The sequence below is a fragment of the Sus scrofa genome, chromosome 13 (genome assembly GCF_054392235.1).
Source record: "Sus scrofa isolate SSC_HxYL_T2T_F1_AM1 chromosome 13, Sscrofa_HxYL_maternal_Yorkshire_Landrace_v2.0, whole genome shotgun sequence".
Taxonomy (NCBI): domain Eukaryota; kingdom Metazoa; phylum Chordata; class Mammalia; order Artiodactyla; family Suidae; genus Sus; species Sus scrofa.
Window position 1 is genome coordinate 56000224 of NC_139395.1, and position 279401 is coordinate 56279624.

Here is a 279401-nt window from a genome sequence, read left to right on the forward strand (position 1 = left end):
GACAATCGTCATTTTACATACTTCCTTCCTAGGGGAGGCAAGTTCAGGTAAGGGGCTGTTTGCATAATTCTTAAACCATGAGAAGAATTCCTTCAGTGATTAACATGCCTACATGCAGGGGTAAGCAGAGGCGTATGACTCAGGCTAAAGCAGCAGGAGAGAAGGATACAGTATGGAGTCAGAGATGCCAAGCTTCTTCCTGTCTGTTGTGAGGAAATCAATCTTTTGTAGCCACCAAAGAAGCAAAAGCAGGGGGACTACAGAGCCCCTGGATATAGGATGATCTGCCAGGGCAAGGGTCTCTCCAAAACCATTCGTATCCCCATTGCTCCCAGCCCACTTGGGCCAGTAGAGTTTCTCAAACCATCTGCTCACAGTTCACTGAACCCAGGTGAAGTCACTTTCCAACAGCAGCACATCAGAATCAGATTCCCAATTGGAACGTGCCCCAACACGTTCTTGTGAACCACTCACACATTCTTCGTTTGTGAGCTGCTGGGTGAATGTTGGGAAGAACACGTCTCCAGGAGAAAGCTTCGTAGCCACAGAACCATCTTCCTGGCCATCTCCAGTGGGAGCCCTGAAATCTCACCATCCTTTGAAGAGTGGGAATGTGGTGAGTAGCCACGTTTTGTTTCAGAGTAGAGAGGGAAGTGTCAGGAAGGAGGTGGGTAAGGAAAGCGAGGAAGGACACAGTCAGGTTTTATCTCTTCTTCCCCTTTTAGCATTGGCCCATCCAGGAGCAGCACCGTTCTTACATCATAGCTCAATAATGTTCACCACACACCCCCAAAAGATGTAATAGTATGTTACCTTACATGGGAATAGAGATTTTGTAGATGTGATTAAGGTGAGGAATCTTGAGATGGTGATATTACCCTGGATTAGCTGGGTGCACCCAAAGTACTCAGATAAACCCTTAAAAGCATAAAACGTTTCCTAGGTAAATTTGAAGAGGTGCCCCAAAGGAAGGAACACCAGAAGAGGCAGGAGAGATTTGAAGCATGAAAGAACCTTGGCCCTCTGTTGCTGGCTTTAGGAAGTAGAAAGGGACATGAGTTAAAAAATGTAGGTGGCCTCCAGCACCAGGAACAGCCCTCAGCCCCCAGGCAGAGGGAAACTCCAGCCTCAGTTCTTAGATTGCAAGGGACCAAATTCTCCAACTACCTCAAGAAACAAGGAAACAGGCTAAACCCTAGAGCCTCCAGAAAGTGGTACGGACAGCCCTGCCCACACCTTGATTTTGCCTTAGCTCACATTTCACTTCTGACCCACAGAACTTTAAAATAATCAATTTGGATTGTTTTAGCCACTAAATTTGTGGCAATTTGTTAGTTCAGCAAGAGAAAGTAGAACTAAGTTGTGCTGACTGTTGGTAGAAAGTGGTTTAGGTTGGAGGAGAAAGAAAATGGGAGACGCCTAATTTCAAGTCACTTGTGAAGAATCTGAATATACATATCTATTATCTAATCTCATGACAGATACTCCTAAGATACCCTATTTTTTTTTAGTATAGTTGATTTACAGTGTTGTCAGTTTCTGCTGTAGAGATGTGTTTCCTGTTAAAATGCTTTCCAATGTAATCCCTATCTAATTCCTGAAAGGGGGAAATAGGAAGAAAACTGAGAGAACACTGTGAGGGAAGCTTTCCTTGACTTCCCCTTAGAATGTTTAAGGAAAAGAAGGATCTTTCCCAGATCATGGGGAATCGGTGTTGGGATTCAGAGCTTTCTTCTAGTTTTTAGCATCAAAAATTTCAGCTATAATCGTGCCAGACTAGGAACAGGTAGTGAACTCTTAGCTCTTTGGTATAATCTAGGAATTTCTATCTCACAATATAAAACAAAAGAGTCTGGGTGCATCCTCTGTTCATCAGTCCCACAGCCCGGAAATTCTGCAGCAGTGCCAGAGGGAGGGCGGCCAGGTGACTTGCTTTGTGCCTGGGATTCCTCTTTACCGCTTCCAGTCTTAAATTATTGCCTTTGTTTCTTCTCTACACTGTGTTTATCATGCAGTGTTCTTTTTGCAAGAAGGAAAATACATGTGTTGTTTAATTTATGAGGATATAATAATATAATACTATATTCCTCTGCCTGAAACGTATTCGTAAGTATTACCTTGGTCTGTACTTTAATTGAATTGGATAGAGACAGAGACAGCGCACTGCCATTGTTAAGGTTAATGACCCAATGATTTACGAGACAAGGCACATTTACTGGCAAATAGATTTTAGTAATTGTTCTGCTTCACAGTGAGAATAGCAGTTTGTACATTGATTCCGCATGACCAGGTTTGTGCATTGATTGGTCACGTTTTTAAAACCCTGACTTGGGGCTCATCTAGAGTAGACAGTATATCCGGGTCATGAAAACCATGCAGGAGTAGTCTGCTGAGGATCGATGAGATTAGCAGGCCCCATAAACCCCTCCTGCTAAGAGGACTTGTGCTTGGGAAAGGCCTCAGTTGCAAGTAGGTGCAACCTTGTTTCCAAGGTTATGATGGCGCCTGAGAACTTCAGGTAGCAGAATTAAAATGCACACACATATACAACTAATGCAAATTTGTTTTTATTTTAATTTAAGGAAAATGAGCTGTACCTGATACTCTAGGTGTTTCACTGGGGATTCAATTTGGCATTTCTAAAGGAAAGGGAAAAATGAAACAGGGAAAATACCTGCTAGGGTGGTTTGACCTCTTAAAAAAAAAAAAAAATCTTTGTTTTAGGACCAGGATAGACGTCGTATTTCCTTTTTTTTTTTTTTTTTTCTTTTTCTTTTGTCATTCTAGGGCCACACCCATGGCATATGGAGATTCCTAAGCTAGGGGTCAAATCAGAGTTGTAGCCACTGCCCTACACCACAGCCACAGCAATGTGGGATCCAAGCCACATCTGCAGGTGTCACCAGAGCTCGTGGCAACACTAGATCCTTAACCTTCTGAGCGAGACAAGGAATCGAACCTGCACCCTCATGGATTCCAGTCAGATTCGTTTCCGCTGAGCCACAGTGGGAACTTTGACGTCCCATTTTCATTGACTATAGCTGCTTTTTTGACACCCTTGCCCTACTGTGGGTTGAAAGATGTAGAATCATCTGGGAAACCTGGCCACTCTAAACACACCTCAATAAGTCTGCTCTTTTTTACTTTTAAACAGCGCCAAGAATATTCACAAGAGACCAGGAGTTCTGTTTCAAGAGTGCAGCCAATTACCTTGCCATTAGCTGTGGGAAAAACTCAGATGTGTAAATCAAAGCATGATTGGACTGAGGGTGTGGAGAGCTTGTGAGAAGAAAGGGGCTGGGCTCCTCAATGCCACACCCCCCATGGGGGGTTCTTTAAACACAAGAACAACAATCCTTAATATATTGTTTTTTTCCAAGGTTGTTATTTATATCATATATGTAATATGCAATCTAGAGATTATATAGGGCAGGATATAAGAAAGAGGAACCAAGTTGTAGAGAAAAGACCAAGAGAGCATGGTCCTGCTTGAGAGATGTCCTTATTAAAAAGCAAATGAGAGGCAGTGCTTCTAGATCAATGCAATGTCATGCATATGCTCAATACTTTTTCTTTTCCTTTTGAGAGATTCCTCAAGTCATGAAATCTCATACTTTAAAATCAGGCTATCCGATGCATATTTACAATTTAAGTTAAAGGAAAGTAAGCATCTGTGGACCACACAGGTCAAGCAATAGAACCCCTACTGATGTCTTTTGCCTGAGATTCCCTCCCCAGCTGTGCCACCTCCCTCCCTCAGAGAGAGGGTGCCCTCTGAATTGTGTGTAATGATTCCTTTTTAAGAGATACTTACCCCTCCGTATCAGTGATACTGTTTCGCTGTATGTAGCTTCAGTTCCTTGTTTTTAAACTTTCTATATAGCTTTTTACAACTGATTTAACCACTCTGGAGTAGATGGAGACTTCGGCCATTTCTGGTTTTTTGTTATTACAGATGAGGGTGTTAAAAGCATTACTATGCATGTCTCTTGTCACACACATGGTAGACTTTTCTTAGGCAGATACCTTGTCAACTGGCAAACTGACTCCTAGGTATGTGTGGGTTGAGGTGTACTGCCTAATGCCAAATTGTTTTCTATAGTGGTGGTACTGACTTTTACTCCCACCAGCAGTGAATGAGACTTTCCATTGTTGCAGACTTTTTCCATTATTAGATATTGTTAGAGTTCTTATGTTTTGCTATTCTGATGGCATAAAATGTATTTCATTGCAGTTTTAGTTTGTAATTAATTTGAATTATTCATAAGGTTGAACATCTTATGTTGGCTCTTTACTTCTGTGAAAAATCTCTTCATGACCTTTTTCATTTTTGTTTTAAAGTTTTGTTCTTTGTTATTAACTCACAGGAACTTTTTATATATTCTAGCTCAGTGCTGCCCAATAGAAATATAATGCAAGCCACATAATTTAATATTTTATAGCAGTCATTAAAAAAGTAAAAACTGATAAAATTGGTTTTAATAATTTGTTGCTTCATTTAACTTAGGTTATATTATCCAAGTATATCTAAATTATTAGAAGACAAAATATTAATGAAGACTGAAATTTGTGTTTTTTTTTTTTTTTTGTCTTTTTGCCTTTTCTAGGGCTGCTCCCTCGGTATATGGAGGTTCCCAGGCTAGGGGTCTAATCAGAGCTGTAGCTGCCGGCCTATGCCAGAGCCACAGCCACGTGGAATCCAAGCTGCATCTTCGACCTACACCAAAGCTCTTGGCAGCACTGGATCCTTAACCCACTGAGCAAGGCCGGGAATCGGACCTGCGACCTCATGTTTCCTATGTCAGATTTGTTAACCGCTGAGCCACGATGGGAACTCCCAATTTATGTATTTTTTATTGAAGTATAGTTAATTTACAATGTTGTGTTAATTTGGGGTGTGTGTTTTATCCTTGGGGCAAATCTCAATTCATTTGTCACACTTCTATTCCTCAAAAGCCACATGTGTGTCATAGCTAATGTAGAACAATGCATGTCTGGAGGTTGATCCCTCATCAATCAGATTTGCTTTCCAAACTATAAATCTTTTAACCTTGTCTTTAACTTTTTAAAAAATTTTATGGCTGCACCCACAGCATATGGAAGTTCCCTGTCCAGGAACTGAATCCAAGCCACACCTTCGGCAATGCTGGATTCTTTAACCCACTGAACTCGCACCTTCATAAGGATCTGAGCCACTGCAGGCAGATTCTTAACCCACTGCTCCTCAGTAAAAACTCCTGATCAATCTATTTTTTAGTGTTATTTTGCATCTTGTTAAAGAAATCCTTCTCTGCGGTGAAGTGATAAATGGTTCTTTATTTATTTACTCTTTTGTTTGGTCTAAAAGTTTTTAAGTTGTATCCTTCATATCTAAGGTCTTGATGCATATGGACTCGTTTGTTTTTGGAGATAGAAATTCTGTTTCATTTCTCCATGCAATCAACTCTTTATTTCATTAGTCCCCTTTGTCCCATTGCACTGCATGTCAGCCCTGTTGGGTTCCTGTCAGGGAATTCTCAGGTTTCCATCAGGCCTGGGGATGTTTCCATCTTCTCTCTTCTCTTCCATTTGTCTGTTTGTCTTCCTCTTTTCAAATACCACACTGTCTTAATTACAATAGTTTTAAAAGAAGCCTTATTATCTGATGGGACAAGTCCCTTTGCCTGTTTTTTTTTTTTTTTTTTTTTTTTTAAGTTTTCATGGTAAATTTGGCCCTTTGCTTTCAAGTGTAAAATTTAAAATCACTGTCATGATCTGTGAAAATAATCCTTTGGTGGCCCTCCGATTTTATGGACAAGATGTGTGAACTTGGATGAGTCACAACATACCTGGCCTGTTTTTTCATCTGTAAAATGGAAGCAATGTGATTCCATTTTTTACAGAGTTGGAGTGAAGATTAAAATAATGCCCATTTAGTCCATAACACAGTGCCCAGCACATGGGGAATTTCTAATAAGTGAATAAGCAGTATTATTATTGTTAGAGCTGAGACATGGCCACCTGATTCTTGAGAAGCCTGGGAGGAAGGCTGGCTTTTAATTGAACAGGATTGTATTTCAGGAATTTCAGACTTCATGCCACCTTCTTAGCACATTTTGATGAGGCTTTCATGCTTAATGTTAATAATGCACATTTACTGTCCTTTACACTTCTTAGAGTATTTTACCTTGTTCTGTCACCTTTGGATTGCTCAGGAAGGCCAAGAAGCCAGTAAGCATGGCCATATTTGGAATACTTGAGCTTAGAGCTTCAGCTGAGTTTTAGGGGTTCTATAAAGGCATTGCAGTGAGAGATAAAGAGGATTAGAATCTTCTCCTTAGCCACTTGCATGCCAGCTATCAACCAAGATGATAATACATGGAGCTGGAAGTGACAGTAGGATTTCCAGAGAAACTATAGACCATCCAGCTAAATTTGAATTTCAAATAAATAATGAATGCTTTTTTTAGTAGAGGTATGTCCCAAATAATGCACAAGACATACTTATAGTAAAATATCAACTCATCTGAAATTCAAATTTAACTGGGTATCCTATGTTTCTATTTGCTAAATCTGGCAATCCTAAGTGAGGGATGTTGTTGTTACTACTTCAAATTGGAATTTGCTCTGGTGGTGATGGAATGCATCAGTTGCCCTAGAGAGCATGCGGTCTAACCCTTCCTTTTGGCAAATGTGGGAATTGAGATCCAGAGGCTCAGAGTTGGTTAATTGTAAAAATGAGATGCGTCCTAACTCTGTACTCTTTCCAATGCTTCTAAATGTGCAAAACTACACAGCCAGATCTCCATTATCCTTCAAATCCTAGGGACTTGATAGAAAGGTAGGGACTTGAACCACATTGACCACAAACCTTTGGTCATGTGCAGGTTCTGTAGCAGATCCTAGTCCCCAGGCCAGACTCAGGTCACCCAGGATATTATGCCAGGTCTGAAATGCTCAGGATTCTAAACAGTATCAATCTGGATGAAGCTGAAGGCCTTAAGGATAAGTGGTTGGCCTTTGAAATGACAGCCTTGTCAAAAGACTTCAGTTACTATGGTGATAGGGATCAGAGATGCAGATAAAAGCATAGAAATCTTAAGATATTAAAAGAGAAATGATGAAGGGAAGGACAGAGTAACTGGTGAGGAAAGATACTTCCTCTTCCTAGCATCTGGAGGGGATGAAGGACATAATGGCAGAGAAGAAGGGGGCTCCATTGAGAGAGGCAAGTGGTACCACAAGACTTAATATCAGAATATTCTTTTTTAAAATGAAAACTCTTAGACTGAGAAAGGGTTCCCATGGGCTCCTTTGATTGATGAAGAGTCCCATTGCTAGAGTCATTTAAAACTGGAACTGAGCAAGGCAAGGAAAAGTGAACTGCAAGAAAACTCTCACAGGATATCTTTTGGGATGGACTCGATAATCTGCTGGATCTCTTTCTTCTCTCAATTCCTGTGAATCAGTGGTTCATTTGGAAACACAATGGTCAAAACTCTCAGGGAACCAGAAACTTAGAATTTAATTGAAATTAATTTTCATACAAGTGAAGCATGGTCTAGAAACTGGGTGTGTGCATGTATAACATTTTTTTATTTTTAATTTCAGGATGAGGTGAGAAACTACTCACAAAATCCTTACTAGGCCAACACTTTTTTTTTTTCCCCCAAACTTGATGGGCTGTTACTATTCCTAACTTATAGTTTCAAAATTACTTTTATGTGACACTTGGATGACTATGTCTATTTGACTTCATTTCTCTAGCTAAATAGTCTTTTAAGGAAACATCTCGCAGGTTACTTCCAAGCTCTACATAAACATCCAGAGTATCTGTGTGCTATAAAATCACCTCCATGATTCTGATTCAAGGCATGAAAATTGCCCTCCTGATGCTAGATGCCAAGCCTGGTTGACCTTTCCAATTTGTCTGTTGCAAATCTGAAAAGCAAACCAAGCTGTTCTAAGGAAACATCGGGAGTAGACACTCATTAGATAAATGTTCCTGTTTTCCTTTCATCACAGACAGCCTCACAGGAGATGAATTACCTATAAATTCTACCTGGTAGCAAGCCTTGATTACTGTCATGTTATTTTCCTACACCAGTTCTAATATTCCTGGTAATAGATGTTTTTAAAGGCAGTTTTGGTAGGAGCATTTTGTCTCTTGCTTCGTATCTTGCTTGCCCTCTATGAAATGAATTACTGATTCCACTCTTTCTCTTCCAACTCTTCCTCTACAGCCCCCCATCACACCCTATAGGCCTCCGAGCTGCTCTGCTGTCTACTCTACAGCTGCAGCTACATTAAGCTTCCCAAAGCACAGCCTTGATCCTATCTCTCTACTGCTCAAAACCTGTCAGTAACTCCCAGTGTTTTCCAACCAGTCATTCCTGTACCATCTCCATTATTTTTGCTATTTTCCCTTCCATCTGTGTTGTTGTTTACTTCATATTTATCTTTAAATGGACTTCAAAAAAATTTAAATGTATCCTGAAAGGAAACTTTATCTCTAAGTAAATGGGAAACCAGGATCACCTATCATAAATAGAAGCTAACAGTAAATACAAGGAAAGCAAAACAACGCAAAGGTAGAACCTCCTAGTTTAGGTAGTACTGCCTGAGGCTGTAAGCCTGAGGTCTGCTCTCTCTCTGTGTTTACAAAAGTGGATGAGTGCAGCTACCTTTCACTTGTCTCTCCAGATACATTTTCTTCCCTCCTCCTAGCTCTCTGCTCCGGGTGGCTGAGCCCTTGGAACTAATCTGGGAGCTTAGTCATTTTCTTCCTCTTGGGCTCAGCCTGTGGGATCCCAGCAGGGTCTCAGAGGGAGGAAATTGGTGGATCTAGGGCTCTGTTCCCTGCCCTGACTCTGCCCCCTCTTGCAGGGCTCCTGACCACCTGCCTGGTGGTACCCTGATCAAAGGTTACTGCTTCTTTTAAGGTGGCTTTTCTCCATGGCTCTCCCCTCCTGAGTTACTGTGAACTCTCTATGCTCTTGTCCCTTGATACCTAGAGATGGGGACAGCTAGTACCAAGTCTGGGTTGTTAGCATGTGATCCTCTATCTCCATATGTGGTCAGTAGTCCTTTTGTTACCCCCCTCCTGGATTCTCCTACTTTTGACAGGCTCATATCTCTCCTGAGACCTTGACTAATACACTTGTCATGGATTGGATGTTCAAGATGTGCATCGATGGAGACTTTGTCCTTGGCTTCATCAAAGATTGGAGGGAGCTAAGGGATGTACTGCCTACATGGCACTGTGTGTGCACCAGTGACACATGCATTCTTGCTCTGGGCATACCATTCTGTGAAACACACCACCACATTCTTTGTGCAGGATTCAAGCTGCACTGGAGTGCCGCTCATTCTTCCCACATCCCTTGTTACAGAAAAATGAACTTGATGCAGCTCCTTGTTCTCGCCAATGATTGCTTACCTTGGGTCTAAATTTTGACTGTTTCATCTGCCTGAAGAACACCTTCTCCATTTGCACAGTGAGTCTGGTCCTGGTTCCAATGCCGCCCTCCCCACCAAGGCCTCTAGCTTCTTCTCTGAGTGCTGGGTGGCTCTCGATACTGTCTTAACTTCCCCAAAAGCCTCTGTCATTTCCTCCATGTCTCCCATGGGGCACCTGGGCCCTGGATGCCCAAGTCTGTGCTTTCTTCTGTCTTACACTGCCTCTCAAGGCATTGCATTTATGGTACTTGGTTAGGTTGATCTGATCTGAGTGTCTGACTGCTTATTACCTGGAATTCTCTATCCATTGCCTCTTCTGTGCAATGACTGATGTTCTTAATGTGACTCAGGCCCCTGTCTGTATCCTGAAGAGTAACCTTAAACATTAGAGAGACAAGATGGCTGAGCGAAGTCTGCAAAGAGGGACTCTGAGTCTCCTCCCTGCAGTCTTCTAGTGTCCCTGTCTGTCCTTTGGTCTATTAAGCACCTCTCCCTCCAGAACATAACCTCCACAAGACAGGAGGACACTGTGATGTCCAGCTCTTTATTCCTGGTGCCCAGCAACAAATACCTGTTAAACAAATGAATTTGATCTGAATTTGTCATCCAGAGTGTAACACACAGGATTTAATTCTATTTACCAAAATTTTTCAGCAAAGAGTTCTGTCCTTTCTGACACCCTGTGTCACAATTTGTAAAATGTATTCATGGAGTTCTGCTTAGATGACTGATAGATTCCTATGGGACATACTCGCTTTGTGCTCTGTGGAATCCACCAGCATCAAGTGTTCATAAGACGTGACTTTGAAAAAATCTTGTTTGAGGCTATGCTGATGATGAATTTCTGAATAGTTATGTCAGTTTGTCTTTGTCTCAGAACACGCAATATGGGATATTGGCATCTCTTGGTATAAGGAAGCTTACTGATTTAGAATTAATAGATGGGTGGTGGCAGAGGAGCGAAGAGATCAGAAATCTCCACGGCCTGAAGTACATACACGTCCTATGCCCACGAGGTAGATTCCTGGGGTGGCTTGTAACACATATGTGACATTGGTACATGGATTGTGATGATAGAATGATCTAAGAACAGGGGTCCCACATCTGTTGTAGATAGGAAATTCAGCCTTGTGTTTGCCACTGCCGTGAAACCTGAGGCATTTTGATGTTTGTTCTCATCCCTGATAAAATTGAGGCAAACACACACACTAACAGAGAAGTTCGTCTGTCTGTTAGCTTGCAGCCACCCCACTTGCTGGCCTCTCCCCACTCAAAGCCAATGGGGAACAGGAAAAGGGCCTCTGGAGAGCTTGTGTTCCACGGGTTTCTTTGACTTTTGCCAACTGACTTTGCAAGTGTTCTCAAAAATCACTTATTACCTCTGTGGGTGTGAAAACACCCTGTGCAGTTCAAGGGTTTGTGAAATGACGTGAAACAGGATTGAAAGCTCTTCTGGCAAAGCAATTGCTGTTGGAATTAGCTATGTCACCAAGCCATATCCTGGCTTAAATGATGTTATATATTTCCAACTGCACTCAACAACTCCCAAAGCCCTCTGCGGAGCACCAAACTCTCCCCACAGCATTGATGCTTAGCTCCTGCTTTGTGTGAGGACAAAAAGGGTTGCTTCTCTAAACCTCTGTGTGTGAGCCCATTTAATACAGAAAGAAAGGTCCCCTATTGAAGTGGATAAAATCGCTGGGGTTTCTGGACATGCTACACAAACTCAGAAGGTTGTGTATTAGGAGGCAGAAAGAGGAAAGATCATTGCATTCTCATGCCTTTTAAGCATGCCTCTCTCTGGAAAGCAAAAAGGGAGGTGTATACAGCAATAAATAGCATTACTAAGGCTCAGTGTTTTTGATCATAAAATGGGGAAAAGAATAGCACTAACTTCCCAGGCTTGGTGAAGGACCCATGAGAAACTGCACGCAGAGCTTTTAGCACAGCCCCTGGCAGGTAATGAGCTCCTACCACATAGCCACAGTAGCCCAGGTTATCAAGGATGTGGTACAAGGTGGGCGAATGCGCGTGTTAGGAACATAGCAATAGCTGTCAGGATATTGAGTATGGTCCCGTTCCGTGCTTAGACAGGCACTGCGTGCTACAGTTCCAAACCAAAGTCCCTTCATCTGGGCGTAATCCCTTGTAATACATTAATCCCGTGTAATGCATTTTCCTCAGGAGCCCCAAAGATTCCACATGACCTCTTTAACCAGAGACTGAAACTGTAGCACTTGCATTTTGATGCCTCAATCTGCTATTAGATGATCTGTGTTTTCTATCAGGAAGTGAGGTGGTGGTAGCTCTAGTATATTAGTATTTTCAATCCGTCATCATTTTAGAGTAGCAAAGCAAATAAAAATACCCATTTCTCACTACTGCCCCCAAAATAGAAATAGTTTGCCTTCTGGGTAGTGAACCGCATTGTTTTCTGAATTTGTCAGGCGTTTTGACAGCAACCCTATACTGGAAGACCATATGGCTCACTAGTGAGACACCAGCAGCCACGGTTGGGCAGAATCACTGCCTTAATGATTCTAAAATTTTCTCCTCCAGTCCCCTAGTGCTGAAGAGGGTGAAAATTACTGCTGAGGGTCTGGGACAGTCGCCAGAGCAGTCTGCCAAGTGCAAATCTGTTTGGAAGGGTCAATATTTGGCTTTAAAAAATCATGCAAAGTTTTCGTTTTATTCCATGTGGTGACCATGTTTATTCTAATATTAATATTAAATTGTTTAAATTATTGCCTCCAACACACAAAAAGTTTTAAATAAAATTAAGGCTGTATGAAGATCTCTATTAAGCCTACAGTTTGACTCATAGCATACAACATTTGCTGACTTCATAATTGTAAAATAGGAGATTTGAAACTGTAAGACAAACTCTTAATCCCCCTTTTATTCTATATTCAAACTAAACTGGGTCTATCTAAGAGTAGATGGAAAAGAACTTAGGTATGGTAGGTATGGTTTTTAGACAAATTTGGAAGTGTGTCTCTGCAGTCCTGATAAAGTATGTCATGTTCCATGTCTGCTGTAACATCCTGGGGGAGAGCCCTGTATTGAGTTAAAATAGAAACAGATCCAGCCTTTGTTATGATGCTCTTATTTAAAGACAGCCACTCCCTCCTAGTCTCACTTAGGCTCTGACCATGAAAAATACTAGACAAGATGCTTCAGACAGTAAAGGTTTCAATGACCTTTATGGGGGCAACTTGTCTTGGACTAGATAAATAGGGAATCTTCATTGTGTGTTCAGAGGGTACTTTTCCAGCCCTCCTCCAATGTACAGGATGAAATAGCCTCAATTCTGCCTAAAGTAACTTTATTCATTGGAAAAAATAATATAATATAAATGTATAATACAACATATGTACATATATAATAAAAATAATATAAATATATAATACAACATATATACAACCTATATGAAGGTCTACCCTATATCAGGTACAAGGATTAGCAGTTTACCAGTAAAATATCAACAGATTATGCAGTCAGGGCCTCTGTCTGATTGAGCACATATTCTAGGATAGGGAGAACGATGATAAACAAACACATAAATAAAATTTTAAGAATTGCTATGTTCAACAAATAAAAATTCCCAGGATGTAACTAACTTTGCTCTTTTTTTTTTTTTTAATTGCTTTTTAGGGCTGCATCTGCAGCATATGGAAGTTCCCAAGGTAGGCGTAGAAACGGAGCTGCCGTTGCTGGCCTAAGCTACGGCAACATGGGATCCAAGTCACATCTGTGGTCCACACCACAGCTGATGGCAATGCCAGATCCTTAACCTTCTGAGTGAGGCCAGGAATCAAACCCACATTCTCATGGATAATAGTTAGATTCGTTTTTGCTGTGCCACAATGAGAACTCCCCTGAATTTGCTTTTGATTGAGAGGTCATGAGCAACATCTTTTAGAGGAATTATTTAAACCATGATCTTAATAATAAGGAGCTTTACTGACTATCAAGGAGAAAAGATGTCAAAAGGAAGCACTAGTGCAAAGGTCCTGAGGTAGAACTAGCTTTTTTGTTTGTCTTTGTTTGTTTTGTTTTTTGGTTTTTTTTTTGTTTTTGTTTTTGTTTTTAGGAGCCCAGAGAAGGCCACTATGACTTTCCTTAAAGGGAAGATTGTGGCATGAGATACAGTGGAAGAGGTAGGCAAGGGCAGATCATGCTGTATCTTGTTGCCATGAAAACATGTTTAGCTTTTATTCTAACAACAATCTAAAGCCCTTGAAGAGAGAGACACAAGATAAACGGTTTGAGAAGATCGTAGCAGTAGACCATTATCCAGGTGTGAGTGATGGTAGCTTGGATGAAGGTGGCCAGGTGAGGAGGGAAAGAATTAGCTGGTGAAATAAGGAAATGGAGTCAATCAAATGCATTGATGGATTGGAAAGAGAAGGTCTGAATAGTAGTTAGAGCAGTGCTGTCCCATAGAAGTAGAATGCAGGTCACGTATGTAATTTCAAGTTTTCTAGTTGTCACTTTAAAAGTAGGGAAACAAAATCAGCTGAAAACATTTTAGATATGTTGTCTTAGGAGTTACTGATGTGATTCAGCGGTAATGTGGACATGGGGTCAATCCCTGGCCTGGTTCAGTGGGTTAAGAATTTGGTGTTGCTGTGAGCTGTTGTGTAGCTCATAAACATGACTCAGATCTGGTGTTGCTGTGGCTGTGATGTAGGCCAGCAGCTGCAGCTCCAATTCGACCCCTAGCCTGGGAACTTCCATGTGCCTCAGGTACAGCCCTAAAAAAGACATGTTGCCCTAAGTAAAACATTTCAATATGTAATCAATATAAAATTTGCTATTGAGAATATTACATTTTTTATATTCAGTGTTTGAAATATAGTGTATGTTTTTTCCTTATAACCCTTCTCAAATCAGACCAGCTCCATTTCAAGTACTCAGTAGCCAGTGTATTGCACAGTAGATCTAGTTAGTGGGCCTTGTATCTGAGCATATTGCAATATAGCATGGTGCTCTGACAGGACCTTCATTCCTTCTGGCAGCAGTTTGCTTCTTCCTCATAGGAAGTGTGTTATTTATGCCCCATAGGGATGAATAATGAAAACTCCTATTCCTCCTCTGTCAACTTCTTCCTAAATAGGTTCATGAATGTTTACCGCATGGGATGATCACTGTGATGCAGGAACTGGGCTTTCCCACTTGGAAAGGCATTTGGAATATTAAGTCTTGGGGTCTACCTTGTCTATACGTTCTCTAGAATCTCCAGGTTTCTGGGTCTCCTCTTGTCACAGAGGCAGTAGTGGACAACAGTAGTATCAGCAGAAAAAAGAACAGAAAAAAGACTTGACATTAAGTGTATGTCTGGCTCAAGTGAAGGCAAATAAATACATGGAATTTTGTAAACAAAAATTTGTTATAAACCCACCAAATCCACAAGAATATACAAGAGAGTAATACAGATTCACAGAGTAAATGTCAATTTCATTTAATATATTTCATTGCTTTAATGTTAATTTTAATTAAGTTTTGCAGTTTGTTCTTGTCTAATTTAAGGGTCTGCTTTTTGGTTATATCAGAGCTGTGATCATTCTTAGATTTCTGCATAACCTAAGTATCTGCAAAATGACTAAGATGACCTCGGGGTTGATTTAAAAGTTTTTCTTTTTAAAAGCGGTCTTTAAATTCACCAGTTCCACTAAAGGCTGCTCAAAGTGGTAAACAGCTTGCAGAAGCTGAGTGGGTAGGTGCCCATGAAATCAACAAACATTGCTTGACCTGGGGCCAAATGTTTGACTTAAGCAATTAACAAGGGACCTCAGGAAGGCCTCACTTCTTAATCTGGATACACTGATAATTACTTTGGTATTATTTTGCCTTTGATGCCATGTTCACTTTTCTAATATCATATCAAAAAAGAAAAGTCCTTTTAACCTACAACAATACAAATTACAAGTATTTCAGCTAATCTCAAGGATTTTGGAAATGTTCCTGGAAATCTAACCATCCGTTAGAGATATTTCTGGAGTTCCTGCTGTAGCACAGCAGATTAAGAATACAGTGTTGTCTCTGAGCGGGTTGTATCCCCATCCCAGCACAATGGATTTAAGTATCTGGCATTGCTGCAGCTGTGGCATAGGTCACAGCTGCAGCTTGGATTTAATCTTAGGCCTGGGAACTTCCATATGCCATTGTACCCTCCAAACCAAAAAAAGAGTATTGTTATGGCAAAGCATTGCTAAGTTCTAAATTAGGGGTTTTTAAACTAAAACTTAGAATTATTTAAAATAAGAACCTTCTAAAAGACAGAATAATTTGCAGAATGTCTAAACTTCATGTGTGTGTCTTGTATACTTTCTATAAGCCATTAGAAAAGAATGTATGGCTTAAAAATAATTTCAGCACTAAAGATAGTCAAGCCATGGTCTCCATATCCTGACCCAGTCATTCTCCTCCTTTAAATGCATAAGGCCCTGGTTGAACTCACTAAAAATTAAAATTTCAGGATTTGACTTTTTTAGAAATCTGCAGCTAACTCCCTTCCTAGATGGGAAACAGTGCTACACCTTGTGGGTAACACTGCATGTTGGGATTGGACCAGCCACTTGCTCTGGGTCAGAATTCCTGGCCCTTCTGAATAAGAGCAGCCATCATTGCTCAGCTTCTACTTCAAGGCAAATGCTTCCCTCTATTAACTGGATACTTGCAAGTTCATTAAGTAACCAGTGAGTGTTTTATGCATGTTGCAGATGAGGCTTAGATGAAGGCTCAAGTCTTTATCCATTGTTGAACAATTAGTGGTGGACAGACGCTGTCTCCAAGACTGCTCCTCTATCAGATTGCTTGCTAGGTGGTCACACCAGGACCTTCTATCCCTGCTGATCCACCTGAGATAATCTAAGGGGCTTTGAGTTGCATATTATGCTTTGTTCCCAAACCTGTTAGTGGGACCTGGCCACACAATGAAGACCACAATGTGGTTCTGGCTTCACGATCAACTCATTTCCATTCTCTTCCACCTCAAGCATCATTGCCATTCTTCTATGGCCTCTGCCGTACTTGTCCTTCAGTCCAAAGTCTCTGCCCTCCATCGATGTTTACATGAGTGAGTGTGACCAATGTTTTCATTTGAGAAGGCAAGCTGCCTCCTGGTGTGTGTTTTAGTGTAAGCTGGATAGAGTGGCCCTGCTGGGTTTGGTGCTTGTCATCAATGTTTTGAGCTGATGATGGTCTTAGTCATTGTCCTGTTTAGGATCTGACAGATTAAAATCACAAATTCAAGAGTCAGAGATTCCACCCATACCCCCACCACTCCAGGGTAAAGGGCTGCCCACAAGGGTTGGGAAGAAGTGGCAGGCTCTGTGAGCTCTATGTATGGATACATTGCTCTTGCTTTTGAGATTTCTCCTATTAAAACAGACCAAGAATGAACTCTAACTAGACATTAATCTGATGCTGCTAGTAAGTGTGTTATCTGACCTGTTGGCAACTTAGTTTGGATAGTGCATAAATGGATCCCTGTGGGTCTAGAGGCCTCTTGATGGACAGTGGGGTAATTGTAAACAAGCCAAAAACCCAATTGCAAATAGAGCCATGACTATCTAGAGGCTAATTTATAAAGTAAAAACTCATCTAAAGTTAAAACAGTGACAAGACAATATTGAGATACCACTGTTACTTGGAAAATTGGTTATCTAAGCCCCACTTTCCTCCTGCAGAGGAACATTTTTTTTTTATTTTAACATTTTTTTTAAATTACATGATTATTTTGATATCCTCATAAATGATTTGGCTTTGAAAGGTGAGTTTGAGTAGAGAGTCAGGATGAATCATATCGGTGTGGAGGGAGGGTCTTGATGCAGCGATAGGAGCTTGAGAATCTACCACTCACCAGCCACCCCCCACCAGCAAAAAAAAATGGGAGCGAGAGAGTTTGTGAGGATGAATAGCTATGTGGGGACAAAACTCTAACAACACAGGAGATGGTTTTGTTCAGATTTTTTTTTTTTAAGTATTCTCCAGCCCTTTGAAGAAGCTCTTACCCATGCTGGTTTCCTCTCTCCTAAATTTTCAAGGAGAGTTACTTTGCTGATCCAATTTATAAGTGTTTGTGCTTGCACCACTTTGGGACTGACGTGTGTATATGTAATATATAAACACATATGTATGTATGGAGAGATGCACTTATATGTACACTTGCCTAATATGTAAGAGTGATATATACATACATAGATACAAATACATATGTGCGTTTCTATGTAGATATTTCTCTCTCTCTTTCAGAGGGTCATGTGGCCTAGAGAGCAAAGAGAATTTCTGGTGAAAACTTGAGAGAGGTTCTAGAGTTGTTTTGGAGTTTCAATTGAAGATAAAAGGAAAGAGGATGTTAATCATTCTGGGTTGTCAATTAGGGTTTCAGCAGTGCTCTTTGAGAGCTGCAAGACTTTGCAGACTCTTTGGCTGACGGGCCCGTGTCTTTTGGACTGTGACAGAGGACTGGAACTGAATCACACAGGGCCCCACATGGTGTTTGATCTACACAAACATGGGTTTGTTCCCTGCCCCTAACTCACACTTCCCTCCCCAGGCATGCTCTATACATTTTACTTCATCAGTTAACATGGTTGGTGGGTAAGACATCAGGAAAGGGAAAAAAAAATTATTTGTAGGACTAAAACAAGAGAAAGTTTATCTTCCAGAAAGATAAATGTGTTCACTGGCATTCCCAAAGATTCAATCAAATGATGTTACTATTAGAGAAAAAGAGACAGTAAAATGAAATGTCTTATCCAACCATCTCCCTGCTCACAGATTTTGTGAGAATAGTTTTCTTTCCTACAAGTACCCCTTTCAAAGGAAGGGGCAAAAGAAAAATAAGCTGTGAGACTCAGCATTTGTGCTGTGAGACTCAGCATTTGTCAGTGAGAATGAGGATTCCAGATAAGGAAATACTTTTAGATGGGTTATCTGTATGGTTTTGTCTCTGATTTGAATATATTACATTAAAAAAAAGCATGTGGTGTGTGTGTGTGTGTGTGTGTGTGTGTGTGTGTGTGTGTGTGTCATTTTTTTAAGTGTCTCTCTCCCGGTAACTATTAGGAAGATACTGATTGTTTTCTCGTAACAAGGTTAAGAACTGGTCATAGGCTGAGGATTGAAAGTTTTGCTGAATCACTAAGCTAAATTTTATGAATCCTCAAAAGTCTTGTATAAAAGAACTTGACGTTGGGTTAGAAATTATGGCATCTTCTTGTTTGTAGTAGACTCAGTTCAGAGGAAAATAGCTATTGGTTAATCATATCACTAGATTCTCCCCCCTCTCTTCCCCCACAAAAATTTAGATATTCTAAGCTTCATATTTACCTATGTGGAAATTTGCTTTGTGAGGACACAATATAAATAGTTAGCTAACTGGAAAATAAGAATATTGAAACAGCTCCTTTGTGTGTCAGAAAAAAGAAAGCCCAGTCTATTTCTGTGTGTGGGTAAGCACATGCATGTGTGTATGTGCAATATCAATTAAATTAACTGCTTTTGGAGAATTGTTTCTCTAAATATTTCAGGCAGGAACAAACTCTAACAGCAGGGAGAAGAAACCCAATTGAGGGGTGCATGGCACCATCTTAAAAGGGTAAGAAATCACTCTGTCAAATGAGAGGATTGAAATTAAACAGGTATCAAAATTACATACTCCCTGGAAGAGTGGCTTACGCTAGGAAATTGACTACCGCGTGGGGGGTATGAAAGTGAACTGCTGTCTGTGTAATTTCATCCTGTCACCAGTAACTACAGCTGCAGTCAACATGCTCATACAACAAAGGGGCCTGTCTGCTGTGCGCTCAGGAGCCGGCTGACGAGCCATCTGGATTCCGCAGTAAAGACTCAAGATCCCTTCCCTGCTTTTGGACCACCCCTAGCATTCTGAAGGGCAGCTAAGAAGTTCTTTATACCTACCAGTATCAATGATAACACACACACACACACACATTCCCTGTGAAACAATCCCACATATGGTGACACTTAGGAAAAAACTGCAGGGTAGGTAAAGTGCTGTAATTAGAGTCCATAATTGTCACAACTGGTAGTGACACATCCACCAGAGGACCCTGTCCATAGCATTGTTGCAGAGAGAAGCCAAAGGTATTTCCTGCAGCTACTGAATCTCCTCTCTTTTCTATTTCAATTATGAAAGTTTATTAGATGTCTCTTATAGGGATGATCTGTTACTCCAGTATTTCAAATTGGGATACTCTGTATTCTCACCATCCTTAGTTACTGACGACTTGAGGCACACCTCCTGGCTGGCTGGGACCCAGCCGACTGTGGCCATTCTGCCACCGAGGACCACTTTTCAAGATGGGGAGAAATCATTCCTTATGAAACTTCTGTGAGCCATCCACAATGTAAGCTTTGAGACTCTTGTGGAATGTAAATGGAGGAAGATGCATAAGAGCTTACATATAGATGGAGAAGACTCAGATGACTGTATTTCTGGCTGGAAATGTTTGGGATACATTGTGGTTCTGCCTTTTTTTGTTTGCTTTTTACAAATGATTTGCAGAAGTTTAGAGTGTCCAGGCGACTTGCCTAAAGATGCCCAGTGGTTTATTTAGAGGATGAGCCAGATATGTTACTTGATGCTCGAAGCCTCAGACTGAAACCCATGGTTAATCTTGGTGCTAACATGACTGTTTTGGGCTCTGAAGTTAGCTTCTCAGTGGTCAGATCCTATCCTGTAGTAGCACTGACTAAAATACCTGTATCATACAACAAATCTATCGTATGATCAGGCTAATTAATGCTAGCTGCCATAACAAACAAGTCACCCAAAACTGAATAACCCAAGATTATGTCTTGTTCATATAAGGTCAACTGTAGTTTGTTGGCTCCCATAGCTCTGCCATCAGGCATATTTGACCTTCAGGGTCTTGAGTGCAGGGGTAGAGAAAAATGGGTAAGACACATTGTCCACAGTCCATTGGTAAAACTTGCTACCTGGCCCTAAGGTCAGCATTGTGGGAGAGGATCTGTGGGGAGGGACACTGGGGATGGGAATACTGAGGGCTACATGGATGTCTGGTAAGCATCCACCTCCAAGTCCAGCATCTCTAGACACTGCCCCATAAAGAATTCTGAGGTTTGGATGTGCTGGCTCTTGATTTAGTGGGCTAAGAACTACAAAACAAAACAAAACAAAGCTGTCTGTCCTCCCTTACCAATCAGTATTCATGGTAGACAGGATACCTACAACAAGAACACTTACTAAGATTCCAGGGAGTTGTCATTGTGGCTCAGCAGCTTGCAAACCTGACTAGTATCCATGAGGCTGATGATCCCTGGCCTCTCTCAGTAAGTTAAGGAAACTGTGTTGCTGTGAGCTGTGGTGTAGGTTGCAGATGGGGTTCAGATTCTGTGTTGCTGTGGTGTAGGCTGGCAGCTGCAGCTCTGATTTGAGTCTGGAAATGTCCGTATGCCACAGGTGTGGCTCTAAAAAGAAAAAAGCAAAAAAAAAAAAAAAAGAGATTCCAGATAATTACCTGTTATTTGGAAAGGGAGTAGATGGAGTCACTGAGTAGTCACAGGTCCTCAGTAATCTGAAATCTACTGGACATTGGAAGGCTTCCTCTCTTCCTAGGCTGGGAGGGGCTTTCCTTGATTAGGCTCTGTGAGGGAAGTTGCCTTGCCTGCTGTTCTCCACTGGCCCCTGGCATTTGGAGACCTGCTGGGGAGTCCTTTTTTTTTTCTATCTTTGACCACTACTGAAGTACACATGGGGGAGCCACCCAACCTCCTAGGTCAACTTCCTTTTGGGGTGGGAGTGGGGGCATGCAGATCTTCTCAGAGAAGACTTTTTAGTCCCAGCTTCCTGTTTCTTTTGGTAATACGTTTCACTTGAGAATTGAGTAAGGTTCTGATAATTGCTTTTACTATGGTCCATGAGTCTGTACTATACTCCACTTTTTTTTTTGAGATAAAGTTCTTAAATCTACTTTATGTTTGCTTCCTCTGACAGATTTTTTTTTTAACCCCCTACCCCAAATTAATGACTGCTACTTGAGGCTACAGGGAACAAAAAGTAGGAAAGTCACAACACCCTCATTTGTTTTTCCAGAATAAGGGCCTAAAGTTTTTAACACATAGTTTCATGAATTGGGAAGACAAGATGCATAAGAATAGAAACAAGATAAAGTATACAAGGAGCCATTTCACAAGAAGTAATGTAGAGAAGTTCCTTTAGTATTTGTTGTAAGGCTGGTTTAGTGTTGCTGAATTCTTTGCAGAACAGATGTTGACTCACAGACACTGAAAAACTTTTGGTTTCCATAGGAGACAGTTTGGGGGGTGGGGGGATGTGCTTGGGTTGTGCGATGGAAATCCTGTGAAATTGGATTGTTATGATCATTATACAACTACAGATGTGATAAATTCATTTGAGTAATAAAATAAGTAATGTAATTGACCCATGAATATAAAAAAAATCACAAATTTAAAAAAATAAATAAAATGATATATTTTCTATAGCTTGGTATGGATTTAAAGTTTTATATATTTTTAAAATGAAAATTGTATATATTTAATGTGTCCAACATGGTTATTTGATGCACAGAAAAACGGTAAAATGATGACTACAACCAAGCCAGTTAATGTCATCTCACAGAGCTACTGTACACTTTTGTGATGAGAGCACCTGAACTCTATTCACTTGGCCTGTTTCCAGCATTCAGCATAGTATTATCAATGATAGTCATCATGCTCATACCTTAGATCTCTTGATTTATCCTGCTATACCCTTAATTGAGTCTTTCCTCTAAATCATTTCATCCATTTGAGAAGTTTAATTTGATAGCTGACATGCAAGTTCCTGAATTTTGAGATACCATCTCCTTGTATTTATTTTGGTAAACTGACTGGTTTTTCTCCCAGCTTAGCTTTCTAACAGCATCTTGCCATTAGCAGCCAGTGGCAAGCCACACACATATCATCTGTTTTCATTACCGTAGATAAGGGGTCTGCCCACTAAGCCAGCACAGACATGGAACCACTAAATTTGTTGCCCTCACAAAATGGGAACTACCATTATTCTATCTTCCACTATCCAGTTCCTTGCTGCCTGCTGCCCAGCAGCCACCCTAGTGCTTATATACATGGTCATTGTTAGGGCAGCACCCTGTTTCTGGGTGATATCTGTATAAGGCAAGTTAATCACAAGATTTCAGTTTAACACAGTAAAGACCAAACAACCCTGCTCCATTTAGTAGCTATACCATCTGACATGTGTGGTCCCTCTACTTTCTATAGCACGTGTCTCAGGCTAGAAGTGTCATAGGTCATTTCCACTTACAGTTCATTCGGCCGAACTAGACACAGAGAACCAATCAAACTGCAAGGAAGGCAGGGGTCTGCAGGGAAGCCTAAGATATTGGCAGGTCTCTGCCACGTGCTCTAAGACACTAAAACAGCTCCTGCTATTCGTAGCTTCCCTATCAACCACTATGTGAAAATGTAGCCGTGATATCTGAAGTCCTGTTTTTCCAGACAACCCAGGACTATTCCCCCTGAATTTTGTCCCCAAACTCCTATCTGCTCCACTGCAGATATGGCTTTGTAAAGAAGAGTGGTCTAGATTGGCACTGTCAGGCAGGGGTCTTCCTAGTGGTTCTGCATCCCCCTCACCCTCACTTTTTAGAGTGGTACCTGGTGTTTCATGGCCTCCTGCCTCTCTCCCTACTCTCTTTTATTTAAAGAAACTCCTCAGTTATCACTTCCTCTTCTTTTCCTCCACCCCATGTGGCTTGCTTTTCAGGTCAAGAATATTCCAGTGAAGGAGCTTTAGGGCTTCACTTTATTTTATTATTAAAAATAAAATATTTTTGCTATTTCTGACTTTAAGAGGAATGCATGTGGAGGTAAACTTGGAACATCATTAGTGTATAAAGAAGAAATCAAATCACCCACTATTTTATGACCTAAGGATGACCACTATTAGCATGTTGTATTATTTCCTTCCTGTGTTTTTTTTAGGCATATCTCTTTATATGTAATTAAAGTCTTCTATTACTCTGAGTCCTGCTTTGCTTAACAGTGAATTGTGAGCATGACATTGTTTACTGGGTTTTTCTGTAGGCATAATTGTTTGAGGGAAAATTATTATATCATACAATTATTAACTTTAAAGTGTATAGTTTAGTGGCATATGGCACATTCACAATGTTGTGCAACTATTATTTCTGTTGTTCAACTATTATTTTGGTCTTGTTCCAAAACATTTTCCTCACCCAAAAGGAAATCATGCTCATTGAGAAGCATTCCGCATTCCCCTGATTTTCCTAGCTCCTGGAAACCACCATTCTGTTTCCTGTCTCTGTATTTGCTTATTCTGGATCTTTCATAAAAATGGAATCATAGGACATAGGACTTTTTGTGTCTGACTTTTGTTACTTTGTATAATGTTTTCATGGTTCATCCTTGTTACATCATTTATCAGTACTTTATTCCTTTTTATGGCTGTTTATCCATTCATCAGTTGATGGACATTTGAGTTATTTCCACCTTTTGGCTAAAATGAATAGTGCTGCTGTGACAACAGCGTACAATTTCTGTTTGAGTACCTGCTTTCAATTATTTTGGGCCTGTGCCCAGGAGTACAATTTTTTTAAGGAGCCACCAAACTACTTTCCATTTGAAGCTGTAGCATTTTACATTGCCATCAATGTACAAGGGTTCCAATTTGTCATATCCTTACCACTATTTCTTTTTCTTACATTATAAACCATCCCAGTGTGTGTGCAGTTGTATCTTATTGTGGTTTTGATTTGCATTTAACTAATGATGTTGAGGAGCTTTGCATGTGCTTGTTGGCCATTTGCATAACTACTTTGAAGAAATGTCTATTCAAGTCCGTTGCTCTTGGAGTTTGTCTTTTTTTGTTAAGATTTGAGAGTTATTATGTATTCTGGCTATTAGATGCTTAATAGATATATCATTTGAAAATATTTTCTCACATTCTGTAAGGTCTTTATCATTTTCTTGATACTATCCTTTGAAGCACAAAAGTTTTAGATTTTTATGAAGTCCAATTTATCTTTTTTTGTGCTTTTTGTGTCATGTGTAAAAATCCATTTTCCAATTCAAGCTCATCAAAAATTTGTCTTGGTTTTCTTTTAAAGTTTTTTAGTTTTAGCTCTTATATTTAGATATTTAATCCATTTGAGTTAATTATTTTAATGACATGAGGCAGGGATTCAAATTCATTCTTTTACATACTTATATCTAGTTGTCCTATTTGACATTTGTGGGAGACTATTCTTTCTCCTATTGAATGGTCTTGGCACCTTGTTGAAGTCAACTGACTGTGGATATATGGCTTTATTTCAAGACTCTCAACTCTATTAATTAATCTACATGGCTCTCATTTTGGCAGTACCCATTATTTTATTTATAGCAAATTTTTAAGTGGGGAGGAGTGAGTCCTCCTACTTTTTCTCCTAATATTGCATAAATATAGTTTTCAGTATCTTCATGACATTATACTATATGGACATACCCCAACTCATTTTCCAAGTCTCTTAAAGTTGGAAAGTATATTCCTCCAATCAGTTATCAAGCATTCCTTGTGGGCCACTACTAGCCAACATTTGAAAACTACAGCTCAGGGCAGGACAGCAATGCTTGCCGCTAAAATTAAAAATGAAGATGTTAGCATACAAAAATGCATTAATAGAGTGGTATGGAAATAAAATATTAAAAATCAAAACCAGAAAGTTAGAGTACAGGTAGAAAACATTTCTAATTTTTCTGCCTAGTTGTATGGAAAACTACCTTCAGTATACCACATGTCCAGGCAGACATTTTCTATATTTGGTGTATGTTGCATAATCATTTTCCACAAGGATTCCAAACTTCAGCCCTTTACTAAGATCTTTATTGTCTTCCATCTGCCTGATAAAGATCAAAAAAGGAAAAAAGCTTTTGACATTCTATATTAATGACAATGAAAATTCTGGTACTCTGGTTTGCCTACACCTATGTGAACTTTTGATTTGTCTCATATCAAGAGTGATAATGATTTATTTTTATTGTAGTTTCTAAAAATTGACAGTGGCATGGAACAATGGCATTCATCTCTAAATAAAGAAAAATACTTTTCTCAGACTTCTGCTTAGAAGACATAAAACATATAAAACCTTTTGAACAGTACCTGGTACATAGTGGTTAACAAATGTTAGTTTTGTTCCAGAAAGTTCTCAGTTGCTAATCTGCCAACCCCCCATCTATGTTCCTTTACCAGTGTGACCTAATCTAGGCAGGACTCAGGGACAAGGACGTGCTATTAAGAAGACCACATTAATTCTGACCCCAGAGAAGGTTTTTTGTTTTTGTTTTTGTTTTTTAACCTACCACACTTTTCAGTTCTGGGCTCAAACTGTCTGAGAGCTTCAAATTCTTTCTGATGGAATAAGTCCAAATAATTTTAACATCCAGGTTTGTGGTCTGTGCGCAATATGTCCAAAAACATTAAAATTTTTATTACACAGGACCATTCCTTATAAGTATTCCAGTTGAAGGGTAGCAGAATATGCCATCCCAGGTTATGCCACTTTAACATATGGATTATTTTGAATGGAAGGCTAGTGAGAAACAGTAGATACAAGAAAAGCTTTCTGCTCTTCTGCATTTGCTTAAAAACTGCATGTATTTGTTCAGGTGTGTTCCCCTCTCTCTCTACACATAGGACAGAAATTAATTATGGGAGAGAACTCTAGACCTTTATCAGCCCAGAGGTGGCGTGAGAGAAACCACAAGGCAAACCTTGCTGAAACTGGCACTTACCTCCAACTTAATTCCCTGTATATTTGCATTTCCACAATTTGCTGTCCCTGGAAGTTAAATGTCCTTTTCCTTTGTCTTTTCAAATCTCTAAAATTTTTTTTTTCTTCTGTTCAGATGCTATATAAACCCAGATTCTAACCAGACCTTTGAGTTACCACTGGTTATTCCCGTGTATGTTTCTTTGTGTGTCGTGTGTGTGTATGCATGCGTGTGTGTGTGTGTGTGTGTGTACAGTACACATGTTGCTAAAATTCTGTTTGTTTTTCTCTTGTTAATCTCTTTTTGATTAGTCTTATTTTTTGTTAGGGCCATGTTCAGTATCTCTGTCTCAGCAGAAGGCATTTTGTGGTGTTTTCTGACACCAACAATCAATTCTGCCCCACCAGCTGAGTGTCCTACAAGTCAAGTCAGTTCTGACACTGTCCACTTGGGGTTAGCGTTACATCCCACAGGGGGAGGGCTCAGTCCCACTAGACTGGCTTCCACTTCAGATGCCAGTTGAGAAGTTTCTGACTGGCTCTAAATTCAGGGGATCCCACATCCCCCTCCTCAGTTTCATTTGCTTGCTAGAACAATGCGCAAAACTCAGGAAAACACTTTACTTACTCTTACCAGTTTATTATAAAGGATGCAACATGCAACTCAGGAACAGGGGGTAGGGACACAGAGCTTCTATGCCCTCTTCTGGTGTGGCATCCTCCCAGCACCTTGATGTGCTCACCAAGAAGTTCTCTGGGTCCTGCCATTTAGGTGTTTTTATGGAGGTGTCATTACTTGGACAGGAATGATTAAGTTGTTGGTTATGGGTGATGTGACTCAATCTCCAGCCCCTGTCCTCTCCCCAGAAGTCAGGGGTTGGAAGTGAAAGCTGCCACCCTCTGATCATGCCTGGCCTTCTGCTGACCAGCCCCCATCCTGAAGCTCTCTAGGGGCCCCTAAGTACCAGTCATTGCAGTAGCCCATAAAAGACATTTAGCACTGCAGAGATGCCAAGGGTTTTAGAAGCTATGTGCCAGGAACCAGGGACAAAGGCCAGGTTAATATCACACTTTCTTCCCCCCCCCCCCGCCGGAAATATTTGTGGGTCAAGTTACCGAAGAAGGTGGCAAGAGAACAACTAACTAGTTATGTGCTTTCTCCCCATCCCTCACCTGGCTTCTAGGCACACTTGGAAATAAAGTTGGAGAAGAAACCAAGCCAGAATTATTTTAGTTCATCTTACTGACCTGATCTTATGATCAAAAGCAGAGATCCTATATCAAAACCATTTGAATGTGAAAAAATCTTTCTACTGGAGGCAAAATAGAGAATGGGTGAGAGAAAAATCACTAAGGGTGAGAAAGTATAACAAAGTTTTGAAAAGTTGTTGAGTTAAAGCCTGCTATAGTTCTCTGCCCTAGGTTCTTCAGAGATTATGAAAACTTCCAATGGTGCACTTTGACTGCACAATGCTTTACAGCGGCAGTGGCCTTGTGTTTGAAACTAAAGCAAATATAGTGGTTAAAAACATTTCTCTGAGTTCTTTACATATCTCCCCTTTTAATGAATATTTTCCTTGTACCTGTAGTTCATTGATTTTTATCATGACCTTTTATTATATTCTTATTTGTGTTATTCATCCTTTCTAATTGCCTCCCCATCTCAACTCTCTGGTTGCCATGCAATGATCCAGTGCTGTTTGCTAGTATATTCTTTTATTTTTTGCAAGTTTTTTAACACTTTCCTTTACGCTTCTCAAAATCCACACTAACTCTCATGAATAAGACAATAAGAACACCACCGTAGGCAGGCATCTCTACCCTGTATCCCTCCAAAACCAGGTTTGTAATCATGATGTTCATTTTGATTTCTTAAGATTTTATTCTGGTAAATTAATTTCTTTCTTATTGGGCTGCCTTTAATAAAAATGTATAGACCATTTCAATTCTAGGTTAACAGGAAAATTGAGCAGGAAGTACAGAGTTCCTTTACATCCTGTCAAAGCTCCTGCCATCTAGTTCTTAACACCTTGGATTAATGTGCTATATTTGTTACAGTTGATGAGTCAAAATCAATACATTGTTATCAAAGTGCATTGTTCACAGTAGGGCCCAATTTTTGCATTGTATATTCTATGGGTTTTTACAAATGAATAATGTCATGTACCTACCATTATAGCGTACAGAATTGTTTTACTGCCCTCAACATCTTCTGTGTTCCAATTATTCAAACTTCCTTTACAGAAACCTGGCAAACACTGGTCTTTTCAGATTGGCTTCTTTGACTTAGCAATAAGTTTTCAAACTTCCTCCTTGTCTTTTTATGGCTTGATGGCCCATTTCTTTTTATTGCTGAATAACATTGTTGAATGGATATACCACAGCATGTTTATTCATTAGGGCTTCTTAATTGCAAAATCTGCAATTCTGGCTTTCTTTAGTCCATCCAGAAGGTTTATTATTCTAGATCAAACTGCCACATATTTATCTTGATGCCTTTGGGAAACCCTGTTTTCATAATGCAGAATTATGCAAGAAACAAATGAGAACTGTCCTCCCATCTCCATTCTCTGTCTGGTCTCACTTGAGGAGAATTTTGTGTGAACATCAACAATATATTAGACATCCATGAGAATAGTCTGAATTCTAAGCCAAGATCCTCATTTGGAAAATAGAGAACAGGAGTTCCTGTCATGGCGCAGCAGAAACGAATCCAACTAGGATCCATGAGGTTGCAGGTTCAACCCCTGGCCTCGCTCAGTTGGTTGGGGATCAGCGTTGCCATGGGTTGTGATGTCGGTCACAGACATGGCTTGGATCTGGCATTGCTGTGGCTGTGGTGTAGGCTGGCAGCTATAGTCCGATTAGTCCCCTAGCCTAGGAACCTCCATATGCCATGGGTGTGGCCCTAAAAAGACAAAAAGACAAAAAAAAAAAAAGAAAGAAAGAAAATAGAGAACATTCCCCCACAGTTTTCCTTTGGTAAATTGTCATTGTTCTCATTAAGAAAAAAAAAAAATATCTGGTACCTAATATATACTGGAAACTGTGCGATGTCGGTTAGGAAATAGATGAATCAGAAAAGGAATTTCAGCCTCAAAAGAGTTTACAGTTTGAGGTGGACTGAAATGAAAGTAGAAAGAATGAAAGAGGTAAAGGAGTTCATAGAGACTTCTGCATGGGAATACCATATAGCAAGAGGACCATGAAAGGAGAACTAAATATTTCTAGAGCAAAGATTGTGAACCCTTGAGAAGTGGAAATGATGAAGGCAAGAAGGTGGGCAGCTCTTCCTCTCTTGTCAAGCATGTCTGAGTGTTAACTATCATCTCTCGGACCTGTTTCCTACCCCACCTCACTAAGATTTTCTCTCACTGATTCTTTTCTCATGCTTCTAATGTCCTTTTTTCCTTTTCTCTGAGTCTCTTTAAATCGGCCACCATGTACTCAAAATTCATTATGGATACATTTTTATGTGGCCTTTTTCTACTTTTGAAAGGTATTTTCCTGCTTTTTGAAAGTATGTGAAGTAGTCTGTATGTCGCACAATTTGAGTTTTATATAATGGAGTTACTCTGCTCAGCTCTTTGGGACAGGAGTATGATATCTTACTGTGTGTCCTGAATAGTGCCTCAGACATAGATGTCTCTAAGTTACATTAGAAAAAATTTTCATGGAGTGCCTGTCATGGGGCAGCATAAGCAAATCTGACTAGGAACCATGAGGTTGCAGGTTTGACCCCTGACCTTTCTCAGTGGGTTGGGGATCCAGTGTTGCCGTGAGCTGTGGTATAGGTTGCAGATGTGGCTCAAATCTGGCATTGCTGTGACTGTGGTATAGGCTGGCAGCTGTAGCTCTGATTCAGCCCCTAGCCTGGGAACTTCCATATGCCACAGGTGTGGCCCTAAAATAAATAAGTAAATAAATAAAAAAGAAAAAGTTTTTAGGAGTTCCCATTATAGCTCAGTGGAAACGAATCTGACTACTATCCATGAGGATGCAGGTTCGCTCCCTGGCCTCGTTCAGTGGGTTAAAGATCCTGCACTGCTGTGGCTGTGGTATGGTCCGGCAGCTACAGCTCCAATTTGACCCCTAGCCTGGGAACCTCCATATACCGCGGGTGCAGGCCTAAAAAGACAATAAATAAATAAAAAAGAAAGTTTTCAGGCCAGAAAACCTGGAGTTTGTATTTATTAGCTCTATGGCAATGAAAATTTTGCCTACTCACTTTTAAATATGTCTCCTCATTTAAAACCTAGGATAAATAATTGGAGTTCCCACTGTGGGTTAGGATTCTGACTGTAGTGACTTGGGTCCCTGCAGAAGTGTGGATTCAATCCCCTCCTGGAATGGTGGGTTAGAGGATCAGGCATTGCCGCAGCTGTGGCATAGGTCCCAGCTGCAGCTTGGATTCAGTCCCTGGGCTGGAAACTTCCATATGCTACAGGGTGGCCATAGAATAAAAATAAATAATAAATAAATATCAGAGAAAAGAAAGGATAGGAGGATGTTTTATAACTATAAAATATTTTAAGTATTATATTTTGGTATTTGTATGAAAATCAAGAGCTCTCAAAAGAATCAAATTCCTCAGACCTAAAAAAAGGCCCCATCTGGCCTTTTGAATTAACTGGGTTTTTAAAATATTTTTCAGATTTTTTTCAAGCTGTCTAGTTCCATGTTTCAGGGCCATCTCATAACACCAAGTGCAAGATACGTCTCTTGCGAATCATTCACTTGGGCCACTATTTCCTGATATATTCCCTTTCTTCTTCCCCTACCACTCTGTACCTTAATGTATATTAGGGAAAGTTTGTAAAGTTTTTGCCTTTGTAACCTGACATAGAGAGCAAGGCCCTACGGGCTTAGTTGTTAAATCGGTCATTTATGCAACACATAGCTCAGTGTTGCATAAAGAATACCTGAAAACTTCAAATTTCAGCCTATTAGCAGAACTATGCCCCATGTACATCATTAGGATCATCTGCAGAGTCAATCTAAATGTCATTGTCTTTGTAAGGGATGCATGGAAGATGCAGGATGTCAAGAAAATGTACACCCATGAGCTAGTTTCTTCCAAACCCAAGGCTGTAGGGAGCTGGCCTCTGGCTGTCCTCTTGACATGCCTGTATGGATTATGAAATGCTTCTGAATAAAAGATGCTGAGAGAAGGGAAAGGGAAACTTGACATATTGTATAATATCTGGCCCTTAAAGGGTTTGAGAGAGGAGTAGAGAGGAGGTGTGGAGTTCTGGGCCACTCACTGCCCCGAGAACACACAAACCTGGGCATGTCCACATAAACTTTCATACTGCACCCAAACTAAACAGCACTGGATGGCTTTCGAGTGACGTGGTCACCCAGGAATAAGTGTAAGAGCAAAGGGGAATTCATAGGCTTAGTTATTTCCCTCATTTACTCTGCACTGTGCATTTTCACATTCTGTCTCATAGGCCTGTTTTGGGTTGTGAAGGTGATTCTTCTTTGGACCAAAGCACTGTCTCCATGGTACAATGGAAATATCCTGAGATAGCACACCTTAGCCATTCTGTCACCAACAGGATCATGGACTGCACCTTCCCTAAGTCAGCAGTTTTTTTTTTCTTTTGATAGTAACTGTTATCAGGGGTAGTACTCTCGCATCTCTTAAGGGATCTCATCAGTTAAAGCAAAGATACAGCTGGATAAGGACCCAACTCAAAATCTAGATGTGAATAACTTATTCCAAACTCCCAGCTGGTTAACATTAAGGTAGCATTTGATAATTGCTGCCTTATAGGATGAGCACCCAGTAGGCACATTTCATAAGAGAAGTAAAAGCACCTGCAAGTGAGCAGGGGTGGGTACAGTGAAGTGTAGGGAGGAAGAAAATGTCCTCTCCCTTTCTAGGTTCTGGTTGCTCTTTAAGAAATAAATGGACATGAGACAGATGAATAGGAGAAAATCAAAATTTAATAACATGTATGCATGAGAGAGACCCAGGAAAACTAACTTGCAAAAAGGGCTGAAACCTTCACTTTAAATACTATCTTAGGCTAAAAACAAAAGAGGATGTTTGGGGGTAGGTAGTAGTCTCAGATTTCAAAGGGAAGGGAGGCAATTTACATGGAGGTGGAGAATCAAGTGTTTGGTAAATAAGTGTTGGACCAGGCAGAGACAATGGACACAGACACAAAGTGGACTTCTAGTTCCCCCTCAGTCCACAGCTCTATTCCTGGAACAGGCCCTATATCTAAAGCCTTGAAGCAGCTAAGGGGCAAGTAAAAAGCTTTCCTGACTCTCCTGTTTGTTAAAAATAATCATCCTAAATGCCAAGGAGACACATTTGGGAGGGGAAATTTTGGTCCCCTATATTGAGTTGCCAGATATTTCATGTATTTATTGCCAGGTATTTTCTGTTTATTTTAGCAGAATTCTGATTGAATTGGAAATTCAGATAAATGATGAATAATTTTTTAGTGTAAGAATGTCCTGAACATGCCCAGTTAAATTTGAACTTCAGATATAGGAATAATTTTTATAGTGTATATTTGTCCCAAGCATGCCCAGCTAAATTGGAATTTCTAAAACCATGACTTTTTTCAGTATAAGTATGCCCCATGTAATAATTGGCCAAGGGGATCAGGTTAGGTGGAGAGAAAGGAGGCACATAACTGACCACCCTTCAGTGTGAGATAGAATTTGGGGAGTGTTTCCAAAGGAATCAGAAGAAAGTGTGTGGAAAGTGTGGACATAAAGAAATACCACCTCCATCAAAAAGGAAAAACAATTATCACAGTCACTATAGATAGTTGAAATTCGACTCAAGAGGAAAAATTTAAATAATTGTTGTAATCCCTAAAGGTTTGATTGTACCTTTAATCTCTACATTTTGAAGCATTTTTCTCATAGTTTGTTCTTTACTTTAACATAAGTAAATTCCACTATGTACCCTAGAATTTCTTGCTTGGAAAAAAATCTGTCCAACAAGAAACACATTCTCATCCAGATTCATTTAATTTACCTTCCCCTCTCTTCCTAAAATCTATTTGCTCCTATTTAAAAAAATGCTCACCTTTTCTGCCCCATAACCAAAATGAAGCAAGTATTTATTCATTTAATGTGGTTCTCTCCCTGACATCTCAGAGGGCAATCTGGACATTTTGAATAGAGACAGAGGGCAACAAGTTCCCCTTGCCTACCTTGGATTTGGCTTCCTCCTAATTTATGCCTTTCATCTCAGAAATAGTTCATTGCCAAGTTCTGCCTTCTACTTAATCACCAAATGTGAACCTCCCCCTGCATGTTTTTCCTCCAGTAAGAGGGTGAAAGGTCTCTGTGTAATAGCTTGCAAGCAGGGGTGGCACCTGAGTAGCAACTCCATGCTTGCTGCCTGCAGCTTCAGTGGGAAAGGATCAATCTGGCATATAAAAGCGGGCACAGATAAATTGCCAAACACGGTAGTACAATGATGGCATACATCTCTGAAATGAGAGTCCTGAAAATCAATAAGAATTGAAATTGAAAAAGGAAGAATTGTAGCTGTCAAAATGCAGGATGTCGGCAGGATATTTGAGTCGAGGTCCACGCTGGCATCTCTGGTGCTCAGGAGAATCATCTGTTAAGAAAAGTTGTCTCCAGGGTGACCTTTATCATGTCTCTTTGAAAAACACTGGGACTCAGCCAGGGAGTGGATTCTTCCCTCAACCATAATTGATGAACATATCACTGACAGTGTTAGGGGGCGTTTCCTCTGCAAGGGATGGGTATCTGAGGAAAGATGCGAAGCCAAGTTTCAGAGGTCATGTGGGTAATGGGGTCTGGATATAGTGAGGTCCATTTGAAACAGAACAAAAATCTGTTGTCTGGAAGACCTTCTAGGGGTATAAGCAGAGCATGTGGAGGAAAGGAGTTGCCATACAAACTCTGGGACAAGAGACCTCTCCTGTCTCTGCTACAAGATGACATTCAAAATACTTGGCTCTGCCTTTTTCATACCTCCTTATTAATAGATCTTTATTTTGAAATTTTTGTATTTAAGGGGTTCCCGTAGTGGCTCAGCAAGTTAAGAACCTGACTAGTATCCACGAGGATGTGGGTTTGATCCCTGGCCTCACTCAGTGGGTTAAGGATCCGGTGTTGCCACAAGCTGCAGTGTAGGTTACAGATTTAGCTGGAATGCTGTGTTGCTGTGGCTGTGGTGTAGGCCCACAGCTGCAGCTTTGATTCAACCCCTAGCCTGGGAACTTCCATCTACTGCAAGTGAGGCCCTAAAAGGCAGAAAAAAGGAAAAAAACAATATAATTTTTCATTTAAAAAAAGTACCAATTTATATTAACACAAAAATTTCTACTGCTCTCCATTCTTGCCATGCCTTGGTAATGTCAGTTATTTGTGTTAGTTGGTTCATTTATTTTCCTGTTGTGGTTCTAATGGTTGAGTAGCAGTGGTTTGGCATTGTGGCTTTAATTTGTTTCCTTCTGATGAGATTGAGCCCCTTCATATTTGTGTATAGCACCCCTTGGGTACCTTCATCTGTGAATTGTTAAGTTTTTTGCCCATTTCGGACACTGGGTTTTCAATTTTTTCTTACTGATTCATGGTTCTTTATATCTTCCAAACACTTTAACAGTTATATTAATTAAAAATGTCATTTCCCATTCTATATATTTCATTTTTGTCTTTTGATGAGCGATTTTTAATTTTAGTGTAGCACAATTTATTTTTTTGTAGTTTATGCTTTTTGAGGTTCTGTTTGGATCTTTATTTTTTAAATTTTAATGTAGCACAATTTTTTTTTATGGTTTATGCTTTTTAGGTTCTGTTTGGATCTTTATTTTTCTACCCATTATTTTTTAAAGAAAGATTATATTAAAGGATAACTCTGTGCATTGACTACCTCCAGCTGTAACTAATTAGCATATCTATTCAGGAGCACAGCTTTGCTTTTGCAAAGTAAATCAAATAGCATAATTCACAGACCAACCACTACTGTCAATTCCTCTAGCAAACTGTGCCTTGAAAATGTACATATTATCATTGGCTTGAAGATAGAGGGATGAAAGCCCATACACATATTTTTTTCAATAGCTCCACATTTTCTTTCACCTCCAAGGTTTCATGGGTAATAGTCTCCAAAGCAGCACCTCATAAACATCAATGTGCCTATATGTCACCTGGGGATCTAGTTAAAATGCAGCTCCTGAATCAGTAGGTCTGAAGTGGGACCTGAGACCCTGCATTTCTCCTGGGCAATGGCCATGCAGCTGATTACAGAATCAGGCTTGGAGGAGCCAGGCTCTAAGGTAGCACAGGGCAGATTTTGCTACCATGAAGAATATATAAGGAACATGATTTATGTACTAGGTACTACTGCAGTAAGATTTTAAAGAGATTAAACAGCTCCCTTTGCTTCCTCCTCCCCTCTCCAAGATGTATTTAAATGAATTACGCAAATCTATATTCCCAATTTTTCTCAAACATAAACTCGATTTAAAGTTGGCAATTGCTAATTTCCATTTAAAACAACTGAGAGTTAGGAGGTGTTGGCTCAGCTTGCCTAGCTTGTACCTGACATAGGGGTTCCGAGGCTGAGTTCCATAAGGCTGAAACCAACCAGTAGTCCAACATAGATGCGTATCTTATTTGAAAGAAATTTCTTATTGTAGGATATGGAAGAACACTTTAATGTGAAATAAGCTTTTATCTCTCTTTTAAAAAACTTATCCAAATGCTTTACAACTGCCTGCCTAGCTTTTCTCAGCCTCTTTTAAAGAAGACAACATACTAATGGCACTTTTAGCATCTCGAGCAGCACACTGTTTAGAAATACTCCCTGAATCTGATACTACATTTTAGGCTTAGCTGCTTAAAAATAAAGGGGTGGGTGGTTAGAGAGGGAAAACCTGGTAAACACTGCTTGGCCAGGTGATCAAGGTTAGCATTGCCAGTGAGGTTACACTGACAGCAGATACTGCTTGATAGGGTATTTTGAGAAAGTCACTTTACTTCTATAGCCTTTGTTCCCCCCACCCATAACAGCAAGGTAATCATGAGAAAACCACCAGACCAATCTAAATTGAGGGATGTTCTACAAAATGCCTGGCTAGTAGTCTTCAACAACGTGACGGTTATTGCAAAGTCTGAGAAATTGTCACAAACTAGAGGAGACTAAGGAGTCAGGCTGATGAAATGCAGTGTGGTTCCCTGGATTGAATCTTCAAGAGAAAGAACATGAATGGAAAAACTTGTGAGGTCTGAATCAAGTCTAGAGTTTAACTTAGTTAACAGTAATGTATCTATGTTGGTTTCCTGACTGACAGTATAGCACAGTAACATGGAAACAGCAGAAACTCGGATGGGTGAGGGGCACATGGAAATTCTCTGTACTTTGGCAATGTTTCTGTAAATCTAAAATTATCCCCAAATATAAAATTTATTAAAAATGGCATTGAGGAATTCCCTGGTGGCCTTGTGGTTAAGGACTTGGTGTTGTTACTACTGTGGCTTGGGTTACTGCTGTGGCTTGGGTTCAGTCCCTAGCTCAGGAACTTCCACATGCCACAGCTAAAAAAAAAAATGGCATTGAAAGCAGGTGGGAGGTAGTAGCATTTAATAAACTACTGGAACATACCCTTTTTGAGAGCATACCTCATGGAAAATTTTTTTCTTATAAAGTGTGTGTGTTGAAGTGGTGTTGTGCAGGAGAATGTATTTTGCTAGTGATATAGTGAGAAAACTAAGTAATATGAAAATCAAAGACTGCCACTGTTTCAAAAAAAAAAAAAAGCAAAATAACACCTCAGTGTTTTAAAAAAAAATACCCTTAGTCATGAAAGTAAGCAGAGTTGCTCAGCTGACATTTACCAAATTGCTTTGAAAGAAAGCAAAGCCTAGAGTAACTGCTGAAAAATCTGTCATGTGACTAATCCCAAGTTGGATCCCAATGAAGGAAATTGGAGAGATCCATTAGACAGATGAGGCTGTCTATTTCCTTGTGATTATCGACCGTGGCCATGCCCTTGCTCTGCGGCGCATGTGCTGCTGGAGACCTCCCCTGCCGGAATTGAGTTAAATGGAAACATCACAATCAATAAAAGACACTCTATTTTCCATTTGCTCATTGTTTTTTAAGGGCTTATTTTGTAACAGCACAAAAAGGATTCACTTCAATATCAATTCACCTTCCGGGTGGGGAGACAACTCCAGAGATTGACTTTTAGTGTCTGATAAAGTTTGTGGCAAGGTTTAGTTTGCTAATGTTCTGACCAAATGGCCACCTCAGCTATGGAGGACCCAGGATAAGTGGACTTCAGCATCGCTCCATGATACTGGAATCCCTTTTAGGGCAGCAACATAGTCAACAGATATCACTTGAGCACCTACTGGCTGCTGAACCATGCTGGTCAGGCACCTTTCAAATAATTCTCAGTAACAATGGGTTTCTTTAATTTGGGTTTTCTTTTTTCCTTGTTAAAAAGAATTTAAATTATTTGCCTTCCAGCTGCTCATACCATCCTTCTTTCATATCCAAGGGTGGCTCAAATGATCCTGTTTAAAGCAATGTTGGACCTTTAGATTGATGTTCTGTATTTTTTTTTTTTTTAATTTTGGTTTTGGAGTTGGTGACGGTGATGACCACGTGTCTGACTCTACTTAAAAATATTCTTTCATATTATTTTCCCACTTCTGCCCCTGACCAGAGTGGAAAATAGTGGGATTAGCCAGGGATGTGGTTTTGTATAGATTGAATGTATATCATGGATAATTTTCAAAGAAGGTTGTGATCATTCCTCTCGTTCATGCATGCATACACACCTCTACAGTTGACATTGCTGTTCTTCCCATTGAGAAGAGAAATATATTTCTACACCCCTAGGATCTGGTTTGTGACTTGCTTTGGCCAATGGGTATTAGCCATGGTGACACAAAAGACTTGAAAATGTGTGCTTGGGGCTTGCTTTCTCTTATTGTCAGGAATCCTTCTGCCCTCATATGAACAAGCCAGGGTTAGCTTCTTTGAGCAGAAATGAATTCTTGTCTGTCTCAGCCATCTAAGAAAATGCCCCAGACATGGGAGTTCAGTCCTGCTAGGTGATTGGGCCCCAGCCAAGTCAACTCATCCCAGGAGAACTGCTGGATTACAGGAAATAATAAATATTTTAAGCTACTATGTTTTGGAGTGGTGTGTTACATAGCAAAAACTAACTCATAGAGTACATAGTCTTCGTTAGACTTGTTTACTCCATTTTTTCCCCTCATTTAATTTAAGTCTTCAGAGTCTCAAATCTTAATTCCTATTGAGGTCCAGATCAAATGTCTTGTCCTCAGAGAACTGGCCTCTTTCTGTGAGACAGAATTGTTCTTTTCTTGTTAATTCCATGCCACTGTGTTAAATTTCATATGTGACCCTTATGCTATACTTCATTATACCTTTATTGTCCACATCTCTTTTTCTCTCTTTAAGCTCTAAATGGTAAGAGCAGTATATTTTTGGGCATAGCCCTGTCTTCAGTGTAGTAGATGCTGAACTATTTGCTGAAATGAAGTATAGAATAGTTCTAGGAAATGTTTTCTTATTAACTTACTTGTTTGTGCTGGGATCTTAATGTATGGCAATGATATATAACAATACCATCTTGGGTTTTGACCAACCTGAGAAACAAGGAGTTGGCACATGTAGCCTATAGTATCTTAAAGCAAGGTTAGAAGATATGGCTCATCTCTAAGCCAACATGCTTCCTATTTCTCCATTCCAGAATCAAGCAAATGGACCCATCCAGATGTAATCTGTCCTGTGCTAGATTGTTGTTGAATGGAGTTGAGGGACAGATGGCTGTCCCTCCTCATTAACATTCACGCTGCTATCCCCATGTCCCCGGTGTACATTTGTCATATGTTTGCTTTGGTGTTCACAGCTCTTCCTGGCAGTCTCAATAAATTACTTATAAAATACAGGTCTGTCTACCCCACCCCCCACCCAAGACTCCAGTTCCTTTGGGTCATGGCGTGGCATCTTAGTTATTTCTGTATCCCTTGCGCCTGGTAGAATTCTAGGCACCGAGTTAGTTCTTAGTAAATATTTCTTGAAAGATTAAGCTCTCCAATTCTATGATTCTGGAGATAGTTTGACATCAGTTTTATCACTTAATTGGAGTTAAAATCATCACATTTATTACATAGCTTCTTTGTGACACATAACAGTGTATGGACAGGAGTGGAAACTGAAACTGTATGTGATACTGATTTTAACAGGCACATGTTTGCTTGAGGAGAACAGTTGGCACTTACCACACTAATAAGGGGTGGTTATTACAAGCATTTGCTGCTTGTATGGTAACTCAACTACCTCTCATATTTGCAATGTTTTTTAAAGCCTTTAAAGATAATGTGAACATGACATATTCTGAAAACTGAATAGAATTATAGCTGACTTTTTGGTCTTGGTATTTTCATGAACTGTTACAGGCAAAATGCCTTTGCAGATGCTTCTGTAGGGAATATTGTTCTGAGATTCTAGAGGGGTATGTGGTGCCTGATAAACTGTGAATTTCTAGCATGCATCCCCAGTGTCTTCTGATATAGGTAGTGTAGATGAAGACCAGTGTTGAGTATGTTTAACCACACCCAGGTGACTTTGATTTGGGTAGCCCAATGGTCATCTTATCAGTAAGGAATCTTCTAGTTGAAAGGAATAGAGACCCACTCAACTAGTTCAAGTTTAAAGGTCATCTTTCTTTTGTAAGAATACAGAGGTCTACCAGGAATCTAGGGAATGTTATGCAACCTGACTTCTATAAGGTCCATCACCAAGACACCTCCAGGGACTAACCTGACTTTGACCTGTATCTCTCTTGCTTTCCCTAATTTTTCTGCGTACTGATTTCTCCTTCCTTCATCCAGTTGCCTTAAAGTCTTAAAACCTTGGGACTTAGGCGTGTGCCACCACCCACTGCATTTCAACTCTTCCAAAGTTCTCACCACCACTTGGGAACTTACCTGTGTCTTTTGTTTCAAACTCAGGAGAGAGAATCTAATTGGTGTCATGCATCCTCTGGAGTCCTGATATATGCCTCAAGGGTCAGGGACAGCCTTTGGAGAACCATTCCTGGTTGGAAATCCACTTCTCATCCAGGCAGTTGAGGGCTGGCTGTAGAAGATAATGGCTGGGATGCTGAGGGGCACTGGTGAAAATTTCATTATTGACACTTGTACCTTCTCACAATTTCAACCTCAGGCTTTGTGCCAAGTGACAAAATAGAGTGGATTCATCTTAGCAAAAGACATTTACCATGAGGTATGTTTGATACAGGTGGACAACATGTGACAATCCTATGGACCATGATGTTTTCATAATACAAACACTCAAAGGGGGGTGTTCTAAAATGTTTACATATTGAGAAGCTGTTAGAAACCAAAGGCTAGCAGATAAATGATACTCAATTAGGAAAGAGCTTCTAATCAATTGAAATGAACATCAAGTGCTCCTTATGTCTAAGTTCTGTAATTAATTGCATTAGACCCCATCTTAGCCAGCTAGAATTTTCCATGTTATTTTTGGGGTTGTTGTGGTTTTTATTTATCAGAGTCAGTATGATTTACATGATGGAACTTGACCTAGATCAACTCGTTTCATACGTTACAAGTAAAAAACCACTCATACTCGGAACTGATTTCCTTGGTAACATAATAATTAGTTTCGTGAGTATTTGTGCAATTGAAAAGAGGAAAAATTTTAGAATTAAAAAACAGATTACGTTCTTAAAACTTGTAAACTGTCCCTAGGTTAGGAAAATTTAATTTTGGACAATGGAGTGAAACTTAAGTAATTATCCATGTTGTGTGTCTGGATGTTTGACAGCAAGGCCTTCAAAACATTTTGATAGGCAACCTTTCCTCTCTCCCTTTGTGTAGTCAGACAACACGCCAGCTGTCAGATGGAGAAAAGTGGGAAACTTTGTCACTTCTCTTCCCCCCCATCTTTACCAGGCAGTCCCTATGAATAGAATAATAGGGCAAACCTGCTGCAGAGTGAGAGCAGCAGGTAGCACTGCTTGTATGAAGAACTGAAGGTGTTAGTGAATTTCAATGTCCTCATGATAGAAAACAACAATAAGATTACAGAAAAAGAAGCTTTTGTTATGAGAGAACCCAATAGTTGAAGAAGAAAGATAATGACGGTGATATTTTTCATTATCATGCAGCTTTACCTTTTATTTATTTATTTATTTATTTTTATTTTCCCACTGTACAGCAATGGGGTCAGGTTATCCTTACATGTACACATTGCAGTTACAGTTTTTTCCCCCACCCTTTATTCTGTTGCGACATGAGTATCTAGACATAGTTCTCAATGCTATTCAGCAGGATCTCCTTGTAAATCTATTCTAAGTTGTGTCTGATAAGCCCAAGCTCCCGATCCCTCCCACTCCCTCCCCCTCCCATCAGGCAGCCACAAGTCTCTTCTCCAAGTGCATGATTTTCTTTTCTGAGGAGATGTTCATTTGTGCTGGATATTAGATTCCAGTTATAAGTGATATCATATGGTATTTGTCTTTGTCTTTCTGGCTCATTTCACTCAGTATGAGATTCTCTAGTTCCATCCATGTTGCTGCAAATGGCATGATGTCATCCTTTTTTATGGCTGAGTAGTATTCCATTGTGTATATATACCACTTCTTCCGAATCCAGTCATCTGTCGATGGACATTTGGGTTGTTTCCACGTCCTGGCTATTGTGAATAGTGCTGCAATGAACGTGCGGGTGCATGTGTCTCTTTTAAGTAGAGTTTTGTCCGGATAGATGCCCAAGAGTGGGATTGCAGGGTCATATGGAAGTTCTATGTATAGATTTCTAAGGTATCTCCAAACTGTTCTCCATAGTGGCTGTACCAGTTTACATTCCCACCAACAGTGCAGGAGGGTTCCCTTTTCTCCACAACCCCTCCAGCACTTGTTATTTGTGGATTTATTAATGATGGCCATTCTGACTGGTGTGAGGTGGTATCTCATGGTAGTTTTGATTTGCATTTCTCTTATAATCAGCGATGTTGAGCATTTTTTCATGTGTTTGCTGGCCATCTGTATATCTTCTTTGGAGAAATGTCTATTCAGGTCTTTTGCCCATTTTTCCATTGATTGATTGGTTTTTTTGCTGTTGGGTTGTATAAGTTGCTTATATATTCTAGAGATTAAGCCCTTGTCAGTTGCATCATTTGAAACTGTTTTCTCCCATTCTGTAAGTTGTCTTTTTGTTTTCTTTTGGGTTTCCTTTGCTGTGCAAAAGCTTGTCAGTTTGATGAGGTCCCATGGGTTTATTTTTGCTCTAATTTCTATTGCTTTGGGAGACTGACCTGAGAAAATATTCATGATGTTGATGTCAGAGAGTGTTTTGCCTATGTTTTCTTCTAGGAGTTTGATGGTGTCTTGTCTTATACTTAAGTCTCTCAGCCATTTGGAGTTTATTTTTGTGCATGGTGTGAGGGTGTGTTCTAGTTTCATTGCTTTGCATGCAGCTGTCCAGGTTTCCCAGCAATGCTTGCTGAATAGACTTTCCTTTTCCCATTTGATGTTCCTGCCTCCCTTGTCAAAGATTAATTGACCATAGGTGTCAGGGTTTATTTCCGGATTCTCTATTCTGTTCCATTGGTCTGTCTGTCTGTTTTGATACCTGTACCACACTGTTTTGATGACTGTGGCTTTGTAGTATTTCTTGAAGTCTGGGAGAGTTATGCCTCCTGCTTGGTTTTTGTTTCTCAGGATTGCTTTGGCGATTCTGGGTCTTTTGTGGTTCCATATAAATGTTTGGATTGTTTGTTCTAGTTCTGTGAAAAATGTCATGGGTCATTTGATAGGGATTGCATTGAATCTGTAGATTGCTTTGGATAGGATGGCCATTTTCACAATATTGATTTTTCCAATCCAGGAACATGGAATATCTTTCCATTTCTTTACATCTTCTTTGATTTCTTTGATTAAGGTTTTATAGTTCTCGGCATATAGGTCCTTTACCTCCTTGGTCAGGTGTATTCCCAGGTATTTGATTTTGTGAGGTACAATTTTAAAAGGTATCGTATTTTTGTATTCCTTTTCTAATGTTTCATTGCTGGTATACAGAAATGCAACTGACTTCTGAATGTTAATCTTATATCCTGCTACTTTGCTGAATTTATTAATCAGTTCAAGGAGTTTTGGGGTTGAGTCCTTAGGGTTTTCTAGGTATAATATCATGTCATCTGCATACAGTGACAGTTTTATCTCTTCTCTTCCTATATGGATGCCTTTTATTTCTTTTGTTTGTCTAATTGCTGTGGCTAGGACTTCCAAAACTATGTTGAAGAGCAGTGGTGAGAGTGGGCATCCCTGTCTTGTTCCAGATTTGAGTGAGATGGCTTTCAGTTTTTCCCCATTGAGTATTATATTTGCTGTGGGTTTGTCATAAATGGCTTTGATTATATTCAGGAATGTTCTCTCTATACCCACTTTGGTGAGGGTCTTGATCATGAATGGATGTTGGACTTTGTCAAATGCTTTTTCTGTGTCTATTAAGATGATCATATGATTTTTGACTTTTTTTTTGTTAATGTGGTGTATGATGCTGATTGATTTGCATATGTTGAACCATCCTTGTGAACCTGGGATGAACCCAACCTGGTCATGGTGTATAATTTTTTTGATATGTTGTTGGATTCGGTTGGCTAAGATTTTGTTGAGAATTTTTGCATCTATGTTCATCAATGATATTGGCCGATAGTTTTCTTTTTTGGTGGTATCTCTGTCTGGTTTTGGAATGAGGGTGATGGTGGCATCATAGAATGTCTTTAGGAGTATTCCTTCTTCTTCAACCTTTTGAAAGAGTTTAAGGAGGATGGGCACCAATTCCTCTTTATATGTTTGATAGAATTCGCCTGTGAAGCCATCTGGTCCTGGACTTTTATTTGTAGGGAGTGATTTTATGACCTCTTCAATTTCATTTCTAGTGATCGGTCTGTTCAGTTGGTCTGTTTCTGCTTGATTCAGTTTTGGCAGGCTGTAAGATTCTAGAAAATTGTCCATTTCTTCCAGATTGTCAAACTTGTTGCCGTATAGTTGCTCATAGTATTCTCTTATGGTTGTTTGTATTTCTGCTGTATCCGTTGTGATTTCTCCTTTCTCATTTATAATTTTGGTTATTTGGGTTCTTTCTCTCCTCTTTTTAGTGAGTCTGGCCAGGGGTTTGTCAATTTTGTTCACCTTTTCAAAGAACCAGCTCTTGGTTTTATTAATTTTCTCTATTGTTTTTTGAGTCTCTATTTTATTGATTTCTTCTTTGATCTTTATAATTTCCTTCCGTCTGCTGACTTTAGGACTTTTTTGTTCTTCTTTTTCTAATTCGTTTAGGTGGAGGGTTAAGTTGTCAATTTGGGATCTTTCTTCTTTTTTGAGAAAGGCCTGTATTGCTATAAATTTCCCTCTGAGCACTGCTTTCGCAGCATCCCATAGATTTTGAGAGGTTGTGTCTTCATTATCATTTGTTTCAAGGTAGTTTTTAATTTCCTTCTTGATTTCCTCATTGACCCATTGGTTTTTTAGTAGCATGTTGTTTCGTCTCCATGTAGTAGGTTTTTTCTCTTTCCTTTTCCCATGGTTGATTTCTAATTTCGTGGCATTGTGGTCAGAGAAGATACTTGAGATAATTTCTACGCTCCTAAATTTATTGAGATTTGCTTTGTGTCCCAATATGTGGTCGATTCTTGAGACTGTTCCATGAGTATTTGAGAAGAATGTGTATTCTGATTTTTTTGGATGTAGTGTCCTGAAGATATCAATGAAGTCTAACTTTTCCATTGTTTCCTTTAGGATCTCTGTTGCTTTATTGGTTTTCTGTTTAGAGGATCTGTCCATTGATGTGAGGGGGGTATTAAGGTCTCCTACTATGATTGTATTCTCATCAGTATCTCCCTTTATGTCTGTTAATATTTGATGTATGTATCTGGGTGCTCCTATATTTGGGGCATATATGTTGATGATAGTAACATCCTCTCCTTGGATGGATCCCTTAATCATTAAGTAGTGTCCTTCTTTGTCTTTCTTTATGTCTTTTGTTTTAAAGTCTATTTTGTCTGATATGAGCATTGCAACTCCTGCTTTTCTGTGATGTCTGTTGGCGTGAAATATTTTTCCCCACCCTTTCACTTTCAATCTATATGTATCTTTTGTCCTAAGGTGAGTTTCTTGTAGGCAGCATATTGAAGGTTTTTGCCTTTTTATCCACTCAGCCACCCTGTGTCTTTTGATTGGGGCATTCAGTCCATTGACATTCAAGGTGATAATTGATAGATGATTATTTATTGCCATTTGAACCTCGTGTTCCAGTTGATTCTATGGTTCTCCATTCTTCCTTTCTTTTTTTTTTTTTTTTTTTTTTTTGGTTGGATGGTCTCCTGTTATTATCTGCTTGAGTGTTTTTTTTTTTTTCCATTTTTTTCAGATGCAATATTTGGTTTTGGCTTGTGGTTGCCCTGTTTTTTAAGTATGCTAACCCCTTTCCATAATTGTGTGTTTTAGCCTGATGGTCCTGTAAGTTCAAACACTTCATTACTATATTAAAATTAAGAAGAGAGACATACATATAAACAAAAAGGGTTATTTACCTCCTGACATCCCTTGCCCACATTTTATGGTTTTGATGACTCTTTTTTATTTTTTTCTTTTTAATTTTATTTTGTTTGAGGCCTGTTCATGATTAAATCTGTGTGCTGACTTATTTGAGTGCCTGTTCTCTGATTGCGGTTTCCTCAGTCCTAGTTCTTCCTCTTCTTCTTCTTCTTCTTTTTTTTTTTCTTTTCTTTTTTCTTCCCTTTCCTTCCTTTCTTTTTGGTTTAGAGAAGCCCTTTCAATATTTCCTTTAACCTGGGTTTTGTGTTGCTATATTCTTTAAGTTTTTGTTTGTTGGGAAAAATTTTTATTTCCCCTTCTATTTTAAATGATATTCTTGCTGGATAGAGTATTCTAGGTTGCATATTTTTTCCTTTGAGCACTTTAAATATCTCTTGCCATTCCCTCCTGGCCTGTAGTGTTTCTGTAGAGAAATCAGCTGATATTCTTATGGGGGTTCCCTTGTAGGTAACATTCTGTTTTTCTCTTGCTGCCTTTAGGATCCTCTCTTTATCACTAACTTTTGCCATTTTTATTATGATGTGTCTTGGTGTGGGTCTGTTTGGGTTCAGTTTGTTTGGGGCCCTCTGTGCTTCTTGTATCTTGAACCCAGTATCCTTTAGATTTGGGAAGTTTCCATCGATAATTTCTTCAAATATATTTTCCATTCCCTTATCTTTTTCTACTCCTTCTGGAATTCCTATTATGCGTAGATTGGCCCGCTTTATATTATCCCATAGGTCTCTTATATTGCTTTCCAGTTTTTTGATTCGGTTTTCTGTCTGTTGACCAGATTGAGTGATTTCCATTATTCTATCTTCCATATCACTGATTCGTTCTTCTGCATTATTCATTCTGGTTTTTACTGCCCTTAGTTCAGTTTGCATCTCTGCAAATGAATGTTCTAGTTTTTCTTGGCTCCTCCTTATATTTTCTAGTTCCTTTCTGAGGATATCTGCATTACTGTTCATATCTTCTCTTAATTCCTTCAGTATTTTCACTATTTCTCTTTTGAACTCCAGGTCTGTCTGACTGCAGAGATCTGTTTCATTGTTGACTGTTTTAGGTGAGTTCTCCTGTTGGTTTGACTGGGGGTGGTTTCTCAGCTTCTTCATCTTGCTTGTTGTTTTCTTTCTCCTGAGGGAGTTGTACTCTCCGTTATCGGGCAGTGTTTGCCTTGTCACTGCCGTGGAATATTTCCTGAGGGGTGGCGTTGTTGGTCAATCTTTTTTGAGGCAGTGTGGATTTTCTGGAGTGCTGATGGGGCTAACAGTGTTTCTTTGAAGCAAAGGAGGACTTCCTGAGGGCAGACAGGACTGGGCGGTCCACACCACGATGGTAGCAGATTTCACTTGGTCATGCAGAGCTTGCTCTGGTGTTTTTAGGCTGTGGGGTTCTTGCATGGGGTTGGCGGTGTTGGGCAGCTGCTCTTCAGGGGTGCATCACCCGCTGGGGGCTGGAGCAGCTATCTGGGTCACTGAGAACCTAAGAGGCTCTTCCCTAGGGTAGCCCAACTCAGAATGACAGCCTGAGAATATAGGCGGATCTTTTCACAGTCTGGCCAAGCTTGTTGCAGCTTTTCTGGGGTGCAGGGGCTCTTCCAGGGGGCTGGTGGTGCTGAGCAGTTATTTCACGGGAGTGGGGCACCCCCTGGGGGCTTGGGCGGGTAGCAGGGCCGTTGGAAAGTGAAGAGGCTCCTCCCCAGGGCAACCCGACTCAGAAAAACCGTCCGAGAATTAGGCCGATCTATTCACAGCCTGGCTAGGCTTGTTCTAGCTTTTCTGGGCTGCAGGCCTTTTCTCGGGGGCTGGTGGTGTTTGGTGCTGCTCTGCGGAAGTGTAGCCCCACCAAAGGGCAAGCAGGCCTGTGCAGGGACAGCCCCTGTGGTGGTAGGCTTCAGGCAATTGTTGAGGCCAGCCCTCCTGGATGGCAGGCAGCCCCAGGTCCGTGAGAGCGTAGGGCGTGGCGGGGGTGGGGGGAGGGGATGCACTGGGAAGCACAGTTTTCAGCTAGCTAGGGGGCCTATAAGCTTGCTGTGGCATGGGGGGTATTCTATGGGGACCCACCCCTTCTTCTCTCCCCTCCCCAGCACGGGCGCAGACCAGGCTCTTCTCCCAGGTTCCCTCTGATGTGGCTTTCCACTTCCCTGCCCCTGGAGTATTGCTCCCTTCCTCTGCGACAGCTTTGTTTTCTAGTCTCCCAGGCAGTCTCTGCCCCGTCAAATGGTTTCTAGACCTCCCAAGCAGTTTCCGCTCTGCCCTGCCCCCCTAGCCCGGGGACTAATCTCTGGAGCCGAGGTCTCGGTGCCCAGCCCCCACCCAGGCGGCGCCCCCCGGCCCTTTCTCGGGGACTAACCTTCTGCAGCGAGGTCTCGGTGCCCAGCCCCCCTCTCAGGCGTCCCCGGCCCTTTCTCAGGGATTAACCTTCAGCGGTGAGGTCTCGGTGCCCAGCCCCCCCCCAGGCGTCCCCCGGCCCTTTCTCAGGGATTAACCTTCGGAGGCGAGGTCTCGGTGCCCAGCCCCCACCCAGTCGTCTCAATTTTTGGTGACTGTGCCCGTAGTTCAGATGGTCCGTTGGGTTCTTGATCGGCTTTTCCGTACTCCAACCCACTGCTACACTCTTCTCTGCATCTGGAGATTCCTCCGGTTCGTTTGATCTTTCCCTCGTGTAGGTGACTTTCCAGGGTGCGGGATCCCTTTCTCCTCCGCAGTTCCCTTTCGGGAGCCCCCGTCCCGCTCAGATTCACCTTCTCTCACTCTCCTCTTTTCTCCCATTCTGCCCAATAATGTCACGAATTTCTTGCCGTTATTGGAGTTTAGGTTCCTCTGCCAGTGATTGGTTGCTGTTCTGTGTGAGTCATTTATTCTGTAGGTGTGCTTTTTTTGTTGTGTTTGTGGGAGAGGGCGAGCGTGTCCCTCTACTCCTCCGCCATCTTGTCCTCCTCCCAGCTTTCCCTTTTGTAAGAGGTTTCAAAGAAGAAAGTACCCTGTTTTCAGAAGAGCCAATTTCCCTCTTAGTTCTCTGATGAGTCTCTCTGAACTTCCTCTTTTCAGAAAGGGGAGGTGAAATTGATCTGAGCCAGGTGGTAGGTGGAGGGAATTAAGAGTGTTGAAATGTTATTATAAAATACATTTTGCCCTAATTACCAGAGAAGGAAGCCATTGCGGCCTTCATCTTGAGAGTTGTTAGTTGTCACTCTACTTCTCAGCTTGTCATTGCCTGACTGTTTCTTGCCATTTCAAATTTGTCACAACTTCTAAGGCCCACCTTAAGTTCTTTCTCATTTTTCCTCTGCCCTGAGTGCTCCATAGTGAAGGAGCTTGCTTCTGACCACCTGTAGCACCAGCCAAAACACAGTATGTCGCATGATTCAGCCTGCATATTGTCCTTTAGCTGTATCCCAGACCTCGTGGTTTTAACCAACCTCTTGAGAACATGGAGGGTGGCTTGGCCTCCAGTGAACTCTCATGGTGTCCAGCACATGTCTAGCTTCATAATGTCCACTCTGTGCAGTAATCACAGTCAACCTAACCAGGAAACATCAAACCAGCCCCTAAGAGGGACAGCTAATGACAGAAGTTGTGGACCCTCTTCCTGCACTATCTTTTCTGTCCTTCTGCCAGTGTCTCTTCTCCTCAGCTCTCAGCTTTGGTTCTTTTCTCACTCCAGGCATCACACTTACCCCTCAGGCTGGGTTGCACAGTCAGCTACCTCATTTTGGTCAGTCCCATTCTTCTACCAGCTGTAGCTTTGCAAGCCCCTTGATTCCTGGTCCCTCTGGGTGCTGTTCTACTGAGTCAGCCTCCCAAGAGCAGCGATCAGATCACAGGTGCTCAACTGTAGCTTTTTAACCCTATCTCTTGTAGTCAATAAAAATCAAGGCCAGCTTTGTGTCAGAGTCACGGCTGTGCGTAATCTGACCACCTCTATTTCCCCAGACATTTTCTTGTGCTTCTCTTGCTTTTCTTAACCTCATTCTGGGCTTTCTGTCCTTTGAAACTTGAGGGTACCCTTCTATTGCCATCCCCTCTGCCCAGTATACTTTGTCACTGATCACATGTCTGGCTTCTGCTCTTCTTTTCAGGTCACACTTAAAATGGTCACCTTTTGTAAACTTGGCCTTAGCCCATCACTCTCAATCTGTATTTACTATCTTCATAGAGCACATCACCATCTATAATTGCCTTGTTTATTTCTTAATTTGTTTATCATCAGGAGACTAGAAGCTTCAATGAGAGAAGGGGCTTTATCTTGTCCATTGAGTATACAACATGCTTAATCCTGGTTGAATGGTTGCATATGTATGGAAGGAGTGAGAACATAGAAAAATTAAGTTCTTTATTGGTCTCTCTCTCTTTTCTTTCACTCCAGGGACCATACCGTTTCTGTTGCTATGTATAGTTTGCCACTGACTTGAGATAGTTCAATTGTGAACATCAGAGATGCTAAGTTGTCTTAGTTAAATGTGGCTAAAGATCCATGTCAAGCCTTGATTAATTACTTGCTCTTCCTCATATTTAAAGCCAGAGTGGCATCAATTTCTAGTTCAGCATTTGCTGAATCTACCACATGAATAAGATGGTGGTGCCATGTCTACTCACTTTGTGGGGATTGAAATCCACTAACAGCTCTATTTGCCCTGCCTGTTGAATGTTCTGCCCAGTTGTCCTGGTTGATATAAACACCAACACAAATACCTGGGAAGATCAAGTGCTATTAATGACCTGCATTGCACAGACAAGCAGTTCAAGGCTCAGTCACAAAGCTGTTAAAAAGAAAAATTAGTGGACATACATTCTTGTTGTGAAAGCCAGTTATATGCAATTACCTTTACACCACTGTCTTTCTCTTGATGCTCTGCCACATTTTTCCAGTTTCTTCTGTCTGTCACAATCAGTCTACCCAAATGACATTTTCATAACCTCCTATGACGATGTAATCCATGGGGTCCTTCATGACTTCCTCTAGTAAACGTGGTCTTGTGAGAGTTTTGGAGACAGTCTCCTTTTTTAACTCTAGGGTAAGGTCTGCAGACATTTTTTTAGTAAAGAGCCAGATTGGAATTTTAGACTTTACAGGCCAAGGAGCAAAATCGAGGACATTATGTTGATACTTACATGACAAGAGATGAGATAAATGTCTGCATTTTTTTCAATAATTTCAAAATGTAAAATTTATTCTTCACTCTCAAAGAATATGAAAACAACCTGATTGGGCTTGTGTGCTATAGTTTTGGTGAATGATACTGAGGGAAGAGCAAAAATATTAGCCCAGGATTCTTAAACATTATGTTGAGTTTAATACAATACACATATAATATGGACAATATAGAATATATATTTAGTATAATATACATATATTTTATCTATATACACACAGTCTCTGAGATTTCTCAGGCAACATCAGTCTTCTAAGATCACTGACCTTGCTTTCAGCCACAAACATGTGGCTCCATTTTGAGGTGTGTTCACTTCTATGTTTTTGTCCTGGCAGCCCTTTCTGAGATTCTTTAACATCAGTGGGATGTTGGAGGAGGCTGTACCTTTCAGTGTAGCTACAGGATAGGTACTCTTTCCAGGGTGTTGCTGGTCTGGGCATAATCCTTGTCATGGTGTTCGCAACTTGGCAGTTCTTTCTCTCTCACCTCTCCTCCTTAGAGGTCCTGCAGGGATCTTTCTACTCATTAGTCTCCTAGCTCCCCACCAGAGATGCATCATTTAACCAAATCCTCACTAGACTTGATTCCCAGATTTACAGTAAAGAGTAAAACTTGGTCTTGAGAGCATTGCTATACTGGTGAGACCACTTAGACCAAGAGGATTAAGGCTGTTTAGAGTCTTACTTCTCTTTGTGTCTGAGTAAAGGGCCTCATTTTTAAGTAAAGGGCGAAGTAATAATGATTGAGGTCCAAGAACCTCCCCATTCTTTGTGGCTGAATTTTGGGGTCATGCCTTAAACCGTATTTGTTTGTTCTATGGAAAGGTCTTCTTACTAGTTTTTAACAGGATATAATTCACCATCCAGAGTTAGAGACAAAGCCACAGGGATCTCCCCACCCAAAGCTAGAAGAGCTGCATACTAGTCATCTGGCCTGGTCCAGGTACTCCATATCCTTGCCTCCTTCTCTGTGCAGAGATGGCTATACTGCTTGCTCCTTTGCAGTGAGATGAGGTCTGTGACTTGTTTTGGATGAGTAAATGTGACAGGGAATGACATATGTCTCTTCTGGATGGAAATATCTAGTTGCCAGAGAAAAATACTGAAGTACTCATTTTCCCTCAGCTTTAGGGAACATGGAATCACAGTTGAGATGGAACCTCCATCAGCCTGGGGCCTTGAGTAACTACAAGAAGCAGAGTTTCTGCATCAAACCATATGGACTGTGTAGAATGAGACAGAAACAGACCTCTGTGGTTCTAAGTCTCTGAAATTTGAGGATTTGTTGTTACTGCAGCATAACCCAGCCCATCTTGACGGTTATGATGTAGTTAGCCCAAATGCATGAGAATTGAATAAAAGAAAAATATATGTTAAGCTGCTTGTTTGAAAGAATCACTATTAATAGTGGTTTCCGGCTAGACTGTTTCTAGAGACAATTGTGCTGGGTACCATGCTTGTTGAGTTGGAACTTTGGGCAGTTGTGTGTCTTTGAGTAGGACACCAAAGACCAAACCTCATTCACAGAAAGGATAAACAAAAACCAAAAATCAAGATACTGGATTGAATGCTGTTGCATTTTACTCTGCAAACATGTATGGAGACCTCTATAACAATGCACCGTTAGAACCTCCAACGCTTTATTGGGTGGTTTCTGAAAAAAGAACTGCAAAAACTCTCTTTGATTTCTTGTTCTCTTTGTAATCAGGCAGCCATCTAGGAGAGCACCTAATTAGCAGCTATTGCATCTCTATGCAGATAATTTACAAGTTTATCCTCTGAAAATGGAGACATTAATGAGAGTAGAATCCTGTGGCTGAACCCTGGAAAGGACAACTGTCTGCCTTCATTGTGTTCACTGGGTAGCTGGTTCCTTCAGTTTGCTGAACTTGATCTGAAGAAGCACCTGGCTACTCATGTGACATAGGGTTTATTTGGACCTGCTCAGACTGAAACTTATTGCTAGTTTAGTGGGCCCTCTCTGCTAGCATGAGCAGGTAATGTGAAAAATCAAAACTGACAGCACATTTAAATCAAACCCCTAGCTCAGATAGGGTGTCTGTACATCTCATGGAACAATTTAAATCCCTAGATGGAAAAGCAAAGAGTTGTACTGCAATGGCTGAAGGATGTGTATTGAAAGTAGAACTTACTAACTTCTGAGGATCCAGGGTGGGCTGACCAGGTTGCAAGGGGGAGAAATTTAGCCAATGGCCACTCAGGAAACCTGGAGAAGCCAAAAAAATATAAATGTAGATTTGCTTATTTTTCTTCTCCACGTCCCTTAAGCCACTAGAGTACTTCCTGGCTTAAGCAACATCACAAAGGAATCATCTTTTGCGCCTCTTGTTGCAGAATAACCATATTTATTCAATATTATTTTTTGGTGAATTTCCACAAAGGTATCACTTTGTTAGGTGAATAAGGAACTGCCAGACTCATGAACAAGTGGTCTCTTCAGCCCAGATATTTATGATAAACCCTGAGACAGGGCTCTTGTTGCTTGCACCTCTTCTGCAGTTGCATTTTGCCAATGTACAAGATGGAAATGAAGCTTTTGAATTTTTCAATCACAAATATTTCCATGTGTGGTAGGGGAGTAGAAATAGGGCAAAGGAGGCAAATCAGAGGCTATTCTGAGGAAGAGGAAAGAGTAAAATATTTCCACATTGGCAGAACAATGAGTATTTGCCTTTTCTGTCCAAAATCAATATCTGAACCATGATGTCAATACTTTTGATATGGGAGCCAATGGGTATTAGAAGTGGAGAGTCTCTGAGTTCCTATCGTGGTGCAGTGGAAACAAATTCGACTTGGGACCATGAGGTTGAGGGTTCGATCCCTGGCATCGCTCAGTGGGTTAAAGATCCGGCGTTGCTGTGAGCTGTGGTGTGGGTCACAAATGTGGCTCGGATCTGGCGCTGCTGTGGCTCTGGTGTAGGCTGGCAGCTACAGCTCCGACTAGACCCCTAGCCTGGGAACCTCCATATGCCATGGGTGCAGCCCTAAAAAAACAAACAAATGAATATTTTTTTGTCATCATTCTTTTGTTTTATTTTTGTTAATGTAAAGGGGCGAGCAAGTACCAGTTCCTTTATCTAAATGAGTTCCATGGTTAAGATGCTCAGAGAATGGAGTAAACACTCAGTTTTGAACACCTTTGATTCATAAGTTGAGATGAGGCAGGTTTTGCTTCACATGCAAAGCTTTGTTAGTGTCTAGTTGGTGTCTTCCAACTCATGCAGCTTGTTTCCTCCAGTACTGATCAGCAAGGCTGTTGGCTCAGAGTTCTGTATGATTATGGTTTCAAGTTCTCCTGACTTCTGATTCTATCATGGCTGTAGGAACCAGTTCACTTGGGCTTTGAGGACATCTTGCACTGGTACAACTAGACAGAATCTTGCTCAGGTATGCATCATATACCTCTTGCATTTGTTGTGCAGTTTCTCTGACACTGTGGCATAGGGTGACTGTTAAAGCTGCTTGGTGGGTTGGCAGGTGCATCCTGGGGGCAGGGGGACAGTTAATGCCCCTTAGGGCAACCCTTGGCCAATGGAAGTTGAGAGCCGAGGAATAATGCTTCCGCTTCTCACCTCCAGGTGGACACCTTGAAGGCATATTTTAGAAGGCTTCTTGGAAGGTCCTAGGGAATCAGACATCACATTGTCTACAGTTGGAGCCCCCCTATAGCATGTCTTTGTGTTGGCATCCCTACTTTCCATCTCTATCTCCCAGCCATTTACTTCTGCCCCAGGAATCCATTTGCCAAAGAAACCACCTGCTTAAAGTTTGTCTCAGACTGTCTTTTGAGGAAATTTGTTCTAAGATACATTCTATTCATAGGCCTCTCCTACTTTCTTTGGAAATATTTAATTTTAAACTAAATTTAGTCTGACTGCTGTTGGGACATTATTAGTGAATATGAAAGATCCCACTCACTTTTCCATTTCCAATATGGTTTTAGCACCAGGGGCCAGTGGGCTGAAATGATCCTATTAAAATGGTCAATGACCTATTTTTTTTTTTCGTTTTGATATAGGAGAGGTTCTTTTAATGTGGGTTTCTAGTCCACTGTACTGCTCCTTTGTGAGTCTCATTAAAAAGCCTTGAGCTTCAGGAAAGAAATTAAAGTATAGGGCCATTTCACGGTACTCGCCTTCATACACTGAATGCCTTTTGATCTTTGTAAAGTATAAACATTCTGGGGTGAGTGCCGATGAGGTCAGCACGACAGCCTTGATCCCTGCATGGGCTGATTTGATTTGCACTGCGAAAAACCATCACATGACCTGAAATGGTGTTCTGAGTCCGGGTAGAATGTGCTGCAAGTGTTTGCTCTTGGTCACCCAGGGTAGCAGATGACAATGCACATGTCACCTTCCCTCCTGAGCACCAAATGCAAGTGCCTGTGACAGTAATTTGGATATGCAGTATGTTCTGTAATGGGAAGAATACATTTAGGTAGTGGGGCGTTTTTAGCTGGCTGAGCAGGGCCTAGGTGAGACTCCTGTAGGCAAAGCCCTTCAGGACACTGGTACCCAGGAGGCAGTGACCAGGCTCTCCACTCTGCATGCCACCTCTACTGCTTTAGTGCTGTTGATTCTGCATTGAGATGCCCTGCCACCTAGACTCAGGTGTTTTTGTGGGGGAGGGGGAGCAGCACACAGGCACAAGGCTAAGAGAGCTGGAGTCAGCCATGCTGCTGAAAGCTCCAGAAACTGCACTCGTGATGCATTCATTGTGACACTTTATCCCTTGTCCCAAATGAGTTGACTCTGCTGCCATATTTTTAATGGCAATGAGTCATCTGGCAATTCAGGAAGCTGCTATTATCCTTGAATTGCTGAGAAGCCTGGTGGCTCCCTAAGAAGACTGCAGCTTTGCAGAGACTTTGTTAAAAGTAGGATTGGTTCTCCAGGGTAAAGCATGTTTGAATTTAACTTCGTGGTCCAGGGATCTGGGGTGTTCTTTCTTGGAGGTGAAATGCATAAGCACAAAGTTAACCATTTTAAAGTGTATAAACAGTTGCATTTCGTACATTCATAGTGCTGCAGGGCCATCATCTCTGTCTATCCTTATGGGTTTTTTGTTTATTTGCTGGTTTGTTTTGGCTGCACCTGTGGCATTCGGGAGTTCCCAGGTCCAGGGATCAGACCCAAGCCACTGCAGTGACAATGTCAGAACCTTAACCTGCTGAGCCACAGGAGAACTCCCATCGTCTCTATCTAGTTCCAAAATACTCTCATCAGCCCCAAATGAGAGACCCCACAGGAAAGTGGAAATGGAGTTTTAATGCCTTACTGTACTGATAATTGCCTTTTTATGAGGAGGAAGAAAAACATAAGAGCAAATCTTAGTTATACTTGGGCCTTTCAATTTCATTTCATTTTTTAAATGACATCTTTTTTAGCTCCTTTAAATTTCTAAAGGCAATATATTTTCAGTGTAGAAGACTAAAACACCATGAAAATCAGGAGAAAAATACCAAAACAGAACAGAGATGATACAAGGCCAATTTAGACAAAGCATATTAAAACTTCTGGCTGAATGTATGTGCTCTACTCTCTCCCCCTTGTCTGGGTAGCAGTGCAGACTTGTGTTTGAATATGCATTGAAGAATTAGACCATGTGGGATTCTGCTGTCTTTTCCAGTGTGTCTGAGAACTCCTGGTTCAACAGCAGGGGTGGATTAGAATTGGGTCAGACCTGAGGCAAAAATCTGAACCCTGCTAGCAGTGTGACTTTGGGCAAGATGGATAAAATTTTTCTGAGCTTTGGTTTTCTCACCTGAAAAATGGGGTTAATATCTGCTTCTGGAGGCTATTGTGGAAGGGAAATGCCTTGCACACAGTGCTGAGTAAATGACAGCTTTTTAAAAAGAAGCGAGACAGGGAGTTTCCATTGTGGCTGCGCTTATGAACCCAACTAGCATCCATGAGGATGCGAGTTTGATCCCTGGCCTCGCTCAGTGGGTTAAGCATCCAGCATTGCTGTGAGCTGTGGTTCAGGTCACAGACGTGGCTCAGATCCCAGTTGCTGTGGCTGTGATGTAGACCAGCATCTGCAGCTCCTATTCAACCCCAAGCCTGGGAACTGCCCTGTGCCATAGGTGCAGCTGTAAAAAAATACATAAATAAAATTTAAAAAAGAAGCAAGAAGGACACAATCAGGCTGAGAGGCAGATGTTTGGGGCTCTTCTCAGGTAAGTGCCCTTCTCAGGCATTCCATTTTCATAGTAGATTTGATTTCAGCTCACGACTCTGCAAACGAAGTCAAACTCTCACATGCTGAAGCTGGAATGCCAGCCATCTACTGCTGGGCACTGTCACTGTCATCTATTGCCAAAAGACTGTCTCCCAATTTAAAGCAAGATGATTTTGTATAGCTAGTGGTGCTGTGGTGCACCAGCCACAGACAGAACAATTAGAGATCAGGTGCTGAGCAGTTGCAGGAGGGTCAGGTGCTGTGTAACTAGCTCAGTTGCAGGTAGGGCTTTGGAGAAGTGACAGTATTTAACGGGCAGGACCCTAGGTAGGGTGTCTAATTCTTGTAGTTGAGAGGATGCTCCCATGCCATGGTCTTGGGGGCTGGTTGTGGGTAGAGTCTGGGTACCCATTTTCTGTGGTCCAGCTATGGAATAAAATTTGGAAACCCACTCCCTTAGCCCAGGTGTCATGTCCAGTCTCTTTAATTTGTAATTCATTAGCAAATTGTTGAACACCTATGTTTTGGATGCCTTTCAAGGTGGTGACATCTGTAAAGAAAAAGACATGATCCTGGCCCTTACAGGAGTCCCTGTCTAGGGTTTCCATTCCCTGAGGCATCCTATGGGTCTCTCATCTCTCAAGGTGTCCCATCCATTAGAAATAAATTCTGTGACCAGACAGGTTTAGGTCAAAGTGTATAGGACATAACTCTTGGAGAGTCCTAGCACTCATCAGCATTTAAAACCTCTATAATGTCCTCCAGTAAAGCAAAAAGAAAAATTGATATTTCCCATGCTTATTTGAACATGAAATCTTTTTACCACTTCTTATCATCTCTTGGAACCAGCATTCCCTGCTGATCTAGAAGAAATCTGTCACAAAATAACTTTTACAGGCTTAGATCCATGAACAAAACTATCCAAAGATTATACCTCATATATAGATGCAGCTCTGTGGAGTGCCTTCAAAACCTTTGCGTTCTAATTACATTTCAGACACTTCCTAAAAGATAGTTTGCTAACTGTAGTGTTTCTCTCAGTAGTCAGGTCCTGTGCATCAGAGAGACTGGCTTGGGTGGCAAGGGCTTGCTTGCACCCACTGGCAAATTGTTGGTTTGCTGAGGATCTGGAAATTCACCCTGCTCAGCTCTGGTCAGTCACTGCTGTTGGATGGGAATGTGGGTCAGACCATTGAGAGCTTTACATTTCTTAGAACAGGAAAACCTGTGTTTTTTAAAAGGGCAATTTCACAAGTTGAATTTGTCTTCAAATGTATAAAATACCATGTTGGTCAAACAAAAAGAAAACAATAGCAAAATTCTCCAGGCTAGTCTTTCCTGTAGAAGTCCTTCCTGCCAGGTTGTGGTCTTCACTTGGGCAGATGGAGTTGTGACCTATTTTGAGATGAATAAGAGATTAAAACCAAAGGGCCTGTGAGGCAGAGGCCGTGCACATGAGCAGACCCTTCATGTGCCAGTGATTGCCAGCAGTCATCTGCCTGAACTTGTTAGCCAGTGCCTTGGCTCAGCTGATACTTCTTCCTCCCTGATAGAGTTTCTGCAACTAGCTTCCAGGACAGCACAACCTCTCCCATTTCCTTTGCTGTCTTTCTTTTCTCCTCAGTGTTGGAAATCTTGGAAGGCACTAAGGCATAGTCCTTGACTCTGAGTTCTTTATTTGCACTCACTTCCTTAGAAACCTCATATAGCCTCATGGGGTTAAATGCCATTTCTATGCTGAGAACATGTGTATTGATATTTCCAACTGAAGTCCACTTCCTGGTTGTATATCCAAGTCTCTTGTCACCTCCAGTCTAGAAGCTCTTGACCCTGACAGAACCGAAGCAAACATCTCAATCTCCCCAGCCCTCCAAATCTTCTCCACACACAGGGTTCCCTATCTGATCAGGGTCTCGGCACTGACTGCGATAGGGCTGCGAGGTTAATTCTCTGACTTCCTTCATATCTTGAATTAAATGTTCCCTTCTCAAGGATGCCTATCCTGACCATCCACATTTAGTTTGTGTACCCTTGGTACACCTGATTTCTCTCATCCTTGTTTATCTTCTTCCATAGTGTCTGGGTATCACTTGACAAACAATTCAGGAGAAATAATTATAAAAGCTCAAGTTTGTCATAAAAGTTCAAAAGTTAATTATCCACTGATTGTCTTGAACTGCAAGCCATTGGTGTGTTTTGAACCAAAGACCATCTGAACATCTTGAAAATGTATTTGGTAGATTGAGAAACTATTATTGTAGGGGCAGGTTTTAAGTAGTACTATATGTTATATATTAATAAGTATATATACATGTATGTAATATATATTTTTTAAATTTTCCCAATTGGGAATTTCACATGTTGTTCTATTAACCAACTACTCTAATGGATGTCTGATTGTTTAAGCATTCTGCTAGCTTTCTGTTAGGCTTCCAATTAAAAAATAAATAAATAAATAAAAGTACTGCAGACTTCTCCCTAAATTGAATAGTTCATTTCCCAGTGTGTTGCTAATCTCCAGTTTTGCCCCAAAGATAGTATTTTTAAAACTTTCATACTGAGTTCCTTTGTGTATCAAAGACAAAGTTATTATCAAAATTATTACTCATGTTCTTTGTCATACAAAAAAGCGTAAGTAATGTTTTTAATAATGCAAGCCATTAAAAAGTGGATGGGCTGAATTCATAGTGTCTGTTTCTAACACATTTTGGACAAGAATTTTTCTCTGCACCAAGGTATAACCCCTTGATGCCTACAGGAGTCGTTTCCCCTACTTGTTGAACATGTATTTGAAGAGGTATTTCATTTATAGACTCCAGGCCAAAACTGTGACTTTTTCAAGCCCTTTTCTTTTCAAGACGAGAAGATTTTGAAAGAGGATCACTGTGAGGAACAACTTTCTTTGGAAAGAATTACTTTGGAAGAAAATAAGTCTCCAGGATTTTTTTTAAAAAGTTTGACTAACACTCCTTTGTTCAAAATGGTTTAGGGGATAGGTCCACCAGACAGGTGATATTTTCGGAGTTAAGATTCTCTTCGGGTCAAGGCCACATTATCATTGGCAAACTCGGAAATAATCATGTGATACAAGGAGAGCAGAGCCTGCCTTCTGAGCCCCCACCCCCTATCTGATGCCCAGGCAGACATTACTGAGATAAGGTGCTCCTTGCCCACTGAGTCTCACAATCTTTTTTTAAACATGGTGGTCCACGTAGCCACCCCCAGACAGTTTGAGCAGTCATGGGAAATTATAGCAGTGGGTAAAATACAGTCAGTAGTAAGAAAATATTTTTAATAGACGGAGGGCAATAACTAACACTCAGGACATCTGGAGCCAGTTCCAACTTTCGGGTGCCTCTGCTGTTATCTCACTACTCTTCCTAGATGCTAAAATGCAGGTTCCCATACAGGCTTTTGACCAATACCTGGTGGCCCTCTCTGGGATGTCTCACATCTTCATAAAGGGCTTTGGAGCAAGAGACATGGTTATAAGAGCTTTGTCTTGGCTTATTCCCAATGCACTTTGAACATCTTGGCTGCACACAAGTATCTCTGTTCCACACTCTGTAAATTACTTGATATACAGATATGACACACTCTGAGTTTCCTTCAGAAGAACCAGGTGGCCTAGAGCTTTCATTCCTTTTTGAAATAGCAGTCTTTGTTCTGGTTAAGAAGAGTCTTGGCCTAACAAGCAGTTGTACAATGGAGGACAAGAAAAGGTGGCCTGGGAATAGAGAAGCTCCCTGCAGAGAAGAGAACACATTGTAACTTTCCCAAACCCCAAACCTGCAGTGCTTCTTTGCTGTTGGAAGAAATTAATGTTTATTTTTCCTTCACATTTTCAGAGAAGACATGTGAAAGGATCAAAAGAATGGATTTGCCTGAATGTTAGCATGGCCTGATTAGGTTTCAATTGGCCTTTTTCTCTCTTCACCAGAGAAGCAGAGACCATGTGCAGAAATTATTTAAATTCCTGTGCCTTCCAGGGAAGCTGTTTTATTTGCCGCTGCATTTATTGTATCACCGGGGAGCTTGACAGTCATTCCAAACTTTTGCTGCAATAGCACTAGTGTTGCCAGTGGCCATTAGATTAACAAAAGGAAAAATTAACTTTCCTCCAGCTGAAAATTAACACCTTAGATTAATTAAAAAGCAAATGCAATCAAGGCCCCTGGATTTTTCTCTGAAGGTCATTTCTGCAGGGGCCCAGGACTGCAGGATGGGGAGGGAAGTTGAATGTTTCATCAGGATTAATTTATAATGTAATTTGCCCAATGTGAATGGAGTGGAAACCCATGGGATTCTGAAGCCTCTCTTGCTCCATGCAGAAGTTGTCACTGCTGGGTATTGTTTTGTTCTTTTTGTTTGTTTGTTTGTTTGGTTATAATTGTTGTTTGTTATTTTTTGAAGAGAGAGAGGATGGAGGTAAGAACATGTGGGACTGCAAGATACATTCTGGAGTTAGGCTGCCTTCTGTTTCCAACCCAGGTGATTCATTTATTCTGTTTGTGACCCTGGGAAAACTATTTCATCTTTCGGAAACTCTACTGTCTCATCAACGAAATGGGGATACACAATAGAACTCACAAGCTACAAAATGCTTAGTATGTAAAAGATGCACATTAGATGGTGGTCATGGTGAGCAGCATCATTATGGAGGAAGATGGGTGGTTAGAGGTGCTCTAGTGATCATTGTCAATCTCACACACACAGAATGTTGGCAGAACTATCCATTAATACGTGGTCTTTGGGACTAGTACTCCTATCCTAAGATACTTGTTTTAATTATGCCTTTGCTGAATAAAATTTCATTTGGAGGGAGTTGATTTGACAAAGGGCATATCAAAATCTAATAAGTTATGTAATAGCAAGTTTCTGTCTATGCATTTTGCTTATTTTTTATCCTTTGAAGACAGCTCTATTCTTTAGAAATGTTGTGTTTCTATTTTAACTCCTCTACGTAAAAATATAGTTTCTTCTGTACTTTTTTGCAGAGTAATTAAAACTTAACCCCTGTCTTAACCCCATCAGCTTTTCCTATCTCATCCCAGGGACCACACTAAAATATACTCTAGCTGGCAAAAAAAAAAAAAAAAAAAAAAAGAAAGAAAGAAATAAAAAGAGTTCCCATCATGGTGCAGCGGAAACAATTCCGACTGGGAACCATGGAGTTGTGTGTTTGATCCGTGGTCTTGCTCAGTGGGTTGAGGATCCGGTGTTGCTGTGAGCTGTGGTATAGGTTGCAGATGTGGCTTGGATCTGGCATTGCTGTGGTTCTGGCATAGGTTAGTGGCTGCAACTCCAATTAGACCCCTAGCCTGGCAACCTCCATATGCCACGGATATGGCCCTAAAAAGACAAAAAAAAAAAAAGTAAAATATACTCTAGCCATCCTGAAATTCTTGCTATTTTTCAAACCATCGTGGATTTTCATACTCTCTGCTTTGTCTATAAGAGTTTTTCTTTTTTTTTATAATATTTTTTTAATTTTCCCACTGTACAGCAAGGGGGTCAGGTTATCCTTACATGTATACCTTACAATTACATTTTTTCCCCCACCCTTTCTTCTGTTGCAACATGAGTATCTAGACAAAGTTCTCAATGCTATTCAGCAGGATCTCCTTGTAAATCTATTCTAAGTTGTGTTTGATAAGCCCAAGCTCCCGATCCCTCCCACTCCCTCCCCCTCCCATCAGGCAGCCACAAGTCTCTTCTCCAAGTCCATGATTTTCCTTTCTGAGGAGATGTTCATTTGTGCTGGATATTAGATTCCAGTTATAAGTGATATCATATGGTATTTGTCTTTGTCTTTCTGGCTCATTTCACTCAGTATGAGATTCTCTAGTTCCATCCATGTTGCTGCAAATGGCATTATTTTGTTCTTTTTTATGGCTGAGTAGTATTCCATTGTGTATATATACCACTTCTTCCGAATCCAGTCATCTGTCGATGGACATTTGGGTTGTTTCCATGTCCTGGCTATTGTGAATAGTGCTGCAATGAACATGCAGGTGCACGTGTCTCTTTTAAGTAGAGTTTTGTCCGGATAGATGCCCAAGAGTGGGATTGTGGGGTCATATGGAAGTTCTATGTATAGATTTCTAAGGTATCTCCAAACTGTTCTCCATAGTGGCTGTACCAGTTGACATTCCCACCAACAGTGCAGGAGGGTTCCCTTTTCTCCACAGCCCCTCCAGCACTTGTTATTTGTGGATTTATTAATGATGGCCATTCTGACTGGTGTGAGGTGATATCTCATGGTAGTTTTGATTTGCATTTCTCTTATGATCAGCGATGTTGAGCATTTTCTCATGTGTTTGCTGGCCATCTGTATATCTTCTTTGGAGAAATGTCTATTCAGGTCTTTTGCCCATTTTTCCATTGATTGATTGGTTTTTTTGCTGTTGGGTTGTATAAATTGTTCATATATTCTAGAGATTAAGCCCTTGTCAGTTGCATCATTTGAAACTGTTTTCTCCCATTCTGTAAGTTGTCTTTTTGTTTTCTTTTGGGTTTCCTTTGCTGTGCAAAAGCTTGTCAGTTTGATGAGGTCCCATGGGTTTATTTTTGCTCTAATTTCTATTGCTTTGGGAGACTGACCTGAGAAAATATTCATGATGTTGATGTCAGAGAGTGTTTTGCCTATGTTTTCTTCTAGGAGTTTGATGGTGTCTTGTCTTATACTTAAGTCTCTCAGCCATTTGGAGTTTATTTTTGTGCATGGTGTGAGGGTGTGTTCTAGTTTCATTGCTTTGCATGCAGCTGTCCAGGTTTCCCAGCAATGCTTGCTGAATAGACTTTCCTTTTCCCATTTTATGTTCTTGCCTCCCTTGTCAAAGATTAATTGACCATAGGTGTCAGGGTTTATTTCCGGATTCTCTATTCTGTTCCATTGGTCTGTCTGTCTGTTTTGATACCAGTACCACACTGTTTTGATGACTGTGGCTTTGTAGTATTTCTTGAAGTCTGGGAGAGTTATGCCTCCTGCTTGGTTTTTGTTTCTCAGGATTGCTTTGGCGATTCTGGGTCTTTTGTGGTTCCATATAAATGTTTGGATTGTTTGTTCTAGTTCTGTGAAAAATGTCATGGGTCATTTGATAGGGATTGCATTGAGTCTGTAGATTGCTTTGGTTAGTATGGCCATTTTTACAATACAGATTTTCCCAATCCAGGAGCATGGAATATCTTTCCATTTCTTTACATCTTCTTTGATTAAAGTTTTATAGTTCTCGGCATATATGTCCTTTACCTCCTTGGTCAGGTGTATTCCGAGGTATTTGATTTTGTGAGGTACAATTTTAAAAGGTATCATATTTTTGTATTCCTTTTCTAATGTTTCATTGCTGGTATACAGAAATGCAACTGACTTCTGAATGTTAATCTTATATCCTGCTACTTTGCTGAATTTATTAATCAGTTCAAGGAGTTTTGAGGTTGAGTCCTTAGGGTTTTCGAGGTATAATATCATGTCATCTGCATACAGTGACAGTTTGATCTCTTCTCTTCCTATATGGATGCCTTTTATTTCTTTTGTTTGTCTAATTGCTGTGGCTAGGACTTCCAAAACTATGTTGAAGAGCAGTGGTGAGAGTGGGCATCCCTGTCTTGTTCCAGATTTGAGTGAGATGGCTTTCAGTTTTTCCCCATTGAGTATTATATTTGCTGTGGGTTTGTCATAAATGGCTTTGATTATATTCAGGAATGTTCTCTCTATACCCACTTTGGTGAGGGTCTTGATCATGAATGGATGTTGGACTTTGTCAAATGCTTTTTCTGTGTCTATTGAGATGATCATATGATTTTTGACTTTTTTTTTGTTAATGTGGTGTATGATGCCGATTGATTTGCATATGTTGAACCATCCTTGTGAACCTGGGATGAACCCAACCTGGTCATGGTGTATAATTTTTTTGATATGTTGTTGGATTCGGTTGGCTAAGATTTTGTTGAGAATTTTTGCATCTATGTTCATCAATGATATTGGCCGATAGTTTTCTTTTTTGGTGGTATCTCTGTCTGGTTTTGGAATGAGGGTGATGGTGGCATCATAGAATGTCTTTGGGAGTATTCCTTCTTCTTCAACCTTTTGAAAGAGTTTAAGGAGGATGGGCACCAATTCCTCTTTATATGTTTGATAGAATTCGCCTGTGAAGCCATCTGGTCCTGGACTTTTATTTGTAGGGAGTGATTTTATGACCTCTTCAATTTCATTTCTAGTGATCGGTCTGTTCAGTTGGTCTGCTTCTGCTTGATTCAGTTTTGGCAGGCTGTAAGATTCTAGAAAATTGTCCATTTCTTCCAGATTGTCAAACTTGTTGCCGTATAGTTGTTCATAGTATTCTCTTATGGTTGTTTGTATTTCTGCTGTATCCGTTGTGATTTCTCCTTTTTCATTTATAATTTTGGTTATTTGGGTTCTTTCTCTCCTCTTTTTAGTGAGTCTGGCCAGGGGTTTGTCAATTTTGTTCACCTTTTCAAAGAACCAGCTCTTGGTTTTATTAATTTTCTCTATTGTTTTTTGAGTCTCTATTGTATTGATTTCTTCTTTGATCTTTATAATTTCCTTCTGTCTGCTGACTTTAGGACTTTTTTGTTCTTCTTTTTCTAATTCGTTTAGGTGGAGGGTTAAGTTGTCAATTTGGGATCTTTCTTCTTTTTTGAGAAAGGCCTGTATTGCTATAAATTTCCCTCTGAGCACTGCTTTCGCAGCATCCCATAGATTTTGAGAGGTTGTGTCTTCATTATCATTTGTTTCAAGGTAGTTTTTAATTTCCTTCTTGATTTCCTCATTGACCCATTGGTTTTTTAGTAGCATGTTGTTTCGTCTCCATGTAGTAGGTTTTTTCTCTTTCCTTTTCCCATGGTTGATTTCTAATTTCGTGGCATTGTGGTCAGAGAAGATACTTGAGATAATTTCTACGCTCCTAAATTTATTGAGATTTGCTTTGTGTCCCAATATGTGGTCGATTCTTGAGACTGTTCCATGAGCATTTGAGAAGAATGTGTATTCTGATTTTTTTGGATGTAGTGTCCTGGAGATATCAATGAAGTCTAACTTTTCCATTGTTTCCTTTAGGATCTCTGTTGCTTTATTGGTTTTCTGTTTAGAGGATCTGTCCATTGATGTGAGGGGGGTATTAAGGTCTCCTACTATGATTGTATTCTCATCAGTATCTCCCTTTATGTCTGTTAATATTTGATGTATGTATCTGGGTGCTCCTATATTTGGGGCATATATGTTGATGATAGTAACATCCTCTCCTTGGATGGATCCCTTAATCATTAAGTAGTGTCCTTCTTTGTCTTTCTTTATGTCTTGTTTTAAAGTCTATTTTGTCTGATATGAGCATTGCAACTCCTGCTTTTCTGTGATGTCTATTGGCATGAAATACTTTTCCCCACCCTTTCACTTTCAATCTATATGTATCTTTTGTCCTAAGGTGAGTTTCTTGTAGGCAGCATATTGAAGGTTTTTGCCTTTTTATCCACTCAGCCACCCTGTGTCTTTTGATTGGGGCATTCAGTCCATTGACATTCAAGGTGATAATTGATAGATGATTATTTATTGCCATTTGAACCTCGTGTTCCAGTTGATTCTATGGTTCTCCATTCTTCCTTTCTTTTTTTTTTTTGGTTGAATGGTCTCCTGTTATTATCTGCTTGAGTGTTTTTTTTTTTTTCCATTTTTTTCAGATGCAATATTTGGTTTTGGCTTGTGGTTGCCCTGTTTTTTAAGTATGCTAACCCCTTTCCATAATTGTGTGTTTTAGCCTGATGGTCCTGTAAGTTCAAACACTTCATTACTATATTAAAATTAAGAAGAGAAACATACAAACAAACAAAAAGTGTTATTTACTTCCTAACATCCCTTGCCCACATTTTATGGTTTTGATGACTTTTTTATTTTTCCTTTTTAATTTTATTTTGTTTGAGGCCTGTTCATGATTAAATCTGTATGCTGGCTTATTTGAGTGACTGCTCTCTGATTGCGGTTTCCTCAGTCCTAGTTCTTCCTCTTCTTCTTTTTTTTTTTCTTTTCTTTTTTCTTCCCTTTCCTTCCTTTCTTTTTGGTTTAGAGAAGCCCTTTCAATATTTCCTTTAACCTGGGTTTTGTGTTGCTATATTCTTTAAGTTTTTGTTTGTTGGGAAAAATTTTTATTTCCCCTTCTATTTTAAATGATATTCTTGCTGGATAGAGTATTCTAGGTTGCATATTTTTTCCTTTGAGCACTTTAAATATCTCTTGCCATTCCCTCCTGGCCTGTAGTGTTTCTGTAGAGAAGTCAGCTGATATTCTTATGGGGGTTCCCTTGTAGGTAACATTCTGTTTTTCTCTTGCTGCCTTTAGGATCCTCTCTTTATCACTAACTTTTGCCATTTTTATTATGATGTGTCTTGGTGTGGGTCTGTTTGGGTTCAATTTTTTGGGGGCCCTCTGTGCTTCTTGTATCTTGAACCCAGTATCCTTTAGATTTGGGAAGTTTCCATCGATAATTTCTTCAAATATATTTTCCATTCCCTTATCTTTTTCTACTCCTTCTGGAATTCCTATTATGCGTAGATTGGCCCGCTTTATATTATCCCATAGGTCTCTTATATTGCTTTCCAGTTTTTTGATTCGGTTTTCTGTCTGTTGACCAGATTGAGTGATTTCCATTATTCTATCTTCCATATCACTGATTCGTTCTTCTGCATTATTCATTCTGGTTTTTACTGCCCTTAGTTCAGTTTGCATCTCTGCAAATGAATGTTCTAGTTTTTCTTGGCTCCTCCTTATATTTTCTAGTTCCTTTCTGAGGGTATCTGCATTACTGTTCATATCTTCTCTTAATTCCTTCAGTATTTTCACTATTTCTCTTTTGAACTCCAGGTCTGTCTGACTGCAGAGATCTGTTTCATTGTTGACTGTTTTAGGTGAGTTCTCCTGTTGGTTTGACTGGGGGTGGTTTCTCAGCTTCTTCATCTTGCTTGTTGTTTTCTTTTTCCTGAGGGAGTTGTACTCTCCGTTATCGGGCAGTGTTTGCCTTGTCACTGCCGTGGAATATTTCCTGAGGGCTGGCGTTGTTGGTCAATCCTTTTTGAGGCAGTGTGGCTTTTCTGGAGTGTTGATGGGGCTAACAGTGTTTCTTTGAAGCAAAGGAGGACTTCCTGAGGGCAGACAGGACTGGGCGGTCCACACCACGATGGTAGCAGATTTCACTTGGTCATGCAGAGCTTGCTCTGGTGTTTTTAGGCTGTGGGGTTCTTGCAGGGGGTTGGTGGTGTTGGGCAGCTGTTCCTCAGGAGTGCATCACCCGCTGGGGGCTGGAGCAGCTATCTGGGTCACTGAGAACCTAAGAGGCTCTTCCCTAGGGCAGCCCAACTCAGAAGGATGGCCTGAGAATGTAGGCGGATCTTTTCACAGTCTGGCCAAGCTTGTTGCAGCTTTTCTGGGCTGCAGGGGCTCTTCCAGGGAGCAGCTATTCCGTGGGAGTGGGGCACCCCCTGGGGGCTTGGGCGGGTAGCAGGGCTGCTGGAAACCCAAGAGGCTCCTCCCCAGGGCAGCCCGACTCAGAAAGACCGTCTGAGATCTTTTCCCGGCTCGGCCGAGCTTGTCGCAGCTTTTCTGGGCTGCAGGGGGTCCTGCCTGGAGCTGGCAGTCCTATGCAGCTGATCCACTAGGTCTTGGCACCCCCTGGGGGCTTGGGCGGGTAGCAGGGCTGCTGGAAACCCAAGAGGCTCCTCCCCAGGGCAGCCCGACTCAGAAAGACCGTCTGAGATCTTTTCCCGGCTCGGCCGAGCTTGTTGCAGCTTTTCTGGGCTGCAGGGGGTCCTGCCTGGAGCTGGCAGTCCTATGCAGCTGATCCACTAGGTCTCGGCACCCCTTGGGGGCTTGGGCGGGTAGCAGGGCTGCTGGAAATCCAAGAGGCTCCTCCCCGGGGCAGCCCGACTCAGAAAAACCGTCCGAGAATTAGGCAGATCTATTCACGGCCTGGCTAGGCTTGTTCTAGCTTTTCTGGGCTGCAGGCCTTTTCTCGGGGGCTGGTGGTGTTTGGTGCTACTCTGCGGAAGTGTAGCCCCTCCAAAGGGCAGCAGGCCTGTGCAGGGACATCCCCTGCAGTGGTAGGCTTCAGGCAATTGTTGAGGCCAGCCCTCCTGGATGGCAGGCAGCCCCAGGTTCAGCGAGAGCGTAGAGGGTGGTGGGGGTGGGGGGAGGGGATGCACTGGGAAGCACAGCTTTCAGCTAGCTAGCGGGCCTGTAAGCTTGCTATGGCATGGGGGGTATTCTATGGGGACCCACCCCTTCTTCTCTCCCCTCCCCAGCACGGGCGCAGACCAGGCTCTTCTCCCAGGTTCCCTCTGATGTGGCTTTCCACTTCCCCGCTCCTAGAGTATTGCTCCCTTCTTCTTCGACAGCTTTGTTTTCTAGTCTCCCAGGCAGTCTCTGCCCCGTCAACTGGTTTCTAGACCTCCCAAGCAGTTTCCGCTCTGCCCCCCCCAGCCCTTTCCTGGGGACTAACCTCTGGAGCCGAGGTCTCGGTGCCCAGCCCCCACCCAGGCATCTCAATTTTTGGTGACTGTGCCCGTAGTTCAGATGGTCCGTTTGGTTCTTGATTGGCTTTTCCGTACTCCAACTTACTGCTACACTCTTCTCTGCATCTGGAGATTCCTCCGGTTCGTTTGATCTTTCCCTCGTGTAGGTGACTTTCCAGGATGTGGGATCCCTTTCTCCTCTGCAGTTCCCTTTCGGGAGCGCCCGTCCTGCTCGGATTCACCTTCTCTCACTCTCCTCTTTTCTCCCGTTCTGCCCAATAATGTCACGAACTTCTTGCCGTTATTGGAGTTTAGGTTCCTCTGCCAGCGATTGGTTGCTGTTCTGTGTGAGTCATTTATTCTGTAGATGTGCTTTTTTTGTTGTGTTTGTGGGAGAGTGCGAGCATGTCCCTCTACTCCTCCGCCATCTTGTCCTCTCTCCCGAGTTTTTCTTGACTTGAAAACATTTCTCCCTTCTGAATCTGGAAAACTCCTCTCTTCTTTTCAGGCCCATCTCAATTCTCTCTCTTTCTCTTTGAAGCTTTTCTCTAATCTTATATCACATCCAGGTCCCATCTTCCTTTGCAGGAACAATTTCTCCTTAAATTCTACTGCCTTTTAATTTTGTGTATGACAATAGCGATGCCATCAAGGTGTTATTAGTTTATGGGACAAAATCATTACCTACAATGTATAGAATGTTACACTGTGCTGGGCATTGCATGAAGAGTATACTTGGCTTTGTTTCACTCGAGCTGAGCTTTACAACAGCTTAGTGAGGTGAACACTAGGATTTTTTGCATTTGGAAAATGAGGAAACTGAGGCTCAGTTGTGCTTGCCACAGTCCCACAGCCAGGGCATGGTAGAGGGAGGACTAGGTCAGGGGCCAGTCTGCCTCCACCATCCATACTCCAACATATGTGCTGTCCATCCCAGCTGTTGCCAGGATGAATTCCATTTGATTATCCTTCATGCAAATGTCTGTATCTCTTTTTTAAACTGTAAGTCCTCTGAGGTCCAGGACCGTGGCTCATTTGTCACCTAGTCCCATGCCCAGCAGAGCACCTACTACCTGGTGGGGACCCAGATTGCGTTAGAAGAATTGGCTCATGCAGGCAGAGGCTGGCAAAGACAAGAAAGAGCTGAGGACAGTAGTGCCCAACTCTGAAATATGACCCAGTCCCATAAATGACATCAGTGTGTGTGCCCCTAAGACAAGGACAAATGATTCTCAGTCCTGTGAGCACATTAAGACACGATTATGTTCTGTTAGCTCAGCTCTCCTGCCTTGGAAATTAGAATAGTGAGCACAGCTTCTCTGCTCAAGTCACGTTTTGCTGCAGCAGATTTCATTCAAACTCCTGACACCAATTTGTGTGATATTTCAGCATTTAGCACGCAGACAGGAAAACGATGTCCCCGCCTGTGTCCTCCAGGCAGACAGCCCCCTCGCAGCTTTAGCCCTGTGATTTGCACTTCCCCGAGTCTAGTGGACTCTATTGAAATTCTCCTAAAATTCACTCATTAAACTCTCCCGTGATCCATCACTATGAAACTGATGATCACTGTGTTGTCTTTTACCATTATTAATCTTTGAAGACTGATGCTCTCTGGTGCTTCTGACTGACTCGCATGATTTCAGCTATTAATCTTTATTTCAATCAAATTATTTACTGTTTTAACTTGGAAGGTCTTGTTGCCTCTGGAGTTGAATCTTATCAGCTCTGATGGCTTCATGGTGAGAGCTATTTTTGTTGTTGTTGTTGTTTAAACCCAACAAACATTTTGATTTGCAAATAAATTCTACTCTTAAGAATTCTTGGATAATGTTATTTTCTTGAGCCCCTTTCTAAACTCTGTATATTCTCCCCCTTTTTGTCTTTCCTCCTCCATCCTAGGGTCAATTAAATGTGATACCTGAGGAATGACCCTCAAAAACCCTCCCATCAGATGTCAAATTCACAGGCGGCTACTGTGATGGACATAAGACTGCCCCTTGCAGAGCTCCCACTGCAAAAAGTGTAACCGATTGAGGGCCCAGCTGCTGCCATTGGAAAGTCAACCTAAGTTCCTACCAAAACCACACTTCATACAAACTGACTCTGGCTAATAACTGAAAATAGGGAGGATCCTCAGGTAGACCCATTCCTGGGAGAAGAGACTTAGCTGTTTACCAGTCTTGGCTCTGCACCCTAGGACTTTGCACCTGCCAACCTTCTCTCTCTTCTAGTTCACTTGGGTCAGATGCAGTGTGATCTGATGGTTCTCTATTCTGTCCAAGCTTCTTCTCCAAGACTGAGACTAACCCAACCCCCTCTCCACATCTGTCCAGATAAATACCTGGCTACCCATGGAAAACTTAAAGTAAAATGCTGTTGGGAGGATGAGAGAAATAGGCAAATAAGAAACCAATATCCCCTCAGGGAGAAAACTGAACTAGCTACAATTACTAATGGCATGAAATGGAAATAGCTGGTTTCTAAGATAGTGTATGTGGCATTTGTTATTTCAAGGACTCACACTGCCTAATTAAATTAATTAAGATTCAATATATTCATTGGGATGTGTTCACATACTTTTCAAACAATTGGAGATCAAAGGTGGGGAAAAGACGTGACAAACAATAAAACTGGGAGGGTGCAATTATCTGTAGGAATCATCCTACGGATAATCATGTGTTTTTCCTCCTGTAACTGGAATGTGAGTGATTTTTTAATAAATAGATGTAAACTGGTTTCAGACTTGTGTGATACTAAAGGAGATGTAAAGAAATGCAAATGGTAGTCCTTAAGAAGTCTAAGTTTTGGAGATAGAAACCAACCTCAACTCACAATCACTTTAGACGACATATTTCTGGGAGAGTAGATATTTTCTTTTTCTTCCCTCCCCTTTTTTGATAAATTAACTGAACTACATAGGTGCATAAAGATTCATGTTTTCAAAAATTGGATTTGAAACTAAAAAATTATTTTTGGAAATTGTGAGGATTGGAAAACCAGAACTAGTACTCCTGGTACTCGTAGTGATGACTTAAATATATAATTTTTGGCATTACAAAACACTTCTACACATTCGTCACATTTACCCTGCTCTGTGTGTGGTCCTATCTCTCCTAACATCTTCATGGTAGAAAATGTGGCAATAGCTTCCCATTTCACAGATGAGGAAATTGAGGCTTAGTGGTTACAACTCACACAAAATCACACAGTTTATAGGTGGTGCTAAACTGGATGAGACCTCATGGTTGTGATTGTTACTGTGCCCAGTGTCCCTGCTATGACCATGCCAGGATGAAGTGGGACAATCACAGGTTGTAGATTCTGACAGATCATGGTTGTGTGATTTGGATAAATTGGTGTCTCTATAAACCTTGGTCTCCTTGCCTTTTCTGTCTTTTCCTGAGCATGTGAGAATGGGAGGTGGCAGAATCACAGCAGAGAGAAATCAGAAAAGCAGACCATTTTATTGTTGTTACAAAGCAGTAAGAAGTTGACTTCAAATACTTAGCCTAAATTCCTTCCTAGTGAATAGATTTTATTTGTGTCTTTTAAAGAGACACATAATATCCCTATTAAACATAATTCCATTCACAAATATTTGTGGGGCAACTTATTCATGAGAAGCATTGGGTGAGATGTTGTGGGTAAATGGATAAATTAGATGCTGCCAATCTTTCTGGAGCTCGTGGTCAGGTAAAATATTTCTCAAATCACCTTCTTCAATCTTTTGGGGGAGCTAGTTAAAAATATAGATTCATGGGGCCTAAGCCAGTCTGGCTGAATCAGAATCAGTGGTGGGTGGGGCCCAGAAATGTGTATTCTGAAAATATACAAGTGCTTCTGCTCTCATAGCCACACAGTTCCAAAGCACCATGCCATCTAATCATTTTTTCCCCATTTGAATGACTTACATTAATTAATTAAACAAATTATTTGGGAATATATGGCCATAACCTAGGAGGAGGGAACTAACTCAATATAAAAGGAAAAAAGTCACAAAGTAACAGTTTCTTTGACACAAGTGGGGGTTAGGTTCTTCTCCCTCTGCTCTGCTTGTTAGGAAGGAGCTGAAGGAAAGGTTGATCTGACAGAGCCCTGACTTAGGAGGAATGGAAAAAGGAGCTCAGTTCCCCACCAGCCAACAAGACATGCCTGCTCTCTGCTTCTGATTCCTAATTGGTTCATATAGGTGGGGTATTCTATAGGAGACTGACATGGCCTTCCCTACATTCCCTAACTTGCGGAATCTGGCAGACAACCTAACTCACTAGCTGTTGAAGGTTTCTTATTGATGAGTAGTTTTTTTTTTTTTTTTTCTAGAAATCCAAACATCAGAGAATGATTCCATAATGTTCAAAATGAGTATAATTCAAGATACTCATATGTTGGCCAGTTAAATACCTAGAAAGGGAATTCTAGAAAGGGCAAAACTCCAGTTGTCTTCCAGAAGGTGTGGTTGTCTTAGAATTATTTATTCAAACCTATTTATGGAGTTTTGGTTTTATTTCAGGCATTGTGCTAGGTATCAGCATTGTTGGGGATAGACTCTGTTACTATAATTCTGCACACGAGCCCAAGCTACCTGTTAGATAATAGCCTGCCTGGTATTCTTCCTCTTTGCTGTCAGAGCAGAAAGAGACGGTTTGACTAAGTGGAGTAGTGGTGGAGAATCAATCGAGCTGTTCTCTGCATGAAGCCCACACCTTCAAAGGTGGAACTCACTTCCTATCAGAGGAATGAAGTGTATACCGATCCAAACTAAAAGCTTTCTATAACATTGCCTTTTAACATCTTTCACTGCTTTTAGAAAAGGGAGAGAGAATCGGATTCAGTGACACCACTTCTAATGGAGTCTTTACCTTTGATGATTTTTGAAGGGAAAATCATGGTATGTGCTCTCTATGAAATACTTTCTGTCTGGTAATGTCAGTTTGCTTTTCTCCAGTCACAGACAGTGATTCTCTCGTGGCACTGTGATTCCAGGGTCTGGCACAGATGAACTGGTAGCTCCAAGGAGGTCATTTGGGGAAGCCTCTGACCATACATTGAAAATGTTCAGAGATGGTTCCCTTCTTGTGGTGACCTGTGTCTGAATCATGATCTCTTAAGCCCTGGATTTTAGCGGGCTGGTATCTTGCTACCTTCCTGCTTTTTCCAAGCCACACGGCCTTGCAGGAAAGGCAGGGGTCCTCCCTCTGCTGGAGCTGACCTCTGGCATGAGTAACTCACTGTCCTCACTAAGGATGATTCTTTCTCCAGCCAGAACCTTTCTCCCCCCACACTTAGCCCTGGGAGAGTGGTCACCTTTGCCTGTTTCCATGCTCTTTTTCAAAGTTAACATATAATACATTTATCCATACTCATTATAAAATTATTTCAGTCTTTCTGAAAAAAGTTTAGAAAATACAAGAAATCACAAAGGAGGAAAACAGTATTCCTTTGTTCCTTTTTCCACTGCAAATATTACATATATCTATATATACACATGTATAGATATATGACATACTTCTAGAAAAGTATATATACATAAAACATAAATAAAACATATAAATATATGTATTTTTTCTGAATCAGGGTCATTTTGCATATTACGTGCTGATATTACTTTTCACTCAACACTGTATTTGGAATATTTCCCATCCTTAAACATTATTCATAGGATTGATGTGCCAAGCGCTATTTAACCACATTTTATTGTTAAATATTTTGAGGTATTTTTTTTCCCTTTTAACTTTGTCTACTAGTCTATCAGTACTAGCATTCAGCTCTCTTGGAACATCTATGGTATTTTTTCCCCCTCAGGATAAAAATCTTGAAGGTGGAATTACTAGGTTAACCCACTTATTTAAACGTTTTAGGGACTTAAATCATCCACCACTGATCAAAGAAGACCTTTGGATTAAACTCACCAGCATGCTATAGGTGGAGCTGGTGGTTTATAATCTAGGTTAATTTGATAGGCCAAAATGGGTATCTAGTGATTATAAAAGTTTTCATTGTCTTGATAACTATGAATTTTTTAGTGTTTTCCTCCTAGGTTGGTAGGATTTTTATCTACTTCCCATTATTATTACTTTTCTCTATGTTTATTAGTGCTATTAGTTTATGTATTGTCCACTGAAATTAAGGTATCTTTTTTATTAACTTAAGAAATAGTTGAAAGGCTTTTGCCTGACTTTTATATTTTAACAGTAAAGTTTTAATTTCATTTTTATGAAGCCAGATAGTTCTAAAATCTTTTTCATAGCCTTTTCCTTTGCTTTCTGATTACCTCACACCGAGAGTGAGTAAATTGAAGTGAGGTGTAAACTACATTTAGGTATTATGGTGTTCAATTTTTTTTTTTACTTGTTTACCTCACTTGAAATTAATTTTTATGTAGAAGGGAAGCAGGTATTTAACTTTGTGCATATGTGTGGAGGGAATATAGCCACCGCTTATGAAATATCTTCACTAATTTAAATGCCCCACCCCGTGCCTGTATTGACTCTGTACTTATTTTAAGATTTAATTAACTTGGATTATTTCTACCTGTCTACTCTTGGGTCCATGCAATCATTTAAGTTACTATAATGTTTAAATATATTTTAATATCTAGCACTTTGCATTTCTTGAATTTTTCTCTTTAATTTGGAAATCATCTATTTTCTACTTGTCTGTCTGAATTTTGATATATGAGTTTTCCCCTTTGAGTCTATATATAAAGTCTTGTTGGAGATGTTCCTTGGGTGTTTAAGTCGACCTTTTCAGCTAACTTTCAGATTTCCCTCCTTCACTGCTTTACAAAATGCTCTCATTTTAGACCATAGACTGCTACTGAGTGCTCGTTAATACCCGTTGATGCCAGACACCTGTGGTGGTTACTAATTGTTGCTCTTACCTTTTTCTTTTACCCCTTTTATTCTCTCTAATTATATAATGATTGTCTCTCAACCTCTACAAATAAAAAACTCAGACTCTAGGGGAAGTTATTTGGTTGTTTTTTTTTTATTTTTATTTTTGCTTGTATTTCTTTCTTCATCCTTTGGGATTTAGGGAGTACCTACATGTTTTCAAACTTTCTCTAAAGACCAGAAAAAAACACCAGTGTGAGTAGTAATGTCAAACTGTAACTTGCCATGCACTTCCACTTGATCTCTGTGGAAAGAAAGGAAAACTGTTTCTTCCAAGGTTTGCTCCCCTGACAACAGCTTATTGATCCATGCTAGAAACTACCATCTCCTTGGCCACAGGGATCAAGAGTTGGAAACCGTCTGTCCTGCTTTCCTTCACGAGTTGAATGATAACACATTCTATTAAAATCTAATGTAATACCATGTACCATAGTTGGACCCTGTTATAGATGAGGAAGTTAGCAAACATGTTCTGCAAGTAAGTTTTTCATCCATTAGATTCTCGTTGCCCTGTCACTTGCTCTTTCAAGTGGCCCAGGGTGTCTATCGCCATTTGGTCTTTTCTAGATGTTTTAAGTTAATGTTGACATCGTCTAAGAGGCAATGTAGCATCATGGTCAAGACCAAGAGTTGGCAAACTCTTCTGTGTAAGGCAGGTAGGACCCATCCTTGGCTTTGAGCTGTACCTCGCTGTTGTGTCTACCCAACTCTGTCATCATTGAAGACAGTGTCACAGACAGAATGTAAATGAAGGAGCATGTCTGTGTTCCAGCAGAACTTTATTTAAAAAAATAGATGGCAATCTATGTTGGGCCTGTGGGACGTGGTTCACTGATCCCTGGTTAAGATTGTAATTTCTGGAGCCAGGTTGCTGTGGAATGAATATCTGTTCATCTCTTTCTAGGCATGTGATGTAGGGTAAGTGTCTTGTCCTTTTCTTTTCTTTTCTTTTCTTTTCTTTTCTTTTCTTTTCTTTTCTTTTCTTTTCTTTCTTTTCTTTCTTTTCTTTCTTTTCTTTTCTTTTCTTTTTAATGACCATACCCACAGCATATGGAAGTTCCCAAGCCAGGGATTAAATCCAAGCCGCAGCTGCAGCCTATGCCACAGTTGCGGCAATGCAGGAATCTTTAACTCTGGATGGAGCTGGAGCTCTTCAGCAACCTGAGCTGCTGCAGTCGGATTCTTAACCCACTGTGCCACAGCAGGAATTCCTTACAGTAAGTTTCTTAATCAACTTGTGCCACAAAATAGGATATCTATAAAATAAAGATGATCGACTTTAAAAGGTCATTTTGGGGATTGAAAGAATTGGTATAGATAAAGCTTTCAAATTTATGTACCTGAACACAAGCCCTAAACAAAGTGTCAAATGTTGTACTAGTTTGAGGCCATTATACTCTGCAGATCATTGATAAATTCATCACTGCCAAACATCTTCAGCTAGTTTTAAACATGTTATTAATACACCTTTTCCTTTCTCCAAATTTCTGTTGTTTAGGCCTGGGATCCTTCTCCATTACTCCCCAGTGTAACATCTTTAAGGAAGTGGCAATGGAAAAGTGTATCTGCTACAGGTTCTTTTGTTTTATTTCCTGAAGCTGAAGGGCAAATTTCAGTGGCAACAGCAGCTTCCCAGGTTGCTTTGTAACACAAAACAAGGTCTGCTTTGTTACAGCTACAGAGAAGCTCATGGCTTGTATTTCTCTTCACATGGTTTGCCAGTTACTCCATGGTTTCTTGGCTAATTATTTCTAGCATGGCACTGATTGAGCTGTTAATAAAGTGTGAAGGTGCCTTGCAGATACATTCTGAGTTTTAAAGAAGCCATCTATATCTCAAACTGCAAACTACTGTGTCCTCCAATCCCCCCAATATTTGGGCGATAGCATCTCCAATTGTAAAATTAATCAAACTTCTCTCAGTGGCAGAATTGTTAATTTAAAATTTTTGTCACAATTACCAGGAGTGTTATTGCAGCTTCTGACTTGTAATTAATTTCTCCTTCCCTTTCTCCATCACTGGGTTAGACTCCTTTGTAATAGTGATAAATGAAATAGCTGCCCGACCTTTTTTTTTTTTTTTTAGTTAAAATAAATTACTTTACAAGAAAAAAATTACCTCTAGGTAATCAACACCTTCAGATAAACAGGGGAACATGGCACATTAGGTACTTTATTGTCTCTCTCTCTCTCTCTCTTTTTAATTTGTGTGTTTTCAGTGATTGAAATGACAAATGGAGAAAGAGTGAAGTGAGTCTGCTTTTATGGCTGTGCTCTCACATGGAACTAATTTGAGTTGTGGTGTTGGTTTTTATGGGTCCAGGGGAACACTGGCAAAATCAGAGCATGATGCTAAGAAGAGATTGCAAATGAGAATAAAAGAAATCCACGTCAGGGGGCAGGAAACAAGATATTATGTTAACTTGAGCAGTAACTAGAAAATTGAGTGCCCTCTCAGTGTGAATCAACCCCTTATTACTCCAAGTGTGGGCTGCAGACCAGATGTATGGTGACACCTGGGTGTTTGCTAGAAATACAGTCTCAGGCCCTGCCCCAGTCCCACTGCATCTAAAAAAATCCTCATGTAACTTGCACACATACAGGAGTTTGAAAAACACTGGAGCCCAGGCATAGAGATGGGGTGCTCCTGGTGGGGGGATTTTATAAGTGAGGTTTACAAGCAAACAGCAAAGTCATGGTGTATCAGCATTCCTTGTGCAAAGAAAGAAGAATAAGACAGTCAAAGTACATATTTGAATCACAGAAAGTGAACCATTTAAGGTTTAGGGATGAAAAGACCTACTTACAAATGGGAATTGCTTTTCTAGTTCCCCTGCAAGTAGCCCTGCTTTGGTGTGACTATCAGAATTGTCAGCTTTTGAAGGGCAAGGACCATTCGACTCTATCACAGTACAAGGTCACCAAACATCCGAGTGGGAAGGGTAATGGAATCAACTAGACTCAACTGTAAAAATTGAAAGCAGCTAGTATAAGGATGTAAAAAGCTTTTGTAGAGCAAGTGGGTTGGTTGGTTTGTATGTTTAGATAGATTGTGCAAGAGGGAATACAGATTTCTTACCTGTTGAAATTGTATAGCAGAGACTTGGAGAATATTACCTGGTTGGGATGCTGGAGATTGAGAACAACATGTAGCTGCAGCAACACTGCCTGGGGACCCACGACACCCCAGCCCCATGCGGGGCATGGAAAGTGCAGCCGTGAAGACAGTAGGGGTTCCACTTGGAAGGATTTAAAGAGTCTGAATACAGTAGGGAACTGACTTAGTGTCTCCCTGGGGCTTGTTTTCTTATTTTCTTTGGAATGAGTTACTTTTCTCATTAATCCAGTCAGTGGCTCTATACTTAGGTTCCATTTTTGCCTCCAGATCTTATCACAAGGAAAGGTAATGAAAAGTGGTGACCTCTGGGGCCACGCTCATGCCAGTTGGGACAGTTTGAATACCACTTCCCAATGCACCTGGGAAGGCACTTATTTGCTCCTGATGTTATTGGTAATCAAGGTAGTAAAAGATAATGGTTTTAAAAACCTCCATCTTTAGCAGAGGGCCCTGTGAATAAAGATGCTATACACAGTCCTTTTCTGGGGAAAATAAGACTGGCTTGGGATCTTTGTTGTGAAATTCTCTGCCAAAATTAATTAAGGGGATCCTGTAATTACAATTCATGCATCTAGATGGCCCCCAATGGCTTGTTTCTTAATCTGGGATTAGTTTTGAAACATATGACATAGCAATGAAAAGATCCCTTCTCCCCCTTTTAAAATAAAACCTAAATAAAGGAGTTAAAATGTCTTTATTTAGTTGTATCTTAATGGTAGCCATTAGAATGGGACTCTTCCCTTCTTTTAAACTTGCTCCTGTTCAATGTAAATCCTCAGATTAGGGGTCTAGGGATGGGAGCCCCTACAGAAAAACTGGTATTGTTTTTAAAGCCAGGCTACATAACAAACACACTTATTGCAGGTGGCAAGGCTGGTAGGAGATAATTGCCAGCCCCCAGGTTCAGATGGAGCCATTCACCTCCAGATTGGGCTGCTCTGGGCCTTGATAAACTGAGTTATCACTAACAAACACATGCTGCTGAATATATTGCTTCATTCACCAAGCGGAGATTTAAAATTACTTTGTAACATGCTAAATTAGGTTAATTACCTTTAAGAGTGCTTTGGAAAAAACTCTAAATGTTCTGTAATAAGGCCGCAGGGGACTTGGTATGAGCTGGCCTTTTTTATTTATTTAAGAAATCATGCAATTTTTTTTTGTTCCTATTCTCATCATTGGTCTCTACCTCAAGGAACACCCAGCAAGTGTCCCTTAAGGTAGCTTCTTTATCTGTCATCCCTGTGTCACTTTCATGGAGACCAAGGTCCTATGGGAGGGGGTGTCCCTCATTCTATTCTCATCCACTGTGTGTCTCCCAAGACTCTTGTGAATGAGCCCTGACTGCAGTCAGTTCTGGTTCTTAAAGGTTCTCACTCATCCCTGGCATCTTGATATTCTGACAGACCTCTCTGTGCAACAGGGAGCCTCATGAGAGCAGAGCCAGGGCATGATTCACTGAGAACCCTAGCACCGGGCATGTGCTTTGGAAGCAGGCATCCGGGGGTATGTGTCTTATGGGTGCTGATGATGCAATCCTGTCACCAGAACATAGTTGGTCCTGAGAGCTGGTAGAAAGTATGAACTGTGTGAGGTCTCAGCTTAAAATTCCTTCAATCTCTGCTTGCTATGGGAGGGTCAAAACTCTCTAACATAATCTTCGAGGTCTTCCACCAGGAGGTCCATTAAGATCCCTTCTCATCCTATGCTTTAGAATTTTAGTCCACTCAGATTTTAAAGACCTTGAAGTCATCACACATCCTCTTGCCAGTGGATGCCCAACATGCTCTTTGCTTTCACTGGAATAGTCTTCTCCCCTCCTTCTTTGGCCTGCACTTTCATTTGCTGGTAGGCCTCTGTTCCTCTTTAGCTCTCAACTTTTCCTTTTCCTGGAAAACCTCTCTTGAGCCCCAAACCCTGGTTCAGGTCCATATCTGTTCCCATAGCACCTTGTGCCATCCCCACACTGCCTCATGACTCAGCAGTTTCATTTTCTATACTGTGAGCTCATTGAGGATGTATGCCATACCTGTCAGTCATGCTTTGGGCCCCAGCCCCTAACATCATGTCCCTGCATAGGCCAGGCTCTCGATTACTTAGTGTCAAAGGAAGAAGCTGCTGCTTGGTCATGGAAAATAGATCATCTCCAGTACAGAGAGCAAGACTTCAGATTTGGTGGCATCATTCAGAATGGAAATTGAACTTTGGAAAAACCTCCAGAGACAGACTTGAAATGTGTATGGCATATAGGGATTCTGTTGTTACCATGGCTGGGAAATGTCTTTGTCCTTTGGGTGCAGCAGTGTGCCTAGGAGGCCTCCTGGAGGAGTCAATATTGGTACATCAGGACCCTGAGGCAATTTGACTTAAACAGCACTATAAAACCTAAGGCAGGGGTTATTCAAAGTGTGAACTCCTGTTATTGAATGAAAACTTTTCTGTGTGGCTGATGGAAGTTGTTATCCATGTCTAAGTGTCTGCTCACTCTTCCTCCCTGACAGTCTATTAAGTAGGGTTCCACGTTTCCTACTCACCTCTACTCAACTTTTTATGGCATAAGATGCAAGATGTTGCTTAAGTAACTCTGTTGGTAAGGAATTTGGAATGCTTTTTTCTTAGAGTCTTAGAATAATAAAGAATATTTATTTCATTTCATTTCACCCTTTGGCCTTATTTCCAAAAACTTCCTTGATAGGTACATATGAGAACTTGTTTCAGTTACTATGTCAAGAAGCATCTCTGAGTTAGTAGAATGGCCTGGAAATAAAGAGTTGCAGTAATTGCTGGCATTTTCTGGGGGTTTGCTATGTTCTATGTCCTGGGTCATGTGCTTTTAAGAAATGTATCAGCTTTTAATTCTCATAGCAGGGTACTATTATTGTCTTTTATCAGTGAGAAATTGAGAGACTTGCCCAAGTTGTCCATCAGACTGTGGCTAGTAAGAGGCAAGTCAATATGTGAGCCCAAGTACTTTGTTGCTAGACCTATGTTCTTAGTGTATATTGTAGCTGATCTTTGGGCTTCATTTTTCAGGTAAGAAAAGTGTGGTTCAGAGAAGTTAAGTAGTTTACCCAATGTCACCTTGTCCTCATGGTTAGCAGAGTAAAACTTGAAACCAGCTCTGACTCCCAAGTCATTGCTGGTGACCACTAGCTGTTCTGCTTCCTGATGGTGCCTCTGGTTTAGAAGCAGTTCCTAGAGAAAAGTCCAGGGATTTTTATTGATAAATTCCTGCTTTTAATTGTCCAAATGCTTCAGCATAGAACAGATCCTTCTTGGGAACCACTTTGTCCCCATTCTCCATGAAGCAGCCACACTGGTTACTTACTTCCCAGCCTCATTCCATCTGTGGTTGATGCCACTCTCAGTGGGTATTCTGATGGCAGTGGTGTTAGTTAGTTGTCTTGAGTGGAGCTGGTATGATGTACATTATTACCAGCTATGAATGTCAGTGGAAGCATTACCAGTCTCTGGAATTATTTTTTCTTGAACACTGTGGGCTTGGAATAACTCTTTGATCTTCACTATTATTAAGTACAATACCCCAAAACTGTAAAGTAAGCTATGACATTGGACTGAGGAATCTTTTAAAAAATATTTTTTATGATGTACCATTCAGAGTGTCCGATCTTTGGGCAAGATATGTTCTCCAGATCACTGAATTTGTAGGCCAAAAGTGGGTATGGCATGGCTGAATTTGCTATGTCAACGTATTGGCCACCTGATGTAGAGTACTCTTCTTTCATGCTGACCTTCTTAGCAAGACTTTTTTGCCTGTGTGCAATAGACAACCTTGTTTGTTTTCATTCACAAATTATTTGCTGCAGGTCAACAATGCGCCAGTCATAGATACATAGGGTAAATAAAACATCTAAGACTCTTTGGGGAGCTAGAGAATCACAAGAGAAAAGAACCATCAAAGGTATAGCTATGGGAGATCCTACTGTGGCACAATGGGATCAGTGGTGTCTTAGGAGCACTGGGATGCAGGTTCACTCCCAAGCCTGGCACAGTAGGTTAAAGATCCACTGCCCTTGCAGCTGTGGCTTAGGTTGAAACTGTGGCTCAGATTTGATCCCTGGACTGGGAACTCTATATGCCATGAGGAGGCCAAAGATGGGGGCAGGGTATGGGTCTAGCTATACAGTGAACTAAATTCTGTGAAGATCAAAGAGGCAGAACAGTAATTGTGATAGAGTGGGTGCACCTAAATGCCAAGGATCATTAAAGGTAGCCTCTTTGAGGGATATTATTTATTTATTTATTTATGGGCCACATCTGTGGCATTCCCAGGCTAGGGGTTGAATCAGAGCTGTAGCTGCTGGCCTACACCATATCATCTCTGATCTACACCACAGCTCATGACAGCGTCAGATCCTTAACCCCCTGAGTGAGGCCAGGAATCAAACCTGTGTCCTCATGCATGCTAGTTGGATTCATTACCTCTGAGACATGATGGGAACTCCAAGGAGCTTATATTTACATTTAACCTGAAAGATAGAGAAAACCAAGAAGAGGGAAGTGTTCCAGGCAGAGGAAAATACATATAAAAACTACAAGGTGTAGAAAGTTTGGTAGTTTCTAGAAACTGAAAATGAGGCTCGCTGGTTGGAGAATGGGAAGGAAGAGTGGATGTCATGTGAGATACTTTTGGAGAAGTAGCTGCAGTGTTTGTGTTGGTAAGCCAGTGCGCTGTTTGAGCCAGAGAAGTTATGTGATTTAATTGACAATTTAAAAAGCTTTCTTTCACCACTCTGTCAAGATTGAATTGAAATGAAAACTACAAGATACTGCTAAAAGATGCAAATAAATGGAAATGCATTCCATGTTTAAGGATTGAAAGATTTGATAGTGTTAAGATAATATTACACAAAACAATCTAAAGATTGAATATAATTCTTATCAAAATCCTGATGACTATTTTTAATGGAAAAACTGATGTAAAATTTATATGGAACTTTAATTACCAAATGCTCAAGTGACCCTGAATAATAACCAAAGCAATTGTAAGAAGAACAAAGCTCCTGATTTCAGAACTTATTACAAAGCTATAGTAAATGAAACAGTATGGTATTGGCATAAGGACTGATATATAGACTGATGGAGTGAAATAGCCCAGAAGAATAAACCCTGGTGGAGTTTCTGCTGTGACTCAGCTGGTTAAGAAACTGAATAGTGTCTGTGAGGATGCAGGTTTGATCCCTGGCCTTGTTCAGTGGGTTGAGGATTCAGTGTTGCCACAAGCTGTGGTGTAGATCACAGATGCAACTTGAATCTGGTGTGACTATGGTGTAGGCCAGCAGCTGCAGCTCCAATTTGACCCCTAGCCCAGAAACTTCCATATGCTGCAAGTGCAGCAGTAAAAGAAGGGGGAAAAAAGGAGTAAACCCTGATGCATATGATCAAATGATTTTTAGAAAGTTTGCCAAGACATTTCAGTGGGAAAAGTACTATCTTTTCAACTAATGGTGGTGGGGAAAGTTTATATCCATATGCATAAGTATGAAGTTGGACTCTTGCCTAATGCCATGTAAAAAATTAACTCAAAATGGATCAAAAACCTAAACATAAGAACTAAAACTATAAAAACCTAGAGGGAAAGAGAGGGAAAGCTTCATGACATTGGCATCAGATTTGGCAATGATTTCTTGAATATGACCCTCAAATCACAGGTAATAAAAGAAAAATAGATAAATTATATTTTTATTATTAAGCCCTAAAAAGAGAAATTCTGATACATGCTATGACATGGATGAACCTTGAAAACATGTTTAGGCAAATAAGCCATATGCAAAAATCATATGATTCCATTTCTACGAAATAGCTAGAACAGGCACATTTATGGAGATAGAAAGTAGAATAAATGTTGCCAGAGACTGAGAAAGGGGTTGTTTAATGGGTACAAAGTTTAATTTCAAGATGATAAAAAAAAAGTTCTGGAGATGGATAGTAGTAATGGTTGCACAGCATTGTAAATGTACTTAATGACACTGGATTGTACACATGAAATAGTAAAACAGTAAACTGTGTTACCATGATTTAAAAAAAATTAGAAAACATTGGATTGGAAGAAGAGAGAGAGTATGAACCAGCATACCAATGAGAAAGAATTTTTTGCAGGGACTGATTTAAGAAAAGATGATGTCTTGGATTAGGATGGGGCTAGTTGAAATAAAGAAAGGGGTTTTTATGGCTGTGTGTTATTTATAGGGATAGAATATCACCCATTAGGTGTTTTTTTGTTTAATCTTGAGCAAAATAAGACTATCTTTTACTGAACCATATTTTACTTTGGGAAGATTCTGTCATTACAGTGTCCTCAGGTACCTATAGATGCTTGCCAAATTTAAGTAAAAAGCTCATTAGGTATCAAGTTATTCTTATTTATTTTTGACATTATATATATTCATGTTTTAGTTAGCCCTTATATCTTAGGTTTATCCATCTGGGGCTAGAAAAAACCAGCATTAGTATTAAGGGGTTTTACCTATACATAAATTCCTACTCAAATTCCCAGCCAGGAATTTATTTTTGAAAAAGCAAGCTAGCATTTAAATTATTGATTTCTGTGTAGTATTTGCATTGCAAATTATCTCTTGGAAACAATTTTTTTTTTAAATTTTTTTGCCTCATCAAAAGATGACAACAGTTTCCATTCCTTACTAGAGCATCTCCCGGAGGCCCATGTACAAAGGTTCCATCAAGTGGTGACAATTTCCTAAAGTGATAACTTTTATCCCTGTGCCAAGAGGAGAGTACACTGGGTATTGTGGAGGTTCATTTTGGAAAGTGTACTGCTTTAGAGGCTTGCTTATCAAAGCAAATAGAAATACTGTAATGGCTCCTTGTGCAGATCAGACCCTGCTTGCTAGAACAGAATGGTTGTGTTGGTTTTAGTGTGGGTGACAAAGCAATGTTTAGGCCTTTGATGAATTGATTGGAGAATGAAGGGCTAAGGGGATGGGGTATCCCCTAGAGGACTGAAGGCTGATCCTACAGGGTATTGTAACACATGATCAACATAAGAAAGGGGACCAAGAGGTCAGTCCCTGGAGAGTTAATAACAAGTAAGGAAAACAATCTCCTTTAGAAGGTAATGAGGGAACAGATTTTATGTCATTTTATTTTTCACTTTTAATTTTTTTTTTTGATCTTTTAAACTTGAATTTATGGAGAAACCATTTTTTTTTATTCCTACTGTTATAAAAAGAACACTGGCAGTTAAGAGTGAGCTCTTAGTAAATGTTACCTAACGTGTCAGAGACTGTTAAGGGTCTGTTAGGGACTGAATTGTATTTCCCTAAAATTCATATGTTGAAGCTCTAACCACCAATATGATGGTGTTTGGACACAGGGACCTTAGGAAGGCAATTAGGGTTGAAGTCATAAGAATTGGGCTTTAATCTACCAATAGGACCACTCTTCTTATAAGATGAGATAAGGGAGGCATATGGACACAGAGTGAGAAGACAGAGCTGCAAGTCAGGAAGGGTTAGCCTTCATCTTGAACTTTCAGCCTCCAGACAAAGGAGAAAATAAATGCCTTTTGTAATATTTTATTATGGTAGCCATAGCAAACCACTAAAGTGTTCTACCTGCATTATCACATCTAATCCTCATAACCAACCTACGGGTAGGTATTATTATCCCAGATTTACAGATGCAGGTACTGAAGCTCAGAAAGTCTGGGTCAGTTAATAAGTATCAGAAACAGGAACTGAATGGACTTGTTTTATTCAAACTTCATGGTTTTACCAATAAAGAGATATTGTTGTTGTTATTATTATTATTAGCCTTAAAAGACTTCCTTTTTGTGGTTGTGTTACTCAGTCTTCCATTTATCATTGTCACCAGTAAAGCAGCTAGCACATAGAGGGTCTTCATAATTTCATTGGATAAAAGATATAGAGGCACTGTGTTAAAGTTAATGTGGAGTTCTTTAGATCATCAGCCACTTAATATTATTGATTTAATATATTATTTTTTCTACCACTTAATGCATATTTTTCTAAGATAGAAAGTACAGTGATATATCATGAATAGTTGACTAAATATATATACTCTGAGAAAAAATAGGATTTTTGAGCAAATCATTATGAAGAAAAGGTACAGAAAGATAGCTGGCACTCATGAGGTTTTTAGGTAGGAATGTAGCTACTGGTATATTTCTCACGCTATGTAAAAGAAGCTCCTTGATGTCCATAGCCCTATTCCAGGAGTAGTCTTTCTCATTTCTTTCCAGAATTGAGTTGTTGAGTGCAAAAATACCTTTAATCTGTGCTCTCAACTATTTTTACTTCCTGGTGGCTGGCATGAGTAGACCTTAAATTTTTGGAAAGAACGCATTCCCCAGTAGAATTGTTCTAACTCCTCCATCTAGAGAGGCTCAGATATTTTGTGAGCCTGTCCCATGCCTCTTCTTCTAAGCTCTGCAAAAAAAATGTTTCTCAAGTCAGAAACATGCACACACCCTTTGCTTTCCTTTGAAATGCTTTCCTGAAAGGAAATAAATTATTCTTGTCTTCTTAGACATTGGTAAAAGGTGACAGAGCTGCACATGTTAAAAAGAATTCCCATTCTTTAAGACCAAATTCACTGACACCTCCTTGTTTCCCAGAACCTGGTCCTATGTTGTCATGTGATTAGTGAATAGTAAGCATTTTTCAATGAGAAGAGAAACTCTTGGATGAAAGTTTTGGTCCTAGATAAACCAAACTTCAGAAAACTTGATATATGGTGATCAAAATGAGCAAATTAAAAACATCTTTTAGATGTTGACTCCTTTATACTTAGGGATTTGTTTCAACAGCATTTATCTCTAGGAGGAGGCTGGGATTAAAAAACTTGAAGTTGAATATTAAGTAGTAAACTATCTAAGACAGCCTATTTGAATGTCTAACAAAATAATGGGATCCGTTTTACAGATCCATAATCCAGCATGAGTTTTCAAAAATTCATGTCTTTAATGTGAGATACATTTTTTCCCTCTTTTTTTTTTTTGCAGTAAAAAAATCTCCCAATCCCTTCACTACCTTCAGAATATTTAATAAGCTTTAGACAGCAGGAGCTGGAAAGGACTGAGAGGCGATAGAATCCAACCCTCTCCCACCTCCCCCCATTTTACAAAGGAAGAAAATCTGATTAACTGATTTGTCCAAGGTCACACACCTATTAATGGCAGGCCCAGGACTAAAATCCAGATGTCCCAATTCCCAGGAAATAGAGACTGGCAACATTTGAAATCGAGATATGTCTAAATATTGCTGCATTCATTCTCATCCCAAGATGGATGTGTAATTGTCTAAGGCATCATCTGTTATTCTGCCTAAAATTCAACACACCACTCAGTGGGAAACTGGTTCTAATTTAAGTCAGAGCAAGTGACGAGTTTTTTCTATTGCGGGGCATGACAAGTTTCAGAAATAATGAGCTCCACTCACCAGACTTCTCTTTGACGTGGGTATTGCGCTCTAGAATCATTCTTACTAATATCCTCTAAGGAACTGAAAGGTTACACATGGGTTCTCAGAGCCATGTTTTATTATAGAGATCATTCATACCAGTTATGTATAAGCACATACCAATAGCAAGAGGACTTTGCAGTATTGTGTGCATGTGTTTAACTGAATGTGGAATGGTGTCCTGAGGTTTGAGATCATATTAAAGTGCAGGTCTCATTTTTATGTAAACCTTCTCTGGCCTGAGGTACTGTTCTCATTACAGCCCTCCTTATTGCAAAAAGGAGTTTATGGTCATGACCAGATATTTTTCAACTCACTGAAAAATATAAAACGGCAGATAGTTATTAATATCAAGCAGTTGAGCAGCTGGTTGAAATGGAAGAGTTGAAACTCCTCCATCTATGGAAAGAGGTGGAACCTTGTGTATTATCCAAGAGCCACACTGCCACACAAATGTCAACCCTTTCCTATACATGTCTATTTATGTATCTGCTGTGTGATCTAAATAATATTTCTTAACACTTTTGAGGCACAGGCTCTGTGGCCTATCTGATGAAAGCCATGAACTTTTTTCTCATGCTTATCCCACCCTCAGTGCTCATGAATATACACACCCTGTATTGCTCATCATTTCAGAGGGCTTAAAACCCCCTGGAGTCCATGGAGGAACCCGCAAACTAAGAAACCCTGGTTAACATGCTAACTTTCTTTATCTTAAAATCCAGAACTTATAAACCATGGAGAAATTTTCTGATTTCTTACTAGAGGTTTAAACCATAACACTGATCAATATCTGGCCATGGTCCATAGCAATAGAAATACATTCCTCATCCAGGATTCTTTTAATGCATTCTGGGTGAATTAGGGCAGGTAACCTGGAAGGGCCTGAGATACCCTTACTCAGAACTACAATCTATTTAGGGATAAAGTCAAACTAACACATAAAATGGTGGGTTGATCACAAAGTAGCAAATGGCACCAGGTAAGGTTCAGAGGCAAAGAAATCTCCTTGGGTCAGAATGATGAAAGGGTCTTTCAAGGGGTGGCAGAAAATGATCTATTGTTTGAAACATGGATAAATTTAGGTAAAAAGAGGAAAGACGGAGAAATGAGGGAAGGATATTTTGAACAAAGGGACAGTGCATGAGCAAAGCTGTTGGGAGAATGTCAAATCGAATCAGTAAGAATGTGAATAGCAATGAAAACATGCAATACAAATCTTCTATTCCTAGAATTACCTAACATAAATCTTCAAAGCTGGCAGTGCTATTGACCTAATTCTGATGAGGAGGAGCAGTTATTTAACCAATCAAACTAAATTGGACACAGTCTGGAGTTAGACATGCATAACATCCTTTATTGAAAGACGTTCTGTGTTCTCAGCTAAAAGATCTGTTCATTTTCACCTTTTCTCTGTAATTCTTTTCAATTCAGTGATATTTTCTGGGTGTCAGCAGCTTTTAATAGGAGATTCAATACATCTTCAAACTCTGCTGTGTTACATCTTGTCCTTTTTTGTGTGTGCTTTTTTTCCCTATGGTTAACAGAAATAAAAGTTAGATTTGGGGGTATTTGAGTATTTTTATATCCATATACACTTGCACATGTGCAAAAATATTTGTATATGTACAAAATAAAATGGGAAAGGAATCTGAAGCTTTTATTCTCAAGTGTTGGCAATGGTTGCCTGTGGGGACTCGGGCTGAAGTTGGGGACGGTAAGAGGGGAAGTTTATTTTACTTTACATACTTCTATCTTGTTTACACTTTTTACAAGGATCATATATTACGTTTCTAATTAAAGAAAAGGAGAATAAAAGGAAAGAAATTGACTTTGACATACCTCCAAGAAATATGAAGCATTTTGAAGGTACAAAGAAAAACAATTGTGCCTCAAGGGAAATTTATTTTATCAGAACCTGTGCTTTTTTTAATGTAATGAAGAATATTGCCCTGGATTTCCAGTAGGCCTGCTTTGCTTAGATGTGCAGATCTCTGCTGACAGTATATAGTGCCTAGAAGTGGTATTTGTTTGACTGGCACCTCATCCACACACTAGCATGTATATGTGCTTAATTGATGTTGGTTCCTCTCATTCTTTCTCTGTAGAATGTGGACTTTTGAAGCTAATGTACTTGTTTTCCTGTAATATCTCTCTTTTTTAACCCTGTGCCTGAGACTGTTTCCTGCACTGTGCCTTTGGCCTCAGAATGAGCTAAACAACAAGGACTACGTTGTACCTGGCAAAGCTCCAGCCTTCCTTTTGAATTCTAATCTATCGTACCCATAATTAAATGCAAAGAAAGTCTTGATGTGATGTGAGCTAAGCAGCCACACACAACCTGCCACTCAGGATGTAGGAGGTATAATGTTCTATATAAAGAGATAGAAAATACAAAATAATGACTAGTAATTAAAGTGTTAAGATAAAATATATTTGGGGGAATAGAATTTTTCTTGTGGTTTTATGCTCTAATTTGATAAGGCAAAAGAGCAAACAAAATGATATGTCTAATGACTACTGTGTAATAGCACACATTTAATGAAAAAAGTAACAGCAAAATACATAAGAAACACTTTAAGATGCTATATGAAGAAGGCATATAGCCTTCTCTAGTTTCTACAGCATTAAATTGCTTCAGGAAGTAGAAAACGAATGGTAAGCAAAGACTTAATCATATGCATTATGGCATGAGTATGATATTGGAAGTAATAATAAGAGGCAGCATGATAGGGTAGTTAACAGCTAGGCCATTGGAGATGTGAATCCTGGTTCCTCCTTGTATGAGCTGCGTTATCTTGGGCAAGTTACTTAACTTGTCTATGTTTGAGTTACCTCATCTGTAATTTAAAGTTAGTTATAGTGGCTACCTCTCGGGATGGTTAAGAATTTTAAGGGAACTCATATTTATATAGCATTTAGAATGGTGCCTGGTCCACAGAAGATGTGATGAAAAACAAAATAGATATTTGAAGCATATATTGATCCCTTAATTCTTGCCAGATCCTGAACTAAGTGGGTTGTGTATGCTCTAGTTTATTCCTCAGAACCTTGTAAGATATTTTATGATTGCTTCTATTTTATAGATGAGGATAATGAAGTTCGGAGAAAATTAGGATTTGTTCAAGATGGGACTGGAGCGCAAATACAGTTGATTAGATTTCAGAGCTCATGCTTTCAACTATGATCATGTAGTGAAGATGAGATGGATGGAGTTGAAGATATTTGGATCTCATACTAAGCATTTAATCCATGGTTTAAAATATTGTCAGTACAATGGGTACAGTGTTTTCTTTAGGGGTGATAGGAAACTTAGGAATTAGGTGGTAGTAATGGTTACACAATGTTGTGAATGTACTTAATGCCACTGAATTGTTCGCTTTAAAATGGTTAACATGGGTAATTCTACATTATGTGTATTTTACCATAATAATAAAGATTGGAGATAAGTAGCCAGGATAAGTAGCTCCTACAAAAAGAATATATTGATGTGTGACATTTGTCAGGGTGAGCTAGAGCAATGGTCCATCCTCTTATTGAGGATGTTATCTTTTCCAGAAATAGGGATTCTTCTAGCTTTATTAGAAGGACATTGAATGCAAACTCTGGGTATGATGAAATCTCCCTGTGGCAAGCACATAACACTGTCCCTCCCATAAACTGAGAGGTGTAACTGTATTTTCCTCCCTGATAGTAAAGTTCCTTGCATATTAAATCCTGAAGTGAGGAAGTAGTAAAGCAAAGAGTCCAGGAGGGATTTTGTTTTCTGTGAATAATAATTTTGCAAGATTGATGGCAACATGAAGAGGAATGCAATTTAAGAGGAAATATTAAGAAATATAAATTAAACATAATTTGTTTTTAATTTTTGTTTTTTACTGAAGTCTGTGAGGAGCCTATTGTCTAGTTGCTGGAAAATAAAAATTGTTTTTTTGAAATTATTCATGGATGCTTAATACCGAAGCCTTGGAAAAAAATAATTCCTTGGTGAAGAGGATAACTGTTGACAGTATGTTGTGTTCATGAGGTTTAATTATTAAACAGAACAGAATTGTTAGCCTCTCAATTAATTGATAGTAATAAGGAGACTATTAAGTGTATGCCGAGTTTGCTCTTTAAGAGCTAGTTTGTCTTATTTATTGTATTTAGACCCAAACAGGGATATCAGACTAAGTCATAAGATGTATATCTACAACATGAATCACAAAACTGTAGGAGAGCCCTGTGTGTCTTGTTTCCTTATTTTGGCCATGACAACGAAGGTGAAGGTCGTCTCTGCTTTATTTAAAGAACTGGTCTCATTAAGAGATAGCTTAAGAAAGTTAAAAGAATTTCCATCTTGTGAGAAACTAATGTAAATGCAGTGTACGAAACCAGATCATGATGTAATATCTAAAATGTGGGCTACTTTTGCTGGCAAACAAAAGAAAGAGGCCAAAACAATGGAACAGACTATTGTTGCTTCAAATGAAAGCTTGATCACAGAGGTCCCAGACTCAGCTAATACCTGAAGAAATAGAACACCAGATCCTTGCCATTACCCTCCAAATTGTATTTTATTCTTGATAACTTAAGAGGCTCATGGGGTCATGCTATCAACTCCTCAGTTCTCTGGGGTTAGGACACTGGTCCCTATATGGAAAACAGGATACTGCTTTTGTTGAATTTGGATGTGGTGAGTTGGCTGGAGAAGTCAGGTGGGCTGGCGAAATTTCGCAAGGAATTTACGGCCACACCACCCCATGCCATAACGATAATCAGGCTAAGAAGTAATGTTTGGAGATTCTCCTTTTAAGGTTTGGTGTTATTTACAGTGTTTATTCTTAAAGTATTTGGTCAGTTCACTTTGCTAATTTGGGTGGCAGGGAATAAGAAACTAAATACCAAATGTGTTTTATGAAGGAGTTAAAATGAGATTCCTTAGAGATTTTTGTTACTTCTGCTGTTATTGTTAGGTTCAATAAACTTAGAAATGTAAGATGCCTTAATTTGGTATGATAAAATTGATTTGTATTCTTAACCTCCATCCCTACAAGACCCAAGCACTCTCATAAATTCAACATTACTGTTTTTGTAGCTTTTGAAAGAGAAAATGAACCTGTGGGGGGGGTAGAGAAGGCAAAGAAAAGCTGAATTTTGTCCCCAAAAAGGTGAGTTCCAGGAGGCATTATCTTGAGAATGGCATATGGCTACATATCTCATGTCTGCCTTTCTGAAGCTCCTTTCATTGCAGAAGTAAAGAAGCACCGTGTATGGGGAAGAGTAGGAGGGTTTCAGGCTGGACATTAATAATTTTTTTATTATATTTCACAGTTCCATGACAGGAAGATGAGATGGCAGATCCAGTGGTCCAGCTGCTAGCATGGTCATGGACTTGGGTAAATAAGCAATATTTCTTTACATATACTGTTGATAAACCAGTAACCCATCCCTCCCAAGATTGGATGATGTAGGCTACAAAATAGTTCATGATAAAGAGTGGTTACTATTTGATTTATTCTGAAAAATGCACATAAAGAACAGAATTCTTATTTTGACCTACTGGGTTTAACTCATTCCCAGGATGATAAATGTTCTGCTTGTGGGATAATATTGTATTCTTTTGGAGGTTTGAATCATTGGATTCTACTACGTGTTGCAAGATGTATTACTTCTCAAAAGTTCTCTGTTAGTGTGATCTGGGTCTTAATCTTAGGGTCTGGAATTGTGACTTTGGTCCAAAATGCCAATCTGTTGAAAACATGGTATCATATTCCCTAATGTACAATTAGTCATGCATTAGTATATAGGATTTGTAAAAATTTTTAATAACATAAGACCTACCAGCAGCAGAATGTTACTATAATCTTTTATTATAATTGTTGGGAATGGTATTTGTTAAAAGATGAAACATCCCTTCTTCTCCTGTTTTCTGCTTTTATGAGTAGTATTTGGTGTTAGACTCTGGTGATTGCAAAGCATCTTGCCTATGTTAATGTGGAATAGCAAGTTGTTTAGTGTAGTGTGGAAATATTTATAAGTCAAAAATCTTGTAAAATAAAAAAAGAAAAGGAGTCTTAATCATGAAAATAGAACTATGTACTGAGGCTAAACTTGGGTTGCCTTTCCTCTGCTCAGTTATTTTGTGATCTATTCTTTGCAGATAAGAGGTTAAATCCTGGTCGTGAAATAGTTGTTTGATTGTCTTCTAGATGGTGGACTGGATTTCTAAAAACCTATCCTGTGTGCCTACAGATACTTGATTTTTTGGTCTTGATACCTTGGGCATTTCCTGCATTGGCCCTCTATGAGAAAATGGTCCTCAAATTTCATGGTCTCAGATCTATTACACTTATAAATGACTAAGGATTCCACAGGGCTTTGTTTACATATTTACTATATTATAAATTAAAAGTAAAATAATTTAAATGTATATGTTTACCTATTTAAAAATAGTAATAAACCCATTATGTGGTAACAGATGTTTTTATGAACAATAGTATACTTTTTGAAACAAAAAGAAATTAGTGAGAAGAGTGGCATTGTGCATTGTTTCACAGTTTTGCAAACGTTTTAAATGTATGGGTTCACAGAAGGCTGATGGAGTCTCTTACCTGCTGCAACATTCCATGTATTGTGCTATGTTTGGGGTAAAGAAAATCTGGCCTCACACGGATGTGTGTGGCTATAAAATAGATGAATGTTTCAGTGTCCTCTTTTAGATAACCATAGGTCTTCTTCTTTGATAATATACCCAAACCTGACAAGCAGTGTTTTTTTTCAAAGCTAGTTGCAAAATAACATCTAAAACCATAGTGATTAGTATTTTATATTTTGTTACATTAAAATCTGTTAATCTTTCTTTCACTTGGAGTGAATCTTTTACTCACGAAAGATTTTGAACATCATCCACTGATTATTTGCAAAATGTTGGTATAGAACTTCCTTCCAAATTTTGACATATTTCAGTGAACAGTATTACAAAACAACATTTGTAATATCACCATTCATCTTATCAGAAAAAACCTTTATGTATTGGAAATCTTTTAGGCTCACAAATAAAAATTTTCAAGAAGATCTAGATTTTACATAAAATCTCATATTTTATCATTTCCTTAGAAGTCTCTTTGGACCCCAGCTCCCCACCCCCAACCCCAAGACTTCTGCGGGCCACACTTGGAGAATTTCTGCTCTAGAGCAACTCTTTGTTATGGACAGTTGTCCTTTATGAAACTTTTTTCCTTGCTTTCTTTTGTTATTAACTTTCTAAACTTAATTAAGTTAGCAGCTGCATTGAGTCTCCCATCCTAAATGCTTTACCTGTGTGATATATTGTATCTCTAAGTGAATCACTTAGCAGACATTCCTACTGAAAAAAAAGTTAAGACCAAGATTGTCTGAGAAGAAAAAATATTAAAAAGCATTGATCCAAACCTTTAGTGACTAGGTAATTTTATTGTGATCTAATCACAGTGGCAGAATGTTCTTCAAACGTCAAAACGAACAGCTCCATAATTTTCACACTGTGCTATGTGACAGATGGCAAAAACTGTTTTGATTTTGCCCAATATCTGAGGAGCAGCAAGCAGAGCCTGTGCCTCCCACTTTACTCTCGCTCTTTGTCATTTCTGGTCGGCCTGACAGCACACCGATTTTTACCCCTGTGATCTGTTCTCTGGATGACTGTGTTTTCAATAGCTACTTAGTACAAAAATAAAATGTGTGGGTCCCATCAAATAAACTAATTAAGGCTTAGAAAGTGTCAAAATCCAAAAGCCAGGAGGAGCAGATTAGGCATTGAGTATAGGAGACACAGAGACCTGACAACTAATGTGTTGCCATGGCAACAGGAGAATCAATATCCCTCAACTGGGCAGATAGTTGGCAGTAATTTTTGCTGGGTCAGAGAATTGGAGAGAGAGAACCACCTCCTTCTATGCAAAGAATTGCTCTCTCCTTTGTAACTTAAACGCTTCTGAAGGGTTTGTAAATTCCTGTGGTGAAATTCCAAGGAGAGGTCCATGGTCCTTACATTATGAGATGGACTTCTGTTCATTGCCGCATTTTCTTATGATGCCCATGTTGCCTTCTCTAAAATCAGAGTGTGAAGATGTGAGTTTCTTATACATACTGTGTTCTGTAAATGAGTGCCTCATATATAGCTAAAAGCTGGCATGTTTTATCTTTTTCTTCTGTTTATGATTAACCATAAAAACAAGCAAAGAATTTCTGTGTGTGATCTTCAGTATCATCTTGCCATGTGTGAAATTACTATTTGCCTGGATGTGGTGTGTTGGGGAATGGGAAATTTCCCCCTCTACCCCTGCTGTATTCTTTTGGCTTAACCGTAATAACCGATTAAAAGGTGAAGAAGAAACAAACTTTAATCACACACACAGAGATCTCATAGAAATTAGGCCAAAGAAGTGGCCAACACAGGCAGCTTTTATACTTTTTAGACAAAGAAAGAATGAATTTAAGAGGAATTAACAGGACAAAGGAACTCAGGTTTTAGATGCCCATTTAGAATCCAGAATTTTAGTTTGGGGTAGTAAATTAAAGAAGTAACAAGGTTTGTTCATATAGGCCTCTCAAATTCCCAGTCTCTGGAGATAACAGTGTCCTTTTTTGCCTCCAGATGCAGGGAGTGCAACTTTCCCATGAGAGATTTATTTCCTGCTTAGAGGGAATCAGAAAGGAGGGTCAGACTGTCCCTCTTATGCTGGCTGTTTCTTAAGTAACTTTAATTCAAAATAATCAATATGCCACTGAGTCACATTTTGGGGCAGCCTACCCTGAACCCCAACAGGTGTCACAAATGCTCTGACATCCCATTATGACTATTGAACAGAATGGATCAGACATTACTTTGTGCTTTTTGAAAGTTTATTTTTCAGAAAGAGACTCAGTGTTAACATCTATTTTGCCAAACACGCTTCTCAGGCACAGCAGGTTTCTAAGCTGGTTTGTTCATAATAATATGTGACCCAGTCGAAGAAAAGATTTCCTATCAAACCCATTTAAAGAAAAATAATGCAATGTGTAATGGAAAAGATGATAAATTGCAGAGTGAAGAACGAATATATTGTTATTCCCTCTTTTTCTGGAGTTCCTTCTCTGAGTCTACATGTGTTCCTTTTTCTGTCTTTCTTTCTTTTTTTTTGGATAACATGGTCTCAGTGAAACTATTCTGAAACTCTGATCAAGAGTCAGTAAACAACTTAGATAAAATTCCATAATATTTTTTCAGTAACAGTTCATGATGGCCTGCTCTCTTATTAAGCGTCATGATGTGATATTACAGTGAAATTAAAATATGAACATGCAGTTTTAATACAAGGGCATTAACAGAAATGTCATCCCTAACAAATTAGGCACTGGGAAATCTGCCCTGTAGCCAGAAAACCATGCTCATTTTTGCCTTTTGCTATAACTTATAAAAACAAACCTCATGATGTAAATGCCCGTGGGTTAGATTTCCAGTTGAGAGGCAGGCGACAGGCTTCAGTGGGGAGATGGAGAGAGGCAGAATTTTTGTTTGTTTGTTTCAGACAAAGGATTTCTGGCCTGGGGCAGTCCAGCTGCAGCTGCTGTCAATATTGAGGCAATGGGACTATTTTTCTAACTACATCAAAAAGAGGAAATTCTGACTGTGATTCACTATATCAGAGAGAAGTGGGAGGTGGTGGGGGAGGGGAGAAGAAAAAGCTGGGGAGGAGGAATAAAGAAACAAAAAGGATGATTGGTAATTCTTATGGAAATTATGTGCTGGAGCTGACGGTTTCAAATTAGAACAGTCTATGTCTGGATCCATTTGCAAGCTAGGAAGCTAAAGGAAAGAGAAAAGTCACGTAATTGCTCCAGAAGTGAGAGGAGGTGGTGTGATCTGTGTCTTTTGAGAGAGAACTGCAAGCCTCAACTGTGACTGAATTCAGAACAGGGTTATGAAGAAAGAACATGCTGGGTTTCTTATCTGCCAATTACATTCTGGGTTTTTTTTGTGGTTTTTTTTTTTTTTTTTGGTATTGTTTGGAGAACATGGCTTTGGAGCCAGCCAGTTGGCTATTGTTGCTGGTAGCAGAGCAAAAGTAACCCTGGCCGGTCAGATATGTTGTGTACTCGTTCCAGCCCCCTTTGGTGCTTTGACATGATGAAAACCTGGACCTTGCCTTGGCCTGTGCTCTAAGTCTTTTGATACTGACCTCTCATTTCGGACACTCTATCTGGGAAACTTGAATATATGGGAAAAAGGAAGGCCTTTTTATTCTACAACCTACCCTTCCCCATCTATCCTTTTTTAGTTTCAGTTGAGAAAATAAATACAGTGAATTAAAGAACAAGAAAATGAAAAAAATAAACTTGAGTAATTGAACAGAATGACTCCATGTAATCTATTTGTGCCTTCAAAAATATTTCTGAGTGCCTTCTCCATGCCAGTGTTGTCTGGGTCCTGGATATAAAGATACCATAGAACTAGTAGACAGAGTCTCTGCCCTCAGAGGTCACAGCCCACTGAGTCAAGTCACCTATTCTGGTTCATTTTGTTATTTTGGTTAAATAGATCCTTGGACATTAGTTTAAGTTATTGACTATCTTATTGTTTTTAAAGCTATTTGAGTTGTTGTATATGCAGAAGTCATCAAAAAAGTGAATTAGAGAAATATTAACTGAAGCGATTGGAAATTTGATACAGATTATCTGTTTTCATAACATATATAATATTCAATATCCAGAAAAGGCATCATTGAAGTTAATAATGGTAATTTCCAAGCAGCATAGGCTTGATTGAGTAGCTCACAAAAATACCAAACTCAAGCTCAGCATCACTCCTTTTCTTTGGGTCACATTAGTCCTTTGCATTAGCTGTTGTAACTTTTGATAGATTGAGAGGGTTGCCGAAAACTGCATTCTCCAATATGGCAGCCAATAGCTATTTAAATTGAAGCTAATTAATTTAAATTTAAGATTTATTTCTTCTTTTCTACTAGCCGCGTGTCAAGTGCTCAATAGCCACATGTAGGTAGAAGGCACTATATTGGAAAAAACAACATAGAGATCATTTACATCATTCCAGAAAGTTCTCTTGGACAGTGCTGCTCAAGAACACAATTCATTCAGGCAGCATTTCTTGGGCATCTATTACATGCCAAGAATTGTGCCAGTAATATCAAGACACAGTGAGTGCTCAGGGGCATTTTGTCCAGTGTAGAAGCAGATTATAAATAATCAGAAGATATGAGAACATCACACCAAAATTAAGAGAAGGGTTGCTGGGAAAAGCAGTAGTAGGGACAAGTTGTACAATGGGACAGTGAGGAAAGGCCCATTTAAGGAGCTGGCATTTGAGCTGAAATCTGATACATGAGAAAGAACTAGCCTAGGGGAAAGCTAGAAAAAGAGTATTTTGGCTTCCAGAAACAATATGAACAAAGCTCCTGAGGGGGAAAGAACTAGGCTTTTCTGCAGCACCTCCTCATGTCCAGAAATTTGAAGGATACAGTGAGATGAGGGTGACCAAGAGGGTCAGTCCTTGCCCTTAGTCACTATCCCAGTTCACCAGAGTACTTTCCTTCCCTTGCATTTGGGCTCCCTTCCAATCCATATTACATTTTCTCTGCTATGGCAGGAGACCTATTCCCTGTGGCCTCAGGGTGAAGCTGGAGAAATGCTGAAAAGAGTGCATGTTGCTTTTACTAAAGATACTTTTGTTTCAGGGACCTGACATGCTCCATCTGATTGGGGTTAACAATGAGCTTGGGAGGCTTCTCTGGGACCATGTTTGTTACTATGTTTATCTGCAGAATTTCTTCTCAATTTAGACCTATAGAAACCTCTCTAGGAAGGTAGGTATCTGCTTGCACTTCCTATTCTCTGAGCAAAGCTTTGAGGACCAACTTGGCTGAATACATCTTCCAAGTTCAAGACAGCTGGGCCTTTGAACCTGGGAGGGGTTCACACTTCCTACTGTGCTGTTCTCTGAGAAGTACTCCTTCCCCTCTTGGCACATGCAACAGGCCACAGCTCACATTAACACTGACTAATGGCCTATATTTAGAACCCTCTGTGATCTCTAGAGACCTTGGTCCAGATCTTGGAGAAGGGGAAACAATATGTAGTTGGACTGGTAATAAGACTTAGCAAAATCCTCATTGCATCAATCTCCTGTAGACCAATAATGAGAGCAACTCTTGGAAAATAGGGCTCAGACAATTACATTTTATTTTCAGTAGGACTCTCTGAGAACTGGGCTACAACTGTTGCTTCCTGAGGAAATCAAGTGGTAATGAAATTAATGATGCATTAAAACAGGCACATAAAAATGTCACAGTGTTGAGACAGTGCAAACTGGAAGGTCTTCTGAGTAAGTTCCCAACTTATGAGAAAAGTCGAAATGAAACTCCAAGGAAGCAAAATAGTCCTGAGCCTTCTGTGAAGACTATTCTTTGTCATTGTTCTTTTTGGCTTCTAGGTGCATAATTTGAATCTAACTGCCAAACATGCAAAAAGAAAGGAAGGGGCATCTTTGCAAGCAGTAGCTGGGTTGTACTGGTTGTACTTCCCTCTATATATTTTTTTATATGTTTTTAATAGCCATACACATCTTTTGTATTTAGGTATATACTATTGTCTATTTCAAATATGATATTCCATGGAGAGAGTTAATCAAATATACTTGAAAGAGTAATTTGTGAAACTAAAACTAAATGAGAGGGGGTGCCAAGTACTTGGAAAAGACTCTAGTGATGTTTACAAACTGATGTCCATTGATGGGTCTTCAAGGCAGAGTTAATAATCATACATAATCTTAGCATGTTTCATTAAAAGGGTCCAGGGCAGACTGATATAGAAAGGAACTAAATTGTGGAAGAGTTTTAGTTCCCTGGTAGCTTTGTTGGGATTAGAAAAAAATGATGGAAGAGAAGATTAGTCAAAGCACTTTGTTTGGATTTGGTTATTCTTTATAGGAAAAGCCTATGGCTCTGTGTGTGTGAAAGAGAAGAAGGGCGGAAGAGAGAGTGTGCTCTCATTTCTGAGAACTGAAATGTTTAAATAATGAGATGGCTCTTGGTGACATACAAACTGAGGCAACATACTCCCAAGAAAAATGAAATCTGTATCAGTTATTTTTGTCCATGCAAGGCTAAGGATTTTTCCCCTCAATCAGATTCATTTTTTTTTTTTTACTGGACTGAAATTATACTCTCTTTCCATCTGTATAAATGATAAAGCATCTCAAATTTGTAGCGATATATTCACCACATACATTTACTTTGTGGATATGTTGGAAAAAATTCTAGGAGTTACCTTGTGGTGCAGCAGGTTAAGGATCCAGTGTTGTCAGTACTGTGATGCGTGTTCAATTCTTGGCCCAGGAATTTCCACAATCCGTGGGTGTGTCCAAAAGAAGTCTTCATATATGCTAAGATTAATATCACAGAAGAGGCTACCAGAAGTATGTTTTTAGATAGACTATGAAATTTTTTTCAGAGATAATATAAAATTAGAACATATTGAGTGAAATTATCTTCACTATGAATCAACTTTATTCTTTAGGATTAAGTTGGATTCTTTGTGCTCATTGAGGATGTCTTCTCTTTTTGTATGTTTCTGAGTATTTAGGAGGGACCTGGTGCTTAAGGAAATCTGAAACATATAATACTTTCTTGGCTTACTAGCTAGTAAAATAATCTGAGATTATTAATATTTGTATGGATGCTCTGATTCTTCATTGAATAAGTTAGTGCTGCCCCTTTCACCACTCCAACCTTAATCCTGAACACTTTTCAGTTTTACGTAATTCTTCTGTAGAAATCTGAGAATAAATTACATATTTAAATATGAAGTTTAGAAAGAGAGCATGAGAAACTTTTCTTTCACTTTCTGTTCCTTATTCTCCATTTAGAGTGATCGAGAATAACCTACTCATAAAATGCCCACAGCATTGACTTTACTTTCTACTGAAATTGCTTTACTCATTAGCCTCACAAAACAGCATAATAGTAAATTGATTCTTATGGTAAGTGAATCAGATTGTATGTGAAGCTCAGAATTTATTTGGCCTATTTAAGGAAAACAAATCATTATCAGTCTTTTATAAGTAGGTCTGGTTGATCTTCATGCAACCAATACGAAGAAGAAATGTGTTGAAAAGACTTTGGAAAAGGTATAAAGATTGTGTTATAGGTTGAATTTGTGTCTTCCTCATATTTGTATGTTGAAGCCCTGGCCCCCAGTACCTCAGGATTTGACTTTATTTAGAAATTAGATCATTGTAGATACAGTTGGTTGTAGTAGCACTGGAGTACATTGGTCCCTAGTCCAGTATGACTGTTGACCTTATAAGAAGGGGTATTTGGAAGGCATGAACCCAAGAATGCCATATGAAGGTGAAGGCAGAGATGGGGTGATGCTCCTATAAGCCAAGGAAAGACAAAGATTATTGACAAACCTCCAAAAGGCAAGTGAGAGACATGAAATAGACTCTCCTTCATAGCCTTCAGAAGGAGCCAACCCTGCTGATATCTTGATCTCAGATTTTTAGCCTCCCAAACTGTCAGATAATACATTTCTGTTGTTAGGCTACTCAGTTTTTAGTACCTTGTTATGGGATCCTTAGGGAATTAAAACAGATTACAAACAGAAATACAAGCCAATTGGGATCACCAGGGCCACTCATTGTCTTCACATACGGAGGCATATTACCCAGCTAGAAAAGGAAGGCTTACCGAAAAACCCAGGTGCTGGCTATTTACCAACATCGTCATAAAGAAGCAGAGTTATTAAAGGATCTGCAATCACTGGGTAATTCAGCCCTTGACGTTGATGGATAGAACTTGGCTTTTCCTTTCTACCAAAGCTGCTGACTGGATAAATGTTTTATTCATGAGGCCCAGGGCAGGAAGGGATGCCAAAGGTTTAAGAATACTTTAAGAAACTCTTTGAGATGTCAGGCAACTCTTTGAGATGACATCTCTTTGAGATGTCAGGAGGTGTTAAGCAAGGAGATGGAGGTGCTATGTCAACCCAACTGGGCAATGAACACCTTGCGAAGGTCAGAAGTGATGACCATGGTCTTAAGAAGCCACTCCTCTTGTTTTGTTTTGTATTGTATTGACTTGCATCCACGATCATAGCTCAAAGAAGCAGGTGTTCTTGCAATGTCTTGAGGAATCCCATCAAGGATCCAAGCTAACCCAACTTGGAGGATAGTCATAGTCCTTGAAGTCCTCCCTGCCCATGGATCCCATTTCAGGCTCTTTGCCCTAGATTGGCAAATTCTTGAGCCAAGGGAGTAATCTGAATAACTGCTTGTGGCTTTGGCTTAAAGTCCCAGGAGGCCCATTAGCTATACATTTTAATTACCTCTTAAAAAATGATATTTCAAATTTTTTAGCACAACAAACTATTTTTGGCTGTGAGGAGAGAGTGCATCTTAAGTGTGGACATGATGCAAATGTGACTCTTATCTAAAGAAAAGGCTCTTCTATAACAGCAGGTTCTGGTAAATAATGTTTGTGCTTATTTAGACAGCAAAAATGTTGGAAATTCTGGGTATGTGGAATGAATTATTGTGAATATGCTCTTTGTCCTTTAACTGTCTATTATGGTCAGAGAATTCTGATAATTTATAATCTCTATTAACAGTTTTAAAATCACTTGGGGAGTTCCCGTCGTGGCGCAGTGGTTAACGAATCCGACTAGGAACCATGAGGTTGCGGGTTCGGTCCCTGCCCTTGCTCAGTGGGTTAACGATCTGGCGTTGCCGTGAGCTGTGGTGTAGGTTGCAGATGCGGCTCGGATCCTGCGTTGCTGTGGCTCTGGCGTAGGTCGGTGGCTACAGCTCCGATTCAACCCCTAGCCTGGGAACCTCCATATGCCGCGGGAGCGGCCCAAGAAATAGCAACAACAACAACAACAAAAAGACAAAAGACAAAAAAAATAAAAAAATAAAAAAATAAAAAAATAAAATCACTTGGAATCATATAAGAGAACCAAGAATAAAGTGTGCCTGTGACAAACTTTCCAATTCAAGCATTTTCTTATTTCCAAAGAAGCATGTACCCAAGTCTGAATGAATTATTCCAAATTTTAAAACTCTATTGAAACTATACAAGGTTAAAATGAAGAAAAATTTAAAAATTTATCAGTGTATGAAAAGCAGGAAAGTTCTAGGTATCCATTGTCCTTTAGGTTTGGAGCGTTTCAGTATTAAAGACCTTAAGAACTTTCTCTGGGGTCTTGGGTAGGAAAAAAAAAAAAAAAAGAGCAGGAACTCACAGGGGCAGTCACTCAGAAATATGCTGTCAAGATGCATCAGAATATACCACTATATCTTCCCCTTTCTATCTGTCAAAGCCATTGATTATTTTCAATAAAGAAAGCCAGTGACAGTTGCTGGAATTGTAGAACTCAGCATAGCAACTAGGTGATGCCTGTCACTCTCTAAATAGAGAAGTTAAGAAAAAAAATTACTCATTGCAACAGAAGCATATTTTTGGAAGCCTGGTTAAATATAGTTTCATAAAGGGTTACCATGAAATGCAGAAAAATCAAGTCTCTGTTAGATCCCAAGACTCTTTCTAGGCTTACTGGGGTTTTCCATAAAATTGCTTATTATTAGGTCCCTCTCTCAAAACAGAACCCACAATTAGAACTGACTTTCAAAGATCAAAATGTTTCAACTATTTTCCTCTCTCTTGAATGGCATTTTCAAGTAATCCAGGAATGCCAGGACTCCTTGGAAGTGCAGCTGGCTGGTCACTGCTCGTCACAGGAGCTGCTGAAGGTTCAGGCCGTGTAAGAGCAGTTGAGTAGCTTGTGCATTTTATGACCAGACATTCCTTGGTGGTCTGGTATCCCCGAAGAAGAGTGGAACTTGCAATAAGAGTCTAATAAAGCCATAAAAAGTAATGAACCCAGACAAAGTCTTGCTGGCAGAAGCAGTGGTGTCAGCATAAGCCCATTTCCAGGTCAGTGGGGCCATTGCCATAAGTCCAGGGCAGTGACTTGGTACTGGGAAGCAGTGCAGAGGTTAATGTCAGGCTCCTCTTGCCAGGACTCCTGCAGGCTTGTGTAGGCCTGGATCCCACCTGCCTAGCACCCCTTCATTCTGAGCCTGCTTCTTCAGACCTTCCCCAGTGATTCTATGTGAGTTTCCCAACATCCTTAAAATAAACTCCCATCCTGCTTCTATCAGCCCGAGTCTATTTTTTATTAATTTTTTTTTTTCTGGCAACTAAGAAACCTGACAAATGAAATATTGTGACTTCATTTTGCTTGCAAAACCTCAGAGAGCTCAACTGCAGTCAGGTTAGAGCAAAGCTGTTAATGGGAACCTACTAGATGAATATAAGGTGGTATTTGGTGGTTTTGCTCTATGTCAAGTTCTATTACCTTAACATGCTCAGCCAATACTAGAGAGAGAGAGAAAAAAAAAAAAAAAGCTGTTTACAAAAGTATTCACTGTATACAAAAGTATTCACTGTATTCAAAATTAATAGTAAAAACAGCAGTGGGCAGTAGCAACTAACATTTATTGAGCTCTTATGCTATGCCAGACACTGCTAAAAGCCTGTATAATTTTTTATTGAATCATCTCAATAATCTGAAGCCAAAAGTAGTATTATTATTACCATGCTGTTTATATAGAAACAGAGACACAGAGTTTAAGAAACTCACAGAACAGCCCACAGCTAGGAAATGTGAAACAGCGGTTTCAATCAAAGAGCTGTCGGGTTTATCACTTGGGATACTAACTTTGCGTTCACTTTATCGTTCTACCTTTGACTCTTAAAAAGTCATACAGTTTCAAGATAGCCCTACAGAGACCTTAAAAGAAAGTAGGTCTTCCAGTTATCTTTAGAGGATGATATGTAAGACAACCCCAGAAACCGGTCATAACGTTGCAAGTTTAAAACGTGTGTTTGAGGGGGAAGACATACTGGCTGGCTTTTTATGATAAAAAAGAAGGGCATGATCTTTTTGGGAAGGTGGATGAGGGCAGTGCTGGGGAAACAGATGTGATTTATAGTTTTTAAACATTTAGGCCTACAAATTATATTAGCTGCCATGACCCAAAATTCTATCTGTAGCCAGTTAGAGTCATACACTGAACAATGTTTTTTTGAGATCAGTGCATTGATTTCACAAAAAAGGGGGGGGAGGGGACACAGCAAAGATATTTGCTGGTACACTCTGCTTAAGTCTAGTTTAAAAAATAATATTTCAATATTCTGTGCACACTATTCTACCATGAGCTGCATGCACAAACAAACTGCATTAGCGGAGATATTTAGAATATATAAATATTAATTTATCTCCCTGAAATTCATAGTAATAAACCCTGCTTAAATGTATAATTTAAAGCTCTTCAGAAGAAAGATGTAAAGGATTAACAGTGCTTAAACCAGGAATAAGTGTATTGGAACATAGTTGGCCTGCTCTGATGTGCATTGTCAGAGAGTCTCTTAATGCTTGTTTGGGAAAAAATATCTGCTTTACTTATAACGTTTTAAACCTTTTGTAAGACTAAAACTTGGAACCCTTGGAGATTTCCTATCTTCAGCTAACAAATTTCTTTTTCAATTTTCCAAAAAACATCTAAAAACAAATCTATTATACAAATGTCAAGAAAAGTTTCCCAGGGAAAAACCAGCATATATTCTAAGAGTAAAATACATGACATACATTAATTTAAATGTATGGTCATATATAATATAAATTATATGAAATTGACATGTATCTAGACAGAATACATATATAGTCTAGTCTAAAAATACATATATAGCCTATAAAATATTCATAAATTAAATTGGTAGAATTTTAATAGATTAGAACTGGCTTATATTCTTTTTTTTTTTTTTTTTTTGTCTTTTTTCTTGAGCCGCTCCTGCAGCATATGGAGGTTCCCAGGCTAGGGGTCTAATCAGAGCTGCAGCTACTGGCCTACACCAGAGCCACAGCAACGCCAGATCCGAGCCGCGTCTGCGACCCACACCACAGCTCATGGCAATGCCAGATCCTTAACCCACTGAGCAAGGCCAGGGATTGAACCCTCAACCTCATGGTTCCTAGTGGGATTCATTAACCACTGCACCATGACGGGAACTCCCTGGCTTGTATTCTTGTTTGCTGCTTTTCCTTTGCTGTAACTAATTCTACTTGCCTTTGGATCACATACCATTAAGTCTTGTGATAATTTGAAAGAAGTATTGTTCTCAGCTGCTGCTGCATAAGCAAACTAAAAGGATCATTTAAACTGGCAGGAGAACTTACCATACAAGCTTCATTAGTAAAAATTCCTTTCCTGCACGCACATTTTCATGTTCTTGTTTGAGGTTTAGCAAAGGCAAAGTCTCCAAAAGTCTAATAGAATGGGGGCAATAATCCATGATCATCTCTGATACACAAATGCTAGAGTGTGCGTGTGAACTGTGTCTGATTTGCCTTCTACGAGTGCTTTCATTTCTCTTTTACATTTTCTCTCCAGGCTCAATTATTTTTCCCTTCATTGTGCTGTGGAAATGAAAACACTTTCTGTATATTTTTACCTGGATGAAAGAAGGTAAAGAAATGTTCTTTCAAGTCTTTTAGATGTAAAGACATTAGACTTGAAAGAAGGATGTTAAAACAACTAAAAAACTTAACCTTTACATCGTACGATATATCGATATAGAATTTTTGAGCCCAGATAGGCTAATTTTTTTAAAAAAGAAAGTCTGGCAGAAAATTAAGTAAATACTTGGTTGATGGATCTATATGGTGAGTTGCCAAGCAAACTGGTAGTAACTTTGAGCTACAAACTATACCCCTCACCCGAAAAGTAGTGATTTCCTGGATCTACTTGATTTACTTCATTTATTCATGAAATATTTATTGAATGTCTACTATATGCCAGGCTGTGTTCTTGAAAGTTGGTGTGAGATGAATGATACAGCCACATTCCACAGCTAAATAGAGTTTAAATTTGGTGTGTGAGAATGATTGTGAGATTATGTGTTGAATAGAATGAATAGCAGGGCCACTAGGGGGTGCCAGTCTTGAGGAACTAGTAGGAAGGGTTTAAGGGACTGGGAAGCCAGCAGGAAAAGTAAGGGTTGGGGCAAAGTGTATTCCACACCACAACAGAGCCATGTGCAAGTGCTCAGAGGTGAGGGAGGACTATAATGCCTGAGGATGAAAAGAAGCTCCCTATACTGCAGCTGGTCCAAGATTAATAAACTAGATGAACATTACAGCAGAGTGATGAGAACTGTGAAAACACACAGCACGGGCTGTAAACAAACGCCATCAGTAACCAATAAAGAAAGTCAAAAATAGGTGAAATGAAGCCAAAGTACTAGGCTAGATTTCAAGACTAAATGAGAAACTCGCATAAATGCTGAGGCAGACAGTCTGCACATCACAGAGATGGATTTGCCTTAGTAGACAGAGGAAGGCTGGTGGTGATAGACAGTGTTTTGGGAAATGCTTGAGAGTGTTTTGAAGCCCATTCATTCAGGAATGGGCCTCAAGAGGCTGACATGGTTGATGATGATGAACATGGAAGAAGTGTATTGTTTTGAAGATAGATAGGGGTGAAACACAATTTTCCTTTTGGGGGAAATTAGGTAGGCTTACTAGAGAATCTGTTATCACTTCCCAAAAGTTTCTACTCCATGTAACTCTGGGGCACATAATTAGTTAACCATTATGGACCCTACTGTATTAATAAGATTACTTGTTTTTAGAAAGATTAAGTTCTTTTTAAAAATACAACGAAATGCTTCCATGATCCTAAAGAGTGTGGAAAATTACCTAATGAACAGATAGGTGCCTTCCACCCAGCTTTAGCAAATAAGGCTTTGGCCAAGTTTGCAGAGGATATTTTTAAGAAATAAAATATTTCAGATATGTTGGTTTTCCATATATACTACTCTCCAATTCCATTCCTCTCCCTTCCAAATGGAACAATTATGTTGAATTTAGAGCTTATCACTCCCATGTCTGTATGTTTTTTTAATAATTTTACTTTATTGCATCTGTCCTTAAAGAGTACACAGAATTGGCATTTTTTAAACTCTAAATTGCGTTAGGCTGTAAATAGATACCTACATTCTTTTCTACTTACCATTATGCTTTTGTGATTTATCCATGTTGATATAGGAAGCTATAGTTGATATTTAAACTATTTGGTGGTATTTCATTCTATGACTATACCATATTTTATACTTTCTTATGTTAATAGAAATTGACACAGTCAGAATTTTGCTATTATAAGTAAGGATGTAGCGAGTATCATTTTACCCACCTTGAGAGTGAGAGAAGCTATCCATTGGATATGTATGTCTAGATGTAGAATTGCTAAGCAGCAGGAAATGCCCATTTCCAATTTTACTAAATATTATAACCTGCTTTCCAAAGTGGAATTCTCATTTTACACTCCCACCGGCTGCATACAGTTAAATATCTTCATCAGCACACAGTATTGTTGGACATTTCAGTTTGTGTCAATCTACTGAGTGTGAAATGATTAATCCAAGTCCAGCCAGGAACACTCTAGGTCTTGGAACAGAAGATATTTAATACAAGTAATTGATGGGACAGTTGATGGAGCAGCTGAGAGGCTAAATAGTATGGTGACAAAACATCTACAGTAATAGGAAGTCACTGTCGCTGCTGGGGCTGGAGAGATACATGGTGAAGGTGGTGTCACCAGAGACCAGAAGTTTGGCCACCTTTCAGAAACCAAAAGTCAGTTGGGAATTGGGAGCTGGAGCCACAGTCTGGAAAGGCTCGCAAGGCTGACACAGCTCCTATAGCAAGCAGAGTGCAAAAGGGAGAATTGGTAGGCTCTTCCTCCTCCTGCCCTCTCCTCTCATTCTAGTGCCTCTCACTGGCTAAACTCACCTGAAAGCCAGAAGTGACTTGTGATAGATAAAGAGCAAGGAAGAGAGGAAAATAGATTGAAATTTTTTTTAAATGTTTATTGGTCATTTTGTTTCCTGTAATTTATTTTTTCAGGGTCATACACGTGGCATATGGAAATTCCAAGCTAGGGGTAGAATTGGAACTACAGCCACAAGCCTGTGCCACAGCCACAGCAAAGTCAGATCTGAGCCACATCTGTGACATACACCACAGCTCATGGCAATGCTGGATCCTTAACCCACTGAGTGAGGCCAGGGATCCTCTTGGATACTAGGTGGATTCATTTCCACTGAGCCATAGCAAGAACTCCCTCCTTTGATTTTTTTAATTTATATTTTTCCTATTGGATGTTCATTTCTAATTTATTTTGAGAGTTTACATATACTACTAAATATTGACCAATTATATGTATTGCTCATATTACTCTTAGCCTGTGATAATTTTCCACTGTGTTTATGGTACTTTTATGGTACAGAAGTTTTAATATCTAACATACAAACTTAGCAGTCTCTACCTTTAAAGTTAGCACTGTTTTGTGGTCAAGGAATCCTTTATCCTGAGTTGTATTCCTCTGTATTCTCTTGTTAAAGTCAGTTTCGGTTTTCATATTTGTTTTTAATGAACTGTGGCTTATTTCGTGTGTGGTGTGATCTATGTCTTAAAATTCTCTTCCATAAAGATAATCAATTGTCCCAAGCCATTTTAAAATGTTGACTAACTTTTTATTGCTACACACACACACACACACACACACACACACACACATTTCCATGTATGTACTGCTTCCTTCTAGTGTGAATCTATTTCTGGGACATCTTGGTCCAGTGTCCTTGGTCTAGTTTATATCCACAAACAGAAACTCACTGTATTAACTAATTCAGCTTAAAAAGAAGACCTGATTTTCAGGAAGACTAGTGCCTTCACCAAGTTTTATTTTACATTTGGCTAGCCTATTTCAGACATTTTGGTACTTTATATGAATTTTAAGATCTTTTTTTCAAGTACCATGAAAATCTGTTAAGATTTTTCTTTCTTTAATTAAAGTATAGTTGATTTACATTGTGCCAGTTTCTGCTGTACACCATAGTGACACACATACATATATATTCTTTTTTGCATACTATCTTCCATCATGTTCTACCCCAAGAGATTGGATATAGAAAACCTATTAAGATGGAATTCCTGTCGTGGTGCAGTGGTTAACGAATCCAACTAGGAACCATGAGGTTGTGGGTTCGATCCCTGCCCTTGCTCAGTGGGGTTACGATTAGACCCCTAGCCTGGGAACCTCCATATGCCACGGGAGCCGCCCAAGAAATGGCAAAAAGACAAGAAACAAAACAAAAAAACCTGTTAAGAATCTAACTCATGTTTTTCTGAATTTATAGATTAATATGAGCAAAATGATCACTTTTATCATTGCATCTTCCCAATAATTAATATGACATATGTCTCCTATTCTTTAGGGCATCTTTTATATATTCTTTTGTTTTTATATAAAAACATTTAATATATATATTTTATTATTTCCTCCATAATATTAATACACACTTTTGGTTGATATTTTTATTGATGTATTATAATTTGGATTATCATCAATGGCATTTTATTTTATTTTTTAATTAAAAATTTTTTTATTGTTATTTCCCCAATACTGTTTTTTTTTCTACTGTACAGCATGGTGACCCAGTTACGCATACATGTATACATTCTTTTTTCTCCCATTTAATGCTCCATCATAAGTGACTAGACATATAACATTTTTAATGCATTGCTGCTAGTACAAAAGAACATAAATAATTCTCTGTATCTAATTAATATCCAGAAAACCTGCTAAACTTCATTAGTTCTAAGCACAATCATACTGAACATGAATATGATGAATTTATTTCTTCCTCCCCAACCCTTATGCCCGAGACTGACTTTATGTGTCTTTCTACACTTGCCTGAATCCATTGAATAGTCGTGATGACAGCTACTTAATCCTAGCTTTGAGAGGTACTCTAATATTTTACCATTAAATAGTCCTTTCACTCTAGAATTTTTGTTGATTTTTCTTTTCACCTTAAAAAAGATCACGTTTCTTCCTAGTTTGCTGACAGTTTTTTTTAAATTTAATGAAATAAGAGGTATTGTTTTGTATCAGATGCTTTTTCTGTATCTATTGAGGTGATCACATGGCTTTTCTGAAGAGGTCTTTGAAGACTGGTGCTCTGCTGGAGCATAATCTGCACTTGAGAAACAAAAATCAATACTGTGTATTTCCTATGAACATAGATAGATGTGAAAGCATTTTCTAAAAGAACTGTAAGACTGTATACAAAAATGATTGTAGCTGGTCCTTTTGGAGGAGGGAGAACAAGAGATTAAAAGGAGATGGGTAGAGATAGAACTGAGGGTGGTGAGAAAAGAGCCATTATATTTACTTGCAATGTTCTCATATATCTTTTAAAGGGGACCGTCTTCACATCTAATTTTCATCATTGTCTTAACAGTGTGTACACAGAAAAAAAGCAGGTGTATCAAATTAATAATGATAAATTTTGAGTTACAGAAATATGGGTGAATGCTACTCCTTTTGTAATGTGCTCTAAACTTTCTAATTTGCGAGAACCTTGACAACAACAAAAACAGAAAGGGTTATTCATCTTACTATGGGTAGCATGTGATAAAAATTGCTTAAGTTCAAGTTTAGTCTTAATATTTGGAATCATAAAGTTGAAAGTGTGAACTTTGTTTCTTCATACACATCATCAATTAAACCTCATGTATCTAAGTACCTAATTGAGTATGGTTTGGGCAGGATACTTACATAGACCTATCATCTAATAATATGCATGGAACATGCAGACGAGCTTTTCAAAGAAGCATTAAACCAACATGTGAATCAAAAGTGAAATCTTATCTCATAGGGACCAATAGTAATAGTGTTTCTTGGCTGGATATACCAATATTTCCTGCAGCCAATTTCAATTCCTCTTATTTTATTTTATTATATTTATTTATTTTGCTTTTTAGAGCTGAACCTGTGGAATATGGAAGTTTACAGGTTAGGGGTTAAATCAGAGCTGTAGCTGCCAGCTTATGCCACAGCCACAGCAATGCCAGATCTAAGCTGTGTATGCAGCCTATACAGCTCACTGCAACACCGGATCCTTAACCCACTGAGTGAGGCCACTGATTGGACCCGCAACCTCATGGTTAGTAGTTAGATTCATTTCCACTGTGCCACAGCAGGAACTCCTCCTTTTATTTTTTTAAACAGCTTACCTTTCTCTGTAAAGGTCTATTTTCCCTTAGTTTTTTTTTTTTTTTTCCTAACTTTGTGACCCAGGAACTTGAAAATTCAAGTTTTTCCCTCATGTATGAAGTAGAGTAAAACCCAGCATAAGCTGGGTACCCAGTGCTGGGCTGTCTAACTAGCAGACTGTCAATTTGAGCATGGGCATAGCCTCCCAGCAAAACATAGACAGATAGAGATATACATGCATTGTACATATTTGTGATATATACATACACACACATACATACACACACACACACACACACACACACATACACATATATTTAAATATGTGATATTTCCAATAAAGGAATGAAAATATAATCAGAAACATTAGAGTTTGACTTATGCTTACACTATGGTCTGGTATTGATTTCATTTGGGATGACATGAGGAGGGGATGAAAGGAAGAGTGAGTATCATAATCTTTCCAGTGCATGGGCAGATAAACATTTAAATCTGGCCTCATGAACATGTCTCCTAGTGAGCAAAACAAAAAAGAAGGGGACTTTGTACAGATGTTTTATATTCTCAGGCCGGTAATCCAGATATTTGCAAAAGATCCTAAAACTGCACCAGGCAGGATGTACATAGAGTGAAGATGGAGCAGGCATAGCTAAAGAGGGGTGCACGCAAATATAGATTTAATCTTGAACAAGGTGAAATAAATAATCAAATCTTCTCTGATTAAATGTCAATTGGCTTCAAAGAGAAAATGTTTTCCCAAGTGATGATAGAGGGTTAACCTATGAAAGAGATGTCAAAAGCTAGACTCTCAGCATATGCAGATGGAGGGTCATGTCTGCTACTGTGAAGGACTTGAAGGCAGAGAAAAGACGGGCAAAGCCATGAGGAATAGCTGGATGGCATCCACTCTGAGTCTTTCTCATCTGACAGCCATGCTTGATGTCCTTCCCTGAATTTGTTCATGCATCTCCAAACCTCATCTTTTATGATGTTTCCCAACTCCAGAGTCCATCTGATAAGGTCAAAATAAGTCCAGGGGAGAGAGAGCTCCATGACTAGGCTATTAATAACTGCACTGTTAGGTACAAGCGTGACGAGGAAGTTGGCTTTATTTTTTTCCTGAATATGCACAGAGCTTGGGGTATGTTTTTCATACTTTATCATACTGTTTATGGTCACAAACAAAAAGAAAAGAAACTGGAAATTGGTAGCCTTGAATAATGTCAGGAAGGATGTTTTACTGAAACTTCAAGACTCTTAGATATCTATGTTCATCTTAATCTTTGCTCTCAGGACAGTTATTGTACTAAATATCGGTATAAGGATATTTTCAAAATACCAGCTATGGTGGCCCTATGTGGTTTCATAAAGATGGACACATGCGCAAGTCTGGTGCCAGGAGCCAGGTTTGAAGCCTGGAGCTTCACTATATTCTAGCTGAGTGACCTTGCACAAGATACTTAGCCACACTGAGCTCCAATGTCCTCATCTATAAAACTTGGTAACAATGCCTACCTCCTAAGTTTCTGATGAGGAGTTAATTATACAATGTAAGAAAATTGAGCATAAGGCCCCGCAGAGTGCAAAGTGCTCAGGAAATAGTGACGGCGGTGGGGAGGTGGTGATTACTCAACATTGAACTTATCAGTAGTATATTTTTTTGATTTTATGACGGTGCTGCTGTAATCAGTTGCATGTACACACATCCAGCTTTAGTGGCTTAGCTAAATGGTAGTGGATTTTTCTCTGTAAATGGAAAGATACCTCAGCATTCATATGGCTGTTGGAGTAATCCTGAAGCACCCAAGCTCCTTCAGTTTTTCTGTTCTGTCACCTTTAGCAAATGACTCTAATCTTCACAGTTGCAACATTCTTCACCGCTACAGGAATCATGCCCATGCTCCAGCAGAAAGAAGAGAAAGAGCAACTGGCAGAAGATTAGGCCAGCTGCATCTATTCTTTTTCCATCAGAAAACAATGCTTTTCTAGAAGCTCTCTCCAGTGGACTTCTTATATCTCATTGGTTGGAATTTATTTACATGAGTGTCCCTGGTACTAAAGAGCCTGAGAAATTGTCTCCTTTAGTTAGGACAGTTGCTACCCCAAGCAGAGCTGTAGTTACGATAGTAAGAAAAGAAGGAAGACTAGACATTGACTAGGCAACCAGCAGTGTCTGCCATAGTTTGACATTAAGGATTACTTGCTGCCTGCCCCTCAAGGTGTCTAAGGCCTTGATAGGGAGAGAAAGAGAAGAAGAAATATATGGTGTGGCCTAGTTTAGTAGAGGAACTGGCCTGTGCATGGCAAAACAAATCATCTCTTAAGGCATAAGCATACATTAAATACTATGCAAGAATTTTTAGCTCCTCTGAAATATTCTGTCATAGAGGACAGTGTGGTATATAGGTTACGAACAAGGCTCAAAAATGAAGCAATCATGACTTGAAATTCTGGCCATGTCCCTCTTTGAGTATATCACATTGGGCAGGTGATTTAATCCCTCTAGAACATAAACTCTTGCAGGGGCAGTAAGTTGGTCAGTTTTGTCCCTACTGCATCTCCATGCCCTTGGAGAGAGATTTGCTATAAAGGCACTCAGGTATTTGTTGAATAGATAGATGGATAGGTGGGTGGATGGATGGATGAACTTCTTCAAACTCTAGATCCCTTAGCAATGAAAGGATTAATAGAGACCCCCTTTAGAGCTCATAATGAGGATTAAATGAGAGAGTGTTTTATAAGAACACTCCACTGACTATATTGTTAAAGAAATATGATTTCACTTGAGATCCACCAGGGCTCCCTGAACCTGGGAAGCTCTGTGGGCTTTTTTGTACCAAACAGCATGAGAGTTTTAACTTGCTCCATTTCTGACATGGGCTGATTCACCCCTCCTTAGGAACCCTGGTGGTCCCCTGCTGCAAAAATTTACCATATTGCTGCCAAACTTAGTGACGACATCCAATTGACATAGCACACTACAGCCCAGAACCCCTGGGTTCCAGCCATCTTCCTGCTCTATCCTCCCTCCTGAGTAGCTGGGACTACAGGTGCTTGCCATTATGCTGAGCTGTGGGCTTTTTTCCTAAGCCAGCTGTTCGTCTCCAAGCTTGTTGGCTTCTTAGATAAGCTGTGCTATTATGGTAACATTTAAGTTTAGTACTGATATGTTTAAATCAAATATCCATATAGTATATTTCCAAAATATATCAGATGGTGAGGTGAAGGTATGTGGGCAGGCATCTGTGTGGGTGTCTGTATACACACTTGCAATAGGGGCATTATTTTGTATAAATTTTGCTGAGATTTCAGTATCAGCTATTTCAAAGCAGGTTTGATGCTAATTAAGGGTTAGCACAGTAAATTAGCAGTGAATTAATACTCATTTTTGTCCTAGCCCACTAGAGTGGCAGGGAAATTATCTAAATTAGATTCAGGTAGTAATACTCATCATGGCCAAGAATAATGGAATCTAAAAGGATTTTCTGTGCAACACTACCAGTGAGGGATAGCCATAAAACCAAAAATTCTGGTGTCTTTATTTAGTTACTTGCAGTAGATGAGTTTTTTGAAAGTGGTGATTTAAAAGAAAACTTCCCTCAGTAGCAAGTGCCGAGTCACACAACACTTAGCATAGGCTGACTTTTATGGTTTATGGGAAAATTCAGAATTAAGACTCAGAATGGCTTCATGCTAACAAAGTGGAGACTGCCAAATTGGATTGCAATGCAAGCAAATCCGACACCAGCAGTCCATCAAAAGCCAAACGATTCCCTAACATTCATGAGCCATTTCATGGTAATTCACTATCATCAATTCCTCTTCATTACGTAGCAGGTTTCTGATACCAATGCCAAAGCTGGGATATCTTCTTTGGGGTTAGCAGTCCTTGCTTCTGCTTCCTAATTCAAATTATTTATTGACTGGGTGTAACCTTGTTATTCATGGCCATTTAAAATCTGGTCTCTGCTACTAAAGGCAGAAATAACTGCAACCAGCTGAATGCTGTAATTCTTTTGAGAAGAATGATTAACTTCTGTATAGAAGTTTACAGTTTACAGAAGGTGTTCACATGCATTGTGTCATGATGAAAAAAAAAGACTTAGTTTCCAACCCCATGGAACACAGACTTCAGGGAAGCATCAAACTGTGCCTGGCCATGCCTCTAAGCTCAGTTGTTCCTGAGGTCCTCTCTGGCCAACTCTGAGGTCTGGGCCCTTGGGCCCCACTGAGTATATATATCTGTTTTGTATTGCTAGCCCCACCATTCACCCTGCTCTGGCTCATAATGAGAATATTGACTAGTCATTGGCCAGGTCTGGGCTCTCCAACTTTGCAGTAATTATGAATGAAAGATGTCAGTGGCGAAGCATCTCATTCCGGATATTTCTGTACATAGTCGATGTCGGCTTTCGTAAGCGTGACTGAGCTCCAAATGGCTTGCAGTCATAAGAGAATGACCAATTGAGTAGCTATTATTTCATCCAGTTGATGCTGTGCTTTTTGTGCAAAGGGAAACAGGAATGCAGAAGCACGCACATTTTACACCAGCCTGGTTCTTGCTTTCAATATCTGCTGAAAAATATTAGCTATTTTCCCTAGGAAGCCAGCTCCTGGGGAGAGGCTATATGTTGCATGTAGAAAACCATGTTAATTTTCAGCTAATGTTACCAAAAACATAGAAATTTCTATCTGAACTGAATCATTAATGGATTTACTCCCAAAAGAAAAATGAGTGTTTATTTCATGGACGCTTTTGAATCCTGCTCCACCAGTCAAATAAGGCTGAGAAATTAATAATCTGGATTAAACATTATCTTATTGGTCTTGATTAAGGCCCATGAGTCCAGGCAAGGATGAAAATAAAGACTTCCATTTGACTACAGGCTTCTGGGTACTCTAAGTTCAATTCATGTTCAAAGAGAAGAGCTCTCTCTCTCTATTTATTTATTTAGCTTTTTAGGGCTGTAGCATATGGAAGTTCCCAGGCTAGGGGTTGAACTGGAGATGTAACTGCAGGCCTACACCACAGCTACAGCAACGCCAGATCCCCCACCCACTGAGTGAGGCCAGGGATCGAACCCGAATCCTCATGGATACCAGTTGGATTCATTTCTACTGCACCACAACGGGGAACTCTTCTTTTTACACTCTAGATGCCACTGTAGTCCAGAGTTTCTTTACATTTTTATCATTGGCTACCCAAATATTTTTATAATTTTTTTTTCATTTGCCCACAATTACTTTGGTCGTTAAAGCTTCATTATTTTAACAAACAGTGAAAGCAGTTAGTTGGTACCTTTCAAAGCAACATTCCCCAACTACTGTAACATCCAGAGAATGACAGATTGAGAGAACAGAGTTGGCTGTGGGGGGTGTGTGGAAATTCACACCAGGCAGTTACAATTGTCCAAAGAACACAGAGCTAATAAGTGACAAAATCAGCAACTGACTGGAGCTGACACTTTTTTCCCTTGGCCATGCCCGCAGCATTTGGAAGTTCCTGGGTCAGGGATCGAACCTGTGCCACAGCAGCAATCCAGACCACTGCAGTGACAACTCTGGATCCTTAACCCATTGCACCACAAGAGAAGTCCTTAAAATTACTAATTTATTTATTTATTTTTTGCCTCACCTGTGACATGTGGAAGTTACCAGGCCAGGGATCGAACCCTGCCACAATAGTAACTCAAGCCGCTGAAGTGACAACACCAGATCTTGAACCCATTACAACATAAGAGAACTCAGCTGATGCTGACACTTTTTTTTTCCTTGCTTTTTAGGGTCACACTCACCACATATGGAAGTTCCCACGCTAGGGGTCAAATCAGAGCTGCAGCTGCCTGGCCTACACCACAGCCACAGAAAGACCAGATCTAAGCCACATCTCTGACCTCCATCACAGCTCATTGCACCACTGGGATCCTTAACCCACTAAGCAAGGCCTGGGATCGAACCCACATCCTCATAGAATCCTCATCCAAGTTGGATTCGTTTGTACTGAGCCACGATGGAACTCCCTCAGCTGACACTTTAAATCACTGTGCCCTATAGTTTCCCACTATAGGCTTCTATGGCAGTAAGATGAGTTAATACTAGCAGCAGTAGAGAAGTAGTAATAATAGTATTAACAGTGGCATCAGCCATTGTTTGCTGAGTTCCTACTATGAACCAGACATTGAGATATTGTACTAAGCACTTTCACTGAGTATTTTTTTATTCTTGAAACAATCCTATGAGATAAATGCTATTATCAGAGGAGGAAGCTGAAGATCAGAAAAGCTAGGATATTTGCTCAGGTAGGAGATATTAGCTCTATGAGCTGGGATTTATTTCAACCTGAAATTTTTATTTTATTGCTTATGCTCGAACTCCTACTCTATTCTATTAACATCATAGGTGGACCAAACACTGGTCATGGGGGGCATTTGAAGCTTGGAATGACACAGGCAAGTCAGACTTTTGATCAAGTTTAGTTTGCCTTCTCGGTTCAGGCCAGCACTAAGATCAGGAGCTGCATGGGTCTTTTTGAAACAAGCATGGGATTCCTCAGAGGGGAACTTGACTCTCGGGACTAAAGGAGTAATGAGATACTGAAGCAGGTACTTGCTGCAAGGCCCTGTGCTCAGTTCTATAGCACAAATATATCCAGCAACCCTGTGATGTAATAGTTGAAACCCTCTTCCTCCAGATGAAGAAGCTAAGCTCAGCCATACTAGGTAACCCTCACACATTTCCTTGCCGTGAGTTAGAAACAAGGGCGGGGGGAGTACAGATCTGTCTGACTCCAGGGTCTGTGGTACCTGGGACCAGAACTCTGGAAAGGTGATCGTGTGTTTGCAATCCTCCTCCCCACCTCCACACCTACATGTGTCATTTCATTTGCCTGTACCTGGGCCATTCTGGGTCTTCTGGGGAGAAAGACTCTGCTCTCTCCCATAACAGTGTATTACTTTCCTTTATGAATTACTTTACTTTTTGCTTTTTCTCCCTGACAGTGACTTTAGGATTCCTCAGTGAGGTTGGTACTGATCCCAATAGGCCACATTGGAAACCTGCGATTATTGCAGTGACTGAAGGTGCAGTGACTTGCATTTAGTAGGTAGGCATCAGGAAGGCCAAATGTCCTTTATACCCTAGACAGTCACATGTACCGAAAGTCCCATTTCCTATAAGACTTCCAGATGTCATTCAGGATTTCATGTAAGTACAAACACCATTTACACCTACTAACACCTTGAACTTGACCCCAGTTTACATAAAAAAACATGAAATATTCTCCCCAAGGTTTTAATATGCACTGAATTTTTCAGGAAAGCAGCTACTAGACAAATACAAAAAATGTAATTATTTTGTATAAGAAAAGCCTTCTACCAGCATCCCTTCAAGTTTTACAAAGCCCACTACGGGATCTGTATTTATTGATGCATAATAAATTACTGTAAACTTAAAACAACACACCTTTATTATCTCACAGTTTCTATAGGCCAGACATCTGGCATGGCCTAGTTGGGGCTTGAGGGTCTCTCACAGGTTGTGATCAAGGTATCGGCCAGCGCTGGGGTCTCATAAGAAAGCTTGACTGGGGAAGAATCCACTTTTTAAACTCAGAGATTATTCTGGCTGTTTAACCCAGAAGCCTTAGTTCCTTGACAGCTCTCAGCCAGAGGCTGACTTCTGTTCCTTGACATGTGTCTGTCTCCATAGGACAACATGCTTCATCAGAACAAGGAGAGTCCACTGGCAGTATGGGAGGGAGAGTCTTATGTAATATAATGCTGGCCTTTGCCATATTCTATTGATTAGAAGCTGGTCCTGCCCAGGACTCCTTGGGAGGGATTACAGAAGTGCATGGACACCACAGTTGGGTCATTGAGAGCTGTTTCAGAGTCTGCTCATCCTGAGAGCATAGCGTTGAATTCTGCAGCCTTGCCTCAGTGTTTGCGAGTGGAACATTATGTAACACCTAACATCGGAGGGAAGTTTGGAAATAGACTCTGTGAGTTAGCTGCTGTTGGAAGTTCTTCCACACATACTTGGATCATAGACAGAGGCTCAGGGAACCCAGTACAGTTCCACTTCCTTAACTGAGCAGATTAACCATTGCATTCTGCAGAATGGGCTTGAAGTAATAAGGTTAACTTGGGGTAATTCTTAGGAGGGCACCATCTAATATCTTCTCCTCCTCCTCCTCTGTGCCGCCCTCATTTCCTCTACCATTACCTTTCTATTCAATGCCTCCTCGGATTTTTCATCTCAAATTTTTCTGCATCAAGATAGTGTATGTATGCATGTTTGTGTGAAATGCTCATTGTTAATGACACAGGCTTGGTAATAGGGGTGTGGTCATGTTGGATCAGCTTGGATGCAAAAATCCTTATTTTTAGATGATTATTTCTTGAGAGGATTTGTGGCCTCAGGTCCTCCCAGTGAGAGATTCAGACATCTCTACCCCATTTGACTCCATGAATGTATATGACTTGTCTTGGCCATTGCAATGTGAGGAAAAGTAAAATGTGTTTCTTAAGAGGCTGCTCAAGGTTTATCATGTCCTTTTCTCTGCCATAAGATGGGCAATGTTCCAGGCAGAGTCTGACCCTTCAACCTGGATCCCAGAGTGAAGATGATGTGGGGCAGAGTTAAAGCCAGCTGGTGATGGATAGGCAGTATGAGCCACCTCTGTTATGAGGGTCAATTCAGGTTGACACCATGGCATGACCTGGCCCATCCTGTGTGACTTAGCATGTGGGTTACTGCAGACACTCATAATGTATGGAGACCTACTTTTCCCAGGTACATTGTCTTCTTCCAGGTGCACCTGGGTTCATCATTTCTCCTCTTCCTCCTCCTCCCTACAACCAGTGCTGCATTTTCACTTTCTCAGCTTCTCCTTTCCTGATCCCCACTACCTCCACCCTTGTGTGGGCAACTCATTGCTGCCCCAGCTCACCCTTCCCCATCAAGCCATTTTCCTTAAGCAGCCAGAAGAAGCAAAGCCCATTGGGAGCTTTCTTAGAAGAGTTGCTGCAAGATCCAATTTAACACAGCCTATCGAGTCCTTCCAGCAGTGGCCCTGCTTACCTCTCCCTGGGTTCCTACTAGGATCCTTTTATTCACTCTTACTCAATTCCTCCCCCCCCCCCCACAACCCCCCACCTCTCTCTCTCTTTGGGGAGATTGTTTTTATTTACCAAGCTGTCTTTCTGCTTTGGAAGCCCTACCTCTCACCTGCGCCTGCGTGGCTCAGCCACCAGGTGTCCTCGTGCCTCTCCCTTCCCCCCAACCTCATTTACTTGGTTAGTGCCTACTCCTTCTTTGAACCTCAGTGTGGAGTTGCCTCCTCTGGGAAGTCTTCCCCTGATCACCCAGGTATGACTTGGTGAGGGTCCTCTGGTTCACAGCACCCTGTCTTTCCCTCATCACTGCTCTGTATGACACTGTACTTGGATTGTCTGACATGTGACCATCCCCCATTAAACTGTATTCACTGCCAGGTCCTCAAAACTGGGTGAAGCAGCATCTAGCAATTAGTAGGTGCTCCTTGAACATTTGCTTCTGAATGTTGGGTGTTGATACTAAAGGCAAAGGAAAGTAATGCCCAGACATTGGAATAAAAGCTCTTATCTTGAAAATAGTTTTTTGTTTTGTTTTGTTTGTTTTGGATACCAAGTGTTTATGTTTCATGTGGGGGAAAGATAAAGCTGTTGCAAGGAACTAGAACTTTCAAAAATACATGAAGTGAGCTACATATATTGTAAATATGGCTCACAGTTCCGTTTTGAGTGTGCAAAAAAAATCACATTTTTTTATGGAGCTAAGTATTTTAAAACAAAATTTTTAAAAAGCAACCATGGGTACTTGGAGAGTTTGGTGAGGCGTGTGAGATGAGGCAGGAGCAGGAGATGAATAAGAATTTCTCTGGGTCTGTGGGTCCTGGTGGATTCAATGGGGGGTTTGTGTGCATGAAAACAGTGTTTTATTTTTAAAAATACTTCCTCAAGAGTCTGTTCACCAAAGATTCCAGCCTTTCCTTCACTTTTCTGTATGCAAACACAGTCCAATTCAGGAAACAGAGTTGGAAGAGATGTTAAGAAATAAGAATCAGTGGAAGCAGTGAGGAGGGCAGTGGGGATGGGGGACAAGCATCCTGCCAACCATGTGGTCCATGACTATGTCCAGGTGGTTGTGGTCTATTTGCTAAGCAGAGAGACCCTGGGTAATGGTTTCTCATCTCAGTGACTCTTAGGGAACAATTTCTAGCGTGTTTTGATGCCCATAAGAATTATGGGTCAGTTTCTGTGGCTAGAGTGTCTCCACTTCTGGTCAGTCCAGAATGTAAGGCAGCTTGGGAGCATGGAGTTCCTCAAGTAGGAGATCCAGGAGGTATGGGTCGCCGTCTCCTGACTCTGGATGACAGCAGGCCCTCACATGTATTGATGATAGGGATCCATCTGGGTATATCTACTAGAGAAAAAGACTTGGTCAGTGGGTAGGCAAGTAGGTAGTTATGGAGATAGATAGGCTGAATGATATCAGTCATTCTGTCTGTCTCCATAACTACCTACTGACTGATGAGTGGACAGATGGATGGATAGTAAATTTAACTATACAGGGACATGTATGGGTAGATTAAAAAAGACTTTATAAGGAGCACAATCATGGAACTATAATCTTCCATGATATTTTGTTGTGATTTATTAAAAGTCAATATAGAAATTCTAAATAAATAGGAAGTCTTGCCAAAGTCAAATTAATCCAAACTTAAAAACATCTTTAATTGGTTTGTGCATTCAGAGCATGATTAATACATCATCTGGAATGAGGTATGACCAAGGTAAAGTTGATAAAGGTAAAAATCCCTTTGTCCAGTCATCAGAGAATTTCTCAAGAATGTGCATTTCTCCTGTGCTAACACTTTGCTCTCCACTCATGAGAAGACGTAAGCAGCATAATGAACAGATAAGGTGCAGAATCACCAACAAGGTCATGCCCCTGCTAGAGCAATGAGCCCTGGGTGCTGTCCTTCTGGGAGAAGCAGGCCCAGGTTACATACAAAATGCAAGAGCCATGCATGAGTGCAGGAAGATGCTTTGTCTGCAACATAGCTGCAGGGTGGCTGATGTCAAAGAACATGGATTAGAGACAACTCTTTCACCAGAACCAGGAGCCCTTCCTTTCCACCTGCAGTGGCCCTGTGTGATGTGTCCACCCCCCATATCCTCCACTTCTATGCAGCACTGCTCTGCTTTCTCTTTAGGGAGCCATTCCAATCACCAGAACCAACTATGTCATTCTAGCACGGGCTGCTAATCACAGGACCAGGACTCAGAAGTGAGCACATAATCCAGGTTAACTCGTTGCATAAACCCAGGCCATGGGTCAAGCCAATCAGAATTCTTCAATAGGTTTTTTTTTCAAGGGGATGGTGACCTTTATTCTCTAGTTGTAAAGCCACAAGCCTTAGCCATTTGAGAAAACAAAGCCAACACGTATGAAGGAAAATAATTAAGAAACAGCCAAGAAAGGAGAGCATCATCTTCCAGATGATATTTGAGTCACTGAAATTCCTCCAATTTCCCTGATTCTTGTCTTCCTAAGACCTTGCTGTTTGGCAAGTCCAGAGCTGTGGGCTTCCTCCAGTGTCCTTTCAGTAAATACCCATTTTCTTAAGTTAGTTTGACCTAGGTTTGTGTCATTTGCAATGAAATGAGTCTGGAATAGCTTCCTTTCTTTGTTTTACCTGTTACTGAAGAACTACACAATGGGTGAAGAATGGCCTAAATTTGCCCTAAAGAGCTTCATGCTCCATGGAAGGCACATAGAGAGGCAGTGGTGACTGTGTGATCAGGTATTTAATGGGGTGTGAAAACACTTGTACAAATAGGGATACCCAGCCCAGGTTGTAATATGGTGAATTTTCCTATAATGATTCTGAAGTTAAGTTCTTCTCTTACATTTCACAGTGTGAACTGGTGTTCTCACTAAATATTTTCAAAACAGTTGAAAAAGTTTTCTGAGTCTGAGAAGTATGGGGAACCCAAGTTATACAAAAGAGTTCTCCGACCCTGTAAGGCCAGCGCATTTTGGAGCATCAGGGAGAGGAGCTCAGTGTGCAGGGCAGGGTGCAGGTTTCCATGCTGCTGGAAAGGCCATTCGCTGTTAGAAGAGCTTCCTTCCTGTTGGCTCCAAAGCTTCCCTCCGATGGCTCTAGGGACCCTGGGGGATTTAAATTTGGAAAATAGAGACATATGTGTGACATTTGCACTGACACCATGGGAAAGGATATCAGAAAGCAGCCTCCACTTTTAAAAAAGTGGGGGCCCAAGTTTTCCATTTATATTCTGATTTAGTGTCTTAGTGTGTTTTTATGCTTTTTCTATTTATTGATTTGACCAACATGATTCACCGTTCAGCAAACAGGGCCGCATTAATGCGTTAAAAGCTCATTATGAGGATAATGGACATGAAGTAAAAAGGAATCAAATGATGTTGAGTGTAAAAGGTTTTTCCCTAGACAGCTGAAAATAAATTGAGAACAAATTCAATTAAAATAACATTCGACCTTTTTATTCCTTCCTTGGTGTGATTCTTCTAAAGGAGGGGCCCAAAGCCAACACATTGCTCTGAAAGGCCACTCCTGCAGATCCTGGTAGACCAGCGGAAGATGCCCACTGACCAGGGGGCTGCTTCAGGCCTAGGCTTTGAAGCCACGTGTTCCTGCCTCCTGCACCACCACCGCCCGCCCCGCCCACCCCGCATCTCTGCCTCCTCTCCATAATCCCTTCTGCTCCCTTTTGGTTAGAAATCATGCAGATTCTTCCAAGGTGAGGTAGATTTCCCATCATCTAACATCATTCCTTCATCTCAACTTTAGGTCCCAAACTGAAACTCTGAGGCCTGTCCTAGGTTCTTCCCATAGCCACACCCTCTTACTCCGTAGCCACCCCTACTTACTCCACAACCATGCCCATAGCCACACCCATATATCCACAGCCACGCCTACACATCCACAGCTACACTCACATACCCATCCCTACACCCTGGCACCCCTCTGGCTGCTTTAGTTTCCCTTAAGGATGCTCATGATACCTCTATCAAGGGATTTTCAAGCCAGATCTGGGAATCTCACTTTTTTTTCTTTCCCTGTTTACTTTTCTACTCTTTTGCTTTCATCAAAAAAAAGGTAATTTTTCCTCCATTAACAAGACAAATGATGTAATGGCATTCATTAAAGCTAAATATTCTTCTTCCCTCCATTCCCTTTGATTAGACCCCATTCCAGCTGCCAGGGGGTACTGATGCTACTAGTTAGGTGTGCATCACCCACCTTGACAGCTCCCTTCCCCTCACTTTCCTACATCAAGCCAGCCCATTACAAATTTCTTTTGATTCTACCTGCAAAATATTTTTCAAAGCAATGCATCTTCTCCCTGGTCAATTATGCATTGTTTTTGTCATTTTCACCCTTATAACATGTGTGAGTTTCCTATGGCTGCTGAAACAAAAGGCCAGAACTAGGTGGCTGAAACAGAAGAAATAGATTGTCCCACAGTTCTAGAAGCTAGAAGTCTAAAAATCAAAGCATCTACAGGGCTATGCTCCCTCTGCAACCTGCAGGGGAAACCGTCCTGGCCTCTTCCTGGCTCTTGGAGGTTTTCAGGCAATCCTTGGCATTCCCTTGCTTGTGGCTGCATAACCAGCCTCATCCCTATTCAAGGCATGGCATCCTCCTTGTGGCTCTTTCTTCATGTGGCCATCTTCTTAAATAAGGACTCTGGTTGTATTGGACGAGGGCCTACCCCACTCCAATATGACCTCATCTAAACTAATCACATCTGCCAAGATCCTATTTCCAGTGAGAACGTCACCATATTTGGGAAGGAAGGGGAAAGACATTTCTACCCATAACAGGACGCTACAATTAACTGGCCTGTAGCTCTCACGTCCCCAGGGCAGAGCATGCACAGCAATCGGAAGAGTTCTTCAAAAATAAAAGAGGAGTTCCCATCGTGGTGCAGTGGAAATGAATCCAACTAGCCAATTAGTATCCATGAGAATGTGGGTTCTATCCCTGGCCTTGCTCAGTGGGTTGAGGATCCATCATTGCCATGAGCTGTGGTGTAGGTCATGGGCATAGCTTGGATCCTGCGTGGCTGTGGCATAGGCTGGCAGCTGTAGCTCCAATTCGGCCCCTAGCCTGGGAACTTCTATATGCTGCAGGTGCAGCCCTAAAAAGCCAAAAAACAAACAAAAAATAAACAAACAAAAGAGTTTTTCCAATTTAAATCAGATCCTGGCACTCTTCACCTTAAAGCCCCTGAAAGGTTTTCACTGGAGATAAGATAAGGTACAAGTTCCCTGATGTGGCCAAGCCCCATGTGATCAGCTTTCCTCCCAGACCTGCTGCCCACAGCCCTGCCCTGTAGCCCTTTTGCCAAAGACTCTTCCTGCCCACCCCAGTCCACACTTCTGCCTAGGTTCCGCCTTCACCAAAGCGTACCTTCTAAATTACACTATAGGTGTTTCTTTTTCCCAGAGGCTTTCCTCAAACCTCCAATATCACCCTGTGGTGAAGATTATTTTCTGCCCTTCCTCTCCTGCAGACTTAAACATTTCTACTGATGTAATCAACAAGGAGTTTGTTTGTTTGTTTGTTTCGGGCCTGTCTTATCCAGGGATTGGCAAACTATGGCCAGTGCACTAAATTTGGTCTGTGGACTATTTTGAAAGATCCTTGAGGTAAGAATGATTTTTAATAGTTTTACGGATTAGAAAAAAATAGGCAAAGAAAAATAGATCACAGAGTCTGCATGTGGCCTGCACAGCCTCAGATATTTACTTTCCCTGGCTCTTCAGAGAAAGATTGTTGGTCTCTGGTCTTAGCCACTGATGGTTTCCTGAGAGACAGGACCTTGTTTGAGTCACTGCTGTTTCTGGAAAACACTACAAGGTGCCAGACACCTAGTATGCCTTCAGTGGGGAAATAAGTAAGTTGTTCAATGAATGGCTGATCCCCCATGACTATTGGTTGACCTAGGAGGAAAAAAAAAAAATCTTTAAATAACTGTCAGAGGGAATTCTTTGGAAGCAGATGCAGATGTTGATGAAATGGTAATTCAGTCATTCAGCGAGGACTGGTTATGTTTCAGACAACGGTTTTGGCTCCTGGGAAGGAGACTGATGAACCATTTCCCATAGGAACTGAAATCGGAGGGAAAATATACAGGGACTTTACATTGTGGCTCAGCAGAAATGAATCAAACTAGTATCCATGAGGACACAGGTTCAATCCCTGGCCTTGCTTAGTGGGTTAAGGATCTGGCATTACCTTGAGCTGTGGTGTAGGTCACAGACTTGGTTTGGAGCCTGCATGGCTATGGCTATAGCTGTGGCTGCCAGCTGCAGCTCCAATTCTACCCCTAGCCTGGCAACTTCCATGTGCCACAGGTGTGGCCCTAAAAAGGAAAAAAAAAGAGAGAGAAAGAGAGAGAGTAAGGAAGCTTTTAAGCAGGGAAGTATTCAATAAAGTGATAAGAAATTTGAATGGTGGATTGCTGAAAATTCACCTAGTCCTTTGTGGTGGGCAAGAGGAAGTAGGTAAAGGAAGGGAAGATTTGTTCTAATTTTATTTTCTTAACACAGACACCTTCCTTCAGTGACAGTCAGATCCTCACCCAGTACATAAACTGCTGCTTTGCCTCTGGCCCAGACAAGACCATCTCTCCTGAGTCAGTCCCTGGGGTTCCTTGTCCTCAAGGCCCAGCTGTAATGGACACAATAGAATGTTTAGCATCCTCAACCCCAGCCTAAGAGAAAGTTTGTTGTCTTGTGCCTCCACAGAAACTCAAGGGAACAGCTGGAGGCTATTGACAAAGGGCTCAGCCCTTGGACAGCCACCAGCTGCCATCTCTCCTCACAGGGCATGGCATGAAGGCTGCCACGTGAGATGCTGCCTCAACTTGTATTTCTCCTTGAAAGTTGCCACAGTGTTAATGCCTATTTTCAGAGGCAGGATGAATCTGAGATGCACAATGTGCTGGGTGACCTAGCTTCTTATAAAATTCAGTGATGGTCAAAATTTCTCCTGACAAGCCTCAGGGGATCAAGCAGAAGGGCAGCATTAAGGTGTATGGAAGGCCTCTGTTTTCCCCACTTTTGTCTAAATTAGAGTCAGTTTTTCTTGACCTCTTCTTAATGCAAAGTCTTCCTGCTGAAACTTACCAGGATCTTATCTTTTATTTCCTAATACTACTTAAATTTTCTTTTTAATCTAAGTCCTAGAGGGGTGCCTTGGACCTCCACACATGCAGGAGTGTTAGCACACAGCTGGCAGTGCCCTTCCTCCCTCTGCCTCACCTGGCAAGCCCCTACCTTCTTCCTGTAAGTCTCCCCTTTGAAGACATGCCCCCCCGACCCCTGGGGGGTCTGTATTCAGCACTAGATCCTGGACATGTCTGTTTCTGAAGCTGTCAGCCAACACCTCCCCTTCCCCTCAATGAAATACCAAATCAAGTGCACAGACTTCAGAATGTTTGCAATATTTTAACTATATTATGCATGCATGATAATATAACATATGATAAAACTCCATTTCATTGATTCCCAAGATGATGGAGAATTTATTTTATGAAAAGAACATGTAGCATCATGAGTTCTATTGTGGGTGGTGAGGTCCTGCCTTAGGGTTCAAGATGTGATCATTATTCAGTCCTGTCCATTCACCCTGTGCCCCTTTGGGATTCTCACCTGAAGGTGCTGTTAGCATTGGGCATCTGAGGCCCATTGAAACGAGGGCCTTGGCCACATTCCCAGTCGTCTTCTCTGTGGCCAGTAGGTCTTTGTCTTCCCTACTGTCCTCCAACAGAGTGTCCTATTTATTTTCTTTAGAGCATATTTTCTGATGTGTTACTATTTTAGTTAATTTACCTGTTTGTGTTCTGTCTACCCCCCACCACCGCTAGAATGTAAACTCCATGAGAGTGGGGTGCATGTAGTACCAGTCACCCCGCTATCCTCCAGCAGACATTGAGAGAGTGAGTGACAGTGCCTGCCCACTGGCAGGGATGGATGTCTGTGAGCTGTCCACAATGCATGAGGCATGGGTGGTGGTGCACCAGCCCTGCCATGTTGGACGGTGGTTCAACACCAAAGCCAAGCACCTGGTCTGGCACATTGAACCCTCATGTTTCCTCAGCAGCATCTGTGCTCAGCAACTCTTGGCTACCTGGGTGCCTGGTTGAGCTAAGCTTGTTCAGTTTTAAGATTTTTAATGTGAAGAATTATGTGAGTCTTTTTCCCTAATCTTTGTTTCCTTCCTGTTTCTTTCATGTTCTGTAATTGACTGTGGTGACTCATCTTGGATTCTCCATGGATTCTGCTGTCATCCTCTTTCCTGATTTTTTTCTTCCTTTACTCCAGCCATCATGGTTGATCCTTCACCTCTCAAGTTGGGTCCCTCTTGTCAGCACAGGGAAGCCAGTTACCCCGGACTCCTCTACCAGTGATCTTGGACTCTGTGATTCCATGGACTATAATTGCATTATTCAGTCTCTCAGTGTTAATAATCTAAACCAAATTCAGGGAATAGAAGTGTGACTTCTGGAAGCAGGCAGCCTGGGCCTGAATCCCAGCTCATCATTAACCAGATGTGCTCTTTGTACAAAGTGCAAACCCTTTCTGTGCCTCAGTTGCCTCACTTGTAAAATAATGACTAATAGTATCTACCTCATAGAGAGTTGCCATGAGGATTAAATACATTAAAATGTGAGAGCACATAACACAGAATCTGCCATATAGTAGGTGCTCAGTACAGGTCAGCTTTGTTACTTCTTTGTCATTTATGTGTTTGTACTTTCAGCTCAAGAACAGTCTCTTAAAGGGTCCTCCTACTAGGTGCTGGGAGCCTGGTGTTGTGTGAGGGGCTATTTGTGTGCAGTGGCAGTTGTTAGTTTAAATGGGGGCTGGGCCTGAGTGGCTGCCTGTGGAGAACTGGGGCCTGTGGCCAGGATCCCTCTGATGATCAGCATCTCTCCCCACCCATCTCAGTGGGGCAGTGCTCCAGCCACAATGCTCTCTATGCCTCTCTTCTTGATGAGCCACAGTGCCTGACTGAAGGCTGAGGCCCTGGGGAAAGAAAAGGAAAAGGCAGAGGAAGCCTAGAGCCGAAGGTGGCCTGAGCCCAAGCCACAGCTGGGAAGCAACAGGCTATGATGAACTACCAGGCCAGGAAAGGGACAAAATGCCAAGGAGCAGCATGATTAGTACATCAGGCCTGCTCCCTGCTGAATCTTCATCTGCTTTGGGAGTCACAAAGGCAGGTGCTGTCTTGAGAGAAGGGCCAGGGCCAGATGTCACGTGCTTGGCAGGATGGCACTGGGTGTCAAACTGTGATTGTCCAGAGACTCACACTGATGGCTGAGCCCTCCATGCCCCTTGGATCTCAAACCACTGGACAGATGACGCTCAGCCCCATGGCAGTTTTACCACCCAGAGTATTTATGTGACTGTGGGCAGCTTCCCCCAAGCAGTTCTCATAAGTAGCCAGAAGATGGCGCAGTTTCTCCTGTGTTTCAGCCAGAGGTTCTCAACCAGTAGCGAGTTTTCACTGCTGAGAACCAGGGATAATAAACACCCGTAATATTTTGAACATAAAATGTAATAGGCAAAATACATTGGAGGCCACAAATTGGGATGGCTTTTTAATTTTTTTTAAATTTACAGAAAGAAGATGGAATATTCATTAGAATAAAAAAAAAAAAACAACACTTTCACATTCATTATGGGAAAAAGGGGGAGAGAACAAAAGAGATTTTTAACTCCCCCTTTGGGAAATAGGTGAGCTGACTCTGAGTCTTCTATCTGCATTTGATTCTAAGATTTCAGTTGGATCATTCAACCCTAGATTATGTGGCAGTATTATCATTGCTGTGATAATATCGATAATGAGAATAACAGAAATAATAGTTATTATTTATTGAATGCTACTACTGCATAAACATTTTACATGCAATATCTTGTTTAATGCATAGAACAAGAGCATGAAGCAGGAATCACAGAGTAATTTTTTTGATAAATCTTGAGAATATGTCTGTGGTCTCACTTTCACTGTCCCAGAAATAATGAGAATCTTTAAAAATATACAATAATATCATCCAGTAGGAAATCTTTAATAATCATGTCACTGATGAGGGAAATGAAGTCCAGAGAGGTTTAGTCATGCTTCTAAAGTCACACAGCCAGCAAGCAACAGTTTACTCCAGAGCAGGCACTCCTCCCTCAGCCAAGGAGTTAATGGCCCTCAGATCTTAATTGCCTGAGTTAATTTGCCTCTGTTTAGTTCTAGGTTTCACCTCAGCTTCTTCACTAGCCAGAGATGTTGCTTATAAGAGCATTTCCTCAGTGCTTTGTTCTCTGCTTCTGTGGGATCTGTTGAGGTGGGTTTTGCCTCCAAGCTTATGTCTGCAAGTCTCCAGAACCACATACACAACCCTAGCTGACTAGTCCAAACTGGTGTTTGGGACATACTCAGCAGCCCAGGATAGTCCCTTTTCCTGAGTTATTAGAGGGACTTGGCTGTTCAGCAAAGCAGATGGGCATGAGAGCCGTTTGTCTTGGCAGAGTTGTTTCACATCCTCTGTGGGTGTCTCTTTTTGATGCAGGGGACCCTGCTCCCCTTCTCTGCAGCTGTTGCAGTCAGCCTGGGGCTGAGCATCTGACCTCAGGACTGTCCTTCATTCTGTCTCCCTTATCCCCTCTCTCTTCCCTCATTCTCTTTCTCACTACCCCTCTGGCCCTCGTGGCTTGTGTACTTCCTCTCCAGACACACGTTGGATGCCCCATTTGGGGGAGAAGGAGATGCTTAGGTGTGCCCTTCAGTTTCCCATCTGTCATAGAGCTTTTTTAAAATTTTTTTTTTAAGCCCCTGTGTTTTGAAAGTGCCTCATTGGCATATAGGATGGATTTTTTAGTCAGAAGGGCTTAATTTCGGGATGACTGAAAATTTCTGTCTTAATAATGCATTGACTTTGTGCCCAGTGCCTGGTTAGAAATCCTGCAGCCTCTGCAAATGGGGCTGTTGCTGGCACCCCGATTCCACCCTTCCCTCAGCCTTCGTCACTGGCTCCATCCCAGTTTCTAAAAGTGTCAGTTCTAAGGCTCGGAGCGACTATTCTCTTCCTCTCTTGTGCCAGAGTAACAATGTCCTGTGCCGAGAAGGATGCACTACCTCAGAGGCCACCCTTCCAGTGGGGAATGATAGGGCAGGTCCTGGACATGAGGGAGGGCTGAGGAGGCCAGAAATGCAGGCGGCCTGCTTCCTACTCAGTCCATGTGGCTAAAGGAGCTGTCCCCAGTGACTCTGGGGACCACATGCACCCTTCTGTACACACATGCATACACACACACATGCCAAAGCAATATGATTCTGTGGTCATGCAAGTCATGGGAATGTTGGGTCAAGATGCTTTTGCTCAGAGCCCTTAATTCTGAAAAGGGGCTATAGCCTGGATGGGTTCCCATGTTTTGTAGGCCAAGGACTCTCTTCTGTAGGCAGATTGCTTCATGAGGCTACTAGTCTATGGTGCACAAGGTGACATATTAAGGGGTTAAAATGTGAAGTATGAAGCTTACTTTCACGTGGTTCATAACAACGTGTTCTAATATGGGATTTGTGCAGAATAAATGTTAAAAATCGATGCATCTGGATAAAGATTATGTAGGAGTTCTATTTTTTTGTCTTATTTTTCAGCAAGTTTGAAATTACTGCAAAATGCTGTCCTAAAAGGTGATTATTTAGAGAGAAGTTGCAGCTCTATGATGTAAAACAAGCAAGCACATGCCACCAACACTAAGAACCTGTGGAAACTGGCTTGCATAACTGCCTCCTGTCCCCCAGACCAGGAACCCTGGTGTTCTAAGCTGCCTCTCTCCTGCACTGAGCAGAAAGCAGGCATCCTGAGCAGATTTATGGTGGGAGGTCTTAGCCTATTTACCCCACACTCAGGTAATTAAAAGGTGAGCAGAAGCCCAGAGGGTTGGAATTCAGACTGAAAGTGGAGGAGAAAGAGCAGAGATACCACACCACAGTAGCGATTTTCGTGGGATTTGGGGAGATCCTTTTCCTCACCTGGAGAGTTCTGCATGTTTTGATGAATGCTAATCTCATTACAAATTTTATGAATTCCTTTCCAGCATTCTTAATCTCTGGATTCTATGATTATGTTATAAAAGTGTAAATGATCAAATTCTCTGACCATTTGTGCTCCCACAATCAGAAATCGGCCACCCAGCCATGTCCCTGCAATGATGTCTCACACTTTTCTCCTTGACAAATCTGTGAGCTCCTGGCCCCTGTCTGTCTCTCTTGTCTGGGCTCTGTCCCTCCCTGACAGCTCCACATCAATTAGTGTCAGACTGATGGGTGGAATCCTCCAGCCATGAAGGTCAACCTTGAGAGCCGTGAAAGGCTGACTCTGTGCTCCCAGGGCACTCTGTCCTGGGCGCCAGGCAATGGTGAGAAGAGGCTGTCTTCCCAAAGCCCACCAGACTTTGTCCCTTGGACCTCAAGGCCACCCTCACCTTGACCAGTTTCTCCACTTACCTCAGGAACTATGATTCTGCTTGGAGCTACATGTTTGCCAAGCTTCACATGTGAAACACTAAAAATACAGATAAATAAAAGTAATGGGTGTTTTGTCTCTCCATCTCTCCTCTGACAGTCTCAGACTCAGCCCATTGTACCAGCTGGGGCCAAACCCAACACCTACCCCTTCCCCTCATCTTTCCTGCCCCAAATGCTTCTTTGCTCCCAGATACAACACCTGCTGTACATGTTTAAATAGTGAAGTTAAACAGCACTCAGGAGATGATGATAGTGTGGAAATAATACCAGAAGTTGTAGTAACCCCACTAAGTGAGCTCTTTTCTATGCATCTGGCTCAGAGCTGATTGCTTTATGTGATTTATCTTATGCAGCCCTTCCAACCGCTGAGTTCTAGTGTTACCTCCCTCTTTCAGATGAGAAAACTGGGAGGGTAGATAATTTGCTCAGGGTCTTCAGTTAGCCAGCGCTGGGACCTGAGCAAATAATCAGAGATGTTGGACCCCAGAGCCTGTGTCCTTAGCCTACTTTATAATTTTTCTCTCCTCCCCCAAACCACAGAATTGATGGGGATGTCATCCTTTAGCACCTGTTCTTTGGGAAGGGTTCCCCCAATGAGTGTTCCCTATTATTCCCACCAGGAAAGGTTATGAGACCTTTCGGAGCCGTTATTACCCACCCTAATGGCTCTGTTGCAAATCTTAAGATGAAGTTTTTAAAACTACTCAACTCTTAGTAATCTAATAAGAAGCCAGAAAAACACATAATTTATCCACATGCTGTATTTGATCTTGGAATATATTGAGGACTGGAGGAACAGCAGACTCTCTTCCTTTGTCTTCTTGGCTCTGGCTGAGATAAACTGAGCTTGGCTTCCCAGAGTCCCACTGAGTCTAAGGAAACATGAGCAGCTCAGAAGCATGTTGAGTTACTGAGTAAAGCTGGCCTGGGAGTCAAACGTCTATACTAGAAAACCTACCATGTCATTCTTTGAAAATGGATGTGTCAATTGCATGTGCTCCTTGCTAAATGGGTTTCAGGTGAGGAGCTTGATCCTTGTTTGTGTAGGTGAGTCCCTGATCCATGCTAGGAAATAGAGGTAAAATTTCTGCTCTGACAAATTCTCATTTATCCTCAGTTTTATACCCATAATCTACCCATAAACTTGTCTTAATTTCCTCTCAATTATTCTCAGGCATTAACTAATACTGACTAACTACAGCCCAAAATAATTATTGCTATCTCTTCCTTTGTAAATATAACTGCAGCACAGAGCTGGAAGAATAATGGCATATTTACAGAAGGCAGCTAATTAAACTGAGTTCCAATTGCTTTCCCTTTGCCAGAAGGAGCCATTTTCACAGCAAAAAATTGGGTGGATGCTTGCATGCTTACCAGGAATAACTCAAGGTAACGTAATTCAGGGTTCCCAAGACAAAAATTTAGCACAAGACAAATTTACACGAGCAATAAAAATCTCATTAAGGAAGATGGGAAGATGTTTTTACTCCATCCAACAGTCTAAAAGGTGTGTCATTCTGGTGAGTTTATTTAAGAAATGGTATACATTTTATTGTTTTATAATGAAAGTAATTGCAAGGGACTTTTAGACAATCTTTGAAGAACTCTTTCATCTTACTTTTGAATCTTTCTTTTCCACTTAATAATACGTCACCATTCTTGCTTTCATAATTTCTAAACTTCCTCACAAATCTGAGCACTGTTGAGTCTAGTAGCAAAAACTCTGGGGAATTCCCCTTGTTTTGCAGTGGAAACAAATCTGACTAGCATCCATGAGGATGATGAGGGTTCAATCCCTGGCCTTGTTCAGTGGATCGGGTATCCGGCGTTACAGTGAGTTGTGGTGTAGGTTGTAGACACTGCTCAGATCCTGAATGGCTGTTGCTGTGGCTGTGGCCAGCAGCTGTAGCTCTGATTTGACTCCTATCCTGGGAACTTCTGTATACCATGGGTGAAGCCCTAAAAAGACAAGAGATGAAATGAAAAAAGAAAAAAAAAAAACCTCTGGAATTAGGAGCACCCACCCTGACCCCTTTGTCCGTTTCTCCTTCTATTTATTTCAAATACTTGGTCTGAAACACAACTTGACATTTCATATGAAGTTTGGATGCTCTGATGTTATGATTTCTGGAGTTTAGTGGAGTTCATTAGAAACAGTCTGGTGAAGGAATTCCTCTGACAAATCTAGGTTTGAAAGTACACCTTAAGTTTTTCTTTTCTTTGGGGCTTGTGCAGACTCAAACCGAACACAAACCACAGCTTCCTGAAACAACAAAGAATCCACGTCTGGCACTGGAGCAGATACCACAGTCCACCTCTGTAAGAAAGTGTGTTCTCCTTGTCCTGGATTCAGGAGAGAAACTCAGAAGTGTATTGGACCACTTACAATGTCATTTCAGTGGTATCGCTTCATTATGTTTCTGGATGCCATGCTGATTTTTCTTCCTGTCTGCACAAAATTCCTGAATTTGTTTCTATCTACTGGAAGTAGTGATTTGGCAGACATTGGCACTTTTTCCATGTTTAATTAATTCCTCTAATTTTGTGGTAAATGAGAATAATGGGGCTTAATTTTGCTATTTATGTAAAATTGATTGGAAATTACTGAGAGCACAGGGGATTTGGCTTTACAAACAAAAATTAAGTGACCTCTCCATCACGGTGCCTTGGCATGCCTCATTCCCTCATCGGGAAAAAGCAGAAATGGCAGCAAAGCAGATGTTGAGCAGGGAATGAATGGTTTTGTGACCTTTGCGTAAGTTGAAATTTGGAAGTTTTGTGGGATATTGTTTAAAGATTTAAATGAGCTCAGACTAGAATCATCTGGAACATAACAGGCAGACAGAAACCTGTTTGACTGGTTCTCATATTTGGTATGGATTGGTCACTTTAACTCCAGTATATTCCTATCTCTTGTGCTGTGACCACAGCAGAGGGTGCATGGGAGAGAGAGGGGTCTCTTCCTGGATGTTCCTGATTAAAAGGAGATCTCATAGGAGGTGGTCTTGGGATAGAGGATTTTAGAATTATTTTTGCTCTTTTGAGGCTTTGGACACCATTTCAGATGATCAGTGGTTCTCAGTAAAGGATACATTGTAAGTAATAAAAATAGTGCATGGGCACTCCCGCGCTCTCTCTCCACATATATATATATATATGCTTTCTATCCAAGATGGCTTGAGCACCTGACTGTACAATGAAAATTATTATTATTATTATTATAACAATTATTATTGCTATCCTGAAGAACCAGGATTTAGTTATTATCATGATGGAATTTATTTTTTAAAGAGATAAGGCAAAGGGGTTGGTTTTGCTTCCATCTGGCACCATCAAAACTCAATTCCTTGATGAATAGCATCATTGAAATCATTGCTAGATGGCAAGCAGGACTGGAAGAAACACACACAAAAAGTTTGATAAATCATCTGCTTCTCCCTGATGGCAGCATGGCATGGAAATTCTCAGGTGAGACAGAAGAGACCTTGAACCCTGGAAATTGATGTCTAGCCCCAAAGATCTCCTGTGATAGACTCATATTATTTAGTTATATAGAGTGTTGAAAACATTGAGACAAATACCACATGATATCACTTCTTGTGGAATCTAAAATATGGTACAAACGAACCTACCTACAAAACAGAAACAGATTCACAGACGTGGAGAATAGACTTGTGGTTGCCAAGGGGGAGCAGGGAGTGGGATGGACAGGGACTTTGGGGAATGTTTATATATTGATTTATATTCTGTGAATCAACTATATTTTAGTAAAAAAGAAAGAAAAAATTATCGATGATGCCTTAATTAGTCAATTCTAATTACTCTACATATTGAATATCTTTCATTTGGGGAGCCCTGAAAATAACAGCTTAAGTTAATAATTCTTACTTTTGAAATAAGTTAGATGATTATATCAGTACTGTCTTTCACATGCTTGTCTGATTTTGTACTACAATGGAATGGACAGAAATGCTTGGTAGTATTATTTGCCCTGAAGTATATTTTTTTCCTCCAATAAAGTAATTCGCCCTACCTGTGCTTTGTCAATCAACACAGAATTACAGGAAGATTTGCATTTAAGAAAGCCTCTGCTCCTAGTTGAAAACAAGAACAGAATGCCCAGAACACAGACGCTACCAACAGGATAAGCCCTGGTGTGGTAATTCCCTGGCTGTGGTCCTTTTAGAGTCAGGTGATCAGAAACAGGCTCAACCTCCTATATGCTTTAGAATATTCCATCCACTGAGGTTTAAGGTGGAAAATAGAGTTGAGGAAACAGAGAGGCCTCAGAGATCAATTGCAAATATCACTGCATAATGAAAGATATTTCCTTATATTTTTTTTCATTGATTCCATACTTGTGGTCTCCCAATATAGTTTTGATAACATTAAAACTCAGGGACTAGCATTGCCATCCTAAAAGACAAATTTAAATTATGCAGACAAAAACCCAAATTCACTTTTTCAGATATACTTTGTTCCTTTCATATAATAAATCATCATTTCTGCTTGTTAAAACTACTGAATCAAGGGATGAGGGGAAGATGGGCAGTGGCAGCGAAATGTTTGGATCTTCTTTGATGATCACAGAAAACCAGAGAAACAAGGTGTACCACAATCCTCACAATGCAAGCAGATGTCAACATCTGTCTGGGGAGAAACAGTGGAAAGCAGTGGGGCATCTGACCAACCTGAGAGCAGGGGGACGAGTCCCCCAAAACCCTACAGATTTTTTTTTTTTGTCTTTTTGCCATTTCTTGAGCTGCTCCCGCAGCATATGGAGGTTCCCAGGCTAGGGGTCGAATCGGAGCTGTAGCCATCAGCCTATGCCAGAGCCACAGCAACGCGGGATCTGAGCCACATCTGCAACCTACACCACAGCTCACGGCAATGCCGGATCCTGAACCCACTGAGCAAGAGCAGGGACCGAACCCACAACCTCATGGTTCCCAGTCGGATTCGTTAACCACTGCGCCAGGACGGGAACTCCACCCTACAAGTATTAACTGAAATGCATGACAGGCAGGTTTTAAATGGCAGCTGTAACTGGGAGTGGTTTTGCTGTATCTCATTATAGGGAGCATCTGCTTGGTATGAAGGAGCTGAGGTAGTCTTGTCTGTATGAACTCTCAAAACTGACCCACAGAGCTTTTTCAGACAGGCTCTGTACCAAGGAGAAACTACTGGAAGTGGAATCAAAATTGAACAGTACAGGATCAATAGATTAAAAAAGGAGAAGATAAAAATGAGAGATAGGAACAAAGATAGAAAATCTCAGAAAAACAAGCCATCATATTTTTTAAAATATTGAATTGTTGATTTATAATGTGCCAATTTATTTTGTACAACAAAATGACTCCGTTATACACACACACATACACACACACACACATACACATTCTTTTTAAAATATTACATTCAATTGTGGTTGAAAGTACTCAATACTACCTAAATAGTGCAGTTGAACATCACTGTGAAGTTTAAAAAAAAAGCTTCTCTGAACCAAGCTTCCTTCTAAAAGTTCAAGAAAATACCCAAGTTAAATCTCATACAAAGTTGTTATACGAAATAAAGGGAATAAGTAGTAGAATATATCCTTACAGAGAATGAAAGCATGAAAGAAATAGATGCTTGGAAGACAGATCAAAATTGTGACATTCCCTTTCAAAACAATATAGGGGATTAATAAAATTATATAAGACTGAAAAAACAAAAATCAGAAAAATTCAAATTATGTAACAGCTCAAGGAAGGATCAGAAAGAAAAAAAGATTTTAGAAATAATGGATAAACTAGAACAAAAAGAGTCTAAACTCTATAAATAATGCTATAAGAAAATAAAATATGAAAAAGAGGGTATTTTAAAAATCAAAATATATAAGAGAAATGTAAATCAAAACTACCATGAGATACCACCTCACACCAGTCAGAATGGCCATCATTAATAAGTCCACAAATAACAAATGTTGAAGGGGTTGTGGAGAAAAGGGAACCCTCCTGCACTGTTGGTGGGAATGTAAACTGGTACAGCCACTACGGAGAACAGTTTGGAGATACCTTAGAAATCTATACATAGAACTTCCATATGACCCTGCAATCCCACTCTTGGGTATATATCCAGACAAAACTCTACTTAAAAGAGACACATGCACCCACATGTTCATTGCAGCACTATTCACAATAGCCAGGACATGGAAACAACCCAAACGTCCATCAACAGATGACTGGATTCGGAAGAGGTGGTATATATACACAATGGAATACTACTAAGCCATAAAAAAGAATGGCATAATGCCATTTGCAGCAACATGGATGGAACTAGAGAATCTCATACTGAGTGAAATGAGTCAGAAAGACAAAGAAAAATACCATATGATATCACTTATAACTGGAATCTAATATCCAGCACAAATGAACATCTCCACAGAAAAGAAAATCATGGACTTGGAGAAGAGACTTGTGGCTGCCTGATGGGAGAGGGAGGGAGTGGGAGGGATTGGAAGCTTGGGGTTATCAGATACAATTTGGAATAGATTTACAAGGAGATCCTGCTGAGTAGCATTGAGAACTTTGTCTAGATACTCATGTTGCAACAGAACAAAGGGTGGGAAAAAAAAATGTATACATGTAAGAGTAACTTGATCCCCATGCTGTACAGCAGGAAAAAATAAAATAAAAATAAAAATATAAAAAGCGATAAGAGCATTGGCATGAAATTAACAAATACTGAATATAGGTGAAGAAGATCCAATATATGGATAATAAGAGTTCTGAAAAAGAAAACTGAAGCAAAGAAGCAAAGCAAATACCAACAAATATAATTAAAAATTTGTTTCAGATTAAACAAAATTGAACATGCCATTGAAAAGGCATACTTTTCAATATTAATCAACAGCAAGATATATTCCAGCAGAATATCTAGAATTTATACGAAAAAGTTAGGAAAGAAAAAAAAAACTTTGGACATCTGGGCAAAATAAAAATGATTTACAAAGGAAAAGGGAAGAATATTAGATTTCATCAAACTTTTTAACAACACGTTGATTCAGAGAAAGACGAAAGAAGACATAGGAAAGAGTTAATATCTACCAAAAAGGTCTTCCAGTATAAAGGGCATAGACAATTATAACATGTAAAAAGGTTGGGGACTAAAAACTCCCATGAGCATTTTTTTTTTTCAAGGAATGTCCTAGAGAATCAGTTTATATTTCTAAAATGACCAGAGACATCAGTATATGAACTGACAGTACCTGAAATGTACTGTAGCTTGTATATCATTGACTAAGAAGGGGGAAGATGATGCTAAGTAATGACTGACCTGACAATGCAGACATAGTAAAATTGTTAATTTGGGGGGAGGGCAATTATAGGATATACATAAAAAATGCTTTAACTCTTTTTCTGGAATAATAATCAGGGTGTTAATATTGCTATTCTGAGACGTATGTATATATGTAGGTATAATCTAGAAAAATTAAGTAAAATTCCTGTAGTCCTGAATTTGAATTTTTTAGTTCTGAATCAGTATAAATTCATGAGATATTCAGGCAATGAGCATTAATGATTGCTAACATGGAAAGAGAACACACTCTCTTTCTAGGAGCACAAAACACATCACAAAGTATCTTTAGGAAAAACAGCAGGCTTACCACCATAAGTTTGGCTAAAGAAATCAAACTTGATCTGATCACACCCCTGGGTTTGTCAGTTTTCAAGAACTACCAAGGACAGAGGGAGGCGTTGAATTGCACCTGACGGTGCAACCAACACGACTCCAACCAGTAGCAAATTCCACAGGTGAAGGGTTCAGGTTCTTCAGCAGATACATACTGAAGGAAAGAAGTGGAGGGAGGTGGATAATCACAACAGGAGACCTTTTCTATTTTGCATGTATATTGGAAAGACAGTAGAAACATTCAAGAATTAATGTAGCACTTCTAGAATTATTTAAAATTTTGGTTGCAGGACAAGAAAATTTAAGAAAGATTTGAGGATTCAACCTGTGATAGAAATAGATAGAAAATTTGTGGAAAGCATATCACATGACTGTACTGTAACAAGAACCTTAGGTGTACTGTATCTAATCTTAACCCTAACTATAAAATAGTGACTATTATTCCCATTTTATAGCTAAGGAAGTGGAGACACTGACAGGTTAAATAATTTGCACAAGATGCTTAACTAATGTTTAGCTAAATTGATATATAGTTCACCCAGGCCCATGAAATCCATAGCCATAATTTTCAACTACATCATGTAAAAATTATATTTAAATCCATATTAAGAAGTCTATATTATAACTTTAATGCTATCATTTTGGAATTTTAAAAGGCTATTTGTGTTAATATCTCTTTTCTTACTATCCAGACATAAAGCTAAAAACACTGGTGTAGGATAACTACTTTAGATGGTATTGGGATCAAATTGTCATCGTATCAGAGATAATTTATATTGGATATTAATTTTTGGCTCACTAGAGATGTCATATTTTTAAACTCTTATTCTATATCGTAAGAATTGTCAGCCACAGCTTCTAAACATTTTATCACTTTCAATCTTATTTTGTATCTCTAATTTTATAGAGATTTTGTTTAGCTACTTACTTAACATCTTGGTTTCTGATGGAATCAGAACAAGAAGATTTTGATGATGCCCCTGAAGGCAAAGTGAGGAGTCATTAAACTGTATTCTGTAACTGGTCCCTTGTACTAGGGAGCTAAACTTCTGGAAGAAAATAACTGCAGAGATGCTGACCTAGTGTGACTGGTTCTCTGCTTAGCAGTGGCCAAATATTCCATGCCTGGTAAACAGGGAGCCGTCTCATAAAATGGTACTGATTTCAGGAAACTTCTCCCTCTGGTTGGGTGGCATACAAATTTGCAATCTGTTTTATCCCCTAATATCTTTATTCCAATGCCATCACGAGAAGCAGCATGGTCTAAGGGCATCCTGGACCGCCCCAGAGATTTCTGGAGGGGATTGCAATAATAATATTTCTATTTGCTATAAGGCAAAGAGTTTCATCTGTAGAACCTTTCTCTTCCTTTCTATTTCCTTTCCTGTCCAACTCATTCCTGCTCAGCTTAAAGTTCTTCTTGAAATGGTGTTAAATCTAATACCACTCTCCGATTTCATCAATCTTTGAAGTTGGCCAGGGCTACATAGAGTAAAAAGGCAAGCAAAACTGGGCCTCTATAAATTAGAGATTGGAAAGTATTTATTAGAACACCCAGATTCTGACAAAACTTTCCCATCCAATATATAGGGCTGGAAAATTGAACTGATTTTCTCCTCTGAAATGCCTCAAAGAATTTTAAAATCTCCTTTGTCGTGGTTTGTGATTCCTGGTATGTCTGTTGCTCACACTACCTGTTTTTTGTTTTGTTTTGTTTTCATTTTAAAAGTAAAGTTGGTAACTTTTGGTGCATTAGAGACTGACCAACATTTCATGTTTCCCCATAATCTGCATGTTGTTGATTTAGTCCCTGTCCTGAAGGTATTCGAGTCCAATAGAAGTGATGTAGATGAACTTGGACCCCTTCCCAGAAATATGGAGAGCGATTAGGCAGAATTTCACACTGAAGCTCAGTACATGATTAAGAATATAGAGAAAAATGATTATCCATGGATTTGTTTCAGATCCAAGAAAGATGAAGCTGGAGAAAACCATCCTCTCCTCTTTAGGAGACTTTGTGCAGGAAAGAGATTTTTAGGAGCTCTTTAAATGATGGATGAGAGACCACCAACTTCATGAGGATTCTGTACTGGTGAATAAAATAGCCTCAAATCATTTAAGTGTTAGGAGAAGAGTATTACAAAAATACACAGCCTGATCTAGGTTAGAAGCGGCCCTTTAAATTTGATCACCCGCCTACACTTTAGATAATCTAATTTCTCTTCTGAACATCAGTGTGTATTTGTGCTTTTGTGTGTGGAGTATCCAATTTGGGTTGATATGGGCAATAATTTTAAGGACACTATAAAACAGATCCATACAATCATTGAAAAAATGTTATAAATTTGCACAGTTAACTGTCTTTTGGATTGATTAGGGCTGTTTTGCATGGCTTAGTAAAGGTGAAGTGTCATCTCTCTTCTCTTCAGAAAAATGAGTTACCTCGATGAAAGATCTTTATGGAAAGTGATTGTATGCTTTTCTAGTATAAACTTTCAGACCTTAACTTTTGTAGTGGTCAGATCTCCCCTATTATATTTTATTTGAAAAATTAACTTTTATTTTTCTTTCAATTCTTAAGTTATCAATTTATCAAAATCTCGTGATCTTCAATAAATACCATATTTTTGGTTGTTCATTCATTTATAAGCTATAAGTAAGAAAAAAACAGGAACGCTTGAAAGATTTAATCTAAAATTTATTATTTTATTTTGCTTTAATTTTTTGGTCTTTTTAGGGCCACACCTGTGGCATATGGAGATTCCCAAGCTAGGGGTCGAATAGGAGCTTTAGCCGACAGCCTACACCACAGCCACGGCAACCCCAGATCTGAGCGGCATCTGTGACCTGTACCACAGCTCACAGCAACTTGAGATCTTTAACCCAGTGAGCGAGGCCAGCGATCAAACCTGCATCCTCATGATTACTAGTCAGGTTTGTTTCCACTGAGCCACGATAGGCACTCCTAATCAATGCTTCTAATTTTAGACTAAACATTGGGAAAGTCAATTATTATCTTCAGTTTCACTTGTCCCCTCTATCAACACATCTTCCACTCAAAACTTACTCTTCTAAATGTCAAATGGATAAATGAATGTCACACTTACTGTGTGAGTGATGCGTGGATGGGGGCATGGATGGGTACCTGGTTGAGCATGTGGGTGGGTGTGTGGATGGATACATGGTGGATGGATACATGGCTGGATATGTGGATGGCTGTATGGGTGAGTGCATAGAAAGATGCAGGGTTGGAGGCATGGATGGGGCATGGGTGAGTGCATGGATGGCTGCAGTGTTGGGTACATGGGTGGATTCAGGGATTAAAGTGTAGTGGAAAGGAAGGATAGAAGGACAGAAAGCAAAATAGGTTTACAAAAATAAATTGAATTCAGCAGAAGAAAAGTAATAAAAACACAACGAGAGGAACTATGAAAATTTATTTAAATATTTCTTCAATCCCCAAAGACACTATATTGCCTAAAATACTTTAAAAAGAAGTTTTAAAGAATTTATATGTGCCAAGCTCCGTGCTAGATGTTTCATTTGTTTTCATCTGTAAGAGGCCTCTGCAGTTTACATGGCTGACACCTCAGAGTGAAAACTCTCCATCATTATAGTAAGACCTTTGCTATTAACCACCTCTTAGTATTTCTCTCATGGTCCAGGCCAGTTCATTGCTGGATCTGTAAAGAGAGGTACTAACCACTAGTCCGAAGTGTTCCTCAGTCCATCTAGAGCCCCATGGTATACATAAAGCCAACCAGGAGAGCTATTGTTGTGTTAATTTGTTTTGTTAGATTAATGACTCTTCTGTTAATATTTAACCTTTTGTCAAATTGTGATGCATAGGGTTGTACATCTAGATCAATACAAATGAATAATGGGACAGGCATATTTTTTCATCTCATTTCTTTTCCCACTAGTACACAACACTCCGTTTTATTGGCAGTGTGTTTTAAATGGTCCATAATTAATTAAACAGAGAATGACGTGTCCTTTCACCACCATGAAACAAAACACCGATGTGTGAACTACTGAGTCCTCCTTCTCTCTGTGAAGCAAACTGGGGCTGATTTATTTATTTTTTCTAAGTCATATCTTTGTTTAATCTTTCCTGAGGATTTGGAATATTGAGAGTCTCTTTGCGGTCTGGACTCAGGGAGAGATGCAGTATGCTTCGTGGAGTGCTTGCTTCTATTTGTTTTGGTGATTAGCAACATTAGGGCATTGTTGTCCTTGGTGCTACAGAAGAAATGAATGGTACTTGGGAATTCTAAGAGCATGGTCTAAAATTAGGAAGCTTTCTCCTAGAACAGAAAAGAATACAAAGTATAGGTCAACCCCTCACTCTGTCATTTTGCCAGTTTGTAATTTTAAAGGCATTCTAGTTTATCTACTGTCTTGATAAAACGTGCCAGGGTAAAGTGTTCCCTCCACATAATACCCAGGCTACACAGCTTCATGTCTTGGAACATGGTACACACTCCATAGATGTCTGCTGTATTCCTGTTGACCATTTTTTCTATTCTCCTTGAAGAGGAGCCTTTACCTTACATTGCTACAGTTCAGAACTGCTTAGTCCTCCCTTACTTGATAGGGCCCTGAGATGAGATGAATGAATAGAGAACTTGGAGAAAAGAAGCTTTGCTTCATTGATTATTTCTTTGAGGACAAGAATCCCAAAGCTACTGTCCAGTACTGTTAATTCTCTTAAAAGATGATTTTACATTATAAAGATGCCTGTGACCATGAACTCTCATCTGGAGTTTAACTGTGTAGACTCTGTCAAATCTGAGTACCTTAGCTGAGGAACTGTCCCCCAAGACAGCAATTTCCTGTGAATACCAGAGCCTTGTAGAACATGTTTGTTTCCTTCTGACTTGGGACTATAACCACAAGATACATTCATACAATTTCCAGCTTGAAGGTACACTGTCGCCCTTTCCTTCTGTACTGACAGTCTCAAAAACAGGAGCCATGGGGTCTTAATGTTGAAGGGTAGTCACATCAGCCCTTGTCTGTTTCCGCAGACCTGTGAGTTCATGTTTCTGCCTGAAGGGTGACCTAGAATTCTAATGAGCTGAATTCAAGCAGAACTTGCTTCTCTGGTTGTTGCTTTGGCCATCTGTTGACCTTCTGTAGCTCAGGCAAAGAGGTTTTAGTCCTGGAATCATAGCTAAAACAGACATGAGTTGTATATGCCAACTTTCATGTGTTTTTTGCACTCTTTCCTGTATTTTTCACTTCCCAAATCACAGAAGCAAATTTAAGCTGCATAAAACAATTTATTATTTGTATACATGGTGCACTTAGCTATTTATCCCTTCAAAGTGAAAAGCCCAGATGATTCGGGTCTCATGGGATTGTGCTCAATGGTCTTGGTGGAGTAAACATAGTAATCAGTGAATGGATAAATGTTAATCAGATGAATTAAAGATGACTCTGCACCCACAGTTAACAATGAAGTCAAGGATTTTAGTCAATGTGGATGCACCAACTGTGACGCTGTAGTCTGATCTAACTTACCTTCTTTGAAGATAACACCAGGAACCACATTAGTAAGACACAGCTTTGAGTTCTTCCAGTAGGTGGTGAGAGAGCCAATCAACAAAAACCAATGGTACAATAATTAGCATATGATTATTATAATCACATGTAAATGGATTTCTGGTCACTGTTAAGACTAGAGGCAGATTTGCATAATGGCCTCTGTCCCAACATGGTGCCTTTAACGCTAGTTCCTTCCCAAGCCTCCCACTCCCCACACCTGGTGCTGCCTCCAGAATGTACACACCCTGTTCCAGGTACCCCTTCTGGACACTAGGCCCTCTCCCTGTGGTCAGGCTTCTTTTGAACCTGTGCCAGGGCTCACACAATGCTCCCATACTCTTCTTTGACACCTTGTGTAACTTCTCCATAAGGAACCTTAGCTTTCCTGCTCTCCAGGTAAAATCAGTGAGGTAATTATCTCAGGTGATTACTCCTCCAGCCCTTCAAGTCCGTATTCTGGAGCTTGGCCAATTCTTTAAAGAGGAAGATCTAATAGGCTCACACCTAAGGGAAGAGAGAGTTATCCCTGTGACTATGGAAAGAACCATGGACTTGGATGGATGACCAGAGAGTACCAATTACATGGAGCTTTCATGCAAACAGCATCATATTCTCTTAAACCATTTGTGCTACGGTGTTCCTAGAATTCTTTTAGAAAAGGAACTGTTTCCTAACCTACTGTATAATTTCACACAACAATATCTATTACAGCTACTAAAAGCTAACATATTGAGAACTTTCCATGTCCCAAGCTCTCAACTAGTCCTCATAAAACATTGGCATGGTAAACTATTGTGCCAATTTAAGAGATAGGAAAGCAAATTTTGAAGAAATTATGCATCTTGACCAAGAATACAAAGCTAGTGAATGAAGACCTGGGCCTCATCTGGTGTCCTTGGCCATTAACTCCATCAGTTCTACACCCTTGCTCGCCACCTCCCTCAATAAATCAGTCTCTCTGGGCAAAAGTATCTTCTCATTTAGAAAAGAGAGAGATAGCATATAGCATTTCAGGTTCCCAGGAAGCTTGCACATATCAGGAAATAAAATTGTTGTCAAGCGCTTTGCATATAGGAAATGCTAAATCAAGCTAAATTAAATTCAGCAGAGTTCTAGACAGTTAACAAGCCTTTATTAAACCCCTGCTGTTCTGGGCACCCAGCCGTGACTTGGGTTAAGCCTAATACTACTTAATTTATGAAAATGCTGCCATAATTATTCTGTTTCTTAAATTTAGGTGTCCTTAAGAAGAAAGTACATTTTATAATTAAAAATAAATTATCCAAATTCTCTGATTTCCATTCCATTTGACATACCTTTGTAGGTACATAATTGCAGTAGACACATTTTAGATGGTCTGCCTAGTTCATGATTACTGCCCTTCTCCCATAACTACCCCTCCCTTGACACTCTTATGGAAGTGGGGTACTGACAGCAATGTTTGACCATCTGTTCCAAGTAGGGCCAATCAGGTTTGTTCTTCTGTGATTTTGGAATTGAAATTTAGACTGTGTTATTCAGTCTTTGCATATGGCTGACATGTACCACGTGTACCATGTGAACCTGAAGAGAATAGAGTATCTTTGTGTCACCTAGACAGAGTCCTACAAAAGGTGGAAGGTAAATTTGCAGGAGAAAAGCAAGTATATATCTGTCTCTCTGGATGCATGAAAAGATATGAGACAGAAAGACCAAAGCAAGAGAGCTCAGAGCCATGATGAGAAAGAAATGAGGATTTAAACAGTGGAAATTTAGCATAATCCATATGTGGTGGTAAAGCTTGCCAGTCTTAATACTGCACTTTGTAGAGTGGAGTCTTTGCCCTGATAAAATGTATTGAGAGGTGAATGAACAAGGATGTTTTAAAATTAAGAACTGGCAAAGTAATATTTTAAAGTACAGGTTTCCTTATTTTCTTATAATTCTCTGTTCTCAGAGCCTTGAAATTTTAGATCATGGAATCAGAAGGAATTCCTAGGTTATGCTTCACTTCTTATTTAGCATCGTTTCCAGCAATAGCCTATGTATTGCTGGAGGACAGTATCAGGACTGACCACTAGTTATTTCTTTACGTCCTCCTCACTCCCCTACTTACCCTTCTGATGTCAAGACTAGCTTTCTGGTTGGACTACTTCTTTGCAAAATATACTGCTCTGAATAAGGAGCTCCTGGATGAGGCAAATCTACTTCAGCCAGACTGGGGTCATCGGGAAGCAATAGTGAGCCACCTGCCCCTCCTGTCCCACCTGGGCTTTCCTATCATGATGTCACCCGGATAGGTGAACCCTTGCCACTTTCCCTGTGCTTTCACCCACTTGAACGTCTGACCTCCTGTGCTGTCTCTTGAACATTTTGTTCCCAGTTCTTAACTGCATTCTCGACATACTGACTGGCCCAGTCCTGGTCTTGACAGTCATTCTAGAACTTTCTGGACACCTTGGTGAAAGACCTGTGGAGAGATCCCTGCCTTTGCTGTGTGGACGGTGTGTCAAAGAGACAGAGGAAAACACAACACCATACCACAGAGTGTGACAACTGCCGTTTGGGCTGTCTGAGCACATTGGAGGCGGTGCTCCTCTCAGCGACATAGAATATCTAGGAAGGCTCCCTAGCAGAAGCAGCATCTACACTGATGCCTGAAAGCTGTGCTGGAATGAGCTTGGTAAAGGGTGGGTGCATGCATATGCTCAGGGGTGAGGGGCCGCCTGTATAAAGACCACAGTTAGGGAGTCATTGTGTGCTGCCCGGATTGAACCTGGTGGTTCCCTCAGTGCTGGGGAGAGGGAGGCAGAGGGATGGGTAAGGTCGGTTGTGAAAGGCCTTATAAGCCTTGTTAAAGGGCCTATGAATGCCCAGAGTGTTTTGAGCAGGGAAAATCTCACATTTTGATGGGAATTTTCCAAAGAGCCACATGATTGAGTGATTGGACTGAGTCCACAGTTAATTGGTTAATTGAACCTTCTAGACTACAAACATGTTTGCCTCTGTTGCAGGAACTGTTTGTTGTTGTTTTGTTTTAAGCCCTAAGAGTCAGAAGTCTTAAGAAGTTAAATATAAGGGGTGTTTTCTTTTTGGTCTTGTTTCCTCAGCTTACCAGAGGAATCAGTAATTGTCATGTTTGATCCACAAGTGCTTCTCTGAATATTCACTTCCATAGAGTTAACTGAAGAGGTATTTAGAAAATTGAACAAGCAGGATTCATGGGATATAATCCCCAGAGCAACTTTCTTCTTGTCTTACACAGGCCACCTAAGATTTATTCGGTAGAAGGCACTCTTCTAGTGTTTCCAGTGGAAAGTAGCCCGTCTCAGAATTTTATCATCACTCTAAGCACTGTGGTCACTTTAAAATTTCACAAATAACTTAATTTAAATGTTTCAGTCTCAGGGGGTTGGGGGGTTGGAGGAACACAACTCCATTCAAGGCTGTAGTCTGGGAAGGGATACAGCAGGGTTTTAATTGCTTACCTTCTCTGCCACCTGAGAATTGCTGCCTTTACTGTCAACCCAAGGGTTGGAGCCTGGTAAGGGAGGAAGAAAACTTCTTACTTGGGCAGGACCAGGAGAAGATAACAGGTTGACGTACTAGCCTTCCATGTTTAAAGATGACTTTTTTTTTCTTTTTTGCTTCTTAGGGCCCACCCAGGGCATATGGAATCTCCCAGGCTAGAGGTTGAATCAGAGCTGCTGCTGCCAGCCTATACCACAGCAACATCTGTGACCTATACCACATCTCACAGCAATGCCTGATCCTTAACCCAATGAGCAAGGCCAGGGGTCAAACTGGTATCCTCATGGATACTAGTTGGGTTCTTAACTTGCTGAACCACAGTGGGAATCCCTAAAGCTGACTCCTTTTCCTGTGAGGTTCTTTGCCTCAGCTGGGGACCTCGTTCCATGAGCAGTTCATTTTATCCCTCTAGCAGCCATTTCCCCCCGTTCCCCTGAGTTGTGCCATCCTCTCTACATGGGCATTTCTCCAAGGGAACTTCCTTTGCTCTTTCAGGCAGGCTCCCAGGAAGGAGATAAAATGGCTTCAGCTCAGCCCTCGTCTTCAACCCCATGTAATCAACACCTGATTCCTGGAAAGAAGTCATGCTTCCTTCACCTTGACCTGCTCTGGGCATGGAGGTCTATTCCAAGGCAGCCATCTCTAAATATTTATTTTGTTTTTTGCTTTTTAGGCCACACTCGTGGCACATGGAAGCTGCCAGGCTAGGAGTCAAATCGGAGCTGCAGCCGCCAGCCTATGCCACAGTCACAGCAACGGCAACACCGGATCTTTAACCCACTGAGTGAGGACAGGCATTGCACCCACGTGCTCATGGATCCTAGTCTGATTAGTTACTGCAGAGCCATGACAGGAACTCCCAGCAAGGTGATTTCTGAAGCAGCAGTCAGAGCCCCATGCACCAGGCCCCTTAGCTGTGGAGGACATGTGCCAGGCCCTGCACTGCAGCCCTTCTCCTGAAACTGAGCCTCATTCTTTCCCAGTAGAGTGTAGGCTGGCTTGGGGACTTACAGCAAGACCATAGCTCTCTCTCCAGATGTCTTCCTGACTCAAAAGTCAGGGAACTACTTTCTAGATCTTTCTTTTGACCATTTTACTTATGGCACCTCTTTGGAATCTGATCTTTTTCATGTCTTGTCATCTCAGTCAGGACTTCCAATGGAACCTTCTGCTATATAGACTTGTAAGCACCCTGCAGCATGTTGGGGAGAAATAAGAAAAAATGAAAGGGGTGTTCCTTGTGCTCTTGCTTATGAAAAATGAGTATTTGTGAGAGATAAAGCAGAGAAGAATTCAGTGGCACAAGTTGGGAAGAGCCTGAAGGAGGAAGAGAAATGAAACACAGAAGGGAGAAATCATAACAAAATAGTTTTTCAATGGAGTGTTTGAGAAACCCTCTCTGAGAAGACGAGTCATTGCTCTGGTTAGAAGTCATAATTGATCAAATAAATATGCTTATTTAGAGCACTTGTCTCTAGCCTAGGGCTGCAGTTTGGGTTTTAGGGAAGCATCCATAGATTCTTGAGAATGCAGTTTGTATAAGAGCCTTTAGGTTTGTAAGAATCCAGTCTCACTTAGGATTCCCCAGCAGTCAGACCATTAGATCACTCCTTCCACAAATGACTCTATCTGGTTTACATTATAAACCAACTCACTAGAGACCTTCAGACTTAATTCCAGGCCTAACATTCAACTATGCAATTAGAAAAAATTTGTAGTTTTGCTGTAAATTTTTGTTTTTCTCCTTCACATGTTTGAGACTCTTCTAATCAGAAAGTGTCTGGGCAAAGCTGAGTCATTCCTTATCTGCAAGAAAATGTCTCCTGGGATACATGCAATGTGGTCCAGAAAAGGCCATGTGGTACCTACTCTCACCCCAGGTGATGAGGAGAAGCCACGGTCTGTGCTCCAGGACTGGCTGAGCATCCCCCTTGTGCCTGGTCTGGAGAGCAGAGAAGTCTACAACTATAATGCTCCAGGTTTGGACTGCTGAATGGACTTTTTTCGTGATCTCAGTGGTGAAAATGATATCATTCAAATTACCAAATTGCATTATCCCATGGAGAAAACAAGTGGCTTATCTCATAGCTCATTGGGTTAAGGGTTCGGCCTAGTCATTGTGGCTTGAATCGCTGCTATGGCCCTTAGCCTGGGGAACATCTATGCTATGGATCCTTGGCCCAGGGAACATCTATGCTATGGATCTTTGGCCCAAGGAACATCTTCATGCTGAGGGGACAGCTAACCCCCCACCCCACCACCCAAAAAAACCCCCCAGAAAACAAGGGACTTATGTGAATGAAAAAATGAAGGCCAATTTTAATCCATCTGTCCATCTCATAAAATTCCAATTGACTAAGATATTCCAGTAATCTTTATTCAATGACTACTCCTTCCCAGCTTCTGTATCAGCATATATATATATATATATATATATGTGTGTGTGTGTGTACACACACACATACGCATATACATACACATGTATATATTCCTTAAAAAGGTAGCGAATACTTTTTGGGGTATCTTTCCAGGTCACTGGTCCCCCTTTAACTAACCTCACTATCGGAGTTCCTGTCGTAGTGCAGTGGTTAACAAATCCGACTAGGAACCATGAGGTTGCAGGTTCGATCCCTGCCCTTGCTCAGTGGGTTAAGGATCCGGCATTGCCATGAGCTGTGGTGTAGGTTGCAGATGTGGCTCAGATCCCGTGTTGCTGTGGCTCTGGCATAGGCTGGTGGCTACGGCTCTGATTCAACCCCTAGCCTGGGAACCTCCATATGCCACAGGAGCGGCCCAAGAAATAGCAAAAAGACAAAAAACAAACAAACAAACAAACAAATAAAAAGCAAAACAACTAACCTCACTATCAAAAGCAGTAGCTCTCCTCCCCAGCAGCCATCGTGTGCAGTGCTACCCTGTGCCCCACCTTCATCAGATTAAACCAAGCTTGGGTACATCTTACACAGTCTGGACCAATCAGATCTACTTCCTTGTAATCTGGAATCAAGATCAACAGAAAACAGGTAGACTGTCTTCATGTGGCTGCATATACAGCAGCTACACTCAGCAACTCTGGTGCAGTTGGCTTCTGCTAGCAGCGTGGAGCAAAATGAGCAGCCTCCAAGGAGGGGAAAAAATGATATAGATCCATAGAGAGAGAACAAAGAGATGGGCAGAGAGTGTTATATGAGTTCCTGGCAGCATCTCATCTCCAGCATCAACCTTTCCAGAGGCCCAGCTGTGTTGGTCTCCATATAGGGTAACAGTACGAGTTCAGTCATATGAGCACCCCCTTTCAATGTTTAGACAGTCAAGGGCACAGATCCTTGTTATATTTTTATCCTTATTAGAAAATCAACCCTCCTTTTTGCACAAGTTAATTCATTGTGGTTTTTCTTACTTATATTAAGACAGACGCATATCCAGCAGCCCTAACAAATAAATACTTTAGAGAGTTCTCTCCATTTCATAGATGAAACTGAAGCTCTGTAGTCAGGTAAGCCATTCAAGGTCAAACATCTTGGAGCTGGGATTTGAACCACGTCTAGTTACCTCGCAAGCCTCTAGCACATTTTCTATTGGGGTTCAGTGTTTCACAAGGACACAGACTTGGGTTGTTTTTGCAGTCAACAGCAATTTTGTCTGTCTCGAAGCCTCTGAAGACATATTGGGTGTCCAAAAAATGAATCTCAAACTTTTCTGATTAAATATCTGCTTTCCAATTGCTCTTTGAAATATGAGCTAGAAAATGGCAATGCTGATGAAGATGAAATGAACTCAGGCGGAAGCCTGAGCTGAATTTGGGGAAGATGATTAGTGAATCGAATGGTGGTGAGAAACAAAGAGGCTGTTTGCCTTTTCCTATTACCCATGTGTTATTGAAAAGGCAGACACATTCCCACCTGAGAGCCCTCTAATTAAAAGGTCTTTTGGATAAGAATCCAAATGCAGCAGAGGGACAATAAATTAAAGTGTGTGTGTTCTTTGTACTGTCCTGGTTTCATTAGCTACTGGACCACATCTTTTTCTATTACACACGAGGGATCATTACATAGAAGGGCAGTGAATGCAGCCACTGGCTGAGTCTGAAAGGCCCATTAGACACAGATTCTTAGACTTCTTTCTTCCCAACCAGGGGAAGTCACATCTTTCAGAAACAAGAGTCGATGTATTTTTAATTAATGTTAACTGGGTATTGCTTTTGGGTATAGGTCAGCTCTGAGTACAGTGTGACTAGATTGTCTCTTCAGAGAGGACCTGGCACTGGTTAGCACTGCAGGAAGCTTTCTGAACTAGACTCCCCTAACATAGGCAGGGTCTTTTCCTCAGGGACTGGAACCCCACCCTGTCACTACCCCCTGAAAAATCTAACCGTCTTTGCTGGTACATTCATTCTTGGCACAACTCAGGGATCCTGGAAGCTAAAAATCCCAAGGATTACTGTTGGCCTACTTTTCCAAGTAAAGTGCTTGTGTTTTCCCCTGCATTTCACCCTGTCCTCTTAACGGCAGAAGAAGTGGCACTAATTTTATTGGTCAGCCATCGGAAGAGATCAATAAGAGAGCGTAAGTGCCAGCTTATAGGAGAGGTGTTGTTTTTAAACAGCATGCTGAACCCTGGGATTTGAGCTTTTAAGAGTAAGCAATGTGCTTTCACTGACATGTGGAGTCTGAAAAAAGTACAGAATGAACTTCTTTGCTGAACAGATACTGACTCACAGACTTTGAAAAACTTATGTTTTCCACAGGAGACAGTTTGGGGGGTGAGGGGATGCACTGGGTTGTGGGATGGAAATCCTATAAGATTGGATTGTGATGATCATTGTACAGCTATAAATGTAATAAATTCATTGAGCAATAAAAAAAATAGAATGAAAAAGAGTAAGCAATGTGCAAACCAGATTTAATGTTTTTCTTTTTTCTAGTTTCCAATCTGTTATCATTGTTTTGTTTGTTAATGTAATTTTCTCTTGCTAATTGTAGAGGAGAAGGGTGGTGGGAATGAAAGAAAAAGAAAGATGAGGTGGAGGAGAGGCAAAGAATTGGGAGAGCTCCATAATGATCAGGGCCCAGAGAAAGACACAATGCCCACTAGTAACTTGGAATTATCTGGTAGCATATCCACTGCTGACTCTCTCATTGGCTGGTCCCCACTGAGAAAGATCATTTAATGCAAATTTGTCATTTCATTACAGTTTTCCAGCTAGAGTAAATCAAATTTCAGCATTACTTAACAATGAGCCCAATCCACAGACCCAGACACCAGCTATGGTTCAATGTCTGGGGTAATTTCTCCTCCATTGAGTCCTTTTTCTCAGACAAAGTCGTCCAGTTTCACTGTTCTACTGATCAGGCTTTAGGAAAGAAGTCCTGGATCCACTGAGCATCTTCTGTATTTATATAATGCATGCTGGATGTGGAATAAATTGTAGCAAAGGGTCTTATTTTGAAGGACAGCATGGAATAAGAAAGGTGATTTTTGATCTTTGAGTTGGTAAAACAAAGCACATTTTCCCCCTGATGGGAAAAACACCAACAAAGGGGCTTATGGGGTTAGTAGAAGAAGCATTTGGTTTTTCACAACATTACTTCAATTTTCTCTTTGGAGGAACATACGTCCCTTTTGTGTTTTTGCTTCTAGATATTCCAGAGGGGGGGTGGTCAGGTTAGTTGTTTTTGTTTGTTTGTTTGTTTTTCTAAGCAATTGTCTAAAAAATCATGTTTCACTCACATTTGAAGGGAAAGAGCAAATTAACAGACCCTGCAGAGTGTGTAATTCCCAAATGATTCTTTTCCTTCAGCTTAAGATATTTCTATGTGGTGAGAGTCACACATTTTCAAATATATTTACACCTAAATTACTGTACCAACATTTAGATCATTCCCAAGTAACAGTGTGAAACCAGTAGCCTCAGAAGTATTTATAACTGAGACACAGGATTGGTAGCACAGAAATTGCTTTATAAAATACTACACCTATCATTTTTGATTGCTGACTTAAGGTGAATGATCTGTATACAAATATAAATTATTTGTGTTAAGGAAATAGTGATTAAATATGGGCTTTGTGTATTAGTCATTAATCTTTCCATTTAAATGCAAATTCTTCATTTCAACCACTACCTGAAGATACTCATATCTAATAAGAAACGAGTTGGATCTTCTGATTTATTACTTCAGACAAGGCTTTTAAAATATGCATTTTCTTATCATGGGGAAGGGTGGATTCTACTTTTTTAAAAAATGTACTCCTAAAAAATTCAGCCAACCAAATATTACTTGAAACTCAAAACAAAACTTTGTCTTTTTTTAGATTTTTGAGAGTGGGGGTGTGTATTTGAGAGAGGGGTGTGGCAGTGGATACCCCTTCTTCAGTGACTCCTAAGTCATGGGCTACTGGGGACCTTGGAGTTATTGTTGGAGTTGACCAACACTGGTACCCACCATGCATAATCTTAACAGTCAAAAAATAAACATGTCTTCCCTACATATTTTAACAGTAATTAATCACATCATATGGTAGAAGGAACCATATTAAACTCTCAGCTAGACTCACTCATTTAATCCTCACAATAACCCAGTGGTGTGGATGTTATTTTTATCCCTGGTTTCAGAATAAGGGGGTGAAACCCAGAGCTGAAGGGGCTGGACTCAGATTGCACGGTTGTTAAATAAAGGAGATAGGACTCAAACCCAGATCCACTGACAACCTGTGAATCCACCTTTAGACCCTCCTGCCTTCCCAGGATATGTTTCATTTAATGGCCATTTCTTACTTTTTTAAAAAAAAATCAAAGTTTTTTTTTTTTAAAAAAATACAGTTCTCAAATATGAGAAGCCTGGGAGCATTGCTCTAATTGAATGAGGGCCTGCAGTTAATTGAGTGGGGTGACAGCAGCTGGATGTGTCCCCAAAATAGGAAGTTAAGATAAAGTGGGAAAGGGAACAGTCCGTTCATTAGCTAACTTACCTGCAGCTCAGAGGAAATGGCACAAACATAAAGCAGGTTCTCAGGTACCCTTCAGAGAGATGAACCATAGTGTTGTAAGCACTAATGAGCCATTCTGTGAATAAAGCTCTCTTGTTACTTATTAGATGGCCAGGGAAAGTTGCCCTACCCACCCCACCCCACCCCCAAAAAATGAGGAGGTGAAGTGAAACACCAACCAAGTTAGAACATGGAGTTCCTGGGGGGTATTTTCTCCTCAGAAAATAGGGGTGGGGGGAAGCTTCTTTTATCTGCCATTCTGGGGGAAATGTTGGTAGCATCATCTGGCAATGTCCAGTTAGATTCCTCTATGATACCTTTCCCTGAGCAAGCATAGAATGGAAAATGTATTTTCATCCAGTATTCTTGGAGTTCCCGTCGTGGCTCAGTGGATAACGAATCCGACTAGGAACCATGAGGTTGCGGGTTGGATTCCTGGCCTTGATCCAGCGTTGCTGTGAGCTGTGGTGTAGGCTGGCAGCTACAGCTCCGATTAGACCCCTAGCCTGGGAACCTCCATATGCCACGGGTGCGGCCCTAGAAAAGGCAAAAAGATAAAAAAAAATTTTTAAAAATCCAGTATTCTTAGAGGCAGGATGGAATAGAAGAAAGAGTGCTGAATCAGTGAGTTGTAAAATTCATATTTTTAAAATATAAATTTAATTGGAGTATAGTTGACTTACACTGTTGTACTAGTTTCAGGTGTACAGCAAAATGAATCAGTTATACAGACACATATATCCTTTCTTTTTTTCCATATACATTATTACAGAGTATTGAGCTGATTTCTGTGTGCTATACAGTAGGTACTTGTTAGTTATGTGTTCTCTATACAGATGTGTGTTCGTGTTAATCCTACCCTCTCAATTTATTCCCGCCTTCACAGTTTCCCCTATGGTAACCATAAGCTTGATTTTGAAGTCTGTGAGTTTGTTTCTGTTTTATAAATAAGTGCTTTTGTGTCATTTTTATTAGATTCCATATATAAGTGACATCATATGGTATTTGTCTTTGTCTGACTTACTGCACTTAGTATAATATCTATGTCCATCCATGTTACTGCAAATGACATTATTTTGTTCCTTCTTTATTATTGAGTAAAACTCCATCATATTTATGTTCTACATCTTCTTTAGCTCTCTGCTGATGGACACTCAGTTTGCTTCCATGTCTAGGCTATTGTGAATAGCGTTGCGGCAAACACTGGGGTGCACGTATATTTTTGAATTATGGCTTTCTCTGGATGGATGCTCAGGAGAGGGCCTGTTGGATCATATGGGGGCTCTATATTTAGTTTTTTTAAGGATCTTCCATACTGTTTTCCATAGTGGTTGCACTGATTACATTCCCACCAACAGTGTAGGAGGGTTCCCTTTTCTTTACACTGGACGGTTCCCTCTGAGCATTTATTATAAAATTCATAAAGCAGCAAGCCATGGCAGAGTTCACCTTGGGCTGTTGTCCTGTAGGTGCTGGGAGTTCCAAAACAGGACATGGGCAAGAGAGAATTGGACTCAGAAACCCTTGTTTGAAGGTGTGGCACCTGAGACAGTGGTTCTATTTCTATACCCCAGGAGTGCTGAGTCCTTCATAAAATCAGCTAGGTAAAGGGAATCCATCAATTCATACTTAGTAGAAAATCTGTTACAGAAATACTTGGGGCCCAGTGTTCTTTGTCTCCACCTCCTTCTGCTCTCCTACTTGGGGACGGCTTCATCTTGGCGTTGTTAGGCTGGATTTTGAAACTGGCCATAATAGGACCTTTTATACCCTGGAAATCTGCAAGTTCTATAGACTAGGGCTGCTGCTGCCACCTCCCTCCCCCCCCATATTTCTCCTCCACTCAATCATTTGTAAAGCATTTACCCCTATGGCCAGTGACTCTTCTCTTTGGGTAATGATGTTCTCTGCAGAGTATGACAGTGGCTTTGTCTATAAAATGGGAATACTGATCTTAGTGCCTAATTATCTAATTTTGGAGAGGGTTAAATGAGATCAAGGTAAAGCATGCTTCAAGATGCTTGACACCTAGCAAGGACTTGAACAATTGGGCTCACTCATTCTCATTGCCATTCCCAAACCAGAAGTCATGGGAATTTTCTGACACAGGCTCTTCCCTTGAAAATTTCCATATTTAAATCCTTCGGTGACCTCACCCAGCCCCCTCCTGCTTCATAGCTACCAGCATCTAGTCAAAGCTCCTTAGTGGAGAAAATGGAGCAAATAACCTCTTTGGGAGGTAATCCAGTGGGCTTCACCTTCTACCCCAGAAGGAACATTTCCTCTGTGCTGCTAGCACCCATGGAAGGTCTGGCACTGTTTTAAGGCTCTTCCCTGGTGGTTACTGAGAAGCAATAAGGAAGGACCAGAGGAACCACCCAGGTTTGTTTTTGTGGGCAAGAATCCCTCCAGGTGAGCATTTGCAGAAAGAGGTCAGAAACTGGCAAAGGCTTAAAACTCTTGTTGGCCCCTTAGGTGGGGAGTAAACTAGTCTATTTCACCCCATAGAGTTTCACTTATGGGATAAACCATGGAATCAGGAGGTCTTCCATTGAGACTCCATTCCACAACCTAGACAAGTTTTCAAAAACATTTTTGAGACTCAGTTCCTCTTCTGTGCAGTGGGTAAAAAAGTGCCAGCTTCATGGGCTTAGGGGAGGGTGAAGAATAACATCCAGAAAGTCCTGAAGCAGGCCCTGCAGTAGCTCTGGCCCTGCTGCCCTACCCCCCATTCCATGGACACAGTGGCAAACACAGTGACAGAAAAGGGCATATTCAATTGTGTTTTTCTTTTTTCAGCTCTGATGAGACATTCGCCCTAGCTACTGCTATGATTCTAGAAACATTCTCTTCTCTTCAGGTGTGAGTTGACACCAGGAAGGCTCATTCATAGCTGCAGTCAGTGATTATAACAAAAAGAGTTTGTGCCTCTAGAGATCACTCTGGCCTCCAACCTCTTCATTCCTCCCTGAGTTTATTCGCCAGTCAGCCCGTCCCCTTCCCTGAGTCAAGCACTCCTCACCTGTAGTGAGAGCAGGGAGGGGGTCAGCCTCCAAAAACACAAATAATTGTAAAGGTTAAAGTCGTTCATGGCGTTATAATTAACTGCTCTATTAGGTGTCGTACAATCTTGACACCACCACAGAGAGAAAATATTTAATCAGAATAGAAAGCACCTCTGAGTTAATCCATTTTATGGTGAAAATGGCAGCGGAGGTATGAAATCAGGTACAGGAGAAAGAGGTAGCCCATTTTGCTCATGGGTTGGCGGCTTATTGCTGCCTTTCCTGCCACTCATGAGATGTTTATCACTCACAACTTTCCATGCTGTCAAGTAACTTTTAGTTACTCTAGCAAAACTATTTATCAGCCCTTCTTTGGGTCAAGATTCTTAACGTGGTCTTCCCATCAGAGTTCTGTAAGCCATGATCCATGTGCAGAAATAATGGTCAAGCCTGAAAGCAGGTGAGCTTGCTCTGCCTTCTTGAACTTGGACCTCTGACTGTCCCCTGCAAGGCACAGATGGCTGCCTGGTCCCCTGCCCCCAGCCAGCACTGATGGACAAGGAGGAGGTAGGGACTGGAAACGTTCCAGAGGAGGCTGAGCCCTGGTCTCCAGTGGCTTTGTGCTCTGTCATCACATAAGGACGGCCCTTAGCACAACTGGTGTATGATTGACATTCTGCCAGTGCTTAGTCTTTTTCTTACGGGCCCCACTGTTCTGCTTCCAAGCTGGGACAAGTCTCTTAACTGCTCAGCATCCTCATTTCTTCACTGTAAAGATGACTTTGTGGGATGCCTGTAAGAAACAGAATTGACAGATAGCAGACACCTAGGATACAGTATGTACCCCAGAGATGGAAGCCTCAAGCTTCCCCTTCCTGCTATAATGGGCAAACTGTTCTGCAGCACAGAGTGCTTATGTTAGTGCAGTTATTCCTTCAACACCATTTTGATCATCTTTTTTTTTGATGTAATACAGAGACCAGCCTGTTTATCTAATAACACTACTAGTGTTCTCAGGCAAATGTATTTGCTGATTTCAATGCCTCTTAGCTTTTGGATAGGCAAAAGATAAATAAAAATGTAAAATAAAAATGTTAAACCCATATTACTTTTTAAAGCCACACCCCAGTCTTTAAGAATAAGATGTCTTGTCTTTGGTGGTGACTAACTTGTAAGGAGCCATTTGGACAGCCTGTACCCAGTCTACAAACAGATTTCTGCCTGTCGCTGCCCAGCTGATGGGCAGTTTAAAATTGGTTCCTACCACATGTGCAATGCAGAGCTCCCTGTGCAAACACTTGACAGGCTCTGAATGGGAAACAACCAGGCCTCCGATACATTCAGGTCTGGAAGGTGCCAGGTAATCTTTTTGTACAGAGTGCCTGTACCCATCAGTAGAAGGGGTTTATTTTTAGCTCTTCACACTGTTTCTAGCACCATCCCTCCTTTGGAGGCCGACAGCTTGTTCAAGGGATCTTAAACAAGCTGTTAAAAGCAAGAAACCCTGAAAGCAGAGAGGCAGCGGAGAAAGTGATTAGAACAGAGCTCACCTTCGGTGTTAGAGGCAGAAGGAAGCTTGGGTAGGGTGTCAGGCAAGTTGGCCAGCAAACTTTTAAAAGCTGGCCCTGGTGACATACACCTGGAGCTTTGAAGAAGCAATACTTGAAAGAACCTGAGAGTTGTAAAGGCAGCTGAGCCCAGAGGCTCATGCTGGCTCTGTGACTTCTCACAGAGAGCAGGTAGCCAGATTCCCTAGCTCAGACCGCAGACACCAAGGGCAGAAGCGGGAAAAGAATTTAGGGTCGCTGACATTCCCACAGGGCCAGCTGGTTGGTGTGTGTTCATGCTAATTCAAGGTGGCGGGAAGTCTGTGCTTGAGAGCACGTCCATAACCATGATGGTTTGCCTCAGAAGCCTGACTCCACCTAGACAGCCCCTGGACACCTGCAGGGGCACAGAGCCCCAAGGTTAAGGAAGTCAGCCAGGACAGAATCTCTGAGCAAGTGAAGTCCCCAGGGTCAGATGCTTTGTGGCAAGGAAGGAAGGAGAAGAGGCTGGGAGCATTGCCTGTCTGTGTGGTGCCAAGTTTGCAGAGTGCCCTTGATAAATATTAAACAGTGCTGGTGATATCATATCCCACCAAGTGTGTCTTCAGGACTCAGGTCAGCATGGCAGCCACCCAAGGCCTCTAGCCCAAGAATCTTCAGTGCAAAAGGAGCAGATAGGAAGACAGTAAATCCCAGGGCCTGTAAGAGCATCTGCCCTTCTCAAACCTGCCAGGACCTGAAGGAATTCATTTCCACAGCCACTGGGCCACAGGCTGTCTTCCTGGCTGTTTTTATTTGCAGCAGACACAGAGGATGTGAAAGGATTCACGGAGCGCCCAGGGGAGGCATGGAGATAAACATCACTTCCTCACAGATGTGTGAACTCCCTAGTGGATCTTTGGGACATGTTCAAGGCCCTTGAGGTTACTGAGGGGAAAAGTGGGTTTTGGCTGCTCAAGAACATGGCCAGAGAATATATACCCTTGCTTGTGGAGGGTGAGGATCGTTTTCTCCTCGGGTAAGTGTGGGCCTGTAGAAACAGGACACTGACCTCTCAAAAATGACAGTGTTTTCCTTTGGAGCATCTCGCCTTCACCATTTTATTTTTTCTTTTTAGGGTCACACCTGTGTCACATGGAAGTTCCCAGGCAGCTAAGGGGTTGAATCAGAGCTGCAGCTGCCAGCCTATACCACCTCCCCCGCAACGCCAGATCCTTAACCCACTGAGCGAGGCCAGGGATCAAACCCATGTCCTCATTGTTACTAGTTGGGTTCCTTACCACTGAGCCACAACCGAAACTCATATATGGCCATTTTTCTGAGGGTGAGGTGTACCTTGAAAGTTGACTGATTTGCCCGGGTCATTCAGCAACCAATATGGCTCAACCCACGTGACTCTCCTGGCTGTTAGTGAAAGGTGCTTGACCTTTAAATATGTGACATAATTGAATATCAAGTCACCTGAAAGTTGGGGGAAGGTTCATGAGAAGATCATGGCCTTTGAAATCATAGTGAACCTGGAGACTCAAACCCAATGTCTACAGTTTAATAGTGTCTCTGTGACCTTGGCCAAATTGCTCAGCCTCTGAACTTCAATTTTTATATCTCCAATCTTTGGGGGAGACAAAGCCAGCCTTGTAAGGTTGAGAATGCAGGTCAGACACTTGGTAAAACATCTGGCAGAGTTGCCATGCAATGAATCCTATCAATCGATAATAATAAAAACCAATAAGAAATTAGAGTCACGATAGCTGTCTTTGTGGTCAGAATCCACAGATGAACTAAAGCAGGGCAAGGACCTAGAATTAGAGATTGTGTCTTACGGTGCTGAAAATCATGTCACAACTACCTCAGTATCCGCTGTGGATAATTCTCTAGAGCAATGTGTTACAAGCAAACGACACAATCTCCCTGATGTTTACATAACTTGTAAATTTCATAAAAGAATGAGGGAAAGTAGGAGATTCTGGGCCATGGAGAAGAGTAATGTTTGAGTTTGTGTTTTTCAGCCAAACTGGGGATTTAGGAAAAGTAAATAAGTCCACAAGGCTCGAGAGATAGTAAGGATTCTTCCAGCTATGAAGAAATTGGAATTGGAGACGCTGGGATGGGGCGGAAGGAAGGCAGAGAAAGATAGAGGCACCATGTGGAGGACATGTGGGAGTTAGCACCTACCAGATGTAGACATAAGACCCCATAACCCATTTCTCGGGGGCCTTCAGAGCATGAGCCCCTGTGAAGTGAGTTGTGGGTGTGGTGCTGTTTGAACAGGAGCCAATATGGGCAACCAGGCAGCATACATCAGCTTAAGCTAGAAGCAGGAGACCTGGGGAACATGCAGCCTATTAAATATAAACACCTATATCATCATCGTAAATATTTTATATGACTGCATACGAGAAGGTGCCATATTTTATACCTTCGCTGTAAATCTCAATACTTTATTGCTGTCGATTTTGTCGTTGCCCTCAGCTAAAATGAGTCATTTACTGAGATCGACAGTATTTGGTTATACCAGCGATCATTCCTGTCAACAATTGGCCTGATAATCTCTCCCAAGAAAATACTTGCCATCCATTGGCAAATGCTGGAGACTTATGGGTGTGTTTGCTTTAAAGTGATTTCTGAATGATGTACAACTATGTATATATTAAGGGAACAGATTATCTTTTAGGATACAGAAACTTGAGGGGAAACATTGTAAAGGAAATAATTTTGAGCTTTATGGAAACAAATAAAAAGCAAAGAGTTTCTTAGTGAATTAATGAAGACCTTGAAGTAATTAATATTTTTTTCATTTGATTTATTTTTGTTTGTTTTAATTGTTGTTTCCCCATACAATTTTTTTTCTACTGTACAGCATGGTGACCTAGTTACACATATACATGTATACATTTTTTTTTCTTTAATCCTCCGTTGTAAGTAACTAGACATAGTTCCCAGTGCTACACAGCAGGATCTCATTGCTAATCCATTCCAAAAGCAATAGTTTGCATCTATTAACCCCAGCTCCCAATCCACCCCACTCGCCCCTCCTCCCCCTTAGCAACCACAAGTCTATTCTCCAAGTCCATGATTTTCTTTTCTTTGGAAAGTTTCATTTGTGCCATATATTAGATTGCAGATATAAGTGATATTATATGGTATTTGTCTTTCTCTTTCTGACTCACTTCACTCAATATGGGAGTCTCTAGTTCCATCCATGTTTCTGCAAATGGAATTATTTTGTTCTTTTTTATGGCTGAGTAGTATTCCATTATATATATAATGGAATACTATATATAATGGAATATATATATATACACACCACATCTTCCTAATCCAATCGTCTGTCAATGGACATTTGATTTTTTTCCATGTCTTCACTATTGTGAATAGTGCTGCAATGAATGTGCAGGTGCATGTGTCTTTTTTGAGGAAAGTTTTGTCCAGATATATGCCCAAGGATGGGATTGCTGGGTCATATGGTAGTTCTATGTATAGATATCTAAGGTATCTCCATACTGTTCTCCATAGTGGTTGTATCAGCTTACATTCCCACGAACAGTGCAGGAGGGTTCCCTTTTCTCCACACCCTCTATACCCACTTTGGTAAGAGTTTTTATCATGAATGGATGTTGGACTTTGTCAAATGCTTTCTCTTCATCTATTGAGATGATCATGTGGTTTTTGATTTTTCTTTTGTTAATGTGTTATATGACATTGATGGATTTGCATAAGTTGAACCATCCTTGTGCACCTGGGATGAATCCCACCTGATCGTGGTGTATGATCTTTTGATGTTGTTGGATTTGATTGGCTAAAATTTTGTTAAGAATTTCTTCATCTTTCTTCATCAAAGACATTTGCCTCCAGCTTTATTTTTTGGTGGTTTATTTGTCTGGTTTTGGAATTAGGGTGATGGTGGCATCATAGAATTTCATTGGAAGTGTTCGTTCTTCTTCAACCTTTTGAAAAAGTTTAAGGAGGATGGATATAAGTTCCTCTTTGTATTTCTGGTAGAATTTACCTGTGAAGTCATCTTGTCCTGGACTTTTAGTTGTAGGGAGTGTTTTTATGTGATAGCCAATGCTGTTTCTAGTGATCAGTCTGTTTAGTTGATCTATTTCTTCTTGATTCAGTTTGGCAGGCTGTAAGTCTCTAAAAAGGTGTCCATTTCTTCTAGGTTGTCAAATCTGTTGGTGTACAATTGTTCATAGTATTTTCTCATGGTTTTTTGTATTTTTGTAGTATCAGTTGTGACTTCTCCTTTTTCATTTCTTATTTTGTTTATTTGGGTTTTTTCTCTCTTCTTGGTAAGTCTACCCAGAGGTTTGTCAATTTTGCTTACCTTTTCAAAGAACCAGCTCTTGATTTTATTGATTTTTTTCTATTTTTTTTTTTTTGAATCTCTATTTTATTGATTTCTTCTTTGATCTTTATGATTTCCTTCCTTATACTGACTTTAGGTTTTGTTTGTTGTTCTTTTTCTAATTCATTTAGGTGGTGGGTAAAGTTGTAGATTTGAGATTTTTCTTTTTTTGGGGAAGGACTATATTGCTATGAATTTCCCTCTGAGCACTGCTTTTATGGCATCCCATAAATTTTGAGTGGTTGTGTCTTCATATAATTTGTCTCAGGGTGTTTTTTAATTTCTTTCTTGATTTCCTCATTGACACATTGGTTTTTTTAGTAGCATGTTGTTTAGTCTCCATGTAGTCAGTTTTTTCTCATTTCTTTTCCTATCATTGATTTCTAGTTTCATGCCATTGTGGTCAGAGAAGATACTTGAAATAATTTCTCTACTCTTAAATTTGTTGAGGTTAGCTTTGTGCCCCAGTATGTGATCAATTCTTGAGAATGTTCATGTGCACTTGAGAAGAATATATATTCTGATTTTTTGGAATGTAACGTCCTGAAAATGTTGATTTAAGTCTAACTTTTCTATTGTTTCCTTTAGGATCTCTGTTGCCTTATTGATTTTCCGTCTAGAGGATCTGTCCTTTGATGTGAGTGGGGTGTTAAAGTCTCCTACTATGATTGTATTCCCATAAATTTCTCCTTTTATATCTGTTAGTATTTGTTGGAGTTATCTGGGTACTCCTATATTAGGGGCATATATATTGGTGATTATATTGAAAGGTGTCCATTTCTTCTAGGTTGTCAAATTTGTTGGTGTACAATTGTTTATAGCATTTTCTAATGAACACCTCTTCTTGAATTGATCCATTAACCATTAAACAGTGTCCCTCTTTTTCTTTATGGCCTTTGTTTTAAAGTCTATTTTGTCTGATGTGAGTATTGCAACTCCTGCTTTCCTGTCTTGTCCACTGGCATGAAATATCTTTTCCCATCCCCTCACTTTCAATCTATATGTGTCCTTTGCCCTAAGGTGAGTTTCTTGTAGACAGCAGATTGAAGGTTTTTGCTTTTTTATCCAATCTGCCACTCTGTGTCTTTTGATTGGAGCATTAAGTCCATTGACATTTAAGGTGATTATTGATAGATATATATTTATTGCCATTTTAAACCTTGTTTTCCACTAGATTCTGTATTTCTGTGTTTGATTCTATGTACTAGCTTACTTAAGTGACTGCTTTCCAATTGTTGTTTCCTCCATCTTAATTCTTCTTTTCTCTCTCTCTCTCTAAATTAAAAATTTAGAGAAGCCCTTTCAGTATTTCTTTTAGAATGGGTTTAGTATTGCTATACTCTTTTAGCTTTTGTTTGTTGGAAAGATTCTTTATTTCCCCTTCTATTTTAAATGATATTCTTGCTGGATAGTGTATTCTAGGTTGCACATTTTTTTCCTTTCAGCACTTTAAATATCTCTTGCCACTCCCTTCTGGCCTGTAGTGTTTCTTGGAGAAATAAACTGATAGCTTTATGGGGGTTCCATTATAATTAATGCTCTTCTTTTCTCTTGCTTCCTGTAGAATACTCTCTTTATCTTTAACTTTTGCCATTTTTATTATAATATGTCTTGGTGTGGGCCTGTTTGGGCTCAATTTGGGGCCCTCTGTGCTTCCTGTATCTTGATATCAGTATCCTTTAGATTTGGAAAGTTTTCAACCACAATTTCTTCAAATATATTTTCAATCCCCCTTTCTTTTTCTTCTCTTTCTGGAATTCCTATTATGTGTAGATTGGGCCACTTTACATTATCCCACAAGTCTCTTATATGGCTTTAGTGTTTTTTTTCATTTGGCTTTCTGTCTGCTGTCCTGATTGGGTGATTTCCATTATTCTATCTTCCATGTCATTAATTTGTTCCTCTGCATTATTCATTCTGTTCTTTATTGCCCTTAGCTCAGTTTGTATCTCTGCAAATGAATTTTCTAGTTTTTCTTGGCTCCTCCTTATATTTTCTAGTTCCTTTCTAAAGGAATCTGCATTACTGTTAATATCGTCTCTTAATTCCTTCAGTATTTTCACTATTTCCCTTTGAACTCAATATCTGTCAGACTGCAGAGGTCTGTTTCATTGTTAACTGCTTTAGGTGAATTCTCCTGTTGCTTTAACTGGGAATGGTTTCTGAGCTTCTTCATCTTGATTGGGTTTTTCTTTTTCTGAGAGTTCAGGGAAGCCAAACTGTAGTCTTGTAAGGCTACTTCTATGTAGGAATACTCCTTTGTATTTTTGAGGGGGTTGCTATTTATTTTTGGTGTGGGGGTCTGAATATTTGCTGTTTCTTTCTTTGGTGTGAGCAGGCTGTTATCCCCAGGCTGCTCAGTGTGTTTTCAGGTAGAAGGAGACAATGGGTAGGGCCAGCAGTCAGTGCCTGGTCGTTGGGTTCTCAACAGCAGCAAGGACCTGCAGGAAGGTGGCACAGGCTACTCATTGTTGCAGGGCCCTGAGAAGTTGTAATAAGCTCTAGGCAGATCTGCAAGGTGACCAGAGCATTTGGCAGTAGCAGCAGCCGGGCGCGTGAGTTCCCAAGGGGGTAAGAGCAACAACAGCTTGTGTTTGATTGCAATACCCTCCTCTGAGGTGATTGGAACCACAGGTGATGCCTGTTCAGGGACCCCTATTGGGAGCAGGCCATGACCATCTCTGGAGTCAGTGATAACTGCAGTGGTTTGCCCCTGCCACCTGTAGACCATGCATGAAGCAACCTGTCTCACTTAGCCCACTTAGGAGGTGGTGTACAGGCTGCTCCTAGTTGCAGGATCCTCAGAAGTGACAGAGATCAGGCATGTGAGTAATACCTAGAATGTTTGGCAGTGGCAGCAGCCCAGAAGGTGTGTTCCCAGGGGTGTAAGACCACCAAAAGGTGGTGTTCAGTCACAATGCCCTCCTCTATGGCCCCTTGAGGTGAATGGGGCTGCAAATGGTTTTTGTTCAGGTATCCCCAGGGGATATGGGCCATGCCCACTTCTGGAATCAGGGATAACTCTGGCAGTTTGCCCCCACTACCTACCAACCACTCCAAAAGCACCCTGTCCCACTTAGCCCATGCAGGTGGTGCTGCCCCAGCTGCTCCTAGTTGTAAGGTCTTGGGAAGGGACAGTGACCAAGTGTCCAGCCACCACCCAGAGCGTTTGGCAGTGGCAGCTGCAGGGCAGGTATGTTCGTTCCCAGGGGAGTAAGAGCAACAGTGTATGGTGCTTGGTTGTGGCGCCCTCTTTTTTCTTTTTTGCCAGCCCCTGAGGTGACTGGGGTAACAGGTGAAGCCCACTCACAGGCCTCCAGTGGTGGCAAGCCATACCTCCCTCTGGCCTCTGAGATGACTGCCACAGTCCCTGCCACCTGTAGATCGTGCAAGAGGCACCACGTCTCGCTTAGCCCCCTGATGCCCTTAGCCACACAAGAGGTACCTGGCCACTGGTAACCTGCACGAGAAGCACCCAGTCTCCCCTAAACTAGTAAGATGCTTCTCGCAGCCCATAGCCTATGCCAGAGCCACCCCACCCTCTGAGAACCTGCAGGCATGTGCACATTCCAGTGCAGGGAATTTCCTATGGCATCTGCCCCTCCTCCTCTTGCCCTCCCCAACAATGGCGCCTTGCCTCCCTGTGGGTCCAGACCTTCTCCTGGGTTCCCTCTGCTGTGGCATTCTGCTCCTCAGCCCATGGCATACTGCTCCCCCACTCGTGGCGCACTGCTCCTTACCCCTCATGCTGACCCCACACAGCCAGCCCCATTCCTCTCCCTGGGACTAACCTCTGGAGCCTGAGTCTCAGTGCCCAGCCCCCACCCAAGTGTCTCAGGCTGTGGTGTCCAGGCCGGTGGTTCAGATGATCTGTGCAGCTCTCACGATATTTTGCTGTTCTCAGTCCAGCTGCTGTGCTTTTCTCGGTGACTTTGAGGTCCTTCTGACTCAGCTGATCTTTCCTTCAGTTATGTGGCTTCCCAGGACATGAGTTCCTTTTCTCTTTCACAGCTCCTTCTCGGGAATGCTAGTTGTGTCCTGATTCCTTTTCTCTCTCTTTTTTCTTTCGTTCTACCCAGTTATGTCAAGAGTTTCTTGACCTTTTTGGAGGTTCAAGTACTACCAGCATTGAGTTGACATTCTTTGCAAGTCATTTTACATGTCAATGTGTTTTTTTGCTGTGTTTGTGGAAGAAGGTGAGTGTGACCTCTTACTCCTCCACCATTTTGCTCTGCCTCTCAGTATTTTTGTGTAAAATTGTGAATACAAAGGAGTACGCAAATTGTGGTATATCTATATAATGGAATAGTAGCGCATGACAAAAAGGAACGCTGTGCTCACATGTGCTACAGTGTGGATACATCTCAAAAGCATTTTTCCAGATGAAAGAAGCCAGACACAAAAGAACAAATATTGGATGATTCCATTCATTAGATGTCCAGAACGGGCAAATCCACAGAGACAGAAAGGAGATGAGGAGTTGCCTGAGTTTGGGGATGGGAATGAGGAGTGACTGCTAATGGGCACTGAGGCTTCTTCCTGGGTGGTAGCAGTGTTCTAAAATCACATTGTTGTGGTGTTTGCAAAATTCTGTGACTATAATAAGAGCTTATTGAATTGTGCCCTTAAAACATACGACTTTTATGGCATGTAAATTACATCTCAGTAAAACTGTTAAAATTAAAAAAAAAGGGACCCCAATTTTTTCTTTGCTAGATGCAACTGGAAGACCTCTTTGGAGAAAAGACACAGAAGTTCAGAAGCCTCACAGAAGGATGATAAAATGGGGCATGGGCTGAACCATGGATTCATGGTTACAGCTGCATCCTTCACTCCCTGGCAAAGATGTGACCAGTTTCCTTCAAGGTTGGCCAGCTGGCATTTGGACATGTATCAGTATGTGCACTGAGACAGATGCCCCAGCTCAAGGGAGAATATGCAAAATATAACTGGAACAGACCAGTCCTCACAGGGTGGGCAAAGGAGGCAGCAACAACACCAAAAAGGAAGGAACACTGAATCAGGGTGACACAGTCCAAAGGTAAGAGGGTCTCAGCAGGAGTCAAAAGCCCAAATTGAGTGCAAGCCAGAGATGGTTGTATTACAAGCTGCATTTGTATCCTGGTAGCAGTGTGGAGTGGAAGTGGCGGGGTTTGTTGCCCAGCACTATAAGAGGTGCCTCATGCTGCATCCTCCTGTCAATGTGACATCCTGCCAGAAGCAGCAATCCAGCTTATTATTCATAAATGTGATTGGGAATCACACTTGGGTATTTTTTCCCCATCTGTCTAATTAAATGTAAGTCCCAAAAGACAGAGACCAGCATGAGCTCCAGTTCATGCCCTCGGCATAGTTTTCGGTGCTGGATAAATATTAAACAATAGTCTAGTAATAAAAGACTAGCATTTTCCACAGGGATTTTATAGCTGATGTGAAAAGAAACCCTTTGAATGAAGTAGCAGGAGTTCCTCCTGGTTTTCATATTTCTCAGTGAGAGGCTCATTCTCCATTGTCAATCACATTTCTCACACCTGGTAAACCACGCTGACTGAGGATTATAAATGAAATAGTTTTATGTTGGAGGATAACCATGTAAGACCTCAGGTGATAAGTAGTGCTTGTTAGAACTATGAAGCCACTGAGGTGTCAGTTCATCCTGCTAGTTCCTCTGGAAGGGGTTGACTCAGCTCAACCTAATGCTAGAAGGGTGCTGTCTAAGGGAACTTTTTGTGATAGTGGAAATGCCCTATAACATACGAGATCCATGCAGTGAGTTGCTACCATAGTGGATAATGCAGCACCAGAGGCTCTCACATGGGGAAGATTCCACAACTTTTTCATAACCCACATCCAAGTTCATTTGTATATAACAATGAAAAATCATCCACAGAAATATTCATCATGGTGATCTCTCCTGTGAATTGAAGACATAAATAAATAATTGTCAGGCTTTCTGAGTGTCACACCCTACTCTAGATTCTGGAGATACCTCTGTTTAAAAAGACAACAACAAAGCAAGGTCCCTGCACTTAATGAGTTTATAATCTAATGTGTTGAAACAAAACAAAAAGGTAATAAGCAAATAAATGAATTGCTACAAATAATAATCATTGTTTTCAAGAAGCACAGCACTTGTGAGATTGATACTGGGCTTCTTTACACAGGTCTCGTCGAGAGGTGTGATGCCAGCTTTGGAAGGAAGAGAATTGGGAGGGAAAGATGCTTTCAGGTGCAGCAAATATCCTACAATGAAATTCCAAGGGTAGGGAGAAGAGCTTGATGCTTGTGAAGGTCTAAATGAAGGCCAGTGTGGCTGATGTAGTGATCCAAGAGGAGAGAGGAACAGATCATGTTGGTAGAAGGCAAGAGTCAAGGTACACATGGCTCCGTATGCTGCTGAAATACACCAGAAGGTCTTGAGAGCATTTCAGGTAGGAGAATTATATCAACCATGTATAAGGTAAAAGTTTATTCTGACTGCAGCGTGGAGAGTGACTTGGAAGAGGGCAGGAGAGAGAGTGAGGCCCGCAGTTAGGAGGCCCCTGTGGTCAAAAAGTAAGAGAGAAATGGTGGTGTTGCAGTAAGGGTAGGCACTTAGACATGAGGGGTGGGGACGGATTTGAGACACAATTTGGGGGAATTGACAGAACTGACTGATGGACTGAACATGAGAGCAAGAAAATGGAGGAATCAAAAATCACCCCCGGGTTTCTGGGTTGAGAAACTGGTGGATTTTTGGCATCATGGCAGTTTTGGAATGGAATAATGATCTCTCTTCCCACTCTGTGTTGGCTTTGCATATCCACTAGTTTTTCCTGATGATGCAAGGCTAGGTGATAACAGGGATTGAATAGGACCATCCCATTTAGTGTTGATGTGTTGCTCTTCTCAGACCTACTTCTTAAAAAGTGCCTTTTATGTAATGGCTGCATTTAACTCTCAATTCTATTATTTCGTAGAACTATATGAAGCTGCAGGACCATTTGCCCCACTGGTTCCCAGCTTTTTAAAACGTGGGACCCTTCTGTAACAACAAAGTATGAATCTCTTTGTGATGGTACTGATACTAGCTGTCTACTTTCTTTAAATGGGATATGGGCTGGAAGAAAGATGCCAAACACACAGACTCTGTAGAATTAAAGTTTCAAGGCAGCCACTGCCAAGAATATGGAAACTTACTGATATAGTGACCCATAAGACAAAGGAGTTGCAGTAATTAGAATCCCATCAGAGTTAGGAAAATAGCGAGATTTTTGCAATACCGTTGCCCTCCAGTGCTTGTATAACCAGCCCTCCAACTATGCCCCAGAGCTACCTAAGCACTTACATTTAAGGGAGTATTTAAAAAACCATACTCTCCTACTTCCCTGATTACACTTAGTATCCCTATCCAAGGGGAGAATACAGAGTGTGTGCAGGTGCAGTAACACCTTTGTCTCCTTGTCTTTTACCCAGAAAGCCCATTACTTCTCTATGCCTCATAGACGTTACACCAGGCCAGGCAGGGCCTGTACTGGGCCCTTTTGTGCCTTAGCTCTCTTGATATTCACAAATATCCCATGAGATAGACTTTATATTCTATGCAGTTACCAGAAGAGGGAGCTGAAACTTGAATAGATAACAAGTAATGTTATTTAGGGTATCTGTTGATTAAGTATAGAATGACAATACTGCTATAAATTCAACAATCATTTTGAATACATTGGTATTTCATTCATCACAACAACAGCTCTATACTTTGGAAAGTTAGTTACAATGCTATCTGCTTTAATTATTTAAAAGTGTTTATCGTGTCAAGGGTTTGAGACCCTCTTGCAATTATCATGTTCCTCCCAGGTGTCCTGGAGTCACTTGTCCTGGAGTCATGATTGACATCTTTTGACCAAACCCAAATTGCTTGTTCTAGATTAGAAAATTGAAGTTTAAAGAGGGCCAGTGATGTGGCCAGAGGCAGAGAACTTGCTGATCTTAGAGTGTAGTCCCAGCCTGGGTCCTTTCATCTTTCTATACAAAATTTTTACTACCGAGTTTTGTTCCCTTGTGAGGAAATAGACATCTGCCAGAGGACCCTAGAAACGGAAGGTGTTTGAATCTGGATCTCCATGAGAGTTGAAAATGCAACTCCACTGGTAGGGGTTGTCTGTAGAGTATGGTGGAGAAGCCTCAAGAGGCTCCATTTGAATTTACTGGAGAATAGTGAAGTGATTGATTAATGATACCTGCCATGAGTACATGGGGGAGTTATGTCACTTGTGCCATGTACTTCAGTGTGAACTGGTCAGGCCTTGGAGGCTTTTAGGGGAATTTAGGACTGTTTTCATGATGTCCTCCACCTTCTTTGTGTCTGTAGGTGCAGGTCAAATGCCTTTAAAAATGAGCAACAGAACTTCGGTATCTCTGGGCACATTTTCCATCTCCTTTATGTCCCACTCACCGACTTACGATTTTTGCTTGTAAGCCAACCCTGGTCATAAAAAGTTCCAAACCTAGTGCACAAAACCTGCCCTGACAAGGAAACAGAGGTCAGGATGAACTGAGAGAAACTGTATCCTGATAACTTGGGGTTGCCCTTGACATTTATTCAGAAATTTAAGTTGAAAAACTAAAGAGTAGCATTTAAAAATTTCTCTGCTCGTATTTACCTCCAAACCAGCAATTGTGCATCTGAGAACACAGCTGAGTGGCATTGGGAAAGCAGAATTTTCAGTAGAAATCCTGAATCCACAGACAATTCTAGGGTATTGACCAGAAATATAAGGGCAAACTAATTCAATTACTTTCAGTGGAGTTTAACCTATAATCTTCACTCAAGCATATGGGTACCTCAGACAAAGAGAAAAAAACTCTTAAAAATTATGTTATACTGAGAAAGAGCAAGCAGAAGGCTAACCCTGTGTGTATGAGGTTTCTTTAGAAGGCCAGAAATCTGTTTCTGTCAGCATAGGAAAAACCATCATGGAGCAAGGAAATAAATGAAAATCAAAGTGAAAGTTAAATGCTTTTTTTTTTTTAGATGACCTGGTATAATGATTAAAAATGCTGAAATTACTTCTTTTAAAGATTTTTCTACTCACAGAAAGATTGTAAGAGCCACTCCCCTAAACCTGCTTCCTTCTTTCCAAAAATCTGTGAGAGACAATAAAATGAAATTTATATTTATATACCATTTTCTTATGAGGGACTGGTAAGCAATTTGATCTCTTTTATCTGAAAGTTTTGCCAATGTTTTCATCAGTTCCTGGAGAGATGGCTGTGATTCCACTTTTTCTTTGAACAAAGAATAAATTGGGTTTCTTTGCAGTGAAAAATAGAAGACTTGCTAAAAGCACCAACTTCAAAATAGTGCTTATTATACATTTGGGGAGAGTATATTGAAAAGCTTGTGCCTGGTGCCGCCTGTGCCGAGAAGCCCACTTTGACTTACATCAAGCAGCTGTAATCTTCTGGAAAAGCCTGCAAGATGTGCTCTGCTAGAGAGAGTGTTGGTATTTCCCCTAGACTCTCTGATTCATTCACTTGTATTTCCATTAGCAGTTTATTTGTATTTCACTGGTCTATGGAAAAAGCACACTGCTGGAAAACAGGCTCATTTTACGTGTGTATGCCTGACATTTTATAAAATGAATGTAATGTACTCCATGCTCAGAATAAACAGGCTGGCCTTCCCTTTCCCCACCAAACATTATTTATGAACCTCTGGGATGAGATTGCTAATATACTGTACACCATCAGTCCACCTGGCCTGGCTGTGTAAATTCTTAGTTCTGTCCTCTGAAAGAGCTCTGTTCTGTCCTGACCACCCAGGTGTGGGAGTCAGTGGCTGTCAGGAAGGCTGACCTTCTCCAGGTGGCCTGGACTCAGCAGAGCAGTGCTTCCATGTTAATCTAAGAAACTTCTTCCAGTTTACATGTTTCTCATAGAGCATCTCCTTCATTCTCCTTCATCGTAATGATCTAGTTCCTCTGTGTTCTGCACACTTAGTAACAGTTAAACCCATTGATCACTTGGGCTCAAGAAAATCTATGATGAATCCCAGCTTTACTATTAGGAGTCCCTGGGCAAGACACTTAACTTCTCGAAGTCAGTTTACTCATCTAGTTATGTGTGTGTGTGTGAGTGTATACACACACACATACATACACATGCCTTCACACCTTAAAATGTTACTATAAGGATTAAATGAGAAAATGCTTGTAAAGTGCTTAGCACAGAGCTGGGCATGTTCATAATTATTCATTACTAAACTAAAGCTTAGATAACATTATTGACATATATAAACAGTTTTGCATTTTATGAAGATACCATTTTGAACAGCATCGGAAAAGCACTTTGGTGTCCACATTCATATCCCTCTTTCTGTGTGATTTTAATACTGTAGATGACTTATCTGGGCTGGATTTCTTAGCCCATGCCAAAATAGATTGACGGCAACTGAGCCTGCTTCCTCCAGGGCCCGGACCTACTGGGCAGTTATGATGTTCAGAAGAAAATGGTGGCTGCTACATACCAGCCTTAAGTTGAGTCTTAGGGACTCAATCAACTGCAAAAAAAGATTTCTTTTAGTAACTAAAAAAAGTCTTCTGAGTATATTTATTTTATATAATTTTATAATTTATAAATATATAAATATTTATAAAATATTTTATATAAATATATAAAAATCTCCTTATGTTCTCAAAATGAGTATTAATGTCTCTTTGAGTCTAGAAAATTCTTAGCCCTCCCATGCATTCTTCTGGAGCTTCTGTGAAATATTGATTTGATGTCTGTCCCCATTGCCTCCTACCTGCTTTTATGGAGTGTCTTTATTTGTGCTCTATTCCGGGTGGTTTCCTCAATTCCAGTTCACCAATTCTTGTTTCACGTGTATCTGATATGTTGTGAAACTTGCTGTTTATGGTCTTAAAGTTAATGACTACTGGATGATCTCTTGCAAATATCATATTTGATTCTCTTTCAAATCTTCATGATCCTTTAAAATCATGCCCTGTTCTGTCTCTATAGTACCCATGCCTTCATCTTTGATGATTTTGATCACATTTATAGTTTCAGTCAGATGATTATCTTCAGTTCTCGAGATGCAATTTCTCCTGCCTATTGTATCAGCTGATTCTTTCCCATGGTTCTTTATTTTCTTGTGAAAATCATCTTTTTAAAAAAATTGTCAGGCTTATCGTTTGCATTGGGGGTGAGGAGGGTTGGGGATTTCTTTGAAAATCTTTTATGTCCTGGATTATAGAAATATCACCGTGGAGCAGTTAAACATGGAATTCTCCTATACTCGTGTTTATTATTCAGTGGGGGGTTTCCGTGGTACATTGGACATGTACCTGGTCATCATTTGATGTAGGCTGTGGGTTGATGTCTTTGTGTGTAACTAAGCCTGCCACTTATAATTCAAGGAGATTTCAGTCTTAAATATGACAACTCTAGGTGAATGGAGAGACTTTCCAGTCTTACTCTCAGAGAAAGAAAAGTATTTAAAGGCTCCAGTATTTTTGTTATGGGCTCAAGTCCAGTTCCCAGCCTCTCATTGTCTGAAAGGTCCCCATGGCATCAGGTCCATTCAGGTTTTGTGGCCTCTTTGTTTCTAGGGATTGCCTCTTGCTTACAAGCTCAGATATGTATGTACTTATTTGTTCTGTTATTTTTATGCTTTATCTTTCATTATTTGTATTTTTAATAGGAGGATTCCCTTCTGTGCCTATTTGGTGTTCTGGGTTGCCCCAGTATTTCTTCTTAGAAAGCACTGCTCAGGTTTGGATTAACTCATGAAAAATGCCCAATCAGAGCACTGAGCCCTGAACTAATTCAGTGCTTTGATTATAACTTTGGACCTCTTGTAAAAGCTCTGCTACCCGTTTAATTTAATTAGTTGTCTTCAATTCTACTGTGTGTGTGTGTGTGTGTGTGTGTGTGTGTGTAAAAGCCCTAGGCATTTAATCACTGAAAAATAACAAAGAGCAATTTCTCATGAAGATGCTTCCATACTTAAAGAATAGACTAGAAATCATTCCTTTCTATAAATGAGCTCCAGATTATCTCAAAATCTAAAAGATTAAATGAAGTTTTTCCCCTACTACTGTGAGTCAGGGATTGTATTTTCAACAATAAATAGGTCAAGCCACTGGTAAACTAATGTTTTCAATGTCCAAGTGACATATAAGTAATAAAATTGTTATGAAAACTTTGCTAAAAAGGCCAATGCTCTTTCTTATTGACATAATGTCTTACTGACCCAGGTGTCTCCATACTTCTTAATTTGTAGAAACATAATTTGGGTCCTAGAAATATTGTCTTATAAAAACAACAAAATAGTTTCTTCTTACAGATTTTTCTCCTCCCTTTAAAAAAAAAACAATTTCCTACGGTATAAAATCACCACATGGGAGTTCATGCTGTGGCATAATGGGTTAAGGGTCCAGTGTCATCTCTGTGGTGGTACGGGTTCAATCCCTAGCCCAGGTCAATGGGTTAAGGATCCAGCATTGACACAGTTGTGGCATAGATCTCAGCTGCAGCTTGGATTCAGTCCCTGGCCTGGGGACTTTTATATGCTAGGAGTGTAGCCAAAAATAAATAAATAAGTAGCCACATTTCCTTGGAGTAGAATAAACATGAAGATCAAAAATCAGGATCTAAGAGATTGGGGAGGAGAGAGGAGGAGAGGAAGAAAGGTAGGGAAGCTTCTTTCTAGCTGATAGGGCAATAGGGCCAGAACTGGGTAAACCAGGTGAGGTGTTTACCCTTGGGTACCAAATTTAAGAAGATGCTCAGAAACTCAATAATCAAGGAAGATTATAAATTTAATGCAATATATTAAAATAAATATACTAAATAAATATTTTGGCAAACTCTGAGCCCCAGGCCATCGCTTGCTTTGGTAAATATAGTTTTATTGGAATCAGGTACAGGATGAGGGTGAAGTGAGTGAGACATAATTGTCCCAGTGCTGGGTCCATTACTGTTCTTATCTAAAATTTTAGTATCTTGGTCATCATTTTTTTGCATTAATTTTGAGTTTTAAGATATTTACTTAAATATTATTTATCTTTATTACCCTGTTTATTTATTATTTAAGGGGATAATAGTCCTGGCCTCACTTCTGTCACTATAGTCCTGGACTTTAAATGGAAAGCTGTCACTTGCATAACTAGTGATAACAAGCACCAAATCGACACTTGGAGGTATGGTCTTCAAGGTGTTTAATCCTTGGTGTTATTATCTGCAAAAGAGTAAAAATATGCATTGTAATTGTAGGATTACACTGAGGATTAATGTTGGCTATTCGGTGCCCAGCCACGGCATCAGTGAGTAAAGTGGCAGTGATAATCAAAATAGAAGTTCAGTAATTTCTATACAGAGGCAGATAGTTGAGACAGCCATCCTCAGTGGTCTTTCTGAGGATTTTTTTAATTGGGGTAAAACATATATAACATAAAATTTACCATTTTAACTATATTTCAGCCTACAGTTCTGTGGTGCTAAGTGCATTTGCATTGTTCTGCAAGCTCCAGAACTTCTGAAGGGTTTGAACTCTATCCTCCAAGCTTGGAAGAACCATTGAAGGTTTTAGAGAAAGAAACTGGCCTAAGGGAACATGCAGGGGAAAGGGAATCTGGGAAGAGAGTCTACAATGATACAGAGGAAGAAAAGAACAGGAAATGGGAAACGGGAGTGTTCTTCAGTGGTCCAGATGTGAGGTGGGCAAGGCCTTGCCTAAGGTAACCAAGGAGTAATAAGAACAGAGAAAGAGCTTGGTCATGAGATAATGAGAGAAGGGTGGACAGAATCAAACGGGTGAGGTGAGATTTTCCAAGATGATACAGCTCATTGTAAAGCTCCTTTAGGGACAGAAACAGTAGAGCTGTGGGTCAGACAGGCTCACTCCAAGGTGGTGCGCTGTTAACAGCTCCAATGGGAAGAGCCAATTTTTCAGATTTCAGGGATTTTATGAGCCAGTTGTTAAACACAACTTTAATTAAAAATTAAACATACATTTACAATTAAATAAATTACATTAGAAACAAAGGTTATAAAGATCCAGCACCCATCACTTCCTAATTACTTTATATTTTAGATTTATTACTGCTTCTGAGGTTATTTAATCTGCTGTAGCTGTGTAGTAAAACACTATATAATGGTATACCACTAAAGTATCTCTTCTCAATTCCACATTCATTGACATTCTGTTTGTAGCTAGAAACTGGCCATCTGGGAGTACAGACACCAGGAATGTAGCAAAAGTTACAAACTGGGACTGGATTCATTATTACATTGACTGTTCAGATCTGATACAGTGTTGGAAAAAATAATTTTGTTTTTGTCTTTTTGCATTTTAGGGCTGTACCTGCGGCATATGAAGTTCCCAGGCTAGGGATCAAATTGGAGCTACCGTTGTTGGGCTACGCCACAGCCACAGCAATGTGGGATCCGAGCCGCATCTACAACCTACACTATAGCTCACATTAACGCCAGATCCTTAACCCATTGAGTAAGGACAGGGATTGAACCTGCGTCCTCATGGATATGAGTCAGGTTCGATACCACTGAGCCACAACAGGGACTCTGAAAAAATGTTAATGATGCAGATGTTGCACTTAAGAGTGTATTGCATCGAGAGTCATTATACTAGACATATATCAAGGTTGAATAACTACGAAGATAAAAGCAAAAATCAAAAAAGCATTTTAGAACAATCAACTGGAATTTAAAATAAAGAATATTGTGTGTTTTATTATTGGACATGGTGTGCATATCCTGTGTATCAGTGAAACTTATAATAAATTGATATTTTTATTTATGCATAAATATTCTTGGCAAATCACTTGTTGGATATTTACCAGCACATTGCTTACCATAATCTTCTCTGATTTATTTGTATAACATGCATTCATCCTTCTTTCAACCTTAAGCCTGTCTTTTTGAAAGGACAAATGACTTGTTTTCCAATCAGAATGGAAAACTGGACACATCTCTTACCTTATAAACACTGAAATGTTTTTTTTTTCCAGGTTAACCGCATGATAGTAAAATCTCACTTTTTAACTTTCATAACCAGCAATGGGTAGCATTGTTTGAGCACCACCACATACCAGGAACCACGCAATGCGCTTTATTCACATTTCAATCCTCACTTACCACTTCAAGATAGGTCCTCATGTTATTCTAATTTTATAGACAAAAAGACCAAGGTAGATTTACTGTCCTAAGTTTGTATAATTAGTAAGCAGTGAGGGAGAGATTTGAGTGAAGACCTTTCTGTTTCTCTTTGATTTCTTGATTCTGACACCTTTTCTTACATTTCCTCCAAAACATTTATATGGAGATAAAAGTTTAGGAGTTCCTGTTGTGGCACAATGGAAATGAATCCCACTAGGAACCATGAGGTTGCGGGTTTGATCCCTAGCCTCGCTCAGTGGGTTAGGGATCCGGCCTTGCCATGAGCTGTGGTGTAGGTCACAGACACGGCTCAGATATGGCATTGCTGTGGCTGTGGTGTAGGCCAGCAGCTGTAGCTCTGATTAGACCCCTGGCCTGGGAACTTCCATATGCCATGGGTGCAGCCCTAAAAATGACAAAAAGACCAAAAAACAACAACAAAAAAAACCTTTTTACTTGAAAACAGATATTTTGGGCACTGGTTATTGATCGTTTAACTATGCATGCTTTCTTACCTCATGCAGTACTGGGCACCAGGAAATCCACCTGAGAAGTCCATGAAGTGGCTTCTGACTCCCAGGAGGTCACCCTGTTCACTAGCTCCTTGGTGAGCCAGTGGCCGAGGGTCCTCACTAGCTCCTTCAGTTTTCCAGTCAAAGGACTCACTTCCCAAACAGGGTGCACTCTCATCACAGCTGATTCTAGTTTGGCTTCATTTGCTCCAAAATGGAGACAATCATTTCTTCCATCTTTCTGCTCATTTCCTAAATACCCCTTGAAGAGTTCACTAACTGCTTCTCCTGCCCAGTGTGTTCTTAGGTGGTTGCACACTGATTCAGAAAGCAAGCAGCAGGTACCCCAGCCAGGAGGTGCCCACATGTCACACAATTAACCTCAGTCAAAGGGCCTCTAAGAAGAGTGTTCTCTCCACATCGTGTGCTGCTGTGTGTGCTTTCAGCAACTCTACCCGTGGTGTGTCCACAAGAGAAATTTCAAGGGCTGTTGAGCACTGTCACTTCTCAAGTGGATCCTTACAAAAGCATTTAACATTAGGGGCTTAGAATTTAAGATACAGTGGAAGAAATTTTCAGCCCTGGATGTACCTTAAAAGTACCCCCCACCCATGCTCCAAGGTTGGCCTGTGTTCACAAACACCTCAAGAGTCTGTTTTTTTCCCCCCTCATTTCCTCTTTCTCCTTATCTCTACTTAACAAGACATTACCCCTGCCTTCTGCTTTGAAACTAGGTCATCAATTAAGAGAGAAGTTAGAAATCATGTTGATACGTATTTGTGGTGCAAACAGAAGCAGGAAAAGAAACAAGGTCTGCTAAAGATGGAAAAGTGCGCCTTCTGTTCACCAGTGATTGAAACATGAAGATACTAAATCATTGCTGGTATAAATAAACCAAACAAACATGTACATTGATATTTATATGTGTCTAACTAAGCACACCCACATATAATGTAATGACATTTACTCTCTTTTTCTCAAGAGAAAATGAGGATCATTCATGAACAGGAAAACTCACTGTCTAAATGTCCATGTGGATGTGACTTGAATTTGGAATCGTAAAAATATATAGCTGGTCCTTCTCCTTGAGTGGTCTACAGCCTGCTTTTCCAAAATTTGCAAATACTTGCTAGTTTGAGTCCTAGCATCACCAATAATCATTGTTTTCCTGTTCACCCCCTGGCATGCATGTGCCAGGCTGAGAGTTGGAGCTTCCAGTGTGAGATCTGATCTGTGCCCTCTCCTCCATCAACACCTTGAGGAGGAAGGTGATCCTTTCACACTCCAGCAGTAAGAGGTAGACAGAAATTTTGCTATGTGTTCACTGTCACAGAGATGGTAATGAGGTGAGGCTAAAATTGGAACCCGGGTTCATCTGATTGGGAGCCTGGGCACTTAGCCTCTGGCCCAGGCTCCCAATCAGGAGAAGGCCTGAGACCACACAGACCTGGGCTCAAAGCCCACTCTGCCACCTCTTATGCTCATTCAGTTTGTGGGGAAGGCAGAATTATATCTCCCTCCTTTTCCTCAGTTTCCTCCCCAGCAAAGAGAACTGACCTTGCAGAGTATGGTGAGAACGGGAGAAAACAGGAGTGAAGAGCTTCAAACAGGACCTGGCAGGGAGCTGACAGTAATTAATAATTCATTAGAGTGACTCATTCTGCTATGAAATACTGCCTAGTCTTCAATGGATAAACCTGAGATGCGAGTAAAGAGAAAATTATTGTAAAAACCCAATTCGTCTGACATTCCTTCACTCATTATTTATTCCTTTGTTCATCCATATTTATTAAGCATCTACTTTGGCATGAGACATTTCCTTCAGTCCTTTATGTATAGCTTTAAAAAATGCAACCTGATAACCAAGCTGGGCAGGAGATACAGCTTCTGTGGCATCTTTTTGGCATTCACCAATCCAACTTTTCATACCACCTGTTGCATTGCAGGCACTGGCAGGGCCCAGAGTGGGCTGAGTACACTCCCAGTCATGCCAGGGTGAGGGGCTCTTGGTCTAGCCCCAGATCCAGCAGGCATTGTTTGCAGGGATGTGAAGAGAGAGTTATGAGTATAGAGCAGAGGGAGAGATTCAGCATATGAAAGACTTCACCTCCAAGACAACTTCTGAAGGTCTTGGGGGATGGGAAGGAGCATGCAAACCTGGGGAACAGTGAGAAACCCAGCATGGTTTAAGCATTAGGTGCAAGAAAGCTTGTGGGTGGAGCGTCCATTTACCCTTTGGAATACAGCCTTCCCGTTGGCATGGCAACTGCTGCAAAATAAATTCAAGGTGGTACTTCAGATGATGCCTCAGAGACTGTCCAGGAGTCATTTAAATTGCTCGTTTGTTATGTATAAGAATTTGCCTAACCTCCAACCTGCAATTGCAGTTCGGCAATCTCTTGTTTATTGTGCTGATATTGTTTCTTGGGTCGTTATCTTCCTTAAACCTTCTTTAGTGTTTCATTCTGCCCATCTCAAAAACATGGCCAGGCATCATGTTGATTTTCCCAGGCTCCCTCGAGATCCCCTTGGCCTTCCTTCTCTTGCTCTGATGGAAATGCTGCCAGGATGGTATTTGCAATCTCGTTTCTCAGCCTTGGATCCCACACTGAGCAGCAGTGGATGTCACAGTGCCCTCAGCCTGCCTCCCCCGCCCCCTCCTCTCTGGAATTTATGGAATGGACTGGAATTCAGGCTCCTCATAGGCGGACAGAGGGTGCTTCTTTGTGGGTGAGGAATGAAATCCTGTGCTGATGCTACAAAAGTCTGTGAGATACAAAGCTGCCTTACAGACCAAAGTCATGTGTCTACTGTCCCTCAAGGCTTCTAAAAGCAGAATAGAAAAGAATTCATGAAAAACAAATAAATGATTTAGGGTGCTTTTCCTGTTGGGGTTCTAAAACCAACAGAAGTCTTTGGCTTCTTAGATCAGTGGTGAATTTACCAAAGCAAATAAATGTCTAAATTTCTTCCTCTTTCTGCTTCTGCTAAGCATGTGTATGTTGGGGGTGGGGGGGGAATGTGTGTGAGAAAGAGACAAACAGACAATAGGGAAGCAGGGTTGGAAGGAGTCAGTGTGGCTCCAGCTCATAATGGGAGAATGATCTGAGCACCTTTCCTGGAGAAACTGAATATAAAATCTTAGGTACAAAAAGAACTTGTCACATATGGATGCTTTAGGAGTCAATTCACACTCTTCCCTACTTTATTCCTCCCTGTCTCTTGTGAACTTGAGGGTAGAGCATTTTCCATGCTGTTGTCTTCCCTAGCTCACAGACAATAAAGAGAGAGAACTAAGGGGCTTCAAAGTCAAGATTTGTAAAACTGGACAAACTGGCCTTGCAAGGTTTGGAGCTGGATTTCTGGGTATGCCTCAGGCTTGGTACCAATGATGAGAGAGGGGTCAAGAGAGCAATACTTGCAGCAATACTTCAGTGTCTGCTCCAGGCACTCTTCTGAGAGCGTCGCATGCAATAGTCTAATCTTCCCAATTATCTTACAAGGTAATAACATGATTACCAGTGTTGTATTTCCATCCATTTTACAGATGAGGAGACTGATGTCTGAGCTATCCTGGGACTGAGCAGGATGGTGGAGGTTGAGGACCAGATATAAAACCTGCGATCAAATGTTCAAGCTGTGCATAGTCTGCATCCCCACTGGCCAGCTGAGCCTCCCTACTTCTAAGTTCTCTGGCACAGGGAGCTGTGTTCTCCTGAATGACCTTCTGCTTGGCTTCTGGCTGAATTTGGCAGGGAGCTGCTGGCTCTTTGCCTGAGTCATCACAGGGGACCTGGGTTTGGCTTCAAGACTACAAAGTAGGGAATGAGAAGAAAGAACTCACAGCAGAGTTATTTTCCATTCTTGCTATCACCTGTCCCCCGCCCAGGAATCTTCCATATGAGCACTTTTCCAAGTGGACTCATTAGGAAATATAGTCTGTGATTTTATAGGAAATACCTGCAGGAGAATAGTGACCTAAAAATTTCTTTTTTTAGAGCATCATCACAGCAGTTTGGATTCAGTGTTCTAGGAATCAAGCATCTACCCTGTGTCCCCCAAGAGTTTGCTTTCCTTGACCTAGAAAGTATTCATCTTAAGATTGCTGTCAAGTTTGCTATGTTCAATCTAAATTTCCTGTGTACTTTTGGTGAAATGTGGTCTTTGGACCAGTGGCCTTGGCATTGCCTGGGAGCTTTCTAGAAAAGCATCACCTTACACCATGCCCCAGATCTACTGAATCAGAATCTGTATTGTAATAAGGCCTCAAGTTTACTCATATACACTTGTTTGTGGAGTTTTGATTTTTGCTCTGAAAATTGCTCTAAGAACTGTGGGTCCAAGTAAGTGGTAACTCTCTTCTCTAAGCCTTGGATTCCAAAATTAGAGAATGTTTGTCAGAAGAGCTCCAGGGTCCTGTTGCAGCTCAGAAATGCTATGACATCCGAGACTCATGCAATCTCATAGTTTCCAAACATTTCGACCAATGAAAGAAGGCAGACATGTCTGAGTTCCTTCAGCAGTGTTATTTTGTACACTTTGACTTGACCCCTGGGCTCTTTGCAGGAACCCCACACACTGAGAAGGAATATTTCCTATTAACATTAACTCTTGTTTGTTGTGACAGGTCATGCCTTTTTTGATCTGACATTTTCCATCACTCAGCTATTTCTTAGTCCAGTTGCCATGTCTCTAAAGGGATGTGAGTTACCCTACCTCCCGCCTTCCATCCTTGCATCCATCCCACTCCTCATGGGACTGACATCTTTTCAACATGCTCTTAAAAATGAGCCCAGTTTTTTAGGCTAAGGTCCATTTTTACAAGCCTCATTTCAGGGTTCCTCAACCCTTGCAACCAACCATCCATCTGAACCTGGCCACACATTTCAAGATCCCAGTAGTGCTAGGCTTGCCTCTCTTCCTCCTCTATTAAGCCTCCAGGCTGTAGACTGTGCCTCTGTCAGACAAAAGGATGATGTTGTACCAAAGCTCTTAACCAGAGTGGCTCCAGCCCTGGTGAAATGTTGGGGTCATCAAAGGGCTGCGAGTGCACGGTGATGGTGGAGTCACAAAAGCTATGTCTGCAGGGACCCAAAAGTGAAGGGCCATCACCTATTACCACAGGGCTAGGGGACTCTGCAAACCTGGGGGGCAAGTGGAGAGGTGACGCCTTACAGGTGTCCTGTCCCAGCTGGTAGTTTCCAGGCAGAAGGGCATTGGGCTCCTTGTATGATCTGGTCTGTTTCTTTTCAAGAGACAATACAAATTTTGCTTCCAACATCTTCGTACTTTAAAATATCCATTATAATTTAGCCTCCTTTTTTTTTCAAAAGACAAAGGGTGGGCAGAAGGGAACACATCTGCAGATCTGAGTCAGACTTCAGGCTCCCATTGTGACCCTCTGGTGGAGAGGAATCATTTTTAATTTTTATTTTTTGAATTTTTATTATAGTTGATTGAAAATGTTCTGTCAATTTCTGCCATACAGCAAAGTAACATACATACATACATATATATATTCTTTTTCTCATACTACCTTCCATCATATTCTGTCACAGGTGATTGGATATAGTTCCCTGTGCTATATGGCAGGACATCATTACTTATCATTGTAAATGTAATAGTTTGCGTCTACTAACTCCACCTTCCCATCCATCCCACTCCCTCCTCACCACCTTGGCAATCACAAGTCTGTTCTCTATGTCTGTGAGTCTGTTTCTGTTCTGTAGATGGGTTTGTTTGTGCCATATTGAGATTACACATATAAGTGATATCATATGGTGTTTGTCTTTCTCTGACTTACTTCACTTAGTATGAATCACTTTTTAAATCTGCATGTCAATCCTGTGAAGAAAGGTGCTGTTATTACCCCCATTTTAAAATAGATGAAAAACCAAGGCACACAGAGGTAAGGATGCTTGCCCAAGGTTATACTGTTAGTAAATGTCAGAGCCAGAATTGGATGATGGTGAAATGGGTCATGAGAATATAAAGCTCAAAGCCCAACCTGGGTCAAGTACAAAGGTCACCAATTAGAAATAGAGAAGAGGGGAGACTGGCCTTCTTTTGGTATATGATATTCTAGAACTGTGCTCCTAACACCCTCAACTCCTCAAGACTAACTAGGAGCAGCTTGGACTATGGTAGCCCAGGGCTCCAGAAGAAAGTTTCATGGATTGCTCTCTCGTTCCTCCCCTCCCCAGGACTGGTTTTGGAAAAGAATTTGACAAGAATTACTCAAGAACCAAGGGAGAAAGGACCTTCCAATAGCTAGAAATTTTTGAATGGTCCCCTGAGAAATGGAAACGCTTTGCCGGCGAGCTCACTGTGCATATTTGCCATTCTCTGGATGGGTCCCAGTTGGGCCAACTTCTCTTCTAGCTGTTTGAATATATCCTGGCAGCTCAGAGGTGTAATTTCTCCAAATGCCACATTCCTGCTGAGCTCGCAGGATGAATTGTGCAATTTCAGGTGAGCATGTCTTTAAACCTGAGCAAGGCTTGTGGCTTCTTCCTGCCTGCTTTCACGGCAGGTCCCACTTGGAAGATTGAGGGTCTGTGAGGATGCCAGGGCAGGGAGTGCAGAAGGTGAGGTGCTCAGATGGAGACCGAGGGAGGCAGGAAGAGGGGTGAGGAGTGGTACTGGATGCCCAGGCAGATGCTGGGCCCCCACTTTGAGAAAAGGGAGCATCTTGAATTTTCTGGAGTATTCATTCATTCATACATACATTTGTAAAAAATATTGTCTGCATATGTGCTATGAGCCAGATACTGCTGAGTCTGGGAGAATCATCATTGCTAGGAAGGCAAGTCCCCCTTCTTAGGAGCATGTGTAATGGGAAGGGGCATTGGTCAGTCAAGGAGTCTAGGGGCACTATCTTGGAAAAACATGGGGCTGGGCAGTGATAGGAAGGTCAGTTAGTGGCTACTATGGTAAAGAGGAGAGGGAAGTAGGCCTAAGGCAGAGAACAGCCTGTGGAAAGTCTGGGACAGGTAGGAGGGTAGAGGAGCCTAGTCTCGTCCTGGCTCCATTTCTGAGGACTGACCACTGCCTGCTCTTGATGGTGGGCTTTGCAAGCCTCTGACCCAGCTCGCCAGCATCCTGGATTTTCACATGAGCATTAAGAAGTGGAATAATTTGTCTCTGGCCACACAACTGGTATGGGGGGCACAGCAATTCAAATCTAAGACTGTGTGATTCCAAAAAAGAACTTTTTCACCAGCAGTTTATATAAATTTCCTAGAAATACCTCACCACTTGCAGAGACCCATACAATAAGTGCGTGCCTCTGTCATGGTTCTAACATTAAAAAGTAGGTGAGTAGGGAGTTACTGTTGTGGCTCCACGGTTAACAAAACTGACTGGTATCCATGAGGATGCAGGTTCAAGCCCTGGCCTTGCTGAGAACTTCCATATGCTGTGGGTGTGGCCCTAAAAAGACAAAAAAAAAAAAAAAAAGAAAAAAAAGAAAAAAAGAGGGTGAGTAGACTAATTTTTGTAGACTAAAAGGAAAGACAAAAAAAAATTCATCATAGCTAATCTGTAAAAGTTGAATGGGTAAACAAAAAGAGTTACATACATACAATGAAATATTATTCAGCCTTTAAAAGGAAGAATGGTGACATTCCCTGGTGGCTCAAAGGTTTAAGGATCTAACATTATCACTGTCACTTGTGGACACTGCTGTAACTTGTGGACACTGACATACTGGGAAATGGCGCTTAGCCAAGGAGCCATGATAATTAGCTTAGATTTTAACTGGATCTCTTCCTTCCCTCCCCCTCCCTTCCTAGCACTGGTTCTTTTTACACATGGCGTTGTCCAAGCCCTTTCCTGTATTATCTTCATTAATTCCTGTCAATCCTCCATGAGATAGGGTTTACTTTGAGTGCCCTCTTGCAATAAGGCAGGTGAGGCTCAGAGAGGCAACATGGCTTACCCAGGGTCTCCCAAGTGGTGGAGCAACTGCCTCTCCCCCTTGAGACTCTACAGTCTTGATGGCAGGGGGCAGGTTCTCAGAGAATCCTAAGGAAGTACCGGCCTCCTCCTCATGTGAGCAAAGTCAGTGGCCAGTCAGCCTGGGCATAGAATGCCAAACCTGGGGCCTGGCACGTCCTGCCCATGGGTGTCAACCAGCTGCGGGCAGCCCAACCCAGCTACTCACTCAGAGGGCTCTCTTTGCCACCTCAGCAGGGAAGGTCACACATGCTCATGGAAGGCCTCCTGGGAACCACAGAACAGGGAGCACAGCCTGGGTTTGAGGCCAAGGGCTTTGGAATCAAATCAAATCCCAAGTGGGCCCCTCAGAAGCAGCATGTTGGCCTGATTCATAACCTCTCTGATGTTCACTTTCTTTGTCTCTAAAGTGGGAATCATAACAGAACTTAGTTCATAGGTTCGTGTGAGAATTTAAATAGGTGGTCTGGATAAAATAGCACTCATGGTGCCTACCACTGAGGAGGGCCTCTACAGATGGTCTCCCAATAATATCATCTTTGTCATTATCAATCATCATCATTAAAAACTGTGGGGACTAGGGCTTTGACAACCCTGCTAAGGAAATTGCCACAGACCTGCATCAGGAGGCCTGGGGCAGCCCCCCGGTGGGCTGTCTGGTGGCAGACTTTTGCTGCAGCAGAGCAGCATGCAGGCTAAGTGCCTCGGGTATACTTTATACCAGAAAAGTAAACCAAAGGTGAAGAAACAGCACAGCAAGGGAATGGGTATTTCCAAGGTTTGCCTGAGGAGCTTACCCATTTATTGTTTGTTTCTGCCACCAAAAGGCAAGCTTTCTAAGAAAAGGGACCTGGTTTTAGGTAATTCCTTATCCTTTGCTGCTAGAACAGTTTCTGAGTCATTGTAACTACTTAATAGTTCCCAAGTGAATGCATGAGTGAGTGAGTGAATGAATGAATAAGAGAATTCCTCTCAGGCCTGGTTCAAAAGTCATTTTGCCAGAGCGTCAGGAAATGGAAATGACACATTATGAAAGAAGCACCTGAACTTCAAATCTGCAAACTCAAATACTTAGATAATAATAACACTTAATAAGTAATACTTAATCAACTACTAATGAAGATAACTTTTTATTAGCGTATAGTTGATTTACAGTGTTGTATCAATTTCTGCTGTACAGCAAAGCGACCAGTTATATATACATATACATATGTTCTTTTCTCAGAGTATCTTCTATCATATTCTACCCCAAGATATTGGACATAGTTCCCTGTGCAGTACAGTAGGACCCCATCGCTTATCTACTCCAAATGTAATGGTTTGCATCTACCAACCTCAAACTCCCAGTCCCTCCCCCTGGCAACCACAAGTCTGTTCTCCCTGTCTGTGATTTATTTCTATTTTCTAGATAGGATCATTTGTGCCATATTTTAGATTCCATATGTAAGTGATATCATATGCTATTTGTTAATGGTACTTAGAAATTATTGCAATTTATGGCAAGCTACATCCATGTAGTGATGATGTACTAAGTGCTTAGTATGAATTATATCATAACAGTCAACACCTGTAAAGTAGGCATTACTGTCATCCCCGTTTTGCAGATGAGACAAATGAGGTTCATAGAGCTGAAACTGTGCATTCAAGATCATACAGCACGATGCATCCTGGCTTGGTTCCTGGCTTTGTCTGATTGCAGAGCCTATGCTTCTAAGCTCCACCCTCTCTAACCTTCCCCATTCCCAAGTAAAGATGAAGGAAAACCTTAACTCAGCCTCATTCTTTTCAGTGCACACAGATACATTTTGGGGATGATGGACCATGTGATGTTGAGAAGTCCTCTCACCTATATAGTGTCTCCTCCTTGCAGCAGCCACGGGCTCTCTTTGTTGAGGCAGGCAGGTGCACCACTGTGTGTCTCTACTCCCTGCCCAGTTCTCATATCAGAATGTGTCTGTTCAGTACCCCATTTCTTCCAAGTTTCTCTATGCTCTAGTTCTCCTGATTAACTCACTTAAGCCAAGATATTGAAGTTTTTTTTTTTTTTTCAGACAATTCCTCTAATCTCTAGCGCATATCACCAGAAGGGATTGGAGAACTCAAGACTAGAGTACCCAGCCTCCCAGGCCTGATGCAAACACAAGGGCTCAACTTCTAACTCATCTAAGTCCTTCTGTTTGGCTTCTACCTTTGAACAAAGGACTTTAAGGAGAACATGAGTAAATGAATAACTTTAAATACTATTGGCTTAATATAATCCTTAGTTCAATCATTCAAAAATATTTTGAGGTGCTTTCACTGATCTTGGCAGTATTTAAACTTCAGGGATTAAAAGAGGCAAAGTTCCTACCCTGTGGTGCTTACACTGTGGTATAGGGATGAGAATTAAACTCGCAAACACTTTGATATAGAAATAAATAAGAACATCCACAATGAGTGTCAAACAGAGGGTTAAAAACCAATGCGTTGTCACAGTGTAGCTGAAAAAAAAATCACTTCTAATCCCTGGAACCTATAAATATTAGCTTCTATGGGAAAAGATGTACTAAAGTATCTTGAGAGAAGGAGCTTATCCTGGATTATCCAGGTGAGACATAATTGCAGTCATGTTCATTCTTATAAGAAAGATGTGGAGGGAGTGTTGAGAGAGAAGAGAGACAGGAAACCATGGATGTAGAGATGGTAGTGATACAACCACAGCCAAGGAAGGTTTGGACCCCCCAGAATCTGGAAGGAAGGAGAAAGTGTTGTTCCCTAGAACTTTCAGAGGGAAGGTTGTCAGATCTTGATATTATATATCTTCCCTCCAGAACTGGGAGAAAATACATTGCTGTGGTTTATTTGTTACATTAGCACTGAGAAACTAATAGACATATGGCTACTTTAGACTGAGTGGTCAGGAAAATATTTCTCAGAAGAGGTAACATGGAAGCTGCTATGTGAGTTACAGGAAAGAGCCTCCCTATGAAGATCTGGGGAAAGAACATTTCAAATGGTGGAGACAACCAGTGCAAAGGCCCTGTGACAGGAACAAGCCTGGCTTTTCCATGAAATAGGAGAAAGATCAATGTGGTTGGAATGTCACTTGAAAGGGAGAGATACAGAAGGTAATGCTGGAGATGTAGGGAAGAAACAGATTATATAAAGTTTCACAAAGCCAGAGCAAGGAGTTTGGATTTTATTCTAGTGTGAGGGATATCTAGGGCAGGTTTTATAGAAGAGGTTGGTGTGTCTACTTTATATTTGTAAAAGATTATCAGCTTCTATATGGAGATTAGACTCAAAGAAGTGAGAGTTTGAGCAGGGAGGCTAGCAGGATGCTCTTACATGGTCCTTGTGGAATGTGTTTCTGACTTGAATCGAAGTGGTAGTTGAAAAGGGAAAAGTAGATGGATTTGAAATAAGTCATAGACTAAAGTCATTGGGAATTATTTCTGGATAAGATGTGGTATTGAAGGTAAGCAAGAGAAGATTTGACTTGAACTGCTGGAAAGATAATGGTGCTAATCACTGAGATGGATAAAGAGCAAGTTGGGAAGGAAATCAAGAGGTCTACCCTTCACCATACTAAGTTTGATATGCTTGTAGACTTCCATGTCTGGGGTTAAGAGGTAAATCTGGGTGCAGATATAGATTTGGGATTCACTGACATGTAAGTATCTATACTATGAGACCTGGTGAGATTGTGTGGATAGAATGTGTACAGAAAGGTCAAGGGACCCAAAACAGGACCTCGAGTTACTAGCATGGAAAGACCAGGATAATGAGGAACCAGAGAGAGAAACTTAGGCAGAATAGCAAACACAGTGAGAAGGAGAGTTGAAATCTCAGAATGCAAGACATTGTCTAAAGAAGGAGTCATAACCTATAACAAAATAAGTTGTTCATGCCTGGTAAATTGTGCATATTTTCACTGGGGAGTTAGTGTCTTAATTCAAGGCTAATAGGTTTCTCCTCAATCACCATCTCCTACAACTGGTAGTGGCTCCCCAGAATTGTATGATGAGAAAAAGTTCAGTGCCTCATCTGAGCTTGGCAGAAAAGTCTGCTGCTATCAGTTGGTGATACCTGCATGAGAAGTTAGGGCAAAAGTTCTGTTTATTTTGTGATCCTGCCCAATCCAAAAGGAATACATGAATTGTATCAATTTTAGGGGCTTTTATAAGTCACAAGAGGGTAAACTGTGGCTAGGACAACCCATCAAATCATATGCCAAAAGTCATATGCCAAAAATCATATGCCAAAAGTCAAATCCATCTTGAAATAAGGACCAGCCTGCAGTGTATATAGAACTGTATCTGAAAAAGGGACATGCAGAGAGATGGAGACAAGAAGTAGGGGATACAATTTAACCACCAGTGAGGCATCAAGGGCTTTGGAGTCTGAGATCTAGATTCAACTTTTAACTCTGCCACTTACTATGAAGACATGGGTAAGTTCACCTAAATTTCATCCACCTTGTTTCTTATCTACTGTGTGATATTAACAGGGTTGTGAGGCCATAGCAATATGTAAGGCCAAGTCTCCTGGGGACTTAATGTGAGATCTGTTTGTTGAGGGGCTAGGGTGACATCTTTAATTTGGGTTTTCTATGACATAGTGTGAATAGCCACAGCACCCTCCTTATAGAGAGTCAGTCATGACAGGTTCTCAGTAAATGATCAAACATACTTGGATCACAATGTCTTTGGTTTTGTGCTCTTGTGACATGTATTATTAGATTTTGTTAGATAACAATCTCTTAATAAAGGTAAAACAACAGAAAGTGTGTGACTATGGATTCTCCCAGGTTTTAAGGAGGATACGATTTGATGCTAGTGGATTGCTACCAGTTGTTGGGTCTTTGTTGGTCAGATCAGGGTAATAGGTAGAGAGGCTGAGAAGAAGAAGCTTAGAGGAGGGGGGGTAGATTTCTCTACACAAGTGAGCATACAGAGCAATACTTGTGGAGTGGGGGTGGGGCAGAATTACTTAGAAAGCTGGAGGAAGGGGTTGAAGAGAAGGTGAAAGTGAGAGATATGGTCAGCCCAGGCTGAACTGCTTGAAGACAGGAGACATAATTGAACAGCTATCAGAAAGAAAGCAATGTTAGGAAAAGAGATGTCTAAGAAGCTGCTTTAGGAAGATTTTTCAGGTTGTGTGATATGAATCCTCTACCACCTCTTCAAGGGTCATTCTGCAAAAATGTAAAATGTTTTCAACACTTTTGGAAATCACGTTGTGTGTGTGTGTGTAGCAACTTTGTACTGAGATTGGGCACAAGGTGACCCAATTTTACTTGGGCTCTGTTGGTGATAATGTGCCTTCATTTTCATCTTCTACTTTGACCTTCATTTCATATACCTGTGATTAAACTCATCACATTTTACTTTTGCTTTGTTTTCCAATCAAACAAGGGGAGACTAAGTCTTCCTATGGGTCCCTGAGTTTATGACTAGTCATCTGTAGTTAAACCCACCTTTCCTGACTCTCAGATCAGTGGGCTCTCTTCTTCCTGTCTTCCATCCTCCCCTTCCTTCTTTCTTTCTCTTTCCCTTTCTCCCCCTTATCTTCTCCTCCCCTCTCCCTTGCTCTCCATGTATTAATGTTAGCCATGAACCACAAGTGTGAGACATTCCCTAACTTGCTTCCAAGATTTTTATTGAAAGTTTTTAGTCCCCAAATATCCAAATCAGTGTCTTCTAGGAAAGAAGTCCTCTTCATGGTGCTTAAAAAATGTGATGAACCCAGAGGACAGAAATCTGCAGTTTTCAGTGGAAAGGCACACGAACGGGAAGAGGCTGGGATGGATAGTGGTGTGTGCGTTTGGACACTTTGCCTCTCACAGGTGAAGGATCCAGACCACATAGGGGTTTGAGAACTCACCTGGACCAAGCAGGGTTTTAATAACCTGGAGATGCAGAAGCTGTCTTACAGGTTTCTGTGCTGCCACTTCATGTTGGGTCATTACACCAGGCCTGGAAGAGTGGCTGGCTGCTATTTCCAGGGGCCTGAGAGCCTGCTCTCTTCTGCTCTCTTTGGGCGTGGGAGGAGCCCAATCATGGGTAGTTTGGCTAAGGCAAATCCGTTGCCTTCCTAGAAGAGTAGGTTTTGTTGTTTCTGCTACCCAAACATCTGAAAAATCAGCGTTTCCCACTCTGTGCAGAGCCAGAATTGACTGCTGTCTCCATATAATAAAGCAGCCTGTTTTGTCCCTCTCTTCTAATTGGAAAACAGAAAGTCTCAACAGAGAGAAAGAAGGTGTTTATTGATCAAGCTTCATCCCGGAAACTGGACTGCAGCACAGGGACTGAGCAGAGAGAAAGAGAGCAGGCTGGTTTTAAACACTCTGCAAATGCTCCTTAGCTGTATTAATGAGCCAGGGCCTGTGAGGCACATTAAGCCCTCACGTGAATGGAGTGAGTGAAGGCAGAGAGGAACATTTTGTAATGACCTGAAAATTCAGTAGTAAGTGGAAGGGGAAAGAACTACTTATTTTCTGAGTGGCTCATCCTCTCTTGCTGATTTGGAAATGCACTGGTTCCCCAAGTGCAGAGTTAAAGCTCTCATGAATGCAAGAACAAGCATACAGGGGAAGACTGGAATTCTTCAAAGTGATCTCCAAAGAAGCAGAAGAGGGATGGAATCTCGGGTGCGTGGTGTGGCTGGGTGGAGGCCGAGAAGAGATTCACCTCTGGCCCTTGACATGGGTCTGAAACAGAAAGGATTGGTCTCTTCCTTACCCTGTCCTGCTCCCTGCAGTCCTGTCCCTACCTGCTCACCATAGCAGAGTAGGCCTGCAGTTGGCTGGTCCTATCCTCCAGGACTGCTCTGTGGTCCCTTGATCATTTCCCACCCAGAATGAGCTTGCAGAGACTCAGGAATGTGCTGCTTACAAACACAGGGAGCTGAGCCTTTGGCAGAACCCATTGCTGTCCCTCTCTGGCAAACTGTGGAAAGCAGAGGGATACTTCCTGCTTGCCTGGCTCCTAACCTTGGGGGCCTGCAGGTGCCCCTTGCCCATATTTGCTGTGTGCCTGGTGCTCTCAGGTCACTGTCCTTATGGATCAACCCCTGGGGCAACTCCTCCTCCAAATGCAGAGCAACTTCTGCAAGATCTGAGCCTCACCTCTCACCACCCCAATGAGCAACCTTGATTGACGATTGACTCGATTTGTCACATGAATTGTTAGCCTTTGTCAAGGAGCTTTTATCTCCTTCTGAAGCTGTCCTGGTTCCTAAAAACAGTGAGGGAACCAAGAATCCAAGGGAATTTAGGGGAGAGAGAAAAAGGAGAGGGCGAGAGAGGAGGAGAGGGAAGGGAAAAGGATAAATACTATGAGGCATAGATGGCTTTGAATCTGGTGAGTGTAGCTTCCTATCCCACCCAATCCACTGTTTGCTACCAGCAAGCTCCCTAACCTTCCTTAGGCCCATGTCCTCAGCTGTAGAACAGAGATCATAATGAACCTTAGTGCCAAAGGGAAACTGAAATGGGATAGCATGTAAAGCATAGACACTGACATAGACCACATAGTAAAATCTATTTCTTCCATCCACCCCTCACCACAAAGGTTTGATCCTCAAACTCTTACTAGACTTACTATATTTACTCTATAAGTATCTGAAAACTTGAAGGAGAAATGACTGGGACAAATCAATGAATGTGTGATCTAAACTCACTGAGAAATCAGGCTACATGTTGTGCCAAAGCCAGGAGACCTGGTTTTGAGTTCTGATTCTGAGATTTAGCTGAGGGAGCTACAGAAGAAATTTGCTTATTAAAACATTTATTTAGATTTTTTCCTTATATTTTTTCTTATTTTTCCTAGTGGCTGTGATGTTGAACATCTTTTTATGTGTTTATTGACCTTCTGTGTATCTTTGGAGAAATGTCTAGTTAAGTCTTTTTTGACCATTTGAAAAATGGAGGGCTTTTGTTGTTGTCGTTGTTGAGCTGCAGGAATTCTTTATATATTGTGGGTATTAAACCCTTAACAAATGTGTGATTTGGAAACATTTCGCCCATCTTTTGGGTTGTCTTTTCACTTTATTTTAAATTAGAAGTCACTAATACATACACAAGGGTGACAAAGTTCTGAATGTGATTCTACAGTTCAAGAGCCAAAATCAGCCTCATAACTGTCAGCACCTTCCAGTGTGATGTCTGCTCCTTAAGATTAAAGAACAGAAAACTTCTTTGCATGGGAAGTATATGCTTTCATAAAATCTTTCTGCACTCAGCCAGCTACCAGAGAGCAAGAGGCATTTGAATTACTTTGTTATACTAAGTATCAAGCAGCACCAGAGACCCACAGATGTCTTCCAAGCTCTGCCAACCATCTTTGCTTCAGCAGTGAAGAGAGGGATCAAAATGACCTCACCGAATGTATTTCTAAGAAGGCTGAAATTCAAATAACTGGACAAATAACTGGATATGGGGGGGATATTCTGACTACTAAAGATGAACTATATTTGGACAGAGCCAATGTCCAATGGAATGCATGTTCCAGAATCTGATGGGAGCCTCTCCTATGACTTAAAATCTACAAGTCAACTCAAAGGAGAATTCACTTCTCTTCCCTCTTGTGAGTGGCTGTGGGCCCAGGAGTCTCTGGGAGACTTCAGGGGAAGAACAGCAGGGGCCCAAGGACAGGAAAGGAGGGAAAAGGATATAGAGATGCTCTCTCCCTGCCTGTCTCCCTGCTCCCCTTTCTGAACTCTTTGTACTTAAAGAGAAAATGCTCAAACTTGGAAAGAGGAGAAAAATAAGTAAGACATTTTTTAAAAAATCACCTGAAACTGCCCTAATCTTAGAGAAGCAGAAGTACTTCCGGTGTGATCAGTTTTGCCAGCGGAAGCATAAGGCTCAGTCTCCCATGTCCCTGAGGATGACAGCCCTTGTCAGAGGGAGAGGCAGAGCACCTGCTCTCACATGCAGCAGAGGAAAATCCTCTGACTTGGCATCTTTGCAGCCAGGCAGAAGCTTGGTGGTACAAAGGGAAGGACAAACTGTCTCACCATGGAGCTTCCCAGCTCCAGGCCAAGGGCAGCTAGACATCCAAAGTCCTAGAGGCAAAATTAGTTGTGGGTAAAATCGAGAATTTCTCCACTAAGTGCTTAAAAGGAGACTCAGCTTGGCATGGGACCTAGGCTAGTGCTTTGAGGTGTCTTTTGGTAGAGGGAGCTTCTTGCCAGAGAAGGCCAGAGGCCACTTGAAATAGAAAATTGTGTTTAGTATCTGCAGAAACAGTAGAAGAAATTTAAGCACCATCCTGAAAGCCCATTTGGTGAACTTCTGGTACCAAAATAATAATAATAAATTTTAAAAGAGAGAGAAGGATGAGAAATGGTAACAGAAAGGGAGCACTGGCTCCCAGTCAGTACCCTGGTTTATGGGATGCCAGCATCTTTTCCCAAATGTGACACCAGACTGTATGACAGGCTCTGAGTGCCAGGTGGCAGCAGAAGCAGCATCTGTATTTTTTTTTTTAATGTCTCCACCTTGCCAGATGCCCCTGAAGGGAGCTCTCCCCTGGCCTGTAAACAACCACAACTAATAGAATAATTCTGGCAAAGGTTGTTGGCAGAAATCTCTGCCATCTTGAGCCTAGGGCTTTAAGGAGGGACTCAGCTCCTTGTTACACAAGCAACGTGTTGGTAGGCCACAGAGGGGGAAAAAAAGACATGGCAAAAATATGTACGTTGAGGGGAGGGCTTGAGTTGAGCCATATTGTTTTTATTGTCTCTGGAAAACTTTCTGTTCTGTGTGTCCAACTGGAAGGCATTTGAGTTGCTGTTCTTTCTACCAGAAAAATGGAGATAATAAGACGTGCTTCCTGCACAAAGGAAAACATGCTGAGAGCCAGGGAAAGGAACGGTTTCTCTTCTTCCAGTAGTGATGTCTGTCCAAGCCAGAGGGTGGGCAGAACACATAAAGCTCTCTGAGGCACTCTTTCTCCAGCTCTGGTGTCAACAGTGTGTCTTCCAAGCCATGGTGAAAGCAGCATTCGCTTAATAAAGCTGGTACACCCCTGCCCTGTGAAGAGCAGAGGCCACTATAGCTGACATCCAGAATTTTCCCTGGGCAGCCCAGGACTGAGCAGTGGCCCAGGCTCTGGAGATGGACTACCTGGGTTTGACTGGCTCCACTACTCCCTTGCAGTGGGACTTTGGGCAAGTTACTGAACTTCTCTGTGCTTTGGTCTCCTTCAGTTGTGACAGTGTAGCTAAGCAGTTAATAGTGGGGGCTCAGAGCCAGGGTACCTGGGCTTGAATCCTCTACTTACTGGCTGTGTAACCATGGGCAAAATTTACTTCCCTAATCTGGGGACATTTTCTCATCTGTCTAAAAGGAGTTGTGATAGGGTGAAAGTGAGCTTCAGATGAGCTAACATGGGTCATGCTGAGAATGGTCTGCAGCAGGGACTGACGGGCAGGCTGGGCACCTGCCTGCCTTCCTCCCAGCCTTGTCCAGCCCTCTCTCAATCTTGCTTCTTGCACTCTGGCTATTCCTGTCTCCCTTTAGTCCTGGGACAGGCTGGGATGTCTCTCCCTAGAGGCCTTTCCTCTGGGTGTCCTTTCTGCCTGCAGCACCTGTCCGCTGACTCTCAACTTCATTTCTGCCTTCAGCTCTCAGCTCTCACGTCATCCTTGGGAGGTTTTCCATGAATCCCCTGGACAAGGTCAGGACCACCACCACCACCCGCATTTCATGAATTTCCCTTTATTCCACTTGTTATAGTTTTAATAGTTTAATTTGGCAGTGGGTTAGCCCATAGTAGATGTTAGGATGTAAACATGCTTCTGCACCATTATATCCTCAGCACTTAGTACCTTGCACATGTCAGGCATCTGTGAAATGACCACATGAATGAGAAAGTAAATGAAGGACTATACCCTTCTATTAAGCTGGCCTACTACCTTCCTAAGAATGAGAATTGGGTTGTCATGGGGCTAAGCATAAATCTACTCTGTTTTTTGCAAAGACATTAATAATGGTGTTGCTTTAGCATTAGAAAGCAGGCACTCGGGATGCTCTGAGACACAGTAAGGATATGCAGGTGCTTGCAAATCTGCAGGGGACAGATGGGGGGCCTGGGATTCAAGAAGGCAATGGGGTAGAATAACTAAGGATGTGGGCTCTTCAGTCAAACTGCCCGGGCTTGAATCAGCTGCCACCTCACTAGCTGTTTGATTTTGGTCAAAATCTGTGCCTTGAATGTGTTATCATTGATAAAATGCTTCCTGGTGTCATTGTGAAGAGAACACTAGTTTGTGTGTACCAAGCATATACTGTGTCCTCCATAAATTCTAGAGACTTTTTTTTTTAATTCATATTTTTTTCAGATACTCATAACCAAATCCTAGGGACAAAAAAAAAAAAATCTTACTTTTCTAAATCCTAGTCTCCTTTAATATGTCAGGTTCCTGACTCTAGCTGAGTGGAAATGTAATCTACAGATCCATTTAAATTTATGCATGTGCAGGATAAGTTGGCCGATGTTAATCCAAGTGTTTATGATCCCTTAAGGTATGTTTACAGTAGCTACTGGAAAAAATATAAAATGTGCACAATGACTTTTAAAGGCAGGCTTTGGTGTCTACAGCCATTTCAAGGATGCAAATAAAAATTCAGCCCATCCAGGTGAATGTGCCTGGTGCCTAGAGGGCATCATTGAAATCCATAAGTATGTCTTTATAGTGTACTTTTCCCTTCAAGCTTTCACAACTAAACCCATTTAATTGTGATCTGCCTGGACATTTGGCTCAAGACTAGATATTTCCAACTGTGGACCCTTACTAAAAAGATGTTGTTTTCTTTCCGCCAACATCAACACTTCTTCAGTGTATTATCAGTGGAAGTATCATCCATTGTCCTCCACCCCATCTCTCTTTTCTAGCAAGAACAGCCTCATTTATACAATCTGCTAATGACCTGTGTGCAGGCTAAGGAGAAGGGCTGTCTAGCCCCTGACCTCCCAGGAGCCCTGACAGCAGCACTGTGCTTCTTTGGGTGGAGACCACAGGGTAGCTAGTGATGTGCTTGCTGCCTAATTGCAGCTCTGAGTCACCTGAGCCAAAAGAGTGTCTGGCCGCTGCCTGGGAAGACTAATGTTCATTAGTGTTGCAAGTGTTCCATGTTGGCCGGTCATTGGTGGTGCGTGATAAGCAAAGTTTTTGATTAATGGCTCCACAAGCTGTATTTATGTATAGATTAAGTACCGTGACTTGGGAAGGTGTTTTTATGGAGAAATTTCTCAGCTTGTCAAGCTCGCTCATTCCAAAAATAGATATTGAGCCCAGAATTAAACCCAAGCACCTACAGCCAACTAATCTATGGCAAAGGAGGCCAGAATATACAATGGAGAAAAGACAGCTTGTTCAGTAAGTGGTACTGGGAAAACTGGACAGCTACATGGAAAAGAATTAAATTAGAACACTCCCTAAGACCATACACAAAAATAAACTTAAAATGGATTAAAGACCTAGATATAAGACCAGACCTATAAAACTCTTAGAGGAAAACATAGGCCAAACCCTCTCTGACATAAATGACAGCAGCATCTTCTCAGATCCACCTCTTAGAGTATTGACAGTAAAAACAATAACAAACAAATGGGACCTAATCAAACTTAAAAGTTTCGGCACAGCAAAAGAAACCCTCAACAGAATGAAAAGACAACCCACAGAATGGGAGAAAAATCTTTGCAAATGAATTGACTGACAAGGAATTCATCTCCAAAATTTATAAACACCTCCTACCACTCAATACCAAAAAAACAAACAACCCCATCAAAAAATGGGCAGAAGATCTAAACAGACAGTTCTCCAAAGAAGACATACAGATTGCTGAGACACACATGAAAAGATGTTCAACATCACTCATTATCAGAGAAATGCAAATCAAAACCACTATGAGTTACCACCTTAAACCAGCCAGAATGGCCATCATCAAAAGGTCTGCAAACAATAAGTGCTGGAGCTGGAGAGGGTGTGGAGAAAAAGGAACCCTAGTACACTGTTGGTGGGAATGTAAATTGGTGCAACCACTGTGGGAAACAGTATGGAGACTCCTCAGAAAACTAAAAACAGAACTACCATTTAATCTAATCCCACTCCTGGGCATCTATCCAGAGAAAACCATGACTCAAAAAGACACATGTACTCTGATGTTCATTGCAGTACTATTTGCAATAGCCAAGACATGAAACAACCTAAATATCCATCGACAGAGGAGTGGATCAAGAAGATGTGGTACATATACACAATGGAATATTACTCAGCCATTAAAAGAATGAAATACCAGCATTTTTAGCAACATGGATGGACCTAGAAATTATCACGCTAAGTGAAGTCAACCACACAATGAGACACCAACATCAAATGCTTTCACCTACATGTGGAATCTGAAAAAAGGACAGACTGAACTTCTTTGTAGAATAGATTCTGACTCACAGACTTTGAAAAAACCTATGTTTTCCAAAGGAGACAGTTTGAGGGGTGGGGAGATGCACTGGGGTTGTGGGTTGGAAATCCTATAAAACTGGATTGTGATGATCATTGTACAAGTATAAATGTAATAAATCATTGAGTAATAAAAAGAATAGATATTGAGTATCAACTAAGCCCAAGGGAGTGTTCTAGGCTCTGATTTCTCAGTGATGAACAAGATAAGCCAGGTCTCTGCTCCCTAGCATCTTACACTCTAAGAGGGGATAGGGATAATAAATAAACTAATTGAAATCACTAAGCTGAAGGATAATTTCCAGTGTGGTATGTGCTAAGCATTCGAAGAAGAATGGCTCAAGGGGCATTGCTGAAGTTAGGGGGACTACCTTGGATGGTGAGACCTATATGGCAGGTAGTGTCAGGAAAAGAAGGTTCCAGGCAAGAGAAGAGTAAGTTCAAAGGCCTTGAAGACAAAAATGAACTTGGGCCATAAACATGAAGGAGGTGGGAAAGGACTAGATCCTGCAGAGCCTTGTAGGTACTATTCAAGAGCTTGGACTTAATCCTGAAGGAGGGGGAGGAATTGAGGGTTTTGAACAGGAGTGCAATATGACCTCATTTGCATCTTTAAAAGGGCACTCTGACTACTGTGATGTCCTGACAATGGGAACTATACCCATATTCAGATCCATTTTTTATCACTGATCCTCTTCTGAAGAATGACATGAAAATGAACTACTTCTTACTCTGGAATAATTACTTGGTGCCGTAATATTACTCAGGCGCTGTAAACACCAAGTGTGTTTGCTTTCAAAGCCACTGGGTTTTTTTGGCGTAGGTTCAGAAATACATTTGATTTCTTTTATCATTTAAAAGCCACCCCTGGAAGGGGGGCAAGTCCATTAATTCCAATGGGAATTTGAGGAGTTTGGTACAAAGCATCGAGTAGAGAAAACTGATATGAGCAGAGAAGGAAACATCTACCTAAAATAGACAGTGGCTGCAAAAGCATTTCTCAGCTAGTTCATCCTGGTGGTTTTAAGTGTGAAGGGATCAAACAAATGCAGATGCATAATAGGACGGGTCATGATTTTTTTTCTCTTTGGAGCCTGGAAAGACTCTGGTGGAAGGCAAGTGGATTTAACTCCCATCAATAAGAATGGTTTCTTATGAATGAATGCTTTTAGAGACAACCTCTAGATAATTGACATTTGACTATTTGGTCACCCATAGGCTATAAGGCCTGAGCTCCAGGAGCTCTGCCCACTTGGTCTGTCACTGTGCCTGGCACTTAATAGGTGCTCAATAAATGCCTACTGAGAATGAATGGGTTTCTGCTGTGCATCTACTATATTAAGTTGTTTAGCAAGAAATGATGGCAAGGCCATTTGCCCCGAAGTAACGGGGAAAGCAAAGCATATATGCTCTTCTGCTCACAGGGTCTGAGGTATGACCTGTGAGCAGGTGACAGACCAATGGCAAATAGAAGAGACAGGTTGGAGATGCAGATGTTAGATCCTGAGAGGTGGAGGTATGGTGAGTGGTCACATAAAAATCAGGGTTTGGACAGGGTGGAAGTCTCTGAGTCAGATACCAACATCTCTGATACATGAGGAGGAATGGCCAGTATATGATAGTGACAATGTGGTAGTGGGGGGAGTGGGAAGGTGTTGTCATTCAGTGACATGAATCACAAGGGGTCACAGCTTTTTTGCAGCTCCTATAGGCTTGAATGGTAATGACCATTTTGCCAGACTTTCTGTCCACTAGACTATAAGCTCCTTGAGGAAAGGGACAATACCTTATCCACTGATGTATCCCCTGTGCCTGGAATGTGCTGGGCAGTCAGTACGTCTCTGTTTTATGAGAAAAAGTCCTCCTTCCTGGTATGCTTATCCAGAGAACTCCTTCACAACTCACCAACTCCTGTCAAGTCTAGCAGGGAAGTGTTCAAGTTGCGGTTTCTCATCTACTTCCCTCTTCAAACAACACTTTCCTCTTTGCAGTTACTAATTTTTGTGCCTCTCCAATAAAGGAGCCCACCTGGGAGCAGGGATCCTGTCCCAGTCATCTCTGTGTTCCCAAGCTTAGCCCATTAACTGGTATTAATAGATGCTAAGCACCTTCTGTTAAAAATACAGGATTTTGAGGACATTGTGCCTGCTTCCCCTTCTCTAAATCTGAAAGATCTAAATGAACTTAGTTTTTTGCTGCAAGAAAATGCAGTACACCCTTGTGGAAGAAGGGAAATTAACAGAATAGAAAGAGCTTCTGTCTTTGGGATAGACCATGATGGAAGATAATATAAGAAAGGGAATGTGTATATGTATGATTGGGTCACTTGGCTATATAGCGAAAATTGGCCCAAAAAGGTAAATCAACTCTAATAAAAAACTTTAAAAAATGTTAAAAAGAGAAAGAAAGAAAGAAAAGAAAGATATTTGGGGAGTTCCTATCATGGCTCAGCGGTAACAAACCCGACTAGTACCCAAGATGACGTGGGCTAGATCCTTGGCCTTGTTCAGTGGGTTAAGGATCTGGTGTTTCCATGAGCTGTGGTGTAGGTCACAGACATGGCTCGAATCTGCTGTTGCTGTGGTGTGATGTAGGCAGGCAGCTGCAGCTCCGACTCAACTCCTAACCTGGGAACTTCCATTTGCCATGGGTGCAGCCCTTAAAAGACAAAATATACATTTTTTAGTCAAAAGATACTATACACAGTGTTGGTCCCCCAAAGTAATCCTCATGCACAGTGTAACCTGACCCCTGTGTGTACAGTTGTGAACTATTTAGGAGAGAGCATGATCTGAGAGTGTGTACGGGAGGGACCCACACATGCAGTGAGTGGGTGGTGGTGATAGTCTTGAGCTGGCTTTGGCAAATGGAGAAAAATGGCAGGAGTATGAGTGTGGTCTGAGCTGTCCCCAGGTTCATTGAGAGTGAATTGAGGGACGTGCTCCAATAGCGGTTGAAAGCCAGGGTTCATCCTGAGTAAATAAAGCTTTTCAAGGTGCCACCAGGAGATGAAAGAGCCACTGAGATCAAATCTGACCGGTGTCAGTCTCAATCAGCTCACCTGCTCACCACAGAGAGGACACACTCCATCTTCCTCGGCTAGAGTAAACCCTGCTGTGTAAACACCCAGCCAAATACATTGGCACCTGGAAGTACAGTCAAGAAATTGTGAAAATGCCCAGGGAGGAAGGGGCTCTTGATCCTGGAACCTGTCTGATTTCAAACAAAACTGACCCCTGCCTGTTTCCCATCTCCCTTTATTGAGGTTGACTGATATAGTTAGGTCAGAGCCCGACCTGGTTTCCACTGGCACCTACAACACTCTTCACAAACATCCAGCTGAGATCACCACAAACCCATCCTTACTCTGGGAGATACACTTTCTTTTACTCAGTTAATATACATGGGCTAAACATGCGGTACTTGCCAAACATTAGAATTCCAGACGGAGGTGAGATGGAGACACTGATAAGTCCCATGACATGTGATGGGCAGCAGGGCACAGTAGTTGAGTTTCAGCTCTGGACTGAATTAGTTTGAGTTTCAAATCTTACCTTCTACCATTGAGTTATTCCAGGTAATTTCAATAACTCTTGAAGCCTCAGGCTCACCATCTGTAGAGTGATGATAATAATTGTCCTTGTAAGGCTAAGCATTAAGGAATTAGTCCAGTGTCCAGTAATAGTAAATGCTCCATGAATCTATCCTCTCTCTCTTCCACCCCCTTTTAATCTGCCTATTCCTGCTCCCATCCCTCCTGTAATTGTTCTGATGACTTCTATTATTTTACTCCTACTGCAGAGAAATGGGAATGAAGTAGAGAAGAGAGCCTAGAGAATGGGAACAGGATTCCTAGAAAGCTTTGGACTGAGTAAATTTTAATTTCAAATTTAAAAGAGTGAGTGGAGGTTCCCAAAGAAAGGAAGAAATATGAGGGTCCCCTTGGGCACAGAGTCAGTGGGAGCTATCCACCTGTGCATCCAACCATCCACTTGTGTTTTCATTCATTCAACTCATATTTATTCAGTATCCACTGAGCATACATTACAACCTCCTCCACTCCTGTCCTGACACACTCCTTATTAGAAAAAAATCAGAAAGCACAATTTCTTTCTTCCTTCCTTCCTGGCCACAGCAACCCAGGATCCAAGCCATGTCTGCGACCTACACCACAGCTCACGGCAACGCTGGATCCTTAACCCACTGAGTGAGGCCAGGGATCGAACTCACATCCTCATGGATCGTAGTTGGGTTCGTTAACCGCTGAGCCATGAAGGGAACTCCAGAAAGCATAATTTCTAAGGTCCGATGCTTTATCTTTGACATACATTCTTGAAAAGTAACCTGTCAATTGATTTCTCATAAATTGAATCACATTTCAAACGTGTCCAGGTAAGCTCACTACGGAAATTCTGTGACAAATCTTCTGGTGGAGTAGAACATCCTTACATAATATGCAACATCAACAGTCTTACATTTATTAGTTGATAAATGTAATTATTGGACCCAGTTCCCTCTAGTTATTCATGGTGGGGCAAGACACACATTTAGCCAGATGAGTAGCTCTGCTGTGCCAAGCATAGTGCCAAGAGGAAGAACCATCTTTCCACAAGGAAAATATCATCTAGAATGGGATCTTGGCATTTATATCATGCCTTTTTAATTTGGTTGGCAACATTGGTGCTAGCTTCTTAGAGCAGGCCATCATAGTTTCAAAAATCTGGAAGCCAAAAGCCAGGGGATGTACTTTGGTCCAGTGGTGCTACCACCAGCAGCGATGGACTCTAGTTCACCACTTCTGATACCAGCGGGAGCCAGGCTGCTGTGTGGCTACTGCTAGGACTGCACATTTGGGTTTGTGAAAGTTAACTGCCTCTGCTTATAAGGAAAGAAGTATGTGTGCCCCACAGATTATAACTCAGGTTTTAAAAGTTTATGATGAAAAAGTGACTAACTGGGAAAAGAATCAATTAAAGGATTTTGAAACATTGAGGAGATTTCTAAAATATTTATTTGGGGCTCATAGGTCAGACCATCACATAAATAAAACAAAGTATAATATAATCCACAGATAAATGCATATTTGCCTTTGACATTGCATATTTTAGATTTCTCGTCACTTATGTATAACATTAATTAATATAACATAATGTAGTGTAAATCTCCATACAAGGATGGTTAGGGAAGGAGCCCTTTCTGCTATGATTCCACTTAGGCCCACAGAAAAGTCTTGAGAAAGACAAGGTGATAATTTACCCCTAGGAGTATTTGGAGAATGTATTAATTAATAGTCATAAAATGGTGTTGATGTTTACTGAGACAATAATAGCACATGCCATGATTATTTCAAAATGTTATGTTTATGTATCAAAATATTATACTGCAGGTTTTTTGCCTGATGGGAATAGAGAATAATGTATTCTCTCAGACAGGCTTAACATCTTTAATAATTAGGATAGCTCACAATTACATGGCCCTTCATGCTTTATACAGGACTTAGAGCCATATTATTTTATTTATCCCTCATAGCAATCTGTGGCTGGTTAGTCATTGCTGTCATCCTTTCAAAAATAAATCCGAAGCTCACAGAGGTTAAATCGTCCAATCAAGGAGACAGAATAATAAGTGGAGTGCTGCCGGCTGAACTGTGTCCTCGTTTCCAGTATCTAAACGAGAAGCTAGTTTCTGAAAGAAAAAAAAAAAAATCACGCCTTATTCACTACATCCTAAATCTCCAGCCCAACCTGCAATTCCACTTCTTCTGGGAACCTCTTAGATCTGTCTGTGGCTCAGAAGGGGAACTCTACTACCTTTAGACACTGAGTTCTTCTACCAAATTAAGTCCGTTTGAAAGAGCAAAATTGCAGAGCTGACAAATCTGAAAATCTGTGGTTACTCTGTTGTTTCCCTCACTTTAACCTGGTGATGGACACCTTGCCTGCATTCCCTCTTGGCCATTAGTTCACTGTTAGGTGACGTTATTTCATTTGTGCTCATTTATTTGCAAAGATTGTAGTCAGCAGCGGACGTCTGTTTTAAATGAGAACAGAGGTTGGGTTTTCATTTTTATTTGAAGTCCCAGCTAAGTTTATTAGAGATAATTAGGTCTTTGAGATGGCTAAATTGCAATTGACATAGGCCTCTTGCCAACTTAGGCTAGCATGTTTTTCCAGTTACAGAGAGGCACTAAGTATCTAAAAGGAGCATGCCATCTTCAGGTACACCAATCTCCTCTCTGGTTCTTGAGGGTTTTAAATTCCTTCTACTTAGCTTTTCCCCCTACCTAGAACGTGCTCCTCCTAGAACTGGAACCAACTGCTCCTTGTCAGCCACATCTGGACTGAAATGTTACCTCAAATTGAACTTCTCTGTCCAGGAAATCTAAAGCAGCCAACCAGTCATATTTATAAATCCTGTTATGATATAGTGGCATTTCCATGTTTATGTCTTTTCTCCTTGTCTAGGGGAGACAGGGAGTATTAGACAAAAAGTCTGTAAGAGCAGGGCTTATTTCTCTTGTTCTTCTTGTTCTTTCCTGTGTCCTGAGAACATTGCTTTCTGCCCAGCATTGTAAGTTGAAGGAAGGAAGGGCCTTGAAGACAGAGGCCAAATCCATCTTCTGATTACCTGATGTGTTCATTGTTGAGATACTAATATGTAACAATCTCTGAAAACTTAGTGGCTTACGATAGCAACCATTTCTCATTATTCCTGCAGTCTGCTTGTTGAGTGAGAGTTGGCTGATCTAAGGCCAAATCCATCTTCTGATTGCCTGATGTGTTCATTGTTGAGATACTATAATGTAACAATCTCCGAAAACTTAGTGGCTTACAATAACAACCATTTCTCATTATTCCTGCAGTCTGCTTGTTGAGTGAGAGTTGGCTGATCTAAGTTCTACTGACTCCAGCAGGTCAGCTGGGCTTGGCTGATTGAGGCTGGGCTCAGCTGATGAGACTGCACTTGACACTGTACGTCTCAGGGGTCAGGTCTTTGGCACAAGACTCCTATCCTCAATAGATGAGAAGACTCCCTGGGATATGCTTTTCCCAGGGTAAAGGCAGAGGCACAAGAGCACAAGAGCACAAGCAGCATAGGAGGCTTCTCTTCAAGCCCCACTCAGAACTGGGCCAGTGGCACTTTTGCACGCATGCAATTGGTTCAAACAAGACACGTGGCCACATCCCAAATCAAGAGATGGGAAAATCCACTCTGCATGATGAAGGTGTGGCTCAGGAATAGGTGAAGGGAAGGCTAAAGAATGAGCACCACTGATGCAATGTACCACACACAAACATCACATGGGCCTAATAAAAATTAAAAATTACACGGTAGGATTGTGTCTGGTTGAAAAGCCCATTCCCTTCCATCTCACTGGACCCTGGCAAGCTTTCTGTGTGTCTCTCTGTCCTTTTCCTCTGTTCCTCTTTCATCGCATATGCTTTACCTGAATTTCACTGGTATTTTCTTCTTTCTTTTTAACATTCTTATGTCTTCTCTTAAATAAAAAGGTATTTTTATTTTTAATAGTATTTATGGCATAGTTTTATATTCTTTGTTACAAAATTTAAGAGATGAGTGAAACAGTTACACTAAATTCAGCTGCTTTTTATTTAATGTAGCCTTGTATTGATTTTTCTCTACACTATTTATACTCTATATAAAACTACCTCTTCATCTGACACAGATACCTGTACCTTAAATAAAACACTTTTCTTCTTCCATTCATTGTTGATCAGAATATAAATTGTAAGCCCTCTCAGGTGGGTAATTTGACAGTCTATGTCAAAATTTAAAACACGTACAACTTAACCCAAAGTTCCCATTCCAGAAATTTATCTAACATGAGTATTTGTACATGTACTCAAGGGTGTTCATTGCAGCACAGTTGATATTAAAAAATAAATCTCTAAAGAACTTAAATATCTGTTAATAGGAGGCTAGTGAAATAAAAAATAATACATCTATACAGTGGGAGCTCATGCAGCCATTTGAAAGAATGCGTTAGCTCTTTATATGATAATATGGAAAGATTTCTAGGACTTATTATTGAGTGAAGAATTCAAGGTATATAATATTGTATAAAGTGCAGCATAGAACTTAAAATGGACATATAAATATGTGTATAAATATGTGTGTGTATATATATGTATATATATGTCTGCGTGAAAATTTTCTGAAAGAATGCATAAGAAATTGTTTGCAATAATTACTTGGGTTCTAGAGTAGAAGAAAGAGAAATTTTTTTCATTGAGTATTTTGATCATTTGAAAATTTAATGTTCTATTTTCTTCTTGAACAAGAGTTGGAAAACTACAGAGTTGGCCAAATCTGGTTTCCCATTTGTTTCTGTAAATAAACTTCTATGAGAACATAGCATTGCCCACTCATTTAGGCACTGTCTATGGCTGCTTTTGGACTCTGATGGTAGACTTGAATAGTAGCTGTGACAAAGACCAGTAAGCCTAAAATAGTAGCTATCTGACTCTTTATAGAAAAAGTTTGCCAAAATGAGTTCATATCTGGAGCGTTGAAGAGTAGACACCAGCAAGAGTAGAGGAAAGCTGGTTTCTAGAAGGATGAACAAAGAATAATCTGTCTTTTGGGGAAGATTTTTTTCAGTGCAACAGCAGTGAACATTTATTGAGTAACCACAGGTGTTGCCAATGCAGCTCTGGGATGTGTCGGGGAGAAAGACACACATGCAGGCTTCCATGAAGCCAGAAATAGGTAAGAATATATCATGACATCAAGATCCCCTTTAATCTATGAAAGCAAAGGTCTCCACTCTGTGGCCACTTGGTCAATAACTTCCAGGTAAAGTTGGGAGTTTGAGCACACAGGAAAGGCTGAGGGATGCCCAAGGAGGACACATTCATCCAACTCATGTGTGCTGGGGCATCCTTGGTGAGGACATGCCTTCTGAACTGCCCTGGAGAGTGGCACTTTGTGACAAGGGAGTAGAGCATTATCAGTGCCAAGTTCACATCACCACCAAGGATGGCACATAGCTCAGGCCCCTTCATCTGAGCCTCTCTACTTGTGGCAGTCACCATCTGATAGGAGGATGGACAGCAGGTATTGGGACACCCACCTGCCTGTCTCTGATTCTGAGAATCTGAGGCCAAACATCTTGAATAGCTTCCTCATATTCCCCCCCACGTAGGTGCAAATCCCCTGCCTGTTCACCTCCTGCCTACCTTGGCTAACATGCTAGGTTGAAACAACTTCAGAATAAGGCAGGCAAAAGGGAAATTTCATTTAAAGAAACAGGTTATCTCTGGGAGGCTGAGGGCTGAGAGGGAGTCGATTAAGGTGTGTGAAGGCCTCTGGACTCAAAGCTGACCCTCTCTTTGTCTCTAAAACCATAGGTACTCTCATCTCTGTTTACTCCCTGTGTGTTCTCTGTCTGGACCCACTGGGTTCCTTTGTCATCCCCTCAGTCTTGAATTTGCTTGTCCTCCTACAAACAGTCAGGTTAGGCTGAGGTTATGATCTATTGATCTAGTGACAAATATGATACAAGAGGTCATATGATTGGCTCAGCTCATGTCAATCAACTGAGGTCCAAGCCAGGGATCCCATAGCATAAACCTGGCTTCTGGGGACTCAGGCCAGGTGTGTGTGTGTGTGTGTGTGTACATGAATGTATAAAATATTACTCTCCCTCAGCATTTAGATAGAAAGTGTCAGAAACTGGGCACTCTACTTTTCAAAACTTGCCAGTCTTTAGAAGATCAAGTTAATATCCATAGGCTTCTCGAATGCATGCTTGGATTTCATTTATTTACAGGCACTCTTTGATGAGGATTTTGAGAAGTGAGAGATCTTTGGGCCAACATACCCCTTGCCCTCATACAAATCACATGGCAACAAAAAAATGTGAACTTTATCCTCTCCTAAAAAGAAGGTATGAAAATCCAGTTTTAGAAGAATCTTTTACTGTTTTAGTATTGTTTTGATTTAGGGTGACTAAAATTCCACACTAACACTAGTTAACTTCTAGATCTCACATAGAGACTTGTGATCTCAACCTGAAGTGTTGGAGTTTTTCTACTAGAATAGGTTTTTAGACAGTTGAACTGTTCTGTTACTTTTGAGGTTTGGGGACAGTGGAGAAGACTGGCATTTTTAATTAATTGTATGCATGATGACCCAATCCATTTTCTTGACTGTGAACTTCTTGGGGTCAAGGGTCAATCCATAGGGCACTGCATCCTGAATATATTAAATAAACACTTAATTGATCAAATGTTAAATTAAACAATTACTTTAAAAGGCCAAGTTTTACCCACAATTGAAAGTTATGGCTATGATCAGAGAATAGATGGATTTCCCCTTAAGAGAAATGGCTTGAAAAAAATTCAGGGTTATAAAGCTAATTATTTACGCTAATTATTAGGCAATGCTGGCCAAATATGATGCAAGAAAGATACTGCATTTTAGATATTTTAGTAATAGCTACACTAGAAATAGCTAAAAAAAGAGGGATTTTTTTTTATTTTCCCACTGTACAGCAAGGGGATCAAGTTATCCTTACATGTATACATGTATACACTCCCTCCCCCTCCCATCAGGCAGCCATAAGTCTTTTCTCCAAGTCCATGATTTTCTTTTCAGAGAATATGTTCATTTGTGCTGGATATTTAAATCCACAAATAACAAGTGCTGGAGGGGCTGTGGAGAAAAGGGAACCCTCCTGCACTGCTGGTGGGAATGTAAACTGGTACAACCACTATGGAGAGCAGTTTGGAGATACATTAGAAATCTGTACATAGAACTTCCATATGACCCCACAATCCCACTCTTGGGTATATATCCGGACAAAACTCTACTTAAAAGAGACACATGCACCCTCATGTTCATTGCAGTACTATTCACAATAGCCAGGACATGGAAACAACCCAAATGTCCATCAACAGAGGATTGGATTCGGAAGAGGTGGTATATATACACAATGGAATACTACTAAGCCATAAAAAAGAATGACATAATGCCATTTGCAGCAACATGGATGGAAGTAGAGAATCTCATCCTGAGTGAAATGAACCAGAAAGACAAAGACAAATACCATATGATATCACTTATAACTGGAATCTAATATCCAGCACAAAAGAGGGAAATTTTTAATAATATATTTTACTTACTATATCCAAAATAGCATTATTCAACATGCAATCAATATAAAAGTATTAATAAGATATTTTATATGCTTTCTGGTGTATATTTCGGTCTTAAAATGCATCTCAGTCTGGGCAAGCTGCATGTCAAGTGTGTGTTTTGGATACTCCATGGGTCAGTGTAGATGTAGCAGCTGATTGCATTTAAACAATTATTCATTGTATAACTCTTCTAAATCAAGTGCTCTTTTAGAACACTTAATAAATAAAATTCAGATTACAAAGGTGAGATTTATATTATGGCCTTGTAGGAATGACTTCATCTCATATAAGGAGTAAACCTGTGGTGAGATAATTATGGAATGGAGTTAAAGCTCACCTTTAGCCTGAATTACTGATAACTATACCACCTGAAGGAAAATTAAAGCATTTTAAACAAGGTTCAGCAATTATAGAGCACTCCAAAGAAACACCTTGCTGATGGTGAAATAGCATTTTTAAGAACACGGGCCTTGAAGTATGGGGAGAGCTCAGAATCTTTGCAGTACTTGTGCATGAAGAGTCTGGTACTTTGCCTTCTCTGGTTCTGTAATGGGCAGCCTCTCAGCAGCACTTCACCCACTTCAAGTCAGAAATGAGAAACTCCAAGGGTTGTTGGACACTTGGGGGATTTTCACAGTGGTGTAGACAGGGTTATGATTGTCTAAATGGTGCAGGATAAGTCTCTGCACCCGGTGGCCTCAGACCCCACCTGCTGAGTGAGTGAGTAGTGGGCAGTGTTCAAGTGGTGCATGGGGATGCATGGTCCTTGAGGCCACTGTGGCCTCCAGCCTCTCACTCTACAGTGGACCATCCCCCATCAAGCAGTGTCATGGGAAGACCTTGGATCTTGAGCCAGAAGAGCTAGGACCAAGCTGTTCCCCTGCCACTTTTACTGTGAGACCACAAACAAGCCATTGAACTTTTCTGCACTTTAGCTTCTGTATTAGTCAGGGTCCTCCAGAAAGAGATGTATCATAATGTATTAGCTCATATGATTAAAGAGACTGGTGGTTTGTTCTAGTTCTGTGAAAAATGTAACGGGTAATTTGATAGAGATCACATTAAGTCTGTAGATTGCTTTGGGTACTAAGGCCATTTTAATGATATTAATTCTTCCAATCCAGGAGCATGGGATAGCTTTCCATTTCTTTGAATTCTCTTTAATTTCCTTGATTAATGTTTTATAGTTCTTAGCATATAAGTCTTTCTCTTCCTTGTCAGGTTTATTCCTAGGTATTTAATTTTTGTGGGGTATAATTACAAAAGGTATTGCCTTTTGTATTCCTTTTCTAATATTTCATTGTTAGTATACAAAAATGCAACCTGTTTCTGAATGCTAATCTTGTATCCTGCTACTTTTCTGAATTCATTGCTCAGTTCAAATAGTTTTTGTGTAAAGTCCTTAGGGTTTTCCATATGTGCATATACAGACAGTTTTACCTTTTCCTTACCAATTTGGATCTTTTATTTCTTTGATTTGTCTGATTCTGTGGCTAGGACTTCCAATACTATGTTGAATAAAAGTGAGAGTGGGCATCCTTGTCTTGTTCCAGATTTGAATGGGAAGGCTTTTGGCTTTTCTCTGTCGAGTATTATATTGGCTGTGGGTCTGACATAAATGGCTTTTATTAAGTTAAGATATGTTCCCTCTATAGAAACTTTGGTAAGAGTTTTTATCATGAATGGATGCTGGATTTTGTCAAATGCTTTTTCCGCAACCAACAAGGGCTGGTTGCACTGTTTGCAACTATTTTCTCCCATTCCATATATTGTCCTTTTTCTTATGGTTTCCTTTGCTGTGCAAAAGCTTGCCAGTTTGATTAGGTCCCATTGGTTTATTTTGTTTTTATTTCTATTGCCTAACTCCAAAATAGACAAACAACTCATACAACACAACAGCAAAAACAAACAAACAAACAAACAATCAAACAAAAAAAACCCTGAACAACCCAATTGAAAAATAGGCAAAAGACCTAAAATACACATTTCTCCAAAGAAGACATACATGTGGCCAACAGGCATGTGAAAAAAAAATACTCAACATCACTAATTATTAGACAAATGCAAATCAAAACTATAATGAGGTACCACCTCATACCAGTCAAGAATGGATATCATTAATAAGACTACAAATAACAAATGCTGGAGAGGTTTGAGGAGAAGGGAACCCTCCTACATTGTTGGTGGGAATATGAATTTGTACAACCACTATGGAAAACAGTATGGAAGTTCCTCAGAAAACTAAATATAGAACTACCATATGATCTAGCAGTCCTACTCCTGGTGGCATATATCTGGACAAAACTTTCAGTCAAAAAGTTTCACGCACCCCTATGTTCATTGCAGCATTATTCATAATAGCCAAGATATGGAAACAACGTAAATGTCCATCAACATATGAATGAATTAAGAAGATGTGGTATATGTACAAAATGAACTATTACTCAGCCATAAAAAAGAACAAAATAATGTCATTTGCAGCAATATGAATTCAACTAGAAATTCTCATACTAAGTGAAGTAGGTAAGAAAGAGAAGGAAGTACTATATGATATCACTTATATATGGAATATAAAATATGGAACACATGAACCTATCTACAGAATGGAAACAGACTCATGGACATGGAGAATAGACTTGTAGTAGCCAAGTGGGAAGAGCGAGGGACTGGGAGTTTCAGGTTAGTAAGTGCAAACTATTCCATTTAGAATAGATAAGCAATGAGATCCTGCTGTATAGCACAGGGAACTATATCCAATTGCATGTGATAGAAACATGACAGAAGCTACTCTGATAGAACATGACAGAAGCTACTCTGAGAAAAAGAATGTATATATTATTGGGTCACTTTGCTGGACAGCATAAATTGATAGACATTGTAAATCAAATATAATTTAAATTTCTTTCTGTAAATAAAAAGACAGAAATTCCACTGTCTTGCTGTCTGCAGGCTGGAGACCCAGGCAAAGCAGTGGTGTAGTCTGAATGTCAGACAGCCACTGATGCAGACCCCAGTCCTGGTCTGAAGACCTGAGAACCAGGAGCACTCAGGACAAGAAAACACCATGACTCAGCTCAGCAATCAAGCAGAAAGTAAATTCAACCTTGCTCCCTCTTCTGATTCTGTTCAGGTCCTGGTAGGATGGGATGGTGATCACCCAGCTCGGGGAGGACCCTCTGTTCTACCCAGTTCACCAATTCAAATGCTAAGTCTTCCAGAAACACCCTCCCAGACACACCCCAAACTAATGTTTAATCAGAGATCTGGGCATCCTCAGCCTCCTCAAATGGACACACAAAAATAACTATCACAAGGGCCTTATCTCTAAAACAAGAGGATTGGTTGGGATCACCTCCCAGGTCTCTGACATTTCTAGCATTTTATGATCCTGTGATTTCAAGTGTACTGTGTTAGTGGATGGCGTTTGAGTGTTTGTATAGAAAAATATGTGAAGTGTTAGCTTCTGATATGAGCAAAGAAAGGTCAAATAAAAGGCAAACAACTCCGATGAGGCAATGCTGTAGGTTCAGGAGTGCTCAGAAACAATTAAAATTTTCTTTATTTTCCTTTTAAAAATTCGTTATAATATATGAATAATTTTGATTCAAGCCACATATAAATATATATGGCAAACAACTTCAATGTTTCCTACTCTGCTCCTCAGAGGTAACTGCTGTCATTGGTTTGGGGTACATTTTTCCAAACTTCTATACACTTGACCATATATTTAGACATTATACCTAAAATAGCATCATATTATATGTGTTGTGTTATTCTATAACTCTCTTTTTTTCCACCAATAATATGTCTTAGAGAATTTTTTATTGGTGCAGATAGGTCTACTTCACTCTTTTGAACAGATTCCGTAGAATTAATATACCATAATTTATTTAAACAGTTTCCTAAATGAAGGATATTTAGGTCATTTCCATTTTTTTTTTTTTTTTTTTTTTTTTTTTTTTTTTTTAGCACCACACTGTGGCACATGGAGGCTCCCAGGATCAGAATAGAATCCATGCTGTAACCAATGGCCTACACTAGAGCCACAGCAACTCAAGGTCTGAGCCCTGTCTGCGACCTACAGCACAGCTTACAGCAACGCAGGATCCTTAACCCACTGAGCAAGGTCAGGGATAGAACCTGCATCTTTATGGTTACTAGTCAGGTTCATTAACCACTGAGCCAAGACGGGAACTCCTGGGATCCTATTTTTATCCAAATATGTAAGTATTTCAAGAGATAAAGCCTGAATCTGTTCATTTTTAATTTTGATGAATACTACCAAATTACCTTCTACAAAAGCTTCCCACTTATATTCTAACCAACAGTATATTAAAGGTCTATTTGTCCACGTAAGAACAAATACACTATTATCAATCTTTTTTGAAAAGTTTGACTATACAATTCCCCAAATTCTGGAGAGCTTGGAATCTCTTCAAATATTTATTGGACTTCTGCATTTTTCTCTGAAATGTCTGTTGCTATTCTCTTCACATGTTTCTAAGAAGTTGTCTATTTCTTATTGATTCAGAGGTGCTCCAGTCACATTCTGAATATTAGTTCCATCTTTGTCTTTCAAACAACTTGCACAAATTTTTCCAGTGTATTTTTTTTTTTTACCTTTATGGTATAGATTGCCATATAGAAATCTTTAATCTTTATATATTTCTCTTTTGGTTCTTGCTTTGATTATTTTGCCATGATCCTCCTCAACTTTTGATTCTATGATACTGAAGGTAAATAGATAGACAGGTAGATAGATAAATATTATGCTGGTGTCAAAATAGCATTAAAGAGCTTTCAAATAGGCATTATTGAGAGTTCCCATCGTGGATCAGTGGTAACGAACCTGACTAGTATCCATGAGGACATGGGTTCAATCCCTGGCCTTGCTCAGTGGGTTAAGGGTCCGGTGTTGCCCTGAGCTCTGGTTTAGGTCGTAAATGTGGCTCGGGTCGTAAATGTAGCTGGCAGCTATAGCTCTGATTTGACCCCTAGCCTGGGAACATTCATATGTCACAGGTGTGGCCCTAAAGAGATCAAAAAAGGGGGGGGGCAGATTACTAACGTTTCTGAAGCTCTCATGTCAGTAAGAGTATTCTGTTTTTTCCTTCCTCCATGGGGCGTTCTTGGCAGTTTGCCCCCTCTGGCACAGAACAAGACCGTGCTCAGCATGAACTGACCTGTCATGGGTTAAAACTCCCCCTAAGGGCCGTATCCCAGCAGTGGCAGTGTTGGCTGCATTTATTTCAGCTCCTGACCTCCACGTAGCACCACTTCTGCTTCTCCTGACTTTTTGTTTTCATAACCGCAATACATAAGTTCCACCTTTCCAGAGATTGTTTGCTTCCATATCTCTCTCCTATCCATAATACCTTTCTTCTCTTCCTTTCTCTCTCTCCTTTTTTCTCTCTTTTCCCCCTCCCTTCTCTCCAATTCCTCTCTCTTACATACTTGCACACACACACACACACAGAGTAAGCAGGCATCCTCAGTTTGTTAGGGGCTCCTGCAGGTGCTCTGGGGACCCAGCAGTGCACATGGCAGAACACTTCTGCCCTTGTGAAGCTCACATCCTGAATTACTCATGCTAGTTTCTTTATCAGGCTTGCAGTCTTCAGAATGCACCACAGAGGTGGTAACCAGCATAGTTTTTGACATCTGGGTGATCTGGGTTTAGATTCTAGCTCTGCCTCTTTAAAATCTTCATGTTACGTTGGTCAAGTTGCTTCAGCTCTTTCTGAGTCTCAGTTTGCCTTTCAGTACCATTTGTGCTAAATAATGGAACATGTTTAATGTATTATAAAGCCCTATATCAAGATCTTGTATTATATTATGAGGGTTCAGTACTATTCTTAACCCCCATTTTACAGATGAGGAGACCAAGGTTCAGAGAAATTAGCTTCTGGGCTTATGATCATATAGCTTGCAAGGGACAGAGCTAGGATTCCCATCTATTTCTGAAGCAATTGCTTAATCAATGGATTATTGAAAAGATACCCTGCAAAATAATATAGGCATCAAAGCTGTGTGATCGGATTTCAGGTTGTGAGCCCTTCCCCACCCCTACCCTACCCCCACCGCAGAGGCTGGATAAGATGTTTCAAAGGCCTGATAGAATTATTATTGATGTGCTAGATCAATTCTCACCCTCTCCTATTGTCAAATCCCTCCACTTTAAAGAAGATCCCACCTTCCGGTCTCCCAGTAGGTGGACACGGAGGAGATTCTTCCATGGGATATTTAGACCATCCCTGAGACAGTAGCTTACCTTCCTGGCTAAGCTGCCAGCCTGGACTGCTGCATAAGAGCATAAAAAGCAGCCCCCCGGAGAGTTGTTCCAAGCCCTGGTAGCAGTTGTAGATGCTGGAGGAAAGCAAAAGGGCTCTTAGACCCAAGAGAACTTGAAAGGCTTGCAGACTTTTCCTTTTAATTATCACTTTCAAAGTCCCCTTTAGCCTGCTGCCTCCACGCCAATGGACCTTTGAGGGGGAGGTCTGCATGTCTTTTCCTGCCTAACTGGACTGGTGAGAAAACTTTGCAAACCTGGAATGTGGCTGCAGACAGGGTGGAGGAGAAGTTCTTTCACTTCCCCTCTGACATTCCCCCTGATAGCTGGACAGGCCTTATAAGAGTCTTTGCTGAGGTAATGACATGGGGCATAGTTAAAGATTAATTAACACTGTGGAATCATTTTTTCACCTCTGCCTGTTAATTCCCTGCAGTAGAGTAGGGGGACTTGCTCTGTCTGGTGAGTGGACAGCACTGCTCAGGAGCATGTGGTTGGGGAGGACAGCTGGGCGAGGAGAGCCTGTCCAGGGGCACACATGACCTCGTTCCTGCAACCCCGCAGGCCCTCGCAGCGGTGGGGATGGGACAGGCCTCAGAGAAAGAAAGTGTGTCTCCTACCAGGCTAGTCTCTTCAAATGAATCTGTTCTTTTATTGGGATCAATTCATTTCTCCATTCGCTTGTATAAAACCCATTTATTGCATGAGGTATGTGAACAAAATAAGCCCAATGGACATTTACTTCAGAACCAACAATAAGTACAATTCATGCAGGCACTTGAACCTTGTTCCATGTCTGACCTCAGCCCTCTCTGTAATGCTCTTCCTGTCTATTGCTCCTGACATCACTTCTTTTTGCTGAGTTTGATCTTTCTTATTCTTAAAGAAGGAGGCAGCTTCCAGAATATGGAAAAAAAAAAAAAAAAAAAAAAAAAAACCTTGGAAGATGAGGAGCTAGAGCTCTTGCTGTATGCCTTGGGGCAAACTGGGAAAATTTGTCCCTGCCACTAGTTGTGGGAAGCCCTGTGGCAGGGTCCATAGCTTGAGGAACAGGGGAGGGGATGGGACTGCAGCCCCAGCCCCTTTTCAGCAGGACCCTTGTCTTGATTCACTGAGGGGCCAATAGAACTGAATGAGGATCGTGCCTGAGGGCCCACCTTCTCCCCTGAAGAAAAAACTGGGTTCTCAAGTGGCTTCTTCAGTGGTGGAGATTCTTGACTAGCTGCAGTGGATTTCAGACTGTCCTTTGAAGACCCCTCCACATTCCTAAGAGGAGCCTCAGGGGCTGATAGGAGGAACAAAGTAGGAGGTCACAGACAGGTCATTGTAATCAAGATAGCAAGACCATCACAACCTTGAGCTCCAGTGTGAAAGTGCTGGAAAGAGGGGATGCTGAGGCTAAAAACAATAGATTGAAGGTAATTAGTCTGTACCTCAGTTCAAGTTGTACAGTTAGGGGGAAGTAAAACCATGTACCATCCTCTAAATCTTTGTATTTTGAAGTAAGAGACCTTTCCTTTAGCCTCCCATCCTCTCCTCAGTCTCAAAAGGCTGACTCAAGAGTTAATGATTAAGAAATATGTTTACAGCTAAAAATTAGTTAAAACAGTCTCCACTGTGTCCTGCCTTGGCCCACTAACTCATTACCGATATTTACTTTCTAGTTAGAGTTATATTGCACCTGGTGTTTTCTTTTGTAACTAAAACACTCCCAACATCCCTTTCCTGTAAGCAGTCTTCATTCCAGAGAGAAGGTCAAGGAAGAATAACCCCAAAGACAACCAGAAACCATCACCAGACCCACTGATGCTGGTTCTGACGACTCTGAAATTATCTATGGATGAAGAATAATATAGAAACCTTAATCAATAAGCCTGTCTTCTGAGCTAAACATATAAAACCCCTTGCTCTATCTCCTCTCAAGTAAAGACATAGTTTTGAGGCACTAGCCTGAGCCTGCTGTGTCCTCCTCTATCTCGCAAAGCAAAAGACTGTCCTTTCTCTTCCTCAGAACTCTGTCTCCAAGACTTAATTGGTGCCAGTGTGCAGAGGCTGCATTTTCAGTTACAGAAGCTTCTGCATGGGGATTACTTGTGTTTGGGAAAGGCTATGTGTCCTTGTCACTTGCACTGAACATAAATACAGAGCAGGAGGTTGTTTACCATCTTACTAGTGATGTCAGGTGTTCTTATGTTTCCAGGTGTTTCTAGATGGGGAGGAAGGGAAGTTTCTGGATGCCCCAGAATTTCACGCATTCTAAGGTGGTTTGGGGGTATGTGGCTGCTGATCCCCCACCTGGTGTTCATCCAGTGCATCTGGTTATGAGCAACAGGGAGTCATGCCAAGGTCAATGTAGACTCTGAATCAGGGCTGGACAGACTCTACTCTGGTTGCTGCCTGTGTGAGAGGCCTTGCCCAGGCCACCTAATAACAGGTAGCCAGTGTTAACCACCCCAAGGGCTGGGAAGTGGGACTTGATGCTTATTTGCTTGTCTTTAGATGGCAAGTGCCCCAGAGCACATGGGTGGCTCCAAGATGTCCAGATATAAAATAGGGGTCCTGGGTCAGTCCTCTTGGAATAACAAAGCTTCTCTTGGAGCCCAGAGGACAACTCAATTGGGCTTTGTTTTCACAGAAAATTGAATGGTACTTCCAGTCCTGAGCCCCCAATCCAGTTGCTGAAAACATGTGACTCACTCAGAAAAGGAGACCTAGGCTCTGTGGGGGGTTTCTCTCTGCCCCACTCAGCTCTGGGCCATCCATCCTAGTCTTAATCACTTGGCCCATAAGCATCCCCCCTGGTAAAAGCCTGATGGGAAGGTGGGAGATAAAGGAGGATCTGTGGCTCAGATTGCCCCACGTGAAGCTGGAGTTTTTTCAATTGCACCCGATGAAACATACAGTAATCTCAGTCTACAATGTCTAATATTTAATAGTTTCTCAGGTTTCTATGGGACTTTTGGACTGTCTCTTAGAAAATCTTGAATACAGAGAACCTTACCCTCATAACTTAAGGCGATTATAGACCAGGAAGACAAAGTGGAAAGAGGAAAAAAGGAGAAATCAGAGACAAGGAAGGAAATTGATCAGTGGGCCGGCTTTTGCAACCCCTGAGCATGTATCCCCTGTCTTCATTATAAATCATAATAACAGTAAAATAATATAACCACCAATTATTGTGTACTGTGACAACATTTTGTAGGGTGCCTCATAAACATTATATAATCAATCTAATCATTTATTCTTTGAACGTGCTTTGAGTTCATTAAAATCCAAGTACTGTGCTAACGACTGCAGTTTCATAGTGTGCAAAAATAGCCAGAGTTCCGCCTTCATGGAGGTCACATTTCTGGAAGGGGTGCTGACAATCAAATAACTTCTCAAGGATACGTAAAACTGCAAATGAGGAAGGCATTGTAAAAAGGGGGGCTGAGATAGGATTGGTACTTCATGAGGGCACTTAGCCCACCCATGAGGTGGACCTGAGCTGGGATCCAAATGGTGAAATTGGCATTATCCAAGGAAGATGATAAGCAAAGCACCTGGTGGTTTGTGGGCATGAAGTTAGTAAATGGCAGCTGGGCACATAGTGACACAGGATAGAATGTGATGACTACTCTGGGCTTCACAAGAGGGAAGCTCCTCTTCCGACTTGATGGATAGTCAAATTCCCCTGAGGAAAAGGCATTGAAAGGGGCCTTAATTACCTGAGAGAGAGGGGCTCTACCCACAGGTAAAACCTCTGCATGAGACACGTGGGTGTGCTCCCTCCTGCCTCCCCATGCATGGGTTTTGGAGCCCTGAGTATCTCACAAGCCCCCAGGGCAGCAGATCTCAACAACAACAAGGGCAATTTTCTACCCAAGGGACATTTGTCCGGGTCTGGAAGCAATTTTGGTTGTCACACTTGGGATGGGGGCAGGTGTCTTTAGTGACATCTAGTGGGTGGATGCCAGGGATGCTGCTAAACATCCTGCAAAGCGGAGGACATCTCCTCACAACAGAGAGTTGTCAGACCCCAGATGACAGTATTGCCAAGAGTGGGAAGCTCTGCCCAATGGCTTCAGAACGTCATGGGATGGGCTCTTAGGAACCATTGTTCCTGGTCTCTGAAGTACCTCTTAGATACTTAAGCAGTTGCAATGTCTTTCCCATAGATGATTTTCTTTAACAACATCTTTATATTGATAGTTACTGAAATGTTTGTTACTGAAACCTATATTATTCCCCTTTCTAGCCCCTATCTTAGAACCTTATATGAGAGAAGAAGGAAATAATAGAATCAGTAAATGGATAATTACATGAATGAGTCCTTAGAAAGTATATACTCTGGGACTTCAAGGCTTTTCCAAAGAAATAAAACTCAAAAAGCCTCCAGCTGAGATAAGACTTACCAGACCTTTATCATCCCACCTGTATCACTGTAACTGTTACAATTTTCCTAAGGACCTCCCCACCCCAGCAACTTGGCCTTCTCCTTCCTGCCCATATAGGGGCAACAGTGGCCCCCAACCAACCAGCAAGTGTATCAGAAGACCCCATCCTTCCCCAACCAATCAGGGTTAGTCAGCAGGTGTATAGCAAGACCACTCCTCACATTCCTTTGTCTTTGGGCTCTAAAAGCAGGCTTGACCATGAGCCCAGAGTCGGCTCTCCCTGAGTATCAGGAAGTTGGCCCACTATGTTACAAATGTCTTTTCCCTTAATAAACTTGTCTTTACACATTGGTTTAAATCCGGAAAATTCTTTTTGCATCCATGTGCAGAGACCACAACATCTACTTCTTCAGATTTTCCCAAGACCACTAGAAGCTTGAAAAGCCTGGATGGAATTCTTGCTCAGCATAGAGAAGTTTCACCTCAACTCAGGTTGGTGTCAGGATCAGCTTAGACACATACCTCCCTTTCTCTTACTCCCTACATCCAGTGTATCAGACAATCTTGTGTGTTATATTTAAAAATATATCTCAAATCTCATCGCTCAGTTTCTCTACACCCTCCACTCCACCATCTGGTCAGAGCCAATATCAGTTCTCATTTGACCCTTCTCATGCTCTCCTCCCCTGCAATGGTTACCTGTCTGTTCCCTAGCTGGCCCTCTGACTCCATTTCTCATCCTCAGCCCTGATTACTCAGCTCCAGACCACTAACCTCCTTTCTGTTTCTGGAGTACACAGAGCTATTTCCTGGCTCAGGGCTTTTCTCATGTACTCGCCCTGGGACACAGTTTACCCAGGGATTCTCATGGCTCATTTCCTAACTTCCTTCTGGTGTCTGCATATATGTCATCTCATCACAGAAATCTTTCCTGACTTCTCTACATAAACTAAACTAGTAGATTTCATCCCTTTCTATCCCCTTACTCTGCTTAATTTTTCTTTGTCTCATTCAACACTACCTGACATTGTGTTCTATATCTATATCTTTATTCCTTCTCTTTCACTTGGGATATGTATTACATAGGCCTGGGACTTGTGGCAAAACAGATGTGTTCCCAGTACCTAGAACAGAGATGGGCCCAGCATGGTGCTCCATAAATTCCTTAATAAATGAGTAGAGGAACCAATGAGGCCCCATGAGGTGGGTCAGAAAGGGCAGGTAGTATAAAAAAGAAGGAAGACATGAGTTCAGGTCTGGCACTGGACTGTAAAAAGGGAGTATGTGTCAGGAAGTCCATGTAGCAGCTACAGGGGCTGTGAGAACATGAGCTTCTACATCAGGGCCTATGGTTGTCCTTTACTGACAGCAAGGGCACAAGGGTGGTAAGAGCCCACCTGGAAATCTCTGCACGTGTCACCCACAGGCTTCATCCCCATCCCAAATGTCACTCTACTCAAGCTGGCCAGGGAGCTGGGGCCAGCTTCTCTTTGACTTTAGCCTAGAACACTGTCAATATCAATTTCATTAGCATTTGTATAATCACAACTTCATCATTTCCAAGTCTAATTTATTTTAATTTCATGTGTGCTGATTTGATGATCAAAGGGTTTGTTGATGCTTTGTTTCCATTCAAAGCATGGCATATTTACCATCTATTTAAAACTATTATTCCCACCCATCACCAGCAAGACTCCCTTAGAACATAAAAAGATGTGGAAGATTGAGACAGTTTCTTCCTTTCTTCCTTCCTTCCTTCTTTCCTTCCTTCCTTCCTTCCTTCCTTCCTTCTTTCCTTCCTTCCTTCCTCTTTCTTCCTTTCTCTCGCACTCTTTCTTTTTCATTTCTCTTTAAGCCATCATAGAGAACCTGTTTACAGCGTTGGTTTAAAAAAAAAAAAAAAAAAGGACTTTATGAATTGAGTGTGACATATGTTGTGTGACACGTTAAAAAAAAAAAAAAAGTGAGCTTTTCTGCCCCACTCAGTTTACAGTGTCTTTCAGAACAGATTCCAGAACTTGAGGCTTTAGTGTCCTGATAGGATCAGGGCTGGAGACAGGATAATGTTGTGATGAAGAGCACAGTTTTTGGAGTCAGGAAGACTCAAATTCATGTCTTTGTTCCCCATTCCTGTGACCTGTGACTCACTCAACTTCAGTGAGTACCTATTTTGTCATCCAATGTTCTTTCTCCATCACAAAAAGTGGACAGTAATGACACCATATGGATTTATGTGGCGATTACCCATTTGTTGGTCTTTGAATTCTTTATGGAAAAAAAGGAAATACAGGTAAATACATATTCCATCAATGTTCACTCAACTTTTTTATTTAACATTTATTAGTGGATACCATCCTTCTGCTCAGTTTTACACACCCCTACATTGCAGTAGGTCTGCGGCAGCATGTAAAGGGTATGAGAAATAAATGGGGCTCACATACGGCACTTATTCTCAGTCCATTGGGAATGCCAGTATGCACACTCATGGTGGCCACACAGTGAGCTGTGTGCAATGATTGGTTTCAAGGTATAAAACTGGATCCTGAAGGAAATCAAAGAAGTTTTGGTACTTTGGAGGAGAGGGGACTGAGGACAGTGTCACAGAAGGGGCTGCATCTATGTCAGCCTCAGAGAACAAGTAGGAATTGGCAGAAGAGGGAGGGGAGGCTGCAAGGCCATTTTATGCAGAGGAGAAAGCAAATACCAAGGCTAGCCTGGCACTGGGGTGCTTCTGAGAAGGCAGGTGTTCCAAAACCTTGATGCCCAACAACTGCTGAAGGGCAGACTGTACCACATCAGGCTCCTGGATGCATCCATGTTTAGTTTAGAGAGTTGGTTCAAGATCCCCCATAACAATGTATGTCACACTCAATTCCTAAAGTCCTTGTCCTTATTGATTTCTCATCCTTCCAGAAGGCAGGTATACTCACAGAGGTTTAGAGTGACTGATAGTGACAGCTGGGAAGCTTCCCATGGGAACTGGACCATTTCCAAAAATCTCTCATTCCTTTAGTCATGAGACCATTTCTCTTTGACATTTTGAACTGGTCTCTAAGGGCCTGTCAGTATGAGTCAGAATATTATCTTTTTGTATTGAAGAAATTAAAATATTTTTATCCTATCAGTGGTTTTATTTATTTATTTTTTATTTGTTTGCTTTTTTTTTAGGGCTGCATCCATGGCATATGGAAGTTCCCAGGTTAGGGGTTGAATCAGAGCTGCTGCTGACAGCCTACACCACAGTCACAGGGTCTGAGCTGCATTTGTGACCTACACCACAGCTCACAGCAATGCCAGATCCTTAACCCACTGAGTGGGTCCGGGGATTGAAGCCGCATCCTCATAGATCCTAGGCAGGTTCGATACCACTGAGCCATGACAGGAACTCCTTAACTTATTTTTAAATTGATAATCTGTGTATATTTATCAGAAGGTTCAAACAAATTACAAAATTCTAGCAACTGAAAGAAGTGCAAGTGGATTCTTGCATCCCCTGCTAGGTGCATTGTTCTTCCTTCTCTCTTCCATTTCTTTCCACTTGGCTTTCCTGCACCCCATGATTTCCTCTGCAATCTATGTGGTCACCCCTCTGAGAGTGGGCTCCACAGATGTTCCATTTTTTACAAATTGGGTTTGTGGCAACCTTGCCTTGAGCAAGTCTGTTGGTGCCATTTTCCCAACAGCATTTGCTCACTCGGAGTCTCCGTGTCACATTTCAGTAATTCCCACAATATTCAAACTTTTTAATTATTATATTTGTTATAAAACTTTAATGGATGAGGATTTGCTTCTTAAGCATGAGCAAAGAAAGTGGTTTCTTGAGATAAAATCAATTCTAGATGAAATTATACTACTCTAGTGAGTATAACTTAGCCATGTTCAAATGCCTTAATTTTTAAAAATCAAAGTATATAGCTGACTTACAGTGTTTTGTTAGTTTCTGGTGTATAGCAAAGTGATTCAGTTTTATATGTGTGTGTGTGCGTGTGAATATGTATATATATGTGTGTGTGTATATATATTCTTTTCTACTATTATCATTATACGATAAAGAATATAGTTCCCTGTGCTACACAGTAGGACCTTATGGTTTATTTTATATGTAGTAGTTTTTATCTGCTCTTCCCAAACTCCTAATTTATCCCCCCTGCCCAGCCTTTCCCCTTTGGCAATCTATTTCTGGTGAAGACTCTGTGAAGTTTGTTTAAATGACAACGAAAAAGTTAGAATATTATATCAGCTTATTTGATAAAGCAGAGGGAGATGTGAGAGGAATGACTCCAATTTTGAAAAAATTCTACTGTAGGTAAAATGCTAGGAAACAGCATTGAATGCTACAGAGAAATCATACATGAAACGAAGAGTCAATTGATGTAGCAAACTCTAGTGTTATCTTATTTTAAGAAATTTCTACGCCACCTCCACCTTCAGCAAGCATCACTCTCAACATTGAGGGAAGATCCTCTACCAGCAGAGATTACAACTCCCTGAAGGCTCTGCTCTTCTCTGATGATGGTTAGTGATTTTTAGCAATAAAACCTTTCTGATTCAGGTATATATATATTGTTTTTTAGACATAATGCTATTGCACATTCATTGGACTACATAGTGTAAACATAACCTTTATATGCACTGGAAAACCAAAAATTTGTGTGATTCACTTTATTTCAACATTGATATTATTGCAGTGGTCTTGAATCAAACCTACAATATCTCTGAGATCTGCTAGTAGTGCTAGTGGGAATAAAGTTGGCACAACACTAGTCAGTATAATTTAGCCATATTTAAATGTCTTAATTTTTAAAAATTGAAGTATAGTTGACTTACAGTGTTGTGTTAGTTTCTGGTGTACAGCTAAGTGATTCAGTTTTATGTGTGTGTGTGTGTGTGTGTGTGTGTGTGTGTGTGTGAGTGTATTCTGATTCTTTCCCACTATAGTTTAAGACAATGAATATAGTTCCCTGTGCTATACAGTAGATCCTTGTTGTTTATTTTATATGTAGTAATTTTTATTTGCTATTTCCAAACTCCTAATTTACCAATGCCCCCCCCATTTCCCCTCCTTTGGTAATGATTACATTTGTTTTCTATGTCTGTAAGTCTATTTCTATGTTCTAAATAAGCTCATTTATATAATGTTTTTAGATTCCAAGTATGATACCATGTAATTTTTGTCTTTCTCTATCTCACTTACTTAGCTTAATATGGTAATCTCTAGGTCCACCCATGTTGTTGCAAATGGCATTATTTCATTCTTTTCTATAGCTTAATAATATTCCATTGTATATATGTACCACATCTTCTTTATCCATTCATATGTTGATGGACATTTAGGTTGATTCCACGTCTTGGCTGTTGTAAATAGTCCTGCTATGAATATTGCTGTGTGTATCCTTTCAAATTTTAGTTTCCTCTGGATATGTGCCTAGGAATGGGATTGTTGGCAACTCTATTTTTAGTTTTTTAAGGAACCCTCATACTGTTTTCTATAGTGGCTGTACCAATTTACATTCCTACCAGCATTTATGTTTTTGTAGACTTTTTGATTATGGCCATTCTGACCAGTGTGAGGTGATATGTTATTATAGTTTTGATAAAATGCCTTAATTTTGAATATCATGTGGCAAGATGATGCCACTTCTAGAAATGTCTATTAACCAAATCTTTTTTTTTTTTTTTTTTTTTTTTTTTTTAGGGCCATACTCGGCATATGCAAGTTCCCAGGCTAGGGGTCCAATTGGAGCTACAGCTGCTGGCCTATGCCACAGCCACAGCAACTTGGGATCTGAGCTGTGCCTGTGACCTATACCACAGCTCACATAGCTCACAGCAATGACAGATCCTGCACACACTGAGCAAGGCCAGGGATCGAACCTGCATCCTCATGGATACTAGTCAGATTCGTTTCTGCTGGGCCATGACAGGAACTCCTAAATATTTATCTTAAAGATTTAACCATAAGTACAAACTTGGCCCCCTTGTTTAAAAGAATACAGAATTGAATAAACTTCTAACTAACTATTAGTGTAGACTATCATAAATTATGGTATGTCAAAAAGGGGACCTACTATATAGCATGGGGAATTCTACTCAATATTCTGTGATCATCTATGTGGGAAAAGAATCTGAAAGAGAATGGATGTGTGTACGTGTATAACTGAATCACTATCTTGTACACTGGAAATTGTCACAACCTTGTAAATCAACTATACTTCAATAAACCATTGAAAAAATGAAAGAGGAGTTCCCATTGTGGCGCAGTGGAAATGAATACGATTTAGGAACCATGAGGTTGCGGGTTTGATCCCTGACCTTGCTCAGTGGGTTAAAGATCTGGCGTTGCTGTGAGCTGTGGTGTAGGTCACATATGCAGCTTGGATCTGGTGTTGCTGTGGCTGTGGCATAGGCCGGCAGCTGTGGCTCTGACTGGACCTCTATCCTGGGAACTTCCATATGCTGCAAGTGCAGCCCTAAAAAAAAAAAAAAGAAAAGAAAAATGCTGGCTTCTATTTACTGACATTGAAAAAAAGAGTCTGTGTACTTCTGTCAGGTGACAAAAGAAGATTATCAAATGGCGTATTGAATGTGGTGTCATTCCAGTTAAAAAATAATGAACTTATTCTTATTAGCTATAAATATAGCTATATATGTATAGATAGATAGATGAGTGTTTTATTATTTTCTATACTTTTTGAAGTATCTTTTTTCACATATATTACTTTTAAAATCAGAAGGAAAAGGGTGATTTTTCTACTTTACATATAATAGGCAGCCCCAGATCTCCATAAGCAGATACTCTAAGAACCATCTTAATTGTATTTGTCAACCTAGAGTCCAGTGTGTCGACTGGTGTTAAGAACTCCCTAAGTAATGTCCACCTTGAGAGACAGCTTGGGCTTGTCCCCAGGAAACCTTGAAACAATTACCCTCTCTCTGCTCTGTGTGGGGAGGGAGTTTTCCTCAGCAGATTCCTGAAAAACAAGACCTAGGAGCTGGGCACAGTGGGTTATATCCCCGTCACCCCCAGTTGTGCTAAGCTTATCACGTGCATTTAAAAGAAGTCCTGATGGTCACTGACAGTTTTTAGCACATGCATTTATTGTCTGATAAGGACCCAGCTGCTTCTTGTGGTCCAAACAAGCCTTTTTCCTGCTATTATTCCTCCACAGTGACTGAGATCTTGCTTTCCCTATCTTCAACATGCAGGTGGGATGAGGAAATCTCCTTAGAGAGCTGCCCACTTCTCCTTGTATCCACGACTCATTCTGTAGCCTAGAGCTTAATACAATCTTCTCTCCACACGGTCCACTGAACTTTTAGGATTTCAGATCTGAATTAGAAAAGGAATTATATGAACAGTCATATATTCAGCCCTTCTTAGGCTTTTCCAGAATCCCATTATGCCAGAAGAAAGAAGAGGTATGGTTTTTCTTTTGTAGCTCTCAATTCTCTGTGCTATCCTCTTTTGTTGGGTTCATAATTAAGGGCAACTGAAAGCATTAATAAGTGTTTCTCTATCAGTTTATGGCTCACCATGTGCTTTTGCATTCATTCCATCATCCAATCCTTTATCATCACTCTCTGAGTCTGGTTTTACAATCGCCACCTTTTCCAGGTGAGGAAACTACAGAATATAGAAGCTAAGTGACCTGTCCAAGTGTATTAGTCAGGACTCCTTTGGTTGCAAATCCAGAAGAAAAAATACGTATTTCTTAAGCAAAAAGAGGGATTTAGTAACTTGTGTAACTATAAATCCAAGGATAGGGCTCATTTCAGGCACAGATGAATCCTGGTGCTCAAGTAGTACTGGCAGATTCATGCTCCATGTCTGGGCTCTGTTTTCACTATGTTAGCTTCATTCTCAGTTCAAGCAGATTCTTTCTATATGTTGTAGAATGATTCCTACAACTCCAGGCTGTGTCCTATTAGCTTAGCAACCCAGGAGAAAGACATTTCCCCAGCAGAAATAGCCCCCACCTATTTTACCCACATTTCCATGACTGACTATTATTGGGCCCAGTCTGGTTCTTTTGTCTAGCCTTGCACCTGTCACTGTGCCCAGGAAATGGAATGTTCTGATTGGCAGGCTGTGGGTGGGGTGAGGTCAGACCCACAGTCGATTATGTGAACTGAGTACGGGGAAGGAGGTTCTTCAGAGTGAACCCTAGTGCTATTTGCAGGAGGGGCATGCACAGAAGGCAGACAGGAGCACTAGCTCTTTCCTACACTGAGCTGGAGAACTAATAAGTAGTGGCTAGCACTTCCCTCAGAAGGCTGGAGTATGACAACCTAGCCTCTGAGAGCTTCTGCAAGAAATCTGAAGGAAGAGGAGAACCCACAGGCTATGAAAATTCTCAAACTTAGCTCTGTGATCCCTGACCCTTAAACTATTTGACCATTAGATCATCTGGATATCCTTGAATCCATATATGCATTCGACATTCTCCTTAGAATTAATACATATATCATGACTTGTTTGCATGAGTACTTTTTAAGCCTGTATGTATAGCTATGATTAGTAAATATAAATTCACTTTAATTTAATTCACAGTGTGTCACTTATGTTTATTCTTAATATATACAAAATGTTCGAATATTATCCTGTTCAGGGTTTCTAGAAATTTTTCATCTCTAAAAGGGGGTCTTCAAGTTTAAATTACTTAGGAAGTCCTAGCATATAGAAGTAGAAGTTTTTATTGTGGTGAAGTGGAAACAAATCTGACCAGTATCCATGAGAATGTGGGTTCGATCCCTGGCTTTGCTCAGTGGGTCAAGGATCTGGCATTGCTCTGAGCTGTGGTGCAGGTCACCGACATGGCTTGGATCCTCGTTGCTATGGCTATGGCATAGGTTGGCAGCTGTAGCTCTGATTCAGCCCTTAGCCTGGGAACTTCCATATGCCACAAGTGTGGCCCTAAAAAGAAAAAAAAAAAGATATCGAAATAATGAAAGACCACCTAAACAATGGTTAAGAGCCCATCTCAGCCATTTTTTTTAGTGATTGCATGTTCCTTGGTCCTCTGTTTCCTGACCTGTACTGTGGGCATAAACTCTCTTGCCCACTTAGGCTTATACTGAGGCTCTTGTGTCCAAGTGGGAGTGGAACTTCTATCCAGTATTTTTTAAAACTTGTAGAATACTATCATTGATTTTTTTATTTTTATTCGACTCCATGTTCAAAGACATTGCTCTTAATGTGTCCTGTAAACCACTAATGGCTCCCAATGCAAAATATGCTTGTCCATTTTTAATATGTTTATGCAAATCAATTAAGGTCTGTCTTGCTCTGTGATGAAAAGAGGCTTATAGATTTTTTTAAAGATATACTTCTTCCAATGGTATATATTCCAGGAAGCTTATTTTATCTTTGTTATACCCAAAGCACCTTAGTGATTGTAAACAGTGATCCATCATTTCAATTTTCTGTTGACTTTTCTCTTACAGTATAACATACAGAAACGTGCATGTATTCTAAGTACACTCTTGATGAACTTTCACAGCTGAACGCATTTTTGCATTCAGCACCCAGATCAAGAAAGAGAACATCAATTAATTTCCAAAAGTATACTCTTTAGCCCCTGTCCAGTTACTAACCCCCCTTAAAGATAAGGTCAGTTTGACTTCTCACAGCACAAATATGTTCCATTTGTTTCTTTAGTCCATCTAAATGGACTTGCTCTCTGTTGTCTTTTTGTCAACACTGCATTTGCAAAAGTTAACCATTTTGATATGTGGAATAAGACTGCATTTTTTATTGTTTCAAAGTATTCCTCTGTGTGTGTGCGTGTGTATGTGTGTGTATGTGTGTGTGTGTACATGCCTATCACAATCCATCTATTCTATTCATGTGTATTTGAGTGGTTTCCATTCTGGTACTATTCCCAAAAGCTATTGATAGTCTTTGGATTGTACATATATATTTCTTTTTGGTCACAGAGAATGCCTAAGTCCAGCTTTAGCAGATACTGCCAATAGTTTCCTGAAGTGGATGTACTTATATACATTCCCATGCTTGCTAATATTTGGATTTTCTGTCTGTTTAATTCTAGACATTCTAGTAGATGTGCATATTTTTAATTTGCAGTTTGCATGGTGGCTTTAATTTGCATTTTCATGATGAGTAATGAAGTTGAAACTTTTTTTTTTTAATATTGGCCATTTAGCCATCCTCTTTTGTGGGCATTTATTCAAATATTTTGCTTATTTTTTTATTTGCGTTGGTATCTCTTTCCTATTGGTTCGTAGGGAGTGGTCTAACATTTGCTGTACCTATTTCATCAGTGGGGAATTTCTTAAGTTTTAATATTCACTTTTAATATAAAATCCATTAAACATCTCGCATTCATCATGTCATTTCATTAATTATCCATTCTCAGTACAGAACATTTATTGAGCACCCTATCTTTGCAAGGACAATGCTAGCTATTAGGTATACAATGGTGAATAAAACAGATGTGGTCCCCACCCATATGGTACCTACAATCAAAAGGAGAGAAAGACAATAAACAAATACACATGTCTCTGAAATTTGTGGCCAATTATAAAAGTACCATGAAGCATTCAAACGGTGTGGAGGGATAGAAAGAAGGACTTCTTTTCAGTTCCAATGTCTTCTCTGTCATTTTATCTGAGACCTGAAGGTTAATAAGGATGCAAAGTAAAAGATGAGGGAAGATTATTTCAGGCAGATAGAACAGGATATGCTATTCCCTAGGAGAGAAAACACGTTGCATGATCTAAGACTTAAAAGGAGGTAGTGTGTCTAGAGCATGGGTCAGCAAACTTCTGTAAAGGGTAAAGTAGGAAATATCTTAGGCTTTGCAGACCAGAAGGCCTCTGTTGCAATGACTCAGCTCTGCTCTTGTAGGGTGCATGCAGCCATAGACAGTATATAAACAAATGATCATGGTTCCATTCCAATAAAACTTTATTTACAAAAACAGGCAATGGGCTGAATTTGATCCATAGGCCATAATTTTGCAAACTGTGGTGTAGACAATGGAGAAAAATATCAGTCTCTTTCCTGGACTACCTTCATAGGCTCCTGGCTAGACTTCCAGCTTCCAGTTTTTCTTCCTACAACCCATTCCCTGTGCAGTATCCAGAACAAATGTTTAAAAGTCCTAAATTAGATGATAATACTCTTCTCTGAATAAAACTCTCTGGCAGCTCTCTGTTAAACATAGACTAAAATATAAAGCTGAGATGGACTTGAACTAGATGGAACAGGGAAATTTGTAGCCATTGATTTGTAGTCTTTATATCAGAGGGTAACCCTAAACTTGGTCTTCCATCTCTTTGGCTGGTATCTGTGCTGACCGTGGCCATGGAAGGGAAGAGAGGGAGCATGATAGAATGTATGGTCTCCCACTGTTACTCAGCTCAGAGAAGTCTCCTTTTCTTCTGAAAATCCACACATACCTTGCTTTGTATGCATATCATTGTCTACCTTCTAATATACATTAACATGAGAAGCCCTCTTCCTGCTGTTTTGGTCTGCTCTGCCTGTATCTGTGGTCCAGCAGCAGAAGCATGGTACTTGAATGAATGATGGATGTTTCTTGTGCTCTATTCTCTTCATGCAGTCACTAAATCATTGGATAAAAGGATGAATAGATTGGGTTTTGAAGAGAAAAGAAGTACCAAAGATGATCCTGGAGTTTTAGGGCTGAGGGATAGGGACAGGTGTGTCAAAATTGGAAATTAGGAAGCCAGGAGAAAGTCCTCATTTATCAGATGCCAGACATGGTGGATGTCTGGTATGGACCATCAGCAGTGTCCAGTGGGCAGGAAGAAATGAGTTCTGGAGCTGGGAGAGATCTGGGCTGGATTGTAGGTCAGGAATAATATATTTGGATAAAATAATTGAAGCTAGACTGGATTAAATGCTAACGTGGAGAAAGAAAAGTGGTCCAAGGACAAAAAGTATGTTGAAAAATAAGTTGGAAGAAATAGAAAACTTTCCATGAATGGCAAAAATGAATAACTATAATATTTCTAGGTTACCAAATAATAGTTATTCAAGGTATGGAAAGCTGAATAGGCCCTCAAGGTCAGTGCTGCAATTATTCACTCACTTTGGTATGGAGTTACATTCAAATTCATGAAATAGCAGGAAAAGTCATTAATCTAGATTCTTAACAGTATACTAACTTTTTAAAATTAAAATATTAACCATCTCACTTTTCTACACTGGGAAAGAGCACAGACTAACATATCCTTAAAAAACTAGATTTGGAGTCAGGTAGGGCTCAAGATCAAGTGCTGACCTTACTACTCAACAGCTACCTGACCTTAAAAAATATCTTAGCTGCTCCACAAGTTTCGCTTTCCACTTCTTTAAAGTAGGATAAAAATACTACTTTCCTCAGAGCATGGTTGTAAGGACTCAATGAAATGATCTATACAAAAGACCCTGGACACAATGAAATAGATGTTAGCTATTATGACTTAAAACCTACCTTCATCATCATGGTAATGAACTGTCTCCAGAAGTCCTTGATTGAAACATATCACTCAGCATAAGGGTAGGGTTTGTGTGGTTGGCTGGTGGGGACTGAAAGCTAGATCTACCTGTTACAGCTGGGTAACCTGGACACTTAACCTACTCTCTCACTTTCTCCACCTGTAAAATGGGGAAAATAATAGCATTTTCTTCCTGGGAATTAGAGAGTTAATACATTCAAGGCTCTTAAAATAGCGCTTGTCACATAATTAGTCCTCAACAGATCTTGTTTTGTAATTTTTATCATCTTCATGGTTAGTATTATTGGATATGTAGCTGTTTTGAAAACAAGACACAATGCAAATTTTATTTAGTTACTATTTGTGTTCCTCTTAGGAGTACATCAGAACGATGATCGTAAAATTCAGCATCTCCACCTCAACAAATGATCTGACATTTGTTCTCAAAAGCCCATAAATTTGCCCTGATCCAAGTAGCCAGGTTAGTGGGAAATTATAGAGGACTTTTAGTGGCATGAATGAGCTCCCTGGACTGTGCCCCGGTTGTTCTCATCTCCATCATGAGGCCCCCTTCTTCCCCTGCCCTCTTTTCCATCCACTGTACCCCTGGTGGAGGGAGCTGCCTTAGAGTCTGAGAGAAACTTGGACAGTAATCCATAGGCAGCTTGTTCAGGTTGGAGCCAAATATTCCACATTAGGTGGCAGGGAACTGTCAGGGCATTGCAGGAGCAAGGTAAATGCTGAGGATGAGGGGGCACCCAGAAATGAGCACCCAGCTTTGAGAACATTATAGGAAAAAATTATCCTGAAGCAGGGAGCTTTAACCATCTTGACAGAAGTGGCCGATAGGGAATCACAGAGAAGCAGGCTGGAAAGATGCCAGGAATAGGAATTCCTGCCTCCTGCCTGGGAGAGAATACAGACCCAACTCAGAGATCAGACCACTCTTGCCCTGCAGGGCTGCACAGCAGCATCAAGACCTCCAAGATGCCTCCTGTATCTCACCTGCAGCAGCCACGATCCCAGGCAGTCCCAGCTCTGGATTTGACCCTGTTGCTCCTCAGCTGGGGACTCCCCCAGGCCTTGGTTTCTCAAATATAAACCGAGAATCATAATTGGATTGACCTCCTAGGATTATTGGTGGGGTAACGTAGATGAAAAGTGTGTAGAAGAGAGTCTGGCACGTATGTTTGCTATCACCATTGTCATTACACCGTTATTATAAGGAGCAGGTCTTCAGATGCAGCTTTAGTTCCAGAAGAGTCAAGTGGCAAGGTGAAGCCTTAGGAAGACAGAACAGTGGTTTACAGCAGGGGCCTTGGAGTCAGACAGAGCTGTGCTCAGATCCCGCTTCTCAAACTTCTTACTACCTGGATGACCTTGCACAGGTTATTTGGTGCTTGAGGCCAGTTTCCTGATCTGAACAATGGGAGTGAATCATACCTGCCTCACACTATTGAGAGTATTAAATGACACAAAGCATGAAAAGCAACTAGGGCAGTGCCTAAATATATCAAATGATCCATAAATAATAAACAATGTAAAAACCGAGACACAAAACCTCATTCCCAGCTGTAATGTGAACTCCCAGTGGAAGAGGTGTGGAGCAGAGCAGGGGTCCTGGGGCCTGTTGAGTCAGACTCACCCAAGGTGAGGTTTGGAAAAGGCCGTTTCATGCTGCAGTAGTTTGCGGCCATTGCCTCTCCTGCAAAACATTGATACTTAAAATGAACACAACTATGGCTCATCATGAGGGCTGTGTGGGTGCATATCATTGCCAGGTCAATGGAAGGGAGACAAAGGGAGAGCTGGGTGGGGCTGAGACTGCTTTCTGGGTCACCCAGGAGGCAGTGGCTTTTCTTTAAGGAGGTCATGGCCCCTCTATCTTTGGGGTAAAGACACCCACATTCCCTCATGACTAACATAAAACTCTTTGCCCTCATTGCTGGGAAAAAAGAGAGAGAGAGAGATTCATAAGGGAATTAATAAACAAGCCAAAGAAAATTCTCGTCTGCCTTTTAATTATAGAAGAGTGATTGCTATGCTAATCATAATCAGCATCAAGGTCAAAAGTTTCCACCACTCTGGAATGAACATTTAGAAAATAAATTAACCAGAATACCAATGCTATTTCTGAGCTCCCAGCTCACATGGGTTGGAAATAGAATGTTATATCTTTTAAGTGTCTTTTAAGAGAAGCCATATAATGCTCATATACTGATTGAATAAATGTCACTCCACCAATTCGCTAATGCCCAAGGCAGAGGGGAACCGCTAAGAGGCCTGTGAGTCACTGTGATTGCCTAGACCGCTAAGGTAGAAACTGGTCATTTGTTGATCTGGATTCATCCTCGGGGGGTGTCCCTCTAGGATATGTTGAAAGTGTTTACATCTTGAGGTGATGTGGGTGATGGAAATACACTTGTATATGGATAATTCTAATTCATTTCCATTTGCTCCTGGGCATTGCTTTCTACAAAACAATAAAGCAACCCTTTAATGTCTGTGGTTTTATAAAGCTAGAACCTTACCTCACATTGTATTCAAAAGTAGATTCCAATTGTAAAACAAAGCAAAACAAAAGTTGAAGGATTTTATTGATATAATGAAGTATTATTCAGGCATAAAAAGAACCGGAATAATGATATCCAGTATAAGCCAGATGAACCTTGAAAACATTGTGCTCAATAAGAGCAGCCAGACCCCAAAGGTCTCACATATAGTATAATTCCATTTACATGAAATATCCAGAACAGGCAAGTCCATAGGGACAGAAGGCAGATGAGTGGTTTCCAGGGGCTGGGATGGGAGACAGCAGGGAGTGACCACTAATGGGTATGGGGTCTCCTGTGGGGTGAGGGAGGTGTTAGGGAACCAGACAGAATTAATGGTTATGCAATACTGTGAATGTCTTAAGTGTCACTCAATTGCACATTTTAAAAAATGTATGATGGCCAACTTATAAGAAATCAACTTCCATTTTAAAAGTTGAAGGATGTCAGAAAAAATACAGAGTGATACCTGTAAAATCTTGCAGTAGGGGAGCATCTTCTCAAGTAAGTCAGAGACCTCAAAGCTATCCAGCGGAGAAGGAGCCAGTTTATACCTGTGAATTAAAAGCATTTGCAAAGCAAAAAATACCATAACCAATGTAAAAAGACAACCAGTAAACCTGAAGATAGGAAAAGGTGTAATGTGACAACACATCAAAATTTTCTTCAAATCTATGAGAAAAAAACAACAAGCCCAGAGAAAAAAAAATGGAAAAGGATACAAATAAGCTGTTCATAGCAGGTGAAATATAAATGATGATAAATGCTTTGAAAAATGTTCAGTTAGTAGTTAAGGAAAAAAAAACAAAAAGAGAAAAAGACCATTTCTTGCCCATTCATTTGGCAAAAATCAAAAAGGAAACTATTTTTTGGTGATGTAGCAAGAAGGCAAAATCAAACCTTGCCAATAGAGGTGTGACAGGCCAAAACGTGCTTAGACAATAATCTCGGGGGATCTATACAAATTGAAATGTGCATGCTTTTAATCCACTAATTCTATGCTTTGAAGGCCACTCCAAGCATAAAAATATGTGTACTTTCCAAGACTTTTTTTGTTGTGACATTGTTGATAACATAGCAATAAGGAACTATCTGAATGTCCATCTGCTGGTGAACAGTTATGTCTCTACTGACATATCTATAGCTTGGTATATCAAGCATTTATTAAAAAGAATGTGTTATGAACATACTTATTGATGCGGAAAGATGTTCAGGTTATATGGTTAGGTTAAAAAAAAAGCAGGTTTCAGAGTAATATTTTTAGAAATATGAGAAAAGGAAATTACTATGTATGGATTCTCCCCTGAAAAAGAGTCCTGGCCTTTCCCACTGGTGTGTGAGAAGGTCCAGAAGTCTCAGTGAATTTAGCCCTTAGTGCTGGTCACAGGGAATATGTAGCTACACAGTTGTTGACAGGCCAGGCTACGTGTCCAGGCTCATACCTGCTTCTCTGTGCACTGAGCAGAGAGGGAAGAAAAACAGACCCAGTGGCAGGGGCTGAGGAAGAAAAGAGTATTTTTTTTGTATACACTTCCGTACCCTTTAAATATGTTTGGTGAGTATGTGTCATTTTTGCAATTTAAGGACAAATAGTTATACCAAATAATAGATATGTAAATAATAACTCTGATTTATATATTCTACAGTTATCTTTTGCAAGTTGCAGATACTTTTAATGGCCTGTGATTACTTAGAATTTCTTTAAAAGAACATGGAAATGGCAAATATAACATTTTACCTAATATTTTCCCCCTGGTCAGAGAAAATGGCCCGAATGAAGAAAGCAAGGCTCTGGGAGGTTTTCAGATTTGGCTGAGGGCTCAGAGTTCATTCCACCTTGTACCTGATATGATGCGTAAAGCCCTGTTTCTGTGTCTGGGATCTGCTGGGATGCGTAACATCCTGGGAGCTCCTCCTTCCTCCAGATGGCTCATTCTGAATTCAAGAAACTCTGTTCTCTTGAAAATTCTTTCCTGTGTTGAGTCAGATCTTCCTGCCCAAGAGTCTCCATGGCTGAAGTGGTTCAGAGCACAGGCCTTGCATTTAGAAAGAGGTTCAGGGTTGTGCCCTGGCAAACCACTTACCACTGTGTGACCTTGTGCAGGTTGCCTAACCACTCTGGGCCCCCATTTCATCATCAGCAGAAGACAGTCATGTGTCCCTCACTGGCATAGTCAGGAGGATTAAATTAAATCATATCTGCCAAATGCCCGGCCCAGAGCTTGGCAAGTTATGGGCTTTCAGTAAATGGTGGCTGATCTGGTTAGTCCTGGAGCCATGAGAAGAAATGGCTTCTGTCTGTCTTAACATATGGCTCAGAACTAGCACTTTCATTCGCTAATTCACCCACTCATTCATTCATTCATTTATCAATTCATACATATCAAAAAGGCTTACCATGCCTGCAGGGCCCTATGTAATCAGGCTGCACATGCCCACTGTCTCTCTGTTAACCCCCTTACATCTCACCATTCCTCTCTCCTTACTCATCCACTGCAGCCACACTGGCCTCCTTGTTGTTCCTTAAACACTTGGAGCATGCTCCAGCCTCAGGGCCTTTGTTCTAATTGTTGGTTCTTCCTAGAATGGTTTTCTCACAAGTCACTTACTTCATTTACCTGCCTGCTCAACGTCACCCAATGAGCGAAGCCATCCCAGACCACAGCACCACTGCCCATCATTCTCAGTTTCCTTGCTCTGCTTCATTTTCTTCAAAGCACTGGCATCTCTCTGTTTTTGTCTATCTCCCTCAATTAGAATAAAAGCCTCAGAGTAATGGGGACTGTCCTTTCTCCTTTGTGTCTGCAATGCCTTGTAGAAGAACCTGGCACCCCGTAGCCACTCACTAATAGTTGTGGGCTCAGTGTGTAATCCACAACATGTGAGTCCTGCCTGTGAGCCAGACATGCTGGTTCAGAGAGGAATGAAGGCAGCACGGTGCTTTCTGCTGCAGTTATAACAGTCCTATCCTGACACAACACAGTTTTAACAAGCCAGCTAGCAGACTGTCATAGTAAATGTTGTTTATGTACAAGGCATCTTTATGCTGAGGGTAATAAAACAGCCCTGCGGTGCCAAAATCCTCAAGTTGAGTGACTGGTTAACTGTTAGACCATAAATAATTTGAGTTGGCAAGAAACATTCTCACTTCAGCGTGTGGTGGTACACTGTCATGTCTCCGGATCTCATCTGACACATTAGAATATTATAGGCTAAATATGTAGCCCCAAGTGGACTGTGACCTGACATCATGGGCCTGAGATGAGGAGGGAGCACCTGACAAAGGAGGGTTGTGGGGCTCTCCGCGTGGCCAAGTTCATGGGCTGTGTTCACCATGTGAGTTTGTGCAGCACCAACATGAGGTCACTGCTTTGCCCCATTTAGTGGGCACTGAGGGCCTGTGATGGAAGGTGAATCCCTGTGACTGTCATCAGGGGCTGGATGATGACCCACTGCTCTATCCTGATAGTGCTTGGGCAGCTTCTTTACACCAAGATCACTGACCTGACAGTAGATATTTCATATACTCAGCATTTCCAGCAGTATCAAACTGGAGCAAAACAGACCTGGATTTAGGCAAATAGGCTTGGCTCATTTCTAGCTGTGTGACCTTGACCAAGTTAGTTGACCTTTATGAGCCTCAGTTTGTCCAACTCTAAAATAAGGTGAAAACGGTTACAATTTCCTGAGTAAGGCTACACATGAATGAGGCACATTAAACCTTTGGTATGGTGCCTGGCACATTGCTGGGGCCCAGTTCTTATAACTGTGGATGTGCAAATGAGCACAGGTATCTGACTTAGGAACCCCCTCCCGTATCCTAAATGAATGGTGGCCTGTATGTCACAGAAGACAAACGTGAAACAAACATAAGACAGATGTGGACCTGTCATTGCAATTTTCTGCAGGCATGTCCTGATGGGACAGAGGATCCCGTGTAATAGAGAGGATTCAGTGATGCTTCATTCACTTTGCCACCAACCAATTCACTTACAGTTTCAACCATGTCAACCTTGTGATTCCCATTGTGCATGGATCTGTTAGAGCAAGAGGCATAGCCTAGAGGGTGGGGTAAGGGGTCCATACAACTGTGCCATGGCCTCAGAAGCCATGGCTTCCCTTGGAGCCTGGGTTTCTTAATCTCATGCTAAAGATGTCAGCCAGAAGTTTTACTTTTTTTTTTTTTTTCCTCTCGTCTTTTTAGGGCCATACCTGAAGCATATGGAGGTTCCCAGGCTAGGGGTCCAAACGGAGCTGTAGCTGCTGGCCTACACCTCAGCCACAGCAAGGAGGAATCCGAGTCATGTCTATGACTTACATCACAACTCACAACAACGCTGGATCCTTAACCCACTGAGTGAGGCCAGGGATCCAACCTGCATCCTCATGGATACTAGTCAGATTCGTTTCCCCTGAGCCATGATGGGAACTCCCAGAAGTTTTACTTTTAAGCAGTCTCAGAGCACCATGGACCCAGACACCCCTCTGTGAGATACAGATCCACTATCTGAATCAATCCCTTGAACCAACAGATCTAGGACATGTATTATTATCACTGAGGATTTAAATTAACTGGGATTAAATATTACATATATACGATTAAATACATTCAATAAGAATCCCATTAAAAAAGGATTCAGCAAATGGCAACAAGCAGGAACACTGGAATTTTCTGTTCATCCCCATGTGCCTCTGGAGAACTGATAGTTATCTTAAAGGTGGAATTGTGTGAAAACACCCACACCTGCATATGGACTTTGATTCTGTTCCTGTCTTTAGCTTGGTGGTCCTCAACTGTAGCTTATGTAAGATTTGCTATACGTGGTTGGCAATATAAAATATGCATTTTTCTGCAACATGGGTATTTAAGGGATTTTTAGTGGTATTTTGCTCACATACAATTTTCCTTTTACTGTGGAATGTAACCTTCCAGTAGCATAGGGCCTCACAATGAAGAAACAGAAGAAAACACTGAACCAGATTATTTCTGTTGTTTCTTCCCTGCCCAGAAAATAAAGGTAACGGCAGTGGCTATTTTAGAATAAGAAAGTGAAAATCAAATTAGGTCACATCCTTAAAACCACCTGGCACACTGTCTCACTGGGAATGGGAGGTGCTGGAACCCCCCGGGGGGGAGCTTGTACCACAGACATTTTTGAAGCATCTGAGCCACACCCCACATCTGCAGCCAGGGTGGGAGAGGGACCTGGATAGGGCTGCCTATGAGAACCCTGATGCGAGAGGAGCAGTGGAGGAAGGTGAGGCTGTGGGCCTGTGGAGCTGAGCTGGGAAGGGGAATGGGGCTGAACCCTGCCTCAGGGACCACAGGGCTGGGCAAGTAGAACAGGGATTCATTTCCTTTTCTCAGAGGGCTAGCAGCTTGGCAGGAGGGGAGTATGGTGTAGGCTTAAAGAATCTAATCCAAACCTGGGTGTGAAGCTCCAGGCATCTTATATCGTGTCTCCCCCAATGACTGTCCATTCCTCCTGCCTTGAAGGACCCCATGTTCAGTCACAGGTCAGGTCACATGTCAAGTGGGGACCTCAGCCAGTGGCTCTCAAGGCAGCTGCACCTTAGAGGGCTTTGAGGGAAGTACTTATAGGGTCAGCAAAGGCAGCCAGGCCTTCCGGCTCTGGACCCTTGGGCCAGGTTGATGGGGTCAATCCCTGGAGGCTCTAGGCATTGTCTTGGCAGGTCTTTTACTATGGGTTCAAATCCTGGCTCTGCTTCCTAGCTCTGTCACAGAGAGGTGGGAATGACAGCAGGCAACTGTGGTAGGGAAATGAGCTCTTTGGCGTTTTGAAAAAGCTTTAGGCAGAGACAGCATTCAGGAAGAGGGGGAGGCTTCTTGGAGATGGAGTTGATTCAAGAACCAGCAGAGTCTGATGTTGACACACATCCCTGCAAATGAAAGCACAGAGAATGTTATATACTTTCTGAAATGGTGACATGAGCGCCAAGTTTAGAAGGGCTGTGGTGTAGCTAAAGTGAGCTCCTGGGATCCAGGATGGCCTGTCTTCCCTGGACAGGAATGGGTACAACTGCCAGTGCTCCTAACCTTATACTGTGTGTGTGGGGGGGGAGGGGGCGGTGCTGAGGTAAGGCGTCTCTTCAAGTTGATCTGAAGCCCAGCAGAAATCTTATCCTTATATTCACTCCATGGGTCAGCATGAAAATTAAATGAAGCCATGAATATAAAGCATTTGGCACAGTCTATGGAATATATTAAGTGTCTAATTAATGGAAGTTGTTGCTGTTGTTGTTTCATTTGGTGGGATTTGCTGGGGGTGGGAGTGAGTGGCAGAAGGGTGAAGTTACCCAGTTCAGGTTCGGATTCCTCCTTTACTACTGAAATCCCTGAGGCAGGAAAAGACAACACTGTGGTGTCCACTCTGTCTCGAATGGGGTTCAAGTTCAAGATACCCTTTCTTCCCTCAACTTATGGTCTCTCACAGTCTTGAAGGATATTTAGCAGAGTTTAGGGAGGAGGTGAGAAGAGTTGCCCTTCAAAAACCACAAAGAGCAAACACCCCCTTCACCCCAGGCCTGGCTCTGTCCCATGTGTTCTTGGACTTGTCACCTTGTTTTAGAGAAATGAACACCTTTCTCTCATCCAGTGATTTCAGGGATTTCTTTTCTAGTTTAGCACCTGCATGCTTGACCAAAAATTCTGTTACCTCTTGCTGTTATCATTTAGTTTTGCTGAAAAAGAAACCTAAAACAGACCCAAGGCCCATGGGTTCCTTCCTGGCCTATCACGATGTGCTCAGCCCTCAGTCTGAACAGACAATAGGAGAGGTTTTGCCCTCAGCCATTTTCTGGGTCAATGTCTGACAACAGCACTTTGTTCCCAGCCTTCAACAATGGGAAGTGACAAGGATGTTTTCCTGGCAGTACAGGTCACCATCCTAGATAGGGCTAACATGAGTGCTGATAGACCCCAGAACAGGACCAATGCCTAGGTAATAGGTACCAGGCCCAAAGACTCTTGGGAATGTCTTCCTTTGTATCTCTTCTCTGTCAGTTAAGTGTTTGGATCTGATTGTTAGCACCAGAGCCCAAGCCTGGCTGACCTCTGAAAAGGATGAGCCCTGGCTGAGAGAAGAGAGGCAGCTCTCAGAACCAAGGAAAGTGATGGATAGCCAGGCCTCAGAAAGGACTGGCATGGGCCAAGGACTGAGGTAGCAAAAGGGCCACCCTTGGGCCCCATGGTGCACGTGATCCAGATTTCCTGGAGGCAGACGGATTGACCCAGTGGGATCGAAGGCCCAGTGGAAAGTAGAACGACTCCCCACAGGAAATCTAAGTTCTGATACTACAGAGGGAGTGAAGGGCTGGTCAGAAAATGCGGTGGTGCCCACCGAAAGGATAGCCACCAACCCTCCCTCTGAGCCCCACTGGCACCTCTCTGCATAAGTCCTCCAGACTAGGTCAACCAGGCGCTGTTGTCCCCTAGAGAAGGTAAAAACATTCCACAGGGCCCGAACACCTGTTCTGAAGTCTGTCAATAGATAAGTTCAAAAGGAGCATCTACATTTCTGCATATTGCACACAAGCCCAGCAGGACTTAAATCTGGCTGTATTTCTTTCTATCTAGCCTCAACCTCTTTGCCTGCTGAGTAAAAATGTTCTTATAAATCACGATCTACAGGGCAGGGTGGGATAAGGAGAAGGAATCTTTATTTAGAGCCAGAAGCCCTGCTTATCTCCTGAGCCTCAGTTTTCTGGCCTGAGAAATGGATATGGTCATTTACTGGACCCCCTCACAGAAAGGAGGAGAAAATGAGTGTTCTTAGAAGTTCTTTATAAACTCTTATTTATGATGTGTCTGTAAAGAGAAAACCTGATCACTAAGAACAGTGAGCAGGGAGGTACTTCCTCAAGAGACAGACCACCTGGAAAACAGTGGAGGGAGAAACATCAATCTGGGTGTCCTAGGTACCTGAACAGCAAATTTCAATAATTATGGAGAGTCTTAAGCTAACACTGGAAAGCAGGAGTCATAGGCAGCAAAAGAAATCAATTTGAGAGTGATTAATGATGGAGACCAGATGTCTTTCATCCATTTATTAGTTTATTCACCAAATAAATGAAGCATCTGTTACCTGATAGACATTTTACTGAATACTGGGGTCATGGAGGTAAATACAACATCGTCTTCTAATAATCCAAGAGGAAAGTTGGGAGTTTTGTCCCTAAGGAATATGTTTAGGGTTAGTCATATTTAGATGACTGCCAAAATAGAGGCAGTCATCTTGATGGTTTTTTAAAGAAACTAGGTGGGGAAAGAGATTATACATAGTCTTGTGATGCTTTGAGTCTTAGCTTCCCTGTTGGTGGCCTCTGAGGCAGAACCTGAGTTCCCTCAGCAGAGGAGGGTCCCAGTGGGAATCTCTTTAATTCACTAGGAGTTACCAAGACCCCACAAAGTAAGGGGAAGTCATTCTGACTACGGAACCTGAATAGAAATCTGAATAAGGGATCACCCTTTTCTCTCTCTTCTCTGAAACTAAAGTGCCTTAACCTTTGGAATCAGCTATAATTTTAACACCTACATTCAGTATATAATTATGGCAGGGTGGCTGATGTATAATGTATGAGCTAGAATAAAACTTCAATTAAACTAGAATTTGTCAAGTTTGGATTTAATTTTATTTTGATCTTCTTGAAGAAAGTAATTGGAAACCCAAGCTAGTCTTTTGCAGGTTCCATTCTTTTTAGTCGAGTGGACTCAACTGAGAGAGAGGATTTTAATTTCCATGTTGTTAGGAAAATACTTGAGATTATAACCTACTTATCAGAAGCAGTTTACAATTGGTAATCACTGTGATTGGCTACTTTCTGAGAATGGATTTGGTTGCCTCTGTATACCTTTGATCATGCCACTCTCTGAGAATGGGGATGATTGATTATTCTATTATTTGACTGACCAAAACCATGACAGGTGATGACATATATGTGCCTTTATAGGTCTCTGGAATAATGACAATTATAATTAAATCAAAAGGGAACTTTCACAAATGACTGTTTCAAGACTGATGTAGAAAACTTTTAAGAGATGTGTATGTGTTTCTGTTTAACTAAAGGGATTTGGACCAGGTAAAGAATCCCCTGACAGTGTTAAACCACACAATAAATTATAGTGCGCTGTCTTCTGCAGCTTCATGTGAGTGATAGGAGCATATTGACAGTGAAATTGAGCCCATGGGATGTGAATGTGATAACAGGGCTCCTTATAGTAAGATCTTGTGATTGCAACATTTTAAATAGCCTTTTTAATTACCTTTGGCTCTCTTCCTTTACGAATCTCCTCTTTCCTTTTGTCCCAATAGGAAAATATTATCACAAAATGAGGAATATTCCAGAGAAAAGGAAACAAATAAAAGACCTTAAAAAAAAACCCAATAAATTAGCACTTAATGCTCCAAATACAGTGATGCCCATCCTCCTTTGTTATTTAAAATTAGTTAACCTTGTATTTGACTACCAGTTCAGCACAAATAATCACCTCACTTTGGTGCTTTTGGTGTTCGTCAATCCACTGCAAATGAAATCCAACCTAAATTTTTAAGTAAATGCAAATTTCCATCAACTTGCAGAAAGTGTAGGCTCATTTAGCGTAAATGAAATTGGGTTTTAAGCAACATCATGGATGTTCTCCTTTGCTAGTTTAGTCACTTTAGTGGGCAGTGGAAGCCCAAGGATATTAACGTAAAGCAAATCAAACATGACAGTTTCCACTCTGTTTTATGCTGCTGTTTAAAGCCTCAAAATAATATCCTTTAGATTTCGGCAAAGACAATCCTCTTGAGAACGTTACTGTGTGTGTATAAGGAGAGGTGACCTTTCTGGGATATTCACTCTCAATATTTGAGCATCTAACACATAACACAAAAATATCCCCTGCCAGCCCACTATCATCCCCTGCAAATTCCCCTCCAGAGATTTGCCAGATCATAAAGGGAAGCAGTGGTGCTGAAAGTCAGTGATGAGAAAGCTCCTTGGGCCTCTTAGGCACACCAGCTTAAAAACATGGCTGTTTTCTGCAGTCTCGGATGTGCAAGAGACAGCAGCCCTTCTCCATCTTGACCAGACCAGGATGCCAATAATGGTTGGAAATCACATTAATCAAGTTCTCTTACTAGCTAGGAGTCTTTTTCCAGCATTTCAACACTCAGTTGGGTACAGGAGTTACCCAGTCCCGGGTTCATAGCCATGTGTCCAGTCTGTCCCCCAAATGAAAATGAAAGACGTTTGGGGAGGAAAATAAAAGCCGGCCCCTGGGATGTTTCTAAGAAGCCATGGAGAGCATGACGTGACCTAGGAAAGTTTAGATTGATGTTCCCGTAGACAGGTTCACAATCTGTTGCTCAGAATTCTCTTGGCTACTCTTGACTTTTCCTGATAAGTTAATAGAAGTAAAGCCCCTTTGCACTCTTATTTGTCTGGACTCCTGGCTAAAGTTTTGGTTTAAGATCAACATTTCAAAGTCTTTTCCTGTTTCTGAAGTTGCTTTGGATCTGGTTCTAAGAGAGACAACATGTTGTAGCCTGGCCCCCAAGCCCCTGCCAGAGAATGTAGGATAGGTCTAAACATGTTGTTTATGTTTTCATAATAGAATATTTCTGTTAGAAGAATGATGAGGTAGAAGGGCTTGGAAATGGCCGTGGGGTTGAGCCTAAGCTGTGCCACTTTCTAACTTGGTGACATTGGGTGTCTGCTTTCCTCCTGCCTAAGGTAATTCAGTGAGATGCTGTGGAGACACCAGGTAACTGTTCATCTCCTTAAAGTAGGAGAAGTGTCTGTTGGGCTGGGCTGGGAGCCAGGAGGCCTAGACTTCATTTTGGCCCCAGAGAACTCACTCTGGGTCTTGGAGAACCCACTTCAAATCTATGGATTTTGCTTATTTCATTGTCAAAATGAGAGGTGGGGATTGGCAACCCTGATCATCAGGTGACCTGATCCACCCTGCTTGCAAAGTTAAGTTTCCATGTCTTCAGTGTTCGCCAGTGGGTAGGGGTGAGGGTTGTGGGGCAGCACAGGTTTTGGAATCAGTAGCTTTTGAGTTCAAGTTCCAGCCTCACTACTTTCTAGCAAAACGGTGGTGTAGTGGGCGGCTAGCCAGCTAACATCTCCTTGCTACCATTCCTCCAATGTAAAATGGACATTGCAATGGGATTTTCCTACAAGGCCGATGTGGGGATATAAAGGCAAAGTGCTTAGCACAGCCTGGCATGAAGTAAATGCTATATTAGTCCCTCAGGTTCGCCTTAACAGATTACCACAAATGTAGAAGCTGAAAGCAGCACACATTTATTCCCTCACATTTCTCTAGCTTAGACGTCTGACAGGGACTAGAATCAAGGTGTCAGCGGGGCTGTGTTCCCTTCTGGAACCTTTTATGGGCTGGATTGTGTTCCCCTAAATTCATGTCATGAAGTCCTAATCTCTGGTACCTCAGAATGTACTTAGGTTAGAAGATAAAGTCTTTAAAGAAGTGATGAATTAAAGCAAGACCTTTAGGGTAAATCCTATTTTCTAATCCAGTCTAACAGATGTGCTTATTTGGACACAGAGACACACCAGGGACGTGTGTGCACATGGGGGCAGGGGGGTGAGGACAGTGGACTATGTCAATGCACAAAAAGAAGGTAACATCTGGGAGTTCCCATCGTGGCTCAGCAGTTGGTGAACCTGACTAGCATCCATAAGGATGCCAGTTCAATCCCTGGCCTCACTCAGTGAGTTAAGGATCGGCATTGCAGAGAGCTGTGGTGTAGGTCGCAGACGCAGCTTGGATCCTGCATTGCTGTGGCCCTGGTGTAGGCTGGTGGCTGCAGGAAGGTAACATCTTTAAGCCAAGGAAAGAGGCCTTTGGAGAAACCAAACTTGCTGACATCTTGATCTTGGACTTCCAGGCTTCAGAACCATGAGCAAATAAGTATCTGTTGTTGAAATCACCCAGTCTATGGAATTTGTTAGGCAACCCCAGCAAACTGATACACAGCCTTTAGGGGAGAAAGCATTTCTTTGCTCTTTCCAGCTTCTACAGCTGGCTTGGCTTGTGGCCTTTCTTGTTCCAAGGCCAGTGGCAACAGAAGGTCAAGTTCATCTCACTCAGACCTCTCTTCTGCCTCCCTCTGTCACTTTTAAGGACTTTTGTGACTACATTGTAGCTACCTGTTTCCATCTTAAAGTCAATGATTATCAACCTCAATTCCACATGCAAAGTTAATTCCTCCTTTTCTTGTAACATAACACATTCACAGGCTTTGGGATGAGTATGCGGACATCTTTGGGAGATCATTATCTTGCTTTCCACAATGTCCAGTCAGTTTTAGCTATTGTGTGGAATGGAACGTTTGCACCAGCTTAGCTTACTTTACTGACTCTAGCACTGGAATGGAAATTACCAAACACAAAATTAAATTTCACTGAGTGGAAACTGGGGAATTATGCTCATTTTGGGGTTTGTCTTTGCCTCCTTCAAGATAGCATAAGCTTCTGCCGACCCCAGGACTCCTAGCGCACAGAATATGTGACATTCCAATGAGCTGAAGTTCTGATTCAGCTGGTATTTCTAGCAAATTGTTGACCTGACATTATTTATTTAGGGGTTTTCTGGATGTGATAGAATGGTAATTCAGATCAAGATTTGTCATGTCCTTTCCAACAGATCTGCTTGTTTTATCTTTAGAAAAGGAAGTTTAAGTATTTAAGGGGGGAACCAAGGTTGTGAGGTTTCCCCTGTAATATCAGCCTCCATGTCTTTGGAGAAACAAAAAACTCAGAGCAGAAAACCTGATAATTGTATCCTTCGAATGTATATTTCAGGCACAAATGACATTGAAACCCAACTAAAAGTGTTGGTAAACTGAGATGGGAATTTAAGAACTCATGCAACCACAAAGCCTTAGAGTGGATCTGACACTGAGCTTGGCTCAACCCAGAGATTTCATAGTGTCCTGAAGACAAGGAGTCTCTCCCAGATCTCAGTACTTTGCTTTCATCTACACTGGCCTCACTCCTGGGAGGGACTTTGCTTTCATCTACACTGGCCTCACTCCTCGCTCTGTGGGGAGGGGGCCTCATTCCAGGGGAGGGGCCTCACTCTGGGGGAGGGGTCTTTTGGTACACCCGGCCCTGGCAACTCCCGCAGCTTAGATGAGCCTTATGGCCAGCAAATCCACTGCAAAAAGAGCTCTTCCTTTCTTAAAACCCAAGAATATCCCCAGAGTTGAGTTTCCCTGGTTCGGTTTAAGTCATGGGTCCTTCCCTAAACCAATCAGTCTGGCCAAGAGACATGGTGCAATGTTTAGCCAGGCTGAGGTCACTGCCACCCTGGAGCCCTAGTGACTGAAGGAGACATCAGCTTCACTGCAAAGAGACTGATGGGGAATAAGGAGAAATGGTTCCCCAGGAAAATCAAGGTAGGATTTCCAGAAAAAAACGGCACTGGGTATGTACACAAAAATAACCAATGTCCACTCTCAGGTGAGGTTTTGTTGTTACTCTGGGGAATGGAGCTTCTTATGTGTGTTCTCTGTCTTATTAGGGCACCAGGCATCTCCTGCTGGATGCTGAGTGGGCCCACCCGGAAATTTATCAGTTATATATAAGTGGCCAAAGGCTTCCCTGAGAAGAGCACAGGTTCTGCTTAGAATGAAGCAGAAGCGGGAGGGAGGATCCTGTGACTCCAGGTATTCGTAGTACTCAGGGAATGGGGTGGGCTGAGGGTTCCCCATGAAGCTGGGGTTCCAGTGGCTTGAACTTCACTGCCAGGGGCATGGGAAGGAATGCCCAGATGTAGGGTGAGCTGTAACAGGGATGGAGGAGGCTTGAAAGTAATTAGCAGTAAAACCCCAAAAATGGACTCTTGCTTACAATTTCTTACTCTACTTGGAGGAGAAAACTCACAGAAGTCAGGGGTTCAAAATCCTACCTACTCCAAACAAGTCTTGCCTCCCTGGCATTTTTTTTTTCTGATCAGTGTTGAAAACAGATAGTGTGAAATCTCCAAGCTGTGTGCTCTGAGTGGGTCCTATGAAGCACATCAGAAACAGACATGCTCTGCTTTATGGGTTTCAATTAATAACAACAACGTTGTATCTTTTCTCAGAAAAAAATGACTATGGAGATAATGGACTAGATACAACCGAGCCTGGGAAGCTGTACTCTGGGGATGGTGCTGGGGTTGATGGTAATACAAAGATGAATATGGTATCCTTTGTTCTACAAGGAGCAGGTGAGGTAGTGGCTGACATCGGGGCACAAATTCTAAGAGCCGCGGTGTGGTGGGTTCTCCAGGTCATATACAGGTGCTGTGGGAGGCGGCTACAGGCATTATTTCTGACTGAGAGGATGTATTGCTACCAGGGAATGCTTTACAGAGGTGATGTTTGACAGGATCCTGGAAATACTGGAAGGATATTTAGGGTCTGAGACTCGGATGTGTATAGAAAAGACAGGTAAAGCATAGCATCAGTTATATGGGTAAACAGAGGATGGAGGGATGCATCAATATCAAAGTAGTGATTTCCCAGGGTGGATGGAGGTAGATCCTGTCCTCTTGACCAGGAGGGGCCATGAGGGAGCCTTCGGAGGCCAGAGAGGGGGCTAGAAAGGTAAGTACTGGGGTGCATGTATGTAAACATTCAAAATCTGACATTTCAGATTTGTCACTTTACTATATGTGCATTCTACCTGAATAAAAGGGAAAAGGACAGAAAGGAAGAACATCCTAGTAAAAATCACATGTGGGTACATGTGGTAGGCTGAAAAATGGCCCCTGAAAAATGTCCACATTCCTGGTCCCTGGAACTTGCTCATATGTGGTATTGGTATTGCAAGGTGGGAGACACTTTACAGATTGTGGTTACATTGAGGATCTTGGGAGTTGCCATTGTGGCTCAGTGGAAACAAATCTGACTATTATCCATGAGGACACAGGTTCAATCCTTGGCCTCGCCCAGTGGGTTAAGGATCTGGCATTACCATGAGCTGTGGCGTAGGTCTTAGATGCAGCTTGGATCTGGTGTTGCTGTGGCTGTGACATAGGCCAGCGGCTACAGCTGTGATTCAACCCCTAGCCTGGGAACTTCCATATGACTAGAAAGACAAAAAAAAAAAAAAATGAGGAACTTGAAATGGGGAGATTAGCCTGGACTGTCCAGGTGGCCTGATGTAATCACAGAGGTGGTTATAAGGAGGAGGCAGGGGAGTGGGAGGCAGCAGGGGGAGATGGGAGGACAGAAGCAGAGTTCAGATCGAGGGATGTGCTCTGAGAATGGAGGGAGGGACCATGAGGCCAGGAAGACAGGCAGGCTTTAGGAGCTGGAGAAAAGCAAGGCAGCAAATTCTCCCCTCAAACCTCCAGAAAGGATGGTGGCCCATGACAGCCTGATGTTAGCCCAGTGAAACTGCTGTCAGACTTCTGACTCCCAGGACTGTAGAGAATGTATTCATGGTGTTTCAGCCAGCAAGTCTGTGGTCACTGCTTACAGTAGACATAGGAAACGTATGTTGCGTGTTATTTGCCAAGGACAGACTACATGCGTTAACTACACCCTTAGGCTCTGCCTAATCTCAGTTCACCTTCATAACTGCCCTGGAACTGAGGCTGATACCATTATTAGCACTCATTCTCTAAAGAAAGGAAGTTGAAGCTCAGATAGGTCAAGTGCCCCGCCCCCAAACTGAGGAAGTAGAGGGGCTATGATTTGGGCCCAGACACCAGAGCTCCAGGTCTTTGTCCTCAGCTTTGCCCCCAGAGCCAGAGGGGCAGCAGGCACAGAGCTGCAGAGGCTGTGGTCTGGAGGAAAGCAGCAAGCTAGCCCTTCCCCAGAGGCTACCCCACCCTCCTTCTAGTCCTATTCTGCCTATAGAGCTCCCAACCTGGCCCCCAGGGTACCCTGCAGTGAAAAAGAAATGGGGACTGTGAGGTTGTGTAATAGCTTTGGGCGCCATGGCGAGCGGTTGAAATATTTCACTTGTGCCCACTGGGCATGGTGTTTCATGAACATGTGTTAAGTAAGTTCCCTGGTTACACTGCACTGCACTGAGCTGCTGCTGCCAGCTATGGCGTGGTGTGTTTGGTTGTGTGAGGGAGGGAATTATATACTAAGCTACTACTAGTTCTGTTGCCCAAAATCTTTGGGAATCCAGCAGACCCAAATGTATTTACCAAATGAATAGTCAGAAGCGAGTATAACCAGCCTATACAGAGAATTTCAGCAATTAATATAAGAGCTAAATCTGTGACACTGGTTTCCTGAGCTCCACATTTAGGTCTACAGAGAACAGGATAGTACCTGCCTGGTTAACAGCGGGAAATGCATGTATTTCTCTATGCCTTTTGGATGGTTCTTTCCCGTCCCAAAGACTGGCTCTTCTCTCTACTTTCCCTTTGCCCAAAGATTACGGCAACCTGGTTAGCATTAAGAGATTTAGAGAAATAATACCAGCTTCACATCCTTATATATAAACTGGGTAACCATGGCAGGTTCCTTCCATATCCAAACCCCAAAAGAATGTCAGAACTTCCAAGAACCTCAGGGATCATCAGGTCCCATTTACACATTTTAATAGGTGGAGAAATGTGTCTAAGGGAAGAGATGAGTAGGCAAAAGGCCAAGAGAGAAATGGGTGGCCATTCCCATTGAATGGGCAACTGTCAGAGCAAGGTTGACTGATCATGAAAAAGCCTTCCCATCAGAAGCATTTCTGGTAGACAATTAAGAGCTATGATATGGTAATCACTGGAACAACTACGGTTATTAGTCTTCTTTGCAGACACAGTGTTCAATTATGCAGAGCACTCTGGTGCAATAGTCCCTGAGAAATTTCTCAGCCATCAGTGCAGAGAGACTATTTTAAATGAATATATTCAGTGCTTTCCTCAGACCTACTTATCATACACAGGAGACCAACTACCCATGGAAAATCAGCTCGCTACAAGGAGAGGCATGGGAGCTTTAAAACTGTTCTTATTACACAGTAGCCAAATAATTTTTTGAAAAAAACAAAACAAAAACAAAACAGCCTTACCTTCTCGCCTTTTGGAGCTGTCCAGAAGGCTGTATTCAAATCTCCAAGTAAGCGGAAATTAGTTTCTTGGCCTTGTTCTAGGGAACATCCCTACACAGAGAAATCAATATCTCCTTGTCCACGGAGCCCTCCTGATGCTCAGAAGCTGCTTTTATGTATTTATTTGCAATGTGAAGGGGAGCAGGCTTAAAGTAAACAGTTATCACAAGACTACAGCCCATCACACACACACACTCAATTCAATGATGGCATAATGTGGAAACTTCAGGAAGTCTCAGCACTCAAACCATTGTGTCGGGTTTCAAACACCTGTCTAGAGCCACTGCTCTCACTCTTGGAACATTGAACTATGCTTGCCCAGATCCTCCTTTTTCTAGCTGACTTGTCCCACATCTCTGCCACAGACTGAGCCAGCCAGAGCTCCTCCAAGGAAACTTTTCAAGACCTCAGACCATTGGGAGCTTGTCAGAGTTTTGGGACATTTGACCATAGGACGATCTGAACAGGGCATCCTGCTGGGCACTTGGGTTTTGTTTTGTTTTGTTTTTTTCAATATTGCTTCCACAAAAGTGACCCAAATGGTACAAAGAGGTGGGGGATGCAGCTGTGGCTTGACCTCTCAGTTGACAAAATGCACTCCGTTGATACACTCCAATGGAAGTCCAGAAAGCAAAATTCTGGCTTTGGCTTTGTGACCAGAGTGAAGGGTTCTCAGCTACCTGAGCCCAGAGGATAGAAAGATAAGCTTTCCAAGCCTGTGCTCTTGACTGAAGAAAAGGCAATGCTTTTTTTGTTTTGTTTTGGTTTTTGGTTTTTTGTTTTGTTTCTGTGTCCTTTAGGGCCATACCTGCAGCATATGGAGGTTCCCAGGCTAGGGGTCTAATCTGAGCTGTTGCTCTGGCCTATGCCAGAGCCACAGCAACACCAGATCCGAGCCGCATCTGTGACCTACACCACAGCTCATGGCAACACTGGCTCCTTAACCCACTGAGTGAGGCCAGGGATCGAACCCTCAGCCTCATGGTTCCTAGTTGGATTTGTTTCTGCTGCACCACAATGCAAACTCCAAGGCAATGCTTCTAGAGCAGGGAAATTAGGAGGAGACTTTTCTGCAGGTTTAAGCTTAGAAAGGATTCAGTTAAGTGAAGAGTCCATGAATAGGACCTATGAGGACACCTCTTCAGAAGATGTGTGTAGTTACATGGCTTGTCCTTTGGATGAGCCCCAAATAAATTTTAGAACCACCTTTACTATCAAGATCTCATTTTTTTATATCCTCATTCTCCCCTGTCAGCCTCTTTCCTTGGACTCCCTATTGCATAGAGGATCCTTGAGGTTTCCTTGCCAAGTGAAGAAGAGTTGATAAGCTATCACCCAGTCTCCAGGAGCTTGTCCTCTTTATGGATATCCATCCTACTCAGTTTGGATGCATTGGTGGAGTGAAATGCAGTCCTGAGGAAAAGGCATGGGAAGACTTGTTGTTCTGAGGACATTTTTCTGCTCTGCCAAGCACTTGCTCTGCCCTGCAGGAGAAGTCCTGTGCTCCAAGTTTGAGTCCTACATTATGTGTGAATGCAGCTATGGGATTATGGATGAGAGTGCTGCACTGCATTAGATTGTGAGTTCCTCAGCTACTCCTCCATCCAATCAGCATATTCTCTTTCAGCATCCACCATGTGTCCCTTTGCTGGGTGCTGTGGGTAGAGTATAAATGAGAGCATCACTGTCGCCCTTGCAGAGTGTGCATTCTAGTGAGAGAGTAAGAAGTCAACAGGATGTTTTCTGAGTGTGATAGGAGGGAGGGATAAAATAAACAGAGGATGAGGTAGCAGGTACTGGGGAGGCACCTCCTAAGAGTGTGGACTGGAAGGACTCTTGGAGGAGGTGGGGTGGAAGCTGAGATTCAAACCTTGAGGGCAAACCCTCCTAAGACTAGAGTCAGGAAAAGAACATTTCAGGCAGAGGAAACTAGCAAATGTCAAGGCTCTGAGGCAGGAGAGGAAACTTCGTATATTTGAGATGATTAAAAGGAAAAGCCACCCAGTAAAGGGGGAACTTGGGGAAGAAGGGGGAGAGGGGTATGCTGATGTGGGATCCTAGAGAAGCTTATAGGGGAAGGGAGGGGCATTCGTGTTTTATTCTCTGTGCATTATATGGATGTTTGTTTGTTTTCTTTTTTAGGGATGCATCTGCAGCATATAGAAGTTCCCAGGCTAGGAGTTGGCCCATGCCACACCTATGCCACAGCCACAACAATGCCAGATCAGAGCCACATCTGCAACCTATGCTGCATCTTGTGGCAAGGTTGGATCCTTAACCTACTGAGCACGGCCAGGGATGAAACCTGCATCTTCAATGGATACTAGTCAGGTTCTTAACCCACTGAGCCACAAATGGGAACCCCTATTGTAAAGTTTTAAGTGGGAAATAATGGGCTCTGGCTGACACCTTTTAGTGAGAATCTGGCTCATGTGTGGAGAATAAATTAGAGAATTAGAAGCTGGGAGTCTGTCACCAAAATCAGGCCAGAAGTGACAATGGTTTGGCCAGAGGACAGTGGAACAGGAGCAAGAAAAGAGACAAGACAGACTGATGAAGGGATAGAATCCTGGTCTGGAGGTGCAATGAAAGGAGATGATGGATTGTGCAGGAAGGGGAGGAGGCCTCACATGCAAGCAAAGAGATGGTATGGAGTAAGTGCTCCATCAAGCTTTCAGCTGAGGTGAACCCTGTTTGGAGTTTGGTACTCACATGCAGTCTTTGCTTTTTATGCACCTTTGAGCTATAGGGGAAGAAAAATAATTTCCCCTCTATCTTTCCATGTTGTTGGCCAAGACCTGCTGGTAATAAAAAGACAGATTAATATGAGAAAAATAAATAGAATTAGAGAGTTCCCATTGTGGCACAGCAGAAACAAATCTGACCAGTATCCATGAGGATGCAGGTTTGATACCTGACCTCGCTCAGTGGGTTAAGGATCCAGTGTTGCCATGAGCTGTGGTGTAGGTTGCAGACATGGCTCAGATCCAGCATTGCTGTGGCTGTGGCTGTGGTAGGCAGCTGTAGCTCTGACTCAACCCCCTAGGCTGGAAACTTCCATATGTACTGACAGTGGCCCCGAAAAGCAAAAAAAAAAAAGAATTACGTAGGTACCCTACAGGAGCCCCACAAAGATATAAAGATATGAGACCCAAAAGGTAGCCAGAGAATTAAGGCTTACTTATATACTATCTTGAGCTAAAGAAAGGGGTAGGGGGTTTGAGCTTCAAAGTGGGGAAGATAATTCACAGGAACATGAGAGAAGAAAGTATTTGGAAAACAGAGGTTGCCTTGTCAGGAAGATGAGTATCTGAGGTGAAAAAGTGATCGCTGGTAACAGCTCTCTTCCTATACAGGCTGTATCTAAATTCCTTTAGGCAGTAAAGGGGGAGGTAAAAAGGTTTTCCTGAGGCTGCTGGGTCTTAATTACCTTCAGCTCCACGTGCCAGTGTAACATATTTGGGATGGCACTTTCTGCTCACCTTCAGGGCAAACCCACTAACCTCTCTCAGTGAAGGGATGGCAGTCCTGAAAGTCCTTTGAGTGGCCAGCTAGCCAGGTAGGATGCAGTGGTCATGATGAGGATGGCCGTTTCCTGAGACATTGGTGCCCATACTGATTTTACCAGGGGCTCTTGGTGTTCACTGACCAGGGCTCAAGTGCTGGTGACTGGGAAAATTTTATATTTTATTTCTACCTCATCCCTAGCTTTGAGCTTAACTCCCTGTGGGCCCTTCCAACATCAGGAAAGCAGATAATGCTCCTTGACCTTCCATTACCAACTTTGGATAAATTTGTCCAGAACCTTGTCAATTCAGATGCTCATTTTGCTGATGGACGAGAAGTTTTGGGAACAGGCTGCTACCACAGACCCATCTCAGGAAAAACAGAAAGCAGCAGCCTGGGGGTTTGGGGGGGCTCATTCATAGCAGAAAGGCTTTGGGTATGTAGCTAATTATATGCTTTATTATGGATGCTAATTTGTGCTGGAAGCTGGTGCTGTGAGTGTTAGCATTTAGCTCTAGTTAATGAAATTGAGTTAAGCATTCAATATATCACTGAGGTTATAATCTTTCCTCTTGGCTAGAACACCTTGGTGTGGGAAACTGAGGGGTGATGGTATTGGGAAGAACACAGTCAGGTAGTGAGTTTTTTTTTTCTAATGCTGTACTGTCCTTCAGTTGCATAGTGCTTGTACCACTAGCACTAGATCATTTTCAGTGGGATAAAACCCTGGGCTGTGTTCAGAGAGAAGTATTGTATTGGATGGATTGTTGTGATTACTTATTAGCATAGTCACAAAGAGACCCTATGTGGTTCCCACGAAGCCAACTGGAGCCCTATGGTTTCTTTCAAGACAATCTTATTTTTTGAGACGAAAGGAAGCTGCATGAAAAAGCCTTCAGCACATCCTACTCAGTGCCTACCTAAGTTTAATCAGTGCTGATAACTTTCAAATACAGAGGATAAACGAACTTACTTTGACCTTTGCAATAAGGAAAATCATCTATTTGCTCTGCTCTCATTGGTGTTAAAAGGAGTTCGGCAGGTGAATCCCTAATATACCAATGAGATAATAAACTCCTAGGTGAGCCATTTATTTTATAGCTTTTTTTTTTTTTAATGTTGGGCTGAATTGAGAAGAAGGAAAAAAAAAAAAAACTGAAAAGCTTTTACACAGCAAAGGAAACCAAAAAGAAAACAAAAAGACAACTTACAGAATGGGAGAAAATAGTTCCAAATGATGCAACCGACAAGGGCTTAATCTCTAAAATATATAGGCAATTTCTACAACCCAACAGCAAAAAAGCCAATCAATCAATGGAAAAATGGGCAAAAGACCTGACTAGACTGTTCTCCAAGGAAGATATACAAATGGCCAGCAAACACATGAGAAAATGCTCAACATCGCTGATCATAAGAGAAATGCAAATCAAAACCACCATGAGATACCACCTCACACCAGTCAGAATGGCCATCATTAATAAGTCCACAAATAACAAGTGTTGGAGGGGTTGTGGAGAAAAGGGAACCCTCCTGCACTGCTGGTGGGAATGTAAACTGGTACAGCCACTATGGAGAACAGTTTGGAGATACCTTAGAAATCTATACATAGAACTTCCATATGACCCCACAATCCCACTCTTGGGCATATATCCGGACAAAACTGTCCTTAAAAGAGACACATGCACCTGCATGTTCATTGCAGCACTATTCGCAATAGCCAGGACATGGAAACAACCCAAATGTCCATCAACAGATGATTGGATTCGGAAGAGGTGGTATATATTCACAGTGGAATACTACTCAGCCATAAAAAAGAATAACATAATGCCATCTGCAGCAACATGGATGGAACTAGAGAATCTCATACTGAGTGAAATGAACCAGAAAGACAAAGACAAATACCATATGATATCACTTATAACTGGAATCTAATATCCAGCACAAATGAACATCTCCACAGAAAAGAAAATCATGGACTTGGAAAATAGACTTGTGGCTGCCTGATGGGAGAGGGAGGGAGTGGGAGGGATTGGGAGCTTGGGCTTATCAGACACAACTTAGAATAGATTTACAAGGAGATCCTGCTGAGTAGCATTGAAAACTGTGTCTAGATACTCATGTTGCAACAGAACAAAGGGTGGGGAAAAAAAATGTAATGTATACATGTGAGGATAACTTGATCCCCTTGCTGTACTGTGGGAAAATAAAACAATCAAACAAACAAAAACCCCCAAGGTCCTGAATAAAGAATAACTTAGACCTTATTTCTCTAGAGACTGGGCATCCAGTTGGGTCTGGCAGGGAGGGCAGTCAAGTTGCCCCAATGGGGCCAGTTATAAGAGCCCCACGTGTTCCAGAAAGGCTGGTTTTATATTCTGCCTGAGGCCTTACCTTTTACCAGGGCTTCTGTCCTGTCACTTGGTCCTCTGGTGGGAACTGGCCCTCACTCCTCCTGTACTGGGTTGGTCTATAGTCTTGCAAGGTTAGAGGCTGTCAAGTCCTGTGCTCAGGGCTTGAACTGCAATGGTTCTCCCAAGCCTCATCACAGCCTCACTGAGACCAGTGATCCTAGGACCCCCAAGCCTCAGATGAGAACACACAGCTGACAAGGGGATATGACCCTTAAGTCAGATTGTTTCCCTGTGTTCTGAATCAAACCTTTTCTTTCTCTCTTTTTTTTTTTCTTTTGATTGTTCATTTTGAAATATTAATTTTTAAGTTATGTTGAATTATAGTTGATTTACAATGTTTGAGAATTTCTGCTGTACAAGTGATTCAGTTATACACGTACCTATACCTGTTTTTTTTTCTTTTTTTTCATACTCTTTTCCCACATAGGTTATCATAGAATATCAGGTAGAGTTCTCAGTGCTATACATCAGGTCTCTGTTGACCATCCATCCCATATACAGTGTGCATATGCCAATACTAAACCCTGAGTCCCTCCCTCCCCACTGCCTGTCCTCTTTGGTAACTGTAAGTTTGTTTTTGAAGATTCTGAACCTGTTTCTATTTTGAAAATAAGTTCGATTGTATCACTTTTTAAGATTCCACACATAAGTGATATGTTTATATGTTTATATGTTTGTCTTTCTATGTCTTACTTCACTTAGTATGATAATCTCTAGGTCCATTCATGTTGCTGCAAATAGCATTATTTCGTTCTTTTTGACGGCTGAGTGATATTCCATTGCATACATGTACCATGTCTTCTTTATCTTCTTTATCTATTCTGCATTTAGGTTGCTTCCATGTCTTGGCTACTGTAAATAGTGCTGCAGTGAACACTGGGGTGCATGTATCTCTTCAAATTGTTTCTCTCCAGAGAAATGATCAGGAGTAGGATTGCTAGATAGTTCTATTTTTAGTTTTTCTGAGGAACATCCATACTGTTGTACAAATTTTCATTCCCAGCAACATCGTGGGAGTGTTCCCTTTTCTCTACACCCTCTCTAGCATTTATTGTTTGTAGTCTTTGTGATGATGGTCATTCTGGCTGGTATAAGGTGGTAACTCACAGTAGTTTTGATTTACATTTCTCTAATAATTGGTGATATTGTGTTTCTTTTCATGTGCCTACTGGCCATCTATATGTCTTCCTTTGAAAAATGTCTGTTTAGATATTCTGCCCATTTTTTTGATTTGGTTGTTTGTTGTTGTTGTTTAATATTGAGCTGTATGAGTTGTTTGTATATTTTGGAGATTAATCCCTTAAGTCAGACCAGTTCCCAGTTTCAGTGTTCTAAACCAAGCTTGGCAAAACCTTTCTTTGAAAGGTATACAGTACCTTTGTTTGGCTCTGAAGGTCACACATTCTTGTCACAACTCATTTCTGTCCTTGTGGAAGGTATTTACCATTAACATTATATAAATGACATGTGTGGTCATATTCTGCTAAAATTTTTTTAAAAAAAGATGCCAGATTCAGGCACCAAGCCACAGTTTGCTGGCCCTGTCCCTAAATGCTTGCTCCTTTTTACTCCTCCAGGCTTTTGGGTAACAATCTGAGGCTTTGCAGTCCCATAGAGCCAGGCTTGTACCAGCCTCTGACACTTACTTGCTATGCTATGTTGGAGAAATCCCTTAAGCCCTGTGAGCTTGGTTGTTTTCATTTGTTAAAAGGCCTGAAGAACATTGTAAGAAGGTAGTTATATGAGAGAAGGTGTGTGCAGAAGTGAGCACAGAGCTTGGCTCTGGGACAGCTGCTCCACTATGGCCTGAGGCCCTTGGGAATGCTCTGTGGATCTGGCTCCTGACTCCAGGGAGAAAGAGTCAACCTAGGCTTGTCTGTGGCACCTGTGCAGTCTCAGACCAGGCAGAAAGTGTTTGAAGTCCACAGACCAGCTTTCAATCTTGTTTCTGTCTCCAAAAGAACAATTCTCCATCAGAGAACAAAAATCAGAAGTCTATAGTGGGAATTCAGACCCCTAAGATCCCAGGAAACATGGGGTCTGATATTAAAGCATAAAGGAGGAAAGCAAGACATTTTTAAAAAGCCTTTTAGAGAGGGTAAGAGACACAAAGAGCCTCTCACTGTTTTACACTTGTAAGAAGACCCCTGCTGGACTGCCAGTTCTAATGTGCAGTAAAAAAGCCACAGGGCATCTGCTTGCATTGACTCACTTCCTTTTTTCCACCATAGCCTCTGGCAGGAAAACGCAAACCAGTGAGACACTTTAGAATTGGCTTTAGCAGGGACATTTCTGTCAATCAGCTGCTGATACAGGAAACCTAAAAATGGTGACATGACACGATTTCTGTTTTAATTTCTCTGCTTTTAATACAATCATCCCAGAGGCACCACCATCATGAGCTATGTATTCATGGCTCCCTGGGATACAGAACTCTGGACAATTAAACCACAGAAGTAGATTGAAATATTGGTTATGGTGGTGATGAGAACACAGGGGGCCTGGCTCAGCCTCACACAGGCAGGGTAAATGGGGTTGGGTCATTTTATATAACAATGGTGTTACACACATTGATCTGTTTATTCCTTCATCTGCTTTAATAATTTATTTCTTTGTCTCCTGTCACCTGCTTAGTGGCTATTTATGTGCATTTATTAGCTCACATAACTCAAAAGTCCAGGTGTTGATTGGCTTCAGGTATAGCTAGATCTGGTAAGCTCAAACTGTGGCATTAGAGCCTATTCTGCATGTGTGTGTGTGTTTACTCTTCCCCCTCCTTTTCTACCTGTATTTCTCATTCATTCATGAAATAGATAAAAAGAAAAATTAAAGGGCCCTAATGAAAATAGCATCCCACAACTGAGGTGTAGTGTTAGGTGAGAGTGGTCAAAGAAGATGTGCTGAATGAGAAAGCATCTGAATTGGGGATTATAACCCCCAAGGATAGGGAGATCTAAAGCAGTGTTGTTCAACCTGTGCTCTGAACACCCACAGAAGAGTCTCCTGAGCTTGGTTGTCATGGTGCAACCTCCTGGGCCCCATCCCAGACCAACAGAATGAGATTCCCATGGGAAGGACCTGAGCTATGTGTTTCTTTAGCAAGTTCCCTATGGATCTTGTGTATATTCCAGTTTAGGGCACTCTTATGGTGGAACACTCACTCATTCTGCACAATTAAATAATAAAATGGGAGTTCCCATAATGGTGCAGCAGAAATGAATCCAACTAGGAACGATGAGTTTGCAGGTTTGATCCCTGGCCTCACTCAGTGGGTTAAGGATCCGGTGTTGCCATGAGCTGTGGTGTAGGTCACAGACAGGGCTTGGATCCCACATTGCTGTGGCCATGGCATAGGCTAGAAGCTGTAGTTCTGATTGAACCTCCAGCCTCAGAAACTCCATATACTGCAGGTACAGCCCTAAAAAGCAATAAATAAATAAATAAATAAATAAGAAAAGTCTCTATACTGAAGCTAGACCAGGAAATGTAGGGTGTAGGGTAGAGACTTTAAAGAGTTTACAGAACATTAACTCTGGAAATCTGTAGGAGCCCCCTATTCTCCAACCCTCCTGAGTCACACAGACAGCCCTGACTCACAGGTGAGTTCTACTGTAGGCAGACAGCCTCCTTGCAACCCTAAAAGAAGATGAAATTCTCTTTTTCATGTAGTAGTGTAGAAAGTATGGTGCTCTTGTGAAGAGCCCAACTCTAGCTAGTCTTTGCTCTGGATTATTTGCCTAGAAAAAGGCCAGGTAGATATGAAGTACCCAGGAAGTTTCTTGGATTCCTTGCATCCATCATTGCAAGCTTGGGAAGAAAGTGCAATGGGCCCCAACTGATATGTCCTTGATCTTCCTGCTCCACCAGATCCTAGAGTGGGCTCTGCAGAGAGGTGGCTGGTCTTACCATTCCTACTCTGCCCCTTATAGGCTGCATGAACTTGAATAATCTGTTCACATAGCTGAGCCTCAGTTGTCTCATAGGCAACACCTGTCCCACAAAATGATGGGTGAAGTTAAGAGAGAGGGTGCACAGGAGGCATTTCGCAGGGTGTCTGACACCTAATAAGTGCTTGGTAAACCTCAACTACTATGATCTTATTGTTCCTACTAGTATTTGATCTATATTTTGCACAGAGAGGCGAAATGATGTTTTATTTAATTACTGTTATTATTTTATGTCTGAACCCTCAGCATGCGGAATTTCTCGGTCTAGGGATTCACTTCAATACAGTTGCAACCTACACTGTAGCTGTCGCAAACACCGGATCCTTTCACCCACTGCTCCAGGCCAGGGATCAAACCTGCTTCTCCACAGTGACCTGAGCCACTGCAGCTGGATGCTTCTTTTAAATTATTATTATTATTATTAAAGTATAGTTGATTTACAATGTTGTGCCAATTTCTGCTGTACAGCAAAGAGACTGAGTCATACATAAATATACATTCCTTCTTTTATGTTATCTTCCATCATGGTCTACCTCATGAGATTGGATATAGTTCCCTGTGCTGTATAGTAGGACCTCATTGCTTATCCATTCTAAACCTAATAGTCTGTATCTACTAACCCCAAACTACCAGTCCCTCCCACTCCCTCCCCCACTTGGCAACCACAAGTCTGTTCCCCATGTCCAAGAATTTGTTCCTTTTCTGTAGATAGGTTCGTTTGTGCCATATTTTTATATTCTACATATAAGTGGTATCATATGGTATTTGCCTTTCTCTTTCTGACTTACTTTACTTAGTATAATAATCTCTAGTCTCATCCATATCGCTTCAAATGTCATCGTTTTGTTCTTTTTTATGGCTGAGGAGTATTCCATTATATGTGTGTGTGTGTGTGTGTGTGTGTACCAAATCTTAATCTTTTCATCTGTCAGTGGACATTTAGGTCTTGGCTGTTATGAATAGTACTACAGTGAACATATGGGTGCATGTATCAATGGAACAGAATAGAGAGCCAGAAATAAACCCTGAACCTATGGTCAATTAATATTTGATAAAGGGGGCAAGAATACAATAGTCTCTTCAGCAAGTGGTCCTGGGAAAACTGGACACTGCCAAAAATCATTGAAATTAGAACACACCCTTATACCATGCACAAAAATTAACTCAAAATGGCTTAAAGACTTAAACATAAGACATGGCACCATAAAACTCCTAGAAGAGAACATAGGCAAAACTTTCTCTGATATAAACCATACAAATATTTTCTTAGATCACTCTCCCAAGGCAATAGAAATAAAAACAAAAATATACAAATTGGACCTAATCAAACTTACAAGCTTTTGCACAGCAAAGAAAACCATAAAAAAGTGAAAAGACAACCTATGAAATAGGAGAAAATAGTTTCAAACGATGCAAGCAACAAGAACTTAATCTCCAAAATATACAAACAACTCAACAACAATGAAACAAACAACCTAGTTGAAAAGTGAACAGAAGACCTAAGTACCATTTCGCCAAAGAAGATGGAGAATAGGCACATGAAATAAGAAAATGGAGACCAGGAAAATGAAAAAAAAAAGAATAGATGGCCAACTGGCATATGAAAAAAAAATGTTCAACATTACTAATTATTAGATAAATGCAAATCAAAACTACAATGAGGTACCACTTCATACTGGTCAGAATGCAGCGGCATTCTTAACCCTCCATGCCACAGCAGGGACTCTGAGAAATAAGACTTTAATCTGAGAAAGCTGCCAGGATCCCATATCTTTTGCAAACTAACATTGGGTCAGCAGAGCCTTGGAGAAGATTTTGGCTTCTATGAGTTTCTCTGTTGGCCTTAGTTATATAAAAATAATTGTATATAGTTATATAGAAATGATAAGGAATATTCAGTTCATTCCCATCAGGGACTCAACAGAGCTTGGTAGTTAAGACCTAGACTTTTGGTGCAAAACAGATAGAGGTGTGAACCTAGTTCTATTCCTTACTAACTCTATGATCTTGGGCAAGTTACTGAACCTCTGCAGCCTCAGTTTCCTAATCCATAAAATGGGAAGAATAATGGGATTCATCTCACTGGGTTGTTGTGAGGATTCACTGGCTGTTGGAGGTGGAAGACCTGTTTGCTTTACGGAACGTGCTTTACCATCACCACTATCACCATTATCCACAACGACTTTGTCAAAGGGGTGTCTGTGTGCTCCATGTACTTTATGGAAAGAGAGTTTTGTAGGGTTTGACTTTTTTCTTATTTAAAATGGCTATGCAATAAGTTTTTAAAGTTTATTACTATCTACACTTTTAAGGGTTTCTACCATCCAGAGAAGAGAAGCTTGAGTTAGAATAATGGAAAGAGGGAGATGTAGTGACTTTCTCAGGTTACTTAAGAATGTTTGTGGATCCTTGGAACTGGGAATGGGGTGGGGTGGGATAGGTTACCAGAGCCTCTTGCTGAATTTATTTCTGTTTCTCCCCTTCTCTTCCTTTTTCTTCCCTTATCTTTCTTTAGATATGGAGATTTAGAGGCTTTTCCCCCCTTGAAATTGGGCCATCACTTTGCTTTTACGACAGATTCTAGTAGAACACCAAAGTGCCCATTTGTTTCTTCCTGCTTATTCATTCTTGCAACAAAATAACAGGAGAATGGAGGAAAGCACTATCAAAGGCCTTTTTGTTCAAAGGAAAAACTCCTCAATGATCACTATTACTGTTGGAAGTTTCTCCTGCTTCTTTGACAGTGTAATCATTTTTCTCTCCTTGATTTTTTTGCCTGTTTGCCTGAGGCACCTGAACCTGAGATCGTTTTTCCTCTTCTCAAGACATGCCTGGTGCATAGAAAGCAGCAGAGGAGCCTTGTGTTGGCAGATAGGGCTTGGCTGGCCACACACAGCTGGGTCTGGGCTGCTCCTGGTGGGATGTGGAGCAATACAAGGGCAATGGGGGATTTTCCGGGGCCAGTGGACAAAACATCCCCCAAACCATCAAATCACAAGGTGAAAAGTTATTCTCTTTCCATGTCCCTTTCAGTCCTCAAGGAGCTGGACTCTGCTGCTGCTGGTGTGTTTCACAACTCTGGAACACTTCCTAATGTCCCTTTATAATGAAGTGATAAGACAGGCCTCAGAGGCAGGGCTTGCAGTAGCTGATTGGATGAAGTTAGAATTAATTTAATAACTTTATATGCATCCTTTTTTAATTTTTATTTTTTTATTATTTTTATTACTCAATGAATTTATTATTTATAGTTGTACAAAGATCATCACAATCCAGTTTTATAGGATTTCCAACCCACAACCCCAGTGCATCTCCCCACCCCCCAAACTGTCTCCTTTGGAAAACATAAGTTTTTCAAAGTCTGTGAGTCAGTATCTGTTCTACAAAGAAGTTCATTCTGTCCTTTTTTCAGATTCCACATGTCAGTGAGAGCATTTGATGTTGGTGTCTCATTGTATGGTTGACTTCACTTAGCACAATTTCTAGGTCTATCCATGTTGCTAAAAATGCCGGTATTTCATTCCTTTTGATGGCTGAGTAATATGCCATTATGTATATGTACCACATCTTCTGGATCCCCTCCTCTGTCGATGGATATTTAGGTTGTTGCCATGTCTTGGCTATTGCGAATAGTGCTGCAATGAACATTGGAGTATATGTGTCTTTTTGAGTCATGGTTTTCTCTGGATAGATGCCCAGGAGTGGGATTGCTGGATCAAATGGTAGTTCTGTTTTTAGTTTTCTGAGGAACCTCCACACTGTTGTCCACAGTGGTTGCACCAATTTACAATCCCACCAACAGTGTAATAGGGTTCCTTTTTCTCTACACCCTCTCCAGCACTTCTTGTTTGTAGACATTGTGATGATGGCCATTCTGGCTGGGTTTAAGGTGGTACCTCACAGTAGTTTTGATTTGCATTTCTCTAATAATGAGTGATGCTGAACATCTTTTCCTGTGTTTTTTGGCCATCTGTATGTCTTCTTTGGAGAACTGTCTGTTTAGATCTTCTGCCCATTTTTTGATGGGGTTGTTTGTTTTTTTGGTATTGAGTGGTAGGAGGTGTTTATAAATTTTGGAGATGAATCCCTTGTCAGTCAATTCATTTGCAAAGATTTTCTCCCATTCTGTGGGTTGTCTTTTCATTTTGTTTAGGGTTTCCTTTGATATGCATAAACTTTTAAGTATATTCATCCTTATGGTTAGCTTCTATTTATGACAAGGTATACCAGTTTTCCATTTGCTATAGTGATTTTAAATTTCCTTAATCACATGTAAGTAACACAGAACTGAGTAAAAGACAATCATAGTAAGCAACTAGCATAGGTATTATGTAGATAGACAAAAATGTGGAAGGCTGGGGAGGTTTCAAAGGATTGATATTTTAAACTGCATTTGGTGCAATGGAGTCCCTTCCCTCTTTGGAGCTGACTTCCGGTGTGGAGACACCATCTCTTGAAGCCAGTTGGTTACATGTATCAACTGATGAGAGTCTTTCTGAATACACAAAGCCCAGCTTTCCAAAGGGATAAAGAGATTTTATTGGGGATACCCTTATGATGGTCTTTGGTTATGAATGAAATAGCTAGACCAGGCTCTTTCCCCAGGATATGAGTCAGGGCAATGGGGGGATGGAACTTCAGAGTTTGGTCACTTAGGATCTGCATCTCAGCTGGGAAAGTATCATCATAGATTCTGAATTCACACCATCTGTGTTCAAATCTGAGCTCTGGCACTTACTGGGTAACCACAGGCAAGTTGTGTATCCTTGTGCTACAATTTTCTTATCTGTAAGATGGTATAATAATAAAAGGTACTGATAGGGTTGTTGTGAAGACTGATTGAGTTATAATGTAGAGTGCCTAGAAAAAAGGCCTAGAACATAATCTCATGGTGAATGCTTAATACATTTTAGATGCTATGATTATTATTGTTGTCATCTTCATCATCACCATTATCATCACCGTCTCTCCTTGTTTGTAAAATCAGACCAGTACTCTCTGCCTCAAAAGGTTGATGGTCCGTGGTTGAAACACAATACATGTTGACTCCCTACCATTCCCTATTCCTGAAAATATGAGACTGGTAGTCTCATACAAATTTCCAAACCCTCAGGTATCTTTGGCTTTGGTACCTTATTTAATTTTAACAGCGGGGGAGGGGGGGGTTGAGTACAGCTACCTTCTTGTGCACCAAGCCACCGGAGTGCTGAATATTTGCAGTTGTGGGAGGTGGATGCGAATGCCAAGCATTCAGAATCGCAGCCTTGCCTTATGATGGAGTTCTCTGACCAAGCAATCCAAGCAGTTGCCCATTTACAGGAGTCCTTTTGCTTAAATGCATGCCTGCTACAGCAGCAGTGAGCACCTTTTCCCCTAAGATAGAAACACTGATGTCTTCAACAGCTAAGCCCCATTTTAAGCCCATGCTACTCCTCTTGGCTGAAGTTAGCACCCTTTTGTTAAGCTGGTAGTGAGCTGTGTCTGCCCCGCATCCCCTTGTTCATCTACTATCGATCTAAACTAATCACTTAATTAGCTCGGACAAGAAGCCTTCTGCAGTGTTAAATAACTCCAAAAACCTACTGGAGATGCTTGAGTGGTCTGATTAGATTTAACTTGAAGTTCATTACCTCTAGAGTAAGATATGTTAAATGCAGGGCCTGGAAAACAATCTGGAGTTGACATTGAGAACAGATTTTGTTTGCTTATAGAAAAAAAAAAACATCCCTTTAGGCCAGTGGTTTTCAAAGTCTGGGCCCTGACCCACCAGTATTGGCCTCATCTGGGATGTTTCAGGCCCTACTCTAGACCTAGTGAACCAGAAACTCTATGAGGAAGGCCTGGTGATCCAATCTCAAAGCCTTCCCAGTAGGACTGATGAAGGTTAAAGCCTGAAAAGAGACAGTCAGTGCTTTTGACTGTCTCTTCAGATTTAAAATTTATTTTTGTGGGCCTATCTTCCGGCAGAGAGAAGAGAAAAAAAGGAAGGGAGGGAAAAGAGAAAAAGAGTGGATGGGCAGGAGAGGAAATCAGACAGACTGGTAAATAAGACCTGAGTAACCTGGCTGGGAAATCTCTTTATTGACTAAAGGACCAGGGACCAGCATGGGGCTCACTGAGGATCTGGGGTTATTAGTCCAGAGTCTTCCTTAGAAAAAGTGTGGGGCCAAGGGATGCTTATCCAGGCCTGGGTGACTGGACAGAATGTGCAGAGAGTGACCAAAATGCTGCTCTATTGTCTCACATGTGAGAGGACGATAGGGCATTTTCAGGGTGAATAAAGCATACAGAAAAGCCCCAGGGGCTCTCTAGCACTGACCGCCACCCCCAGCCAGGATGGACACACAGAGGATACTTAGTAAATGCTCTTTGACTTGACTTTCCCCAGCTAATTTTGATCTCGAGAAAGTAGGTATGTTTACTGGACCTGGTCTGCAGGGAAGAAAACAGGCCTTGGCCACAAGGGCACCTACTGTGTCCTCTCCTCCTGCTTCTGAGAAACAGCATGGTTTAAGAGAAAGAGCCCTAGGGTTCAATGCTAGGACAGGCATTCTTAAGAGTACGTGACCTTAAGCAAGTCACAAGTCTGCATACTTCCTGCTCCTTCTCTGTAGAAGGATAGCAGTTAATTCCAGATGTTTTGGCTCAGCATTGTATCACGAGCAACTGTACATATAATACTTGGCACACAATAGGTGCTAAATAAGTATAGGTTGAATAAAAGAACAAGGAAGGAAGGAAAGAAGGAAGATTGGTTGATTTTTGTGAGGCTCATATGAAATAATGCTTTGAAGATGCCTAGTAAAATTCTTGGTACAAAAGCATACAGAGTGGTATCTATCGTGATGAGGAGGTGGTAGTGGAGGAGGAGAAGGATAAATGGATGCAGGAGAAAAATCTTCTAGGTGCCTGAATTCTTAGAATCTACCCTGCTCCCTGCCCTCTTCTTCCTTCTTCGATTCAGCTATACCTTAGGGACTACCTCACTTTTGGCGCTGAGTCCATAGCCTTCAAGTCCATCACATAGTAGATGATCAAAATGATTTATTCTAGGGCCACACCCATGGCATATGGAGGTTCCCAGGCTCAGGGACTAATTAGAGCTCTAGCCGCCGGCCTACACCACAGCCACAGCAACAAGGGATCTGAGCTGCGTCTTCAACCTACACCACAGCTCATGGCAACACCAGATCCTTAACCCACTGAGCGAGGCCAGAAATCGAACCCGCAACCTCATGGTTCCTAGTTGGATTCGTTAACCACTGCGCCACAATGGGAACTCCCTCAAAATGATTTTAGAACAAAAATGAACTGCAAGTGTGTGGCCATGCTCGAGAGTTGTTGTTGGTGATGGTTCCAAGTGGGAATGACCTATTTTCAATCCCTATAACTAAGTAATGACATGTTAATTATTTCAAGCTGTTTTAGCTCTAGAATAGGTAATCATTAACCTTTTGGTTAATACATTTGCCTCACACTCATAGTAAGCATTTTTAGTGACACCTTTCCCATATGTTATTAAGTTATAGAAATGCCATTAGTTGTTTTCATTTATACGATTAAATGGATGCTCTCACCTTAAGAATGTTTGGATATTCCCACCCTCACTTAACTATCTCTTCCCCTTCCTGTTTGAACATCAGTATCCGCCAACTTGATAGACAGTTCGGGAGAGAAATTAGAAATGGTATTTATTATATTTGCTCAGAGTCTTCACTTATCTGTTCTTCTCCAAAGAGCATGGGTTTTAGGAATCAGACCTGAGTTGATCCCAAATCCATCCACCATTAACTTTGTGACCTTTGAGCAAGTTACCTAACCTTTCTGAGCCTAAATTTGCATCTATTATGTATAGGGATCTTGTGTGGATTAAATGACATTTGCAAATGTGTCTTCAATAAATATACACCCAAAGTTAGCTTCCTTCTTTCACCGGCATGTTGGGTAGGTATACCAAGAAAGTACAGACCATTGGAAAAACATAGATCCTTGCCCACACCTTAGTTTCAAGTTACAGCACATATAGAAGAGGATAGATGGCAGAAGGTTTATGTTCAGTGAGGTGCACATCTCTTTCTCTTCATATAAAAGGATGGATGGGGTCTGAGAAGTATTTTTCTATGATTTTGCATCAGCTGTGGTGAAGACAATCATGAGGAGAGGTCCTTGCCAAAAACAGAGGAGCATTCTCTTCCATCTTTTGAATTTGGAATACCAGTGGGAAAATAAAGATAATGAATGGGCTTAGAGTTTGAAAAGTGAGTACTCCTACCTAAATCACCAGAAGACAGCTTCCTTTGGAGTGCTGTCAACAGAGAGAATAGCTGCCATGCTGTTTTATGTGACAAACACAGTATTGGAATTGGACCCCCATACACACATACAGTTATCCATTATTTACCATAGAGAAAAATAGCAACAATCCAGTGGGCATTTGTGCCCAAGAGAGGAAAATGAGGCTAGTGCCAGGGACATTGTTCTGACTTAAGCTTAGTTATTCTATTGCCTTTTATATTATCTCCATGAGGGCCAGACTCCATTTGCTAATGGAGTAAGAGTTGGTTTTTCCCTTATAGTTCCCTTATAGTTCTTTTTAAAAGGCACTATAAACAGTCCCTGTTGGGTTATCATGGCTTCCAACTGAATATAGGCTCCTGGGGCTGGCATGGAAGTCAGGCTTTGGGGCTGAACTTCTCTGTGCCCACGGCCTCCAAACCATGGCAGAGTTATGAGAAGACACAGAGCTGAAGAGAACTATGGGAAGGCAGGCAGAAATGAGGATCCTGGAGGGTTTTAATGGCAAAAAGGAAAACAAAACTGCAAGTAGGCTTCTAGAATGACTCAACTAAACTGTTACATCAGTGACTAAGTGTTCATTCACTTCTCTGATTGGAAGCCAATGAGTGAAGAGTGGACTTAGTCCTGAAAGCATGGGCCAGGGCTTTGGGTGACTTTTGCTGTCCAATATGAGATAAATTCAGTGTTTGCCCTGCTGGGGATAAAATCAAATGGCATATCTAGGGCTTTTCTTTGGACCACAAATCAACAACCCTTGAGTTGGGGGGAATTACCAATTTGTGCAGTCTTCCCTCATTGGCATCTTATCTCTGAACAGATCCTATTCAGATTGTAGGAGTTTTTACTTTCAGCTAAGAAAGAAGCAACCCAGACAAGGCTTGGGAACCAGAAGACTCCCCAGTCTCAAGAAGGCATGGACAACATTTGTCAATAAACAAGGCTTTGGCAAGGACATTTTGCCACTTATAGTTGAAACAAGATGCAACTCAGTCCTACTCAGTCTATTGTCTACTGTATCAGAAACAGTCAAAGGCCAAATGTCTTAAGTAGTAAGTTGAATGATGGCCCCTCAAAAGGCCTGTCCATGTTAGATCCCTGTAATCTGTAAATGCGATCTTATTTTGAGAAAGAGGCTTTGCAGATGTAAGGCAGTTAAGGGTATTAAGATATTGAGGGTTCTGGACAATATTGCATGGGCTCTAAATCCAATAACAAGTGTCCTTATAAGAGATGCACGGAGGAAAGACACAGAGAGAAAAGGAGTTGTGTGGAGAGCAGCCGAGGTTAGAATGATGCCAAGGAGTGCCTGGATTGCTGTGGCCACTAGCAGCTCAGAGAGGTTCCCCCAGAGCCTCTGCAGGGGGCACAGCCGGAAAGGACTGTGGCCATCTGGTCTGCAGCACTGCCAGAGAACACACTGCTGTTGTTTTAAGCCACGCTGTTTGTGGTCAATTTTTAGAGCAGTCATAGGAAACTTGGACACCGTGTGTTGGAGATGGTGCTGGGGTCAGGGAGCAGCCCACAAGGCTAGAGAGATGCTCAAAGAGGCTTTTTGTGAAAAAGAAAAATCCTGCTTTGGGTTCTGCGTAGTGATGCAATTGGTGTGTTTTATTTGTCTCTATAAAATTGAATCCCTAGTTTTATTAATCTACCGGAGGAAAGAAAGAGC

General features: G+C 41.1%; 1 long non-coding RNA gene across 2 annotated transcripts; it reads left to right on the top strand.

The window, feature by feature from the left end:
- The first annotated feature begins 476 nt into the window (after positions 1 to 476).
- LOC110256455 (uncharacterized) lies at positions 477 to 139726 on the top strand. 2 transcript variants are annotated; one of them, XR_014823436.1, is made up of 3 exons: positions 477 to 616; positions 94497 to 94561; positions 135068 to 139726. It is a non-coding gene; the product is annotated as an uncharacterized LOC110256455 (long non-coding RNA). The 2 variants fall into 2 exon arrangements; XR_014823437.1 differs by lacking the exon at positions 135068 to 139726 and adding an exon at positions 95375 to 97385.
- Positions 139727 to 279401: the final 139675 nt, after the last annotated feature.